This window comes from Salvelinus alpinus, chromosome 8, assembly GCF_045679555.1.
Source record: "Salvelinus alpinus chromosome 8, SLU_Salpinus.1, whole genome shotgun sequence".
Taxonomy (NCBI): domain Eukaryota; kingdom Metazoa; phylum Chordata; class Actinopteri; order Salmoniformes; family Salmonidae; genus Salvelinus; species Salvelinus alpinus.
In genome coordinates, this window is record NC_092093.1 from 25,062,290 (window position 1) to 25,350,647 (window position 288,358).

General features: G+C 43.7%; 8 protein-coding genes, 2 long non-coding RNA genes and 1 other non-coding gene across 24 annotated transcripts in view; 6 read left to right on the forward strand and 5 right to left on the reverse strand.

The window, feature by feature from the left end:
* utrn (utrophin) overlaps positions 1-14,273 on the reverse strand; it is a 364,756-nt gene extending 350,483 nt beyond the window's left edge. The window contains exons 1-2 of the mRNA XM_071413075.1: positions 13,835-14,273; positions 12,025-12,199 (exon numbers count right to left, since the gene is read on the reverse strand). Of these exons, the coding sequence (XP_071269176.1) occupies positions 12,025-12,106 (82 nt within the window). The 5' untranslated portion in view covers positions 12,107-12,199; positions 13,835-14,273. The remainder of the gene's footprint in view (positions 1-12,024; positions 12,200-13,834) is intronic.
* A 2,488-nt stretch (positions 14,274-16,761) lies between these two features.
* On the reverse strand, positions 16,762-16,844 carry trnal-uaa (transfer RNA leucine (anticodon UAA)). Its single transcript has one exon. It is a non-coding gene; the product is annotated as a tRNA-Leu (tRNA).
* A 32,031-nt stretch (positions 16,845-48,875) lies between these two features.
* Positions 48,876-55,247, forward strand: LOC139582767 (syntaxin-11-like). Of its 2 annotated transcripts, none has more exons than XM_071413084.1 (2): positions 48,876-49,081; positions 53,755-55,247. In XM_071413084.1, the coding sequence occupies exons 1-2, from the start codon at positions 49,072-49,074 to the stop codon at positions 54,669-54,671; spliced, it is 927 nt and encodes a 308-aa protein (XP_071269185.1). In that variant the 5' UTR covers positions 48,876-49,071; the 3' UTR covers positions 54,672-55,247. The 2 variants fall into 2 exon arrangements, with proteins under 2 accessions (XP_071269185.1, XP_071269184.1); XM_071413083.1 differs by lacking the exon at positions 48,876-49,081 and adding an exon at positions 49,176-49,332.
* A 15,425-nt stretch (positions 55,248-70,672) lies between these two features.
* LOC139582768 (putative nuclease HARBI1) lies at positions 70,673-75,005 on the reverse strand. Of its 7 annotated transcripts, XM_071413092.1 has the most exons (10): positions 74,029-74,673; positions 73,657-73,727; positions 73,393-73,569; positions 73,241-73,275; positions 73,072-73,158; positions 72,943-72,984; positions 72,701-72,874; positions 71,933-72,621; positions 71,540-71,651; positions 70,673-71,445 (listed from the first exon to the last, which is right to left on the reverse strand). In XM_071413092.1, the coding sequence occupies exons 1-8, from the start codon at positions 74,184-74,186 to the stop codon at positions 72,562-72,564; spliced, it is 804 nt and encodes a 267-aa protein (XP_071269193.1). In that variant the 5' UTR covers positions 74,187-74,673; the 3' UTR covers positions 70,673-71,445; positions 71,540-71,651; positions 71,933-72,561. The 7 variants fall into 7 exon arrangements, with proteins under 7 accessions (XP_071269193.1, XP_071269191.1, XP_071269189.1 ...); XM_071413090.1 differs by adding an exon at positions 71,748-71,863 and having other exon boundaries at positions 73,241-73,302; positions 73,393-75,001; XM_071413088.1 differs by adding an exon at positions 71,748-71,863 and having other exon boundaries at positions 72,701-73,158; positions 73,241-73,302; positions 74,029-74,762.
* Positions 75,006-85,256: 10,251 nt separating this feature from the next.
* mthfd1l (methylenetetrahydrofolate dehydrogenase (NADP+ dependent) 1 like) lies at positions 85,257-163,628 on the forward strand. Of its 2 annotated transcripts, none has more exons than XM_071413093.1 (27): positions 85,257-85,623; positions 86,563-86,647; positions 86,805-86,855; positions 86,988-87,041; positions 87,814-87,938; positions 88,592-88,692; positions 89,130-89,266; positions 89,618-89,729; positions 91,871-92,027; positions 92,307-92,480; positions 95,716-95,852; positions 96,123-96,169; positions 97,707-97,814; positions 98,658-98,732; positions 100,176-100,278; positions 107,590-107,666; positions 111,025-111,165; positions 117,806-117,874; positions 125,202-125,313; positions 139,391-139,530; positions 140,403-140,444; positions 142,906-143,009; positions 144,184-144,361; positions 151,141-151,248; positions 151,382-151,534; positions 162,053-162,166; positions 163,009-163,628. In XM_071413093.1, exons 1-26 carry the CDS (start codon positions 85,388-85,390, stop codon positions 162,140-162,142), a joined length of 2,916 nt encoding a protein of 971 aa, XP_071269194.1. In that variant the 5' UTR covers positions 85,257-85,387; the 3' UTR covers positions 162,143-162,166; positions 163,009-163,628. The 2 variants fall into 2 exon arrangements, with proteins under 2 accessions (XP_071269194.1, XP_071269195.1); XM_071413094.1 differs by having other exon boundaries at positions 91,874-92,027.
* On the reverse strand, positions 131,599-133,339 carry LOC139582769 (uncharacterized). Its single transcript, XR_011676425.1, has 2 exons — positions 133,004-133,339; positions 131,599-132,617 (listed from the first exon to the last, which is right to left on the reverse strand). It is a non-coding gene; the product is annotated as an uncharacterized lncRNA (long non-coding RNA).
* An 11,390-nt stretch (positions 163,629-175,018) lies between the features above and the next one.
* akap12b (A kinase (PRKA) anchor protein 12b) lies at positions 175,019-233,622 on the forward strand. 2 transcript variants are annotated; one of them, XM_071413098.1, is made up of 4 exons: positions 175,019-175,367; positions 202,940-203,045; positions 227,738-232,312; positions 233,569-233,622. In XM_071413098.1, exons 1-3 carry the CDS (start codon positions 175,251-175,253, stop codon positions 232,306-232,308), a joined length of 4,794 nt encoding a protein of 1,597 aa, XP_071269199.1. In that variant the 5' UTR covers positions 175,019-175,250; the 3' UTR covers positions 232,309-232,312; positions 233,569-233,622. The 2 variants fall into 2 exon arrangements, with proteins under 2 accessions (XP_071269199.1, XP_071269200.1); XM_071413099.1 differs by lacking the exons at positions 175,019-175,367; positions 202,940-203,045 and adding an exon at positions 222,460-222,713.
* Positions 233,623-238,260: 4,638 nt separating this feature from the next.
* Positions 238,261-246,827, reverse strand: zbtb2b (zinc finger and BTB domain containing 2b). Its single transcript, XM_071413095.1, has 3 exons — positions 246,357-246,827; positions 242,246-242,426; positions 238,261-241,966 (listed from the first exon to the last, which is right to left on the reverse strand). Exons 2-3 carry the CDS (start codon positions 242,416-242,418, stop codon positions 240,550-240,552), a joined length of 1,590 nt encoding a protein of 529 aa, XP_071269196.1. The 5' UTR covers positions 242,419-242,426; positions 246,357-246,827; the 3' UTR covers positions 238,261-240,549.
* On the forward strand, positions 246,739-247,427 carry LOC139582772 (uncharacterized). Its single transcript, XR_011676426.1, has 2 exons — positions 246,739-246,866; positions 247,327-247,427. It is a non-coding gene; the product is annotated as an uncharacterized lncRNA (long non-coding RNA).
* A 5,718-nt stretch (positions 247,428-253,145) lies between these two features.
* armt1 (acidic residue methyltransferase 1) lies at positions 253,146-261,554 on the forward strand. The gene is made up of 5 exons (XM_071413097.1): positions 253,146-253,262; positions 254,214-254,319; positions 254,600-254,841; positions 255,185-255,350; positions 258,912-261,554. Exons 1-5 carry the CDS (start codon positions 253,201-253,203, stop codon positions 259,692-259,694), a joined length of 1,359 nt encoding a protein of 452 aa, XP_071269198.1. The 5' UTR covers positions 253,146-253,200; the 3' UTR covers positions 259,695-261,554.
* Positions 261,555-262,695: 1,141 nt separating this feature from the next.
* Positions 262,696-288,222, forward strand: esr1 (estrogen receptor 1). 5 transcript variants are annotated; one of them, XM_071413103.1, is made up of 10 exons: positions 262,696-262,831; positions 263,679-264,056; positions 265,962-266,182; positions 274,992-275,108; positions 277,739-277,935; positions 278,486-278,639; positions 284,163-284,301; positions 285,129-285,262; positions 285,892-286,075; positions 286,959-288,220. In XM_071413103.1, the coding sequence occupies exons 2-10, from the start codon at positions 263,758-263,760 to the stop codon at positions 287,233-287,235; spliced, it is 1,722 nt and encodes a 573-aa protein (XP_071269204.1). In that variant the 5' UTR covers positions 262,696-262,831; positions 263,679-263,757; the 3' UTR covers positions 287,236-288,220. The 5 variants fall into 5 exon arrangements, with proteins under 5 accessions (XP_071269204.1, XP_071269205.1, XP_071269206.1 ...); XM_071413104.1 differs by having other exon boundaries at positions 262,698-262,831; positions 263,638-264,056; XM_071413105.1 differs by having other exon boundaries at positions 262,706-262,831; positions 263,634-264,056.
* Positions 288,223-288,358: the final 136 nt, after the last annotated feature.

A 288,358-nucleotide genomic window follows, 5' to 3' on the forward strand; every position in this document is an offset into this window, starting at 1 on the left:
TTGGATGTTCTTATAGACACTATAGTATTGCCAGCCTAATCTCGGGAGTTGATAGGCTTGAAGTCATAAACAGCGCTGTGCTTCAAGCATTGCGAAGAGCTGCTGGCAAATGCAGGAAAGTGCTGTTTGAATGAATGCTTACGAGCCTGCTGCTGCCTACCACCGCTCAGTCTGACTGCTCTATCAAATAATAGACTTAATTATAATATAATAACACACATGAGCTATCGGTCATTAATATGGTCAAATCCGGAAACTATCATTTCGAAAACAAAACGTTTATTCTTTCAGTGAAATTACGGAACTGTTCCGTATTTTATCGAACGGGTGATAACCCCAAGTCTAAATATTGCTGTTACATTGCACAACCTTCAATGTTATGTCATAATTATGTAAAATTCTGGCAAATGAATTACGGTCTTTGTTAGGAAGAAATGGTCTTCACACAGTTTGCAACGAGCCAGGCGGCCAAAACTGCTGCATATACCCTGACTCTGCTTGCACAGAACGCAAGAGAAGTGATACAATTTCCCTAGTTAATATTGCTTGCTAATATGAATTTCTCTTAACTAAATATGCAGGTTTAAAAAAAATAGACTTGTGTATTGATTTTAAGAAAGGCATTGATGTTTATGGTTAGGTACATTGGTGCAACGATTGTGCTTTTTTCGCGAATGCGCTTTTGTTAAATGATGATGACTGTAACGCCCGTCGTTAGGTAGAAGAGAGGAGGACCAAGGCTCAGCGTGGTAAATGTTCATGATGCTGAATTTTAATGACGATCCAACAAAACAGAACACTGACAAAATACAAAAACAACAAAACGACGTGAACAGACCTGAACTTGAGAACATATAAAACATGAACGCACGAACAGGAACAAACGAACGAAACAGTACCGTGTGGCGAACAAACACAGACACGGCAACAATCACCCACAAACAAACAGTGTAAACAGTCAACCTTAATATGGTTCCCAATCAGAGACAATGACAAACACCTGCCCCTGATTGAGAACCATATTAGGCCAAACAATGAACCCAACATAGAAACACATAACATAGAATGCCCACCCAGCTCACGTCCTGACCAACTAAACAATACTGAACAAAGGAAATAAGATCAGGAACGTGACAATGACCTGTTTGGCGAAGTTGAAGTATGCTGTGATTTGATTATAAATTAAGAGGCACCGCATTGATTATATGCAACGCAGGACAAGCTAGTTAACCTAGTAATATCATCAACCATGTGTAGTTAACTAGTGATTATGTTAAAATTGATTGTTTTTTATAAGATAAGTTTAATGCTAGCTAGCAACTTACCTTGGCTCCTTGCTGCACTCACGTAACAGGTGGTCAGCCTGCCACGCAGTCTCCTCGTGGATTGTCCAAAAATGCCGATTACCGATTGTTATGAAAACTTGAAAATCGGCCCTAATTAATCGGCCATGCGATAAATCGGTCGACCTCTAATTTATAGGCATTTATTTCTGTCGGTGCACGCAATTGACTGAGTGAGACATGAAGGGGAAAGGACATTTAGGGTACAGAACTGTGTGATGCTTGGCTCGGTTAATTTTTGTTGTGTCCCGCAAATGCACATGTACAAATGGAACACTAGAGTCAAAGCACATTAACGTTGTCTTCAAGACAACCTTTCAACCAAATAGTTTTATAGTATTTGAACAAAATGTGATCTCTGATTAAAGACGGATTTTTGACGTCCGTTCAGTACCTACAGTGGGGAGAACAAGTATTTGATACACTGCCGATTTTGCAGGTTTTACTACTTACAAAGCATGTAGAGGTCTGTAATTGTTATCATAGGTACACTTCAACTGTGAGAGACGGAATCTAAAACAAAAATCCAGAAAATCACATTGTATGATTTTTAAGTAATTAATTTGCATTTTATTGCATGACATAAGTATTTGATACATCAGAAAAGCAGAACTTCATATTTGGTACAGAAACCTTGGTTTGCAATTACAGAGATCATACGTTTCCTGTAGTTCTTGACCAGGTTTGCACACACTGCAGCAGGGTTTTTTGGCCCACTCCTCCATACAGACCTTCTCCAGATCCTTTAGGTTTCGGGGCTGTCGCTGGGCAATATGGACTTTCAGCTCCCTCCAAAGATTTTCTATTGGGTTCAGGTCTGGAGACTGGCTAGGCCACTCCAGGACCTTGAGATGCTTCTTACGGAGCCACTCCTTAGTTGCCCTGGCTGTATGTTTCGGGTCGTTGTCATGCTGGAAGACCCAGCCACGACCCATCTTCAATCCTCTTACTGAGGGAAGGAGGTTGTTGGCCAAGATCTTGCGATACATGGCCCCATCCATCCTCCCCTCAATACGGTGCAGTCGTCCTGTCCCCTTTGCAGAAAAGCATCCCCAGAGAATGATGTTTCTACCTCCATGCTTCACGGTTGGGATGGTGTTCTTGGGGTTGTACTCATCCTTCTTCTTCCTCCAAACAGGGCGAGTGGAGTTTAGACCAAAAAGCTCTATTTTTGTCTCATCAGACCACATGACCTTCTCCCATTCCTCCTCTGGATCATCCAGATGGTCATTGGCAAACTTCAGACGGGCCTGGACATGCGCTGGCTTAAGCAGGGGGACCTTGCATGCGCTGCAGGATTTTAATCCATGACGGCGTAGTGTGTTACTAATGGTTTTCTTTGAGACTGTGGTCCCAGCTCTCTTCAGGTCATTGACCAGGTCCTGCCGTGTAGTTCTGGGCTGATCCCTCACCTTCCTCATGATCATTGATGCCCCACGAGGTGAGATCTTGCATGGAGCCCCAGACCGAGGGTGATTGACTGTCATCTTCAACTTCTTCCATTTTCTAATAATTGTGCCAACAGTTGTTGCCTTCTCACCAAGCTGCTTGCCTATTGTCCTGTAGCCCATCCCAGCCTTGTGCAGGTCTACAATTTTATCCCTGATGTCCTTACACAGCTCTCTGGTCTTGGCCATTGTGGAGAGGTTGGAGTCTGTTTGATTGAGTGTGTGGACAGGTGTCTTTTATACAGGTAACGAGTTCAAACAGGTGCAGTTAATACAGGTAATGAGTGGAGAACAAGAGGGCTTCTTAAAGAAAAACTAACAGGTCTGTGAGAGCCGGAATTCTTACTGGTTGGTAGGTGATCAAATACTTATGTCATGCAATAAAATGCAAATTAATTACTTAAAAATCATACAATGTGATTTTCTGGATTTTTGTTTTAGATTCGTCTCTCACAGTTGAAGTGTACCTATGATACAAATTACAGACCTCTACATGCTTTGTAAGTAGGAAAACCTGCAAAATCAGCAGTGTATCAAATACTTGTTCTCCCCACTGTATACCCATCCCTATTAACCAGCTTTTCCATCACACTGGTCTCAAATGACACACAGGGAACGTGGTCAGGGATTCACAGGACATGTAAGTGACTGAGACGTATAGGCGATGAGGGGGGTGTAAAACTAAAGTCTACTCTGTTAAACAACAGCTCTATTCCCTTGGGTCATTTGACCTTTGACCTTTCCCAGCAGACAGGCTGTGTCGTCAGCAGGAGGAGGGACAGACCAGGAGGTAGTCAGGTAGAGAATAGTGCTACATCCTGATAATTACACATCTAATCATTGAATAAAAAAACATGGCTTTCTTCTGTGCATTCTCCATTGAGTGCTGATGGCTGGTGCTACAAGTCTCTGTCTCTGTCTCCCCCCCCCCCCCCTCCCCTCTCTCTCTCTCCTGGTCCGGTGGGTTTACATAACACTTGAGGCTGGAAGACATGAGACCGGTCTGGCTCCCTTCGTTGAATGGGGGGGGGGGGGGGGAAGAGATGAGAGTAAGAGAGAGAGGAGAAAGAGAGAGCGCAAGAGTAATGTCTGAACGTGTGCATGGGGTGTGTGTGTCTGTTATCGCTCTCGTCCTGAGCCCATCAGTGGGATTCTGATGGCTTTCCCAGTGGAGTGGCTGGTTGTTTAGCCAGAGTGGATTGGCATGGCCGCCTCTCTGACACGCAGTTATCTTCCATCCTCTGGAGACACGCAAACACACACACACACACACACAAAAACTGTCCCTCACTGGGACAATTACACATTACTAATTAGGAGAAAAAGACACAGAGAGAGAGAGAGACGAAGGGTGTCTGAGTGTGACTGTGTGTGTGTGTGTGTGTGTGTGTGTGTGTGTGTGTGTGTGTGTGTGTGTGTGTGTGTTATTATCTCTCTCAAAATGCAAGCAGGGAAGCCCTCTATGTAATGATGTGTACCTACTTATGTCCTTTAAGACTACCATAATGTTGGTCTGTGTGAGGGCCAGGGGCACCCAGCAGCTGAGAGTGCAGACTATAATTATAGTATGTCTGCATGGCTTCTCATGACAAATGGCTTTCACTCAACCAATATCAAATCCCAAAGCCCAACCCTGACAGCTATTTTGGTTGTTCCAACCTGTTTTTTCTAACTATGCTGTTGTCCACTGACACAAATATTAACTGAACACAAGTTCCTGACAACTGGACTTCTTTGTGGGGGGGTGACAGAACCCAGAGAGAACCCCAGTGTTTGGTGGGAAATCCTACATTGTACACACACACACACCATTACCTTTACCAGTCTTTAATAAGAGGGATTAAGTGAAGGGGTGCACTTGACAGTCCACACACTCCCCCCATACATCCTTCAGTAGAAACATCTCTCCACCTGTCTCCCAGATCGTTACTCAGACAAGGTTTTTATACCTTATACCTCCGTTATTTCCTGGGTGCGAAAATGTTTATAGTTTGCCTAATTTCACTTTATGTGACAAAACAACCAAGTATAGTGTAATCATTGTACCATCTAAACCGCTGTAAAATATATTTAAAATAGACCAGAAATATTGTATTTTCAGCTGTTACAAGTTGGTGTACAAAACTGAAAGTAAAAGACACCAAAACAAAACTTTACGGGAAGAATAGAAATAGCTAACATAGAACAGATCTCCCGCTTCTTAGACTTGCTTTCAACGAGAATGACAGATCTATAACACAGAGTTCTATGTGAATTTGGTCAGGTCACCCAAAAAGTTACATACTGCAGTTTTAAGAATTACACTCTCAGGCCATCTTATTCTTACAACATCTCTATAAAATCTGACAAACATCCTAGCCATATTTAGGCAAACAACAGTGATTAAACACAAGAGCACACACACAATGAAGGCCTATGTGTGTGATCCAGGCCTGTTTGACTGCAGTGAGATCAATGTTTAGAATCCATAGTTTAAAACGACTGCCCAGCTGAAGTCTTCAGCATGCAGTGATGTGAAGTGTTTCTGTTGATAAGAGAAATAGTATGTGTGTGTGTGTGGCCCTGGACACTGATGTCCTCTCTCTTAACACCAGCTCAGTGAAGTGTGAGTCTACTCCCTGTTAATGATTATTTATCCTAACCAACACACTGCTGTTGGAGGGAAAATCACCTCAGACGTTTTTTACGTGCTGGGCCTTACTGCTACACACACACACACACGCATATATACATACACACACACAGTGCATTCAGAAAGTATCCAGACCCCTTGACTTTTTCCACATTTTGTTACGTTACAGCCTTATTCTAAAATTGATTAAATAGTTTTTTCCCTCATCAATCTACAGACAATACCCAATAATGACAAATCAAAAACAGGTTTTTAGAAATGTTTGCAATTTTTTTTTTTACAACTGAAATACACATTTACATAAGTATTCAGACCCTTTACTCTGTACTTTGTTGAAGCACCTTTGGCAGCGATTACAGCCTCCTGTCTTCTTGGGTATGACGCTATAAGCTTGGGGAGTTTCTCCCATTCTTCTCTGCAGAGCCTCACAAGCTCTGTCAGGTTGGATGGGGAGTGTCGCTACACAGCTATTTTCAGATCTCTCCAGAGATATTTGATCGGGTTCAAATCCGAGCTCTGGCTTGGCCACTCAAAGACATTCAGAGACTTGTCCCAAAGCCACTCCTGCATTGTCTTGGCTGTGTGCTTAGGGTCATTGTCTTGTTGAAGGTAAACCTTCGCCCCAGTCTGAAGTCCTTCATGTTTCTGTGACAATCGGTGAATTAGTTATTGATTTATACCGCTTTAAATGGCATTTGATAGATTTTATGTATTTCTATCAAATCAAAACTGGAATTTGTATTCAAAACAAAGGTTGTAAAAGTATGCTCGACATTTGTAGAATAAACCATATCTATTTTTATGTTTCTGTGACAAACAATGAATTAGTTATTGATTTTTAATTTTTTTTATGGATTTTGGCGAATGTCTGTTGAATGTCGGTTGAATGTTCGAATGTGTGAATATAAAACCAACTTTACCTTGGTTCTGAGAGTCCTTTAGGTGCCTTTTGGCAAACTCCAAGTGGGCTGTCATGTACCTTTTCCTGAGGAATGGCTTCCGTCTGGCCACTCTACCATAAAGGCCTGATTTGTGTTGTGCTGCAGAGATGGTTGCCCTTCTGGAAGGTTCTCCCATCTCCACAGAGGAACTCTGTCAGAGTGACCATCGCGTTCTTGGTCACCTCCCTGACCAAGGCACTTCTCCCCCGATTGCTCAGTTTGGCCAGGCGGCCAGCTCTAGGAAGAGTCTTGGCGGTTCCAAACTTCTTACATTTAAGAATGATGGAGGCCACTGTGTTTTTGGGACCTTCAATGCTGCAGAATTTTCTTGGTATCCTTCCCTAAGATCTGCTACTCGACACAATCCTGTTTCGGACCTCTATGGCCAATTCCTTCGACCTCATGGTGTGGTTTTTGATCTGACATGCTCTGTCAACTGTGGGACCTTATACACTGCTCAAAAAAATAAAGGGAACACTAAAATAACACATCCTAGATCTGAATGAATGAAATATTCTTATTAAATACTTTTTTCTTTACATAGTTGAATGTGCTGACAACAAAATCACACAAAAATGATCAATGGAAATCAAATTTATCAACCCATGGAGGTCTGGATTTGGAGTCACACTCAAAATTAAAGTGGAAAACCACACTACAGGTTGATCCAACTTTGATGTAATGTCCTTAAAACAAGTCAAAATGAGGCTCAGTAGTGTGTGTGGCCTCCACGTGCCTGTATGACCTCCCTACAACGCCTGGGCATGCTCCTGATGAGGTGGCGGATGGTCTCCTGAGGGATCTCCTCCCAGACCTGGACTAAAGCATCCGCCAACTCCTGGACAGTCTGTGGTGCAACGTGGCGTTGGTGGATGGAGCGAGACATGATGTCCCAGATGTGCTCAATTGGATTCAGGTCTGGGGAACGGGCGGGCCAGTCCATAGCATCAATGCCTTCCTCTTGCAGGAACTGCTGACACACTCCAGCCACATGAGGTCTAGCATTGTCTTGCATTAGGAGGAACCCAGGGCCAACCGCACCAGCATATGGTCTCACAAGGGGTCTGAGGATCTCATCTCGGTACCTAATGGCAGTCAGGCTACCTCTGGCGAGCACATGGAGGGCTGTGCGGCCCCCCAAAGAAATGCCACCCCACACCATGACTGACCCACCGCCAAACCGGTCATGCTGGAGGATGTTGCAGGCAGCAGAACGTTCTCACGTCTGTCACATGTGCTCAGTGTGAACCTGCTTTCATCTGTGAAGAGCACAGGGCGCCAGTGGCGAATTTGCCAATCTTGGTGTTCTCTGGCAAATGCCAAACGTCCTGCACGGGCCCTCATATGAGATGAGCTGCAGTACCTGAGCCACTTGTGTGGGTTGTAGACTCCGTCTCATGCTACCACTAGAGTGAAAGCACCGCCACCATTGAAAAGTGACCAAAACATCAGCCATGAAGCATAGGAACTGAGAAGTGGTCTGTGGTCACCACCTGCAGAACCACTCCTTTATTGGGGGTGTCTTGCTAATTGCCTATAATTTCCACCTGTTGTCTATTCCATTTGCACAACAGCATGTGAAATTTATTGTCAATCAGTGTTGCTTCCTAAGTGGACAGTTTGAATTCACAGAAGTGTGATTGACTTGGAGTTACATTGTGTTGTTTAAGTGTTCCCTTTATTTTTTTGAGCAGTGTATATAGACAGGCGTGTGCCTTTCCAGATCATGTCCAATCAATTGAATTTACCACAGCTGGACTCCAATCAAGTTGTAGAAACAACTCAAAGATGATCAATGGAAACAGGATTCACCTGAGCTCAATTTTGAGTCTCATAACAAAGGGTCTGAATACTTTCGTAAATAAGGTATTTGTGTGTCTATGTAACTACACAGTAATTATATCTATTAGCAAAAAATTCTAAAATCCTGTTTTCACTTTGTCATTATGGGGTATTGTGTGTAGATTGATGAGATATACAGTACCAGTCAAAAGTCTGGACACACCTACTCATTCAAGGGCTTTTCTTTATTGTAGAATAGCGAAGACATAAAAACAATGAAGTTACACATATGGAATCCTGTAGTAACCAAAAAAGTGTTAAACAAATCTAAATATATTTTAGATTCTTCTATAAATAGCCACCCTGTTACGCCCTGGCTATAGAGGCTTTTTATTCTCTATTTTGGGAAGGCCAGGGTGTGACTAGGGTGGGCAGTCTATGTTCTTTTTGTTGTTGTGTTTCTATGTGTTTGGCCTGGTGTGGTTCCCAATCAGAGGCAGCTGTCTATCGTTGTCTCTGATTGGGAGCCATACTTAGGTAGCCTGTTCCAACCAGTGCTTGTGGGTAGTTGTTTTTTGTTTCGTATTCTGTACCAGACAGAACAGTTTCGGTTATTCGTTTTGTCATTTTCGTGTTTAGTGTTCGGTTATTCAATTAAATATGAACACGCACTACGCTGCACCTTGGTCCTCATCTTCTTCTCTTGAATGCCGTGACGCACCCTTTGCCTTGATGACAGCTTTGCACACTCTTGGCATTCTCTCAACCAGCTTCACCTGGAATGCTTTTCCAACAGTCTTGAAGGAGTTCCCTAATATGCTGAGCACTTGTTGGCTGCTTTTCCTTCACTCTGCGGTCCGCTTCATCCCAAACCATCTCAATTGGGTTGAGGTCGGGTGATTGTGGAGGCCAGGTCATCTGATGCAGCACTCCATCACTCAAATAGCCCTTACACAGCCTGGAGGTGTGTTGGGTCATTGTCCTGTTGAAAAGCAAATTACAGTCCCACTAAGCACAAACCAGATGGGATGGCGTATCGCTGCAGAATCCTGTGGTAGCCATGCTGGTGAAGTGTGCCTTGAAATCTAAATAAATCACTGACAGTGTCACCAGAAAAGAACCATCACACCTCCTCCTCCATGCTTCACGGTGGGAACCACACATGCGGAGATCATCCATTCACCTCACAAAGACACGGCAGTTGGAAACAAAAATCTCAAAATTGTTAGTAGTGGTTTCTTTGCAGCAATTCGTCCATGAAGGCCTGATTCACGCAGTCTCCTCTGAACAGTTGATGTTGAGATGTGTTTGTTACTTGAACCCCATGAAGCATTTATTTGGGCTGCAATCTGAGGTGCAGTTAACTCTAATGAACTTATCCTCTGCAGCAGAGCTAACTCTGGGTCTTCCTTTCCTGTGGCAGTCCTCATGAGAGCCAGTTTCATCACAGCGCTTGATGGTTTTTGCAACTCCACTTCAAGAAACATTCAAAGTTCTTGAAATGTTCAGAATTGACTGACCTTCATGTCTTAAAGTAATGATGGACTGTTGTTTCTTTTTGCTTATTTGAACCTTTCTTGCCATAATATGGACTTGGTATTTTAATAAATAGGGCTATCTTCTGTATACCAACCCTACCTTGTCACAACACAACTGATTGGCTCAAACGCATTAAGAAGGAAAGAAATTCCACAAATTAACTTTAAAAAAAGGCACACATGTTAATTGAAATGCATTCCAGGTGACCACCTCATGAAGCTGGTTGAGAGAATGCCAAGAGTGTGCAAAGCTGTCATCAAGGCAAAGGGTGGTGTCACGCCCTGACCGGAGTCTCCAGCGACGGTCTCCAGTCCGGAGCCTCCAGCGACGGTCTCCAGTCCGCGGTCCGCAACGAGGGTGGCCAGTCCGGGGACCGCTACGAGGGTGCCCAGTCCGGGGCCCGCTACGAGGGTGCCCAGTCCGGGGCCCGCTACGAGGGTGCCCAGTCCGGGGCCCGCTACGAGGGTGCCCAGTCCGGGGTCGGCGACGGGGGTCCCCGCACCAGAGGCGCCACCAAAGTGGGGTGAGCCAGAGGTGGAGCGGGGTCTACGTCCCGCACCAGAGCCGCCACCGCGGATAGATGCCCACCCAGACCCTCCCCTATAGGTTCAGATCTTGCGGCCAGAGTCCGCACCTTTACGGGGGGGGGGGGGGGGGGGGGGGGTACTGTCACGCCCTGACCTTAGAGCTTTTTATGTCTCTATTTGGGGTTTGGTCAGGGTGTGATTTGGGTGGGCATTCTATGTTATATTTTCTATGTTTTTGTATTTCTTTGATTTGGCCGGGTATGGTTCTCAATCAGGGACAGCTGTCTATCGCTGTCTCTGATTGGGAACCATACTTAGGTAGCCCTTTTCCCTCCATTCTGTGTGGGAGGTTGTCTTTGTTTGTGGCACTATAGCCCTTAAGCTTCACGGTCGTTCTTGTATTGTTTATTGTTTTTGTCGGCGTCATTCAAAATAAAAAGGAATATGTACGCTGACCACGCTGCGCTTTGGTCCTCTTCTTTCGACGGCCGTGACAGGTGGTTACTTTGAAGAATCTCAAATATATTTTGATTTGTTTCACACTTTTTGGGTTACTACATGATTCCATATGTGTTATTTCATAGTTTTGATGTCTTCACTATTACTCTACAATGTAGAAAAAAGTTAAAAAAAATAAGAAAAACCCTGGAATCTGTAGGTGTGTCCAAACGTTTGACTGGTACTGTATTAAGAATTGACATTGAAGTTTTAATGGAAAACCATTAAGCAAAATTGTCCATTTGTCACATCCCTAGTATCGGCTATATTTCTCAGAGAGCGCCTCAGCTATGTGCTAAATTCTCCATCTGAGCGGTAAAAGAAAACACTACTTTTAGGGTTGCTAGGCAACCTAAATCCTTATAAGAAAAGCATTGTGGTCTGGAGACAAGCGTTGTAAATTACAAAGTCCAACGGAATGGTTGAATTCCTGGCCTGGAATCTGCTGGCGTTCCAAAAAGCTGGGCTTAGTGCCCGCTCTGAGGGCTGGAACTTAAAACCACTGGGAGACAGGACAAGGGAAAAGGATAACCACTGTAGCTGCCCTATGGGCTAATACAGTCATATCCTCCCAACTGTGGCAAAGTGACTGCATACACTCACTGACACTGAGACACATGGACTGTCAACCTCCCCAGTGATGACAGTTTCAAAGTGTTTTCAACAGTCAACACGACACAGCACAGCATTGCATAGAACAATGACCCTGGGCCTAATCACTGTTACAATCAAGACACTCAAACACTATGGGAGAACTGCCACGTAAAAGGCTCTCAATGTCACACACAGACACACACAAGACTGAGACACAAGACTATTGTGAGAATGATGAGTTCAAAAGGAGAGGGAATGAAAGGTGTGGCTTGTAACCCATCCCTGCATTCCTCCTTTTCCCTTTGCTTTCTCTTTCTCCTCTGTCTTTGTAGCTCGCCTTCCTCCCCATCTCCCTTCCTCCCTCACTCGAGTCCTTACCTCAAACCATATCTTGCTCTCTCTTATTCCCATAGGCTCTTTCTGTCACTCCAACAATGGGAACTAAAGTTATCCACCTTAAACAGGATTTCTGGCCTTGTTAGCATATCCTTTGGACTGATGCCTTTGTACACGTACAAGCAACACACACACACACACACACACACACAGTCATATCTTATCTGACCTCATGCGGAATGCATGACACACACACACACACACACACACACACACACACACTACTAAACAAGTATCATCAGTTGACTCAGCCATTGCCAACAAGGACAATGCGCCAAAAGATAAATGCTTTTGACTAATTCAGAGGTCAATGATTGGACGTACCAGATCTCCATTTGATGATGTCATTGAACTCATCATTGGCTGCTTCCTCGATAGCGTCGCCAGGTGACGCCATGGTAGCCATTTTGTCCACCAGGTCCTTGTCTGTTTACCTCCGTTAGAATGTTAATCTGTTAACTTTTTAAAAGGAGTCCCACTTCTTCAGATCCAACGTCACCTAAATATGAAAAACAAATGTACTGAAAGTTTTTAACTACTTATTATTACCTTGGATGCTATTGAGGCCTAGCTTGGTTGGTTGATTGAATCTGGTCTTGTCTAATAACATCACATGAAAAAACATTGGTCTGTTCTACTCATCCATATGTGTCGGAGAACTATGACCACAACAGAACTCTCCTGTTTTATAAGACAGCTAGAAAAATTGTGTGATGGTTAAATGCAGCTGCCCTGCAGAAGTAAGAAGATGAGACTCCTCATTAAAATGGAAGACTTTCTCACCATACCCCACTGACACACACACCTTACACACACAGGTGTAGGGCCATGCCAAAGAGGCTGAGGGGAAAGGTTGTTCCGCGACACAGGATAAACTGACAGCTGTGTGTGTGTTGTGAGAGTGCACAAAGCGAGGTTGTTGACCTGGCCTACAAGCAGAGCGTGATCTCACATCTCTCTACACTAAACACAGGACAACTCCATCCATTATTATCCAAAGAGCTGTTTTCACAAATCATGTACTTGAAATAATTTGACCTCTATGTGGTGAGTTGTGCTGTGATTTGTCATGTACACATTTAATGGGACTGTTATGTGATCTTACTGAGCAAATCAGAGAAGGATGACGTTTGGCAGAGTATTAATTGGAGGTTATAATAGAAATTGAGGTCAAAGTTAACTAAATCTGTTACCACAGTTCATCCAGAATAGTTGAACGGTAATGTCATTGGCATACATCAACACTTTACATTGTATACCTTATGAAGAGTTTAAGTAGTTCAGTTAATAAATACGATTTTTTTTTCTTAACTGACTTGCCTAGTTAAATAAAGGTTTAAAAAAATTATACAAAAATAAACCCTTCATAAGACCACAAAGTTCATTTGAATAACACTAATATGTCTCTACCATGAGAGGAAAGAAGACTCAATAGGGACACGTTTTATCTGTAACTAGCCTAAGTATTAATGCTTGGGGAGTGATGTAAGCATCCAAATATAGTATCTGTAAAGATGAAAAACAGAAAAACCAATTGGCCAGTGTCTTCTCAATTTCAGTTCCTCCTCCAAAAATTAAAGTTGCTTTGACAACCGAAGGCAAAAAACATCAGCAACGGACCCAGTCGACTAGTTTAGCCAAGTTAAAGGGCCTTCAAACGTTTCAGTAAATTGCATTAAATAGCAAGCATATGTAGAAATGATTGCACTAAAGTATACAGTTGTAGCTATACCCAGTTATAAATATCTTATTAACACGAATCGTTTGCTTTGAATGGCACCAATGTCTGCAATTTTCCGGCCCAATACTCATGTCATTTTAATCCGATCAGATTAGCACGAACATTACAAATATGTGGCTAGCAGACTCTTTTGAACTATGGGATATGGCACTGTTACTTGCAAAAACAGCAAATATGATTCAACAAGTGGTTCAAGAAATGATAAAGAAACAATGCATTGCTAGTTGGATCACAAGGTCCTTACACAATCTCAGACAATAGATGATTTATTGATTTGGCAAGTAGGCTACATTGTGTTTTCTTGAGTGTATTGGCGTAAATAATGATAGCCTATTTCGGCTACTATGTAGCCATATTTTCATCTCGAGTGTTTGCAAAACAATTCACACTCACCTTCGCTCCTGTCAATCAGGGGGCGCGATCATGGAAAATCCGCGTATTTTGGCACAAAAAAATATAATTAAAAGTTCGCTGTATTTGTGAAAAATTACAAGCTAACAAAAATACCCTATCTTAAATGTTAAAATATATCAACACGGGGACCTTTAAGCCATTTTAAGAGGCGGGGGCACTCCAAACTATGCAAAAAAAAAAGCACAGTCCAGCACATCAACACACTTCACAATAGCGATTTTCCAAAGCATCTAAGAAACTGCTGTTTGTGGGTCCGTTGTCTTCCTGATGGTTATCGGGTGTGTTCAGTTTTTTTGTTGATGAAAAAATGTTAGCTCATTTTACGGGAGAAACCCGCTCTGCTAACGAGGGAGTCCGTCCCAAACTTTGTTCCTGTTGCTACCTTTCCCTGCCTGCCCGCAAACTTCTGACGCGCAGATGGAAACATGGCGCGGTCGGCGTCACGTGACCGCGCGCACACGCGCTTGAGTTGGTTCCCGGTTTTGACTGGAATGGACAGGCCAACAGTTTTTGTCAGAGTTTAATTTTCGTAGCAGGTTAAGATAATTTCCGGAGCGGGTTAGGATAATTAACGTGGCAGGTTAGGTGAAGGACAGTGGTTAGCTCAACTGCAAAAAAAATTAAAGCTGTACTCTTTCCAGCCATGACGGTGGTTCCCCCGACGAAGGATATGAAAACTTTTGAATCGCGTGTGGAAACCAACTCAATCAAAAAGGTTAAGATGTAACCGTACCCAAAATACAATTTATGTGTTTTTCTGTTGTGTCACTTTATCTCAAATAAATGGATCTTGTGGTTATTGGTTAATTATTATTGATTTAGTTTGATTAGGCCACTCATTTCACATGGACTAGGGCTAATAGAACTTGGGCTGCTATTGTTGTTTGCCTTCCAATGTCTCAAATAATAGTATAAACCAATGCTTTGTGCATTTGTCTGCAGTCAAGGCGATACATTCCATGCCACTGAAGATGCTTGATATCTCAGAGCGGTTACATGTTACAAAAAAGCAAAAGCCCCAATGACATTCAACTGTTGACATTGACAATGCAACATACCCTATACAGTAGGCCTATATCCTATATGTTATAACTATATTGTAACTATGAGATATGCAATCTGAAATTATTGATGATGTGCGTTTATGAAACATGGTTGCATGTCAACAGTTTGAAGATCATCAAGGTAGGTGGAAAAATATTTGATAGCAGTGTAGTTTACAGGTGTGGATAGCTCTTCTGGGATCAACTAGAAACAATGACAGTGGTGCATGTTTCACATTCATCCCTTTGAATTAGGTTTTCCTTTCCTTTATCTTGAGTTAATCAGACACACACACATAGATAATTAATAATGAGTAAGCCTATCTAGGATTGGCCTAAATATATAATTGATATTAAAGGCCAACATCCCAAAGGCAACCATTGCTGGTCAAGATTGAGTAGGCCTAATGGAAATCTAAACAACATCCTCTGCCTGGGCCTCGGTGGCTTTAGTGATGTTGCCTTGTCCCCTCTCCCTCCCTCGTTTCAGTTGTCACTGCCTCTTTGTGTGCGCTTCCTCACGCAGACCATAGAAGAGGATTGATTGCACAAATGAGCGCTCAGCAGGGCCCTTGCACAGGTGTCAGGTAACCGCACAGGTAAAATGAGCCGACCTGGGAGGAAGACTGCAAAATGAAGATGGAATGTAAGACCTATCCTGACCTATAAACCAGTTGGAGAGAGTAGTTGATTTGAATGGAAAATAACAATAGGCCAAATGCAGCCTCATGATGGGCCACATAAAGCCAGATGACAGGTCACCGTTACATGCTAAGTCAACATTTAATATTACACTTTGAATACACCGGCAGCAGTATCTGTCTCAGATATTGCAATAAGTTTCACCACTCTTACATGTACAAATCCGTTATCATGTAACTCTACCTGTTATATTACTGTGTAGTTACATAGATATATGTAAACCTAGGATAAAGTGTTGCTTTCTGAGATATATAATACTGCTCTAATTATTATTCTGTGATGGAGATGATCCAGGCTCTATCACAACCGGCCGTGATTGGGAGTCCCATAGGGTGGCGCACAATTGGCCCAGAATCGTCCGGGTTTGGCTGGTGTAGGCTGTCATTGTAAATAAGAATTTAGTCTTAACTGACTTGCCTAGTGAAATAAAGGTTAAATCCCCCCAAAAAATGTGGTGCCGCTGGCCTGACAATTATGAAATTGAAAGGGCATGTAGTGCAGGCCTACACATAAAGGAGTTCTAGCGCCCCCTTGTGTCCAGCAGGATACATCTAGTCTTGTCATTTATTCATTGATTAAATATTAGGGCCTAGGCTTACTGTAAAAATATTCTAAATAGAGATGTGGCGTGAAGCTCATGAGTAAAATACAAGTAAAAGTCAAGTACATGTTGATTATTTCAAAAATCAGCACATTATATACTTTTTTTGTAAAGCAAACATCATAACCCACCGTTTTTATTACAACAACATTAGGTTATTACATCGTAGAGAATCAAGGCAATATATTTTATTGACCAGTAGGGGGTAGCCTTGGCTACACTTTATCATTTGACATAAACAAGACATTTATAGTCAGTTAATATATTCAACTGCTTCTTATGTGACATGAAGGTGTTACAATAACAGCAGCCCAACTATCAGATATAATGTTTTAATGTAACACACTGAAAGTGTTGCCGGATTACGTTGTTACAATGTAACACACTGAAAGTGTAGCCAGATTACGCTCTAACGTTTTAATGTTGTTTATTGCGACAGACTGACTGCAGCATGTGACAGACTAAACACACTACAGTACAAACCGTTTACCACAACCAATTCAATTGAATAACAACGCCGCATATTTTCGATGGAAGTGCTTTCCTTGAGCAAAACTTTCTACCAGGAGTGGGGTTCGAACCCACGCGGACATATGTCCATTGGATCTTAAGTCCAACGCCTTAACCACTCGGCCATCCTGGTATACACACCTTACTGCAACGACGTATTGATAAATAAAGTTGCTGGAAAGTTACCCATTGACGTTAATACGCAGACTTTTCATATGTTTGTACAGTTTGCCGAGCCATCCATTTCAACACGGCAGCTGCATGAAACAGACGATGAGCTACCAAGGAACCCTCGATAACTGATATGCTATCGTTTGCTAGTTAAGCTATTAGCTGGCTACTATTCAACTTAAGCAAACGCAGGATTCACATTTCAAGACAAGTCTAAATATAATTATTTGTGCAGCTTAATTTCACTCTTAGGTCATAGCTAGCTGGCAAACTAGCTAGCATACACATGCAGTCTACCTACTGTAGCTAGCCATATTATTGTAATTGTAGCTAGCAAGCTAACGAAGAGAGGAAGATGCGAAGCGAGATGTTTAACTCTCGCCAAAATCTGTCCACAATAAGGCCAGATATATGGGCAGAATTTGAAGATCTATAGGTGCGTTCGTAAATTCACTCTGGCTATCTACTCCGCTTTCAGGAGCACTCGCCTGAGCGCAGAATAACTATGACTGACGAATTTACGAACGCTCAACACCCGTTGAATATGGCCAGTGTCAATAAACGTCGGCAAAAAAAGCGTAATTAAATTGTTGCCAGCAGCACAGTTACAGTCACCAACGCTCTGGAAAACAGCCTAACCAGCTCTGCTGGGGCGAGTAAAATGGTCAGAGTGAGGTGTTCTCTCATTTGTGTCTGGAAGTAGCTAGCAAGCTAGCCAACATTAGCTAGTTACCTCGGGTGCTTGACTACCGTTGTGAGGTCAGAAAGCTCGGATCAACCCTACTCCTCGGCCAGAGCGTCCAGTGTGCGCTCTGAATTTACGAACGGACAATCTGACAATACTCTGAATTTACGAACGCCCAGAATTTGTTCTCTGGCACTCCAGATTGAATTTACGAACACACCCCTAAGCCACAGATAGAACAATGGGAGATATTTCACCGGATGTATACATGTGAAGCATCCGCTTGGCTTTACCACTCACTACCAAATATGGTAGTGAAAGGCAGCCAGTGGGAGAAGATGGAAGGAGATGGATTTTTCCCGACATTCAGCAGATTTTCTCATCGATGAAACTTTTGATATCAATACAGTTTTCTGTTACTAAAACTATAATATGTTATGAACAGAGTGGACAAAATGTTGTATACTTACTATTTGCCAAAGTTTTTAAAAATCGCATTGTTTAGAAGGCGTGCAAAGGCAAATTGAGTCATTGCACACGCGCACTTCACATAGTAGGCGTTCTCCAACGGAAATATACAGATGCGTGCTAGAACGGGCCAATAGGATCTCGCTACCTCGTGCTTGGCTCTGCCCACCTCCTTGCTTGTTGTGCCCACTATGACTAATTTGTTCCCATTGGAAACGACAGGCTGTGGTCTATCTTGGTTTAGTATAAAACATATCTGCCTAAACCAAAATTGTGTATAACTAACCCAAGCTTGTAGCCTGCCTTCCGCTTTGGGATGACTCCCATTTTTAGGGAGGAGACATGAGCATCTCCTCATTATATACGTATCTCTGGCTAACGTTAGCGATCTTGTGCATACCGCGCTTAAGGCTAGATTAGATATATATATTCATATTGTTTTTGCAAACGTTCTAAACAAGCAGGCCATACAAGTGAAATAATGTTCAGCAACTTATCTACTACTATGGTCCTCACCCGGGCAGTTCCGAAAGTGTCAAAAGTGCCAAATGTGTCTGACACATGGCTATCTGAAACACAAAAGTTCTAGCTAGCAAAATCTGTCTCACAGGCAACGCAGCTCCGAGGTAGGGTACAAGTGAAGACTGTCATCTAGGATGCAACAGTGCATCCTTATCGAATTCCTAGGCGCATATTGAAGTCGTATGGGCATTTTTACACGTGTTCATTGCACCTGTTCAGTGTGCATTTACAGGTGATTAGAATGTTTGAATATTGTACTTTCAGACTCGTGAAATTCTGCCATTGCACACGTTCTGAGCGCCTGTGTAGTAACGGGTACATTTCATACGTCTGAAAGTACCACATTGTAGCCTGTCCCACCTCAATTTCAGTGAGTTTGACTTTGTTTGACTTCCGGCCTGTTGCGACGAATCGCTTACTCAGGGAGGGAGGAGATGTTTCTAAATATGGATCAAATTGTTAAAATTTGGCATTGTTGACAATTGGAGGAAGAAATTAAAACATTTTTTTCCATATAGCATTACAACTACAAAGCTGACGCTGGCTAGCTAGCTTATTTTCATTGAAATAGCATGGCTAATTAGCTAACTAGCAATAGTCTTCTGTCTAGCCTGTAACTAATGGTTGTTACGTTGTGGGACAGAGCAATAGTTCTTTGTACTTGTCATTTGGCTGAGACTAACATTAATTTAGAAAATAATTATTTACTTTGTGTATATTTGTTGTGTAATTGGTTGGCTTTGCTAATTAGCAAGCTGAGATTTATTTGCTCAAGTTGGCTAACTTAGCTATTAGCTAATGTTTTAGGAGAACATGCTAGCTCCCTGCAGAATCTAGACAATAGAGAAGGGGGAATAAGATCTGGCTGTTGCAGTGCCCAGACAAGGTGAGAGAAAACTGCTACAGATATAAAAAGGTAAGATCTCTATCTTGAGTAGCTATATTTCAAGGTTGAACCATGCAATAGGTATTTTATTGGCTTGCTAAATGAGTTGTTTTTCCTGAAAATGTCTATCTGATAAAGTTGTTAGTTCTAGGAAATGTAAAGTACTCAAGCATCTGCAGTACAGTTTTGTACTGTTACTTTTTACATGCTGAAACAGTCTCATTAGTTTTGAGCTAGGCTATGATCGGGGAAATGTCTACTGTAAATGTTTATTTCCCTTAATGAGAACTTGGACAATGTCAGGGAATAAGTAGGATAAACGTACATCCTATCAATGACGAAATAAACTGTGCAGAAGTAGCCTTAAAAGATAACATTAGATATGTGCATGTTATGTACTGGACAGACGGCTAGCCAGAGCAGTGACGTCTCAGTTTGCACCACATTTTCACATGGATGTATATACAAAATGCAACATGTAAAGTGTTGGTCTCATGAGCTGAAATCAAAGATCCCAGACATTTTCCATAGGCACAAGAAGCTTATTTATCTCAAATGTTGTGCTCCCTGGTCTTGCCTCCGTAACAGTTTATAAATGATTTTTTAGAAAACATTTTAATTCAGCCTTTGTGGTTTGGTAAGTATAGTGACTATTATTGCTTTAATTTTTCAAACAAATGGGGTTTTGGAAAAGTAGGTACTTTTCGCAAAACAATCCCATCTGGTGGATGGAAAGAGTCACAATTTATATATATATATATACACACTTGATACTTCAGACAAGGAAAAATGATGTATAGCTAATTAAAATGAAAAAATATCTTTCTGAATTATGAAGCCTTTAATGTGCTTTTTTTTAAATCACAAAATGTGACGTTAGCTACTAAATAAGTTGTTTTCGGCAATTATCCAAAAACAACTACAAAAACGCCATTCCTTGCCCAATAGGCTGAACAGGTGTAATGAACGCATGTAAAATACCCATAACAAGCGTTCTAATCACCTGTAAATGCACACTGAACAGGTGTACAGTGATCCCTCGCCACTTCGCGGTTCACTTATCGCGGATTCGCTATTTCGCGGATTTTCATAATGCATTTTTTTTTTTTTTTTGGTGCATTGTGCTCTGCATTCTGATTCGCTAAAAACTCACTCCCGCTTCTTGTATCAAAACATGCTACGAATTGTGCTATCATTTTGTCGTCTCGTGCAGTTATGTGTACGTACATAAAACAGCTTGGCAAATTTACATTAAGTTGGCCAAATTATCTTGTAATTTCGAACATCTCCTAAACCCATAATGTCGACGAAACGGCCTACACGTGAGTCACTGTATTTGTATACATGTAATAGTTGCTAATTGTAAAAAAAAAAAAAAGTTTTCTATTTCGCGGATTTCACTTATCGCGGGTCATTTTCGGAACGTAACCCCCGCGATAAACGAGGGATTACTGTAATGAACGAGTGTAAAAATGCCCATAACAGGTGTTCAAGTCGCCTGTAAACACACACTGGACAGGTGAAAAAAATCCCGAGTACAAAAAATGACATTTGACGCTTGAAAATAGCAAGTGAAAAATGATAATTACAAGTGTTAAGGCGTGTTCCGGGTACGACTATTTGAAACTTTTGGCCTTCCATATAGAAGAACTGTCCACATTACTTTTCCTCAGCCAACAAGTTGAGTAAAAAACAGCAAAAGCACTAGCCTATGTCAATCTACTATCCCCATAGTACAAAAGTTGACCAATTATATTGGTCAGCTTGTCCTTATGTGCGAGAAATAAATACTCCAAACATACTCTGAGGCACTGAGGTAAAAACTGTTTCAGGCTGGATATTGGCAGACTCCAAATAAGTGTCATGTTGGAAAAATTGCGCACAGCATTGCGCAGGTCTTATTTTCACGATTTGGACAATAACTTTGCAAAGCTAATAAACATGTGGAAATGTGAGCCCTACACATTGCATGCCCTTTAGTTTGTCCATTTTCATCTCACACAGTTTTACATGGGTTTTCAATTTGTTCAATGTTTCTAATTTCAATAGCTCCCAATGTCCACTGACTACCCTTCTATATTGCACACCCTTTAGTTTGTCCACACCTACTCTCCCTACCCGGTCAACTCCCCTCTCCCTTGGCCTTAAGAGTATAGCTTACTCCCTGGAATTACTGAAATGTCTATAGTCCAGCTGTCAGGAACCACGTGCACCTAGTAACCCGAAACAGGCTCTGTGCATCTGATAACCCGAAACAGGCTCTGTGCTCCTGGCGACTCTATGCTCCCGCTTTTTTCTGCTCACAGACTAAGTGTCCACTCCAACCTCCATGGCCTGAGTGCTGCCCCCAGCCGCTGAGTCCGGCCGCCCCTGCTCGGACTCTGAGTGCCCCCCGCCTTGGGGGAAGCCTCCTCGTGCACCTGGTGACCTTTTGACTTCCACAGCGAGTCCCAACCTGACTCACAGTCCCAACAGAGGACGGGCCCGGGCGGATGGGCAACCACCACCTAGCCCCCTACCTATCCAGAGCCCAATGTCAATGTCTTATGCCTTGTACCTGCCTGCCTGGACTCTCTCACACTCTGTGTCTGGCCTCTGGCCCCTGGCACTTCTACATGCACCTGGTAACCTGTAAGTAAAGAAGGAGGATGGTGGAGGAAGACGCCTTGACTTTCAATAGATCGCAGCGAGTGAGCTGCTCTGCTAAGTACGAAACCCTGACCCAGAATCAGGTCGTCTACGAGTGATTTAGCACCAGGTTCCCCACAAACATGCGGTGCGCATCAGGAGAGGGGCGGCAACTCATCCGGCCGCACCCCAACCCCGTCACGAACGTCTCTACTCACCTGCCAAAAGAGGCAGGTTATCCCGGCCAACCGAAGATCCACCGCGCTACGGTATCCTTACGTTTAGGGGGGATTCTGACTTAGAGGCGTTCAGTCATAATCCCACAGATGGTAGCTTCGCACCATTGGCTCCTCAGCCAATCAAGTACACCAAATGTCTGAACCTGCGGTTCCTCTCGTACTGAGCAAGATTACTATTGCAATAACACATCATCAGAAAGGGTAAAACTAACCTTTCTCACGACGGTCTAAACACAGCTCACGTTCCTTATTAGTGGGTGAACAATCCAACACGTGGTGAATTCTGCTTCGCAATGATAGTGTGAGGATCTGTGTTTATTGCGCTATAATTGAATATTAGCAACTGTTAGCCTGGGCGCCTGGGTGTCTGTGTGTGTGTGCTGGAAGTAACATTTTGCCCCAGATAGTGTGCTGAGAAGCTGTGGTTAACCTTGAGCGAGAACAGTATGCTTTCTATGCAGGTGCAAATAGCTCAAACAATGTTACAGAACTGTCTGACCTCAGTCTCTAGGGTGTGGGAGCGTAATCTACACAGCAACAGCGCCGGACACCAAGGAGCGCCAAGAGGCTGGGACCAGCCTGAGCGCCGGCGATAGGCTGAGCAAGTTTAAACCACGCTCAGCCTCTGCTGTGATAGGCCAACAGACGGGTTGGAACTACGTCTATCACAGTATAAGAACAGCTGTTTACTTACATCCTGCCAGTTCCCTGTTCTACCCTGCGAGGTGTTACAGTGAACCCGTATATATGAAAATTGCATTTACCATTTATCGCTTGAGTTTAATACAAATACTTAAAGTATATTCGGTGACTCTGAATCACATTTTATCCTGATACCAGATTTGAATTGACGCAAATCCCTTATATGGTGACCCCCGAGAGTGATCTGGTGAAGGACTTCGCTGGACATTGGAGTGCCAGCCAATTGACCATTGCTGTCGTCAGACGGGTGTGTTTCACAACTCCAGACCGGTCAACTAAAAAGGTAAGCAGAAACCTATTGTGAAAAACTAAAGTTCTGCACATTCGCATTATCCAAATTTAGTTTTGTGAGACACCTGTTTGATGTAAGTAACCAAATTTTATTAGTTTATATTGGTAAATGATCATAAGGAATACATAGTGGTGAATGCAATTTTGACTGGCCAGGTATTCTATGATATAACGAACAAATGTGATGTACTGGGTGAGATGCCAAGTGTGTATGAATAAGAGTGAGATGCCCAATGGGCTATATGTCCAAAGTATGAGTGAGGGTGGGGATTAATGCAACAGTGAATGAAGTGTATTAAGGTGAGATGCCAAGTTTGTATGAAGTAAGCTGAGACCTTACTGGCGTGAATTAAGATTTGTGAGACTCAAATCGTATGCATGAAATACACTTGATATTCAGTCGGGGACTAATATCGGTTTGAATGAGGTCAGGGACCTTCAGATGAGATGTCTGCGTTGTATTAACTGAAACTGCCAAGTGATTGCAGTACATTAGGTATTTCAGTTGGAGCTGGTACCGGTGAGAATGTTTTGAAAAAGTTGCGGACTTGCAGATGAGACGTCTGCACAGAGTTATATCATTGAATATTGAGGGGGTGTGCATGAGATTTGAGAAAAAGGACACGGTGAAATAGCTATACTAAATGTTTTTGTGATTGAGCAACATAGAATTAATATAGGAGTATTATATTAGAGGGAACATTGAAATGGTATGTTAGAAAGTCCGGTATAACCTACTAAAACCTGTATGTTCTACATTTTATGGAGAAAAAAATAATAATAATTAAGTGCATTTTTAACAAACGGGAGTTAGGGGACATATCAGATACAGGGGGCGGGATAATTTGTACGCTCCGCTGAGTGTAACCGCCGAATGAGGCAGCCTTAATATTATAACCAGCATTTTAAGGATATAACCATTTTGATAAAATAGCAGAGCAGACAGAATAGTTGGGAGGAATTAAAAAAAATATACAGTGGGGAGAACAAGTATTTGATACACTGCCGATTTTGCAGGTTTTCCTACTTACAAAGCATGTAGAGGTCTGTAATTTTTATCATAGGTACACTTCAACTGTGAGAGGCGGAATCTAAAACAAAAATCCAGAAAATCACATTGTATGATTTTTAAGTAATTAATTTGCATTTTATTGCATGACATAAGTATTTGATCACCTACCAACCAGTAAGAATTCCGGCTCTCACAGACCTGTTAGTTTTACTTTAAGAAGCCCTCCTGTTCTCCACTCATTACCTGTATTAACTGCACCTGTTTGAACTCGTTACCTGTATAAAAGACACCTGTCCACACACTCAATCAAACAGACTCCAACCTCTCCACAATGGCCAAGACCAGAAAGCTGTGTAAGGACATCAGGGATAAAATTGTAGACCTGCACAAGGCTGGGATGGGCTACAGGACAATAGGCAAGCAGCTTGGTGAGAAGGCAACAACTGTTGGCGCAATTATTAGAAAATGGAAGAAGTTCAAGATGACGGTCAATCACCCTCGGTCTGGGGCTCCATGCAAGATCTCACCTCGTGGGGCATCAATGATCATGAGGAAGGTGAGGGATCAGCCCAGAACTACACGGCAGGACCTGGTCAATGACCTGAAGAGAGCTGGGACCACAGTCTCAAAGAAAACCATTAGTAACACATTACGCCGTCATGGATTAAAATACTGCAGCGCACGCAAGGTCCCCCTGCTCAAGCCAGCGCATGTCCAGGCCCGTCTGAAGTTTGCCAATGACCATCTGGATGATCCAGAGGAGGAATGGGTGAAGGTCATGTGGTCTGATGAGACAAAAATAGAGCTTTTTGGTCTAAACTCCACTCGCCGTGTTTGGAGGAAGAAGAAGCATGAGTACAGCCCCAAGAACACCATCCCAATCGTGAAGCATGGAGGTGGAAACATCATTCTTTGGGGATGCTTTTCTGCAAAGGGGACAGGACGACTGCACCGTATTGAGGGGAGGATGGATGGGGCCATGTATCGCGAGATCTTGGCCAACAACCTCCTTCCCTCAGTAAGAGCATTGAAGATGGGTCGTGGCTGGGTCTTCCAGCATGACAACGACCCGCAACACACAGCCAGGGCAACTAAGGAGTGGCTCCGTAAGAAGCATCTCAAGGTCCCGGAGTGGCCTAGCCAGTCTCCAGACCTGAACCCAATAGAAAATCTTTGGAGGGAGCTGAAAGTCCGTATTGCCCAGCGACAGCCCCGAAACCTGAAGGATCTGGAGAAGGTCTGTATGGAGGAGTGGGCCAAAATCCCTGCTGCAGTGTGTGCAAACCTGGTCAAGAACTACAGGAAACGTATGATCTCTGTAATTGCAAACAAAGGTTTCTGTACTAAATATTAAGTTCTGCTTTTCTGATGTATCAAATACTTATGTCATGCAATAAAATGCTAATTAATTACTTAAAAATCATACAATGTGATTTTCTGGATTTTTGTTTTAGATTCCGTCTCTCACAGTTGAAGTGTACCTATGATAAAAATGACAGACCTCTACATGCTTTGTAAGTAGGAAAACCTGCAAAATCGGCAGTGTATCAAATACTTGTTCTCCCCACTGTATATATATAATAATATTTCACAAATAGCAAAACACTACCATGGAACACCTGAATGTGGAAAAAGTGTTGAAAACATTGAAGTCAACATTAGAAACTAATGGAGGAAGAGAGGCGATTTTTTTTTTTATAGAGAATGGACTGAGGAGGGCAGCATTGCCTCACATAGCGGGCTCCCAGTCGATGGGGAGCCCGGAAGAATACTGGAGACTCTGAAACGTAAAACATATAAATCCAGTTCCGAGTGGAAACAAGAGGGAGAGATACGGTTAGTAAGTGTTTGTTTAGGATATAAACTGAACGTTTTAATAGCTTGTTTAGGTTAAATTGAAAGACTAATCCATTCTAAATGATAGCGAGGCGATTTCGATGTGATTTACATTTACATTTAAGTCATTTAGCAGACGCTCTTATCCAGAGCGACTTACAAATTGGTGCATTCACCTTATGATATCCAGTGGAACAACCACTTTACAATAGTGCATCTAACTCTTTTAAGGGGGGGGGGGGGGGTTAGAAGGATTCCTTTATCCTATCCTAGGTATTCCTTAAAGAGGTGGGGTTTCAGGTGTCTCCGGAAGGTGGTGATTGACTCCGCTGACCTGGCGTCGTGAGGGAGTTTGTTCCACCATTGGGGTGCCAGAGCAGCGAACAGTTTTGACTGGGCTGAGCGGGAACTGTACTTCCTCAGAGGTAGGGAGGCGAGCAGGCCAGAGGTGGATGAACGCAGTGCCCTTGTTTGGGTGTAGGGCCTGATCAGAGCCTGAAGGTACGGAGGTGCCGTTCCCCTCACAGCTCCCTAGGCAAGCACCATGGTCTTGTAGCGGATGCGAGCTTCAACTGGAAGCCAGTGGAGAGAGCGGAGGAGCGGGGTGACATGAGAGAACTTGGGAAGGTTGAACCCCAGACGGGCTGCAGCGTTCTGGATGAGTTGTAGGGGTTTAATGGCACAGGCAGGGAGCCCAGCCAACAGCGAGTTGCAGTAATCCAGACGGGAGATGACAAGTGCCTGGATTAGGACCTGCGCCGCTTCCTGTGTGAGGCAGGGTCGTACTCTGCGAATGTTGTAGAGCATGAACCTACAGGAACGGGTCACCGCCTTGATGTTGGTTGAGAACGACAGGGTGTTGTCCAGGATCACGCCAAGGTTCTTAGCACTCTGGGAGGAGGACACAATGGAGTTGTCAACCGTGATGGCGAGATCATGGAACGGGCAGTCCTTCCCCGGGAGGAAGAGCAGCTCCGTCTTGCCGAGGTTCAGCTTGAGGTGGTGATCCGACATCCACACTGATATGTCTGCCAGACATGCAGAGATGCGATTCGCCACCTGGTTATCAGAGGGGGGAAAGGAGAAGATTAATTGTGTGTCGTCTGCATAGCAATGATAGGAGAGACCATGTGAGGATATGACAGAGCCAAGTGACTTGGTGTATAGCGAGAATAGGGGAGGGCCTAGAACAGAGCCCTGGGGGACACCAGTGGTGAGAGCACGTGGTGCGGAGACAGATTCTCGCCACGCCACCTGGTAGGAGCGACCTGTCAGGTAGGACGCAATCCAAGCGTGGGCCGCGCCGGAGATGCCCAGCTCGGAGAGGGTGGAGAGGAGGATCTGATGGTTCACAGTATCAAAGGCATCCGATAGGTCTAGAAGGATGAGAGCAGAGGAGAGAGAGTTAGCTTTAGCAGTGCGGAGCGCCTCCGTGACACAGAGAAGAGCAGTCTCAGTTGAATGACTAGTCTTGAAACCTGACTGGTTTGGATCAAGAAGGTCATTCTGAGAGAGATAGCAGGAGAGCTGGCCAAGGACGGCACGTTCAAGAGTTTTGGAGAGAAAAGAAAGAAGGGATACTGGTCTGTAGTTGTTGACATCGGAGGGATCGAGTGTAGGTTTTTTTGCAACTCTCGCTCTCTTGAAGACGGAAGGGACGTAGCCAGCGGTCAAGGATGAGTTGATGAGCGAGGTGAGGTAAGGGAGAAGGTCTCCGGAAATGGTCTGGAGAAGAGAGGAGGGGATAGGGTCAAGCGGGCAGGTTGTTGGGCGGCCGGCCGTCACAAGACGCGAGATTTCATCTGGAGAGAGAGGGGAGAAAGAGGTCAAAGCACAGGGTAGGGCAGTGTGAGCAGAACCAGCGGTGTCGTTTGACTTAGCAAACGAGGATCGGATGTCGTCGACCTTCTTTTCAAAATGGTTGACGAAGTCATCCGCAGAGAGGGAGGAGGGGGGAGGAGGGGGAGGAGGATTCAGGAGGGAGGAGAGCTTCCTAGGGTTAGAGGCAGATGCTTGGAATTTAGAGTGGTAGAAAGTGGCTTTAGCAGCAGAGACAGAAGAGGAGAATGTAGAGAGGAGGGAGTGAAAGGATGCCAGGTCCGCAGGGAGGCGAGTTTTCCTCCATTTCCGCTCGGCTGCCCGGAGCCCTGTTCTGTGAGCTCGCAATGAGACGTCGAGCCACGGAGCAGGAGGGGAGGACCGAGCCGGCCTGGAGGATAGGGGACATAGAGAGTCAAAGGATGCAGAAAGGGAGGAGAGGAGGGTTGAGGAGGCAGAATCAGGAGATAGGTTGGAGAAGGTTTGAGCAGAGGGAAGAGATGATAGGATGGAAGAGGAGAGAGTAGCGGGGGAGAGAGAGCGAAGGTTGGGACGGCGCGATACCATCCGAGTAGGGGCAGTGTGGGAAGTGTTGGATGAGAGCGAGAGGGAAAAGGATACAAGGTAGTGGTCGGAGACTTGGAGGGGAGTTGCAATGAGATTAGTGGAAGAACAGCATCTAGTAAAGATGAGGTCAAGCGTATTGCCTGCCTTGTGAGTAGGAGGGGAAGGTGAGAGGGTGAGGTCAAAAGAGGAGAGGAGTGGAAAGAAGGAGGCAGAGAGGAATGAGTCAAAGGTAGACGTGGGGAGGTTAAAGTCACCCAGAACTGTGAGAGGTGAGCCATCCTCAGGAAAGGAACTTATCAGGGCGTCAAGCTCATTGATGAACTCTCCAAGGGAACCTGGAGGGCGATAAATGATAAGGATGTTAAGCTTGAAAGGGCTGGTAACTGTGACAGCATGGAATTCAAAGGAGGTGATAGACAGATGGGTCAGGGGAGAAAGAGAGAATGTCCACTTGGGAGAGATGAGGATCCCAGTGCCACCACCCCGCTGACCAGAAGCTCTCGGGGTGTGCGAGAACACGTGGGCAGACGAGGAGAGAGCAGTAGGAGTAGCAGTGTTATCAGTGGTAATCCATGTTTCCGTCAGTGCCAAGAAGTCGAGGGACTGGAGGGAAGCATAGGCTGAGATGAACTCTGCCTTGTTGGCCGCAGATCGGCAGTTCCAGAGGCTGCCGGAGACCTGGAACTCCACGTGGGTCGTGCGCGCTGGGACCACCAAATTAGAGTAGCAGCGGCCACGCGGTGTGAAGCGTTTGTATGGTCTGTGCAGAGAGGAGAGAACAGGGATAGACAGACACATAGTTGACAGGCTACAGAAGAGACTACGCTAATGCAAAGGAGATTGGAATGACAAGTGGACTACACGTCTCGAATGTTCAGAAAGTTAAGCTTACGTTGCAAAAAAAAATTCTTATTGACTAAAATGATATAGTACTGCTGGCTGGTGAAATAGGCTAGCTAGCAGTGGCTGCGTTGTTGACTTTGTTTGAAAGTGTAGCTGGCTAGGTAACCTCTAACTGGCTAGGTAACCTCGACAATTACTCTAGACTACACAATTATCTTGGATACAAAGACAGCAAAGACAACTATGTAGCTAGCTAACACTACGCTAATCAAGTCGTTCCGTTGTAATGTAATAGTTTCTACAGTGCTACTATTCGGTAGGAGTTGGCTAGCTAGCAGTGTTAGCTAGCAGTGTTGATTAGGTAGGAGAACGGCAGCGCGGCGGACGAAAATAGCTGGCTAGCTAACCGATAATTACTCTAAACTACACAATTATCTTAGATACAAAGACAGCAAAGACAACTATGTAGCTAGCTAACACTACACTAATCAAGTCGTTCCGTTGTAATGTAATAGTTTATAGTTTATACAGTGCTGCTATTCGGTGGCTAGCTGGCTAGCTGGCTAGCTAGCAGTGTTGACTACGTTACGTTAGGACGACAAAAAATAGCTGGCTAGCGAACCTCAATAATTACTCTAAACTACACAATTATCTTTGATACAAAGACGGCTATGTAGCTAGCTAAGATCAAACAAATCAAACCATTGTACTGTAATGAAATGTAATACTACCTGAGGAGCGAAAGCGGAATGCGACTACTCGCTCCAACCCGGAAGTGCGAGTGATACGTTGTGTTTCCTAAATGATCTGCTGGAATAATGTATAGAGACTGGAGTCATATTTAAATTACTAAATCATAGAAGACAGTTAATAACGGAGAGATACAATAAAGTTGTGCCCATCGGAATGTTATCATTCTTATGGATTGACTGACATGCGATATAAATTTAGCGAGGTACATGGTGTTTTAAAAGCTTGCGATAGACTTAAAGGTTTGGTTGTTACTAACTAACGTTGTGATATCATTGAGTTCTAACGTAAAACTGTTTCATAAAGTAGAATACACCATGTGTAACGGCTGTCTTCGGGTGAAAGAGAGGAGGCCCAAACTGCAGCGTGATGATAATCCATATTTTAATAGGCTACTTAAACAACGAACAAAAACAACAAACTGACAGAAAGAACCTAAGACGCTACAGTCCCGAACTAGTGAACACAGACCAGATGAACACACGAACAGGAACAATCACCCACAAAACACACTACAAAACAGGCTACCTAAATATGGTTCCCAATCAGAGACGATGACTAACACCTGCCTCTGATTGAGAACCATATCAGGCCAAACAAGAAACCCCACATAGAAACAGACAACATAGATAATACCCACCCAGCTCACGTCCTGACCAACTAATAAAGACTAAACAAAGGAAATAAGGTCAGAAACGTGACACCATGAATGGGTTTTAGATATAACCATTAAGGAAATGTAAAACTAATATCGTCAGGGTAGTCTAAAAAGATGCTAAAACTAGCAACAAAAATTGCTAGGTGGCCATCACGGATTGTTGGCGCTCACTGGGCTATATTTGGCTATAAGAGAGGAAGGTCAGAATAGTTGAATCGTAAAAGTTTATGATAGCTCTTTATTGATTTTTAGTTCGAATGTCTAGGTAACACCAGTGAAATTTAACAGAAAGTTAAGGTATATTAACATGCTGGTGGAGCTGATTTAATGTTAAAGGGTGTAAGAAATTGTATTAGATACTGGTAACTTGTTTTAACCACTTCTCAGCACAAGCTATATTGGCACAACATGCACCCATCCCCACTATACCCCCACTACTATCCCCGAATGATACAGCAACAACAACTACCCATCTTCACCCAGCAGGGACCACCTATACACCCACCCCAGGAGCAGCCATTCCAACTGCCGTATGCCTACCCGCTTCAGCCATACCCTTCGTCGGAACCACCACTACAACCCTACTACCCACTACCACAATCAAACTATTCACCCACATGGGGACAGCCCCAGAGGTACTCTGGATCTTATGGAAGCTGTCATAATTGTAAACAAGCTGGGCACATGGTGCGACAGTGTCCGCACCCAATAACCCCGGCCCAAAGCCAGTTTCTGGCCAATAGGGGACGAGGATACGCCCCTAGACCAAGAGGGGGAGTCAGACCAATGATGTATCAACCACGTGCGGCCCTTCAACCCGCATACAACCACCCGAATCCAGACCCAAATCAGCAGCCACCTCCTCCCTTCCAGGGCATGTCTGACGAATATGCCCCATGGCCCTGAAGCTGGCCACCACTAACCTACACTCATCACTGACCTGGACTATTGAAGCATCAAAGGCTTTTGCACTCTTGAAAACAGATCTCTAAGTGGCAGCAGCCTTAACAGCACCTGTAAAAAAATAAATAATAATAATAATAATCCAAAAATCAAAAATAACCTTTTGGTAATGGTAGACAGGTTTTCCAAATGGGTCGAGGCAATACCAACAGCACGTGAGGAAGCCAGGTCAGTCATTAAGTGGCTGCAGACTGAACTCATACCAAGGTATGGAGTTCCAAGGCAAATCCGATCCGACAAACGGGTCCCATTTCAGTAACCAACACCTGAGACAGGTGGAGGAAAGATTGGGTATTGTGCACAAGTTTGGGTTAGTGTACAGGCCACAATCTCAAAAGCCTCGTGAAACGCGCCAATCAAATGTATGTGCAGGTTTGAAGTTGATTTGGGTTGAAGCCCTGCCCCTGGCATTGATGGCCATGAGAGCCTCGCCAGGTGCAGGCACCCATCTCTCTCCTCATGGGATAATGACTGGTAGAGTCATGCTTGGTCCACCAAGGGAGGGAGGTCATATGCCCGCCCTTGATGTACAACAAATTGTAATGTCTGATAATTGACGGAACTTTCTGCAGCTCTCTCCAAACAGATTCACAAGGTCCAAGAAGGGGAGCTGACGAGAGATCCGGCACCACGGAAGGTAAAAATTGGTGACTGGGTGGGGTTAAAGTCCACAAGAGAAAGTGGCTAGAACCCAGGTGGACTGGACCGTACGAAGTGAGGGAGGTTACTTCACACTCAGTCCAGGTCAAAGGTAAATCAGGCGCACCTTGGCACCACCTCACACATTGCACTCCAGCCCCAATCCCTTCTAGAACACTGACAGAAGTCAGAGCTGATTTAAACAGCTTAAATTCGATTCCAAATGAAGACATTCCTGACTCAGGGGATGCGGCATCAAACTCCGCCTCCCCTGAAAAAGGAACCTCGCCCAGTTAGAGGGACATTTCTCCCTCCCTGGGCAAGGCTAGGGATATTTGGCCCCTTATTTGTGATATTCCTACTGATATTTGGGGTGTCCCTGGGTACTTTCACATGGTTAATAGAATAATTATAACCGGATCCCCATGGATGTATGTCACGGACACTCTAGTCTAACTAGGTAATAACAGATTAAAAAATCAAAAAAATCAAAAATTATAAAACAACAGTTAAAATAAGAAACTAATATGGCTCAAATTGAGAAGGTTGAATAAGAGTGGGTGGAGAGCTGTGCAGAGAATGGACAGAAGATGGCAGTATTGCAGCACTCAACGGTCTCCCAGCCGACGGGGAGCCTGGTTGAGTGCTGGTGACATAATTTTGTTTTTGTAGTAAACATTTAGGTTAAGGGTTTCCGTGTTCCCAGAGATAAGATATCTTAAAGGAGTACACTTATATATATATATTAGGAGGATTATTTTCAGAGTTTTATTTAGACAAGGGATTTTTTAAGATAAAGGGTTCTTTTAGTATGTCTAGATATAGTATGAAAAACGAATGTAAGGAGGTGATGTAACCTCTTGACCTGTCTGCATTGCATTTTCATGTGGTTTGATCACCCACGGGGGAATGTAGTGAGGATAATGAAATCGTGGTCATTTGGAATACTAATTTTGAGGTAAATTGATTATAATAGAGTTTATAACTCTTGACCATAATTGCAATTAACCACAGAGGAGTCAGGTTTCTGTTTTTAAACATTGGCTATGACGGTTTTGAATGGGCTGTTATTCCTTTTGCTAATCTTACCTAAGTCATTATTAAGAGTAGGTAAGGTTGATACCTGGCCAGAGCCAGGTATCAAACGGGAGAGGGGTACATTGTGGTCTAGGATAGGATTGGGGCCTATTGGATAATAAACAAAAAAAAAAAAAAAAATTACAAGTTACTGGCTAACAAATGGGTATAGAAGTTAAATATATAATCAGATAGAACAAATGAGAAACTGTTTGTTAGCCAAGCCTGTATGTCCAGGATTCTATGCGTTGCAGGTGAATTAAAGGAGAAGGTGAATCACTCAACCTGGGGGCATATCGCACTTGGAGGGTGAGACACACTGACACTGCCGAATGATCACAGAGTTAAGGAGAAGAACCGTTGCTAATAGAGCTCGGGGATCAACTCCTTAACGAAGAATCCCTGACCCCGACCTCTCAACACTGTGTACGTTCATAGAAGTGAAAGTGTTGTTTGACCTCTGGCTGATGATGTGTTCTCTGGGAGAGGGTGGGGTTTTACAGGACTGCTTGTAGTCCTGAGCTGTCTGATTAGGATACGATGGGGATGTTACCATCACAGTGCTGCCAGAACCACCACCAGTTCCAACGGACCAGGGTTCAGCCGGCCTCCTCCACCACTTCAAGACCAAGTCCCACGCCATCACCTAAGCTCTCCAATCTGGTACAGATAATAAATATAAAAGACATCTCAGATAGTGAACAATTGGGGACTGAAACTGGTTATGAGGAAAGGGAGAATATGTGGTTGGCCTACAAAACACTTAATAGAAAGGACTGTGTCGTATGTGGACATGCCAGACCTATTCTGGCTGCTCACCCATTTGCCCTAAGTAATGGGGAAGGTTGGATGTGTATATTGGAAAGTTTAAGCCAAATTCAACCTTGTGTAAAACTCTGAGTTTTGTGTTCCCAGAAGTCCCTCCCCAGAAGGTACCGTGGGGAGTTAAGGCATATGGAGGATATTACAGCTGTATCACTGGTACAGGTAGGGGTATAGACTATGGGAGGCTCCCTACTACTACCTGCATCACTAATGCCACTATTAACTAGAGGTGTTGCTGATGTATGGTGGATGTGTGGACTTGCCAGGCGGTTGACCCCATTTTGAAAGGAAATTGTCGTTGCACATGTGTTTTGGCCAGTCTGATACCACCATTGACTATCATTGAGGTTACAGCTAACCAACTCCACATGACACAGAGGCTCGGGACCAACCCATGGGGACGGCAGAAACGTGATGCTCCTTGGTCCGAGGGTACAGATAACATCCACACCAACCTGTTGGGGGTCCCAATAGGGGTCCCCCACGAATTCCAGGCATTAAACAGGAATGATGGCCTGTGGCATTTGTTGCCCATTATTGGCCCAGCTATTGTGGATTCTAAACTGCAAACTGCCTGGATCAATTATATCTACTATAATCAACAATGATTTGCTAACTACACCCACACAGCACTTACGGGGATGGCTGAACAATTGGATGCCACCTCTCGAACCGCTAGACAAAATAGGCTAGCACTAGACATGGTTCTGGCCAACCAGGGAGGTGTTTGTAAAATGTTTGGAGAACAATGTTGCACGTTGATCCCTAACAATACCAGTCCGGATGGGAGCATTTCAAAAGCTCTGAGCGGGTTGGAAAAGTTATCTGTGGAGATGAAGGGTTTTGCAGGTGTGGAGGAGGGGGGACTGTTCTCCTGGCTGGGTGGCTGGTTTGGTGAGTACACTGCATTGATGGTTACTGGATTTCTGACCCTAATAGTTGTATTTCTTATATTAATGTGCTGTGCTGCATGTATTATCCCCTGTTTGAGGAAATCTTTTACAGATGTTGCACACGCTGCAGTTATGATGCCACTGCTTGCTCACGGGGGGGATGCTGAGACTGCCTTGACAGAGGATGATCCATGGTTTGCTATAAAATAATTCAAATTAAAATGGCTTATTTTTAGTTCAATTCATTGCTTTTTGTTTCACAATATATCCTTGTAATCTTTTACCCTGTATGTTGTCCTACCTTATGTCAAGGTTTAAATTTCCTGGGTGGGAGGTAGCCAACCTAGTACCTGTTAGGTGTAGCAGGGTAGACTAGATGGTTTTTATTCTTTATACAATAAAGGTGTGTTTCTTTTAATCTTTGTATTCTGAGTGTGACACCCTAAAAGGGTGTCAAAAGGAGGAGTCGAAATGCAACTTAGCGTATATCATTTGTTGATTTTTTCTTTGTTGATAAAAAATAAAAATTATTAATTAATAATAAACTTTTCACTATTTTCATGAAATACTATTAACATATTTCTATACTGTGACCGCTGAAGTAAAGGATAATGAGTGACACCCTAGGGGTGTCAAAAGGGGTACTCCTAAAAATCCCTATGTTATCTAATATGTTACTAGGGTAATGAGAATGTGTTCTGAATGGTCATTAAAGGTTTAAAGTTCCTGGGTTTATCAACAACCTGGTATATATGTATCGATCATTGAACTTGATGGTTTCTGTTTTAATTTACACCCCTTAGGGGTGTAAAAAGGGGGAATTGTGAGGATCTGTGTTTATTGCGCTGTAATTGAATATTAGCAACTGTTGGCCTGGGCGCCTGGGTGTCTGTGTGCTTGTGCTGGAAGTAACATTTTGCCCCAGATAGTGTGCTGAGAAGCTGTGGTTAACCTTGAGCGAGAACAGTATGCTTTCTATGCAGGTGCAAATAGCTCAAACAATGTTACAGAACTGTCTGACCTCAGTCTCTAAGGTGTGGGAGCGTAATCTACACAGCAACAGCGCCGGACACAAAGGAGCGCCAAGAGGCTGGGACCAGCCTGAGCGCCGGCGATAGGCTGAGCAAGTTTAAACCACGCTCAGCCTCTACTGTGATAGACGTAGTTCCAACCCGTCTGTTGGCCTATCACAGTATAAGAACAGCTGTTTACTTAAATCCTGCCAGTTCCCTGTTCTACCCTGCGAGGTGTTACAGTGAACCCGTATATAAGAAAATTGCATTTACCATTTATCGCTTGAGCTTAATAAAAATACTTAAAGTATATTCGGTGACTCTGAATCACATTTTATCCTGATACCAGATTTGAATTGACGCAAATCCCTTATACAGTGGGGAGAACAAGTATTTGATACACTGCCGATTTTGCAGGTTTTCCTACTTACAAAGCATGTAGAGGTCTGTAATTTTTATCATAGGTACACTTCAACTGTGAGAGACGGAATCTAAAACAAAAATCCAGAAAATCACATTGTATGATTTTTAAATAATTAATTTGCATTTTATTGCATGACATAAGTATTTGATCACCTACCAACCAGTAAGAATTCCGGCTCTCACAGACCTGTTAGTTTTTCTTTAAGAAGCCCTCCTGTTCTCCACTCATTACCTGTATTAACTGCACCCGTTTGAACTCGTTACCTGTATAAAAGACACCTGTCCACACACTCAATCAAACAGACTCCAACCTCTCCACAATGGCCAAGACCAGAGAGCTGTGTAAGGACATCAGGGATAAAATTGTAGACCTGCACAAGGCTGGGATGGGCTACAGGACAATAGGCAAGCAGCTTGGTGAGAAGGAAACAACTGTTGGCGCAATTATTAGAAAATGGAAGAAGTTCAAGATGACGGGCAATCACCCTCGGTCTGGGGCTCCATGCAAGATTTCACCTCGTGGGGCATCAATGATCATGAGGAAGGTGAGGGATCAGCCCAGAACTACACGGCAGGACCTGGTCAATGACCTGAAGAGAGCTGGGACCACAGTCTCAAAGAAAACCATTAGTAACACACTACGCCGTCATGGATTAAAATCCTGCAGCGCACGCAAGGTCCCCCTGCTTAAGCCAGTGCATGTCCAGGCCTGTCTGAAGTTTGCCAATGACCATCTGGATGATCCAGAGGAGGAATGGGAGAAGGTCATGTGGTCTGATGAGACAAAAATAGAGCTTTTTGGTCTAACTCCACTCGCCGTGTTTGGAGGAAGAAGAAGTATGAGTACAACCCCAAGAACACCATCCCAACCGTGAAGCATGGAGGTGGAAACATCATTCTTTGGGGATGCTTTTCTGCAAAGGGGACAGGACGACTGCACCGTATTGAGGGGAGGATGGATGGGGCCATGTATCGCGAGATCTTGGCCAACAACCTCCTTCCCTCAGTAAGAGCATTGAAGATGGGTCGTGGCTGGGTCTTCCAGCATGACAACGACACAAAGCACACAGCCATGGCAACTAAGGAGTGGCTCCGTAAGAAGCATCTCAAGGTCCTGGAGTGGCCTAGCCAGTCTCCAGACCTGAACCCAATAGAAAATCTTTGGAGGGAGCTGAAACTCCGTATTGCCCAGCGACAGCCCCGAAACCTGAAGGATCTGGAGAAGATCTGTAGGGAGGAGTGGGCCAAAATCCCTGCTGCAGTGTGTGCAAACCTAGTCAAGAACTACAGGAAACGTATGATCTCTGTAATTGCAAACAAAGGTTTCTGTACCAAATATTAAGTTCTGCTTTTCTGATGTATCAAATACTTATGTCATGCAATAAAATGCAAATTAATTACTTAAAAATCATACAATGTGATTTTCTGGATTTTTGTTTTAGATTCCGTCTCTCATAGTTGAAGTGTACCTATGATAAAAATTACAGACCTCTACATGCTTTGTAAGTAGGAAAACCTGCAAAATCGGCAGTGTATCAAATACTTGTTCTCCCCACTGTAATAGGAAGAGCCGACATCGAAGGATCAAAAAGCGACGTCGCTATGAATGCTTGGTCGCCACAAGCCAGTTATCCCTGTGGTAACTTTTCTAACACCTCCTGCTTAAAAGCCAAAAATTCAGATGGATCGTATTCATACTGAAAATCAAGATCAAGCGAGCTTTTAACCTTCTGCTCCACAGGAAGTTTCTGTACTCCCTAAGCTCGCCTTAGGACACCTGCGTTACCGTTTGACAGGTGTACCGATATCATCAAATTGGCATCCATTCGAGTCACGCCCGGTGGTATCCTCAGAGGCTTTTCTGTCTTACAAACTGGACATCAGTTTGCCGCTACTAACCTTCAGCGGACTTGAGAACCAAATACCCATCGCAGTATCTAGCAGCACCATCAACCGGGTGTCGGAAGAAGCAACATAAAATAATCCTCCCCCTTCAATCATTTGCTTGCCCAGTCAACCATCTGGGACAGAGCCATAGGAACCACCTTTACCAGCGCTTCATCGATATTCCTCACTTTGACATGAGGGGGTCACAGTCACCCCACGGGTGATTTGAGTGTGACCGCGACAAGTGGGTACTATCTTTTGAATTTCATCAAGTTGACATTCAGTGATCCGTGCCCAGTGGGAACCTAGGATTATTCCGTCCATTTTCTGGTTCCGCAGCAAATCAATGGGCGTGGATGGTACTACCCACATCAGATGTAGGCCTTCCTCCCCAGACAAGCTGGAGATACCTCTCCCCACTTCATAGGGCATGAGCCAGATCCATGCAATGCGGGGCCAATGGGGGACCAATGGGTTTAGTCTCTGCCTCGTCTAGTGAGCGTAGAGAAGACCTCCCAACCTACAGTGTGGGGCCGGCGAGCGCTGCCGCCAACTGCCGGAACCAACCCCCCACGCACCACCCCGATGAATCACCGCACGCAGCCCCTTGCGAGACCACGCACGAGAGACCGCGAGATGGGCCGCACAACAAACTTCCAATGGCTCGAGCCCCGCTTCGCACCCCATCCCGACCGACCCAGCCCTTAGAGCCAATCCTTATCCCGAAGTTACAGATATTTTTTTGCCAACTTCCCTTACCTACATTGTTATAACATGCCAGAGGCTGTTCACCTTGGAGACCTGCTGCGGATATAGGTACAGCCTGGCGTGAGATTACACCCTCAATTTTCAAGGGCCAGACAGAGCTCACCGGACGCCGCCGAAACCACAACACTTTCCAGGGCTTGGGCCCCCCTCTCGGGGTGAACCCATTCCAGGGTGCCCTGCCCTTCACAAAGAAAAGAGAACTCTCCCCGGGGCTCCCACCAGCTTCTCTGGGATTGGTCGCGTTACCGCACTGGATGCCTCGCGGCGCCCGTCTCTGCCAGTCCGTGGACATTCTGAAAGTAGTTTGAGGTCAGTAGGAGCTATTGAAATTATTATTACCAAGGAGCTATTGAAATTGTAAAATTAGAAAAATTTATATAAAATTGTGTGAGATGAAAATGGACCAACTAAAGGGTGTGCAATATACAAGGGTAGTCTGTGGACATTCTGAACCTTTGAGGTCAGTAGGTCACATGACCAAGGAGCTATTGAAATTAAAAGGTTTACGAAATTCATGTGAAATCGTTTGAGATGAAAATTGACAAACTAAAGGGGGTGGAATATAGAAAGGTAGTCTGTGGACATTCTGAAACTTTAAGGTCAGTAGGTCACATGACCAAATAGCTATTGAAGGCCCAAGTGAATAGGTGTGTGAGTGACACTGTCCTTCAGGGGGGCAGAGCAGGCAAATTAATGTAAACTTGTGTGTGTGATGAAAATTGACAAACTAAAGGGTGTGCAATGTGTAGGCCCACTGAGTGTACATTCTGAACCTTGTTTGAGGTCAGTAGATCACATGACCAAGGAGCTATTGAAATTCTGAAGTTTACAAAATGAATGTAAAATCGTGTCATGAAAATGGACAAACTTAAGGGTGTGCAATATACAAGGGTAGTCAGTGGACATTGGGAGCTATTGAAATTAGAAACATTGAACAAATTGAAAACCCATGTAAAATTGTGTGAGTTGAAAATGGACAAACTAAAGGGCATGCAATGTGTAGGGCCACTAAGTGTACATTCTGAACCTTGTTTGGAGTCAGTAGATCACATGACCAAGAGGCTATTGAAATTCAAAAATTAAAATAAATCATTTAAAATAGTGCAAGATGTAAATCGACAAAAAAAAGTGTGTGCAATGTGTGTCTATGCCATCGGGTTACCTAGAACCAGTTTAGAAAGTTTTAGGAGTAATGGTTAAAGAGCTATTGGAATTTGAAATGTTTTATTTGTCACTATATTGACGGTCCCTAACTGCTGTTGGTGGATGTAAGGAAAACTACAGGCGAATATCCGTCTAATATCCAACCTGAATCTGTCTTTACCTCGGTCTCTGAGGCCGTGTCTAGACTTGACAATTCATGCAGTTTTAGTATTCTGATTAAAGACTTCTGGTCATGGAATTCCGAACGCGTCATGCGTTTACATTTCCCGCGCTATATTCAAACGTCAGTATGCATTCTACAAATGGTGGAATAGGCTAAATATGATAACACAACAACAACTGATGGCAGTAGCTAACTACTGTAGCTAACTTCTGTAGCTAGCTAGCAAGCAATGCTAAAGGGATTGCAAACAGGTTAGCATAACTCTAGCTAGTCAAACTGTAAGAAATTGTATTAGATACTGGTAACTTGTTTTAACAACTTCTCAACACTAGCTATACTTGACACAACATGCACCCATCCCCCACTATACCCCCACACTTTGTACCCTTATAATAACCACAGACCCACACACACTCCCCTCCCCCATGAATAGGCCCCTGTTAAAACAAACGCACATGGATTCTGCTCGAGGATGAGATTCTAAGACAAAGAACTGTGTTAAGAGCCAATGGAACGTCGACATCAGGCCCGGACAGGACTACCCACGACCCAGATCGACCAATCGGAAGGCCAGACTACAAGATCAACCTACTTTACTTGTTGCCTATATAACCAGCACAAACTGTTTAGAGGCCTCTTTTCCGACGATTCCATACGAGTCAGACAGAAGGGGCCGTGCTGCACGATTGCTAAGATATTTTTACCTGTAAATAAACTGCCTTATTATACAAATATCCACCTCGTCCTATGTCTCAACTTGATCTCCTGTCTCCAGTAAACGTTTTATCAACAAAACAAAAAAGCGTTTTTCTAAATATTAGCTAGCTGGCTAGCATTAATGAGGCCAGCAAACATCTTATAATAGGTGTCTCTCGGTCTCAAAACACAAGTTTCTGGAGACTTGTGGGAGGAGTGCTGGTGAAGTCACCCACTGTACGCGCTTTCGGTAGCCTGATTGTGTCTAGACCAACGGTTCATCACATCGATAGTCCCTTTGCGCAAAATAGTACGAGCAGCACCATCTGGATATGAATGCAACAAAAGTTCAACATTCACCTTCTGCTACCATTTCTAAAGTCAAGCCATCTACGCATACAGTTTGGCATACAGTTTGAAGCATTTGCACCACACTTCGGTTGCACTGCAATTGCCTCTTCAGATTGCAAGGTGTGTGATGTTGCAGTGTACAACAGGCACTGGCCTTTCTCTCTTACACAAACAGGTTCTTAGGCTGTCCCCATAGGATAACCCTTTTTGGTTCCAGGTAGAACCTTTTTGGTTCCAGGTAGAACCCTTTTTGGTTCTATGTGAAGTGGAACCCTCTGGAGAAAGAGTTCTTCTTGGAACCAAAAAGGGATCTTCAAAGGGTTCTCCTTTGGGCACAGTTGGAGAACCTTTTTAGGTTCTAGATAGCATCTTCTTTTCTAAGAGTATCTGAATGAACAGTGCCTCAAGTCTGTTGACAGAATCATTACATTTGTCAAACATGACTGGTGTTTAGCCTATATATATGTAATTAAAAGTCTCACTAATGTTTGTCTACATTTTCAGGCACCTCCCTCATGTTAGCTTGGTCTGGACATGACAGGCTGTAGCCAATACGCATAGGCTATAACCTACTCTTTGACATGCAGGCTAATTATTTATGTACACTTACTTTTTAAATAACAGAACAGGTATGGTGCTCTTATTTACAATGACGGCCTACTCTGGCCAAACTCTAACCCGGACGATGCTGGGCCAATTGTGCTCTGCCCTATGGGACTCCCAATCCCAGCCGGTTGTGATACAGCCTGGAATCGAACAAGGGTCTGTAGTGACACCTCTAGAAGTGAGATGCAGCGCCTTAGACCGCTGCTTACTTACAAGCCCTTAATCAACAATGCAGTTTTAAGAAACGTAATTGCTGTGATGGAGAAAATGCTGTAACAATGAAGGACAAAACTATAACACCCTCAGAAAAATATCAGAATCAGACAACAGAATAGCTACTTAACAGAATAGCTACTGCTTTTCAAATCAATTTAATTGGCTATTTTGGTTAATGTGTTATGCTGATGAATGAGGACCCAAAAGCGACGTAATAGTAACAGAGTCTTTATTCCAGTATAAAACAAATAATGATTCTCCTGGATATAAATCAATGGTAATCCAAAACAGGAAACTGAAATCCTCTCGTCAATAGAGAGGAACGACTGGAGACGCGACCACAGACTGCAGGTCGCTTCAGGAAGGCACAGGCCGTAGCTGACATAGACACCTGCTCACACGCAGCATCTGAAGAAGGCAAAAGAACACGACAGGGCGAAACAAGGACACAGGAACAGCAAACATCAAACAAGAATCCGACAAGGACAGGAGCGGAAAACAGAGGGAGAAATAGGGACTCTAATCAGAGGGCAAAATAGGGGACAGGTGTGAAAGAGTAAATGAGGTCGTAGGGAGAATGAGAAACAGCTGGGAGCAGGAACGGAACGATAGAGAGAGAGAAAGAGAAAGAACCTAATAAGACCAGCAGAGGGAAGCACAGGGACAAGACATGATCAAAGACAAAACATGACAGTACCCCCCCACTCACCGAGCGCCTCCTGGCGCACTCGAGGAGGAACCCTGGCGGCAACGAAGGAAATCATCAATCAACGAACGGTCCAGCACGTCCCGAGATGGAACCCAACTCCTCTCCTCAGGACCGTAACCCTCCCAATCCACTAAGTACTGGTGACCACGTCCCCGAGAACGCATGTCCATGATCTTCCGTACCTTGTAAATAGGAGCGCCCTCGACAAGGACGGGGGGGGGGGAGGGAAGACGAACGGGGGCGCGAAGAAAAGGCTTGACACAGGAGACATGGAAGACAGGGTGGACGCGACGAAGATGTTGCGGAAGAAGCAGTCGCACAGCGACAGGATTGACGACCTGAGAGACACGGAACGGACCAATGAACCGCGGAGTCAACTTGCGAGAAGCTGTCGTAAGGGGAAGGTTACGAGTGGAAAGCCACACTCTCTGACCGCGACAATACCTAGGACTCTTAATCCTACGTTTATTGGCGGCTCTCACAGTCTGCGCCCTGTAACGGCAAAGTGCAGACCTGACCCTCCTCCAGGTGCGCTCACAACGTTGGACAAAAGCCTGAGCGGAGGGAACGCTGGACTCGGCGAGCTGGGACGAAAACAGAGGAGGCTGGTAGCCAAGACTACTCTGAAACGGGGACAGCCCGGTAGCAGACGAAGGAAGCGAGTTGTGAGCGTACTCAGCCCAGGGGAGCTGTTCTGCCCAAGACGCAGGGTTTCGAAACGAAAGGCTGCGTAAAATGCGACCAATCGACTGATTGGCCCTTTCTGCTTGACCGTTAGACTGGGGATGAAACCCGGAAGAGAGACTGACGGAAGCACCAATCAAACGACAGAACTCCCTCCAAAACTGTGACGTGAATTGCGGACCTCTGTCTGAAACGGCGTCTAACGGGAGGCCATGAATTCTGAACACATTCTCAATGATGATTTGTGCCGTCTCCTTAGCGGAAGGAAGCTTAGCGAGGGGAATGAAATGTGCCGCCTTAGAGAACCTATCGATAACCGTAAGAATCACAGTCTTCCCCGCAGACGAAGGCAGACCGGTAATAAAGTCTAAGGCGATGTGAGACCATGGTCGAGAAGGAATGGGAAGCGGTCTGAGACGACCGGCAGGAGGAGAGTTACCTGACTTAGTCTGCGCGCAGTCCGAACAAGCAGCCACGAAACGACGCGTGTCCCGCTCCTGAGTAGGCCACCAAAACCGCTGGCGAATAGAAGCAAGCGTACCCCGAACGCCGGGGTGGCCAGCTAACTTGGCAGAGTGAGCCCACTGAAGAACAGCCAGACGAGTAGAGACAGGAACGAACAGAAGGTTACTAGGACAAGCGCGCGGCGACGCAGTGTGAGTGAGTGCTTGCTTTACCTGTCTCTCAATTCCCCAGACAGTCAACCCGACAACACGCCCTTCAGGGAGAATCCCCTCGGGGTCGGTAGAAGCCACAGAAGAACTAAAGAGACGGGATAAGGCATCAGGCTTGGTGTTCTTATTTCCCGGACGATAGGAAATCACGAACTCGAAACGAGCGAAAAACAACGCCCAACGAGCTTGACGTGCATTAAGTCGTTTGGCCGAACGGATGTACTCAAGGTTCTTATGGTCAGTCCAAACGACAAAAGGGACGGTCGCCCCCTCCAACCACTGTCGCCATTCGCCTATGGCTAAGCGGATGGCGAGCAGTTCGCGGTTACCCACATCATAGTTGCGTTCCGATGGCGACAGGCGATGAGAAAAGTAAGCGCAAGGATGGACCTTATCGTCAGACTGGAAGCGCTGAGACAGAATGGCTCCCACGCCCACCTCTGAAGCGTCAACCTCGACAATGAATTGTTTAGTGACGTCAGGAGTAACAAGGATAGGGGCGGATGTAAAACGCTTCTTGAGGAGATCAAAAGCTCCCTGGGCGGAACCGGACCACTTAAAGCAAGTCTTGACAGAAGTCAGAGCTGTGAGAGGGGCAGCCACTTGACCGAAATTACGAATGAAACGCCGATAGAAATTAGCGAAACCGAGAAAGCGCTGCAACTCGACACGTGACTTAGGGACGGGCCAATCGCTGACAGCCTGGACCTTAGCGGGATCCATCTGAATGCCTTCAGCGGAAATAACAGAACCGAGAAAAGTGACAGAGGAGACATGAAAGGCGCACTTCTCAGCCTTCACGTAGAGACAATTCTCTAAAAGGCGCTGGAGTACACGTCGAACGTGCTGAACATGAATCTCGAGTGACGGTGAAAAAATCAGGATATCGTCAAGGTAAACGAAAACAAAAATGTTCAGCATGTCTCTCAGTACATCATTAACTAATGCCTGAAAGACAGCTGGAGCATTAGCGAGACCGAACGGCAGAACCCGGTATTCAAAATGCCCTAACGGAGTGTTAAACGCCGTTTTCCACTCGTCCCCCTCTCTGATGCGTACGAGATGGTAAGCGTTACGAAGGTCCAACTTAGTAAAGCACCTGGCTCCCTGCAAAATCTCGAAGGCTGACGACATAAGGGGAAGCGGATAACGATTCTTAACCGTTATGTCATTCAGCCCTCGATAATCCACGCAGGGGCGCAGAGTACCGTCCTTCTTCTTAACAAAGAAAAATCCCGCTCCGGCGGGAGAGGAAGAAGGCACCACGGTACCGGCGTCGAGAGAAACAGACAGATAATCCTCGAGAGCCTTACGTTCGGGAGCCGACAGAGAGTATAGTCTACCCCGAGGGGGAGTGGTCCCCGGAAGGAGATCAATACAACAATCATACGACCGGTGAGGAGGAAGGGAGCTGGCTCTGGACCGACTGAAGACCGTGCGCAGATCATGATATTCCTCCGGCACTCCTGTCAAATCACCAGGTTCCTCCTGAGTAGAGGGGACAGAAGACACAGGAGGGATAGCAGACATTAAACACTTCACATGACAAGAAACGTTCCAAGATAGGATAGAATTACTTGACCAATTAATAGAAGGATTATGACATACTAGCCAGGGATGACCCAAAACAACAGGTGTAAAAGGTGAACGAAAAATCAAAAAGGAAATGGTCTCACTGTGGTTACCAGATACTGTGAGGGTTAAAGGTAGTGTCTCACATCTGATACTGGGGAGAAGACTACCATCTAAGGCGAACATGGGCGTGGGCTTCCCTAACTGTCTGAGAGGAATGTCATGTTTCCGAGCCCATGCTTCGTCCATAAAACAACCCTCAGCCCCTGAGTCTATCAAGGCACTGCAGGAAGCAGCCGAACCGGTCCAGCGTAGATGGACCGACAAGGTAGTACAGGATCTTGATGGAGAGACCTGAGTAGTAGCGCTCACCAGTAGCCCTCCGCTTACTGATGAGCTCTGGCTTTTACTGGACATGACATGACAAAATGTCCAGCAGAACCGCAATAGAGGCAAAGGCGGTTGGTGATTCTCCGTTCCCTCTCCTTAGTCGAGATGCGAATACCTCCCAGCTGCATGGGCTCAGTCTCTGAGCCGGTGGGAGGAGATGGTTGAGATGCGGAGAGGGGAAACACCGTTAACGCGAGCTCTCTTCCACGAGCTCGGTGACGAAGATCTACCCGTCGTTCTATGCGGATGGCGAGAGCAATCAAAGAGTCCACGCTGGAAGGAACCTCCCGGGAGAGAATCTCATCCTTAACCTCAGCGTGGAGTCCCTCCAGAAAACGAGCGAGCAACGCCGGCTCGTTCCAGTCACTGGATGCAGCAAGAGTGCGAAACTCTATCGAGTAATCCGTTATGGATCGATCACCTTGACATAGGGAAGCCAGGACCCTGGAAGCCTCCTTCCCAAAAACTGAACGATCAAAAACCCGTATCATCTCCTCTTTAAAGTTCTGATAAACGTTAGAACACTCAGCCCTTGCCTCCCAGATAGCTGTGCCCCACTCCCGAGCCCGACCAGTAAGGAGTGATATGACGTAAGCGATCCGAGCTCTCTCTCTTGAGTATGTGTTGGGCTGGAGAGAGAACACAATATCACACTGGGTGAGAAAGGAGCGACACTCAGTGGGCTGCCCAGAGTAACATGGTGGGTTATTAACCCTAGGTTCCGGAGACTCGGAAGACCAGGAAGTAGCTGGTGGCACGAGACGAAGACTCTGAAACTGTCCTGAGAGATCGGAGACCTGAGCGGACAGGGTCTCAACGGCATGGCGAGCAGCAGACAATTCCTGCTCGTGTCTGCCGAGCATTGCTCCCTGGATCTCGACGGCAGTGTTGCGAGAATCCGTAGTCGCTGGGTCCATTCTTGGTCGGATTCTTCTGTTATGCTGATGAATGAGGACCCAAAAGCGACGTAATAGTAACAGAGTCTTTATTCCAGTATAAAACAAATAATGATTCTCCTGGATATAAATCAATGGTAATCCAAAACAGGAAACTGAAATCCTCTCGTCAATAGAGAGGAACGACTGGAGACGCGACCACAGACTGCAGGTCGCTTCAGGAAGGCACAGGCCGTAGCTGACATAGACACCTGCTCACACGCAGCATCTGAAGAAGGCAAAAGAACACGACAGGGCGAAACAAGGACACAGGAACAGCAAACATCAAACAAGAATCCGACAAGGACAGGAGCGGAAAACAGAGGGAGAAATAGGGACTCTAATCAGAGGGCAAAATAGGGGACAGGTGTGAAAGAGTAAATGAGGTCGTAGGGAGAATGAGAAACAGCTGGGAGCAGGAACGGAACGATAGAGAGAGAGAAAGAGAAAGAACCTAATAAGACCAGCAGAGGGAAGCACAGGGACAAGACATGATCAAAGACAAAACATGACATAATGGCCTTGGAGCCCTGGCAGATGGCCTTAGTGCCCTGGCGGTTTGGGCACCTCTTGAATGCCAAATGACCTTGCCCCTATAAATCACGAAATTCAAGCAGTGGCCCAGGGACCCCAATCATACTTTTTTTTTTTTTTCACATGTCCTGACTTATCATCAGGTGAATGATAATGACAAGGAGAAATAATCAACATTTTAAAATGAATAGATTTGGTAGGTTGTTTTTCATTATTTTGACCTCCCCACATTATAATTGGAAGAGGAAGTGTAAACTCTAATATAGCCTATTATCTAAAAGGTCATTCCAAAGTCCAAACACATTCAAGCAACAAAAAAAACAAAAAAATAGCAGCTGTTTTGCTGGTTAAACAAAGGTTAGCCATATGTTGGCAAAAATGTATGTCCAAGTCAAGAAAGCTTACCAGCCGCACTGGTATTCTATTTATTCACGGGTGCTTTTTCAAAGCCTATGTCAGATACTGCAGTCAGTGATTTTTAAATTTATATTTATTTAACCTTTATTTAACTAGGCAAGTCAGTTAAGAACAAATTCCTATTTACAATGACGACCTAGGAACAGATTTTTACCATGTCAGCTCCGGGATCCGTTCTTGCAACCTTTCGGTGATTGGCCCAACGCTCTAACCACTAGGCTACCTGCCGCAAAGTATAATTGGCTCCAATGAGTGTAATTCGCGCAATATTAGCTGTTGAGAAATAAAGTTGACATCATTATAAAGAAGACATTCTCCTCTTTTCTACTGTAGCGATATTCAGAAAAATATTGGGGGGAGGGAAATCAACTTATTTTGTGGACCCCCTACAATACAGGTCGAACACTCCTGCTAAAGCCTGAAAAACCGGTTTTCGGATGTTGTGGCAAGAACATCATATTTTTCGTCAGGTTGTGACGCAATGCTCTGGACAGCTGTGCCGTTTCCGACAACCACTTCTACTTTCACTCGTCCACAAAGCGTACATAGTCTGCCTCACTGATGCCAATCTAACCCAAACTAACCACTCCTCCCAGTTCCGATATCTTGTATTATTCAAAGTGAGCTGGAAACCTGCTAGACCACCAGGGATTCTGGGATCTGGATTCAGGGATCTGGATTGGGCATGGCTGCAGGTAAATAGACTTCACTGTCCCCTTTCACCTGATATTTCAAACTAACTCATCTTCATTCCAGAGTCACATGGTGGCTTAGTGCTAAAGTTAGCCATGCTACGCCTAGGTGGGAACATTGTTCTACGCCGCTGTCAGTCAACACAAATCATCCTGAAGTCGCACTGAAGTCGGATAGGATGTTGCGGCACTACGGGGGGCCTGAGTTGGAATGATAACGTGTTATAGTGGTAGCCTACATCATAACAGAACAGGTATGGTCCTCTGCCCTTCAAAGCTTGTGTTTGTCAGGTGAAAAATTATCAACTGTTTAGATGACATTCAGACGTCATTGCTGTGATGGATAAAATGCTGTAACAATGAAGGATAAAACTATAACACCCTCAGAAAAATATCAGAATCAGACAATATATTACAATCTTATTTGTTGGAATCAAGAGGGAATTCCTTTTGGGATTTCTAATAGCAAATAAACATTCAACAGCTTTATTTTATCAATATCTTGATGACAATAATATCTCTCAATCCTCGAGACCTGAGGAGACGCTACTGCCTCTTTTGTCAATCTGATGAATTATAAAGGTAAAACACATTTTTTAGATTAGCCCATAAATCGGATAATAACCAACTCTGTAAAGAACTTGTTTGGTGAGAAACGCCACCCACAACTATTCTCTCTGGTTAAGACGTGTGAATGCTGCTGGGTATGTCAGACCAGAAGGAGTTTCAGTATCAAGGACTCTTTTCTAAAACAGGTATAACAACTTCACGGTCTCTGCATGTTTATTTTTCTATTAAAAAGTTGCTTAATTGATCAGAGCTTAGGATAAGTCTTTATTTTAATATTCATTTATTTAATCTCCCCTGGCCATAAGGGATGACAGATGTAGCTATACCAATGGTTTAGACCGTTTGGAATTTTATGGAGAGCTTCTCCCGCTCCGACCAATGAATGAATGCGATCATGCGCAGCTGGCAAAAATGATTGCTGTCCTTTATGAAATGACAATGTTCATGTAAAAATGACCAAATACATTGACCGTTTAAAGCAAAACTAACAAATCTATTTCTTATGGTGAACCTGAACAATCGAAATAAAATCTGAATAATTGCAAACCCCAATCAGAAGTTGGATGTGAGTTGCGTCCACTCCAGGAGGCTACACAACTCCGGTAAAACGCCCTCTACAGCGCATTTGGTGACAATAACACAGCACATTACATTGGTTGTCGCTCAACTAATAAAGTCTATGTTTTGACATTGTGAAAGCCATTTTACAAGCATCTGAATGCAGATGTAGGAATAGCCTATTAGAACATTAGAACAGCCTACCTCACGTTGGCACGAGAAACTGTGTATGCGCACAGTTGTTATCTGACAGTCAAATGCAGTTACATGCATAAAAGTTTATACTGAAGGAGAGGAGCTTCAATTCAGTCATAACAGATAAGAGGTATTTTTTGAAATAAACAATTTGAGGAAAAACACCTATTAGTAATGTTTGAATCTGTTTTCTGACCGATTTATGCTTCATGCTTAATTTGGATTGGTTTAGGATTCATCACTCCAGAGAACAGGTTTCCACTGCTCCAGAGTCCAATGGCTGCAAGCTTTACACCACTCCAGCCGACGCGTGGCATTGTGCATGGTGATCTTAGGCTTGTGTGTGGCTGCTTGGCCATGGAAACCCGACGAAGCTCCCGGTAGTGAGTGTTGCAACTGAGGACACAATTTTTTGGCGCTACGCACTTCAGCACTCGGCGGTCCTGTTCTGTGAGCTTGTGTGGCCTACCACTTCGCAACTGAGCCGTTGTTGCTCCTAGACGTTTTCACTTCACAATAACAGCACTTACAGTTGACTGGGGCAGCTCTAGCAGGGAAGACATTTGACTAACTGACTTGGAAAGGTGGCATCCTATGACAATGGCACATTGAAAGTCACTGATCTCTTCAGTAAGGTCATTCTGCTGCCAATGTTTGTCTATGGAGATTGCATGTCTGTGTGCTCAATTTTAAACACCTGTCAGAAACGGGTGTGACTGAAATAACCGAATCCACTCATTGCAGGGGGTGTCAATGTAGTGTATGTATTTAGGCTGCTGTCTGTCTGTTTTGAAAACATTAAGAACACTTTCCTAATAATGAGTTGCACCCCCCCTTTTGCTCTCAAAACAGCCTCAATTCATCAGCGCATGGACTCTAATGGGTGTGCAAAGCGTTCCACAGGGATGCTGCCCATGTTGACTCCAATGCTTCCCACAGTTGTGTCAAGTGTGATCACGCTCTCAGTAGCCGACGTGAGTAAGACCTTTAAACAGATCAACATTCACAAGGCTGCGGGGCCAGATGGATTACCAGGACGTGTGCTCCGGGCATGTGCTGACCAACTGGCAGGTGTCTTCACTGACATTTTCAACATATCCCTGATTGAGTCTGTAATACCAACATGCTTCAAGCAGACCACCATAGTCCCTGTGCCCAAGAACACAAAGGCAACCTGCCTAAATGACTACAGACCCGTAGCACTCCTTTCAAAGCCATGAAGTGCTTTGAAAGGCTGGTAATGGCTCACATCAACACCATTATCCCAGAAACCCTAGACCCACTCCAATTTGCATACCGCCCAAACAGATCCACAGATGATGCAATCTCTATTGCACTCCACACTGCCCTTTCCCACCTGGACAAAAGGAACACCTATGTGAGAATGCTATTCATTGACTACAGCTCAGCGTTCAACACCATAGTACCCTCAAAGCTCATCACTAAGCTAAGGAACCTAGAACTTAACACCTCCCTCTGCAACTGGATCCTGGACCTCCTGACGTGCCGCCCCCAGGTGGTAAGGGTAGGTAGCAACACATCTGCCACGCTGATCCTCAACACTGGAGCTCCCCAGGGGTGCGTGCTCAGTCCCCTCCTGTACTCCCTGTTCACCCACGACTGCATGGCCAGGCACGACTCCAACACCATCATTAAGTTTGCTGACGACACAACAGTGGTAGGCCTGATCACCGACAACGACGAGACAGCCTATAGGGAGGAGGTCAGAGACCTGGCCGGGTGGTGCCAGAATAACAACCTATACCTCAACGTAACCAAGACTAAGGAGATGATTGTGGACTACAGGAAAAGGAGCACCGAACACGTCCCCATTCTCATCGGGGCTGTAGTGGAGCAGGTTGAGAGCTTCAAATTCCTGGGTATCCACATCAACAACAAACTAGAATGGTCCAAACACACCAAGACAGTTGTGAAGAGGTCACGACAAAGCCTATTCCCCCTCTGGAAACTAAAAAGATTTGGCATGGGTCCTGAGATCCTCAAAAGGTTCTACAGCTGCAACATCGAGAGCATCCTGACCGGTTGCATCACTGCCTGATACGGCAATTGCTCGGCATCCGACCGCAAGGCACTTCAGAGGGGGAACATCACTGGGGCAAAGCTGCCTGCCATCCAGGACCTCTACACCAGGCGGTGTCAGAGGAAGGCCCTGAAAATTGTCAAAGACCCCAGCTACCCCAGTCATAGACTGTTCTCTCTACTACCGCATGGCAAGCGGTACCGGAGTGCCAAGTCTAGGACAAAAAGGCTTCTCAACAGTTTTTACCCCCAAGCCATAAGACTCCTGAACAGGTAACCAAATGGTTACCCGGACTATTTGCATTGTGTGCCTCCCAACCCCTCTTTTACGCTGCTGCTACTCTCTGTTTATCTTATATGGACAGTCACTTTAACTATACATTCATGTACATACTATCTCAATTGTGCCGACCAACCAGTGCTCCCGCACATTAGCTAACAGGGCTATCTGCATTGTGTCCCGCCACCCACCACCCGCCAACCCCTCTTTTACGCTACTGCTACTCTCTGTTCATCATATATGCATAGTCACTTTAACCATACCCACATGTACATACTACCTCAATAAGCCTGACTAACCGGTGTCTGTATATAGCCTTGCTACTCTTATTTTCAAATGTCTTTTTACTGTTGTTTTATTTCTTTACTTACCTACACACAAACACACACATACCTTTTTTTTGCACTATTGGTTAGAGCCTGTAAGTAAGCATTTCACTGTAAGGTCTACACCTGTTGTATTCGGCGCACGTGACAAATAAACTTTGATTTGATTTGATTTGATTTGAAGTTGACTGGCTGTCCATTGTGTGGTGGACCATTCTTGATACACACAGGAAACTGTTGAGTGTGAAAAACCCAGCAGCGTTGCAGTTCTTGACAGAAACCAGTGCGCCTGGCACCTACTACCATACCCTGTTCAAAGGCTTTTAAGTCTTTTGACTTTCCCATTCACTCTCTGAATGGCACACATACACAATCCATGTCTCAATTGTCTTAAGGCTTAAAAATCTTTAACCTGTCTCCTCCACTTCATCTACACTGATTGAAGTGGATTTAATAAGTGACATCAATAAGTGATCATATCTTTCACCTGGATTCACCTGGTCAGTCTATGTCATGGAAAGGGCAGGTGTTCTTAATGTTTTGTACACTCAGTGTAAATGTGATGATGTTGATAGGTTTATCTCTAACAGCTTTGCTATCACCCAGTCATGGTGAACAGCCAGGACCACCAGCAATAGTTATTTTGTGTGTGAGTGATCATGTCTACACCTCTATCACCTCCTCCCCCTCTCCTTCTCTCGCCCCAGACCCAGCCATGAGGGACCGTCTGAGCCACATGCAGGAGCTGTCCCAGTCCAACGGCCATGTGGAGCAGATGGACTATGCCGAGTCCGGGGAGTCCGTCTCCGGGGACTCCATCAATGTGGACCTGGAGGAGGAGCTCCCTCACCAGGCTGTGGTGTGGGACAACACCCCTGAACTGGAGGAGGTCTTCTCCCAGTCCCAGCAGGTCCACCGTGAGGTTCAGCTTATCCGCCTCGAGGTCAAACGCCTCCGTGAGCAGAACTCACGCGTGCTCCAGGGCACCACTAGGATGTCAGTCGTTAAGAGAGACTCCAACGCCATCGCAGCTGACATCAAGGCCCGTGCTGAGGGTGTGCTGACGTGCCTCAAGGACATGGACGCCGCAGTGCGGGAGCTGGAGGCAGCGCATGGCTCCAACGCCGCCGTGACTCGCATCGCCAGGACCCAGTACGCCTGCCTGAGCAACAGCTTCCGTGATGCCATGTTCGACTACAATGAGGCAGAGATGAGCCACAGGGAGAGTTGCAAAGCCCACATTCAGAGGCAGATGGAGATCGTGGGGCGGGAGGTGACTGGTGAGGAGGTGGAGGAGATGATCGAGACGGGCCAGTGGAATGTCTTCAATGAGAACATCCTGTCAGAGGGCAAGACAGCGCGGTCGGCGCTCAACCAGATCGAGAGCCGCCACCGAGAGCTGCTGGACCTGGAGAGCAGGATCCAGAGCATCCATGAGATCTTCCTGGATGTGGCTCTGCTGGTGGAGGAGCAGGGCCCCATGATGAACACCATCCAGACCAATGTCCAGACCACAGATGTGGCCATCCAGGAGGCACTGGTCAAAATCAGCAAGGCCAAGCGCCACAACAAGAACAACCCCTTCAAGAAGATGTTCTGCTGCTGCTTCCCCTGTGTCAAATGAGGCAGAGACTGAGGAAGAAGATTGGGCAGTGTTGTAGTACTCAGTCCGGTCTCAAGATGGTCTTGTCTCGGTGTCCGGTCTTGACTTGGTCGCGGACAGTGAGGAGTCATAATTTCTTCCTGAGACCAGCCGAGACCAGCGGAGTAAAAAACTCATAATTATCCACTTCCATTCAGCTAATGCATAGCTTTTTTGTAGCCTTAGTTATCATCTGTTAGAAAAAAGTCAAATTTAGCTGAACCCTCCTATCATCCACCCTTGGATACCAATGGCAATATATACTTTGGAAGAGTCTGTGAAATAATTATATTATTTGCCTTTTTTAAATATGCTTTTCAGGCACTGAAGTACATCTAAACAAACATATATCAGTGCCTTTCTAGAAGAAGAAAAAACACGGTTATTTTCTGCTATAGAAATGTTTGTTTTCTACCCTCCTATAGTTAATTCCCTCTACCATTAACAGTATATTAACTGTGAGACAATAATGATTAAATAAAAGTGTACTTTATTGTTGTTCTCTGTCTGAACATTAAATCCACAACTTTAAACGAGAATAAAATGAAGAATACTTTTTGTCAAGAGTATTTTGTACACAAGCACAATGTCACATTTACTTTGACTACCAGTCACAATATAGTTGACACAGAGTATGGTCTCTCTCTGTCTCTCAAATGCAATATACTTTAACACAATGAGTCCCACCGTAGCGCTGGTGTGTTTTGGACTTCTAACCCCTTTTAAACATATTTATTTCCTCTATGACCTCACAAGCTACACAACGGTTGTTAGAAGCTAAGGGGTTCTTCTATATAGAAGATCATAGGAAATCCCAGGACATAGTATCTATAATACTGTAATAAGCTCACAAACTCCAAACTCCACACAGTTGTCACTGACTAGTTGGATATACATTTCCCTCTGAGCAAACCATTTCTGCACTTACAGCATTCATATAAATTCATTTTGATCAGGTTTTTTCTTTGGCAGACTTAATTTTTTTGATTGACATTTGTCAATAAAACTTGTGAATGCAACTGTTTATGTGAAATTGTTTTGTGTTATACTTGCAGCCCTGGTTGTCCTGAAAATGGTAAAACACTTAATTGTGAGGCTAAATATAAGGATAATGAAAGTCAAATAAATGAAAAGCCCATTTTTGCTGGGGTCTCGGGACAGATACTATAGGGTTAATGGCATGAATGGCAGATCAATGTTGCTAAGTGATACACAAAAACAACAGCAACAACAATAAGAATAGTAGCTACTAGCTTTAATACTAAACCCACATAATGTGCTGCAAACTCTATCACATCAGACCTTTCCCCAAAAGTATACAAAGCAACTATGCAGAGGTTGTTGATTCTGCTCTTCACAAGTCCTCATTGTCAGCCCTAGCTATGTAAACACAGTTCCCAAAAACAGCACTAGAACTGTATTGGAAAACCCCTGTACGTTTCTCTGTCTCTCTCTGTCTATCTCTCTGTCACTCTCTCGATCTCTCTTTAAAATCTTATATGCCCAAATAATGCATGACCATTACGCGTTGCCACAAAGATCTGAATTGACCAGCTAAACAGACGCCTTATCTTTACAGTTCAATACAATCACCATGATGTCCCCTATGTCCAAGACGCTATTTGAGATAGACGAGAAGGATGCATGAATTACTCAAAAAACGAGCACTAAACCCACCTAAGACGAGGGTGTCAATAGCACAGAACCGAGATGCAACTGCTTTGAATATCACAGTCTGTCTGTGCAATTGGACGTTTGCCTTTAGAACAAGTCATATCTAATAGGAATAATGACGGAATGCTATATTTAATAAAAATGTATTACATAGACTGCTGCGCCACTACAGACCCGGGTTCAATCCCGGGCTGTATCACAACCGGCTGTGATCGGGAGTCCCATAGGGCCCCAGCATCGTCCAAGTTTGGCCGGTGTAGGCCGTCATTGTAAATAAGAATTTGTTCTTAACTGACTTGCCTATTTAAATAAATAAAAAATACAAAATAATGACTGAGTATCATTCTCCATATTTTCAAGCATAATATATATATATATATATATATGCATGTGTATGTGTAGCAGTAAGGTCTAGTAGGTAAAACAGGCTGAGGTGATTTTCCCTCCAACAGCAGTGTGTTGGTTAGGATAAATAATCATTAACAGGGAATAGACTCACACTTCACTGAGCTGGTGTTAAGAGAGAGGACATCAGTGTCCAGGGCCACACACATACTATTTCTCTTATCAACAGAAACACTTCACATCACTGCATGCTGAAGACTTCAGCTGGGCAGTCGTTTTAAACTATGGATTCTAAACATTGATCTCACTGCAGTCAAACAGGCCTGGATCACACACATAGGCCTTTATTGTGGGTGTGCCCTTGCGTTTAATCACTGATGTTTGCCTAAATATGGCTAGGATGTTTGTCAGATTTTATAGAGATTTTGTGAGAATAAGATGGCCTGAGAGTGTAATACTTCAAACTTGTCTCATCGCGCGCTAGCGACTCCTCAACTTTCAGCTTCATTAAATAGTACCCGCAAAACACCAGTCTCAACGTCAACCGTGAAGAGGCGACTCCGGGATGCTGGCCTTCTAGGCAGAGTTGCAAAGAAAAAGCCATATCTCAGACTGGCCAATAAAAAGAAAAGATTAAGATGGGCAAAAAAACACAGACACTGAACAGAGGAACTCTGCCTAGAAGTCCAGCATCCCGGAGTCGCCTCTTCACGGATGACGTGGGCTACCTGCCGGAATGGATATAACCACAGGCAAAGTCCTTGAGGAAAACCTGGTTCAGTCGGCTTTCCACAAGACAATGGGAGAAGAATTCACCCTTCAGCAGGACAATAATCTAAAACATAAGGCCAAATCTACACTGGAGTTGCTAACCAAGAAGACAGTGAATATTCCTGAGTGGCCTAGTTACAGTTTTGACTTAAATCTGTTTGAAACTCTATGGCAAGACCTGAAAATGGTTGTCCAGCAATGATCAACAACCAATTTGACCGAATTTAATTAATGTAATTTCATTTAAGAATTTTGAAAAGAATAATGGGCAAATGTTGCACAATCCAGATGTGAAGAGCTCTTAGAGATATACCCAGAAAGATTCACAGCTGTAATCTCTGCCAAAGGTGCTTCTACAAAGTATTGACTCAGGGGTGTGAATACTTATATAAATTATATATTTCTGTATTTTCAATCAATTTACTAAAATTTTGAACAACATGTTTTCACTTTATTTTTATGGGTTATTGTGTGTAGGTAGATGAGTGAAAAAGACAAAGTAAATGTAATACATTTTGAATTCAGGGTGTAACACAACAAAATGTGGACTAAGTCAAGGAGTGTGGATACTTTCTGTATGTGATCGTATACAAATGTCAAGGTACTGTATGTGATCGTATACAGTAACCCCCCCCCCCCTCCCCCCCGACCATCCGCTCAAGAAATAAACTGCTGAATTTAGATGGTGATCCCTGGTATAGAGTATATGCACACACACACACCATCATCATCATTCTCATCTCTGCTGCACTTTTTAAACAGAGGGAGGCACTGCAAGGCTCCATGTCAGTTTCATGCATTAGTTTCAAGACAAGTTGAGGGGTAGACGTATCATAGTAAATGTCGATCCGGGACACTCCAATTAGTATGATATGAATACAAGTTTGGCATGTATTCATTTCTGGATGTCCATCATCCATTTTGTATGATATATTAGGAATTACAATTCGCATATGTTACAAATTTGCAAAACATATGATATGTTATGAATTCCAATTTGTTGTGGCTAACATTAGCTTGGTGGCTAGGTGGCTAATGCTAACTTGAGCTATGTGGCTAACATGAGCTAAGCTAGGGGTTAAGGTTAGGGGCTAGGTTAAAGGGTTAAGGTTAGAGGAAAGGTTTGCTAACATACTAAATCAAATCAAATCTAAGTTTATTTGTCATGTGCGCCGAATACAACAGGTGTAGACCTTACAGTGAAATGCTTACTTACAGGCTCTAACCAATAGTGCGAAAAAAAAGGTATGTGTGTGTGTGTGTGTAGGTAAGTAAACAAATAAAACAACAGTAAAAAGACATTTGAAAATAAGAGTAGCAAGGCTATATACAGACACCGGTTAGTCAGGCTGATTGAGGTAGTATGTACATGTAGATATGGTTAAAGTGACTATGCATATATGATGAACAGAGAGTAGCAGTAGCGTAAAAGAGGGGGTGGTGGGTGGCAGGACACAATGCAGATAGCCCGGTTAGCCAATGTGCAGGAGCACTGGTTGGTCGGCCCAATTGAGGTAGTATGTACATGAATGTATAGTTAAAGTGACTATGCATATATAATAAACAGAGAGTAGCAGCAGCGTAAAAAGAGGGGTTGGGGGGGCACACAATGCAAATAGTCCGGGTAGCCATTTGATTACCTGTTCAGGAGTCTTATGGCATGGGGGTAAAAACTGTTGAGAGCCTTTTTGTCCTAGACTTGGCACTCCGGTACAATGTCTAGGACAAAAAGGCTTCTCAACAGTTTGAGAGTAGTTGCAAAGTTGCTAATTAGCTAAAATGCAAAAGTTTTTTGACCCCAACCAACCACCCTATTTTTGTTTTGGCCTTAGGTAACCTTCTATCTTATGTAACCATAACAAGCGTAACATATATGACACTAATTTGAGTGTCCTGGATATACGTTTTACTATGTTACGTCTTGTCTATGAGACCAGGCTGCAACCAACCAGGTCTCAGAGCATTTCGTATTATTCTGTACGTAAATCTGTGTAACTCCATTTACATTTGTTATGTTTCGTATGGTATGTATTAATTTGTGGATGTCTATCACCCGTTCTATATTATATTTTACGAATTACAATTACGAACTTTCAAAACATACAATATGTTACGAATTTGAAAAACGTATGTTACGAATTCTAGCCAGGTGACTAATGTTAGCTAGCTGGCTAACGTTAGCTAAGGAAAGGAAAGGTCAGTTGTACAACTGAATGTATTCAACTGAAATGCTCAGGGGAAGAATGACAGATTTTTACCTTGTCAGCTCGGGGATTCGATCGATGCTCCTACCCACCAGGCTACCTGCCGCCCCTAGGCTAGGGGTTAGCTAAAAGGGCTAAGATTAGAGTTAGGGGAAGGGTTAGCTAAAAGGGTTAAGGTTAGGGTTAGGGGAAGGGTTAGCTAACATGCTAAATCCAGTAGTTGCAAAGTAGCTAAAAAGTAGTAAGTAGTTGAAAAGTTGCTAAATTGCTGAAGTTGTCCGTGATGTGATTTGAACTCGCAACCTTTGGGTTGCTAGGTGTTCGTTTTTGCCATGTCTTATGTAACCATATATTTTTTAATTTTTTTTAATTTCACCTTTATTTAACCAGGTAGGCAAATTGAGAACACGTTCTCATTTACAATTGCGACCTGGCCAAGATAAAGCAAAGCAGTTCGACACATACAACAACACATAGTTACACATGGAGTAAAACAAACATACAGTCAATAATACAGTGAAAAATAAGTCTATATACAATGTGAGCAAGTGAGGTGAGATAAGGGAGGTGAAGGCAAACAAAATATATATATAAATAAATAAAAATATAAAAAAAGGCCATGGAGGCGAAGTAAATACAATATAGCAAGTAAAAAAAAAAAATAGAATATTTTTATTTTAATTTTTTTTTAACACTGGAATGGTTGGTTTGCAGTGGAAGAAAGTGTAAAGTAGAGATAGAAATAATGGGGTGCAAAGGAGCAAAATAAATAAATAAATACAGTAGGTAAAGAGGTAGTTGTTTGGGCTAAATTATAGATGGGCTATGTACAGGTGCAGTAATCTATGAGCTGCTCTGACAGCTGGTGCTTAAAGCTAGTGAGGGAGATAAGTGTTTCCAGTTTCAGAGATTTTTGTAGTTCGTTCCAGTCATTGGCAGCAGAGAACTGGAAGGAGAGGCGGCCAAAGGAAGAATTGGTTTTGGGGGTGACCAGAGAGATATACCTGCTGGAGCGCGTGCTACAGGTAGGTGCTGCTATGGTGACCAGCGAGCTGAGATAAGGGGGGACTTTACCTAGCAGGGTCTTGTAGATGACCTGGAGCCAGTGGGTTTGGCGACGAGTATGAAGCGAGGGCCAGCCAACGAGAGTGTACAGGTCGCAGTGGTGGGTAGTATATGGGGCTTTGGTGACAAAACGGATGGCACTGTGATAGACTGCATCCAATTTATTGAGTAGGGTTTTGGAGGCTATTTTGTAAATGACATCACCGAAGTCGAGGATTGGTAGGATGGTCAGTTTTACAAGGGTATGTTTGGCAGCATGAGTGAAGGATGCTTTGTTGCGGAATAGGAAGCCAATTCTAGATTTAACTTTGGATTGGAGATGTTTGATGTGAGTCTGGAAGGAGAGTTTACAGTCTAACCAGACACCTAGGTATTTGTAGTTGTCCACATATTCTAAGTCAGAGCCGTCCAGAGTAGTGATGTTGGACAGGCGGGCAGGTGCAGGCAGCGATTGGTTGAAGAGCATGCATTTAGTTTTACTTGTATTTAAGAGCAATTGGAGGCCACGGAAGGAGAGTTGTATGGCATTGAAGCTCGCCTGGAGGGTTGTTAACACAGTGTCAAAAGAAGGGCCAGAGGTATACAGAATAGTGTCGGCTGCGTAGAGGTGGATCAGAGAATCACCAGCAGCAAGAGCAACATCATTGATGTATACAGAGAAGAGAGTCGGTCCAAGAATTGAACCCTGTGGCACCCCCATAGAGACTGCCAGAGGCCCGGACAACAGACCCTCCGATTTGACACACTGAACTCGATCAGAGAAGTAGTTGGTGAACCAGGCGAGGCAATCATTAGAGAAACCAAGGCTGTCGAGTCTGCCGATGAGGATGTGGTGATTGACAGAGTCAAAAGCCTTGGCCAGGTCAATGAATACGGCTGCACAGTATTGTTTCCTATCGATGGCGGTTAAGATATCGTTTATGACCTTGAGCGTGGCTGAGGTGCACCCATGACCAGCTCTGAAACCAGATTGCATAGCGGAGAAGGTATGGTGGGATTCGAAATGGTCGGTAATCTGTTTGTTGACTTGGCTTTCGAAGACCTTAGAAAGGCAGGGTAGGATAGATATAGGTCTGTAGCTGTTAGGGTCAAGAGTGTCCCCCCCTTTGAAGAGGGGGATAACCGCAGCTGCTTTCCAATCTTTGGGAATCTCAGACGACACGAAAGAGAGGTTGAAAAGGCTAGTAATAGGGGTGGCAACAATTTCAGCAGATAGTTTTAGAAAGAAAGGGTCCAGATTATCTAGCCCGGCTGATTTGTAAGGGTCCAGATTTTGCAGCTCTTTCAGAACATCAGCTGACTGTATTTGGGAGAAAGAGAAATGGGGAAGGCTTGGGCGAGTAGCAGAGGGGAGGGCAGTGCTGTTGACCGGGGTAGGGGTAGCCAGGTGGAAAGCATGGCCAGCCGTAGAAAAATGCTTATTGAAATTCTCAATTATAGTGGATTTGTCGGTGGTGACAGTGTTTCCTATCTTCAGTGCAGTTGGAAGCTGGGAGGAGGTGTTCTTATTCTCCATGGACTTTACAGTGTCCCAGAACTTTTTTGAATTTGTGTTGCAGGAAGCAAATTTCTGCTTGAAAAAGCTAGCCTTGGCTTTTCTAACTGCCTGTGTATATTGGTTTCTAGCTTCCCTGAAAAGTTGCATATCACGCCATAGGATGTTTTTCTGTTGGTTAAGGGCAGTCAGGTCAGGAGAGAACCAAGGGCTATATCTGTTCCTGGTTCTAAATTTCTTGAATGGGGCAAGCTTATTCAAGATGGTGAGGAAGGCATTTAAAAAAAATATCCAGGCATCCTCTACTGACGGGATGAGATCAATATCCTTCCAGGATACCTCGGCCAGGTCGATTAGAAAGGCCTGCTCGCTGAAGTGTTTCAGGGAGCGTTTGACAGTGATGAGTGGAGGTCGTTTGACCGCTGACCCATTATGGATGCAGGCAATGAGGCATTGATCGCTGAGATCTTGGTTGAAAACAGCAGAGGTGTATTTGGAGGGCAAGTTTGTTAGGATGATATCTATGAGGGTACCCGTGTTTACGGAATTGGGGTGGTACCTGGTAGGTTCATTGATAATTTGTGTGAGATTGAGGGCATCAAGCTTAGATTGTAGGATGGCTGGGGTGTTAAGCATGTTCCAATTTAGGTCGCCTAGCAGCACGAGCTCTGAAGATAGATGGGGGGCAATCAGTTCACATATGATGTCCAGAGCACAGCTGGGGGCAGAGGGTGGTCTACAGCAGGCGGCAACGGTGAGAGACTTGTTTTTAGAGAGGTGGATTTTTAAAAGTAGAAGTTCAAATTGTTTGGGAACAGACCTGGATAGTAAAACAGAACTCTGCAGGCAATCTTTGCAGTAGATTGCAACACCGCCCCCTTTGGCCGTTCTATCTTGTCTGAAAATCTTGTAGTTGGGGATGAAAATGTCAGAATTTTTGGTGGTCTTCCTAAGCCAGGATTCAGACACGGCTAAAACATCCGGGTTGGCAGAGTGTGCTAAAGCAGTGAACAAAACAAACTTAGGGAGGAGGCTTCTAATTTTAACATGCATGAAACCAAGGCTATTACGGTTACAGAAGTCATCAAAAGAGAGCGCCTGGGGAATAGGAGTGGAGCTAGGTACTGCAGGGCCTGGATTCACCTCTACATCACCAGAGGAACAGAGGAGGAGTAGGATAAGGGTACGGCTAAAAGCTATGAGAATTGGTCGTCTAGAACGTCTAGAACAGAGAGTAAAAGGACGTTTCTGGGGGCGATAAAATAGCTTCAAGGAATAATGTACAGACAAAGGTATGGTAGGATGTGAATACAGTGGAGGTAGACCTAGGTATTGAGTGATGATGAGAGAGATAATGCCTCTAGAAACATCATTGAAACCAGGTGATGTCATCGCATATGTGGGTGGTGGAACTGAAAGGTTGGATATGGTATAGTGAGCAGGGCTAGAGGCTCTACAGTGAAATAAGCCAATAAACACTAACCAGAACAGCAATGGACAAGGCATATTTACATTAAGGAGAGGCATGCTTAATCGAGTGATCAATAAGGGTCCAGTGAGTAGAGGTTGGTTGGGGTCACGGCGATCCAGACAGCTGGCCGGGTAGATGGCTATCGGTAGCAAGATAGCATAGGATGGAGGTCTATTTTTAGACACCTCGTGCGTTTCCGTCGGTAGATTAGTGGGGTTCCGTGTGGTAGAGGGGATCAATCCAATTGGCAAAATAGATATAGTGACCCAAGAAAAAATGTCCGATATACTTATTCAGATAGCAGCCGATAAGACAGCTAACGATTAGCGGGCCCCAGATGAGCGTTCAGGTAACGTCGCGACGAAGGTGCTAGTTGGATAACTCCCTCGGGCAGATAACGTCGGCAGTCAGTCGTGAAGGCCCGGTGGGGCTCCGTATCTGCAGCAAAAAAAAAAAAACGGGTCCGGATAGGTGACTGTAGCCCAGGAATGGCTGATGGAACTCCTCAGCTGGCTAGCTCCGGAATAATTTAAGTTTGCTCCGGGATCGACGTAAGCCAATAGTCACACGGTTTGCAGCTAGCTAGCTGCGAAATCAAGGTGCAAATGTCCAGAGCCTGCGGCTGAAATCCGGGGACACTGAGAAAAAAAAAGGCCCGGTATGCTCCGGTCCGAGTCGCGTTGCACAAAAGTGCCGGTAGGTTATCGAGCTAAAGGAATAGCTGATGACCACAAAAAGTGGGCAGCTGAAACACCAACGCTAGCCAGCAAACCGGATAACTTCTGGGCAGCTTCAGATTAGCTTCTGGCTAGCTTCCGGCTAGCTTCTGGTTAGCTTTCTGGCTAGCTTCTGATTAGCCCCTGGCTAGCTGCCACTGGATTTTCAGATTTGAGGTAAATACTACTTTTTTTTTGTAATTGGTGAGGCGGGTTGCAGGAAAGCTTTTGTAGTTGAGTTCTTGGATAATAAAATATATAAAAGATATGCGAAGAAAGGTGTAAATATATATATATACAGGACACGACAATACGAGGACAAAATGACGTCTGAACTGCTAAGCCATCTTGGATGTGTCAAACGTATCATATCAAACGTATCATATCAAACTAATTTGAGTGTCCTGGATTTACATTTACTATGTTACGTCTAGTCTATGAGACCAGGCTGTGTGAGAAGGACCAGATCACTTGACAGGCATTGGCTAATAAGAATTGAGATATCTGAGTGAGCCATGTGAGTGAGAGGTGCTTCGGATCGTGGTGATTGGCCGTAATTAAAATATTCAGCCCAAGGGCACAACAGCCACTTTGGCCGCAAGGCATGGATTCTTTTACGGGGCATTACGGCCACACAAGGGGGCCGTTGATGCCGCTGGGAAATTCGAGGCCGGGTCTCTGGGCAAGGAAAGGCTGAAGACCCCTGTTCTAGCTAATAGGCTATGTTAGAGTTTACACTTCCTCTTTCAATTATAATGTGGAGAGATCAAATAAATGAAAAACTATCTACCAAATCCATTCATTTTAAAATGTTGATTACTTCTCCTTGCCATTATCATTCACCTGATGATAAGACTAGACGTGAACTTTTTATTTTTTGCGAACATATGATGGGTGTCCCAGGATCACCGGTCTGCCCGGGCAAGGAAATGTTGAATACCCCGGCTCTTTCATGTTAAGTGTGTTCAGGTGTGTTGGCTGCGCCCTCTAATTGCCCACAGCTGACCTTAATGAGTGCTTGTTTCCTATGAAATGGTGTCTGGTGACTGTTTGAATAAACTAAACAGAGAAGAGGAAGCTAAAGGTTTAACTCTCACCGAAATCTGTCCAAAATAAGCCCAATGCGTTTCTCTGGCCTTATTTTGGACCTAAGCTTGTCGCCTGCCTTCCCGCCATTGGGACAACAACTCCCATTGCTAGGCCGGAGACGTGAGCATAATGTCATTATATACAGATCTCTGACTAAAATGAACAGCTTGGTATTGTTAGGATTTATGTTTATGCACTGTAGGCTGTTAGCATATTGGTTGAAGAGGAATATTGTTTTGTTACACACACACACAAACAATACAGAGGGGGGTGTGTGTGTAGGTGTAAGGACTGACCAACACAGCCCATAAAAGCTGTGGACAGTCTGGAGAGGGGAGGGGTGCATCTCTCTAGACCAACCAGGAGTTTAGAATACTGGACAATACCATATTAGGAACTGTTTCAGTGTAGAATCGACAGACACAAGACGGATCTAATCTACCCAGCAACCAGATGTGGACAAAAGGAACGCAAAGCAAAGGCGGGGCAAAGTCTAAACCGTGCCCAGCCTCTACTGTGATAGGCCAACAGACGCGTTGAAACTACGTCATCACGGTATAAGAACAGCTGTTTACGTACTTCCTGCCAGTTCCCTGTTAACCCTGCGCGGTGATACAGCGAACCCGTATACACGAAAATTGCATTTGCCATTCATTGTTTGCGGTAATTAAACATAATTAATTAAAGAAAGTTAGCAGATGTTGATAATGGGATATGGAGAAGGGTGAGCCGGTCAAGGATCGATTCAGACAAGGTGGTAAATTGTATGACAAGCGACAGTTTAATTTAAGAGTAAAGATATCTGGTACAAGCGTATACGGACTCGTTCATTCAGCTCATAAGGAACCAGCAGAAAAAGCCCAGATAACAGAGTGCATAGACATTTTATACAGCACAGAAAGTAGGTTGAGTCTGGAAGTTCTGGTCCTCTGGTTGGTCCTGATGAGTTGGGCGAGGTCCCCTTCAGGCTAGTATCACTGTCCCATTGGCTCTGAGTAGAGTTCTTTGTCTTCAGAAATGTTCAGCTAAAACAGGAGATTAGGTGTGTGCGTAGATGTTCCTGTCATATCTGTGTGTCTCTGTAAAATGTTCAGCCTAAAGAGGAGATTTTGTGTGTGCGTAGATGTTCCTGTTTTATCAGTGTTTATGAAAGGTTTGTGCCAGCCCTCTGTCCTTGGGTGTGTGTGTGTCTCAGTATCTCGTGAAATGCAGAACCAAGCACCCTTTTCTTATCAGTGTTTATGAAAGGTCTGTGCCAGCCATCTGTCTCTGGGTGTGTGTGGGTCTCAGTATCTGCTTATGAGTTTGTGAGAAACCCTGTTTTGAAAGAAGTTAGTTATAACAACGTAATAGCAATATGCTTGTGTTATTTTAAATGGTATTTATTACACAGACCTGGCTTTTTATTTATCCTGACACCGGATGAGTTACACGCAGCGTTCACAGTATGCTTAAAAACATGGCATGCTGCTCCATCCTGGTGGAGTACAGAAGATCATGCATTTGAATCTCACTGATGTCATGTCACAATAAAAAGGAAATGTGTTCTCATGATTACTGTCTAAGAAAATAAATGTCTATCTGTGCTTGGAGTTTAAAAAAGTTAACCCAAAATAACCTAGCAGTGTTATTAAAAGTGTTATTGAAGGTTTTAAGGAATTTATTCAAAAATCTCCAAATAACCTAGCATTTCCGTTCTCAGAGTGTTAATAAAACTTCCCAGGGAAACTTTCAAGGAACCAGAGTAAAATGTTCTCAGAACCTCCCTGCAACCTAAAAATAAACATTCCCAGAACAGGCTAAATGTTCACTTCTGTTCTCAGAAAATAAAAAATATGTCTTTGTTCAAAACATGTAGACCTAATGGTTTCATAATGAGCTGCATATCAGATTTAAGTGTGTATGTTATTTTGGTGTTCATTGTGCATGAATCATCTTTAAAGTGGCAATCTGCAGTTGCAACATACATTTTGGGACTTTTTAGGTTCTACAGTACTTTTATATACTTTTTAACCAGTAGTTCCGAAAGTAGCGCTCACAAACTAAAAGTGTTCCCAGAAAATTGCGTACTACGTCACATATATACAGATATATGCACCAGATCATTGTGCTCTCACTCTCTCGCACTGCTGTGTGTGCCTCTTGCTAGCTGTCACTCAAATGGGCGAGGGGCTGAAGCGCATTGGCTAGAACTCGAATTACTTGGAGGCTAGCCCACGTGGAGGAAAATGGCATAGCACATTGGCCAATAAAACAGTCGCTTTCAAACTAGGGATTGGTGTCTAATTGAGGTAAAACAGTAATTCTACTCATAAATTATGCATGTATGAACTATACATTGACACATCCAGCCCAAAGTGGGAGGTTTAAAAAAGACTTTGAAATCGCCAAAATTCCAGAGCATGTCTTTAAGTAATGATATTGTTGCATCCTCGCTATATGAGCCACGTTACAATTCCCACCAACTGGGTAACATTGAGAGTGGTTACATTTCTCCAGCACCATCCCTAAGTTATTGATCAAAAAAGTGTCTGGGTTATCGCTTTGTTATTGTTTGAACTGCAGATTGCCCTTTAATGTAGGCCTAGTTTGGGTACTTTTGTAGACTTCACCACAGCAAAGGTTCAACTTTGCATCTCTCTCTCTCTCAAGTGAAAAGAGAATAGCAATAGAGAATGGAAATGCTAGTAAGCCCTGCCCATCTCACCTTTCCCTCTCTTCCTTATCTCCCTCTACACTCTCATGTAATTGCAGGGCTACAGCACACAGCATCATCTGCTGGCTGACTAAATGATTGACAATCAGTGAATCACTTACTTCTCTAGGAGAAATACCACAGAGTTTTTTCCTGAATAAAGTGAGAGAGAAAAAATTGACTTGGAAAGCAGACAATTGATATTAGGTAGAAAAAATATAGAAAAATATACAGACTGGCAGGTAACCTAAAATAGACTACATACATAGGCTTAAGCCTATAGGCTACTGATATAAACAAAATGAAATTCAAGGAAATCCTTGAGCTATTGATTGTTCTTGTCCTGGTCTAACCTCACGTATCTTTTTGTAGGTTGGTTAACTCAGTTAAACCTAATTAGGTGACCAGTGTGGACGGTCCTAATGTAAAACGTGAGGGAATGGGAATGTTTTTCCCTCAGAGGAACACTGGGATACAGACAGGACCACCGGATTCACATGTGACCACAGTGCAGTCCAGTGATTTAGATTACAAACAAAGATTATGGACAAGATACATGTCTCTCCGACCTCACAATGATAGTCGTTGTCCACAAAGCGGCACGGCGGGCTGTTTAGCTCCCGCGTATCTTTTTTTTGTAATTCTTTTTGAATATTCCCCGATGAGGGTTGTTGACATCAAACGCCTGTATTCAATGGAGAGAGATGGTAAGCTACTAGCCTTGTCATTCCATGAATATGCATAGCCATCCAATATAAAGTGTTTTTTCTAAAAGTTGTCTGGATGTCATGTGTACTACATATATCAGTACACTCATAGCAATTTAAGGATTACAAAACTTCTATTTGATCAAATAAACCTCACATAGCGAATAAGCCATTCATTTTTTTGGTTGACCAAATTCAACACTCTCATTAACAAAAACTCCTTGCTTGGCTAAATAACAAAACAATTCCACCTGGCCGGAGGGAGACAGATTTTTGACCGAGTTGGGCCTCTCTCTTCCTCTTCCTCTCTGTTAGAACTCTCTCACATCCTATGGGTCACTTTCTATCTTCAGCATTTACTGATAGATATCATAAATTGAAACATCTTTCCTTTCTACTCTACCTGCTACTGATGTCATTCTTCTGGGAGCTGCTCAATGCAAAAACCATTGGAGAGCTACGAGCTCTTGCCAACAGATTATATTCTGCTGAAACTAGGCTGTGTGCGGCATGCATGTGAATATATTTCACATACTTTGTGTTTGTGTAGGCTACTTTGTGCTTGATTTCTCTATTGTACAAAATAATTGATACTGCATATACAGTTGAAGTCGGATGTTTACATACACCTTAGCCAAATACATTTAAACTCAGTTTTTCACAATTCCTGACATTTAATCTTAGTACAAATTCCCTGTTTTAGGTCAGTTAGGATCACCACTTTATTTGAAGAATGCGAAATGTCAGAATAATAGTAGAGAGAACAATTTATTTGAGCTTTTATTTCTTTCATCACATTCCCAGTGTGTCAGAAGTTTACAAACACTCAATTAGTATTTGGTAGCATTGCCTTTAAATGGTTTAACTTGGGTCAAACGTTTTGGGTGGCCTCCCACAATAATTTGGGTGAATTTTGGCCCATTCCTCCTGACAGAGCTGGTGTAACTGATTCAGGTTTGTAGGCCTCCTTGCTCGCACATCCTTTTTCAGTTGTGCCCACAAATGTTCTGTAGGATTGAGGTCAGGGGCCTGTTGCACAAAACTAGGATAAGGGATTAAGCCAGGATATCTTGGTGATCCTGGCTCAATTGATCCGTAATCCGGTTGCACTAAAGATGGATAGGGGGCAGGAGGATATGTTATGGTATAAATTACCATGGAGATTTATTCTGTGGAGCTAGCCTGCTCCAGACCAGGCTAAATTCCAGGATCTATTTAATCTCATCCCTAATGTCAGTCAGCAGTCACCACAAATGGAAACCAATAGTTATTTCACTGCTCACTATACATTGTTATCACATATAACTAGACCCACTGTTATTATTTAAACGTTTGTGATCATTAATTTCAATGATTTTGGATAAAAAATGATTTTTAGATGATGTTGCTATCATTAGATAATTTACAGTTTCCCATAGACTATAAGGCTATATATAAAATGATAGAATATTAGGGCCACAGAGGGGAAAAAAACACAAGTCATAATATTGTAACCAGTTGTTTTAAAGGAGGACAGTTGTTAAAATGACAGATGTGGGGCATTTCGTGAAATTGTACTTCAGTATGGTTTCATAAACAAAGACATGCTGATGTGCCAGAATATTAAGTATCACATTGTCATAAGTATCAAAACTGTAAAAACAATATGTAGCTTTTCTGCAGAAAGAACCAGCCTCATAAATTTATGACTTTATCCTTTTTCTTCAGTGTGGCCCTAGTACTCTGTCATATAAACAAATACACATTCCATATGAATATAAAAACACAATGTGTAACATTATGTTCCTTTATTGAATAAGGACAAAACAAAGCAGGTAAACCATCAGCTCCTTTCGAAACTGAAGTCACAGTGACTCTACAAGATGGAAAGCACAGAATCCAAGCATATTATACAAAATGATACATACACATTCAAAGGTCTGTATATAACACACCCTGCATGTCTGCACACTAAAATAAATGCAGGACAAATCCATACACATCAACTGAACAGACAAATGAATGGATGCAGTAGCCTCCCTGCAGCCTTGTATTACACACAGTATACCGCACAAACATCATAAGAGGCCAAATTCGTCAAAAAACGAACCCAAAAAAACCCAAATTCCTCTGCCACCGCAGGACATATTTAACCAAAATTGAAAGCACACATACTAACTAAAATAATTCAACACATATTGGTCCCTCAGCAGCCGACCACTGTCGTCATCAGGGAAGATTGCCGGATTGTCCCAGTCCATGGCTGGTGGCACTCTGGGGGCCCTCTCCTTCCTCAGGCAGGCCACATTGTGGAGGACAGCACAAGCCACAGTAATATCACATGCCCTAACAGGGCTGACCCTTAATTTGTGAAGGCAGTGAAAGCGTGCCTTCAGGAGGCCAAAGGTCATTTCAACTCTGGCCCTGGTCCTGGCATGGGCATGGTTGTAGGCCTGCTGTGCTTCCTGGGGGTCTGTGAAAGGTGTCAGGAGAAAAGGCTGGCAGCCATACCCCCTGTCTCCCAGCAACACACCAGAGAATTCACCTGTCAACACAAAATCTCATCATTACTACCTCATAAACACAGTGATATTCTTGACACAGCCATGATGGTTATAAATAGGGGTTGTGTGGCTTACCTTGTGATAGGCACTGATAGATTTCAGAGGCCCGAAAGATTCTGGAGTCATGGACTGAGCCAGGCCATTTTGCCACAACATTGCTGATCACACAGTCAGCATTGCAGACCATCTGAAATCATAAGATGAGGAATATTACACCAATCAATGCACATCACTGGCAATGCAGAGTGTTCGTCAATGGACAATATCAAAAAGTTATGTTCACCTGAACATTAATGCTGTGAAAGGATTTCCTATTCACAAAATCGGCCTCATGGGCACCTGAGGGGGCTTTTATCCTTATGTGTGTGCAGTCCACTGCACCAATGACATTGGGGAAACCTGTCACACAAAGTAATGAGTATCCTACTATGTGTTAACAGTTGTCCTGTAATTTGTAGATCCTCTTACCTGCAATCCTATAGAACTCCTCTTTGATGTCACAGAGTCTTCTGTGGCCAGGGAAGGAGATGAAGACATCTGCTAATGCTTTGATAGCCAGACACACACTCCTTATTGTGCGGCAAATTGTGGCCTTGTTCAGCTGTTCTGCATCCCCCACTGAGTACAGGAAGGCTCCACTAGCAAAAAAGCGCAAGGCCACACAAACCATTTGCTCCACACTCAGTGCATGGCTCCGTGCAGTGCGGTGCTTAATCCTGGGACCCAGTAGTCTGCATAGATACCTGATGCCATCTGCAGAAAACCTGTATCTTTCATATAGATGGTCATCAGGGAAGGCCAGTGGGTCCAACCGGTCCCTGAAGACCCTTTCTCGCCTGAAGGCTCTCCTCAGCACAAGTGCTTCTTCATCCACCACATCTCGCACGAATGGGCATGCCATTGTCAGAGCAGAAAGGAACACACAATTTTGGGCCTTCATATAGGCTAGTGGCCACACCTGGTGCTGGGGGGGTGGGCAAAAGAGGGCGATGCCTTATAACGATGACTTGGTTGTACTGATTGCTGGGAAAATAAAAAAAACCTTAGAAAGATGCCACCGTCCTGTGTGCTCACAATAAGAGCTCATATGTCATGGCTCACTTGACTTTACGAGAATATACCAAATTTTTATTTTGAGCTGTGTCATCTTCTTGGAGCTGGGGGAGGAAAGAAAAATAATGATTAATACATTTGTGTTACAGTTAGCATACAGTGTACATTGAAGGCATATCTCACCTCCCTCTCAAGTTTTTTTATTTCAAGGTCCAGTTTCCTAATTGTCCTCTTTTTTATTTCGGACTCCAGTGCAAGATTTTCCATCTTTTTCTTCTTGTACTGAATGTCTATGTCTGCCAGTTCTATTTGGCGCCGGAGGTGGTTGCCATACAACTTTCTGATAGCTTGTGAGCTCTGTGAACACAATACAATTAGCGCAGCTGGAATTTGGCAGGATGTGGTGTCCTTTTATTAATACGCACTATGTTGCCAGGCTGGTTTTCCCACTGTATAGCATCTGGGTCCTGTAAAAGAAATTAGATTTTTTGATTTTGATGAGGACTCCTCACCATTGTAGAGTAAATAGTACTTTCACAGTCTTAACATGATACCTCATGCCTTCTGGAATCCAGAGAGATGGTCTCCTCCTCATCATCGTCTCCATCATGTGCTGTTGCTGCTGCACTGGGGCCTTCACCCTATCACATTTAATCGGATTCATATTGAAGCTAGTAGACAAGACATGCCAGGCCTACAGTATGCCTTTGATGGAGTACTCACTGGATCAGCATCGTCTGGTGCTTGTGCTGGTGGCTCTTACAGGAACACAGTGCTGCCAGACACTGCAAGGCAATAGGTAAACCAAAGTCAGACAGTCCAAATTGATTCAATATGAATGTGGTTGTATCCCATGTAGAGATGGAAGGACATACCTTGAATGAAGCGGGTGGCATCTTGGGAGGAACCTATGCTCGTCTCTTTCCCCCCAGGGATCCCCTCTAAGACGGGCCTGCCTTTATTTAGCTCCAAGGCCATGTCCTCTGCTGGGGTAAGGTCAGCCTTTGGTGACCCACCACCCGTGCCTTGTCTGTGGGTATTCTTTTTCACTGCTAAAACAGTACAGACAATGTGTGAGCAGGCACCTTCTGGGTACAATATATGCTTGTGCTTTGTTAAATATTAGTCAGGGACCATACCATTCTGCAGAATGTTCTTGTATTTGATTTTGACCTGCTGCCATGTCCGTTTTGGCCCGTTCATGTTTAATCTACACACACACACACACACACACACACACACACACACATTTAATGGAGTCCCACTGCAAAAAATTACTTGGTATTTTTGTCTTGTTTTCAGTAAAAATATCAAAAAATGTATCATAGCTTTATACAGTGTGATGGAGTTACTTTACACAATTTCACTCATATCTGCAGTGCATTTCAATTAAAAATTTAACCGTTTCATATTTACAGTACAACTGCATTTTTGGAGATGTGAATTAAATATTTGAATTGTAATTGTGATGTTTCAGCGGAGCGGTGAGTGTGTAATTGTGCACTACTTACGCATTCAGGCGGTCTGCAATACTTTGCCACGCTTTTTCTCTTTGCTTTATCACTGTGGCGGTGTTGCCTTTCTTCTTAATTATATCTTTTACCTCCTCGTATGCCTCCATGAGGATTTGTGCTTCCGACGGGGAAAAGTACGCGGCTCTAGTTGCCATGGTAAATCAGTTAATCTGTGATCTGTGGCGGGGTCTATTTGAGTGAGCCGTGAGCGCGCACCTATCCAGGATTGGTTTCACCTGGCTTAATGAATCCGTGTCTGCTCATCCTGGCTTGGTCTTTGTGCAACCAATTAAGCCTGGACGCACATGTTTTGGCTTCATTGAGCTCAGCTGAGTCATTTATCCCGGATGTCTTAATTCTACTTTTGTGCAACAGGCCCCAGGACTTTGTGCTAGCCACTCCAATACCTTGACTTTGTTGTCCTTAAGCCATTTTGCCACCACAACTTTGGAGGTATGCTTGGGGTCATTGTCCATTTGGAAGACCCATTTGCAACCAAGCTTTAACTTGTTGCTTCAATATGTCCACATCAATTTCCTCCCTCATGATGCCATCTATTTTGTGAAGTGCACCAGTCCCTCCTGCAGCAAAGCACCCCTACAACATGATGCTGCCACCCAAGTGCTTCACGGATGGGATGGTGTTCTTCGGCTTGCAAGCCTCCTCCTTTTTCCTCCGAACATAACGATGGTCATTATGGCCAAACAGTTCTATTTTTGTTTCACCAGACCAAAGGACATTTCTCCAAAAAGTACGATCTTTGTCCCTATGTGCAGTTGCAAACCGTAGTCTAGCTTTTTTAATGGCGGTTTTGGAGCAGTGGCTTCTTCCTTGCTGAGCGGCATTTCAGGTTATGTTGATATAGGACTTGTTTTACTGTGGATATAGATACTTTTGTACCTGTTTCCTCCAGCATCTTCCCAAGGTCCTTTGCTCTTGTTCTGGGATTGATTTGCACTTTTCACACACCAAAGTACGTTCATCTCTAGGAGAAGATCGCGTCTCCTTCCTGAGCAGTATGACAGCTGCGTGGTCCTATGGTGTTTATATTTGCGTACTGTTGTTTGTACAGATGAACGTAGTACCTTCAGGCATTTGGAAATTGCTCCCAATGATGAACCAGACTTGTGGACATCTACAAAAAAATTCTGAGGTCTTGGCTGATTTCTTTTGATTTTCCCATGATGTCAAGCAAAGAGGCACTGAATTTGAAGGTAGGCCTTGAAATACATCCACAGGTACACCTCCAATTGACTCAAATGACGTCAATTAGCCTATCAGAAGCTTCTAAAACCATGACATCATTTTCTGGAATTTTCCAAGCTGTTTAAAGGCACAGTCAACTTAGTGTATGTAAACTTCTGACCCACTGGAATTGTGATACATTGAATTATAAGTGAAATAATCTGTCCGTAAACAATTGTTGGAAAAATTACTTGTGTCATGCACAAAGTAGTTGTCCAAACCGACTTACCAAAACTATAGTTTGTTAACAAGAAATTTGTGGAGTGGTTGAAAAATGTGTTTTAATGACTCCAACCTAAGTGTATGTAAACTTCCAACTTCAACTGTACCTTCACTCCACTACCTAGCTAGCACATTTGGTTCCTTGGAAATTGCAGGAATATTTTTGGTTTCACATTGGTTGTTTCCTGACCGGTGAACTTAAAAAAATAATAATCTGAGAACAGAAGTGAAACTTTCACCTGTTCTGGGAACGTTTATTTTTAGCTTACAGGGAGGTACTGAGATTGTTTTACTCTGGTTCCTTGAACGTTTTCCTGGGAGGTTTTATTAACATAAATGATTGGTTATTTGGAGGTTTTTGAATAACTTCCTTAGAACTTTCACTAAATGTATCAATAATACTTTTAATAACACTGCTATCTTATTTTGGGTTAACTTTTTTGAACCCCAAGCACAGATAGGACACATGGAAATTAATTTACGTAAGCATTAATCATTCAAACAAATTCATATTTTATTGTAACACAGCATCAGTGAGATTCAAACCTATAATCTTCTGTTGTCTAATTAGTCTACTAATTAGTCCACTGTGCCACCAGTGTCACGCCCTGACCTTAGTATTCTTTGTTTTCTTTCTTTCTTTTGGTTAGGTCAGGGTGTGACGAGGGTGGTATGTGTGTTTTTGTCTTGTCTAGGGTTTTTTGTATGTCTAGGTGTGTGTGTCTAGTATAGACATATGTAGGTCTATGGTGGCCTGGATTGGTTCCCAATCAGAGGCAGCTGTTGATCGTTGTCTCTGATTGGGGATCCTATTTAGGTTGCCATTTTCCAGTTTGGTTTGTGGGTTATTGTCTTTGTGAAGTTGCATGTATGCACTCTTTGTTTATAGCTGTTTTGTTTGTTTTGTTTGTTTTGTTTGTTTTGTTTGTTTTGTTTGTTTTGTTTGTTTGTTTGGTGTTCTTCGTGTTTATTCGTCGTTCATTAAAAGTATGTATTCACATCACGCTGTGCTTTGGTCTCCTCACTACAACGTTCGTGACAACCAGGATGGAGCTAGCATGCCAGGTTTTTTTACTCATACAAAGCTGTTCATTTGAGTCTATTCAAACAGATTCAAACAAACAGAACTCATTAAAATCAGGTGTCGCCAATTAGTGGGATCGGCCAACACACCTGAACACACTTAACAAGATAAAGGATAGTGAGAGTTTTGTTGATGCTGAGAACCGAATGTATGTTTTTAAATAACATTCTTAGAACCTTCCCCATATATTACTTAAGTTTTCTTGTGGTTTTTATGGAAAGTTTTCTTAACCTAATGAACAATTGGAGAACATGCCTTTAAATAGAACCATGAGGAAACCTGAAGGAAACGGTATGCTGAAGTACTGAATTTCCAACAGAAGAATGTTATTAACATTCTCTGAACTATTTGAGAATATTCCCAATGTCAACCCAGTTGGAGAATGTTCCTAGAACATTACCAAAATTGAAATTAAATGTAACCACGTTTGAACTTTTAGGAAATGTTCTGTTAAAGTAATAAAAGGCAAGAAAATTGTTTTTTTGTCAAGTTCCTTAAATGTGCCAAGCAACAATCTTGCATCAATCCCATAAAGTAAGGTAAGTAACTTTATTGTGTCAAACAGATTACATGTTTTCTTTGCCATTTCCGAAACGTAGAAATGATTAAGACATGGATTTAATGTCGTAATGTTAGCAAGGTACCCAAAAGTAGTTCTAATTCATGTTTTCATTTTATTAGCTAAACAAAACTTGTTTAAACAGCGAAATTGTCACGTAAATCAGCCTTGTTTGCATAGCTATGATGAAAATAATGTCATTTAGGCTGTAATGATCTCCAAAATTCTAATCATTAGGTCATCACACCATTGATATCGCAACGGACACTAATAGTTTAGCGACACAATTTGGCCGGGGGACATTATTTGGCATGACAGGCCCACCACAGCACAGCTCTACCAGACCAGGCCCACCTCAGCACAGCACAACCAGACCCGGCCCATCACAGCACAGCTCTACAAGTCCAGGCCCACTTCAACTCATCCCAGCACTACACAGCACCGACTACTACTCTAGGGTCTGGCACTGTTGAGGGTAGTGCACCACATGATGCAGTCCACGCCATGTATCATTCACATCATATGCTGAGAGTTTGGAGCTTTGCCAGCCACACTGTCCTCTGCACCACCCTTCTCAGTTCCCTCACAACCTCCCTCCCAGGCTAGTTACGGTTACCCTCCCTACTCCCATTGTCACGACCGTGTGTAGAGACGGACCAAGATGCAGCGGAGGTTGAGTTCCACATCTTTATTTCGAAGTGAAACTTTAGCAAAACAAAACAATAAAGAAACAACGAAACGTGACTAAGTGGTGCACATGCACAAAACACAAAATAATATCCCACAAACACAGGTGGGAAAAACAGCTACTTAAATATGATCCCCAGTTAGACACAACGATTACCAGCTGCCTCTAATTGGGAATCATACAAATCACCAACATAGAAGTAATAACCTAGAAACAATGGCTCTCTATGGTCAGGGCGTGACAGTACCCCCCCCCCCCCCCCCACCACACACAAAGGTGCGGACTCCGGCCGCAAAACCTGAAGCCAAATAGGGAGGGTAGGGGGGTGATTGGTGTCGGTGGCGGCTCTGGTGCGGGACGAAGTACCCGCTCAACCTGCGGATCCGCCAGCATCGGGGGCCATTCAAAGGGTAAATGGGAAAGACAAAAGATTGAAGTGCCTTTGAACAGGGTATGGTAATAAGTGCCAGGTGCACCTGTTTGTGTCAGGAGCTTCTTACATTTGATGTTTTGGTGCGTCCAGGGCTGTTCAGAAAGCTGACTTAGGACCTTATTATTGATGAATATATATATTTTTTTATAACCGTGTTTTTCTTTCTGCTTGCATTTTGTATTTATATTTTGACGTGTGTGTTTTCTGTAATTTCTGTAATTCAGGGCTCATCTGTAAAAGAGACCTTGGTCTCAGTATGACTCAGTATAAAGAAATACAACAACAAAAATTCACATATACTACATATGCACACACATGCATACCGACACAACACACACACAGCATATGTTTCTGCTACTCTGTTCTTTATACTAGTCTTATTATTATCTATCCTGGTGCCTATACTCAGCTAGCACATACCTTTCTGAGAATAATATGCTTCTTAGAGCTTGGTGAGAGTGTGGTTGTCATATGATTATTTTGCATACAACCTTCCCACAACTTTCTGGGAATGGTGCAGGATAGTTGATTAGCTTTGGAACATTCTCACCACATTTAATGTAACACTTGTCGTCTGGAGGAGAAGAAGAGGACCAAGGTGCAGCGTGGTAAGTGTTCATATTCTTTAATTAAATATGCAACACTAAACAAAAACAACAAACACGACAAACGAACAGTCCAGAAAGGTGAAAACAAACACTAAACCGGAAACAACCACCCACAAACACAGGTGGGAACAGGCTACCTAAATATGATTCTCAATCAGAGACAATGAATGACAGCTGCCTCTGATTGAGAACCATATCAGGCCAAACACACAGAAATACAACACAAGGACAACATAGAACACCAGACATAGAATGCCCACCCAAACTCACGCCCTGATCAACCAAAATAGAGACATAAAAAGGATCTCTAAGGTCAGGACGTGACAGTACCCCCCCCCCAAAGGTGCAGACTCCGGCCGCAAAACCTGAACCTATAGGGGAGGGTCTGGGTGGGCATTTCACCGCGGTGGCGGCTCTGGTGCGGGACGTGGACCCCGCCCCACCTTAGTCTTGGCCCACTTAGGTGGCGCCCCTGGAGCGGGGACCCTTACCGCCGACCCCAGACTGGGGACCCTTGCAGCGGGCCCCGAATAGACGGGCGGCTCCGGCAGCTCCTGACTGACGGGCGGCTCCGGCAGCTCCTGACTGACGGGCGGCTCCGGCAGCTCCTGACTGACGGGCGGCTCCGGCAGCTCCTGACTGACGGGAGACTCCGGCTGCTCCGGACAGGAGGGAGACTCCGGCTGCTCCGGACAGGAGGGAGACTCCGGCTGCTCCGGACAAGAGGGAGACTCCGGCTGCTCCGGACAAGAGGGCGATGCTGGAGGCTCCGGACTAGAGGGCGTCGCTGGAGGCTCCGGACTAACGTCCTTCGTTGGAGGCCTCATGCCATGGATCCTCACCGGAGGCTTCGTGCTCTGGATCCTCACTGGAGGCTTCGTGCCATTGATCATCACTGGAGGCTTCTTGCCATTGATTATCACTGGAGGCTTTGTGCCATGGATCACCACTGGAGGCTTCTTGCCATGGCTCATCACTGGAGTGGAGAGACATACAGGAGGCCTGGCTCTGGGAGAAGGCACAGGACTCACCAGGCTGGGGAGACATGCTCAGGAGGGTTAGTGTTTAGCACAGGCACAGAACTCACCAGGCTGGGGAGACATGCAGGAGGCCTTGTCCTTGGCCGAGGCACCGGATGCACTGGACCGTGGAGGCGCAGTGGCGGTCTCGAGCGCAGAGCTAGCACCACTCGTCCTGGCTGGATCCCCCCTGTAGCCCGGCAAGTGCGGGGAGTTGGAATAGGCCGCACTGGGCTGTGCTGTCGAACTGGAGACACCGTGCGTAGGGCTGGTGCCATACACCCCGGGCCGAGGAGACGCACAGGAGACCAGATGCGCTGAGCCAGCATCATCCTTCCTGGCTCGATGCCCACTCTAGCCCGGCCGATTCGAGGAGCTGCGATGTAACGCACCGGGCTATGCGTGCGCACTGGGGACACCGTGCGCTTCACCGCATAACACGGTGCCTGCCCAGTCACTCTCTCGCCACGGTAAGCACGAGGAGTTGGCTCAGGTCTCCTACCTGAGTCCGCCAATCTCCCCGTGTGCCCTCCCCCATAAAATTCTGGGGCTGCCTCTCGTGCACTTTTCCTCGCGCCAATTCCTCATAGCGTCGCCGCTCCGCTTTAGCTGCCTCCAGCTCCTCTTTCGGACGGCGATACTCTCCCGGCTGTGCCCATGGTCCTTTGCCGTCCAAGATTTCCTCCCATGTCCAGGAGTCCATTCTATCACGCTGCTTGGTCCTTTGGTGGTGGGTGGTTCTGTAACGCTTGTCGTCTGGAGGAGAAGAAGAGGACCAAGGTGCAGCGTGGTAAGTGTTCATATTCTTTAATTAAATACGCAACACTAAACAAAAACAACAAACACGACAAACGAACAGTCCAGAAAGGTGAAAACAAACACTAAACCGGAAACAATCACCCACAAACACAGGTGGGAACAGGCTACATAAATATGATTCTCAATCAGAGACAATGAATGACAGCTGCCTCTGATTGAGAACCATATCAGGCCAAACACACAGAAATACAACACAAGGACAACATAGAACACCAGACATAGAATGCCCACCCAAACTCACGCCCTGACCAACCAAAACAGAGACATAAAAAGGATCTCTAAGGTCAGGACGTGACATTTAAGGAACATTAGTTTAACAGAACATTTCCTAACAGTTCAAACATGGTCACATTTCATTTTAATTTGGTAATGTTCTTGGAATATTCTCCAACTGGGTTTACATTGGGAATGTTCTCAAATAGTTCAGAAATTGTTAAGAAACAACGTTCTTCTCTGGGAATGTCGTGGAAATTCTTACACAGGGACACTCAAAGTCAATCTTAAATGAATCATTGTTTATTATCAGCGCACTGGAGAGGTTCCAACAAACACAGAAATTGGTTTATAGAAAAGCACAAACAGAGAACACAGAAATAGAAAAGCACCAACATAATCATTTTCAGCACATGAATTTAAGCTTACCTACAAGCTTACTCATGGTTCTATTTAAAGTAATGTTCTCAAATTGTTCCAAGAACATTAACCCAATGAGTCATGGTACGATTTGGACTTCTAACCCCTTTTAAACATTGTGTGTTTGAGCTACATACTTCTAGGTTGCACCAATGGATTAGTCTATTTCTTCTTAGTCTGTGTAATTAACTACAACCTATTAAAAGCTATCTATGAAAAGCTTCTATTTTTAGTTTATTTAAAAAAACTTTTACCCCTTTTTCTCCCCAATTTCGTGGTATCCAATTGGTAGTTACAGTCTTGTCTCATCGCTGCAACTCCCGTACGGACTCATGTCCCCCGAAACACAACCCATCCAAGCCGCACTGCTTCTTGACACAATGCCCACTTAACCCGGAAGCCAGCCGCACCAATGTGTCGGAGGAAACACTGTCCACCTGGCGACCGTGTTAGCGTGCACTGTGCCTGGCCCGCCATAGGAGTCACTAGTGAGCAATGGGACAAGGACATCCCTGCCGGCCAAACCCTCCCTAACCCGGACGACGCTGGGCAAATTGTGCGCTGCCCCATGGGTCTCCCGGTCGCGGCCGGCTGTGACAGAGCCTGGACTCGAACCCAGAATCTCTAGTGGCACAGCCTTAGACCTCTGCGCCACTCGGGAGGCCTATCTATGAAAAGCTGAGACTTGCACATCCTCATCTGCACATATTCAGTGTAAATTGCTGAATTGTATTTACTTTGCCACTATTGGCCTATTTATTGCTATACCTCCTTACTTCATTTGCACACACTGTATACAGATTTTTCTATTGTGTTATTGACTGTATGTTTGTTTATCCGATGTGTAACTCTGTGTTGTTGTTTTTGGCACACTGATTTGCTTTATCTTGGCCAGGTCGCAGTTGTAAATGAGAACTTGTTCTCAACTGGCCTACCTGGTTAAATAAAGGTGAAATAAAATGTAAAAAATAATAAATTCAATGAAAAAAAAATTAAGTAATAAAAAAATTCCTGCAAATAACCTATAATTTTCATTCTCAGAGCGTTAATAAAGCCTCCCAGGAAAGCTTTCAAGGAACCAGAGTAAAATGTTCTCAGAACCTCCCTGCAACCTAAAAAATAATTTTCCAGAACAGGTGAGATTTTCACTTCTGTTCTAGGAACATTTAAAAAACGTTCAGTTTTACCGGTCAGGAAACGTATGGCTTCATTTCCACAACCAATGTGAAACCAAAAACATACATTCCCACAACTTCCAAGGATTCAAATGTGCGAGCTGGGTTGTTACTTTACCCTGGACATATGTACATATACTCAGTAGCGTGCCGTGGGCCTGGCGCCTGGGCCTTCAGTGAGGTCCTACACAGTCCCACCCGAATTAATCCACCTGTTATTACCATCATTTAGATGCCATGGCTCTAGACACTATACATTTAGACAGAAACGCAGTATAACCAGGCGTTGCGTCACCTTGAAATTGACATTTTTTTCAGAGAATTGCAGGGGAAGAGTACAATACAGTACAGTTCAACTAATAGGCAAGAACATAGTCGAGTGCAACAGAGTTATATTAATATTCTTCTTCTATCCATTTCTGGTCCACAAACTTTGAGCTTTAAGTCCCCCAAAAAATAAATACAGTGTGTTCACTAAACAGCGCATTGTCGCACCCAAAGCAGTTTCACCGTGATGATAAAGACACATAACTATTCACTGAAAATAAAAGAAAACAAATAATTTGCAACATAGGCTAGTTGCCATTTTATTTTGTTAATATATAGGCTATTTAATATTAACGAAATAAAATGCGAAACATACATACACATTTAATAAAAAATAACATGCATTGTATGCCTACTCACCAAAGACTGATTATTAGACAGTTGCGTGCGCTTAGGGGATCGTGAGAAAAATGCTGCAAGGCCATTGAGGTTGGCAAAGAAGACCTTGCATTCTTTAAGCTTTGAGGCTCCTTGAGTCAGTACTAAATTTAGTCGATGTGCATAGCAGTGAATGAATAAGGCCATCGGTGCCCTCTCCTTAACTTTAGCCTGCACCCCATTGAGTCCAGATGCCATGACTGCTGCGCCATCAAAACACTGTGCCACAACTTTATCCAGACTACATTAATTTTCCTCCAAGAAACGGAAAATAAGAGCGGCAATGTCATCAGCTCGCTTGCCGCTTGTCACATCTTCAAACCGGATAAATCGCTCCTTGACTCCCGTGTCCGTCACATAACGCAGGACGAGTGAGAGCTGTAGCTCCACTCTGGTGTCCCCAAACGTTTTCAAAAGCACCATTGCTTCTAAGTGCCCAGCCGTACTTTGGTGTCTCGTTGCTGCCTTGGTTAGACAACTCAAGTTTGCAAAGCCAGTGTGGCTCCAAACACCAAATCGATCACTTGCAAATAATAGGCATTCCCAGCAGTACAGTTTGCAGTGCTTCTCGGAGCCTGTGAGCCATTGACAGCGCTCATAGTTGAAACTTTGAAAGTGGCGAACGAACGAACCCCTTTCCCGCCTGTGACAGGCTTTGTGGCGTCGGGCGACCTCTCCTTACAATGTCTAACTTTTCTTGAAAAGTTCGTCTTGAGAATGGCGTTATAATTATATCCTCGACCAAATCGATATCTTCTCCTCCTTCCGCCATTGTGGGTTCAAAAAACAGTAGAACGCGAATTAATTCGTTTATCAAATTTAGTTTCCTAGATCTGCATAGACCTGCCCATAGGACCTGCCTCTCAATATTGGTAATCCAATCAAAAGACGTGGACGCCCTACGCCTGCTAGCTGGCTCCTGTGTAACACTGGAGCCAGCCAGCAGGCGTACAATAGCCAACTCTAAAGCTGATTGGTTGACACAAAATTTTAATTTCCATTCACTTTAAGCTACAAGCGCCCGCACTGTTGATTCTGAAGGCCTGAGGGCAGATTTTAGACCCCTGGCAACACATGATGGGATAAAAGATCTAACGTAAAGACCAGCCCTCCAAATCTCAACCTGGGGCTGGAAGCAGTGCAACCAAGAGGAAAGCTATGAAATGAAGAGTATAACTCTTACTCTGGGGAATAATTTAATACATATTTGTGGGAAAATATATTTAAAAAAAAATTATATTCTGATGATGTTTAGGCCAGCAGAGAAGGCCTTGCAGGCCCTGACGGCCCACCACTGCATATACTGTATATCTGGTACTTCCCTGAATATAGCTCCATTCTTGTGTATTTCATAAATTTTGTGTTAGGTCTACTATTTTTTGTGCATAGTTGGGAAGGGCTCATAAGCAAGCATTTCACAGTAAAGTATACACCAGTTGTATTCGGCGCATTTTACAGCTACATAATGTCCGGATAGACTACCTCATAACGGCAGACCATGGGATACTGATGCTTGTAGCATGCATGTCACATTTAAGGGTCCAAGCCATGGGTTTAGACTAAAAATAATTAGAATTTTAGCTTAATGTTTTTTTCCAATCGAGTTTATGTATCGTTTGGCACTGTATGGAACATAAACACAGTTGACTCTACCGCTGCTGATCTGTTCCATTGCTTTTAAGCCTCCTACTTCCTAAACCAATCTTACTACATCTCATCCCAAGGCCTTGTAGCGCAGCAAAGTCTAGCCTACAAAGGCAGCTGTCAATGACCACGTTAGGCTGCGTTTCATTAGATTTTTTTTATGGCGGTTTGATCGCGGGGGAGGCACTAGTAATGTCTTCGGTTTGGCTATTTGTTTCAAGTGTCTATAAATCTATAAATAAATCTCTTTGCCAAAATTCGTCATCTCTCCCATGTCTTATTCGACTAGTAGTTGTTCTGAAATGTTTACTGCTTGCCTACATTTTACTCCCTCTATGTTTAATATAACACACACATACAAACCCCCATAAAAAAAGGGAGGGGGGGGGTGGCACGTGGGCTGTTCCTCGCTTTACAAACACGCTGCTTGCATAGTGTCTCAACCACTACCGGTTTCTCTAATATCACGGGTTCCGAGTCTCACCAGTCGGTAGTTAACATCAACAACCCGCTATTTCAATCATGAGGCTTTCTACACTTCGCCATGCCTGCCGCAATTTACCGACCCCATCCGTACACCAACCTCGTACGGGAGTCAGGGTGTTCGGCTTGGCGAAGAGATCTCTACCGCTAGGTCATTCCAGCAACAGCCAGTTGCTTCTCCGGGCTGCTAGTTCCATAAGCGGCACTACCTCCGCGGAAAAAGCACCCAAGTTAGGAAAGCAAACGGATGGACCGGGTTACGAAAATACTATCAGGTAAACAAAGCTTTTCAATATATTTCAGTCAATGTCTTTTTTTACCATTCGTAACATGAACGAATGGCCAACTCACTTATTTCCTGAATGTAGCCAACTAGGTAGTTGAGCCAGCTAACGTTAGCATCTTATTCGATGAATACAGCGAACATCCACGCTACTTGTAATGTTGTATTTCATGTAAGATGTAGTCAGTTTCATTAAAGTTGATGCAGTAGTTCGTCTTCATAATTTGGCTTGTAGCCAGCTGAGCTTCCCGCGTGTGATCGGCATATTTTAAGGAGCTGCTAACCAACTACTACCACCCAGCTGATGCAATTTTCCACTGTTCCTACTCCCATGCCCCTGGCATGTATGTTTCACACACGTGTAATTGCAACATATTGTAACAGATACATGAAAACGTTTCCGGTAAAGGCTACAAACAAATGTTCCACAATTAATTGTTGACATGGTGGTCGCCATATGTAGTTCAGTGTACAATCCCCATTCCCCATGGCTGGCTTTGACTCAACCTCCAGTAGTAGGCTACTTGGCACAGCAACGTGGCACAGATCACAAAGTCCCCACACACTCTGTAAGCAAAAGTTTATGTAATTATTACTAATAACATGGTCACAAGTATCATTTCACAAAATATTTGCATATGTTGTTTTTCTTTTGTGGTTCAATCCCTTTTTATTTGAATGATCAAACTGTCACTGTAGCCACCAATACAATCTAGATTTACACTTCCAAACATGATATCTGACTACAATCCAATCATAATGATAAAGCTTGACCACCAGTCGCTTGAAAAGTATGTGATCGACATTGTCATGCCAAGGATTCTCTTTTGTTTTCGGCTGCTTCCTCCATAGCTTGCCCCTAGGACTACATGTGAATATGTGGTCTTCAGTGTGGATGAGTGGGTTTTTCTGACTCCGGTTTCTCTTGCAGGGAGAATGTTCAAAGAACCAAAGAGGAGATGGTGGCTTTGCAGAGGGGCCACCCTGCACTCAAACCTACGCTGGCTATCATACAGGTAAACAGGCATTAGCCTACCGTCTTGTAGGTCACTGTGGCCTTAAATTACTTCTGTGCTTGGCTGTTGTCAGTTGGATGGGCTCCCCTGTGATTGTTTTATTGAACCTTTTGGTGTGTGTCTATGTTGCTCAAGGCTTTGTATTCTTGTCTCAAAGGCAGATGAGGATGACCGTTTACTGGAGATCAACAAGAAGATGGCTGGAAAGGTACATTAAGTGATTCTGTTTCTCTTTAGCTTGAAAAAAGTAATTTTACATTTACGCTACCCTTTCAGTAGAAGTAAAGTTACCTGTTGGTGTTTTCCCACTGTTCATTTCCCTGAATCCCTCGTTTTATAGATTGGCCTGAACATTATTCAGATCTGCTTGCCCAGAGAATGCACTGAAGATGAGGTGAGTCAAACCAGCCAATACCTACTACACAAATTCCCACCACAACCCAACAACACTCACTGTGATTGGACATCACGTTATTGGCTGTTGCCTTCTTCCCACCCTTCCCTGCAAGTCAAATTCTGCCTGACATTCACTTTACTGTGTGTGTGTCTGTGTGCGTGCGCGTGTCAGGTGAATGCATCTGCATATCTTGTTCTTCCATTGCCTGTCTAATGAGTCAAACCACACACGGTCTCTCTCAATGATCAATAAGTATTGGACATAATGTCATGGATCTCCCCCGAATACTAGATAGTTGTTGTAGGAAATTGTTGAATCTCTTTCAACACAGTACATTTATGAGGTTCCTTCCTTCCCAGCTCTGGACCTGGGAATGACCTTTTCCACAGTAGGGTGGTGATCATGGTCCTGTGTGTATTAGGTGAATATGGATATCTTTGGAATGGGACTAGTAGATGTCTGGATTTCCGTGAGCGTGTCTGAGGTGTCTGCTGCTCTACTTTCACTATGTCCTCGGTGCATGTTTTCTTTTTATTTTCCTCTCTCCCTCCATGTTTCTTTACCTCCACTAACCCACTCTCTCTTTCCAGGGGCAGCTGAGGTCACTATCAGTTGCCTGAGTGGTAGACCTCTCACCTTCAGAGTGCACACTTTTAGACATCAAGGGCCACATTCTTGCTAGTTTACCTTTATGATTTAACTGAAGCCCCTCCCAATTCCACCCCATCCTTATCCCTCTCCCTGACACCCTCTTTCTTTATTTGTGTAGATTATAGAGGAGGTGTTGAAGCTGAATGAGGATCCCAGGGTGCATGGTGTGTACCTCCACCTCCCCCCTGCCTCCCTCACCAGCCGGGTCCTCAACACACTCAGACCAGAGAAGGACGTGGACGGGTAACACATTCATTACAAACACAGCTCAGCGTGCTTTCTATAACAACATGTTCGTACAATGTTTTAATTCGTGTAATTACAGTATTCCTACACAGGTATCAGAGCTTTACCATTAATTCATCTGTTGACGCCTGTCCCTTTCTGTCCTGGCTTTGTGTGCCTCTTGCCCGGTGGAGTTTAAATGCATTTTCTGCCATGCTGCCTTGAATTTGGTCCAAATCAGAATGTGCTGCAGGACATTAACAGCACGTCAGAGAAACAGTACTGTGGCTTATTGTAGAGCAAATTAAACATGACTCAATGACAGAGAAACATTCCCTATTATAGGATGACAAGAGTTGCCTTACAACGACAGACAGAATTTTTAAGGTTAAACCACTGTTGGGCCATAAAGCATTGTTAGGGTCATAGCCTTTGTTGGATTATACAGTTACTACTACCACCATCACCCATGCTGTGCCATGTATTGTAATTGTACATAAACACATTTGATCTATACTCTAGCCTTACCCAGTTATTGCTCATTCATAATGCACCACATGAGGACTGTTCTAAAACCACCTAGCCAGCCTACTGCCAATGCTACACTAGCAATGTCTTATGTCTACTACTTGTACCCTACTTTATGGGTGTGTGTCCTGACTATACTGTAGTGTGTCAGACCTGAACGTGGGGAGGCTGGTGCGAGGAGATATGAGCCAGGGCTTCACACCCCCCCTGGCCAACGCTGTCATGGAGCTGCTGGCCAGACATGGTGAGCAGAGAAAGTGTCACACTGCTACTTAAACTAGACTGAAGTAATTCAGAGCATACCAGAAATGGAGACCACTATGTGTAACTTAAGTCACGCAGCTAGAGTTCTTCATCACTGATAAGCCTAGCGAGTATGTACTATATGTAATGCATATGTCAAATCATTTTTGTGTTCAAATTGTAATGTATGGATTGGATTACTATCCAGTTGAAATAGCTTTGCTATTAGTTTAGGGAAGATGCTCCACATATGGATACAGTCCAATGAAAATGATGACACCAAACTAATACACCATAAGAAAAACACTGGACTACTGAATACTCTCACTTTTATGGAACCCCAGGAGGGACTATTCTAGGAATATGAGATGCATGTATATTGTACGGTTGAAAAAATATATACTGTATTTCTTATACCATATTTTCCTGTTTCCGTAGACACCCCTATGGAGGGAAGGACCGTGTTGGTGGTGGGGGGTGAAGGACCCCTTGGGGTGGCCCTGCAATGCCTGATGCAGAGAAGAGGTATGGTGGTCCTCAACAGCCGGAGGAGCTCTGAGGGTCTACAGAAACAGGTATGTACACACAGATGCATGCGCGCGCACACACACACATTCACCTTCACAAGGTACACTTACAAAATGTGTTTCAATAGACACTTTGTGTTTTGACCACTCGGTGGCAGTGTAGCTCTAATTGAGGCAATACCCTGAAACAACATGTGAGGTGTGTTTGATTTCTGTCATGCCATGATTAGACTGACAGAGCTTTGAAGACCTGCAGAGATTAAAGTCAAACCTATCTGCATCTATTACCCTGTACTTGAACTACTGAAGGATGTAATTTATAATTTAATTTGTCTCACTCTTTCCCCTCTGTCTTATGCTCTCCATCTCTTCTTTTCTCTCTTCTTTTCTCTTCCCCAGGTGATGCAGGCGAACGCTGTAGTCCTGTTGGCTGCGGGGCATATGGATGTCCCTCCCACATGGCTGAGATCTGGGACTGCAGTCATCCACTGTGGCTCCGCTCTTATGACCGGTAGGACTGACCTGTGTCAATCAGGGGGGAACATCGTCATCATAGGGACATTACAGAACTGCTTGGTCACAATATGCTTTTAATGAATTAATTCACTGCTGGATAGATTCTGTAATATACAGTGCATTCGGAAAGTATTCAGACCTCTTTACTTTTTCCACATTTGTTACGTTTCCGCCTAATTCAAAAAGAGATTTAAAAAAATGTATCTTATCAATCTACACACAATACCTCATAATGACAAAACAAAACAGGTTTTTAGAACCCCCCCCCCCAAATTTATATTTAAAAAAAACTGATATCACATTTATATATTTATTCAGACCTTTTACTCAGTATTTTACTCAGCACCTGGCCTTGCTGCTGTCCCAGGTTCAACTGTTCTGCCTGCGGTTATGGAACCCCTACCTGTCCCAGACCTGCTGTTTTCAACTCTTAATTATCGGCTATGAAAAGCCAACTGACATTTATTCCTGATTATTATTTGACCATGCTTGTCATTTATGAACATTTTGAACATCTTGGCCATGTTCTGTTATAATCTCTACCCGGCACAGCCAGAAGAGGACTGGCCACCCCTCATAGCCTGGTTCCTCTCTAGGTTTCTTCCTAGGTTTTGGCTTTTCTAGGGAGTTTTTTTCCTAGCCACCGTGCTTCTACACTTGCATTGCTTGCTGTTTGGGGTTTTAGGCTGGGTTTCTGTACAGCACTTCGAGATATTAGCTGATGTACGAAGGGCTATATAAAATAAACTTGATTGATTTTGTTGAAGCACCTTTGGCAGTGATTACAGCCTCGAGTCTTCTTGGGTATGACTCTAAATGCTTGGCACATCTGTATTTGGGGAGTTTCTCCCCTTCTCTGCAGATCCTCTAAAGCTCTCAGGTTGGATGGGGAATGTCGCTGCACAGCTATTTTCAGGTCTCTTCAGAAATGTTCGATCGGATTCAAGTTGGGGCTCTGGCTGGGTCACTCAAGGACATTCAGAGACTTGTCCTGAAGCCCCTCCTGCTTTGTCTTGGCTGTGTGCTTAGGGTTGTTGTCCTGTTGGAAGGTGAACCTTTGCCCCAGTCGGAGGTCCTGAGATCTCTGAAGCAGGTTTTCATCAAGGACCTCTCTGTACTTTGCTCCGTTCATCTTTGCCTCGATCCTGACTTCTCCCAGTCCCTGCCGCTAAAAAAGATCCCCACAGCATGATGCTGCCACCACCATGCTTCACCGTAGGGATGGTGCCAGGTTTCCTCCAGACGTGATGCTTGGCATTCAGACCAAAGTTAATTTGTGTTTTAATCAGACCAGAGAATCTTGTTTCTCATGGTCTGAGTCCTTTAGGTGCCTTTTGGCTTACTCCAATCGGGCTGTCGTGCCTTTTACTGAGGAGTGGCTTCTGTCTGGCCACTCTACCATGAAGGCCTGATTGGTGGAGTGCTGCAGATATGGTTGTCCTTCTGGAAGGTTCTCATCTCCACAGAGGAACTCTAGAGCTCCGGGTTCTTGGTCTCCTCCCTGACAAAGGCAGTGCGGCCAACTCTAGGAAGAGTCTTGGTGGTTCGAAACTTCTTCCATTTAAGAATGATGGAGGTCATTGTGTTCTTGGGGACCTTCAATGCTGCAGACATTTTTTGTTACCTTTCCCCAGATCTGTGCCTCGACACAATTTTCTCTTAGCTCTACGGTCAATTCCTTCAACCTCATGGCTTGGTTTTTGCTCTGACATGTACTGTCAACTGTGGGACCTTATAGACAGGTGTGTGCCTTTCCAAATCATGTCCAATCAATTGAACTAACCACAGGTGGACTCCAATCAAGTTGTAGAAATATCTCAAGGATGATCAATGTAAACAGGATGCACCTGAACTCAATTTTGAGTCTCATAGCAAATCTCTGAATACTTATGTAAATAAGGTTTTTTATTTGTATAACATTTTCAGACATTTCTAAAAACCTGTTTTCGCTGTGTTATTATGGGGTATTGTGTGTAGATTGAGGATTAAAAAAAAAAATATCAATTTTAGAATACGGCTGTAACGTAACAAAACGGGAAGGGGTCTGAATACTTTCCGAATGTACTGTAGATAGAAATTCAGCATGCAACTGTTTTAACCTTATTGAGTTGTTATAACATTGTATGTCTGTCTCAGAAGATCATGGAATGGAGATATCTGGAGTGGGACCCCTAACAGCAGCCCTCCGGATGCAGAACGTGGTGCAAAGCAGCAGTCGTTGGGCCCAGGCGCAACAGTACAGACCCTGGACACTCCGCAGCCTCAAGCTGCAGCCACTGTCACCTGTACCCAGGTAAGAACCAGGACATACCCTTGTCACTGGGCTACCTGGGTCAACCCAGGAACTAACCACATCCCTCTATACAAAACACAAAGCTCCCATTTGCACAACCTTTGAATGATGCTAAGAGAGGCAACATCTCTTCTTGCCTTGACAAACCTCAGCTCATCCACTCTCTGAGTCTCAAGTGTAGGAGATCTCACAAAAGGACTTCTCTCAGTATTCTAAGCGATGTTTAGATAATATTGTATTATAAGGTCTGAGGTAACTTGTCCACCCATTCCTCCACAGTGACATAGAGATCTCCCGTGCCCAGACCCCTAAGCCTGTGGACCAGCTGGCCCAAGAGATAGGCCTGCTGCAGGAAGAGACTGAGGCCTATGGCAGAACCAAAGCTAAGGTCCGCCTCTCACTCCTGGATCGCCTCAGAGAACAGCCTGATGGGAAATATGTGTTGGTGGCTGGGTGAGTCTTACCGTCCGTCTGGGCAAGGAATTTATTCTAGTTTGAATTTCACCACTTTGCACATTTGTGTTTCTACCACCCCCCACGATTCTCTATTCTCGCTACACTGCTCACAGAAATGTGCTCACTGTTAGTTTTACTACAAATGCCTGGGAACTAGGTTGTTTGGGTTTCCTCTTGTCAAATTCTACGAGAGAGAGTGAGCTGCCTGAAGGTTTTTTTCTTTTAGATGGCGAAACAGAGAGAAAGATATATTTTTTTCTTCTTGGAGATGGATAGGGGTCAGGAGACCGTGGAGCCTTGTCTCATACCTGTCAGGGCCCCTGGCGGTCAGGGCCGGCCCCTCTTTGAAGGGTGTGTGAACATTGCTGCTCTGACAGATCAGGCCCCACTGCCTCCTTTCATGTGTCTGGCTGAGGAATGCACTGCTGCCACTCGCCCCAACCCCTGGCAGACCGGCAGCAGCACACACACACAGGTTCAAATGAGCTAAACAATCTTTTTGTCTCCAACCCACTGCCACAAGCATACACACACACACACGCTCCCACACACTGTCACATAAACACATACAGTATATTCAGAAATATTCACACCCTAGACTTTTTCCCAAAAAAAAATGTTACAGCCTGATTTTTGTGTCACTGGCCTACGCACAATACCCCTTTAATGTCAAAATGGAAATACGTTTGGAGACATTTTTACAAATGAATAAAAAATGAAAAGCTGACATGTCTTGAGTCAATAAATGTTAAACTCATTTGATATGGCAAGCCTAAATAAGTTTAGGTGTGCAATAATGGTGTTTAACATGATTTTTGAATGACTTTTTATTTATTTTATTTTTTATTTCACCTTTATTTAACCAGGTGGGCCAGTTGAGAACAAGTTCTCATTTACAACTGCGACCTGGCCAAGATAAATGCAAAGCAGTGTGACACAAACAACAACACAGAGTTACACATGGAATAAACAAGCATACAGTCAATAACACAATAGAAAAAAAGAAAGTCTATATATACTGTGTGCAAATGGCATGAGGAGGTAGGGCAATAAATAGGTCATAGTAGCGGAATAATTACAATTTAGCAAATTAACACTGGAGTGATAGATGAGCAGATGATGATGTGGAAGTAGAAATACTGGTGTGCAAAAGAGCATAGAAGTAAATAAAAACAATATTGGGTGGGCTATTTACAGATGGGCTATGTACAGCTGCAGCGATCGGTTAGCTGCTCAGATAGCTGATGTTTAAAGTTAGTGAGGGAAATCGAAGTCTCCAGCTTCAGCGATTTTAAATCCATATTTTTTTTTGATTTATTATATATATATTTTGCAATTCGTTCTAGTCATTGGCAGCAGAGAACTGGAAGGAAAGGTGGCCAAAGCAGGTGTTGGCTTTGGGATGACCAGTGAGATATACCTGCTGGAGCGCGTGCTACGGCTGGGTGTTATCGTGACCAGTGAGCTGAGACAAGGCAGAGCTTTACCTACCTCATGACTACCTCATCTCTGTACCACACACATACAATTATCTATAAGGTGAGCAGTGAATTTCAAATACGGATTCAACCAAATTCCAGGGAGGCAATTTTTTTTCAAGCAGACATTCAATATCCCTTTGAGCATGGTGAAGTTATTAATTACAATTTGGATGGTGTATCAATACACCCAGTCACTAGTAAGATACAGGCGTCGTTCCTAACTCAGTTGCTGGAGAGGAAGGAAACTGCTCAGGGATTTCACCATGAGGCCAATGGTGACTTACATAGTTTAATTGCTGTGATAGAACATTGTAGTTACTCCACAATACTAACCTAAATGACAGTGAAAAGGAAGCCTGTACAGAATAAAAATATGCCAAAACGTGCATCCCGTTTGCAATAAGGCAGTAAAGTAAAACTGCAAAAAATGACCTTTATGACCTGAATACAAAGTGTTATTTTTGGGGGGGTAAATACAACACATCACTGAGTACCACTCATGTTTTCAAGCAGGGTGGTGGCTGCATTATGTTATGGATATACTTGTCATTGGCAAGAACTAAATACATCTATTTTTTTTTTGATAAAAAGAAACAGAATAGAGCTAAATGCAGGCAAAATCCTAGAGGATAACCTGGTTCCGTCTGCACCAGACACTGGGAGAAAAATTCACCTTTCCGCAGGACAATAACCTTAAACACAAGGCCAAATATACATTGGAGTTGCTTACCAAGATGACATTTGAATTTTCCTGAGTGGCCTAGTTTGAGTTTTGACTTAAATCGGTTTAAATCTATTGCAAGACATTATCAACAACCAATTTTACAGAACTTGAATTAAACAAACAATAATGTCCAAATATTCTACAATCCAGGTGTGCAAAACTCTTAGACTTAACCAGAAAGACTCACAGCTGTAATCGCTGCCAAAGTTGATTCTAACATGTATTGACTCGGGTGTGAATACTTATGTAAGGTATTTCGTTTTCAATGAATTTGCAAACATTTCTGAAAACACATTTTCACTTTGTCAAAATGGGGTTGTGTGTGTGTGTGAGGGGGGGAAAAAGTCAATTTAATCCATTTTGAATTCAGGCTGTAACAAAACAAATGTGGAATAAGTCAAGGGGTATGAATACTTTCTGAAGGCACTGTACACACTGATTCACTATCCGGCTCTTACTTCCCTCGGTCTCGTGTGGGCACACACACACTCCCTCTCCTTAAGGATCCGTCTTTGTCCCCTGCGGGCCCTCTGGAGGCGAGGGGCCTCACTCAATTGTTGTCAGAAGAAGAGAGCATGTTCACCGGATAGGGAGAGAGAAAGTGCCTCTACCTTTTCTTCCCTCTTTTCCCACCTCTTACCACAAACTGAGCAACATTGGGTTAAAAGACGGATTGCATTTTAAGTCACTTTTTAATAGGTCTCACAGGGTTCTCACTTTTTTATATTTGATTTATTCATCTCTATAATGTCCAGCGAGATACCAATTGGTCACATGAATTAGTCCAATTGGACTAATGAATCTGGTTGCCTTGGATACAGGCTAAATGTGGTTAGGGCTGTGAGATCAGATGCTGCTGATCAGACTATAGCACGAGCGGACCAGTAACCTACACATTAGATGATGTGAGACCAATGCACTCCCCCTGCTTTGAGTCCCTCATTCTAGAACTATACTCAGCACAAATACATCTCTATTAGTGTGTGTACTTTTCTCTTAATGTTATCTCTTTTCCCTCCAACACCAGTATCACTCCGACCCCCCTGGGGGAGGGTAAGAGCACGGTCGTCATTGGCCTGGTCCAGGCTCTCTCTGCCCACCTCAAGCTCAACTCCTTCGCCTGCCTCAGACAGCCCTCTCAGGGGCCCACCTTTGGGGTCAAAGGTCAGAGAGGGCAGATCTCTACTCATATATCTATGTTAGAGAAAGCATATCTATGCTAATAAATTCATCTGTTCACATATCCATCTGCTTCTTATGAGGAGAATGGTAAGGGAATGTTGTCTGTGTGATGCTAATTGTTAACATCTTTGTTCAGATTGTAAGGGAATGGAGGTGGAGTAGTTTACTTAGTCCACAGCTCAGCAGTACTCCTGTCTCCCTTGTGCCTGTTGTCTCGCTCTCACTGTGTGTTTTGTCTGTGTGTTCTCCTAGGGGGCGCCGCGGGAGGGGGATATGCCCAGGTCATCCCTATGGAGGAGGTAAGAGACACACACAGGCAGCTCTCAGCTGGACCCACGGCTTCAAAGGGGCTACACAAGCTCACCAATGTTTAAACTATACACACACACCCCAACGCGTGCATAACATTCTCTGTGACTAAAGTGTGCGTGAAGAGACAAGGTGGAGGGTGAGAGCTGGAGGGAGGGATATGGGGAGGGAGGCGTCAGACTTCAAAGTCAGAGAGACAGACACTTCAGAGAAGGCTCTTCAGCCTCCTAGCCTCCCTGCCTTCAACACAAACACCAGCACCGTTGAACTCCCCCCTCTTCTCTCTCTTTCGCTCCTCAATAGTTCAGTGGCTGTTAAATGGATCTTTAAACTACATGATGGAGTCTTTTGGACTGTAAGGGCACTGACTGTGTTGTGATCTTTGTGTGTCGTAGTGTAGTCACAGAGGTGGGGGTCCAGTCAAGTATAGGGCAACATGAGTTCATAGTCACAGTATGAGACATAGCATATAGCCTGATTGAAATTGCATATAACCCTCCCTCTTGGTTTTCTATGGAACTCTACTCTGGTCAATGAAATTCAGTAAATTGAGTTTTCACTTCTGTAGTTATTTCACTTTTGAATCTGATGACTTGCTCTCTTTTTGCTCACTCTTCTCTCTCTCTCTTTGTCTCTCGGTCCCTTCTTTATTTCTCTGTCCCACCTTCTTTATCTCTTTGTCTCTCTGTCCCCCCTTCTTTATCTCTTTGTCTCTGTCCCACCATCGTTATCTCTCTTTGTCTCTGTCCCACCATCGTTATCTCTCTTTGTCTCTCTGTCCCACCTTCTTTATCTCTCTCTCTCCTTGTTTCTCTGTCCCGCCTTCTTTATCTCTTTATCTCTCTGTCCCACCTTCTTTATCTCTTTGTCTCTCTGTCCCACCTTCTTTATCTCTTTGTCCCACCTTCTTTATCTCTCTCTCTCTTTGTCTCTCTGTCCCATCTTCTTTATTTCTCTGTCCCACCTTCTTTATCTCTTTGTCTCTCTGTCCCCCCTTCTTTATCTCTTTGTCTCTGTCCCACCATCGTTATCTCTTTGTCTCTGTCCCACCATCGTTATCTCTCTTTGTCTCTCTGGCCCACCTTCTTTATCTCTCTCTCTCTTTGTTTCTCTGTCCCACCTTCTTTATCTCTTTGTTTCTCTGTCCCACCTTCTTTATCTCTTTGTCTCTCTGTCCCACCTTCTTTATCTCTTTGTCCCACCTTCTTTATCTCTCTCTCTCTTTGTCTCTCTGTCCCATCTTCTTTATCTCTCTGTCCCACCTTTATCTCTTTGTCTCTGTCCCACCATCGTTGTCTCTCTGTCCCACCTTCTTTATCTCACTCTTTGTCTCTGTCCCACCACCGTTATCTCTCTCTCTTTGTTTCTCTGTCCCACCTTCTTTATCTCTTTGTTTCTTTGTCCCACCTTCTTTATCTCTCTTTGTCTCTCTGTCCCACCTTATTTATCTCTCTCTCTCTTTGTCTCTCTGTCCCATCTTCTTTATCTCTCTCACTCTTTGTCTCTCTGTCCCACCTTCTCTCTCAGTTCAACCTCCATTTGACAGGTGATATCCATGCAATCACTGCAGCCAATAACCTGGTGGCCGCTGCCATTGATGCCCGGATGCTGCACGAGGCCACCCAGAAAGACAAGGTGACAGTGATGTCAAAATTCAGAGTGATTCTGACATCACAATGGAGAGTTATGCCATCAGAATGCAGAGTTGTCCTAAAAATGATATTGACATCACAATGTAAATAGTTTCAGTGTATTCCGAGTCAGTATTAGATAGCCGCAACGTTCAAACTAAATTTTCTTGTCTGCTTGTTTAAGACAATTATAAAACTACATTTAAGAAAAGTACATGTCTGAAGATTGCTTTTCAACATCGCCTGTTCCCGAGTGTTTTCACTACTTAGAAAAACATAATATTGTAGGGGCTCATGCCCCTTTTCTTGATGGTGCTAGCAGCCATGTGCGTGCTAGCTAGCTACCGACCGGAACATTATGCTAGCCATGACCAACAACACAAACAAACGTACTTTACAGATGCAAGTAGTGAGGAGTTACAAACGGACGATACTAAACAAGTTAAATGTCTTTCCTATGATATAACGGTTTTCAACGCACAACTACCTGTAGCCTACCTGGACACCGGGTCCCCACAATCTCCCATGCCGAGTAGCCTGAAACCACAAGGCTCTTCTCGCAGGCTCTATTACTCTGTCGGCATGGGTTTTCCCCAAAAGCATGTTTGTTTTCCCCAATTTGTGGGCGTGGTCGAGGGGAATTCCTTATTTGGTGAACATCGTATAGGAGGGATATGTCAGTGTATTCCGAGTTCTTCCATGCAAATCCCTTCAAAGCGTTAGATGCCTAAATGTGACACTAGTGAGATCACAATGTTGTCACAGGACCCATTTAACTTCCATATTGTGTATGAATTATGACATCACCACTTGATATATTCTCTTTTACTGTTACGTCTCTCTCCAGGCTCTATACAGCAGACTGGTCCCCTCAGTGAACGGAGTCAGGCGCTTCTCTCCCATACAGATTGCCAGGCTACGTGTAAGTCCACCCAATTCACTGCCTAAAGTCCTGTGTGTACTGGCTATTGTTCAGTTACCTCGCCCAGTTATATCCCTAAGACCTCCACTAGGTGGCCTCAGTGAGCTGATATACTGGTCGTCCAACGTCCCTTCATAGTACCTCTCACTCTGCAGCACTATCCCCTCAACATCACCACTCACTCATCTGTTTGGATTACAGTTAGAGTAATATAGGACTCTATGGTTTACCATAGGACTTTTATAGGAGTGTTGATAGCTGTCCGGCTTACTGTTAAAACATAACAAACAGATAGGAGATGGAGGCGTGAGGTCCTCCGAACCAGCACACAGCCTCAGAGACACAAACACACAACTTGAGGAAGACTTGAGTGGAGAAGTTCAGGAGGATGTGAAATATTCATCAGTTTGAAGGACTGGAGGAGTCTCTTAAGAATTGTCTAATGAAGGGAATCTAGGACTAGACATAAATGAAAGATCAGTCTCTTCTGCCAGAAATTTCATCATTTGGTATTTTGTTGATGGATAACACTCTCAGGCACTGCTCCAGAGTCTCCCATAAGTGTTCTATTGAGTTGAGATCTGGTGACTGAGACACACAAAGACACACATACCCTTTAACCGCCATGCTTCTTTGAGACCCCTCTGTCAAAGTCACTGAGATCTCTTCTAGCCATGGTAGCCAAAATAATGGGCTACTGGGAATGTTTCTACATGACCCTAAGCATGATGGGATGTTAATTGCTTAATTAACTCAGGAACCACACCTGTGTGGAAGCACCTGCTTTCAATATACTTTGTATCCCTCATTTACTCAAGTGTCTCCTTTATTTTGGCAGTTACCTTTAGTTGGGAAAGGTGATATGATAGACATCACAGGGAAATTCTAGGATAAGAGATAGATGTCAGATCGGAAAATGAAGCCTTTTGGACCGCATTGAACAGTCTTTTTTTACCAGGTAAGTTGACTGAGATCATATTCTCAGCAACGACTTGGGGAATAGTTACAGGGGAGAGGAGGGGTGAATGAGCCAATTGGAAGCCGGGGATGATTAGGTGGCCATGATGGTATGAGGGGCCAGATTGGGAATTATGGCCAGGACACCGGGGTTAACACCCATACTCTTATGATAAGTGCCATTGGATCTTTAGTGACAACAGAGAGTCAGGACACCCGTTTAAAACATGGTGCCCTACACAGGGCAATGTCCCCAATCACTAACATGGGATATACTTTTTCTTGGACCAGAGGAAAGAGTGCCTCCTACTGGCCCTCAAACTCCACTTCCAGTAGCATCTGGCCCCCCATCCAGGGACAAACCGTTCTTAGCTTCAGAGGCCTGCCAACAGTGGGATGCAGGTGTTATGTTGCTGGCTTTACCTCTGCATGATTCATAAGCTGTTGTTGACATTATCATCTCTCTCTCTTTCTCTCCTGCTCTAGCGTTTGGGCATCAGTGAGATTGACCCCAGTGCTCTCACGCCCCAGGAGGTCAGCTCCTTTGTCCGTCTCGATCTCGACCCCGCCAAGGTCACCTGGCAAAGAGGTAGGACCCTGTCCAATCAGTTATTCCCTCTTCCCATATTACAGGCCCCCCACATGATTGGTTAATGTGTTGATTTGAGGGGTGGAGCGGGTTTCCGTTAGCCGGTAATTGTAATTGTAGCCGGCCAATTGTGCTGCTGGGAGAGGGAAAGCAAGAAAGGAGCCTTGGCCTAAAATTAAAGTTGGAGAGTATGCCTATAGTGAAAAGCCTACCAGGCAGGACTCCAGACTGTGACCATTTAGTCGCCTTTTGCAACCCTTTACTTAAAAAAATATATATATTTTAACCTTTATTTAACTAGGCAAGTCAGTTAACCTTTACTTAACACCCATCCCGGATCCGGGAGCATCCTCATCAGTAAAAGCTGACTAGCATAGCCTAGCATAGCGCCACAAGTAAATAATAGCATATAAATATCATGAAATCACAAGTCCAATACAGCAAATAAAAGATAAACATCTTGTGAATCCAGATTTTAAAAATGTTTTACAGCGGAAACACAATATGTATTTATATTAGCTAACCACAATAGCCAAAGACTCAACCACATATTTTCACCATGTTTCTACCGCATAGGTAGCTATCACAAAACCGACCAAATATAGATATAATTAGTCACTAACCAAGAAACAACTTCATCAGATGACAGTCTTATAACATGTTATACAATAAATGTATGTTTTGTTCGAAAATGTGCATATTTGAGGTATAAATCATAGTTTTACATTGCAGCTACCATCAAAAATATCACCAAAGCAGCCAGAATAATTACAGAGAGCAACGTGAAATACCTAAATACTCATCATAAAACATTTATGAAAAATACATGGTGTACAGCAAATGAAAGATAAACATCTTGTGAATCCAGCCAATATTTCCGATTTTTTAAAAAGTGTTTTACAGCGAAAACACAGTATAGCATTATATTAGCTTACCACAATAGCCAAACACACAACCGCATTTATTCACCGCATAGATAGCATTCGCAAAACCCAGCAAAAGATATAAAATGAATCACTAACCTTGACCAACTTCATCAGATGACAGTCTTATAACATCAGGTTATACAATACACTTATGTTTTGTTCGAAAATGTGCATATTTAGAGCTGCAAACCGTGGTTATACATTGTGAATATGTAGCAACAATTCCCCAGAATGTCCGGAGATATTTTGGACACTCACCTAATCTGACCAAAGAACTCATCATAAACTTTACATAAAAATACTTGTTGTATGGCAAATGAAAGATACACTGGTTCTTAATGCAACCGCCGTGTTAGATTTTTTAAAATAACTTTACCATAACAAACAGCTTGCGTTATTGCGAGACAGCGCCCGCCAAAACGGCAGAGAATAGGAATCAGCATTTTCCACAGAAATACGAAATAACATCATAAATTGTTCTTACTTTTGTTGAGCTTCCATCAGAATCTTGTACAAGGAGTCCTAGGTCGAGGATAAATCGTTGTTTGGTTTTAGAATGTCCTTTTCTCCTGTCAAATTCGTGCCACAATGCTAGCCAATGTTGATGACGTTCCCAGTTTCTCTCGACGCAAAGAACGGAAAACTCCAAAAGTCCCAATAAACGTTGAATAAACTGATGAAACTCGGTTGAAAAAACCTACTTTATGATGTTTTTCTAATATGTATCAAATAAAAACAGAGCCGGAGATATCCGCCGTGTATACCGAACGCTTTTCAGAAGCCAATGTCGACGTACTTCGCGCGCCAGAGAAGACAAAGACATTTCCAGACCTGTCACTCCAAAAGCTCTTGTTCGGCCTCAGATCAAGCTAGACACCCCATTCCACCGTCCACTGCCTGTTGACATCTAGTGGAAGGCGTATGAAGTGCATGCATATCGATAAATATTAGGCAATTGAATAGGCAGGCCCTGGAACAGAGCATCGTTTTCAGATTTTTCACTTCCTATATGGAAGTTTTCTGCAAAATGAGTTCTGTTTTACTCACAGATATAATTCAAACAGTTTTAGAAACTTGAGAGTGTATTCTATCCAATAGTAATAATAATATGCATATTGTACGATCTAGAATAGAGTACGAGGCAGTTTAATTTGGGCACGATTTTTTCCAAAGTGAAAACAGCGCCCCCCTATTGACAAGAAGTTTTAAGAACAAATTCGGATTTTCAATGGCGGCCTAGGAACAGTGGGTTACTGACTTGCCTTGTTAAATAAAGGTAAAAAATATATATGTACAGATCAAAACAAGGAATAGTGTTTTTGTAATTAGTTATAGGCTGTTTTTAAGGACATGTTAATTTGGCCAATATCCCTTGTTTTGATGGCGCTAGCTGTTTGGGTGGATGGGTTACGCCCCTAATGCATATGGATGACCAGTAAATGTCTCAAATGTCCGACAAATTTAAATCATCCCGGTCACTTGTCTGGCGCCAGATTTTCCAAACGAAACCCTGGGGTGGAGGGTCTTGGGATTCATAGGTAGTGAGTGATTTCTAGGTTCACTCTCAATGGGTATTCTCCCTCTGTCTGTCCCACCCCTAACTCATGCCTCCAAGTCCCCCAAAGCGGTGCAGTAGTCAGAGCCCCAGATAACTGGGTGTGGTGAGTGAGGGGCACAGTTTTTCACCCCTCTTGGAATAATGTTGTTTTTAGGTTGTCAGGAGCCTGAACAGTGTTATGCCTGATGGGGTATTTACTCTGCAGGCTCAAAAGGGCACATTGAAGAGTGTGCTTCCAGAAGATTAAAAACAGTGTTACTACATATGCGTGTGTCTGTGCACACATCTGTATTTCTGCCAGCTAATGGCTTGTGCACGTCTGTTTTTATTTAATTAAAGCACAGGACGATGTTGGACTCCTGTGATTTCCTCTGGTCTTGGTGGATAACTAACCACAGAATAACCAATCCTAAACCTCCATTATTAGGCGTTTAGATAAACTGTTGAGTGAGACCTTAAGAACTCACCTTAACCTTCTCTATTGGCACTTAGTCTCTTCCACGTTCAAATGTTCCATTATTTAATTAAAATGTAATCAGTCATGCATGTTTCCAAGTTCATAACTTCAAATAAGTCACCCCCCACACATGTGGTGACCGCACCTGGTTTATATGGTGCCTCTAGAGACACAACCTCTCACATCGTCACTCAATGCCTAGGCTTACCTCCACTGCACTCACATCCTACCATACCCTTGTCTGTACATTATGCCTTGAATCTATTCTTCCGCACCCAGAAACCTGCTTCTTTTACTCTGTTCTGAACGCACTAGACGACCAGTTATTTTAGCCTTTAGCCGTACTCTTATCCTACTCCTCCTTTGTTCCTCTGGTGATGTAGAGGTTAACCCAGGCCCTGCAGCCCCGAGAATCACTCCCATTCCCCAAGCGCTCTCATTTTGTTGACTTCTGTAACCGCAAAAGCATTGGTTTCATGCATGTTAACATTAGAAGCCTCCGCCAACCCAGATGTCCTAGCCGTGTCTGAATCCTGGCTTAGGAAGGCCAGCAAAAATCATGAAATTTCTATAACATTAACATTTCTGTAACTATAACATTTTCCGACAAGATAGAACTGCCAAAGGGTGCGGAGTTAGCCTGCAGAGTTCTGTCATACTATCCAGGTCTGTGCCCAAACAATTCGAGCTTCTACTTTTCCAGAAACAAGTCTCTCATCGTTGCCGCTTGTTGTAGACCCCCCTCGGTCCCCAGTTGTGCCCTGGACACCATATGTGAATTGATTGCCCCCCATCTATCTTCAGAGTTTGTACTGTTAGGTGACCTAAACTGGGACATGCTTAACACCCCGGCCTTCCTACAATCTAAGCTAGATGCCCTCAATCTCACACAAATCATCAAGGATCCTACCAGGTACAACCCTAAATCTGTAACCATGGGCACCCTCTTAGATATCATCCTGACCCACCTGTCCTCTAAATACACCTCTGCTGTCTTCCACCAGGATCTCAGCGATCACTGCCTCATTGCCTGCGTGCGTACTATGTCCGCGGTCAAACGACCACCCCTCATCACTGTCAAACGCTCCCTAAAACACTTCAGCGAGCAGGCCTTTCTAATCGACCTGGCCCGGGTGTCCTGGAAGGATATTGACCTCATCCCGTGAGTAGAGGATGCCTGGTTGCTCTTCAAAAGTGCTTTCCTGTCCATCTTAAATAAGCATGCCCCGTTCAAAAAATTTGGAACTAAGAACAGATATAGCCCTTGGTTCACCCCAGACTTGACTGCCCTTGACCAGCACAAGAACATCCTGTGGCGTTCTGTATTAGCATCGAATAGCCCCCGTGATATGCAACTTTTCAGGGAAGTCAGAACCAATATACTCATTCAGTTAGGAAAGCTAAGGCTAGCTTTTTCAAACAGAAATTTGCTTCCTGTAGCACTAATTCCAAAAAGTTTTGGGACAATGTAAAGTCCATGGAGAATAAGAGCACCTCCTCCTAGCTACACACTGCACTGAGGATAGGAAACACTGTACACTGTCACCACCGATAAATTTACGATAATCGATCATTTCAATAAGCATTTTTCCACGGCTGGCCATGCTTTCCACCTGGCTACCCCTACCCTGGCCAACGTCTCAGCACCCCCTGCAGCAACTTGCCCAACCCCCCCGCTTCTCCTTCACCCAAATCCAGACAGCTGATGTTCTACAAATCAGCTGGGCTAGACAATCTGTACCCTCTTTCTAAAATTATCCGCCAAAATTGTTGCAACCCCTATTACTAGGCTATTCAACCTCTCTTTTGTATCGTCTGAGATCCCCAAAGATTTGAAAGCTGCCGTGGTCATCCCCCTCTTCAAAGGGGGAGACACTCTAAACCCAAACTGTTATAGACTTATATCCATCCTGCCTTTCTAAAATCTTCGAAAGCCAAGTTAATAAACAGATCACTGACCATTTCGAATCCCACCGTACCTTTTCCACTATGCAATCTGGTTTCCGAGATGGTCATGGGTGCACCTCAGCCACGCTCAAGGTCCTAAACGTTATCATAACCGCCATTGATAAGAGACGGCTGCACAGTACTGTCTTCATCAACCTGGCAAAGGCTTTCGACTCTGTTAATCACCACACTCTTATCGGCAGACTCAATAGCCTTGGCTTCTCAAATGACTGCCTCACCTGGTTCACCAACTACTTCTCAGATCGAGTTCAGTGTGTCAAATCGGAGGGCCTGTTGTCCGGACCTCTGGCAGTCTCTATGGGGGTGCCACAGGGCTCAATTCTCAGGCTGATTCTTTTCTCTGTATATATCAATGATGTCGCTCTTGCTGCGGGTGATTCTCTGATCCACCTCTACGCAGACGACATCATTCTGTATACATCTGGCCCTCTTTGGACACTGTGCTAACAAACCTCCAAACGAGCTTCAACGCCATACAACACTCCTTCCGTGGCCTCCAACTGCTTTTAAATGCTAATAAAACTAAGTGCATGCTCTTCAACCGATTGCTGCCCTCACCCTCCCGCCAGATTAGTATCACTACTCTGGATGGTTCTGATCTAGAATATGTGGACAACTACAAATACCTAGGTGTCTGGTTAGACTGTAAACTCTCCTTCCAGACTCACATTAAGCATCTCCAATACAAAATTAAATCTAGAATCGGCTTCCTATTTCGCAACAAAGCCTCCTTCACTCATGCAGTCAAACATACCCTCGTAAAACTGACTATCCTACCGATCCTTGACTTCGGCAATGTCATTTACAAAATAGCCCCAACACTCTTCTCAGACTACATCCAATTTGCTATCACAGTGCCATCCGTTTTATCACCAAAGCCCCATATACTACCCACCACTGCGACCTGTATGCTCTCGTTGGCTGGCTCTCACTACATATCCGTCGCCAAACCGACTGGCTCCAGGTCATCTATAAGTCTTTGCTAGGTAAAGCCCCGCCTTATCTCAGCTCACTGGTCACCATAGCATCACCCACCCGTAGCACGCGTACTCCAGCAGGTATATCTCACTGGTCATCCCCAAAGCCAACACTTACTTTGGCTGCCTTTCCTTCCAGTTCTCTGCTGCCAATGACTGGAACGAATTGCAAAAATCTCTGAAGCTACAGTCTTATATCTCCCTCTCTAATTTTTAGCATCAGTTGTCAGAGCAGCTTACTGTGTACAGGTACAGTAAATCTGTAAATAGCACACCCGACTACCTCGTCAACATATTATTACTTACCCTCTTGCTCTTTTGCACCCCAGTATCTCTACTTGCACATCATCATCTGCACAGTTATCACTCCAGTATTAATACTAAATTGTAATTATTTTCGCCTCTATGGCCTATTTATTGCCTACCTCCCTACTCTTCTACATTTGCACACACTGTGCATAGATTTTTCTATTTTTCTTTTGTGTTATTGACTGTACGTTTGTTTATGTGTAACTCTGTGTTGTTTTTGTCGCTTTGCTTTATCTTGGCCAGGTCGCAGTTGTAAATTACAACTTGTTCTCAACTGGCCTACCTGGTTAAATAAAAAAGTTTAGTGAATTGAATAGGCCTACCTTTATCAATTTATACTTTTTCAATTACATTTTTATTTAGCCTTTACATTTTTATTTAGCCTGCCTACCCCAGCCAAACCCTTACCCGGACGACGCTGGGACAATTGTGCGCCGCCCTATGGGACTCCCAATCACGGCCGGTTGTGATACAGCCTGGAATCAAACCAGGGTCTGTAGTGACACCTCTAGCACTGAGATGCAGTGCCTTAGACCGCTGCGCCACTTGGGAGCATGTGTCTTAATTATGTCTGTGAGAATGTATTTATTTCCAGTCTGAGAAATGTGTGGTTTTTCTTGGCTGTCGCTGGTCATCCAGAGGTCTCTTTAGGTCGTGTATGTCAGTTACAGGCCCATCATACATGTGTTTTAATACTGTTTACTGTCCAAATGGGTTTTACAGACCAGGCCAGGGTTGGGTTGTAAAGGACGTGACTCAATACTGTGTACTAGCGGATCACACAGGTTTTAAAGGCTCTCCCTGGTCCATGTTTATGAATGACCGTTAAACTGGCCTCTATCAGATGTTTTCCACATGTCACTGAAACATTATGACGTTTTGAAGGGGCTCACTAATTTAGATAAAATAAAAACATTTTTATGCGATTAGGGTTGCGAAAATCCCAGGTTTTCCAGGAATCCCGGTTGGAAGATTCATGGATTTCGTGCTTTTCCCATCCTGATTCCTGGAGTTTTTTTGGGAATGTTCCTGGATTTTTGCAATCTTAAGTGTGATGTAATGAATGAATTAGTATTCTGTATTTATGTTTTTTTTTTTCTCTTCTCCGTCTTGTAGTGGTTGATACCAACGATCGTTTCTTGAGGAAGATAACTGTAGGACAGGCCAGCACTGAGAAAGGACATGTGCGAGAGGTATGTTATATCTATGTACAGTATATCTTTAAAATGTTATGTACATTATAACCACGTGATTATGTGTATGACCTGAGTGATAACTCTGATTAACTGATTAATAATGTATTTATTTTAAATAGTGCTTTTCATTACAAGTAGAATCTCAAAGTCGCTTAAAGTAAATACATAAATAAAAAATGTAGGAATCTTAATGGCCATTGTCTTGGCTAATGTACTACCAACCACTCATTTACACACCTTCATTTACTGATTACTTCCAGTTTGGCTGAATGGTCGGTGCTCAAGCATTTACACTGTAATTGGGGGTAAATTACATTTTTGGTTACTCCACATATTATCAACATATAGTATGTGCACACACATCGTTGAGACATGGCGTCAAAGACTGGCGTGTACACACTATATATATATATATATATATATATATATATACACAGACACACACACACACACAGACAGAGACAGACCTTCGCCCCCCCTCGCCTTCCACAATTAAGTGTTTTGGTGTGTCAGTAACTGTCAGTATTAATGAAGGCTAAATGAAATCCTGCTAATAAACACACTTCCCTCAATGGGAAGCAAGCACCTTAAGTGAAAGCAAATGTTGAAAGCAGAAAATACTGTCCTCTCCTGGATCGTTAGCAAGCATATGTTTATGTCCCTCCACCGTTCCCTCCCTCTTTCATCCTCTCATCACTCATCCAGTGGTACACTTTATAGCCCCCCAGGGCCATAGCATCGGGAGGGGTAGTAGAAAATGTCCTAATGCCTTTACTCTGACGATGCGTTTGTGTCGGTGTGGTTAATGTAATTTATCTTTTACAATTTATCTCTTTCTCGCGCAGGCGCACACACACGCAATACCAAGGTTATTATAGTTTTGTGTTTTTATTAGTTTTAAGATTTCTATTTGAAATTCAGTTTCAGTTAGTTTCAGTTAGTGTTCAGATCTGATTTACTATTTCGTTTTTATATTTATTTTCAGTTTTAGTGTAAGGGACAGAAAGTAGCCTATGCGTTGGAGGCTCGGAGCATTTATGTGTTGTATAATTTGTGTTTTTGGGGATAACATCTTGCCACAGTGGTATGCAACGTCGGGGTCGTGACCCCTAGTGGGGAATTGCAGCAGAGTCGCCAAAATTGTGTAGTTGGGGTGTGGTCGGCAGAAATTCTGGCTAAATAAATGGGATCCCCGCTGAAAGGTTGAATACCACAGGCTGAGGTAGACTCAGCGAGATGTCGTAGATGCACGAAGTAAACAGTACTAGAAGTTTTGGTCCCGTAGCTACCGCTTTGTAGCAGCGTTAAGCTCATCTGTGCACGTTCACAGATACTCTGTGTGACTGTGAGAGCAAAAACTTGCATCTCACTCATCTCAATCTGCGGTGCTGCTCGTCTCAACGTCGTCTCACTGAGTCTTTAGATCATGAAGTCAATCTCAATGTGCCCCCCCATATTCAGAGGCTTGAAAAAATGCTTGAAAACCACATTAGATTTTTTTACCAAAAAATAAATACAATTTAAAAAAATAAATAAAAAGGAATATGATTCATGATGGTTTTTATTTTATTTAGATAATATTTTCAGTTTTTCAAACGGGTTAATCATTTTATTTCAGTTTGCCAAAAAAAAGTTTTGTTTACTACAATAACCTTGACACACACACACACACACACACAAAGATAAACAACAGCCCTTCCTTCCATTGTTTCCCCATCACTCTGACGCAATAAGGCTTTTGGAAAACTAGGCCAGATCCATGAAACATTGCTCACTCTGCATGTGTGTTTACAAAAATGTATATTGCCTAATGCCCTGTAGAAAAGCAGTCTGGCTTGGATTCTTATCCACTGGGATGGAATCAGACTCATGTGTTAGTAGTTAACATGTCAGTCTACCTGCCAGTTGTATAGTGGTGTACATGAGGGGTGTGTGTGTGTTATCCCTCCACTCCCTCCCTCAGCTCCCCCGCTGTTCTCTCTCAAGTGTTCTCTGTTGTGTGTGTGTGTGTACTCTATCTGCGTCATTCCCCTCTGATTCAGTTTGACTTATTTCACCTCAAGATTTTTGTGTTGCTTGAGTCTTTCCATATCATTTCAGCAAGCCATGACACCCACCATCTCAGATTGTGCTGGCATTTTCTGTAGTTCGAAAGATTGGCATTCCTGAAACATTATTTTGTTGAAATTGGAATTTTATCTCTGAGAAATTAAGCTAATTGATTGCACTCAAATTGGCCTTTTTAATTTATAGGATTCAGATAATATTCAATACATATAGTACCCAACATCCAATTTGGTTAATGGTCACTAGTCACAATAAATATAAAGCTGTTTCCTGATCATTTTATTGAAAAAAATCAAAGACTGCCATGCAATTAATTATCTTATTAGGGTTGTCACAATATTTTAGTCCCTAGCCCATTTCTCAAAGCTTTGGACGTGTAGGAAAAGTCTTCATATGAGAATTGCGTAGGGATAGCGCTCTCAGAAAGTGGACAGTTGTTGGACTATTCAAGGAGAGTTGGGTTGAATAATCATTAGGTTGCTAAGAAAGGAATTGCTTTCATGGAGGACTGGCTTGAAGTGTGAGGATGACCACACAATTTATTTTCGGAATGAGCCAAATCTATTGGTTTTCTATCCAAAGTTGCAAAGGAAATGTTGTTATCTATTTAATAAACACAAGAGACCAGCAGAATGGATAAGAGTGTGGCGATGTAGCCAGAACAAAAAACCTGGTACTTTCACACTAGTTTATGGAAAATAATGCAAGCGGCTTCAATTACTAATTTCTCTGAACAGGGGAAAACATTTCACCAGATTAATAGGGGATACATTACATAGTATGGAGAAGCAATACTCCAAGCCACAGCTTAATACTACTAGTCAAACATAGAGAACTGATGCTGTATACTGGTTGTTGGGATGGGATTGGCATGGGGGGGATCCGTGGATGGCTTTTTATTTCATCATTTATTCCTCATGTCTTACTCATTGGTAGGAAGAAGTTTGGTCCGAATTGGATGTTGGGTACTATATTTATTGAATATTATCAGAATCTTATAAATTAAAATGACCTATTTGGGTCCAATCAATTAGCTTAATTTCTCAGAAAAATAATCTGAAAGGGTGGGTGTCAGTCCTTTCTTGTGCTTTTTGAGGTGGAATGACCCTCGTCTCTCTCTTGTGCAGTCCCAGTTTGACATAGCAGTGGCCATTGATGCTGTGTTTGTGTTTAGTGTGTGTGTGTACATATTTCTCTCCTGTGTAGACCCAGTTTGACATAGTAGTGGCCATTGAGATTTTGATATCGTCTGTAAATACACACACTATGTTTCTCTCCTCCTGTGTAGACCCAGTTTGACATAGCGGTGGCCAGTGAGATCATGGCTATCCTGGCCCTAGCTGATGGACTGGGGGACATGAAGACCAGACTGGAACGTATGGTGGTGGGCAGCAGCCGCAGTGGACAGCCCGTCACAGCAGAGGACCTGGTAATATAATCATATAATAAATACCATTATCCAAAATCACGCGTGCATACATTTTACATAAGGTTGGTCCCAGGAATCAAACCCACAATCCTGCTGTTGCAAGCATGTCTGTCTGTGTCGTTGGTGTGGGTTTGTGTGTGTGTGATAAGCGCTAAATGTTTTCAGTTAGTGCTAATCAGTTGCAGTATTGTTCCACTTAAAGACATCAGTCAGAAATTACTTTAATGGCCATAGCATACTTTAACATCAGCATATAAATCATTACGAAGGTCATATGTCAAGACCTCTTCACTAAGCTCTCTTTGTCTCTCTTGTCCTTCCTGATTATCTTGTCAAGTGGAGATTTAGCTCTGTTTGTGTTTGTCTCTGGTTATGTGTTACTTAAACTCAGTCAACACATTAACATTATCACATATGTCATGAGACAAATGTTTCATTTTGGTGTTATATTAAGTTTGGTAGCAACATGGAAAATCATTGTGGAAATCTGTTGCAGCTCCAATCGACTACAAAATCCACAATGCAGCTTTCTATGGGGTTGCAAGCAACTAGCTAGGTAGATACTCATAAGAGTATATATAAATAAGAGTATCTACCTAGCTAGTTGCTATATATACACTGCTCAAAAAAATAAAGGGAACACTTAAACAACACAATGTAACTCCAAGTCAATCACACTTCTGTGAAATCAAACTGTCCACTTAGGAAGCAACACTGATTGACAATACATTTCACATGCTGTTGTGCAGCACCCCCAATAAAGGAGTGGTTCTGCAGGTGGTGACCACAGACCACTTCTCAGTTCCTATGCTTCCTGGCTGATGTTTTGGTCACTTTTGAATGCTGGCGGTGCTTTCACTCTAGTGGTAGCATGAGACGGAGTCTACAACCCACACAAGTGGCTCAGGCAGTGCAGTTCATCCAGGATGGCACATCAATGCGAGCTGTGGCAAGAAGGTTTGCTGTGTCTGTCAGCGTAGTGTCCAGAGCATGGAGGCGCTACCAGGAGACAGGCCAGTACATCAGGAGACGTGGAGGAGGCCGTAGGAGGGCAACAACCCAGCAGCAGGACCGCTACCTCCGCCTTTGTGCAAGGAGGAGCAGGAGGAGCACTGCCAGAGCCCTGCAAAATGACCTCCAGCAGGCCACAAAGGTGCATGTGTCTGCTCAAACGGTCAGAAACAGACTCCATGAGGGTGGTATGAGGGCCCGACGTCCACAGGTGGGGGTTGTGCTTACAGCCCAACACCGTGCAGGACGTTTGGCATTTGCCAGAGAACACCAAGATTGGCAAATTCACCACTGGCGCCCTGTGCTCTTCACAGATGAAAGCAGGTTCACACTGAGCACATGTGACAGACGTGACAGAGTCTGGAGACGCCGTGGAGAACGTTCTGCTGCCTGCAACATCCTCCAGCATGACCGGTTTGGCGGTGGGTCAGTCATGGTGTGGGGTGGCATTTCTTTGGGGAGCCGCACAGCCCTCCATGTGCTCGCCAGAGGTAGCCTGTCTGCCATTAGGTACCGAGATGAGATCCTCAGACCCCTTGTGAGACCATATGCTGGTGCGGTTGGCCCTGGGTTCCTCCTAATGCAAGACAATGCTAGACCTCATGTGGCTGGAGTGTGTCAGCAGTTCCTGCAAGAGGAAGGCATTGATGCTATGGACTGGCCCGCCCGTTCCCCAGACCTGAATCCAATTGAGCACATCTGGGACATAATGTCTCGCTCCATCCACCAACGCCACGTTGCACCACAGACTGTCCAGGAGTTGGCGGATGCTTTAGTCCAGGTCTGGGAGGAGATCCCTCAGGAGACTATCCGCCACCTCATCAGGAGCATGCCCAGGTGTTGTAGGGAGGTCATACAGGCACGTGGAGGCCACACACACTACTGAGCCTCATTTTGACTTGTTTTAAGGACATTACATCAAAGTTGGATCAGCCTGTAGTGTGGTTTTCCACTTTAATTTTGAGTGTGACTCCAAATCCAGACCTCCATGGGTTGATAAATTTGATTTCCATTGATCATTTTTGTGTGATTTTGTTGTCAGCACATTCAACTATGTAAAGAAAAAAGTATTTAATAAGAATATTTCATTCATTCAGATCTAGGATGTGTTATTTTAGTGTTCCCTTTATTTTTTTGAGCAGTGTATATAGTGCATGTGGACAACCGTTCAAATTAGTGGATTCGGCTATTTCAGCTTCACCCGTTGTTGACAGGTGTATAAAATCTAACACACAGCTATGCAATCTCCATAGTCAAACATTGGCAGTAGAATGGCATTACTGAAGAGCTCAGTGACTTTCAACGTGGCACCATCATAGGATGTCACCTTTCCAACAAGTCTGTTCGTCTACTTCTGTACTGGTAAACTGTAAGCGCTGTTATTGGAAGTGGAAACGTCTAGTTGCAGCAACGGCTCAGTCGTGAAGTGGTAGGCAACACAAGCTCACAGAATGGGACCGCCGAGTGCTGTAACGTGTAAAAATCATCTGTCCTTTGTTGCAACACTCACTACTGAGTTCCAAACTGCCTCTGAAAGCAACGTCAGCACAAGAACTGTTCGTCGGGAGCTTAATGAAATGGGTTTCCATGGCTGAGCAGCCGCACACAAGCCTAAGATCACCATGCGCAATGCCAAGCCTTGGCTGGTGTGGTGTAAAGCTCGCCGCCATTGTACTCTGGAGCAGTGGAACACATTCTCTGGAGTGATGAATCACTGAGATGTTCAACGAGCAGGTGTCCACATACATTTGGTCATGTAGTGTAGCTAGCAAATGTAGCTACACACTAATACCAAAGACAATATCAGCATGTAACATAGCTAGTTACCTGTAAAATCGCCTAAAGATACTGCACTATAAATTTAGGAGTCTACAATCTCACAATGTTCAACGTGTAGATCGATGTCCCTCGGAGTGGAGTCTAACATTCACAACAGCAGGTATACTTTTGAGGAGATGGGGAAACGATACCCATGCTACATCAATGGGCTGCGCGGTGCATTCTGGGCGATTGTTGGTCAAAGAGCGCTCTCTTTCAAGGAGTGAATGGGCGCTAGCTCAAAAACCCAACATTAGCACGAATTTCATCAACAAGTAGTACAACATTACAAATCTTTTCCGAGATGTGAGATGATTAACTTGCTATCTGTAGTATCGTATAGCTTTGGAATCGTGACATTACATACTTTTGAGGAAAATAGGAACGTTTCTCTTTGAGAAGGGATTGCTTGATGATTAGTTTAGCAACCGCATGACGCAGCTTGACAACGTGAACGCGATTGGTCGACAGCCTGCTGGATGGGGCATTATGTGTTCACTCATTCATTTGATTTCTATCTTCTTTCTATAATATCTCTGGCAACGGTAACTCTAATGAACTTATCCTCTGCAGCAGAGGTAATTTTCTTCCTTTCCTGTGGTGGTCCTCATGAGAGCCAGTTTCATCACAGCGCTTGATGGTTTTTGCGACTTGAAGAAACTTTCAAAGTTCTTAGAATTTTCCGAATTGACTGACCTTCATGTCTTTAAAGTAATGATGGACTGTTGTTTCTCTCTGCTTATTTGAACCTTTCTTGCCATAATATGGACTTGGTCTTTTACCAAATAGGGCTGTCTTCTGTATACCAACCCTACCTTGTCACAACACAACTGATTGGCTCAAATGCATTAAGAAGGAAAGAAATTCCACAAATTAACTTTTAACAAGGCACACCTGTTAATGGAAATGTGTTCCAGGTGACTACCTCATGAAGCTGGTTGAGAGAATGCCAAGATTGTGCAAAGCTGTTATTTCATAGTTTTGATGTCTTCACTATTATTCTACAATGTAGAAAATAGTAAAAATAATGAAAAGCCCTGGAATGAGTAGGTGTATCCAAACTTTCGACTGGTACTGTATATAATATTTAGTATATGTAAAGACTACATCAAGTTAAGAATAGTCTGATGGGTGACAATTTTATAATAAATGCGATTATGCATGTAATGCTTTATCTTCACTTTTGAGAACAGTGCAAATGCAATCAAATCAAACACTTATCATCAAAACAGCTTATCATACTTTTAAAGCTCACCTCACTGTGATTAATGTGAAGAAAGTTCATCAGCAGATTGAAACAGTGTAAACCAAATGAACAGCGCTTTCAAAGGTGATGATGAATTAAAAACACCCATATGTATATTAGAGTTTATGCATATGAGCCCAGGCCCAAAAAGAACCTGAATTAAAATTAGGATTGTGCCATTATACAATACATAGTCTACTGCATATTATGCATGGCAGAAAAACATACAACAAAACTGATTTAAGATTTCTTTGATACATAATTGAGTGTGGACTGTATTATTATGCACACTAGATGGACTGGTTACCTTACGCTATGCTCCAAATTGTATATCCATGAGTCTAGACAGAACGTATAGCCCTAGACCATGCTGTTGATTCATTGATCGTGCAGGGCGGCTTACAGTTAGCCTACAATTAGTGAATTTGATTTTGAATAGCCTAGTAATAGGGATAAAAAAAAAATAATTATATATATATTTTCTTGTTTGGGTGACATTACCTTTAGCTGTACAGAATTACCTTTAGCTATACATAATCTCACCACCATGCATTTCCATCTCCTCCTCCTCTATTCCTTTCTCGAGTGCGCAGACTGGCTGTCAACAGTTTAGTTAAATGTGTTTCATTGCAAAAACACAGATTTTCACTTTTCCCAAATGAAGAACTGGGTAGCTGCAGGAACAAGGTTGGAGAGCCCATGGCATACAGAGTTTGGGTGGAATATCACCTGTCCAGCAGCGAGAGCATACTCCTCAAACAGGTTGATGCGTGCAGTGAAATAAGTGGTGTTGTATTTATTTCTCAGCTGGTCATATTATGCTCCGCTATAAAACTGAAGTAGCCTACAAAACAGGCGGGCGGGAAAGCCAGCGTCCTCCATTCCCTATTGGAGTGCATACAGATGACATGTCTTTTTCCCCTCCCCCTGTTCCTAACCATTTAATAATGGACCATTCTAAATGTAAATTGATTTGACAGCTGTGCAGCCTGAGGCAAGGCTTCTTTCTCAAATCAATAGCAGATAGTCGCTCCATGCAGCCCATTTATCTTTTGATTTCTAAGACATTCTAAGGTTTGTTTCATTCACAACTAAAGTTGCCAAATAACTCAATCTGGCATATAGGACCTGCTTCAAGTGATCCCTTTTACGTTCAACATAGCCACTTCATATGCACACTTGCTCCATAATACATATGTTTTCCCCAGCTAAGTTAAATTATATTCTTCTCAATATAAAATCATATAAAATAATGGTACTTATAACCATATATTGTCACTTAAATGAACAAGCCTATGGCATGGAGCATAGCCAGACATACAGTATGCCAACTCATATTCTGTTCTTCTGAAATACATTTTCTTCATATCATGTTTCTTTAGACCTGTCTAAAATATATTGTGATGGTGTATATTTAAATAGATTTGATTATGTGTGTGTATGTATGTATGTATATATATATATATATGTATTTATTTTAATGTAGATGTTCTTAAGGTGCACATCAGCAGCTTGTATGTGTGGAAGCCTGGAAATGCTAAACGGTCAATTACCGTGAGACCAGCAGTCTTTTTTTTTGCATGACCAATAACCGGCTGACAAAATTTCACAACCGCCACAGCCCTAAGTAGGAATATCACAAAAATATGATCAATGGCTCGTTCGAGAGAAGGGATCCCCCCGAGTTATGACATCGGCCAGTATTGAAATCTGACATGTATGATAGACGTTTTTGTGATCTAGAAGTTGTATTCCTATTAACTTCCAGTGTGGTGACAGAGACTTTATCACAGTGTTACGTCATACTGGCCGGATTTCTGCCTGCTTGAACGCCACTAACTCGGATACAAATGAAGACAGGAAATGACTCAGGGAATCGATAGAACATCACTCAGAGATGCACAAAAACAATATAACATTCAAAATGGATGAACCTTTGCTTTTAGAGGTCAAGTTTATGGTGTTATTATAGGTTAAAAGTAGCTTCCCCACCAGGTTTTGTAGGGATTTAACCCCTAGTGACCCTCAACTATCATGTCCCTGCCATTATGGAGACTAAGCAGGGTGGTTGCTGGGCCTCTCAGGAGACAGAGGAGCTTGAGCGCGCAACATGGATCTCATTTGACCCAAAATAGCCTCCAGCTGCTCCTAAAACCCATAACTATAGCCTCCACTGTGGAGCCATGTTGGCCCAGGTGGCTCTGACCCCCCCCCCCCCCCCCCCCCCCCAAACTGGATGTGGTGGTGTTGTAGAGCCAGAGTTATAGGCCTGGCTCACTGAGGAGGATCCCATATTCTGTTACGGATAATCAGGAATGCCGCAGTGACTGGAAAACACACAACCAGGCCAGACTGGATTTTGGAAATGATGATAAGTAGGGATGGGCCGTGTGTGTATCATAGATGTGTGTATGGAAATATGGGTTTTGGAGTAAATTCCATTTGAATTGCTTTAACAGGCGTTTTATTGTGTGGTTTGCATGCTTACTGGTTATTTTATTGGTAAGATACTGGAAAATCGCTTCAAGAATTTCAGCACTAACAACTTCTCTTTCTCTCTTTCAGGGTGTGAGTGGAGCACTTGCGGTGCTCATGAAGGATGCCATCAAGCCTACCCTTATGCAGACCCTAGAAGTGAGTCTCTAACCACACATCCTCATTGCTATCCAAGCATGAGATGAAGACAGTTATAGAGAGAGGACAACTATGATGTCAAAGATAGGGTGATGACTGCACTGTTGTTCAGGAATATCCAGAAAATTGCACGTAGGCTATCGGAGCAATTTTTTCTAAACTTTTGCCATTTTATTAACACCTGTCCAATCCTCTTAGATTTATACATTCTAAGTTCCTAGAATGTTTTCAAGTTCCTAGAGACTGGGAAATTGGTGTAGCTGTGAGCTAAGAGCAGGTGTTTAGTATTGAACTGAAGAGCAATCAGTTGAGGTTGGGTGTGATGGTCCATACATTTACCCTGCCTCTCCATACATCTGCATCTCATTGTGCTCTGAGACATGACCGTGTACATTCAGACACTCAGAACCACACACACACGTGTGACCTCTGACTGGCCCATGCTAGTGGAAACGCCCATACCCGATTCTCTCTGAGGCGATGGAGGAATAGAGATGGAGGGAGACGGAGATTAGGGCTGATGGACTGAATGGTTAAACTGATAAAGAGCTGGAACACATCTGGATCTGGCCCCCTCTGACTGCTGGGGCTGGCTGTGTCTGTAGGGTACCTGCCCTCAGGGAGAGGCTCTGGAACCGTCTGCAGAGCAATATCATTATTCCTTCCATTGTTGAACACTCTAATTGAATGATTCTAATTGATTACATTACAAGGAGAACTGTATAATTAATTCTAATTTAATGATTGTAAATAATAATTAATGTTTTAATGACCATACAATGGAAACTCGAATACTGGATAAAATCAGTCCAAATCACTCAAAGGGTTATTCTGAATTATAAATCTGGTTGTTTGGATACTGGATGGTGATTGGTTGATATGCGGGAGTTGTGGGACTCCTTCAAAGTACCATGACGTGTTCATGTCGTAATTCCACTGTCCCGCAGCCCAGGCAGGAAATTCATAAATTCTCGGGGGGGAAAAATCATCAACACATTATTTTTCAGTGCTACTATTTGGTTTACAAAAGTTGGGGGTTGTATAAACCTACATGTCTGCCTTATGACCTGTGCAATAATGTGTCATTTTACAAATGCGATCTGTCCAGTACCAATAGCCTAGCTAGCCCAAGAATGAATGTGCGCAGTGCGACTATGTAGGCCTATTGGATATTTATTAAATCATTATTTATTGAAGTTCTTGTCTCATCATCATCATCATTGAATCTCTGCTAGCTCGCTTGCTAGCTAGCTAAATGCCTATGATTTTTTTTAGCATAGCAACGTCAAATGAATAAAATGATTAATTGACGACTGGGACAATACACGAGAAAATAACTAATGACCAGACCGCATGGGCAGCAACTTCAGCATGCAAAAACAAATGTACCTTTTAAAAATATTATTTACTTAAAAAATGTCATTAGTATTTTTATAAATATGTTGGCAATTAAAGCAACAATGCCCTCAAACCCAGGAATTATCGTGTGTCACACAATAATTCCCGGATCCTCAGAAATTATTGCTTAAATGTTAGTTCAAGGAAGATTTAACAGCCCCTTGTAATGTCATCAATTAGAATGTTCAATAATTGACGGTATATGTATGCAAACGTTGAAGGGGTTAGAAACTAGGAGATGTTAGTTGTTGGTTAGCTACTTTTTTGTTTTGGGTGGTGGTTTCTGGAGTGGTTGTATGTTTTTAGGGTGTGGGGTTGAGTAGGGATTAGGTTTTTGTTTTGGGGCGCAGGGGGGGAAAGTGGTGTTGCAGAGAGTGGTTTGATGTTTTGGGAGGAAACGTTGGTGTCCTGTTTTGTGGAACTTTTCCTGTCTGTGTTTCCTGTGTTTCTGAAGGGGGATGCATATCGGGATGGACCAGGCCTAAAGGGTCCGTGGGAATTTTCAGTTTAGTTAGGCCCTCTGTGCCCTTGTGTGCGTGCATATGTATGTTTTCACAGATGGAGCAGGGTCTGTAAAGAGATAGGAGGAAAGTAATAGTTGCCTTACTGTGTCTGTAGTCGAGAGGGCCATGATTACCATACGTGTGTTCTAAAACGGCTAACTTACTGTAAGTGGGACTGACTGAAACACACACCCATACTGCCTCTAATCTAATGTATACATACAGTACAAACACCATGCACACAAACATGCCTGTTCAACGTCAACCAAAGGTGGTCTGCTCTGATCCAGTGCAGGTCCTGCTGTGCTGTAGTTAGTGTTTTATGGAGGATGCTATGAGGTCATCTGGGCTGGTGTTATGGCCCTGGTGGGTTTGGTACTGCTGCAATGGGGTGGGTTCCTACTCTCTGGGGCTTTGTAAATTATGCTCTCCGCCTCGCAAATAAAACACACACACAGTCCTTTGGACAGCAATTTATCGAATTCACGATTCATTCAGAACTATCCGTAATCATGATAAGTGTTTAGAAACATAAACTCAGCAAAAAAAGAAACGTCTTTCAAAGATAATTCGTAAAAATCCAAATAACTTCACAGATCTTCATTGTAAAGGGTTTGAACACTGTTTCCCATGCTTGTTCAATGAACCATAAACAATTAATGAACATGCACCTGTGGAACGGTCGTTAAGACACTAACAGCTTACAGACGGTAAGCAATTAAGGTCACAGTTATGAAAAGTTAGGATACTAAAGAGCCCTTTCTACTGACTCTGAAAAACACCAAAAGAAAGATGCCCAGGGTCCCTGCTCATCTGTGTGAACGTGCCTTAGGCATGCTGCAAGGAGGCATGAAGACTGCAGGTGTGGCCAGGGCAATAAATTGCAACGTCCGTACTGTGAGATGCCTAAGACAGCGCTACAGGGAGACAGAACGGACAGCTGATCGTCCTTGCAGTGGCAGAGCACGTGTAACAACACCTGCACAGGATCGGTACATCCGAACATCACAGGTACAGGATGGCAATAACAACTGCCCGAGTTACACCAGGAACGCACAATACCTCCATCAGTGCTCAGACTGTCTGCAATAGGCTGAGAAAGGCTGGACTGAGGGCTTGTAGGCCTTTTTGTAAGGCAGGTCCTCACCAGACATCACCGGCAACAACGTCGCCTATGGGCACAAACCCACCATCGCTAGACCAGACAGGACTGGCAAAAAGTGCTCTTCACTGACGAGTTGCGGTTTTGTCTCACCAGGGGTGATGGTCGGATTCGCGTGTATCGTTGAAGGAATGAGCGTTACACCGAGGCCTGTACTCTGGAGTGGGATCGATTTGGAGGTGAATGGTCCGTCATGGTCTGGGGCGGTGTGTCACAGCATCATCGGACTGAGTTTATTGTCATTGCAGGCAATCTCAACGCTGTGCGTTACAGGGAAGACATCCTCCTCCCTCATGTGGTACCCTTCCTGCAGGCTCATCCTGACATGACTCCAGCATGACAATGCCACCAGCCATACTGCTCGTTCTGTGCGTGATTTCCTGCAAGACAGGAATGTCAGTGTTCTGCCAAGGGATCTCAATCCCTTTGAGCACGTCTGGGACCTAGTGTGAGGGCTAGGGCCGTTCCCCCCCCCCAGAAATGTCCAGGAACTTGCAGGTGCCTTGGTGGAAGAGTGGGATAACATCTCACAGCAAGAACTGGCAAATTTGGTGCAGTCCACGAAGAGGAGATGCACTGCCGTACTTAATGCAGCTGGTGGCCACACCAGATACTGGCTGTTACTTTTGATTTTGACCCCCCCCCCCCCCCTTTGATCAGGGACACATTATTCCAATTCTGTCAGTCACATGTCTCTGGAACTTGTTCAGTTCATGTCTCAGTTGTTGAATCTTGTTGTGTTCATACACATATCTACACATGTTAAGTTTGCTGAAAATAAACGCAGTTGACAGTGAGAGGACATTTCTTTTTTTGCTGAGTTTATTATTTTCTTATTTACAATTAAAGTACTCCAAAATGACACACTTATTTCTGTTGGGCACACAATAATCTGAAACACAAGCAAAACAAACAGCAAATGCATCCAACAAGTTTGTAGAGTCATTGTATAATATAAAATCCGAAGGGCTGGAGTTCTGAGCCAAAACAGAAAATGTGTCACTGTTCCAAGAATTTTTTTACTTTTTCCACATTTTGTTGTTACAAAGTGGGATTAAAATGGATTTAACTGTTAAAAAAAAGTTATTCTACAATCTATTCAAAATACTCAAATGTCAAAGTGGAAGAAAAATTCTAACATTTGGGGGAGAGAGAAAAACGAGAGAGAGAAAACTATCTCGATTAGTTAAGTATTGTCACGCCCTGACCATAGAGAGGGGTCGGGGTGTGATTTAGGGTGGGTTATCTAGGGGAATTGTATTTCTATGTTGGCCTGATATGGTTCCCAATCAGAGGCAGCTGTTTATCGTTGTCTCTGATTGGGGATCATATTTAGGTAGCCATTTCCCTATTTGTATTTGTGGGATCTTGACTATGTTTTTGTGTAGTTGCGTTCTGCACTGCATGTAGCTTCACGTTTCGTTTATTCGCTTTATTGTTTTTGTGCTTTAAGTTTTCTCTTCCAAATAAAAGGATGGAAACACCACGCTGCATCTTGGTCCACTCCTTATGACGATCGTGACAGAAGATCCCACCATAAACAGACCAAGCAGCGTGGCCAGGAGGAGAAGACATCCGGGACTTGGGAGGAGATAATGGCAGGAGACGAAATCCTTCCATGGAAGCAGACGCAGGAGGCAGCAAAGGAGACTCAACGGTGACTCCGAAGTTCACGACCACGACGGAAGCCCGAGAGGCAGCCCCGGAATTTTGGGGGGGGGGGGCACACGGGTTGGTCGCCGAGGGGCGAGTTTGAGAGCAAAGAGGAATATTGGAATAGACTGAGCGAGGAGTATTGTGAGATAGTTGAGGGGAGTGATGAGGTAGAGTGGATGTTTTGGTGTCTGGAGCAAGACAGTCGCCGCGAGGAGCGTGGGACGTCTCCAGTGCGCATCCACAGCCCGGTGCGTTCTGTGCCAGCTCCTCGTACTTGCCGTGCGAAAGTGAGCATCCAGCCAGGACGGGTTGTGCCGGCTCAGCGCTACTGGTCTCCAGTACGCCTCCTCGGTCCAGGATATCCTGCGCCGGCTCTATGCACTGTGTCGCCAGTGCGCCTTCACAGCCCTGTGCGTCCTGTGCCTCCTCCCCGCACTCGCCCTGAGGTGCGTGTCATCAGCCCGATACCACCTGTACTGGTCCCACGCATCAGGCCTCCAGTGCGCCTCCACAGTTCGGAGCTTCCGGCGACAGGTCCCGGTCCGGAGCTTCCGGCGACAGGTCCCGGTCCGGAGCTTCCGGCGACGTGAATGTGAATACTTTCTGAAGGCACTGTAGATACAGACACGTTCTAGGAGTGATGTCTTCAGCTTGGCACTGCTAATTATGGCCTGTTAGGGACAGTTCAGAGTTGTTTACACAGATGTGACCGCAATTGATGAAAGCGTAATGCTCCATCCACAACACACACGTACCGCCCCCCTCCCCATCATGTACATTCCGATGAAGTCAGACCTTGTATTCCTCTGCTATGGTTTTCTCTCAAAGCTGTCGCCTCTCCTCCACTTGTTCCTCACAGAGTTCAAAACAGTGACAGTGGAGTAATAGGTAGTGTATGTAGGATTGGTACAGGCATCTGGGTTTACAGTCTACATGAGTGGATCATGATTAAATGGACCAATCAGTCTTAGTTTTGACACCTGATTGACCCCAGTCTAACCTTTTGGCCTTTTGTGTGTGATGCTGATGGTGTATTGGAGAGAGAGGTGTGAAAAGGGGAAAGGATGAAACGATCTCCTCCTTCCTGTTTTTATCTCCATCCCTTCCCCCTGGGTGTGTTTAATCCTCTCTTCCTCTTTTATTTTCCACCGACTGGAGAACTGACACAATTGCCTTTTTTATTTGATTTATTTCCCATTTCATTTGTGAGAGCTGGTGGTTTTATTTCCTGAATGTTTTTCCTGGGGGGAATGACAAAACATCCAATCAGAGTTCAGGGGTTGTCATCACACACAGAGATTCACTTTTTATGTGACGTATGCTAGCTTTCCTATAGGGTCAGAGAAAGAGCACACAATGGAAAGGGTGGTAACAGCAACAGGATACCTATTCAAATGGGCATTTTTCATCTGCTGATTTATCTCTCTAGTTGCTCTTTTTCTCAATACAATCTCACACACACACACACACACACACACACACACACACACACACACACACACACACACACACACACACATTCATTCATTCATTCATTCATTCTCTCCCACTGTGCTCTTTTCTGTTTTCTCTCCGATTTTAAGTAGATGCTTTATAAAGCATTTGTAAGAGGCTCATTAAACAAGTGATTTAGAGCTCTGTGGGACTGGGGGTATTTGTCTCTGCCCTGTCACATGACAAAACAATAGCTAAAGTGTTTTCACTCACCTTCCAGTTTCCCCCTCTCCCATCTTTCTCCCTCCAAGCTTATCCCCTCTCCCATCTTTCTCCCTCCAAGCTTATCCCCTCTCCCATCTTTCTCCCTCCAAGCTTATCCCCTCTCCCATCTTTCTCCCTCCAAGCTTATCCCCTCTCCCATCTTTCTCCCTCCAAGCTTATCCCCTCTCCCATCTTTCTCCCTCCAAGCTTATCCCCTCTCCCAGCTTTCTTCCCCCAAGCTTATCCCCTCTCCCAGCTTTCTCCCTCCAAGCTTATCCCCTCTCCCAGCTTTCTCCCTCCAAGCTTATCCCCTCTCCCAGCTTTCTCCCTCCAAGCTTATCCCCTCTCCCAGCTTTCTCCCTCCAAGCTTATCCCCTCTCCCAGCTTTCTCCCTCCAAGCTTATCCCCTCTCCCAGCTTTCTCCCTCCAAGCTTATCCCCTCTCCCAGCTTTCTCCCTCCAAGCTTATCCCCTCTCCCAGCTTTCTCCCCCCAAGCTTATCCCCTCTCCCAGCTTTCTTCCCCCAAGCTTATCCCCTCTCCCAGCTTTCTCCCTCCAAGCTTATCCCCTCTCCCAGTATTTCGACTGAGGTGTTAGCAATTTTCTTCCTCAAACGTTGTAGTTGACCTTGTATATTGTTATAGAAATAGTCCAATGGCTGAATGGGGTTGTTCTGTGTATTAACACTGGCACTTTGCACTACTAGTGCCTCCCAGCTCTTAACCTGCAGCTGCTGTGTAGACAAATAATGTTTAGACAAATATGCAGTCCTGAAACTCAATGATGTAGTTGTAGAATGCAAATTAATGTAGAGGTACAGCTTACATGTTTGTTTGTGCTGGGTTTGCTAGTAAGTCACTTTGGGTAATTAAAAAAATAAAATAAAATGGTGTGCCCTTCCGTTGTTCTAGGGTTCTCCAGTGTTTGTCCACGCGGGGCCATTTGCCAACATCGCCCATGGCAACTCCTCGGTGCTGGCAGACAAGCTTGCATTGAAGCTGGTCGGAGAGGACGGATTTGTAGGTAAGTGTCCTCAGTGCACACTCTTAGAATAAAGGAGCCTCGAGGAACCTTTTGTGGCTCAAAATGATTGCCACTGTGGGGGAACCCTTTCAGTTCATTTGTAAAGGTTCAAACGGATACCTTTTTGTGAGGGCAGGGGTTAAATGTTGAAACTTTTTTAATAATATAAATGTAAGTGACATGATTTATGTATTATATTAGTGTTTCAATATTATATTGTAACAAAATGGTGACTATTGTAACAATGGAATGCTACAGTTGAAGTCGGAAGTTTACATACACCTTAGCCAAATACATTTAAACTCAGTTTTTCGCAATTCCTGACATTTAATCCAAGTAAAAATTCCCTGTCTTAGGTCAGTAAGATTCACCACTTTATTTTAAGAATGTGAAATGTCAGAATAATAGTAGAGAGAATGATTTTATTTCAGCTTTTATTTCTTTCATCACATTCCCAGTGGGTCAGAAGTTTACATACACTCAATTAGTATTTGGTAGCGATGTCTTTAAAAATTGTAACTTGGGTCAAACGTTTCGGCTAGGCTTTCACAAGCTTCCCACAATAAGTTGGGTGAATTTTGGCCCGTTCCTCCTGACAGAGCTGATGTAACTGAGTCAGGTTTGTAGGCCTCCTTGCTCGCACACGCTTTTTCAGTTCTGCCCACATTTTCTATAGGATGAGGTCAGGGCTTTGTGATGGTCACTCCAATACCTTGACTTTGTTGTCCTTAAGCCATTGTGTCACAACTTTGGAAGTATGCTTGGGGTCATTGTCCATTTGGAAGACCCATTTGCGACCAAGCTTTAACTTCCTGACTGGTGTCTTGAGATGTTGCTTCAATATATCCACATAATTTTCTTACCTCATGATGCCATCTATTTTGTGAAGTGCACCAGTCCCTCCTGCAGCAAAGCACCCCCACAACATGAAGCTGCCACCCCCGTGCTTCACGGTTGGGATGGTGTTCTTCAGCTTGGAAGCGTCCCCCTTTGTCCTCCAAACATAACGATGGTCATTATGGCCAAACAGTTTTATTTTTGTTTCATCAGACCAGAGGACATTTCTCCAAAAAGTACCCATGTGTAGTTGCAAACCGTAGTCTGGCTTTTTTATGACGGTTTTGGAGCAGTGGCTTCCTTGCTGAGCGGCCTTCCAGGTTATGTTGATATAGGACTCGTTTTACTGTGGATATAGATACTTTTGTACCTGTTTCCTCGAGCATCTTCAGCATCTTCACAAGGTCCTTTGCACTTTTCACACCACAGTACATTCATCTCTAGGAGACAGAACGTGTCTTCTTCCTCAGCGGTATGACGGCTGTGTGGTCCCATGGTGTTTATACTTGCGTACTATTGTTTGTACAGATGAACGTGGTAGCTTCGGGCTTTTGGAAATTGCTCCCAAGGATGAACTAGACTTGTGGAGGTCTACAAAAAAAAAAATCTGAGGACTTGGCTGATTTCTTTTGATTTTCCCATGATGTCAAGCAAAGAGGCACTGAGTTTAAAGGTAGCCCTTGAGATACATCCACAGGTACACCACCAATTGACTCAAATGATGTCAATTAGCCTATCAGAAGCTTCTAAAGCCATGACATACATTTCTGGAATTTTCCAAGCTGTTTAAAGGCACAGTCAACTTAGTGTATGTAAACTTTTGACCCACTGGAATTGTCATACAGAGGTGGAATGAAAAACGGACCTTTTTGTACACACATTGTGCTGTAAAGGATTAACAGGTACTCTAAATTATGAATTCTTAATAAATGATAAAATGTACATTTTTTAAGAACATTTTATTTGTGGCTTACAGGATATCTACCAAAAAGGAACTACAATGAGTGAACAAAACATTATGAACACCTGCTCTTTCCATGACATAGATTGACCAGGTGAAAGCTATGATCCCTTATTGATGTCACTTTTTAAATACACTTTAATCAGTGTAGATGAAGGGGAGGAGACAGGATAAAGAAGGATTTTCAAGCCTTGCTACAATTGAGACATGGATCATGTGTGTGTGTGTGCGCTTGCGTCATTCAGAGGGTGAATGGGCAGGACAAAAGATTGAAGTGCCTTTGAACGGGGAATGGTAGTTGGCGCCAGGCGCACCGGTTTGTGTCAAGAACTGCAAACGTTGCTGGCTTTTTCACGCTCAATAGTGTCCGTGTGTATTAAGAATGGTCCACCACCCAAAGGACATCCAGCCAATTTGACACACCTGTGGGAAGCATTGAAGTCAACATGGGCCAGCATCCCTGTGGAATGCTTTAAACACCTTGTGAAGGCCATGCCCAACGAATTGAGGCTGTTCTGAGGGCAAAAGGGGGTGCAACGCAACATCAGGAAGGTGTTCCTAATGTTTTGTACACTCAGTGTATATCTTCTAAATAAGACAGTAAATACAAAACTTTTTTAGTTTACCTTCTTAGGTATGACTTAAAAATGTGTCTATCAATGGAAGTGGATAAGAAGTATGTAAAAGTATTTGTCCTAAACCAAGACAAGGGGTGGCTGGCTGAATTAATTAAACTTTGTCTCAAGTAAATCGGAAACTGCACTGTTCACAAATAAGCATTGAAATGCAATAACATGTCGTTTGTCATGCCACCACCTTGTCAGCGTTAGCATTTGTCTTGAGTAGATTTACACACAGTGTTTACAACAGTCAAAGGTCATATAAACAAACACTTTATGGCAACCTATGACAAGCACAAGTTAGCTGTTCATTACAACAATGTTTTCTTAGAGTAACCATACAGTACCTTCAGAAAGTATACACACCCCTTGACTTTTTCCCTACACACAATACCCCATAATGTCAGTGGAATTATGTTTTAGAAATTTTTACAGATTAGATGAAAAGCTGAAAAGTCTAGGGTCAATAAGGTTTCAACCCCTTTACTATGGCAAGTGTACTTAAGTATAGGAGTTTATTGGCGTGCTTAACAAGTCACAAGTTGCATGGGTAAAAATAAAAAATCAGACATTGAATATCCCTTTGAGCATGGAGAAGTTATTAATTACACTTTGGATGGTGTATCAATATACCCAGTCACTACAAAGATACAAGCGTCCTTCCTAACATTGCCGGAGAAGAAGGAAACCGCTCAGGGATTTTACCATGATGCCAATGGTGACTTTAAAACGGTTACAGAGTGTAATGCCTGTGATAGGAGAAAACTGAGGATGGATCAACAACATTGCAGTTAATCCACAATACTAACCTATTTGACAGAGTGAAAATATGGAAGCCTGTACAGAATACAAATATTCCAAAACATTTATCCTGTTTGCAATAAGGAACTAAAGTAATAGTGCAAAGATTGTCGCAAAGCAATTCACTTTTTGTCCTGAATACAAAGAGTGTTATGTTTGGGGCAAATCCAATAAAACACATTACTGAGTACCACTATAAACATTTTCAAGCATAGTGGTGGCTGCATCATGTTATGGGTATGCTTGTTCGCGTTAAGGACTGAGGAGTTTTTCAGGATCAAAAATATTACTGAATGTAGCTAAGCACAAGCAAAATCCTAGAGGAAAACCTGGTTCACCAGACACTGGGAGATGACCTTTCAGCAGGACAATAACCTAAAACACAAGGCCAAATCTACACAGGAGTTACTAACCAAGAAGACAGTGAATGTTCCTGAGTGGCCTAGTTACAGTTTTAACTTAAATCTGCTTGATAATCTATGGCAAGACCTGAAAATGGTTGTCTAGCAATGATCAACAACCAATTTGACAGAGCTTGAAGAATTTTTTTTCAAGAATAGTGGCCAAATGTTGCACAATCCAGGTGTGGAAAGCTCTTAGAGACATACCCAGAAAGACTCACTGCTGTAATCGCTGCCAAAGGTGATTCTAACATCTGTTGACTCGGGGGTTGAATACTTATCTAATCAAGATACTTGTTAGAATTTTTCTTCCACTTTGACGTTACAATTTTTTGTGTAGATCGTTGACCAAAAAAATAATTAATTCCATTTTAATCCCACTCTGCAACATAACAAAATGTGAAAAGTGTAAGAGGTGTGAATACTTTCTGAAAGTACTGTATGTACATTACTCTGCTATTCAATACAAAATTGTATTAGCTATACATTCCAACTGCAAATGGCATGCACTGATGACTGAAAACGTTTTTGCAGATATGCTTGCCTCACTGGTTTTAGTCACATGTTCTAATTTAGCTAGCTAGCTAAAGTTAGCTACTTATCTCATGAATGCAATCACATGGCCTGAGTGATACAGTGCCTTGCTAAAGTATTCATCCCCCTTGGCGTTTTTCCTATTTTGTTGAATTTTCCAAATAAATTTGGATTTCATGTAATGGACATGCACAAAATAGTCCAAATATGTAAAGTGAAATGAAAAAAATTACTTGTTTAAATAAAATGGTGCGCGCATATGTATTCACCCCCTTTGCTATGAAGGCCCTAAATAAGATCTGGTGCAACCAATTACCTTCAGAAGTCACATAATTAGTTAGATTGCACACAGGTGGACTTTATTTAAGTGTCACATGATCTTAGTGTTTATATACACCTGTTCTGAAAGGCCCCAGAGTCTGCAACACCACTAAGCAAGGGACACCACCAAGCAAGCGGCACCATGAAGACCAAGGAGCTCCCCAAACAGGTCAGGGAAAAAGTTGTGGAGAAGTACAGATCAGGGTTGGGTTATAAATAAATATCCGAAACTTTGAACATCCCACGGAAAACTGTTAAATCCATTATTAAAAAATTGAAAGAATATGGCACCACAACAAACCTGCCAAGATAGGGCCGCCCACCAAAACTCACGGACCAGGCAAGGAGGGCTTTAATCAGAGAGGCAACAAAGAGACCAAAGATAACCCTGAAGGAGCTGCAAAGCTCCACAGCTGAGATTGGAGTATCTGTCCATAGGACCACTTTAAGCCGTACACTCCACAGAGCTGGGCTTTACGGAAGAGTGGCCAGAAAAAAAAGCCATTGCTTAAAGACAAAAATAAGCGAACACGTTTGGTGTTCGCCAAAAGGCATGTGGGAGACTCCCAAAACATATGGAAGAAGGTACTCTTGTCACATGAGATTAAAATTGAGCTTTTTGGCCATCAAGGAAAAAGCTATGTCTGGGGCAAGCCCAACACCTCTCATCACCCCGAGAACACCATCCATATTTTTCATCGGCAGGGACTGGGAAACTGGTCAGGGTTGAAGGAATGATGGATGGCGCTAAATACAGGGAAATTCTTGAGGGAAACCTGTTTCAGTCTTCCAGAGATTTGAGACTGGGATGGAGGTTCACCTTCCAGCAAGACAATGACCCTAAGCATACTGCTAAAGCAACACTCGAGTGGTTTAAGGCTGAAACATTTAAATGTCTAGGAATGGCCTAGTCAAAGCCCAGACATCAATCCAATTGAGAATCTGTGGTATGACTTAGATTGCTGTACACCAGCGGAACCCATCCAACTTGAAGGAGCTGGAGCAGTTTTGCCTTGAAGAATGGGCAAAACCCCAGTGGCTAGATGCGCCAAGCTTATAGAGACATACCCCAAGAGACTTGCAGCTGCAATTGCTGCAAAAGGTGGCTCTACAAAATATTGACTTTGGGGGGGGTTGAATGGTTACGCACGCTCAAGTTTTCTGTTTTTTTGTCTTACTTCTTGTTTGTATCTTCAAAGTGGTTGGCATGTTGTGTAAATCAAATGATACAAACCCCCCCCAAAAATCCATTTTAATTCCAGGTTGTAAGGCAACAAAATAGGTAAAATGCCAAGGGGGTGATTACTTTCGCAAGCCACTGTACATATGTAACCAACTGACTTGGTTTTTGCAGATTGTTTATTTTGGAAAATTAACTAAATAAGCCCACTCGCTAACATAATAGGCCAAGACAGTAACGGTGTCATTTTTGTATCAAGGATGAGTGTTCACTTTGGCGCCATTCCAGTGTTAGTACATAAGTAACAGAGATTGAGCTAACTACCCTGCTGGCTAGCAAACCAGCTAACGTTAACTAAGTGAGAATGTGATGACAGTGCTGCTTGCTTGGTGAATTGTACTTTTGATTATATACTTATTCAAATACGCTGGCTGTGGCAAGCTACTCACTGTCAAACCACCATACCTACCATCTCTCACGTTGTGACCTAAGGCTGAATGATGTTCAATGATCAGCTCGTAGAGCGCCCTCTTCAGGCATAAAAAAGACTGATAATGAGCAGATGTATTTGTTTCTTCGATGTCTATAATATCTGTGCTTTATCTTTGGAATAAGATGGATACAAATATTTGATTAAAAAAATGTTTATTGGTCAACCGATTTATCAGTCAGGCTCTATTATTGACTCTGCAACTGAACACATGACAATTACTCTCATGAGTGGCCAAATATATATTTTTTAAAGCCATGCCTCAAATAAGCCACAAATCTTCTGAACAGCTGCCACCGCTAGAAGATATAGCTACAATATATACACTTTTCTTCAGGAAGCCTTTGCTACATTGAAGGATGAAAGATTCTTCCCAGTACCCCTCAACTAACAAAAGGTGCAAATATGAACCCATTGACTACCAATGGTTCCCTGAGGAACTCCAGGGTTCCTCAAAGTCTCCAGGGTCCCCCATAATTCTAAGAGTGTGATGTGCAAGTAACACACACAGACACAGTAACTAAAAAAATTACGGCCAGCTCTTTTTCAACTGTACATTCTGGGCGGAAGCGCGCACGCACGCTTTGGCGAGGAATTCAAACCCCGGGTTTCCTGGGAAGAGTGGACTCAAACCATAAGTTACAACTCCAGGGTTGAACTTTAGCTTAGTTCTTGGCTTCCAGTACCTTTGGTCCACTTACTCCTGAGTCCTGGTCCTGGCTCAAGCCTCTGGCCCTGGTACTTCAGGGTTGCTGCTTGGAGGAGTCCTGCCTTGGACATGGCTCTAACCTCTGGTCCTGGCTCTAACCTCTGGTCCTGGCTCTAACCTCTGGTCCTGGCACTAACCTCTGGTCCTGGCTCTAGCCTCTGGTCCTGGCTCTAACCTCTGGTCCTGATACTTCAGGGTTGCTGCTTGGAGGAGTCCTGCCTTGGACATGGCTCTAGCCTCTGGTCCTGGCTCTAGCCTCTGGTCCTGGCTCGAACCTCTGGTCCTGGCTCGAACCTCTGGCCCTGGTACCTCAGGATTGGTGCTTGGAGGAGTCCTGCCCTGGGCCTTCCTCAAGCCTCTGGCCTTGGTCCTGCCTCTGGCCCTGGTACCTTAGGGTTGCTGCTTGGAGGAGTCCACGCTCCAGACTAGGGTTCCGAAGCTTTCTAGGAACTGTGGAAAAGTTCCGTTAGAGGAGGAAGCAGATTTGTAATCGTAAGAGCCTGTGGAATGCTTTGGAGTAAATCAGCCTAATCCATCAATGTCAAAGCATACCTGACTCTTTCCATATTTCTCTATCCATCCTCCCCTCCCTGTCTTACTCTCCTTCTCTCATCTCCTCTCGCTCTCTTTTTTTTATCCTTTCTCAGTCTCTGTGAAAGAATAATGGGAATGTGTGTGTTTTTGCCTGTGGACACAGAGTGGTAGTGAACTGTCTTTAAGGTGATGCCCAGTGTGTTTAGTTCTAGCTAAACCCACAGTACTACTACTTACTACCAAGTTACAGTGTTTGTGTGTGGCCACCTTTATGCCCAGATAGTTACTGTCCCTCTACTGACCTGAAGGAATGCGCTGGCAATACGCTCCCAGTGTAGAGTTTCACAACACAGTCAGGAGGAGAGAAGTGTGGAAGGGGCCATCTCATCCCTTCCTCTTTTTCCTTCCTCGCTCTCTCTTTACCTCTATCTCTCCTGTGTTCGTAGTCCCTCTCCTGCTCCCTATGTTCGTAGTCCCTCTCCTGCTCCCTGTGTTCGTAGTCCCTCTCCTGCTCCCTGTGTTCGTAGTCCCTCTCCTGCTCCCTGTGTTCGTAGTCCCTCTCCTGCTCCCTGTGTTCGTAGTCCCTCTCCTGCTCCCTTCACTCTCCCTCTCTGCTGTCTGTTTGTTACCAGACTCTCAGGTATGTTAGGAACTTACCCTCCCCTCTGAAGCTCCTCAGACAGCTGTGATGCCCCCTCCCCCTTTCTCTCCTCCCCTCTTCCTCTACTCTGCTTCCCCTCCCCTACCTGCCTCCCCTCCCTCTTGCCAAGAACAAAACACCAGAATCATGTGGTTATTACTTATTACAGTAAGTTGAAGGTGACAGTGTAGTACTATCCTTCTCACATGGTTTAGTTGTGGTAGTTTTCAAGTCAGTTTCAGCCTTCAGTCTTGCACTGACTGTAGTGTAGATAAGAGAGAGTGCACCCTGAGTGGAGGCTAGTCCCAGACAGACTCCCATTTTGAAATGCATTCCACATGTCAGATTCCTGCTATTCCTGCATCCTTAGTGGTCTGGTCTGGTGTGGAGGAGAGGGCACTCAAATAACCTCTAACAACAGGGACACTGGGTTTTCCCCTTTGTACAAAACACACAGATGAAGGAATGTGGATCCATTTGAATAACTAGACGCAATCTAACTTGTTGAGCTGAACACAAATTTGACAACTTTTGCGCAGACCTCCCAATGACATTAATGCATAGGCTAATTCAGGTGAATAACACACATTTAGTTTCTAAAGTCAGGATTGGAACCTGAGAGAATAATGTAAAGAATGGAATAAAACTTGTTAGGAATAGGTATTATCAGTGATCGTATCTAAAAAAATCTGCATCGTCGTTCATATTGGGGGAAAAATGGGAGTGTTTTTGGGGGGGGTGGAGAAACTAGCGCTGACCTGGCTTACTTTTCGTGTGTGTGGTGTGGTGTGTGTGTTGAGGCTGGGCTGCTGCTCCAGATCTGTGACTGGTAGTAACCCTGAGCAGGCCTCACTACTCCCCTGCTCTGTCCTCTGTAGCCCCACAGCTTTTCACAACAATCCTCACTGGCAACAATCCTCACTAGTTTGAGGTCACCACACAGACCAGGAAACTCACAGGGGCTTCCTTTAGACATCCTCTGGGTTACCGTGTTGTTTCTGTCTTTCTCTCGTACTCGGCGGTGACTGTGTGTGTGGTTGTGTCAATGGACAATCGCAATTTGTGAAAGGATCATCATTAATCCACTACCAAGGTTTCAAAATGAGACCAAAATAAGCTTTTTCTCTGGTGATCAATTCAGCTTACCTCTAGTCATTGCCAGGACTTGACAGTAATACCATGTTGTCACAGCCAGGATAAACACAAAAACAAATTCCTACCCCTCTAGAAATGCAAGAAAACAGTCTGCTCTCTGTAGTTCACTTTGGTTAAGATTTGGACATGCGTTGTTGATTTTAACAAATGGAAATGCCACCAGTTGAAATGCAGAATGTGTTTTTTAGGCCCCAAAAACCACAGCATCTCTGACGGATGGCTTAATGACATTGAGGTTAAGCAGAGCAGACTCTCCCCCTCTCGCTCTCTATCCCTCTTTCCCTCTCTGTCCGGCTCTCTCTATCTCTCTCTGTTGATTAGCCCGTATAACAGTGTAGCCATGATGTAATACACACCTTTCATTTTCTCATGGAAACTCACCCCCTTTCCAGAAAATAGTCACCACAACCGAGGGATTGTGTTTTATCGTTTGTCAGTCTGTAACATTTTGGGTCCGAGGACGCCTCTTCCTAACCACACTCTCAATACACTAATCTCTTCTGTGGTCAAATAGCTTAAATACACTGTTTCAATCCTCTGTTTCTGTTCATTTTCCCATATGCATTTCCAGATGAGTAGAGTTTTATGGATAAACACATTTTCATCACTTGTTAAACTCAGTTTATATTGTGGACTGTGAAATTCTGGGCCTGAGTTTTTGGAGTGCTCTGAATAGCTAGAAGGAACAGTATGGTGGCGTGTGTCCGTGGTCAGTTAGACATCATGCCAGACGTTAAATGGAGAATCTACACGCTTGACTTCTAAAACACACACAATTGCAGGTGATTCCCTTAATTATTGTAGGTCCGTTTCCTCCCTATTTATTAAATCCCTTTAATCGACATGCCTTTATTTGGGATAATCCAGGACTTGACTGGCCTGGGGTTTTCTAGAGTTCAACACACACACATGCATGCACTCACATGACAAACACACACACACACACACACACACACACACACACACACACACACACACACACACACACACACACACACACACACACACACACCTCTGTCAGGAATGCCACCTTTCACCAGTGGAAACAGTAACTTCCCCCTGACCGCCCAGGGAAGTGGCACAGGAAGCCCACTGAGAGGGGGTGTAGTCTGGGAGGAGCTGGCTATGTCATGGCCTGGAGGAGCCCTGGTGGGGGGGCACAGCCTACTGGGGCAGGGCCAGTGGACCAGGGGTCCCTACTGGAAACATCCAGGAGTGGGATTCCTGTGTAAACAACAGGAAGTGGTCACAAGGCTGGTTGTCTGTTGTCATTAGCCCTGTGCTAGCTCTTTGCTGACATTTTCAGTGTGATGAAATGTAAACCTGTACCCCTAACAGTGTTAGTGGTGTTAGCTGTCATCTAATCAAATCAAATGTTATTGGTCACATACACATATTTACAGATGTTATTGTGGGTGTAGCAAAATGCTTGTGTTCCTAGCTCCAACAGTACAGTAATATCTAACAATTCACAACAATACACACAAATCTAAAAGTAAAATAATTGAATTAAGAAATATATACATTTTAGGACGAGCAATGTCGGAGTCGCTTTGACTAAAATAAAGTACAGTATATACATATGAAATGAGTAAAGCAATATGTAAACATAAACAGCCTCTAAGGTGCAGGGTTGAGTAACCGTGTGGTAACCGGCTACTAACAGTGACTAAGTTCAGGGCAGGGTACTGGGTGGAGGCCGGCTAATGATGGCTATTTAACAGTCTGATGGCCTTGAGATGGAAGCTGTTTTTCAGTCTCTCGGTCCCAGCTTTGATGCACCTGTACTGCCCTCGCCTTCTGGATGATAGGGGGTGAACAGGCCGTGGCTCGGGTGGTTGATGTCCTTGATGATATTTTTTGGCCTTCCTGTGACATTGGGTGCTGTAGGTGTCCTGGAGGGCAGACCGTGTGCCCCCGATGACGCGTTGGGCAGACCGCACCACCCTCTGGAGAGCCCTGCGATTGCAGGGGTTGCAGTTGCCGTACCAGGCGGTGATGCAGCCCGACAGGATGCTCTCAATTGTGCATCTGTTAAAGTTTGTAAGGGTCTTAGGGGCCAAGCTGAATTTCTTCAGCCTCCTGAGGTTGATGAGGTGCTGTTGCGCCTTCCTCACCACACTGTCTGTGTGGGTGGACCATTTCAGATTTTCAGCGACGTGTACGCTGAGAAACTTCAAGCTTTTCACCTTCTCCACTGCGGTCCCGTCGATGTGGATAAGGGTGTGCTCCCTCTGCTGTTTCCTGAAGTCCACGATCAGCTTTGTTGAGAGGTTATTTTCCTGGCACCACTTCATCAGGACCCTCACCTTCTCCCTGTAGGCTGTCTCATCATTGTTGGTAATCAGGCCTACTGTTGTGACATCTGTAAACTTGATTGATTTGGAGGCGTGCGTGGCCACGCAGTCACAAGTGACCAGGGAGTACAGAAGGGGGCTGAGCACGCACCCTTGTGGGGCCCCTATGTTGAGGATCAGGGAAGTGGAGGTGGTGTTTCCTATGGTGTTGAAGGCTGAGCTATGGTCAATGAACAGCATTCTTACACAGGTATTCCTCTTGTCCAGATGAGAGAGGGCAATGTGCAGTGCGATGGAAATTGCATCGTCTGTGGATCTATTGGGGCGGTAAGCAAATTGAAATGGTCTAGGGTATCCGTTAAGGTAGTAGTGATATGATCCTTAACTAGCCTCTCAAAGCACTTCATGATGACAGCAGTGAGTGCTACGGGGCGATAGTCATTTAGTTCAGTTACCTTTGCTTTCATGGGTACAGGAACAATGGTGGACATCTTGAAGCAAGTGGGGACAGCACACTGGGATAGGGAGAGCTTGAATATGTTCATAAACACTCCAGCCAGCTGGTCTGCGCATGCTCTGAGGATGCGGCTAGGGATGCAGTCTGGGCTGGCAGCCTTGCGAGGGTTAACACGCTAAAATGTCTTACTCACATCGGCGACGGAGAACAAGAGCCCACAGTCCTTGGGAGCGAGCCATGTCGGTGGCACTGTATTGTTGTCAAAGCGGGCGAAGAAGGTGTTTAGCTTGTCAGGGAGCAAGACGTCGGTGTCCGCGATGTGGCTGGTTTTCCCTTTGTAATCCGTGATTGTCTGTAGACCCTGCCACATACGTCTCGTGTCTGACCCGTTGAATTGTGACTCCACTTTGTCTCTGTGCTGACATTTTGCCTGTTTGATTGCCTTACAGAGGGAATAACTACACTGTTTGTATTCTACCCAGTCACCTTGCCATGGTTAAATACGGTGGTTTGCGCTTTGAGTTTTGTGCAAATGCTGCCATCTATCCACGGTTTCTGGTTTGGGTAGGTTTTAATAGTCACCGTGGGAACAACATCCCCTATACACTTCCTGATGAACTCAGTCACCGTGTCCGTATATGTTATTCTCAGTGGCTACCTGTAACATATCAAAGTCCGCATGATCAAAACAATCTTGAAGCATGGATTCCGATTGGTCAGACCAGCGTTGAATAGGCCTTGTAGGCATCCCGGAAGAGGGAGTAGCAGTGGTCGAGTGTTTTTCCAGCGAAAGTACTACAGTCAATGTGTTGATAGAACTTCGGTAGCATTTTCCTTAAATTTGCTTTGTTAAAATCCCCAGTTACAATAAATGCGGCCTCAGGATGTGTGGTTTCCAGCTTGCATAAAGTCCAGTGTAGTTCTTTGAGGGCCGTCATAGTATTGGCGTGAGGGGGAATATACACGGCTGTGACTATAACCGAAGATAATTCTCTTGGGAGGTAAAACGGTCGGCTCTTGATTGTGAGGTATTTTAGGTCTGGTGAACAGAAGGACTTGAGTTTCTGTACGTTATCACAATCACACCATGCGTAGTTAATCATCACACATACACCACCACCTTTCTTCTTCCTGAGTTCTTTATTCCTGTCTGTGCGATGTACTGAGAACCCAGCTGGCTGTATGGACGGGGACAGTATATCCGAAGAGAGCCATGATTTCTCGAAACAGAGTATGTTACAGTCCCTGATGTCTCTCTGGAAGGAGATCCTTGCCCTGAGTTCGTCTACTTTATTGTCCAGAGACTAAACATTAGCGAGTTATATACTCGGAAGCGGTGGATGGTGTGCATGTCTCCTGAGTCAGACTAGAAATGCACTCCGAAACTTGGAGCAGCCTCTGGGTTAAGTTCAATTGCCCTGGGGGTACAAACAAAGGATCCATTTAATTGCCCTGGGGGGTATGAACAAGGATCCAATTCAGGAAAGTGGTAATGCTGGTGAGTTACCGCCACTCTGATATCCAAAAGTTATTTCCAGGAGTATGTAGTAACACAAAAAACGTTCTGGGCTAATAATGTAAGAAATAACACACACAAAAACAAAATACTGAAAAGTTGCTTAGGAGCTTGAAGCAGAGCTGCCATGTCTGTCGGTGCCATCTTGAGCCGCCTTCAGCATAGCTGTGCCATCTGGTGATGAATATCTGTGGTTGCCGCTGTCTCCCTGTGACTCATACAATGGTGGTCCCCCAGGAAGCTGTATCTTAACAGAACTGTCATTGCAGGTAGACTATTTGCTTGTGTTGGAGTGTGTTCAAGAGGCCCAGGGCTGTAGTATCAGAGGCCCTGAACCCTTTACAGACCTCTAACTGAACCAGCCATTCACTCCAGATTTACTCCCACAGGAGTGGGAGGGATAGAGAGATGGGTAGAGGGAGAGGTAGAAAGTGATCATAACATGCTCTTTGAAGATGTATCCGACTAAACTGAGGACTTGGTCACGTGTAATGTCCATGTACTGTAGAACTAAGTTACAGAAAGTGAAAACAAACACAGGGCTGATCTGCCTATGCGTTGGACTTATCTCACTTCCTGTCTAACTCTGGTGTTGACTCCTACCCACTTCTCTCCTCTCTACAGTGACTGAGGCTGGTTTCGGGGCAGACATCGGGATGGAGAAGTTCTTCAACATCAAGTGCAGGGCCTCGGGGCTGAGGCCAAACGTTGTTGTCCTGGTCGCCACGGTCAGAGCATTGAAAATGCATGGAGGCGGTCCCAATGTGAGTCATCCATCCATTCTATCAGTGGTGTAAAGTACTTAAATAAAAAATAATTTAAAGTACTACTTAAGTAGTTTTTTGGGGTGTCAGTACTTTACCATATATATTTTTGATATATATATACTTTTACTTCACTACATTCCTAAAGAAAATAATTATACTCCATACATTTTCCCTGACACCCAAAAGTACTCGTTACATTTTAATGCTTAGCAGGACAGGAAAATGGTCTAATTTACACACTTATTAAGAGTACATCCCTACAGACTCTGATCCGGTGGGCTCACTAAACACCAACGCTTCAGAGTTGTCGTCTGGTTTGCTAAATATAAGGAATTTGAAATGATTTATACAGTATTTTACTGGGTGACTTTTACTTGAGTCATTTTCTATTATGGTGACTTTTACTTTTACTCAAGTATGACAATTGAGTACTTTTTCCACCACTGCGTTCTATAATGCTAATATAGCAAGAGTCTGTACTAAACTTTATTGTTCTCTACTGTATAGGGCTAACGTTATAGGATCTCTGCAATTCTAAGATGGAGCGGTTACCATGTACCCACATCAGTAAATGGCCCACTGTTGTAAATGTCTAAGGATGAGAAATTCTGTGATTACAGTGCTCTGGCTTATGTTTTCATGCCGTATCCATAAACTCAGTTATCTGTGTGCTGCATACCTCTCTGGAATAAATGTTTGTTTATAGCTTGTATTAGATAACGCTAGTCCAAGAGTTGCTTATCTGCACTAGCACCTGGACCGTTCATTTCAGTTTCCTGGTATTTACTGTACCCGAGTTGACCATAATACAGTATTTGATAGTGATATATTTTTTGTTTGAATATGTGCTAAAATGACTGTTCCTGCAGGTCTCAGCTGGTTCACCTCTACCAAGAGAGTACATAGATGAGGTAAGAGTTTGGAGAGAGAGCACTTTACTTGGTTTGAAACAGGGTAGTACAACTATTTTTGTTGTCAGTGGCAATGCGAGCTTATTAAGAGTTGACTCCCTTGTTCCCCAAGTACATTTTTTATTTTTTTAAAGACCAGTGAAAAAGTATTAACCAAAGTCAGCAGACAGACACTTTGTGGCATGAAAGAGCTGGGAGTTGAGCATAGGCTACTGTACCTGACATGAAACATGATGTCCTCCTGACCAACATTTGATTTGCATGTCTCCCGTTGGTTCCCTGACTTGATGATGATGCAGGGATAGAAATTGATTAGGGAAATTAAATAAACATGTCAGTGGCTTTATTGAGAGGTGGAGGGGTAGGGGGGTTGTGGTTCGATCTAATCACTGGGTTATGATCATTAACATAACCTGATTTTGTCTAAGGTCAGGATAGCCTTAGTACTATTAGATCCAGTTAGGAAGTCATTTGCTCATGTAAGACCTATTACTATGTTGTGCAACACAAAATTTCCTTTCACATTTGCCACCACAATCAACAAATCAAGCCTTTGTTTGTTTGTTTGTTTGTTTGTTTGTGGGTTTGATAAAATGGAAGGCCATACATATCCCTGTCCATAGGTGGCAACGTTGCGCCCTGTTAACATCACAGGCGTGGACTTGAGGAAGGGTGTGTACAAGGGGTTTTTAAATCCAGGCCTTGATGTCCAGTATATTTTAACTAGGCAGGTCAGTTAACAACAAATTCTTATTTTCAATGACGGCCTAGGAACAGTGGATTAACTGCCTTGTTCAGGGGCAGAACGACAGATTTTTACCTTGTCAGCTCGGGGATTCGATCTTGCAACCTTTCAGTTACAAGTCCAACACTCTAACTGCCAGTTCGCATACAGTACTTCCCCTCTAATAAGGAACTGATTTAGATCTGGGATGCAAGTGACAAGTGAGTGGAATATCATTTAATCAATCAATCAGCCAGCAGAACAGTGGGACTTAGCACCTGGATATGAATGTCTCTGGTAATACGGAAACACACCTATAACCAGGCAAATTTAATACAGTCAGATGAGGTTTATGGTTTTAGGGGATGATGCAATGTCATACTATACACATGGGTAGGAGGGAAGAGGAGAACGAAGGAAGGACTAAAAAGAGTATCTGACATTTCCAAGTTCTGCCCTAGCCTCCAGTCATCCCCTTTGGTCCTCATTCCTCTTTCCATTCCTCACATACAGACATGCATCTCTCTTGAACATGATTTGAGGTAATTATTTGATTAGCAGGGCAAATAGACCCTTGGCTTGGGTCTCCGGTCAGGGAGGGGGCTTAATAGAGATGGAGGTGGGGGGTCTGTATGTTCAAACCCCATGCCTGGTTTAAATCACTCCTCTCTCAAAGGCTCCTCAGCTGAGCAAATAATGAAGGGGTGTTAGCTAAGTTAATTGTGAGGGCTCTAACGAGAAGCAGAAGGGCTTGAGAGAGAAGAGCCAGGCACAGAGCCAGGCACAGAGCCAGGCACAGAGCCAGGCACAGAGCCAGGCACAGAGCCAGGCACAGAGCCAGGCACAGAGCCAGGCACAGAGCCAGGCACAGAGCCAGGCACAGAGCCAGGCACAGAGCCAGGCACAGAGCCAGGCACAGAGCCAGGCACAGCAGAGTAACGTTAGGGCCTGGAGACGACTAAGGACTGGGTTCTGGATAGGCCAGTCAGTGGATCCTGGAATATGACAACTTTGGTGCTAAACAGACAGGGTTTAATTATCTCTGGCAGTATTGCCTGTCACGCGCACACGTGCACGCACACCCACTCTGACAAAACACTTTCTTCCTTCCCCAGAAAGTATCAATGTTGCTGTAAAACAGGATTTGAGCTCCTTAGTGAGTATTGCCTCATCTCACCCCCCCCCCGAAGTCTAAACTGTTGAAGGCGAGTCAGTGTTGCTCTAGCTGACTGAACTACCAGAGGGGACTGTAGCAGAGTGGGGTAGAGGGATGCACTACAGCCAATAGGTTCAACCTTCCAATTCTCCTGACTCTGTAAAAGACATGGCTCTTACAATGCAATTATAACATCCTCTATCTACGCCCACTCCTCTCTCCCACTCTTGCTTTTTATCTCTTCTCTTGCTCTTTCTCTCTTTCGCTCATTCTCAGTCTTTCGCTCATTCTGTCTTTCTCACATGCACACACACACACTGTGTCATATGAGCGAGAACTCCTGAGTCATTGACCAAGCTTCTCATAAATGGTGATATCCTGTTTCGGTAGTTAGCATTTAATATTCCACTTGTGGAAATGAAAGAGATGAATACCTGCCACTCTCTCTGCCTCACATCTAACACCACTGCACTTGTGACCTGGATGAGTTTGACTTTGAGTTTGACTATGTTTCCATTAGATTGGAATGAATCTCTCGCACTCCCTCCCTATCTCACGCTCTCTGTCCCTCTGTATTGTAGAACCTGAGTCTGGTGGCGAAGGGCTGCAGCAGTAACCTGAGGAAACAGATCCAGATAGCCCACCTGTTTGGAGTCCCTGTGGTCGTGGCTCTCAACGTCTTCAAGTAAGACTTCCAGTCTGTATCAGTCTGAGCAGCTGATCAGCTTAGTCCTCAGCTGGCCTGGGCCTCTCTTCTCTCTCCGTCATACCCCATATTGTGGACAGGCATGTGAATGCAGATATGAACACATGCACAGACGTATGCAGACACAACATGTTTAGCTTTAGAATCCTTATCAGTTTGTTACAAAAATATGCAAACACATATGAGGGTCAGACGTTTTTCGTCAGCTCTGCAGAGTGGTCACTAGCCGGCACGGCCATAAAGTCATAACGTCTGATTTTAAATATTAACCACACTGTTTTCATGTTTTTTTTAAATATAAACAATTTAGATTTTGCAGCTGGCCCATCTAAGGGGAAATCCCTCAGTTCTTCGTCCAGGACAAGACTCATGACAATAAATGTCAACCTGCCAGTGACACACGTTTGTTTTACTATCCTTGTGGGGACCAAAAAATTGCTTCCCATTCAAAATCCTATTGTCCCTAACCCTAACATTAAAGAGATGCTTAGGGATTATGTCTCTGTGCCCAGTATGAAGGAAAGTAATTTTGCGAGCTAATGCTAACTAGCATTATCTGCTAGCATGCTATCCCTTTAACCCCTAAATATCCCTTTAACCCCTAATTCTAACCCTAACCCCTAACCCTAAAATATATGTATTTATTTGTGGGGAATTGTGAAATGTCCCCCCCCCCAAATGTTCCTTGTTTTACTATCCTTGTGAGGACTTCTGGTCCCCACAAGGATAGTAAAACCAAAAACACATATATATACACTCACACACAGCAAGTGGCCCATGTCATGACTGGTGTTGTTGAGGTCTGTGGTTAGATGACTTGGTGTGTTTTACATAGTGTTAGTCTGTCAGTTTGACTGAGGTGTTTACACAGGAACTGTGGTGTGTCGGAAGCTATTAGAATGTGTCTTTGGCCTTCAGGCCTCATTTAGACTAAATGGGCTGTCACATGGCCACACCCCACACACACACACAATGCAAAAACATAAAGAAAAAGGTCTTGTTAACACAAACTTAAACACTTCGAGGTTGCCATCTCATTTCAACACCTTGTTATGTGTCCCAACAACTGTCAGTCACACCATTCATTGCTCCAATCCCTACAGTTGTTTCCCTGGTTTCCTCTATGGTTACCGTCTCCTTGGCTACTCCACAGGACCGACACCCAGGCTGAGATCGACCTGGTGTGCCAGATGGCCAAGGAGTCTGGGGCGTCGGATGCCGTGCCGTGTCATCACTGGGCGCGGGGTGGCCGTGGCTCGGTGGAGCTGGCCCAGGCAGTGAAGCAGGCCGGCAGTCAGCCCAGCCACTTCCAGTTCCTCTACAGCCAAGAGGTGAGAGACAGACACCCCATTGCACTACGACATCTAGCCTCTAGTTTACACTTCTAAGCGCTAATCTGGAAGTACTGGAAGGTAAGTAAGCTAAATAGACAAACTTGTCAAGTTTCTGCAGACCATTCTGGCTTGTGATATAAACGGGTGCAGGAATGTGGTTGCCATGTCCAATCATTATAAAATGTCCCGACATAGTTAAGTGTTGTAGATAAATAAATTGACACTGCTTTTGTTGAGCCTGCAAGGTCGGGTCACATTTATTTCACCAATAATATTAGCTTTACAGTACATGGGGAGCTGTGCAGGGTTGGGCTCAATTTTGTTTGAAATTCGAATTCAATTCTTGAATTAACTCATGAAGTGAAGAATTTACGTTGAATTCAATTTTAATTTCAACAATCTTCAAGATATGGAATTGGACTGTTTGGATTGGAATTCATGCACATGGAGTTCAAATCATGCAGCACAAAAATGTATTTGTATATTTCCAGTATAGCTACGCTGTCTGAACTCAGTGACATGATCAGCCTGAACCTCTGAGGATTTAGAATTTGTGGAATTGTTGGGCATAATATTGAATTGGGAATAGAATTATTGGAACATTGGACTTGAGAGGAATTGAATTATCTCAGAATTCAGAGATGGACTGACCTGGAATTTGAATTGAACTAAATGGAATTTACAGAGTTGGAATTGAATTAGTGGAATAAACCCCATCTCTAGTTCTATGTGAAGCTATGGCAATGAGACACACTGCTAGCTTGTATGTAAGCACTGGGTGGTGGTTAGTATTAGCGTGGTGTAACACTGGCCTGTGATATTAATTGTTTGGAGCTTGTTATAGGGCCCTGACACACTGTCATTCCTCTGAGCCCTGTGAGAATGCTGTGGTCAGGGCCAGGGGCATAGGGGCGTGTGTTACTGTACTGTGCTACTGTATCCCATCCAGTTCCTCCCTGTCACCCTATGAACAACCCCTATACATAACGCCTGTTTTATGTGGCGGAGTAGGTCCAAGTGGCCTTTCCCCCGACCCAGGGCAATATCCCTGCTATGCCTCATAGAGGAGGTGTGAAAACGAGACTTGCCAAGAACGGGTCTGCTTTGGCCAAACCATACCAGGTGGTTACTCACATGATGAAAGAGGCGGACTGGCCATCTGCCATTTCAGGCAAATGCCAGATGGGCTGGTACATTTATAGCCCAGTGGGTCTGTCTGACTTGGGTTTTAGCGCAAAATTATCATTCTGGCTGCTAATGGGAGCCTCAAGGGAAAAAATGGGCCGGTGTTTTAGAAATGCCAGGGTTGGCTTCTGGTCCCAGTGTGCCCCTGCGTGATGAGTAACCTTGCTTGAGACCTGAAGACTTGAGCTCCCCTAGTCAGTCACCTAATCATGACTGAGGGTTCTCAGTCTTGCATTCAGGTTTTAATTTCAGACTGTGCACACAGTTCCTATAGTAACTTTATTATTATACAGTGTGGAATGTGTTGACCCAAAGTCTCTAAGCCAACAGTTCCCAAACTAGGGGTGAAATGGGGTCACAGGACAATTTCCAAAATCCTGAAAAATAAGAAATATATACACTGAGTGTACAAAACATTTAACACATTCTTAATATTGAGTTGCACCCTATTTTGCTCTCAGAACAGCCTCAATTCGTAGGGGCATGGACTCTACAATGTGTCAAGTGTTCTACAGGTATGCTGGCCCATGTTGACTCCAATACTCCAATCCATCTCATCCCACAGATGCTCAATTGGATTGAGATCTGGTGACTGGGCAGACCACTGCAGTCAGCTGAATTCACGGTCATGTTCGCAGAATCATTCCTGGACAATCCTAGCTTTGTGCATGGGGCATTATCCTGCTGAAAAAATTAATTTGCATATGGATATACTGCTGCCATGAAGGGATGCACCTGATTGGCAATGATATTCAGATATCCTGTGGCATTCAAATGTTGCTCGACTTTTATCAAGGGGCCCAATGTGTGCCATGAAAACACACCCCACACCATCACACCACCTCCAGACTGCAATGTTGACGCACGGCATGATGGATGCATGTACTCGTGGTTTTCTCCATACCCTAGTACTCCCATCAGTGTAAAACAAACGGAACCGGGATTCATCAGACCAGGCAATGTTTTTCCAATTTCCCAGTGTTTTTCTTCCTTAGCCCACTGCAACCACAGTTTCTTGTTTTTTGCTGAAAAGTGGAATTCTGCAAGGTCTTTGGCTGCCATACCCCATTCGTGCTAAGGTACGACGACTTGTGCATTCTTTTATGGGTCTTTGGGCACCAGTGTTGTATTGGACTGTCAGTTCTTGACACACTCAAACCAGTGCGCCGGGCACCTACTACCATACCCCATTCAAAGGCACTTAAATATTTTTTATTGCCCAGTCACCCTCTGAATGGCACAGATACACAATCCATGTCTCAATTCTCTCAAGGCTTAGAAATCCTTCTTTAACATGTCTCCTCCCCTTCATCTGCGCTGATTTGAAGTGGATTTAACAGGGGATATCAATAAGGGATCATAGCTTTAACCTGGATTCACCTAGTCAGTTTGTCATGGAAAGAGCAGGTGTTCCTAATGTTTTGTACACTCAGTGTATATTATAATATCGTCTTTGTATCTCAAAATCATTGTAATGTGGTTAACCATAAAAATGAAAATGATTCAAATCTAAAAGATAGAATTCAACCAGGGAGCGCCCTTAGATCATGGAAAGGGATGCAGTTGAATCAGTCCCACAGTTAATGGCAAGGCCTGCCACGCTATGAAACCACACACTATTGCAGAGACTTTGATATTACCAACCGCAACTGATATGGTGAAAACAATGTGTGGGGAGGCAGAGGCACAGAAACTCACATCAATACCGTTGTCAGATAACACTGTTAAACCAAGAATTTATGCTATTGCTAGCAATCAAGAGGAAAGATACTCTTGACTGAACGACTCAAACTCCCCAGCTTATGCTCTCCAAATGGCTGTTAGCTGTGAGGGCCGAGATGCTTTTGACCAGATGGGACTCCATCTATGGCGGGACTCTAGTTATGAATGTGTCTCCCTCTGCCATATGGACACATTTATATGATACACTGAGAGCAACTGGAGGCAAAAGAGCTGAGCACAGAACTGAGATATACCACAGCAGATAACTACATCAAACCACATCCACTGCACCTGTTCACAAAACTATGTGGAGATATGGGATCAGAGCATGAAAATGTTCTATTTCACACCGAGGCTTGGTGGTTATCGTGGTTATCGAGGGAGAGTGTTAGAAAGATTTTTCACATTAAGAGAGGAACTGTCATTCACAATGGGTTAAAAAAACAACAGACTTGGTTGACTTTCTGTGTAATGAAAATAACAGAAAACAGCATCAGTAAGTGTCCCACATGAGTGATGACTGCTCACCTCCAATGCTTGGAAGGGCACTGTGACTTACTTCCCAATCCGTTGGACTGTGGTCCTGGCTCAGTTGACATGCTAGTAAGAGAAATCGAACAGCTGATCGAGCTGTCATGTGCCCGAATGCGGCAGACAACGCATTCACGGGTCACTGAGGAGTTTTGGTTCCTGACTCGAAGGGAACCAACTTTCCAACCTAAAGATCACTGACGTCATAACTTGACCACCTGTTTTTCAGAGTTCCCAGTTGTCTTGAAAGCCCCAGAAAAGTCAATGGTAGACTACCCTTCGCCAGCTCATATGTGTGAAGCTGGATTCAGTGCTCTTGTCTGCATTAAAACCAAATATAGATCAGGGTTGGATCTGACAGCAGATTTGAGGTGCGCACAGTTGACGACGCCCCCCCGACTTTGAGAAGCTCTGATGCGACATTCATCAACCACACCCATCTCATTATTGGTGGTGAGATAAGATACATTGTCAGACTAATTTGCAATTGACTGTCATAGCGCCACATTTAAAGTACACAGCATGACCAAAAGTATGTTGACACTTGCTCGTCAATCATCTCATTCCAAAATCTTGGGCATTAATATGGAGTTGGTCCCCCTTTGCTGCTATAACAGCCTCCACCGTTCTGGGAAGGCTTTCCACTAGATGTTGTAACATTGCTGCGGGGACTTGCTTCCATTCAGCCACAAAAGCATTAGCCAGGTAGGGTACTGATGTTGGTCAATTAGGTCTGGCTTGCAGTCTGCATTCCAATTCTTCCCAAAGGTGTTCAATGGGGTTGCGGTCAGGGCTCTGTCCAGGCCAGTCAAGTTCTTTCACATCGATTTGAACAAATCATTTCTGTATGGACCTTATTTTGTGCAAGGAGGCATTATCATGCTGAAACAGAAAAGGGCCTTCCTTAAACTGTTGCCACAAAGTTGGAAGCACAGAATCGTCTAGAATTTCATTGTAGGCTGTAGCGTTCAGATTTCCCTTAATTGGAACTAAGGGGCCTAGCCCGAACCATGAAGAACAGCCCCAGACCATTATTCCTCCTCCACCAAACTTCACAGTTGGCACTATGCATTGGGGCAGGTAGCGTTCTCCTGGCATCCGCCAAATCCAGATTCGTCAGTCGGACTCTGCGACGATGAGGGGGCTCTCTCTCCACCGCCGGGGAGCCTGTTTTGTTTGCCTGTTCTAAAATAGGCGTTTCGCGGTGGAGAGAAGATAAAGACAATTATGTCACCCTGCATACCACTACTGGCTTGCTTCTGAAGCTAAGCAGGGTTGGTCCTGGTCAGGCCCTGGATGGGAGACCAGATGCTGCTGGAAGTGGTGTTGGAGGGCCAGTAGGAGGCACTCTTTCCTCTGGTCTAAAAAATATCCCAATGCCCCAGGGCAGTGATTGGGGACACTGCCCTGTGTAGGGTGCCGTCTTTCGGATGGGACGTTAAACGGGTGTCCTGACTCTCTGAGGTCATTAAAGATCCCATGGCACTTATCGTAAGAGTAGGGGTGTTAACCCCGGTGTCCTGGCTAAATTCCCAATCTGGCCCTCAAACCATCATGGTCACCTAATAATCCCCAGTTTACAATTGGCTCATTCATCCCCCTCCTCTCCCCTGTAACTATTCCCCAGGTCGTTGCTGCAAATGAGAACGTGTTCTCAGTCAACTTACCTGGTAAAATAACGGTAAAATAAAAAAATAAATGTGCCTATCTGTTTTGGAGGGCAAGGGTTGACTGTTAGTTTTTTATTTTGAAATTAGATCACCTGACTGAGAGTCTATCTTTCACTGCACTATTTCTGTCCCTCCTTAAATTGCATGTGGTACATTTTGACTTGACCACAAACTCTCTTGTTGTTTCTGAATTTATCACGTTAGACAGTTTGGTTAGAGACAGTTTGCCCTGTTCTGTGAAGGGAGTAGTACACAGCTTGTACGAGATCTTGAGTTTCTTGGCAATTTCTCGCATGGAATAGCCTTCATTTCTCAGAACAAGAATAGACTGACGAGTTTCAGAAGAAAGTCCTTTGTTTTTAGCCATTTTGAGCCTGTAATCGAACCCACAAATGCCAATGCTCCAGAACTCAACTAGTCTAAAGAAGGCCAGTTTTATTGCTTCTATAATCAGGTCAACAGTTTTCAGCTCTGCTAACAATTGCAAAAGGGTTTTCTAATGATCAATTAGCTAATCAAAGTTTATTATTTTAAAAAGGCTAACACAACTTGCCATTGGAACACAGGAGTGATGGTTGCTGATAATGGGCCTATGTAGATATTCCATTAAAAATCAGCCGTTTCCAGCTACATTAGTCATTTACAACATTAACAATGTCTACACTATTTCTGATCAATTTGATGTTAATTTAATGGACCAAAAATGTGCTTTTCTTTCAAAAACAAGGACATTTCTAATTGACCCCAAAACTTTGAACGGTAGTGTGTGTATATCTAGATGTTCTCACTCCTTATGTTAGACTCTAATGCCAAAAACGTCTCACAATTCCAAAATAACCCTCAAGAAGGGATGTCTAGGAGTGAGCAAGGTCAATGTGTGTTTATGCTGAATTTGGTGTGTATGTTTTCTTCATATGTGTATCTGTGAAACACCCCCATGCCTTAATGTCCCATGTTTGAGTTCCTGTCTTTGGGAGCCCATCCAGAATCGGAGGAAAAAACATCAGCTGGTTTGAGTTAGTGAGTTTGGAATGTGACTTTGTTTAACTGATCCTGTTATAGAGACCATGCAGGGTTGTGTGTGCCTGTGTTTGCGCGTGTGTGTTTGCACGTGCGTGCGTGCGTGTGTGTGTTTGCGCCTGTGATTGTGGGCTCACTTGCGGGTGTGTGTGTAGGTCCATGGAGCCATTTCTTGTCTCTCTGATTAGCGCTAGCATCATGTAGTGGAGTTCTGTTTCCTTAGATGACTGGCCAGTAGAAGGGTTTACAACCTTAGGCTAATTAAGGCGTTCTCAGGAAGAACAATACATACTGTATTCCCTAGGTAGTTTTTAGTTGTTACTCTCCTAGCATTTGTCTACTGATTTTAAATGTGACAGAGAAAGACCTTCTAAAGGTAGACTCAGCGATATGACGTAGATGCAGAAAGTAAACAGCATAGTGGGTCAATTTCCGCAACAACTAAGAGCGTTGAAGAGTGAGGCTCAACTTCTTCTCTGCTGGTTTGGTGCCCTGGCTACCACGCTGTAACAGTGTGAAGCGAACCTGTGCACATGCGTAGACACTGTGTGAGAGCAAAGTCCTTAAGGTTTTAGTTCCTTTTGAGACCAAACGTCTGTTTCCCATAGGTCCTTGCTGAATACTGTCCTATGTCCTCTGTCCTCCCAGACCCCCATAGTGGAGAAGATTAGGATGATAGCCCAGAAGGTGTACGGGGCTGATGACATCGAGCTGTCTCCAGAGGCCCAGGCCAAGATAGACTATTACAACCAGCAGGTGAGGTCACCATACCATACTACACATGATCTATTGAAGCTTTTACATAGTTACTTTCTCATGCATCAACATGCACACACACACACTGAATTAATTCAGTTGTCTAATTATGTTCCTGTGCTCCTGCCCGCAGGGTTACGGGAAGCTTCCAATCTGCATGGCCAAGACCCACCTGTCCCTGTCACACTTGCCTGAGAAGAAGGGCACGCCCACCGGCTTCACCCTGCCAATCAGAGACATCCGCGCCAGCATCGGGGCAGGATTCATCTACCCATTGGTGGGAACGGTGAGTGGTCTGGATTCTGGAAGCACAGAGACTGAGGCTCTATTAGTCTCCATAGGGATCTAAGGCAGGGTTAAGCCATTTTTACATGAACACGGTCTCAGTGACCCACTTTTGGTTCTCAATGTGTCTCGTGTGAGAGAGTGGTAGAGACGGGAGAGAGTCACAGTGTGTATGAAGTGAATATGTCTGTAAATATTATTTTGAGTGGCAGGGTGTGTGTGTGTGTGGTTTTCTTTAGTGTCCCTTGTGTGTTTTTGACCCTGCCCAGCTGTGCCTCCTGAGGTGTAGTCCCTCTAACCAGACTTCTGGCGCCAGAAATGCCAGGAATTTTTCTTAACGATGTGTGTGTGTGACTTACTCTTACATTGCTGCTCTGAGGAATTCAAGAACATTCGAGTAAAATAAAAAATATATCTAATTCCCTCGTACGGTTCTCAGTTCAAACATTAGTCAATTAGGGGCCTCCCGAGTGGCGCAGCAGTCTAAAGCACTACTGAGGCGTCACTACAGACCTGGGTTCGATCCCAGGCTGTGTCACTACCAGGAGACCAATGAGGCAGCGCACTATTAGCCCAGCGTCATCCGATTTAGGGGAGGGTTTGGCCGGCCGGGATGTCCTTGTCCCATCGCGCTCTAGCGACTCCTTGTGGCGGGCCGGCAGCATGCACACTGACTTCGGTCTCCAGTTGTGCGGTGTTTCCGCCGACACATTGGTGCGGCTGGCTCCCGGGTTAAGCGATCAGTGTGTCAAGAAGCAGTGCGACTTGGCAGGGTCTTGTTTCGGAGGACGCATGGCTCTCGACCTTCACACCTCCCGAGTCCATACGGGAGTTACAGCGATGTAACTACCAATTGGATATCACGAAATTGGGGAGAAAAAGGGGTCAAAAGAAAAAAATATATACATTAGTCAGTTAAATCTTTCATCCGAAGCTCTGCTTTAAACCTCATTCCTTTCGACCCTGAACTTTCTGTCATGAACTTCTCTAGGATATGTTGGACGCTACCGTCCCACTTGGCCAAAAGCCAGTAAAAATGCAGAGCGCCAAATTCAAATATATTACTATAAAAATCTAACTTTCATGAAATCACACATGAAAGACACCAAATTAAAGCTACACTTGTGAATCCAGCCAACATGTCTGATTTCAGAAAGGATTTACGGCGAAAGTACACCAAACGATTATGTTAGGTCAGTAGATAGCCACAGAAAACACAGCCATTTTTCCAGCCAAAGAGAGGAGTAACAAAAAGCAGAAATAGAGATAGAATTAATCACTAACCTTTGATGATCTTCATCAGATGACACTCATAGGACTTCATGTTACACAATACATGTATGTTTTGTAAGCCAGAGAAAATGCAGAGCGCCAAATTCAAATTAATTACTATGAAAATTACTATAAAAATCAAACTTTCATTAAATCACACATGAAAGTTACCAAATTAAAGCTATACTGGTTGTGAATCCAGCCAAAATGTCAGAATTCAAATAGGCTTTTCGGCAAAAGCAAACAATGCTATTATCTGAGGATAGCACAATAGTAAACAAAGAGAGAAAAGCATATTTCAACCCTGCAGGCGCGACACAAAACGCAGAAATAAAAATATAATTCATGCCTTACCTTTGACGAGCTTCTGTTGTTGGCACTCTAATATGTCCCATAAACATCACAAATGGTCCTTTTTGTTCGATTAATTCCGTCAATATATTTCCAAAATGTCCATTTATTTGGCGCGTTTGATCCAGAAAAACACTGCTTCCAAATTGCTCAAACGTGACTACAAAATATCTCAAAGGTTACCTGTAAACTTTGCCGAAAAATGTCAAACTACTTTTGTAATACAACTTTAGGTATTTTTGAATGTTAATAATCGATAAAATTGAAGACTGGATGATCTGTGTTCAATACAGGATTAAAACCAACTATAGCCAGCGTTCTGCTCACGCGCTTCTATCCAACAGGACACTTAATGTGACTCTCATTCAAGATGGCCGTACTTCTTCATTACACAAAGGAATAACCTCAACCAATTTCTCAAGACTTGACATCCAGTGGAAGCGGTAGGAACTGCAAGCAGGTCGATTAGATATTTGGTTTCCCAATGAAATCTCATTGAAAAGAGAGTGACCTCAACAACAACAAAAAATCTGAATGGTTTGTCCTCGGGGTTTCGCCTGCTAAATAAGTTCTGTTATACTCACAGACATGATTCAAACTGTTTTAGAAACTTCAGAGTGTTTTCTATCCAAATTTACTAACAATATGCATATCTTATCTTCTGGGGATGAGTAGCTGGCAGTTGAATTTGGGTATGCTTTTCATCCAAACGTGAAAATGCTGCCCCCTATCATAGAGAAGTTAAGGAAGTTGCTCGACTTCCTTAGCTGCCCACTGAAAGTCTTATCGCATACGCAGACACACCGGGTTTCCGTGTGTGTGTGTCTATCTATTACCCTCTACTCTCCTTTGGATGTTCCTCTTCTGAACTGGACTTAACCCCAGACCTTCCTGATAACCCCTGAGCTGGGTTGGGCATGATGGGCTTGGCTGGATGGAGCCGGTTGGTGGGCAGTTGTTGGTTGTACAGGAAGTTGGTCCCCCACTGTTTCCCCGGCATGCTGGGTAGGGGCGGCCGCCAGTCGGTAGGACGTCTATCCAGCCACCCGCCTCCACCGCTTTGATCTGCTAGGGCCTGTGTAGCCATCACGACCCTTGAACTATGACTCCTGACCCCGGAGGGAATTTACTAGCAGCTCCTTGAACTTTTTCGCCTGGCCCATAGTCTCCTCCTGGCGTCTGATTAGATCCATGTCTAAAGGGCTAGCAGATTAGTTTCTGTAATGTACTCTCTTTTATTTTGGTGAACTTGACCTTTTATTCATTTTATTAAATTGATGTCTGAATTCATTGAAGTTCTTTGATCCCAATAAGTAGCTTTAGACTACTGTGTAAGGCAAGTGAGCACTACGGCAGCCATCTATGCATTTGGGTGTGTATCCTGTAGGTTTTCTTAACACGTGCCAGAGTGTTGATCTGACACGTGAGTGTGTTTTTGACGTTTGTTTGTACAATATGCTTGTGTATTAGCTAGTTACTTGAGAGAATGTTTTGTCTGGGAGACGGGTTGCTTTTGCTGCACCTGCCTTTGTGAGCACGAGACCCAATGTGAGGAGTGAAGCAGGGATGGCACACAGTTTAATTAGTACTGTTGTGGTTGTCATGTCAGTTTTCTGTCACCCTGACCTCAGGATCATCTCGCTCTCTCTCACAGGTGGAGAGATTTGGCCAACTGAAGGCCCCGGGGGAATAAAGAGGGGGAGGGGAAGCACGGGAGGGGGAGGGGCAGGTGAAGGCCTTAGTTGGGTGAGGAACCAGGAAGGGGCTGATGTCATTTCCCAGATATGTGAGGGAGAGGTCACAGGGAAAACAATAGGTCTCTGTAGAATCCATATCCCATTAGAGCAGGGGTATTTAACCAGGGATTTTTAATACATACAGTACCAGTCAAAAGATTGGACACACCTACTCATTCAAGGGTTTTTCTTAATTTGTTACCGTTTTCTACATTGTAGAATAATAGTGAAGACATCAGAACTATGAAATAAGCAAAAAAGTGCTAAACAAATCAAAATATATTTGATTCTTCAAACTAGCCACCCTTTGCCTTGATGACAGCTTTGCACACTCTTGGCATTCTCGCAAACAGGTTCATAAGGTAGTCACCTGGAATGCATTTCATTTAACAGGTGTGCCTTGTTAAAAGTACATTTGTGGAATGTCTTTCCTTAATGTGTTTGAGCCAATCAGTTGTGTTGTGACAAGGTAGGGGTGGTATACAGAAGACAGCCCTATTTGGTAAAAGACCACGTCCATGTTATGTATGGCAAGAACAGCTCAAATAAGCAAAGAGAAATTACAGTCCATCATTACTTTAAGACATGAAGGTCTCCTCTTTATAAAGCACAGAATAGCTGGAATTTATAGATCCTGTTCACTTGTCCAGCTGTGCCTCTGTCACCTAGAGGTTATATTTAAAGAGTTGAAAGTAGCTACACGCAACACACAACTTTTGACCAGGAATTCCAAGCTCTGTTTTGATTTGTGTAGTCCTGACAATTCCAATATTGTAGAGATGTCAAAGGAGTGCAATCCATGAAATATATAGGTTTCTAATCTTCAGGTTCTGTCTGTGACCTCCCAATGCACTCGCGATGACATCCCAATCAAATGTGAAACTGTTGAAAATGTTAAGTACACCATAAACTAATACGCACACCAGCCTAAAGCCTCACATCTTATAATTTAAGCTTCTTGTTACAATTCCCCCCATGAGAAAGGCAGTGCGTCTGTGGGTTGTCAACTCCTGTAGCACTTCCCTGGCTGAAGTCAGAATAGGATAGAATGGACTTTTTTGGTCTCCCGAGTGGCACAGCGGTCTAAGGCACTGCATCTCAGTGCTTGAGGCGTCACTACAGACACCCTGGTTCGATTCCAGGCTGTACCACAACCCAGCCATGATTAGGAGTCCCATAGGGCGGCTGCAATTGGCCCAGTGTCGTCCGGGTTTGGCCGGTGTAGGCCGTCATTGTAAATAAAAATGTGTTCTTAACTGACTTACCTAGTTAAATAAATGTTGCAGTTAAGTTGTGCTATCCGCCCCGTAGCTCCTTAGAGACCACTACTTGCAGCAGGAATGTGGTGCGACGGGTCATATTTACTACTGTGAACTTCTCACTTAAGGAAGCACACACTCACACAGGTCAGAGTTCAAAGCTGCCCCCACTCATCTCTTTATTTATTTGCTCCAAAGAAAACAAATGATAGATAAAAACGAATTAAAACAAAAAAAGTGTTGCAGGTTGGAAGCTCAAGGGCTGATATGAAAACCACAAAATAACTATATACAATACATAAGTACAAAAATAAAAAAGGTTTGTTAAAACATAACAAAACCTGCTAATTATTAATTAATTAATTTGATCAGTAATCACACAAAAATTTTTTTTTGTTTTGTTTAAATGTGAGTGTGTGAGAGTTAGGCTATGTGGAGGAGATTACTGAGTAGTTTGGTTCATTAGGCGGACTCCCAGTGTTCACTTGAAGTTAGGCCCGTCAGTCAGAAGAGCACTAACACATGGTAAGCCTATCTATTTACAAAGCGTCTCTGAGACAGACAGACAGACAGACAGACAGCGAACGAGTGACACTGTCTCCACCATGATGAATTATCACCAGTCTCTGCGAGGAAAAGTAGATATGACTGGCTAAGGCCAGCCAGAGTCATGGACTTGGTTAATTTAGAGCTGAGAGAGAAGCCGTGTCGATATTTGTCACTGGTAGGAAGAGTAAAATCAATTGTGGGTTTTTGTGGTTTTTCGTAGTATTCCGAGTTAAGAGCCCCCAACTCCTCTCCAGTGCAGTAGAGGGGTGTTACGCAGTGATAGAATAAGTGCTACATTGTCGGCCCCAGGGTTTTCCCGGACAATGGCGCATTGTTTGGGAATAATGGAGGGAATTTCTTGGCAGAGCCAGGATTCCATCTTTAGCCACAGAGCGTCCGTGTTTTGCGTGTTCCGACAAGTTCCCCGGCTGCCTCAGGAGTATGGGACCAAAGGAGAACAGCACACCTATTGTCACTACCTGAACCATATCTTCTCCATCAACCTCTTCTACCTTCCCTCCTCTCTGACAGTTCATTATTTTAGTCCTGCTTTAACTCTGCTGACAGGACTGTTTATGACATCTTCTGTCATTTGTAATGGCAGTGTTATGTAGCCACTATGATGCAGGTTCACATTAAGTGTTAATTAAGGATCTGACCCTTTTTTTCTCCTAAAATGACATTCGAAAAAATCTAACTGCTTGTAGCTTAGGACCTGAAGCAAGGATATGCATATTCTTGATACCATTTGAAAGGAAACACTTTGAAGTTTGTGGAAATGTGAAATTAATGTAGGAGAATATATATATTTTTTTATTTTACCCTTATTTTACCATGTAAGTTGACTGAACACATTCTCATTTACAGCAACAACCTGGGAAATAGTTACAGGGGAGAGGAGGGGGGAAGAATGAGCCAATTGTAAACTGGGGATGATATAACACATTAGATCTGATCAAATATAATACAAACAGAGGTTCAGACTGTAGAACCCAGTTCCTACATTTGAATATAAAAATTGATTTTATCAAACAAAACTATGCTACATTTTATCTCTGGGACTCTAAGGATGACAAATCAGAGCAAGATTACTGAATGTAAGTACATTATTTACCTTCAGAGGTGAATGTATCAAACCAGTTGCCATGATAAAAGTTTTTTGTTGTTGTGCACTCCTCAAACAATAGCATGGTATTTTCTCACTGTAATAGCTACAGTAAATTGGGGAGTGCAGTTAGATTAACAAGCTTTCTAATTATATAAGACATATCTATGACTTGGAAAGTTTGCTGTTACTTACAACGTCATTCTAGTCACATTAGCGCATGTTAGCAACAACCATCCCGGTATAGGGACACCGATCCTACGCGATCCTTAAGAGGTTTTTAATGCCTAGTAGTCACTAGGGACTACTACATTACAGTGGTAGTTACAGGTGCATTACAAATGTAGATGCAAAATAAAAGAGGACAAGTGTCTCCCAAGTCCAAAATTGGAACAAATTGGTTGTTTTGGATAAATAAACCATTCTCAATATTGGAGAGATGATCATTCTTTCCAGGGTGTTTTCAGAGCAAGTCCTATTGACCATGGGCATACTCGTGACTGTCCTTTCACATGTCCTCCTCTTCATGTCCATGATTTCATTATGCCTAATTCCCCCGCCTCACGCCAGAATAACATTTAAGCAGTCAGTTGATTTTAATTTACTCTACCTCAGGATATCCTCCTAGGCTCAATATTCTCCCTGTTAAGCCCCCCCCCCAGTCAAATTGAGCTGTTTAAAGTTCTTAGTCCTCTGTGACACTAGCTGCTCCAATCCAAAACTGCTGCAGTGCCCGTTTGCCCTAATGACTCACCTTCTGAGGTCTGATTGGACTAGATGCCCAGTCCCTTAGTTTCTGTAATTCTGTGTCAACAAGTGTAGAGAGAAGACAGGTTTTTGTTTGGAATGGAGCCGCACATGTTATTGCAGAAGGAGTGTATTCTCTTCCATCAGTGAGAGGAACGCCCTGTTCTACTGGCCGGTTAGTTGTCTTCTCCTCTCCTGCCCCATACTCCCAGTCATACCCTCATTTTGACTCTTTCCTTGAGGGCCAAAGCTGTAAGTCCCAGGGTAGGTCTCTGATTGTGTGTTCTTCCACTATGAAGACAACAACCTAGATACTGTAATGTTAAGGGATAATCAAGGGGCTATGCGTTGTATGGAAAATAATGCACAACGTGGAAGGTGTGGCATTAACCTTCCACTGCGTTGCATTATCTTCCAGAAAACGCATATAGCTCCCGAGTTGATTATCCCGCTTATACCAATGCTATATTTGTGGCTGAGAAATGTGTTCATTTGACGTCAGAAATGTGTTCAACATCCACTGAAGTAGCTAGCAAGTTTACTAGATAGCTACAGTAATTGCCTTGGTAACCAAACAGACTTGCTAGCTTAGCTAACCAAACCATCAGTCCTCCTACAGTAGCTTGCGAATTCAACTATGCCAATACTGTTTTCAATTCGACTTTTGCTTTAAAAAGCAGCTCAGATATAGAACATGTAAAAATTTACTTCATTGCCGTTGAATTATACTGTGCATTATTTAAGAAAAACGCACGAGGGGGTGTGGTATATGGCCAATATACCACAGCTAAGGGATATTCTTTATGCAGGACACAACGCGGAGTGCCTGGATACAGCCCTTAGCCGTAGTATATTGGCCATATACCACAACCCCCCGAGGTGCCTCATTGCTATTATAAACTGGTTACCAACGTAATTAGAGCAGTAAAAATGGTCTGATATACCACGGCTGTCAGCCAATCAGCATTCAGGGCTTGAACCACCCAGTTTATAATGAATTATATTTTGTAGCAAGCTGAATTGTCTAATGTCATTGGCAGATATATATATATATTTTTTAACCTAAAAAAGGCTTAGTACAAGTAATTTGTCTTATTTCAAGATATTTTTTCAAGAAAATTTACCTTATTAACGATTAAATTACTTGTATTAAGCCTTTTTTAGGTTAAAAATAAGAAGGGAAAATGATCTGCCTTTGACGTTAGAATATTTTTGGGGATACGGGGAAAAAAACTAGGAATTATCACTCAATATAAGATATTTAGGCTTCAGTTCTACAGTTTCCTAGGGCAAGGGTGTTTCGCTGCCAGAGGATTTTGACCTGGTTTGGTGGAAATGCATAGCACCATGTGTCAGCTTAGTAACTGTAGCCATTTTGTGCCGGGACCATGATCTCCCACCTTTCCCCCCTCTATTTTTCAGGCTGGTCTAGTTTGGTTGGTTTACTTGGAATTTAAATAATGTGATGTACATTTTTTCGACGCTCACATGTGGACAAAGAACAGAACCATTGACCGCTGGAAGGACACCACAGTCCTTATGATGGGTTGTCAACCCATTTGGCAATCACTCTGAGTCACATAGATGGGAGTGTAGATGTAATAGGGAAGCACCTTCCTTCATCTTGATTTGATCTCCAGCAGACTGAATTAAATGAGTTTGGATTATAGTAATTCAACATCAGATCAGTTATTTCATTATAGAAAATATTTTCCAAACCTTTTGTCCCACTCTTCATGAGTTACCATTGAGCAGCTGTGTTGTGGTGTTGTCATGAATATGCAGAAGCGTTATGCAGTTAACACATAATCTTGTCATTTACAGCAGCTAGAGTTTTTATGGTTGGCCTGGGAGAGGTTTTATTTTAAAAATTCTGTGTGCTAAATACCAATGACCATATAGGCCTGTAACTTTTCTTCTTGATTTGATTTATTAGGATCTCATTAGGGAAAGGGGGATACCTAGTCAGTTGTACAACTAACTGAATGCATTCAGCTGAAATGTGTCTTCCGCATTTAACCCAACCCCTCTGAATCAGAGAGGTGCGGAGGGCTGCCTTAATCAACATCCATGTCTTCGTTAACCGACGCCAATGGTGACAGCTAGTCTTACTGGGGTCAGCTCTTGGAGCTGAAAGATGATTGGCTGAATGAAAAATACTTCCTGTGTTGTCACGTTCTAGCCTAACTCTAGGCTCACCTGTAGGGCCAACTTAGTCAGTAATAGTTACGTAGGAATGTAATTTGGGGCTAAGTTGTACATTTAGTGTTGTTTAAGGCTCTTGTTAATTTGATTTGACCTGTTTTAAGTGAATTTGTTTAATGGCTCAGAAGTCTAGTTTGTTTCACCACGTAACTTCAGTGTGAAACTGCAGATGAAAGATTTTATGAGTTTTGTCCATCGCTACAGATGAATGTATGGGTCTTCGGGTCTTCTATGAAGAGAAAGCAGCGATCGCTACTGGAATAGGTTCATCAGATCGTCCTGAGATAGAACTACCTGTACTTTGACTGTAGTGGATCACAGAGTAAAATAGTGGTCCTGTTATTTGTTAGAGAATCTACAAGAGACATCTCTATTCTGGGAAAACGGCTGTTCGCATAGTTCATCTGGACTGTAAAGATCAAGTCTGGACTAATCATTCTAGTTTATCCTCCTTTCCAACAACCTCTCCTTGTCTTCCTCTCCATTCTGCTCATCAATAACTGTCATCCCAACACACATGACCTGATCCATAGCATCTCAACAGAGTTCTAATGACACATGCATGACTCCCAAATAGGGTTGCAAAATTCCGGGAACTTTCAATAAATTCCCTGGTTTTCCAGAAATCCTGGTTGGAGGATTCCGGATTTCCTACTGTTTCCCTCCGGATTACGGGAATCATCCAACTGGGATTTCGGGAATATTGGGGAATGTATTGAAAGTTCCCAGAATTTTGCAAGCTTACTCCCAATCAATAGTGCTTTGGTCGATTGAATTGGTCAAGTCAGCTGGCTGTCCCTATTGGCCACTTTGCAAATCGGCTATGGTCGTCCAATCAACTCCTTTTTTCTCTCACTGAGCCCCGCCCCGTCTGACCTTAGTCTCCCATTAAATTTGATTTAGTTTAGTTTTTTTTCTTAATCTCCTGTCAAAATGACATTAAAATGTTATTGGCTCTCATGCGTCACTGCTGGTTAAGTTATTAGAAATCCAGCTCTCTGAGCTAGAAGAATACACTACAGTAAAGACCAGAGGCTGCTCTGCTCAGGGCTGTCTTATAGACTCCTTTTAGTGTTTGTAAATCGCTGTTAAACTTTTGAATATTTCCTGTTATTTTCAATAATTTAATGTATGTAAACTCATGAATCGAAGACTCAATTGGGAACTAAATTTAAATTGAATCAACTCAAAAGGAAAGCAAGTAATTTGACCTGTTTTCACAATGCACTGCACAGATGGCTAACTTGCTCTTTCTCTTCCTCCTCACTCTCTCTCCCCCTCCCTCTCCCCCTCAGATGAGTACTATGCCAGGCCTGCCCACGCGACCCTGTTTCTATGACATCGACCTCGACCCAGTTACAGAGGAGATCACTGGGCTCTTCTGAGCATGCTTCAGAACAATCACACAGGTAAAATAGTATTCCATTCAAACCATTATGACCCTGTTTTTATTTCCATATTATATATAGCTGAAAATGCTGCTCATATTCATTTTTGACATCTAAATCGATCACACATTTTGGACAAGTCACAGATATAGATTTTACTGTATAGCACGCCATTCATCTTATTCCGATTAATTTAAGTAACGTTATTGTTGGCATTTAGATTTTACCCAATGGTGCCTAAAACACTTTTACTGAAATGAGAGGCTCAGAGGTGTAGCTGTTGCCAAGGTTAAGGGCTGTGGCTGTCGCAAACAATGTCTTTACAGTTCCAGTAAGCCAGAAGGAGAAATTATTATCTTAGCTACATATGAATCAGTCTGTGTATCTGTGTTGTTTCCACTGCCACAGTAAGCAGCAGTCTTGTTATATCCCGTCAGACAACACTGCTCCATTTTTCCTGTAAATTCAGTCAGTAGTGAAGCAGTTTGTAAATGCTTATGTAGTCTATCTGCCACATACCGTGTAGGGTAGGAACGTGATGTCTATGAAACTGAATTCATGTGTTGTTGTAGAGCACTCATACAAGAAAGGTGCCGTGTAGGGTAGAAACCTGATGTTTATATAACTGAATTCATGTGTAGCACTCATACACTCATTGTCCTTCCTCTGAGTTGCTCACTTGGCCTAGACGGTGTGTGTGTTAAATATTGCCTCAGCGTCAATACACAGTACTCCTCTGGATATTTTCACTCCGTGTTATTCCCTATTCACTCAGCACCAAGGCTATGGCCAAAGATTTAGAGATGCCCTCAGTCAGTCACTGAGTCACTCTCTTCTCCAACGTTCTGATTTTCTCTCCTCAGGCTCTGTGAAAGTCCCTCCTGCCCTGTAGGGAGCATGGCGAGGACTGGAGGAAGAGCCCTACACCCTCCATGGAAGATGCTTAACCCTTCTAATGGCACTTCCTACCTACAGGGTTCCACAACGCCACTGCAAAGGCTGGGGTCACTCTTTTGCACATCAACGATATTAAACCAAATAAGGCCTAAGGCCTAACCATGCTGTGTTTCTGTTAACTGTAACCCCTTAAAAATTAGGTAAAAGATTTTGTTACTTTTTAAATTTGTTTACTGAGATGAACTACTATAATATCTCATGTCATGGTGTGGGTTTTATTGTTTTCATTTTTCTTAATGTGGCTTAATATGCTTTTATTTAGTGTAATGCAGTACAAGTGTTCATGCATTTATGCACTAAATTCATGTTGTACGCACAAGTTGTTTTAAATGTGGTTATCTAGCCTCGTCTAACATTTCTTAATCCACTGCATCCTGCTAAAGGTCACAGGGTGGCTGTTGGAGTTTGGTTACTAGCTGTGTGCTGATGCTTTACTTCTGTTTAATTAGATGGATTATGGAAAACCATGGTTTTCTACCGTATAACAACTGTGCCTTTTAAAATAAACAATTTTATTTACTCTACAGTTCTGTTGTCTTATTTTAGTTTTTGTCTTGTTGTTCACACCCAGCAGGTGAGCAGAGACTATTCCATCTGTTGTTTGGACACAGACTTCTTCCTGTTATCACAGAGCTCTCTAAGGAGAGCCTCCAAAACAAGCACAATGGCTATTTTTGCTTTGGGTTAAAAATGTACATATGCAGAACAGTTGAATACACTCACTCAATCATGCGCACAGTCAAGTATACTCACTAATGCATGCACATGAACCTAGACATGTGCAAACAATCAAGCACAACAATGCCAGAATGCGTAACAACAAATTTACTCACACATATTTAGAGTTTAGCCCTTGATGGTCCTGAAATCCAGGCCTCAGAGCCGGCCCCCTCACAGGACCCGAGAATGTCAGCTCCGTCTGTCAGGATCTGATGTTTGTTGCTACGTGGTTCCTGTGTACATGTGTGCTTGTGTCGTAGCTGGCATTCCACACCTGCTAGGTCTGTTATTGCCTCTGTTCTCTGGGGTGTCTCTAAGTACAGTGTGTGTGTTCCACTGTCAGAGGGAAAGGAATGCACTCATTCATACTGAGGGGGCTGTAATTGTGTGTGTGCATAAGTACATGTAGTGCTGGACTTAACCTCTTTGTTTTGGGGTGATGACAGATTCAAGAGCTTTAAATCATACTCCATCTCTGTCATAGGATTAAATTGCACTGGCTAGTCTGAGTCTTGTCAAATTGGGTTTGTTTATGCATAGTGTTAATCCTGAATCAGTCCAATTTGACTGCGATAACTTGTAATTTATGTGATCAAATAAAACAACTTCTCCCGAGTTACATACAGGTAGATACTGCGCTATGACTGAGTATTCAGTGTTTAATTTCAGTTTAATTTCAGTACCAAGGACAGGTCCTACATATTTCTTAATGTATCCTTAAGGATCAGTACTGTTTACAGGTGTGTGTGTGGATCAAGAAGCTCAACTATTTGACATGCTGTATGTAGCCTATTTGACCCATGTTTGGTTTACATAGGTTTGTCCTGGTTTTCCACTGCACTTACAGCCTAATGACAGGATCACCTGGGCGAATTAGGGTGTGTTTTGCCCCATGAAGTTGTATACGTGGCTACCCTGCTGTACCCATCCCATATGACAGGCTACGTTCCTTAGCTAGCTCTAACTGGCTCAGTCAGAAACAGGCTAGAGTCACCACCACTCTCACACCCACCAGTGTAAAAAAAGTTCACTAAAAAGTCATTAGAAGCTCACTACATTCTTCCCCACAACACATTATAGCTACCCCCTCTACCTCCCCTGACCAAGCCCACTCACCCCCATCTTCCCTGTCTTAACCAAAATACCCCCCTTCTGTTCTCCCAGCCCACTTTCCACCTCTCGTCCCCCTGTCTAAGTTCACTGACCCCCTCTCTCCTCCCATGCTTCTGTCCACTCAGTCCCTCGCTCTCCCTTGTCCTAACCATATCACCCCTTTCTCCCCCTGTCCAATCCCATTCACCTCTATCATCCCCTGTTGATACCCACTCACCCTCTCTACCTTCCCCTGTCCTGGCCCCTTCACCCCCCTCCTGTGACAGGGTAGCAGGGTGCTGAGTGCTAGTCAGCAGGGTGAGGCTGAACACACATGCCTATTGTTCATTGCCAAGTAAGTTATTTTGTATTACGATAGACGAGCTGTCTTTGGAGAGGAGCCCAGTATTGATGCCTGTTGTCTTGGCTGTATGCACGTAAGTGTGTGCGTACATGTTTGTGTGTGTGCGCGCTTGTGTGAGATGCCCTTCTTAGAGCAACAGCCAGCGGTTGGTTGGTTGGTGTCTCATTAGCCTTGACATCTCCGGTAAAGGCTTTCACTTTAATGACATTCACCGTCCTCCCCCACCGTCACCCATCCTCCTCATCCCCACCCTCAAGCCTCCCCCATATTTTCGATGACATCAAAAGTTCCTCCTGTGGGCATGGTGAAGGTCGTCCAATGACAGAGCCACCCTGTGGCCCAGGACCAAGACCCTCACCATCAGTCCAGTGTAAATACTGTATTATCTCCAAGGATGTGTTCTCTGGAGAGCAACCACACAGTTTCTGTTAGCCAGATGTTGACTTATTTTCTCACTGAAAGGATTCTGAATGTTGTCTTGTTTAATTTATGTATTTTTTTCTTTCTTCGACAGTCAGTTTTGGCTCATCTCTGTGTGGTACAGTTGTGTGTGTCTGTGTGTGTGAAGATCAGCTCATGTATGGTTAATAAGTCAAGCATCAGGTCAGAAAATTGACATGACCAAAAGTATGTGGACATCGGCTCATCGAACATCTCATTCCAAAATCATGGGCATCATGGTCCCCCCCTTTGCTGCTATAACAGCCTCCACTCTTTTGGGAAGGCTTTCCACTAGATGTTGGAACATTGCTGCGGGGACTTGATTCCATTCAGCCACAAAAGCATTATTGAGGTCGGGGCACTGATGTTGGGCGATTAGGTCTGGCTCGCATTCCAATTCATCCCAAAGGTTTTTGATGGGGTTGCGGTCAGGGCTCTGTGCAGGCCATTCAAGTTCACACTGATCTCGATAATCTATTTCTGTATGGACCTCATTTTGTGCACGGGGGCATTATCATGCTGAAACAGGAAAGGGCCTTCCCCAAACTTGCCACAAAGTTGGAAGCACAGAATCGTCTAGAATGTCATTGTATGCTGTAGTGTTAAGATTTCCTTTTACTGGAACTAAGGGGCCTAGCCTTAACCATGAAAAACAGCCCCAGACCATTATTCCTCCTCCACCAAACTTTACAGTTGGCACAATGCATTGGGGCAGGTAGTGTTCTCCTGGCATCTGCCAAATCCAGATTTGTCCGTCAGACTGGCAAATGGTGAATTCATCACTCCAGAGATTGCGTTTTCACTGCTCCAGAGTCCAATGGTGGCAAGCTTTACATCTCTCCAGCCAAAGCTTGGAATTGCGCATGGTGATCTTAGGTTTGTGTTCGGCTCCTCAGCCATTGAAACCCACTTCATGAAGCTCCCGATGAACAGTTATTGTGCTGACGTTGCTTCCAGAGGCAGTTTGGAACTCGGTAGTGTGTTGCAACCAATGATGGTGCCACGTTGAAAGTCACTGAGCTCTTCAGTAAGGCCATTCTACTGCCAATGTTTGTCTATGGAGATTGCATGGCTGTGTGTTCGATTTTGTACACCTGTCAGCAACGGGTGTGGCTGAAATAGCCAAATCCACTCACTCTTGTGTATATAGTGTACTTATCTCTGTTCAGTCACATACATTGGGCAGAGTATAGAGAGGGAGAGAAATAATCTTACAAAGTGTTATGGAATCCCAAGGTCGAGGTTAGTTCCCTCTCATTATGGGGCTAAAGTATAGGACAACAGGTTTATCATCCTCTACAGCCTGCCTTCACTCCTCACACAATCAACACTGCCGGTTACACACCATCTACAGGAGTACACACCAATATGGCACATCAGGGCCTGTATTCATAGTGTCTCAGAGTTGAACTGCTGATCTGGGATCAGGTTTCCCCTGTTCATATAATCTTATTCATTAGGATCAAAAAGGCGAAACATATCTTAGATCATAACTCCTTTTCTGATAGACTTTAAGAATAAAGACCCACGACTGTACTTTCCTCTATGTATCTCTCATATTTCCCTCTCTGTCTAGCTTCCCTTCCTTAATGATTCCCTTATTCTCTTCCCAAAGAAGAAAATACACAGTTAAAGATGTAAAATAATCTATCATTCAGAAATGTAACGCTCAGAGTACTATCAGTTTCAATATCTCTCACTCTCAGTCCATCTGTCTTTCCGTCTCCTCTGTTCCCCCTGTAATAACATAATGATATCTTGCATGGGCTGGGATAACATCAGGAGAACCTGTAGACTGTCTGTCCATGGCCGTTAGTGGTTAGCTAACACACACACACACACACACACGGCTGTTGATCGAGAGAAACGCAAGCCCTGTGTTTTACTGCTTCACAGCGTTACCACAGAACACAGCCATTTCTCAAAACCCCTAAGAGAAGATCATTAAGATTACTTTATTGGTCAATTACAAGTTCCAACTGAAATTTGATCTCTGCTTTTAACCCAACCCCTCCGGAAGAGTGTGCAGCAGTGCAGACGGAAGAGCTGAAATACAGAGAGTGAGCTCCAAAAGTATTAGGTCAGTGACACATTTTTTGTTGTTTTGGGTCTGTGCTTGAGCACCTTGGATTTGAAATGATACAATGACTATGAGGTACTATGACTGACAGCTTTAATTTGAGGGTATTTTCATCCATGTCACGCAAATATCATACTAAAAATGCTAACCTCCCCTGTTATTGTAATGGTGAGAGGTAAGCATGTCTTGGGGGTATGATATAAAATGCTAACCTCCCCTGTTATTGTAATGGTGAGAGGTAAGCATGTCTTGGGGGTATGAAATAAAATGCTAACCTCCCCTGTTATTGTAATGGTGAGAGGTAAGCATGTCTTGGGGGTATGATATAAAATGCTAACCTCCCCTGTTATTGTAATGGTGAGAGGTAAGCATGTCTTGGGGGTATGATATAAAATGCTAACCTCCCCTGTTATTGTAATGGTGAGAGGTAAGCATTTTGGGGGGGGGGGGGATTATGATATTTGTAACTTTCTCACTCATCATTATTCACAATTCATTCAGGATTATCTGTAATCATGGTAGCATCCACATTAATGTAGAAGTGTTTAGAAACATATTCGATTCTTATTTACAATAAAAGTGACTCCAAAATGACACCATACATTATTTACATTTCATTTCTATTGGGCATAAAATTATCTGAAACACAACCAAAACAAAAAGCAAATGGATCCAACAAATGTGTAGTCACAAGCTTGACGTTGTCATTGCTTGCTATGAATATGGGACCAAATACTTAACTTTTTGTCACTTTAATAGACTTACTTTTGGTCCCCTAAAATGGGGGGACTATGTACAAAAAGGGCTGTAATGTCTATACGGTTCATCTGATATGGATGAAAATACCCTCAAATTAAAGCTGACAGTCTTCACTTTAACCTCATAGTCATTTTATCATTTCAAATCCAAAGGGCTGGAGTACAGAGCCAAAACAAGAACAAAAATGTGCCACTGTCCCAATACTTTAGAGCTCACTGTATGACTGAGGATGATGATGATGATGATACATGTTTTTGGGATATGTGAATGTATTTATTTATTTTTTACCAGAGAGTCATTCTGAGACCAAGGTCTCTTTTACTGAAGAGCCTTGAATTACAGAAAATAACTAAACTATACACATAAAATACGAAACACGAAATGCAAGCAGAAACAGAGCAAATTCATTAAAAAAAAACACATTCATCATCAATAAGGTCCTCAATCAGGAGTCTGAATTGTCCTAGGCACAAAAACATCAAATTTAAGAGTTTTTAAGATTGTTCCACAAATACAGTACAAGTTGAGTTAGATGAAAGGACAACTAAACTGATAAGAGGAGTATAGAGGAGGTGGGTGAGTGGGGAATTTTTGTTTTCAACAATGAGTTCATGCCTGTTTGATTGTTGGAGTTTTGTCTTCTCTGACTGTGCTCTGTGTGTCTAATAGACAGACCCCATGCTTTTACCAAGGCCCAACTGGCAGAATAGAAGAGGACTGACTACAGTGTTGAAAGTATTAAAACAGATGGTACCGGATCTCACTGTTTTGCTGTATAGTAAAGCTCACATCCAAAAACAAAATGTTTACACCTTACTAAGATCAGGGACGTTTCTCAAAGTAGGAAAAGTACAGCAATATGTATTATTTGTTGTACATGACTAAGTGTGTGTGCATGCTTTTAAATGCGTTTTTACATATGTAGCTTAATTCGATTTTTTTCACATTATCTTGGCTGCCTCCACTACATCATCCTCTAGCCAGCTCAGTTCCTATACCCCTTATCACCAGGATGCCTTCGACACACAGTACCTCCAGGTCCAGCAGAACGTCTGTTCTGGACCTCCACATCCAGTACATCACAGCCTTGTGTAATGCAACTGCTACTACTCCTTCTACTGAGAAGTTCCTGTTTATCAAACACCCAGTACATTTAAGCACAACAGTCCTCACTGACCTGAACCAACTGTACTGTACAAGGCTTGGGTTTTGGTTTTGTGTTTGCATTCTCAGGGGAGGCTGCCACATGTAAATTTGCAAAGCAAAGCAGCTGGTAGGTGACCTCGTGAGCTAGAAGAGAGGGAGAAAGGCAGGGAAGAGAGAGGCACAGTAGAGAGAGGCAGAGAAGAGAGGCTGAGGCAGAGGAGAGGCAGACTAAAAGAGTTTAAGGAAGAGACGGACAGACGGGGAAGAGAGAGGCAGAGGAGAGGCAGACTAAAAGAGTTTAAGGAAGACAGACAGGGAAGAGAGAGGCTAGGAGAGGCAGACTAAAAGAGGCTGAGGAGAGGCAGGTAGACAGAGAAAGAGGGAGCAGAGAGATGGAGAGAGGCAGGGGAAGAGAGATAGACAGAGGAGAAAGAGAAAAAAGAAGAGGGGGAGAGAGAGATAGGTGAGAAAAGGAGAGAAAGAGGCATAGGGTGAGAGAGAGGCATGAGACAGAGAGACAGAGGCTGAAAGGCAGGAGAGCGAGACTTTAAGGGGCTACAGTAGGTCATGAAAACTATACCGAGCATATTATTTCATCTCATACATTATAAAAAACAAAAAACTCAGTTTTAAGTGAGAAGTAGGCATTGGTCTGAAGCCAAAAATGAAAAGAAATTCACATGAGCACCATGATGTCAAATCCACCCATGCTCTACCAAGGTTTTCCAGCACACAGCTATGACCTACTACAGGAGCTATGTTGCTATTGTACTTCAAACTATATGTAGGCAGGTTGCTTAGGATTCAAGCCTTCTCAAACGGCTTAATTCATGCTCTTAAAGGCTTTCCTGTCTGTCTGTGGTCTCCACGTCAAGATTCAGTCAGGGATCTGATGGCTAAATGACCAGGTCAGGCCTCAGCATTTCTATACCAGAGTGACCTATTGTAGCTTCTGTTCTGACTGACTGATTTTCCAGTCAAGCTCTAATGCTCATATAATGGGTAATTCAACAAGTTGGTTGACAGACATTTGATTTCTGTCAGACATTTGACTCTCATAAATGAGATGGGGTACATACAGTGCCTTCGGAAAGTATTCAGACCCCTTGACTTTTCCCCCAAAAATTACGTTACAGCCTTATTCTGAAATGGATTAAATAGTTTTTTCCCCTTATCAATCTACACACAATACCTCATAATGACAAAGCAAAAACAGTTTTTTAGATATTTTTGCTGAATTATTCAAATAAAAAAATGAATTATCACATTTACATAGGTTTTCAGACCCTTTACTCAGAACTTTGTTGAGGCACCTTTGGCAGCAATTACAGCCTCGAGTCTTCTTGGATATGACGCTACAAGCTTGGCATACCTGTATTTGGGGAGTTTCTCCCATTCTTCTCTGTAGATCCTCTCAAGCTCTGTCAGGTTGGATGGAGAGCATTGCTGCACAGCTATTTTCAGGTTTCTCCAGAGATGTTCGATTGGGTTCAAGTCCGGGCTCTGGCTGGGCCACTCAACGATATCTCCTGCGTTGTCTTGGCTGTATGCTTAGGGTCGTTGTCCTGTTAGAAGGTGAACCTTTTGCCCCAGTCTGAGGTCCTGAGCACTCATCAAGGATCTTTCTGTACTTTGCTCCCTCATCTTTGCCTTGATTCTGACTAATCTCCCAGTCCCTGCCGCTGAAAAACATCCCCACAGCATGATGCTGCCACACCCGTGCTTCACCATAGGGATGGTGGCAGGTTTTTCTCTCTAGATGTGACGCTTGGCATTCAGGAAGAAGAGTTCAATCTTGGTTTCATCAGACCAGAGAATCTTGTTTCTCATGGTCTGAGAGTCTTTAGGTGCCTTTTGGCAAACTCCAAGTGGGCTGTCATGTGCCTTTTACTGAGGAGTGGCTTGCGTCTGGCCACTCTACCATAAAGGCCTGATTGGTGGAGTGCTGCAGAGATGGTTGTCCTTCTGGAAGGTTTTCCCATCTCCACAGAGGAACTCTAGAGCTCTGTCAGAGTGACCATCGGGTTCTTGGTCACCTCTCTGACAAAGGCCCTTCTCCTCCAATTGCTCAGTTTGTCTGGGCTGCCAGCTCTAGGAAGAGTCTTTGTCACGCCCTGACCATAGAGAAACCTCAGGGTTCTCTATGGTGTAATAGGTCAGAGCGTGACTAGGGTTTTTTTCTAGTTATTATAGTTCTATGTTGGTGCGTGAGTATGGTTCCCAATTGGAGGCAGCTGAATATCATTGCCTCTAATTGGGGATCATACTTAGTGTGTCCCTTTTCCCACCTGCGTTTTGGGATATTGTTTTGTTTAGTGCCTATTTGTGCTACGTATTTGCACGTTCGTTAATCTTTGTTGTTTTGAAGGTTCACTATAATAAATATGTGGAACTCTACTCATGCTGCGCCTTGGTCCACTCATTCTTACGACGAACGTGACAGTCTTGGTGGTTCCAAACTTCTTCCATTTAACAATTATGGAGGCCACTGTGTTCTTGGAGACCAGAAATGTTTCGGTCACTTAGAAAAAGATATCAGCTATTTGGACCAAGATTTAAAAAGAAATTACGTTGGCACAAGTTGGAGGGAAAGTTGGAGCAGAAATAACGAAATTACAGTTAATGAAAATGTATGCTTAATCCAGCATAAACTTAAGTATATAATTTATTAGACAAGAGGCCAAATTCATAAATTCTACAGTACAAAGGCAGTCATGTCTTAAGTGTGAAACTAATAATGACTCAATGATCCATGCTTTCTGGGAATGCTATAAAGTCCAGAAGTTGTGGGCATAACTAGAAAGTTGGCTGTCAGAAGTATTACAATGTAAAAGTACTTTTAATCGGTCTGTCTGCATATTTCAAGACATGGCATATGGGGATGTAGTTACATACCCAATGGACTGGACAATTCTCTTCTCATCACTCATCTTGAAAAAAAATTATACTAAAAACTTAGAAATCAATCAATTCACCATCAGTAACACAGTGGAAATATCAAATTATTTATTTTTACAATATTGAAATAGCATGGGCTGCCAAGAAAATCAAATTGATATAATTGAAGGTCAAGTGTCAAACAATGCAGGCACTAGGGATGGGGGTGTGAGCATAACTGTCTGGGCAGATTAGATGTAGTTATTGTTTGTGTTGTGTCTGTAAATTGTTGTTTGTATGTACAGTGGGGCAAAAAAGTATTTAGTCAGCCACCAATTGTGCAAGTTCTCCCACTTAAAAAGATGAGAGAGGCCTGTAATTTTCATCATAGGTACACTTCAACTATGACAGACAAAATGAGAAAAAAAAATCCAGAAAATCACATTGTAGGATTTTTAATGAAATTATTTGCAAATTATGGTGGAAAATAAGTATTTGGTCACCTATAAACAAGCAAGATTTCTGGCTCTCACAGACCTGTAACTTCTTCTTTAAGAGGCTCCTCTGTCCTCCACTCGTTACCTGTATTAATGGCACCTGTTTGAACTTGTTATCAGTATAAAAGACACCTGTCCACAACCTCAAACAGCCACACTCCAAACTCCACTATGGCCAAGACCAAAGAGCTGTCAAAGGACACCAGAAACAAAATTGTAGACCTGCACCAGGCTGGGAAGACTGAATCTGCAGTAGGTAAGCAGCTTGGTTTGAAGAAATCAACTGTGGGAGCAATTATTAGGAAATGGAAGACATACAAGACCACTGATAATCTCCCTCGATCTGGGGCTCCACACAAGATCTCACCCCGTGGGGTCAAAATGATCACAAGAACGGTGAGCAAAAATCCCAGAACCACACGGGGGGACCTAGTGAATGACCTGCAGAGAGCTGGGACCAAAGTAACAAAGCCTACCATCAGAAAAACACTACGCCGCAAGGGACTCAAATCCTGCAGTGCCAGACGTGTCCCCCTGCTTAAGCCAGTACATGTCCAGGCCCGTCTGAAGTTTGCTAGAGAGCATTTGGATGATCCAGAAGAAGATTGGGAGAATGTCATATGGTCAGATGAAACCAAAATAGAACTTTTTGGTAAAAACTCAACTCGTCGTGTTTGGAGGACAAAGAATGCTGAGTTGCATCCAAAGAACACCATACCTACTGTGAAGCATGGGGGTGGAAACATCATGCTTTGGGGCTGTTTTTCTGCAAAGGGACCAGGACGACTGATCCGTGTAAAGGAAAGAATGAATGGGGCCATGTATCGTGAGATTTTGAGTGAAAACCTCCTTCCATCAGCAAGGGCATTGAAGATGAAACATGGCTGGGTCTTTCAGCATGACAATGATCCCAAACACACCGCCTGGGCAACAAAGGAGTGGCTTCGTAAGAAGCATTTCAAGGTCCTGGAGTGGCCTAGCCATTCTCCAGATCTCAACCCCATAGAAAATCTTTGGAGGGAGTTGAAAGTCTGTGTTGCCCAGCAACAGCCCCAAACATCACTGCTCTAGAGGAGATCTGCATGGAGGAATGGGACAAAATACCAGCAACAGTGTGTGAAAGCCTTGTGAAGACTTACAGAAAACGTTTGACCTCTGTCATTGCCAACAAAGGGTATATAACAAAGTATTGAGATAAACTTTTGTTATTGACCAAATACTTATTTTCTACCATAATTTGCAAATAAATGTATTAAAAATCCTACAATGTGATTTTCTGTATTTTTTTTTCTCATTTTGTCTGTCATAGTTGAAGTGTACCTATAATGAAAATTACAGGCCTCTCTCATCTTTTTAACTGGGAGAACTTGCACAATTGGTGGCTGACTAAAAACTTTTTTGCCCCACTGTATACGTTTGTATATGGAGTGTGGGAAAAAAACAATATCTTTTTTTGGGGGGGGGGGGGGGAAATGACACAAAAAAATAAGTGTGTGTGTGTGTGAGAGAAAGAGTTTATGCAAAACATATTAACAGTAACTGTGTGTTGTGCGTTGTGACTGTGTCAAATTAAGCCTGTTAATTATATATTTCCACATACAGATATGTTGTGAGAGAGCAAGAGAGAAACTTCTCACAGCTCGGACACTGGTCCTCCATTTCCCTGACGTCTGTCAGCATCAGACAGTGTTCCATACTAAGATGTATGTATCCCTGTGTAAACCAACACGTTGACGTCTAACATTATTGAATAACTCCTCTGACCTAGCCTATGTTCTGTTTATTCATTCATTTCAAAGTTGGACTAATTTAATTTTGTGGAGGATGAGGTCGGTGTATGGGCTATGCTGCATAATGCGACTGCTCTCCCCTCTCTCGTCAGGTTTCTGTCTCGTTCCCAATCCCATCTGATGCTGCAAGGCGTGCCGTGGCGCACTGGCCTGGTCCATGTGATAGCGAGGGGAGGAGGGGGCCCTAAAACAGTTCGCTGACACTCTTGTTTCATCACTTAATAGCTCGACTACACTGGAGCGGTCCTAAAACGCATTTTTGGCGCGTGGATACATACTTGCTGTCGCTTGCTACCTTTTGAAGTTTTGTCGCGTTTGCGGTGGTTTCGGGGCGAGCACGAGCCAAATCAACCAAAGAGGAGAAAGAAGTGCGGTTTTCGCCATGGGAGCACAGACCTCAGCGCAACCAGACGAAAAGAGCCAAGAGGATGCGTCAGCCGAGGAGCTGAGCGCGGAGGTGAACGCGATTTCGGAGGGGGATAGCGTTGTCGACGCCAAGGTAAAAGTATACATACCCTAGTACAGGCCACTTTGCAGCTGACAATGTCATTACCCGCAAGCTTGCCACAGAGAACATCGGGCGCATACCCTCTTGGGCAGTTCCAACGAGTTTGTTTTGATAGATTAACAAAGTGTAAATCATGGGCATCAATGTCGCATTTTTTTTTTTGAAATCATAAACGATTGCTGGTGGGATGCGCGGCAGTTTCGCTGAGTAATGCAATGTGCCTGTGCCCGCAGCAGTGAGCCTGTCTGTCTGTGGCTGGTAGCAGCAACACCCCCGAAAATTGTCTGCCGTGGTCACGATTTACTGCTCAATACCTGGTCTCACGACATCAACAGTCCCTGAGAGCCTTTCAATATAGCAGCATGGATTTTCTGCCTGTGATGTAGAATGATAACAATAATAATTTGTAATCATATTCATAATCATGATAATAACAAACATGCAATCATAATACAGGCTTCAATATTTTGTTAAATTATGTAATGCAGAATATTATGGCACCCCCCAAGTTGATTGACAGCTGTTTGTCTTGTCTTGGTCTCCAGGTTTATACATCTAGACAGTTTCCCACACTTTTTGAAAAATATTCTAAGATACCCTAGACAAAATGATGAAAAACATAAAAAAGATTTTGGCCACTAATAACCTTTTGTCTATTTGTGTCACGTTGTCACATGATAATGTCATGTGGTTGCTTACAATGAGCTTGACTTAGCTGCTCTTACATTGCTAATTAATTGAGCAATTTGCTGGTCCCATGTTGGTATGTAGGGTGCATAATTGCCACATCTATGTTATATTGTGAACAATTAACCACGGATCATGTTGACAACAACAAGGTTCTGCTGTGGTGGACAGTGCAGCGCTCCAGACTTAGCAGTGGGAAGGCATGTGTCTGTATTTGCACTATATGAAAATAAAATAACAAGAGCACCGCAAATGTTCAAGTGGGCGCCTGGCTGGTTTTGACTTGAGATCCTTGAAACCATTACAAAAAAAACAGCCAGGCGCCCACTTGAACATTTGCAGTGCTCTTGTTATTTTCACACACAGACACACACACGCACGCACACATACACACACACACACACACACACACACACACACACACACACACACACACACACACACACACACACACACACACACACACACACACACATACACACACACACTTTAATTTAATAAGGCATAACAACTTGTGTTTTACTATGGCTGGTGTTCTCGAAGCCAGGCCGGGCACTGTGTGTGTGTCCAACGATCTGCTGCTGGGAGCTGCTGATAGGCATGAGGGATGTTTTTTTCTACTGTAAGATGAGATGAGTTATGGATGTATTGCTGCTGTGTTAATGCTTTTGTTGGCTATGTGTGAATAATACAACTTTGGGATGACTTCTGCTAATGGCTTGGCACATTTGGCCACCTGCTGTTTTTGAGGCACCAAACATATTGAATTTATTGACCTTTCTATGGGTAGAAGGTCAAAGGTCAGTTTTTAGTTTATCTTTATTCTGTTGTATTTGAAAGGTCAACAGCTATATCAAAGAAGATGGAAATATTACCCTTCACTGCTGAACAGCAAATCCATAGTAAATGTCACACTTTCAAACATAAATGTTCACCCAAATGTGTCGGAGAATTGGATACAGGAGCCAGCTTTAGTTTCAAGTTTTAATGTCACGAGCACAAGTACAGTGAAATGCCTTTCTTATGCAGTGATGATGAAGGTAATGATTTTCATGGTTTCCCCATCTAAAATGTTTCCCATCTAATTTCAATGTCTGATTGGTTTAATGCACACCTAACGAACTGGAGAGCACTCTAAACTTGATTAGATCAGGAAGAAATCAACTTCTCACTGAAGTAGCTATGACTTGAATAAACACCTATTCATTTTCAGACTGAAGTGAAGTTCATCAAAGGCTTGAATGTGTCATTCAGACCTTCAGACTGACAGTTATACAGCCCTTTAGTGACTAAACACTCATTGATTGCATGTTTTGTGGCAGACTATATCACCTGGCCTAGGGCCTTCTATCTCAGGACCATCATGGTCGGGATCCAGACAGCTTTTGAAGTTTGCTGTTGTCTTTAAGCTTGTTTTATGATGTGGGGTTTGGTTTACCTCATTTGTCATATAATCCAGGTTTACCTGTATCCCAGAGATTCCATCTGACAGAGTAGTGCCTCATGGTCTGCTATTACATACAGTTGAAGTCGGAAGTTTACATACACTTAGGTTGGAGTCATTAAAACTTGTTTTTCAACCACTCCACAAATGTCTTGTTAACAAACTATAGTTTTGGCAAATCTACTTTGTGCATGACACAATACATTTTTCCAACAATTGTTTACAGACAGATTATTTCACTTATAATTCACTGTATCACAATTCCAGTGGGTCAGAAGTTAACATACACTAAGTTGACTGTGCCTTTAAACAGCTTAGAAAATTCCAGAAAAGTATGTCATGGCTTTAGAAGCTTCTGATAGGCTAATTGACATCATTTGAGTCAATTGGAGGTGTACCTGTGGATGCATTTCAAGGCCTACCTTCAAACTCAGTGCGTCTTTGCTTGACATCATGGGAAAATCAAAAGGAAATCAGCCAAGACCTCAGAAGAAAAATTGTAGACCTCCACAAGTCTGGTTCATCCTTGGAAGCAATTTCCAAATGCCTGAAGGTGCCACGTTCATCTGTACAAACAATAGTACGCAAGTATAAACACCATGGGACTACGCAGCCGTCATACTGCTCAGGAAGGAGACGCGTTCTGTCTCCTAGAGATGAACGTACTTTTGTGCGAAAAGTGCAAATCAATCCCAGAACAACATCAAAGGACCTTGTGAAGATGCTGGAGGAAACAGGTACAAAAGTATCTATATCCACAGTAAAACGAGTCCTATATCGACATAACCTGAAAGGCCGCTCAGCAAGGAAGAAGCCACTGCTCCAAAACCGCCATAAAAAAGTCAGACTACGGTTTGCAACTGCACATGGGGACAAAGATCGTACTTTTTGGAGCAATGTCCTCTGGTGTGATGAAACAAACATAAAACTGTTTGGCCATAATGACCATTGTTATGTTTGGAGGAAAAAGGGGGAGGCTTGCAAACCGAAGAACACCATCACAACCGTGAAACACGGGGGTGGCAGCATCATGTTGTGGGGGTGCTTTGCTGCAGGAGGGACTGGTGCACTTCACAAAATAGATGGCATCTTGAGGTAGGAAAATGATGTGGATATATTGAAGCAACATCTCAAGACATCAGTCAGGAAGTTAAAGCTTGATCTCAAATGGGTCTTCGAAATGGACAATGACCCCAAGCATACTTCCGAAGTTGTGGCAAAATTGCTTAAAGACAATAAAGTCAAGGTATTGGAGTGGCCATCACAAAGCCCTGACCTCAATCCTAGAGAAAATGTGTGGGCTGAACTGAAAAAGCCTGTGCGAGCAAGGAGGCCTACAAACCTGACTCAGTTACACCAGCTCTGTCAGGAGAAATGGGCCAAAATTCACCCAAATTATTGTGGGAAGCTTGTGGAAGGCTACCCAAAACGTTTGACCCAAGTTAAACAATTTAAAGGCAATACTACCAAATACTAATTGAGTGTATGTAAACTTCTGACCCACTGGGAATGTGATGAAATAAATAAAAGCTGAAATAAATCTTTCTCTCTACTATAATTCTGACATTTCACATTCTTAAAATAAAGTGGTGATCCTAACTGACCTAAGACAGGCCATTTTACTAGGATTAAATGTCAGGAATTGTGAAAAACTGAGCTTAAATGTATTTAGCTAAGGTGTATGTAAACTTCCGACTTCAACTGTAGTTACAACATCTTTACCACATCCTTATATAGGATTATCGCCCAGTAGCAATGGCTCTGTCACAGGTAGTGATATCCAGTATGGATGTTTTTGGGAGATGAGGTGGTATGTAGATGGTTTAGAGAGATGAGGTGGTATGTAGATGGTTTAGAGAGATGAGGTGGTATGTAGATGGTTTAGAGAGATGTTGTGGTATGTAGATGGTTTAGAGAGATGAGGTGGTATGTAGGGGGTTTTGGGAGATGAGGTGGTATGTAGATGGTTTAGAGAGATGAGGTGGTATGTAGATGGTTTAGAGAGATGAGGTGGTATGTAGATGGTTTAGAGAGCTGAGGTGGTATGTAGATGGTTTAGAGAGCTCAGGTGGTATGTAGATGGTTTAGAGAGCTGAGGTGGTATGTAGATGGTTTAGAGAGATGAGGTGGTATGTAGGTGGTTTTGGGAGATGAGGTGGTATGTAGATGGTTTAGAGAGATGAGGTGGTATGTAGATGGTTTAGAGAGATGTTGTGGTATGTAGATGGTTTAGAGAGATGAGGTGGTATGTAGATGGTTTAGAGAGATGTTGTGGTATGTAGATGGTTTAGAGAGATGAGGTGGTATGTAGATGGTTTAGAGAGATGTTGTGGTATGTAGATGGTTTAGAGAGATGAGGTGGTATGTAGATGGTTTAGAGAGATGTTGTGGTATGTAGATGGTTTAGAGAGATGTTGTGGTATGTAGATGGTTTAGAGAGATGAGGTGGTATGTAGATGCTTTAGAGAGATGTTGTGGTATGTAGGTGGTTTTGGGAGATGAGGTGGTATGTAGATGGTTTAGAGAGATGAGGTGGTATGTAGATGGTTTAGAGAGATGAGGTGGTATGTAGATGGTTTAGAGAGATGTTGTGGTATGTAGATGCTTTAGAGAGATGTTGTGGTATGTAGGTGGTTTTGGGAGATGAGGTGGTATGTAGATGGTTTAGAGAGATGAGGTTGTATGTAGATAGTTTAGAGCGATGAGGTGGTATGTAGATGCTTTAGAGAGATGTTGTGGTATGTAGGTGGTTTTGGGAGATGAGGTGGTATGTAGATGGTTTAGAGAGATGAGGTGGTATGTAGATAGTTTAGAGCGATGAGGTGGTATGTAGATGCTTTAGAGAGATGTTGTGGTATGTAGGTGGTTTTGGGAGATGAGGTGGTATGTAGATGGTTTAGAGAGATGAGGTGGTATGTAGATGGTTTAGAGAGATGTTGTGGTATGTAGATGGTTTAGAGAGATGAGGTGGTATGTAGATGGTTTAGAGAGATGAGGTGGTATGTAGATGCTTTAGACAGATGTTGTGGTATGTAGGTGGTTTTGGGAGATGAGGTGGTATGTAGATGGTTTTGGGAGATGAGGTGGTATGTAGATGGTTTAGAGAGATGAGGTGGTATGTAGATGGTTTAGAGAGATGAGGTGGTATGTAGATGCTTTAGAGAGATGTTGTGGTATGTAGGTGGTTTTGGGAGATGAGGTGGTATGTAGATGGTTTAGAGAGATGAGGTGGTATGTAGATAGTTTAGAGAGATGACGTTGTTTAGAGGGGTAGATTGGCAGTAGGAGAGTGTTCCAGGGAATGCCTCTCTTCTCCCTCCACCACCTTCTCTCCTCCTATCTTCCGCCTCGCTCCCCCCTTCCCCACCATCGGTGCTCAGAAGTAGGTCAGGGGTGGTCCAGTGCTGAGTATGTGCTCCCCCAAACACTTCCCTACCACCAAAAACATGGCGTGTGTCAGTGTGTCGAGAGATAGTGTGTATCATGTGGGTGGAGTGTTTGGATGTGTGCGTGTTTGTGTTGTGTGAGTATGCGTGCATGCTTGCTTGTCTGTGTGTGTGTTTGTGTGTCTATGGGTGTATTTATGGGTGGAGGAACACACACCAATGGGACACTTGATCCCTCAGACACCCAAACTTTGACATTTAGTTTTTGTCCTCTTCTATGAAGTTGGCGGCGTACTGGATGGCCATCGTTTTGCAAGCTCCGACCCAACTTTGCTATTTAGTAAATTTTTTGTTGTTTATTTTTTTTCACGAAATGTATCCACTATTATTTCTTACAACCGACAATAACTTTTGAACATTAGATTGGCAGTTACTTACCCTAATTCCGGCATCAACTTCGACTCATCTGCTCTGGGCTCTCTCTGTAATTCCGACCCAATTTTCGGGGTACCCAAGAGGAAACGCCGGCATTGCAGAGGCAAGCAGGGGGATCCTGGTGAGATTAAGGCGAAGGGAAAACCGGCCCCCTCTTCCCTCCATTCTACAGGCCAATCTTGACAATAAGATGGATGACCACCGATTGTGGATTTGCTACCAACCTGACTCTTGAAACTGCGATATTCTTTGCTTTTCTGAAACATGGCTCTCGGACAAAATACCCCCATGGCTATCCAACTCGATGGATTCTCCATTCACCGGGCGGACAGCACAGTGGAGTCGGGGAAATCGAGGGGGGAGGAGTTTGCCTCTATATCAACACCAACTGGTGTGCCACCAGCATGGTGGAAGTGTCGACCCACTGTTCACCCGTCTTGGAATACCCGACCCATCTACCTTCCGAGGGAGTTTTCAGCTGTTATCGTGACTGTTGTATACATTCCACCTCAGGACAAGAAATATAACACGCTGGCACTTAAATAACTGTATAAGGCTATAAACAAGCAAGAAAACCTACACCCAGAGGGTTATTTTCTGGTGGCTGGCGATTTTAATTCTGTGTCACTGAGACACGTGATGCCCAATTTCCATCAACACGCCTCCAACGCCACTAGGAGTGATAAAGTCCGAGACCACTGTTATTCTACCCACAAGCAAGCATTCAAGGCCCTCACTCGTTCGTCATTCTGCAAATCAGATCATGATTCCGTACTCCTGCTTCCTGTTTGCAAGCAGAAACTCAAACAGGAAGTATACGTGACTCGCTCCATTGAGAAAGGGTCACCAGAATCAGAGGTTATGCTACATGACTGCTTTGCTATCGCTGATTGGAATATGTTTCAAGACTCCACCGATAACATTGACGAGCTAACCACCTCTGTCACCAGCTTCATATAGAAAATGCAACGGCGACGTTGTCCCCACGGTGAGGGTTTCCTATTCCCCAATCAAAAGCCCTGGATTAACACCAAGGTTGGCGCTAAACTAAAGGACAGGACTACCACACACAGAGCTATAGTAGACAAAACTGGGGCTACGGTCGAGAACAGGAATAAGTGTAAGAAGGCCCGCTATGACCTCCGCAGAGTCCTCAAACCAGCCAATGACAATCTAGGAATAAGGTGGAATCATAAAACACAGCCTACCACACCCGCTGCATGTGGCAAGGTCTACAGTCCATTACGGATTACAAAGGAAGACCCAACCGTGATCCGCCCAACGATGTCTCTCTACCAGATGAACTCAATGCATTTTATGAACGCTTTGACAACAACATCTCACTGGGGGTGAGGGACGTCACCAACCCAGATGGTGGGTGATCTCGCTCTCCAAGGCCGAAGTCAGAAAGGTCTTTAATCAGGTCAGCACCCGCCCTGTAGCACTCACTTGTGTAATTATGAAGTGCTTTGAAAGGCTGGTTATGCCACACATCAACTCCATCATCCCAGACACCCTAGACCCACTCCAATTTGCATACCGCCCCAACAGGTCCATAGATGATGCAATCTCAATTGCTCTTCACACTGCCCTCACCCACCTAGATAAGAGGAATACCTATGTGAGAATGCTGTTTATTGACTACAGCTCAGCGTTCAACACCATTATTCCCTCCAAGCTCAACACTAAGCTTAGGACTCTGGGTCTGAACATCTCCCTCTACAACTTCATCCTGGGCTTCCTGACGGGCCGACCCCAGGTGGGGAGGGTAGGCAACATCATCTCTGCCACGCTGATCCTCAACACAGGAGCCCCACAGGGGAGTGTGTTTCGTCCCCTCCTGTACTCCCTGTTCACCCACGACTGCGTGGCTGCGCACGACTTCAACACCATCATCAAGTTTGCTGATGACACTACGGTGGTAGGCTTGATCACCGGCGACGATGGGTCAGCCTACTGGGAGGAGGTCAGTGACCTGGCAGTGTAGTGCCAGAGCAACAACCTCTCCCTCAATGTCAGTAAGACCAAGGACCTGATCGTGGACTACAGGAAACAGAGAGGTGAGCACGCCCCCATCCACATTGACGGTGTCCAAATCACTAAAGACTTAAAATGGTTCAAACACGTGAAGAAGGCGCGACAGCACCTTTTCCCCCTCATGAGGTTGAAAAAGTTTGGCATGGGCCCTTAAATCCTCAAAAGTTCTACAGCTGTACCAATGAGAGCATCTTGACTGGCTGCATCACTACCTGGTATGGCAATAGCACCACCCTCGAACGCATGGCGCTACAGAGGGTGATGCGGCCCGGTACATCACAGAGGCCGAGCTCCCTGCCATCCAGGACATCTATATCAGGCGGGGTGGAAGGAAGGCCTGGAAAATTGTTAAAGGCTCCAACCGCCCAAGGCATAGACTATTCTCTCTGCTTCCGCACGGCGAGCGGTACCGGTGCATCAAGTTTGACACCAATTGGCTCTTGAACGGCCTCTATCCCCAAGCAATAAGACTAATAAATGGCTAACAAAATAGCTACACAGACTTTCTGAGTTAACCTTGTATTTTTATTGACCTGTCATTTGTATTTTTGCACTGTCTCTATGCACACTCACAGGGCCCTATACACTCACACAAACCCTCACTCCATCATCTTCTCACTCACACATAATATGCACATACGTTTATACTGACTCTACACACACACAGACACCCACTCACATACTCACATGTTTATCTTATATCCTGTTTCCTAGTCATCTTACCCTATACATATCTACCTCCATCACTCCAGTATCCCTGCACATTGTAAATATGGTTTTGGAACTGACCCTGCATATAGCATGCTTGCTTTCTTACTTATTGTGTTATATTTATATTTATGTTCATATTTCTTATTTCTTGTATTTTTTTATAGTATAGCATTGTTATGGATTATTGCATTGTTGGGTTTTGAGTTTGCAAGAAAGGCAGTTCACTGTAATTGTGCATGTGACATTAAAAACATGAAACTTGAAACTCTTTCTCTCTCTCTCTCTCTCTCCCTCTCTCTCCATCTCTCTCTCTCTCTCTCTCTCTCTATCTCGCCCTCTCTCTCTTTCTCTCCAGCTCACTCTCCCTCTATCATTTCCTCATCCACTTCCCTTTCTCTCGCTCTAGTTGGGTGGGAGTCTACATACATTGTTTTGCTACTGACACACACAAACCAGCTGTGTCAGTCAAGGAATGTATGTAGCATAAACATTCCTTACATAGCACCATCCATCCATAAAGACATACATGCATTCATATAAACACTGTTTCCACTTGCCTGTGTCAAGCTACACGTAGCTCCCAATAGAGGGTACTCACTGGCTCTCAGTGGAACACACTAGCTGCTGTTATGAACATGGATAATAATGTTATGTAATGTAATGAGCGGATGGCATAAAGGCCCATACGTTCCTTTATAATGAGCACTGGCTGATCTGGCTCCGTTATGACACTGATTATACTGTTTAGGACTGATGGACGAGGCAAGCATGGAGTGGAGGGGGTGAGGGGTGGGAGGGGAGTGGGGCATGAGGCCAAACAGAGGAGCCATTGAGGATGGGCTGAGGGGGACAGTGTTGAGGCCCTGTGTGTGCACCGGCCCAAAACAGCCAGGATGGAGAGACCCCAGTAAGGGGAGCGTTTTAGGTAGGCAGGGGGGATGGAGAGAGTGTGATGGAGATAGAGAGGAGAGTAGAGCGAGAGAGAGAGAGAGACAGACATAGAGGTGGAGTGAGAGAGGGACCTGCCAGGGTGACATAAAGACATGAATCAGGCGATTGTTCCTGGTCCCCTGATGACAGTAGGGGTAGAGAGTGAAATGGATTCAGGTAAAGAAAGAGTCTATAATGGGGGAACTACCATCTCATCTTCAGCTTTGGGTTAATGGGAGAGGTTTGACTGAGTAGGAGTCTGCAGCTAAATCCCAATACTCTCACAAGGCCTCCCTCTTTTTCTCGACTCATTCGCTTCATGACAACTGTGTGGAAGGACTGGATAGGTTTCAACCATATAGCATTAACCTAGCCAGTCCTGTCAGATCTTTGGTCACAAAGGAAAGGTGACGTGATGAGAGGTTGCTATTGAATGTTATAAGAGCCTCACTTGATTACATCATTCCGTTAAACCATGATAGAAGTAGCTTCTATGCACAAAACAGAATGCACGTGCAACACGAATACAGTTAATTTGCGATAGTCTGATACCTTCCTCACGTGTATATCCAAAGCGATCAGTTGTTCCCCTCCTCACATATTTTAGGTATCTGTAAAGATCTCTGTCTTAGCTATTTATCTTCAGTAAATCCTTCTATAACTCATGGTTAGCCCTACAAACTACACCATGCATAGATAATTGTAAGGTGATTATTATGCTTAGAGGTGTGGAGAACTATCGCCATGGACACTAGAATGGTGATTTGGGATTGGTCCCTTGGGTGACAACAGGAAGGAGAATTAGGCAAAGGGAGTGTCCCAATCGTTAAAGAAAGGATAATGCAGTTTGGGAAGGGAAATAGAATTTGAATTCCCTTTATCTCATCTGATATGCTTATTTTCTCCCTGATTGAGAGTATTGTTATCATCGAACATGTCGCGTTTGATGTAAGCTAGTAAAGCTATTTTGAGCAAAAATATAAACGCAGCATGTAAAGTGTTGTTTCATGAGATGAAATAAAGATCCCAGAAATGTACCATATGCACAAAAAGCTTATTTCTCAACAATGTTGTGCAAAAATTTGTTTACATCCATGTTAGTGAGCATTTCTCGTTTCCCAATATAATCCATCCACCTGACAGCTGTGTCATATCAAGAAGTTGATTAAACAGCATGATCATGACACAGGTGCACCTTGTGCTGGGGACAATAAAAGGCCACTCTAAAATGTGCAGTTTTGTCAGTGAATTAATGTTAATTTCTCGACAATAAGCCACCTCCAACGTCGTTTTAGAGAATTTGGCAGTACGTCCAACTGACCTCACAACCGCAGACCACGTGCAACTACGCCAGCCCAGGACCTCCACATCAGGCTTGCAGGATCGTCTGAGACTAGCCACCCGGATAGCTGAAACTGTGGGTTTGCGCAACCAACCAAATTTATGCACAAATTGTCAGAAACCATCTCAGGGAAGCTCATCTGCATGCTCGTCGTCCTCACCAGGGTCTTGACCTGACTGCAGTGTGGCATTGTAACCGACTTCAGTGGGCAAATGCTCACATTCGATGGCCACTGGCATGCTAGAGAAATGTGCTCTTCACGGATGAATCCTGATTTCAACTGTATGGTGTCGTGTGGGCGAGCGGTTTACTGATGTCAACATTGTGAACAGAGTGCCCCATGGTGGCGGTTTGGTTATGGTATGGGCAAACATAAGCTACGGACAATGAACGCAATTGCATTTTATTGTTGGCAGTGTGAATGCCATGACGAAATCCTGAGGCCCATTGTCGTGCCATTCACCCGCCGCCATCACCTCATATTTCAGCAAGATAATGCACAGCCCCATGTCGCAAGGGTAGGCCGTCACCGTAAATAATAATTTGTTCTTAACTGAATCTGTACACAATTCCTGGAAGCTAAAAATATCCCAGTTCTTCCATGGCCTCCATACACACCACACATGTCACGCTTTGAACATGTGTGGGATGATCTGGATGGACGTGTACGACAGCGTGTTCTAGTTCCCTCCAATATCCAGCAACTTCACACAGCCATTGAAGAGGAGTGGGACAACAGGCCACAATCAACAGCCTGATCAACTCTATGCGAAGGAGATGTGTCACGCTGCATGAGGCAAATGGTGGTCACACCAGATACTTACTGGTTTTCTGATCCACGCCCCAAATATTTTTGAAATATCTCTGACCAACAGATGATTAACTGTTTTTCCCAGTCATGTGAAACCCATAGATTAGGGCCTAATGAATTTATTTAAATTGGCTGATTTCCTTATATGAACTGTAACGCAGTAAAATCTTTGAAATTGTTGCAAGATGTGTTTATGTTTTTGTTCAGTGTACAATGTTCTCTTCCCAGAGTGTCTTCTCTGTGTTGTTTTAGTATTTTATGTGGACTCACTGTTCTGTACAAACTCTCCTCCCCCCTCTTTTAATGGAGGCGAAATGGGAAGAAGCTTGTGTGTAATTAGAGTTGGTCCTCCCTCCATCCCCCTATCTTGGCCATATCAGATCCACCGCCAGCTCCGCTCTGAAAAGAATGGACCTGTGTATTTGGGTTTTAAAAAATGATAGGAGGCTCTCATTCTTTTGTCCGTTTCTCACCTCTCGCAACCTCTGACAGGGATTACAATTCCGTTACATGATAAGGAGTTTCTGGGAAATGAACTAAGAACATTACAATCGGAAAGATCAATTCATATGATGATATAAATTAGATTATGATCATTTTAAAGTGTTCCTGAAATAGGCTTGCCCCCTCTTTGGAGACAGTCCCATCATTGAGACAGCATGAATGTGTTTCTGTGTTTTTCTGTCAGCTGTATTGAGTTATAGGGAAACATCACATGGAGGGCCGTCTGGTCTGTGGCTCTCTAATCTAATAGGTTGTCTTTTGTTCCGGGCCTGTTATATTTCACACACAGACCTGGACAGGCTTATCTGTGGATTCTCCAGTCCAGTTGGCTGGTTATTAATCTGGTTATTATTGATAGATTGATCAGTATCTTTGAAATTGTTGTATTGTTGTTGCCTTTTTACTGGGATTAAAAGTGCATTAGAAGGTGAGGCACAACACGACATAGTTACAATAAACTGCTTTGACTTGAAGTAGGCCCAAAAATTGTCTTGTAGATTCATGATAATGTAATGTACAGTAGTACGTTAGCATTTAAAGCTGGGATTTTGAAGTAGGCCTTGCAGACAAGTGCACCTCTGTATGGGCACTCCGGGCTGGTTTTCCCACCGGACGCTGGAACAATTTCTATTCAAATCTTCTGGAAAACAAACACATCGCTATCCTCTTTCATTCTTGGAAAAGGGGAAAAGGCAGAGCTAGGGATTCTGGTGGGTGTGGGGTTTTCTATCTTGGCAGCAGGGAACTGTTAACTAATGCAATGTTCCCACACTGATGGCTGTGGGTATTTACAGTAGCCTATACTGTGTCCCATACCGTTGGTCATGCTGTTGTTATTCAGTTAGACTACAGTATATCACTAGATATGTTATACCTTAACTTTAGCTTTGAAAGTTTAACATATTGTGTTGTAAAACACAGCCATTTACAGCCATATATTTCATGCATACACGGTAACCCAGTGAGCACACAGATTTTTTAAAACCTTTATTTAACCTTTATTTTGACAGGGAGTCATGTTGAGACAAAGGTCTCTTTTTCAAATGAACCCTGCAGAATATAAAATTACACACAGCAGCAGCATGCCCCCATGAAGAGGGGGGAGTCATGGCCAGGGAGACATGCTCATCATTCCTAGTTTCCCAGAGAGATTTGTGTGGGATATGATAAGGAAACCGTGTCCCTCTGCTCTGCTATGGTTCCAGTCCATTTAATAAGTAGGAAGAGAGGAGCTGAAATCGTCAAACCACTCAGACACTGTGGCACAATAGCAACTCTTCAACCTCAGGAGGCTGAAGAAATTAGTCCTGTCCCCGAGGGCCCTCACAGTGTCCTACAGTAGCACCATTGAGAGCATACTGTCGGCCTGGTACAGTAACTCCACCACCACTGACTGGAAGCGTACCACCCCAGTGTTCTACAGGAGCTCCATCAAGAGCATACCCCCCTGCTGCTCCCCCTATGGACATTCTACCCCCCCACATATATTTATCCTACCCCCACCCTCAATGGACATTTATTACTGTTACAGTTGTAAATATGTATTTATTATTATTATTATTTTGTTTCATTCACTTCTCTTTTTGACCAGCACTGTTGGAGCTTGGAGTTTAAGAATTTCACTGTACCATGCGATTACATCTGTGATAATGAGCATGTGATTAATAAACTCATCTAATCTAACCTAAAAACACACCCATTTTCCCTCTCTATGTCCTTATCTGTCTTTAAATATTAATCTACAATCCTTTCCCCCGCCCCTACCTCCCTCCCCTCCCCTCCCCTCTCTCTCTATCTCTCTCTCTCTCGTTCTCTCTCCCGTGATGTGATGCGTTATTGAGTGGCACAGGTCTGGTCAGCGGGTTTGGGCTTTTCACGACACCCTGTGGAGTGCTAGGGCCTGTCTGGACTAATCAATCATTCTGATTGGATGCTCAACCACAGCAGGTCTGCTACTTCTGGACAATCGATTTAATGTCTGTATTAAAGTCATGGCTGGACAAGAGGCTGTGTTTTCATTTTATCTCAGCCTTTATTGCTTAAAGTTTGGTTGTAGACCAAAGTTTGACCAAATGTATGTGTTTACTAAGAGATGAATATGGAATAATATATAATATATAAATAATATACAAATATAAACGCAACATGCAACAATTTAAAAGATTTTACTGAGTTACAGTTAATCTAAGGAAATCAGTCAATTTATATAAATTCCTCAGGCCCTAATCTATGGATTTCATATGACTGGGAATACAGATATGCATCTGTTGGTTGTGCAAACCCACAGTTTCATCAGCTGTCTGGGTGGCTGGTCTCAGACGATCCCGCTGGTGAAGAAGCCTGATGTAGAGGTTGGACGTACTGCCAAATTCTCTAAAACAATGTTGGGGTAACTTATGGAAGAGAAATGAACATTCATTTGGGTTGTGTGACAAAACTGCATATTTTAAAGTGGCCTTTTATTGTCCCCAGCACAATGTGCACCTGCGTAATGATCATGCTGTTTAACTTTTACTTGGTACTCATCCCGGATCCGGGAGCACCCTCATCAGTAAAAAAGCTGACTAGCATAGCCTAGCATAGCGCCACAAGTAAATACTAGCATCTAAATATCATGAAATCACAAGTCCAAGACACCAGATGAAAGATACACATCTTGTGAATCCAGCCATCATTTCTGATTTTTAAAATGTTTTACAGGGAAGACACAATATGTATTTCTATTAGCTAACCACGATAGCAAAAGACCCAACTTTTTTTTCTCCGCCATTTTTTTACTGCATAGGTAGCTATCACAAATTCGACCAAATAAAGATATAAATAGTCACTAACCAAGAAACAACTTCATCAGATGACAGTTTGATAACATATTTATTGTATAGCATATGTTTTGTTCGAAAAATGTGCATATTTCAGGTATAAATCATAGTTTTACATTGCAGCCACCATCACAAAATCTCACCAAAGCAGCTAGAATAACTACAGAGACCAACGTGAATTACCTAAATACTCATCATAAAACATTTATGAAAAATACACAGCGTACAGCAAATGAAAGACAAACATCTTGTGAATCCAGACAATATTTCAGATTTTTTAAGTGTTTTACAGCGAAAACACAATATAGCATTATATTAGCTTACTACAATAGCCAACCACACAGCAGCATTGATTCATGCACGTTAGCGATAGCGAATAAACCAGCAAAAGATATTACATTTTTCACTAACCTTCTCAAAACTTCATCAGATGACAGTCCTTGTCACGTTCCTGACCTGTTTTCTCTTGTTTTGTATGTGTTTAGTTGGTCAGGACGTGAGCTGGGTGGGAATTCTATGTTGTGTGTCTAGTTTGTCTGTTTCTATGTCAGCCTAGTGTGGGTTCTCAATCAGAGGCAGATGGTAGTCGTTGTCTCTGATTGAGACTCATATATAGGAGGCTTGTTTTGTGTTGGGAGTTTGTGGGTGTTTGTTTCCTGTCTCTGTGTTTGTGTTCTGCACCAGATAGGTCTGTATCGGTTTTCACGTTTGTTATTTTGTAAGTTGTTTGTAGTGTTCACTTGATCTTTTAATTAAACATGTTGAGCACTGGCTACGCTGCACTTTGGTCCTCTCCTTCACCCCTGGAAGAAAACCTTTACAGTCCTATAACATCATATTACACAATACATATATGGTTTGTTCGAAAATGTGCATATTTAGCGGCACAAATCGTGGTTATACAATGAGAATAGTAGCCAAACTGCAAACAAAATGTCGGGAGAAATCTTGGGAGAGGCACCTAATCTAATCAATAACTAATCATAAACTTGACTAAAAAATACAGGTTGGACAGCAAATGAAAGATACATTAGTTCTTAATGCAACCGCTGTGTTAGATTTTAAAAATTAACGTTACTACGACATACAGCGTGCGTTAAAGCGAGACCGCACCGAAATTAATGGCGGAATAATAGTTTAACATTTTTCAACAGAAATACGAATTAACATCATAAATAGTTCTTACTATTTGATGAGCTTCCATCAGAATCTTGTGCAAGTTGTCCTTTGTCCAGAATAATCGTTGCTCGGTTGTAGATTGTCGTCTTCAACTTTGGAATTAGCAGCAAACATTAGCCATGTGGCGAAGACGTGTCCAACTCACCATAACGCAGCACAAATAAAATACAGAAAATCGCAATTAACTGATATAAACTGATATAATTCGGTTTAAAATAACTACATTATGATGTTTTTAACACCTATATCGAATAAAATCAGAGCCGGATATATCTAACGCCTATAACGAGAGCTTTTCAGAATGCAATCCTGAGGTCTGTCTTGCGCCATGACGAACGTTGAAAAGACTGCACACCCGGTTCCAAGAGCTTTTGTACGGCCTCAGATCTACCTAGACACCCCATTCCAATTCTCACTGCTTACTGACATCTAAGGGAAGGCGTATGCAGTGCATGTCGACCCATAGATTACATGCAAATTAATAAACTGACCCTGGAACAGAGTGCCCGATTTCAGATTTCTCACTTCCTAACAGGAAGTTTGCTGCAAAATGAGTTCTGTTTTACTCACAGATATAATTCAAACGGTTTTAGAAACTAGAGAGTGTTTTCTATCCAATAGTAATAATAATATGCATATTGTACGAGCAAGAATTGAGTACGAGGCAGTTTAATTTGGGAACGATAAATGTCGAAGTTGAAACAGCACCCCCTATAGTGACAAGAGGTTTTAATCAACTGTCAGGTCGATGGATTATTTTGGCAAAGAAGAAATGCTCACTAACGGGGATGTAAACAAATGTGGGCCCAAAATTTAAGAGAAATAAGCTTTTTGTCCATCTGTAAAATTTCTGGGATCTTTTATTTCAGCTCATGAAACATGGGACCAAGACTTTACATGTTGCCTTTATATTTTTGTTCAGTGCATTAACAATCATTATTTGCATGTGTAACACTAATGCACAAATTCATCTGCAATCAGCTTCTCCTTATGCATATCCTCCTCAGATGCATATCTGTATTCTAAGTCAGATTCACTCCAGATTTTGTATTTAGACTCATTACATCAGTCGTGGTTTTTAGAAAGAATTGTTGCTGCATTCAAATATGGATGCACTGTACCTATAGATGCACGTTAGCACATATGCTAATGCAAAAAATACTTACAAAAAATGTATTCTCATGAACCATTGTTATCCAACTGATCTTTTGTCCTTTCTGTGAAACCCGTTCATTGCTGCTCTATTTGACAGTATGTTTCCTGTGTTTAGGTGTGATGTTGTGAAAATGGTTTTGCATGGATCAGGATCACAAGAGAGAGCACTGACTAATCTTGTTTGTTTGTTTGTTGTTTGCTTTACCTTGCTCTTTCTCCTGCACTTTGCACTGCTCTCTATGCATTCCATCAAATTAAAAGTATTTGACTTGTGAATTAGACAGTATTGCATTTTGCAGACATCATCCTTCCTTGTTCTTTCAGTATGGTGTTTGAAACTCTCCGGTGCAGTTTTGTTGATATGGAACAGGCCAATATTGGGGGAGTTGTTGTGATAGAGTGGTTGTTTGTCAGGAGGGGGTTATTTCTCTCTCTTTGTCTCTCTCTCCCCCTCCTCTCTCCCCCTCCTCCCTCCCCCTAACGCAGGCGCTCTGTGTTCTCCACTGCGGCGGTCTGTCCCATCATCTGAGGCCCAGAGACTCTCCTCTCCAAAAATAACCCCACACCCCCGTCACTGCACGCACCACCATGCACTCAACGCCCCCTCTCACCATTTCTCTCTCCCTCTTCTCTCTCTCTCCCTCGCCCTTTCTCACTTCTCTCACCCACTCTCTTCCTCTTCCCCTTCCTCTCTCTCTCTCTCTCTCTCTCTCTCTCTCTCTCTCTCTCTCTTTCTTTCGTGCTACCACTCTCTCTCTCTCTCTCTCTCTCTCTCTCTCTCTCTCTCTCTCTCTCTCTCTCTCTCTCTCTCTCTCTCTCTCTCTCTCTCTCTCTCTTTCTTTCGTGCTACCACTCTCTCTGTTCCATGCATTTTTTAGCACCATTGGTTCGGATGCAGCTCTAACTGTTCTGGTGTGACGTAAGGGTGTGTGTGGCGGGGGAGGGGGGGGGGTCTATGGGACAAACAATGATTCATAACTCGGGACCCTCCCATGATACTGTTGTGTGGTGTGTAGGGGCGTGGCGGATTTGTCCCTCTCCCTCCTTCTTCCCTCCCTCCACTGTAAAGTCTCTGGGATTTACTGTATTGGTCAAACAGCCTGTTCATCTATCAGCCCACCTGTCATTGGATCTGTCCCTAAGGGAGTGTCTGTGTAAATCCTGCCGCCTTGGAAGTGTACAGAGGGATGGGGAGACTCCCACCCTAGAGAACAACATACCAACAAGCAGTTGGTATGGCAACTGCTTGGCCTCCGACCGCAAGGCACTACAGAGGGTAGTGCTTACGGCCCAGTACATCACTGGGGCCAAGCTCCCAGCCATCCAGGACCTCTATACCAGGCGGTGTCAGAGGAAGGCCCTAAAAATTGTCAAAGACTCCAGCCATCCTAGTCATAGACTGTTGTCTCTGCTACCGCACGGCAAGCAGTACCGGAGCGCCAAGTCTAGGTCCAAGAGGCTTCTAAACAGCTTCTACCCCCAAGCCATAAGTCTCCTGAACAGCTAATCCTGAACATCTATTTAAATGGCTACCCCAGACTATTTGCATTGCCCCCCCTCCATTCAGCGCATGAACACCTGTTCAGCGCATGTGACAAATAACATTTGATTTGATTTGATTGTGGTTATGCTTTTGCTGATCGAGGGAAACGGATACACGTACAGTTTCTCTTATAGAATAACTTGTCTGTCTAGGATCGTTTTCACATTGCCGATAGCAAAAATGTAATTTTGAGAGATTCTCGAGAGACAACACTGTTGTGTAATCTTGTGAAACGTTGACGTCTCGAGCACTACCTCCAGAGGGTGTGCACAACACTTGCCTGACAGTTGCCCCCATCTGAGCAGGGCATTGTAAACACAATTGTCTCGTTGAGATCAACACTCCTACAGTATAAATGGTAATATCATGAAGAGTTGCTTGCTACTAGCTTGTTGAATAGTTTGCAATGCTCAGCCTCCTGGCTGGTGGCTACTGTGACATTTACGGTACTTTTGAGCTGCGAAGCAAGAATGTCAACCGATCCCTCTCTCGGCTTGTGACATTCCCGTCGCTAATGTGAATTGAAAGTGTATGTCATATTATGGAAATTGGAATTTCGGGACGATAAATCTTTTCAGTGAGAATAAGTACAGTACACAGGTCTGGGGGTTGATACTGTCTTTGTTTGGATGGGAATACCTGACACTTGATTTACTGTACTCTAGTTAGTTATTACTGGTTGTTTACACTAGTGATTACCATGCAGGCTGATATTATGGCTTTAGGGAAACAATGTCATTCGCTTTAAAGCGCAGTTTACCAATAAGATTGCCAAGCCTGCTTGTAGCTTTGCTGTTTTGTTCCAGTTTCAGTTTTCTCTGTTGGATTATGCTGGATCATTATAAGTGGTGCCTCATTATGTCTAAAATAATCAGTCTTATGAGACAATAACAACCAATTGAAGGTGTGGTTTCTCCTTTAAAGTTCTAATGTAGTATCCACCAATCCTGGTCCTTGAGGGAGGGAGGGAGGGTCAGAGTGGACAGTTTTTTTGTTGTGTGACAATGGCTCAAGACAGAATAGTACCCCTGCTCTATGCGTCCATATTTTTACCTAGTAGTTAACGTAAGGCCCATCTGTGGACATTGAAGCTTGTTACTTGCATGAAACAGTGACTTCGTTGAGGGTAGAAACACTGATAAATGGTAAAAGAGTGTTTGGCGTAGATGGACTGAAATATGACCCCTGCTTTCTTACTGTTGACTTCCGTCATGTCTCCAGTAATGATGTTTGGAAACGGTTAGGACGAGAAGAAAGTAAAGTAGCAGCATATGAGAAGCAAGCGCCCGACCGGCCATCCGACAAACTAAACTACCATCAAATACATTTTGTTTGTGATTTTGTATCTTTTTACGGATTGAAATTGAATCAGGGAGGACTGGCGACTGGCTGGTGAACCTGCCGTGTATCTCTCTCTCTCTGCTTTTATTTGATCTAATGTTGCCTCTGGCCTGGCGTTTGTAGCACTGAAGGAACGGTGTGTGCCCCTGCCACTCTGGAACAATCGCAGATTGTTTTCCCAAAAAACTCCTCCTTATTGGACAGTGTGTTACACAGAACACTGTAAGACTCAATGATGAGGGCGTTCACTCTGCTTGTGTTCATATTCAGAGACGGTCTAAGGTTAACAAAAGGGTTATTCTACTTTTTGTCTAGATCTTCGAGATGTTTTTCAACATGACAATGCTATAGTCATTCATTGAGATGGGGAGATACAGTGTGGAGGTCTGGTTTGTGTTACTGCCTGGCTCAGATAATCACATCCATGTTTGTTGTATCTGTAGGCTTTACAAAGTCCCCCAAATCTCTTTTCTCACATATGTGTTTAAAGCCCAACCAATCCACGTCACAGGAGATGCTAATCAGAGAGGCTGAAGACCCAGGAATGGAGGAAAGAGGGGGAGGTTTATTATTATCTCAGGGCAGTTCTATGTCAGGTCAATGGGGTCGAGCGCTGGCCAGTGTGGACTGTCTGTGATCCTGTCCCGGTGGGTCCTGGTGGATCCTGGGGGGTCCTGGGGGGAGGGTTGTTGTTGTTTGTCCCTGTGTGTCTATCAACATGGGGGGGCTCCACTGTAGCAGCCGTTCAGTGGAGGTGCAGGAGTGGGGGGGGGGGGGTGAAAAACGGACAAATCGTGGGAGGTATAGACTGACAGGGTTCATAGTTCGGTGGGGGGGTTTGATTGACACAAAGACAGGCCGCTTGTTGCTTTGGTCTAAACATGAACCTGGTGGGACCTATTGGCCCTGTCCAGATACAGATAAAGACAGGTGTACACACAGAGAACATATACAGTACGTCCTCCCCTTCCTCCCTCAAACACACAAACAAACAACCAGGCCTAAGATACTTTCGTTTGTGTAGGGGGAAGTGTGGCAGGGGCTTGGTGTCTGTGGTTTTCTATGGCTCATGTTGGGTCGTGACTTTGCTAAGTATCACAGTACTGCAGTATTATGATTTGACATTAAACAATATAAATACAACTGTTTATGAGGCATCTGGTTTCCTTCGCCTCTCGTCATGTTTAACAAAGCTCTTAATACATCTTCAGGACACTAAAGCTAATTGTCAAGTTACTCAAATCACCTTCTAACTTCTACTTCTTGCTGTAAACTTCCATATCCCTGCTATCTTGTACCCCAAATCACCCCAAAGCTCAACATAGACAATACAATACCTCTATTGGGTTTATGTTACCCTCTCTGCAGGCTATTTGAGGCTGACCACCATTCACACATTTCAGGGTTTGTTTGAGGAGACATAAGTGATTTTCTGTAATGGTGAATTAAGTGATATTTGTGGGAGAATGAGTTAATTGTTCCATTTGTCTCAAAGCAAGAGTCTCTCTGTCTATCTGAATGAGCTCAGTCAACATAATCAAATTGGCTGCAAAAGAGTTGGATAATGATGGACTGAATGAGGACCTTGTCTTATATAAGATGTGAATGACTTTCTGAGAGCAAACTGGATAACTTAGTAAGTTGTCTTCTCACTCTCATCTCTTTACACTCTATCTTCTCAGTCAAAGACTTCTCCCTCCCTCCCTCCCTCCCTCCCTCCCTCCCTCCCTCCCTCCCTCCCTCCCTCCCTCCCTCCCTCCCTCCCTCCCTCCATCCATCCCTCCATCCACCTTCTCTACTCTTTCCATCATAGTTTTCCATCTTAACTCCCAATAGGTAATTTTGTCGACCTCTGCCCGAGTGTGTATGTTTTGTGTTTTCCATATATGGCTAATGTTGTCTGACTACAGCTGGAGTACAGAAACAGATATGATGATAAGACTGAGATGTCTTATTTAAGATACTGTTTGAAGAGGTAGAGAGACAACACAGGCTATGGGAAGCCCAGTTACGTGAAAGGACATAACTAGATCATGTAGACTGGAGAGACCTGCAGATAGCTCAGAGAAGTACACTTGGTTATACTGCATAAAAAATTGCATTAATACATTTAACATCAGATGAAAAGTCACCGAATAGTGACATTACAGAATCATGTTAGCTAGTTATGCTAGATGTAATTTACTGAGTTACAGCAGTTTATAGAGCTGTATTGGACTAAATAAGACGCAGAGTTTATATCATCTAGCTTCTGTTAGGTTTGCTGTTACTGAGCCATGCTAGTATAATCTAGGTTTTTTATTGATGCTCTCTGTGCCAGATTGTAACGCTGCCATAAGCAGAGGGCCAGTAGATCACACGCTACACACAGTGTTACCACAACAAACAGGTAAACAACAGCAGGAACACACACAAAACACACACACATATACACACATTCATGTGCACGTGCATACACAGATACACTCACACACACATACGCATGGCACGGCAAACACTCCCACACGGACACACAGGCGCACACAGACACACAAACACACACACTCAGAGCTGGAGAGAAGGAGAAAGTGAGAGAAAGAGAGCGTGAGAGAAGAGACTAGGCCAGGGGTCCCGCTAGTCTTTGATCCCAGGTATGTTATGAATGTAGGGGTCAGGTTTAAAAGATGTGTGCTGGAGGTTAGGAGACATTAATGGAGCAGGGAGGGGTGGTGGCAGATAGACATGCCCACTAAGAGATGACAAACGTGGGGGAACTAAACTCACAGCCCAGGACTCCAGCGTGTTCAGGTTTTTGCTTGCTTAACACAACGAAACATTCAGATCCTCTGGGGGACTCTGATTGAGATGGACTTGTCCCTTGCCACTTTCCTCACCTTCTGTCTACTTGTCTCCTCTCCTTCCCCTAATATCTCCTCTCCCCTCCTATCTCCTCTTTCCCTCTCCTCTCCCCTCCTATCTCCTCTTCCCCTCTCCTCTCCCCCCCATCTCCTCTTTCCCTCTCCTCTCCCCACATATCTACTCCTCTTTCCCTCTCCTCTCCCCTCCTATCTTCTCTTTCCCTCTCCTCGCCCCTCCTATCTTCTCTTTCCCTCTCCTCTCCCCACATATCTGCTCCATTTTCCCTCTCCTCTCCCCTCCTATCTCCTCTTCTCCTCTTCCTTTGTTCATTTCCCATTTTTCCTCCACACCCTGTTGCTCTCCTCTTCTTCTCTCCTCTCTCCACTCTGGGACTCTATCCTCACCACGAGGTCAGAGAGCACGGGGTTAACTGTCCTAAATGAACTAATAAAGACCCCATCACTGTCTGATTTAATCTGTGTGTGTGTGTGTGTGTGTGTGTGTGTGTGTGTGTGTGTGTGTGTGTGTGTGTGTGTGTGTGTGTGTGTGTGTGTGTGTGTGTGTGTGTGTGTGTGTGTGTGTGTGTGTGTGTGTGTGTGTGCCTACAGTTTTTATGTTTGTATAAATGGGTGTGTTTAATCATAAATTGACTGCAGCATAGTGACATTGAACTCTCACTTTGTCTTTTGAGCGGTTTGAGTTATATGAGTGAGGGCACAAGGTTAGCTCTATACTGTAGAAGCTCACCAGCTATCAGGTCATCTACTGTTCTATGGCCTGCTTCTCCAGCTGTAAGGCCTGTAGTACCGTCACTTTAAGACATGTCTGTAAATCTCTGATTAAACAACAGTATTGGTCAGATGGGGTGAATGGTGGTTTATGGTGCAGGCTGTTCTTGTAAATGTCCTCTGTGTAGTGCTCTGTTACTAATTCTCCCCTGGGGTTGGATGAAATATCTAGATGTTGAATCATCAGAGCCCCTCTTACGATAAAATGTCTTGTCTTAGCCTATGTTGGGTGGAGGGGTAGGAGATCTTGAAGGGAGGTGGGAGGTGTTGTCTGATCCGGTAAGGGAGTGTGTCACAATAACAACCTTTTGACGGAGGGAGCCTTGGAGTAGTCTCGTCAGGGTCTCTTTCTCTGTCTAACTGTATGTCTTCATCATACTGACTAAAGCTGCAGCGAGATGCCTCAGGTAGGGTTACATGTGGATTCACGTTAGAGTATAATTGGGTTTTCTGGGGTCAGGAGTTGCTTTGAAGACAGAGGGAGGCAGTGAAAAGGGAGAGAGAAGGGTGGTTCGAAATGTGTACAGTATTTATATGAATTAATATATTATGTCTGTAAAATGGGAGTTTTTTTATTTTTATAAAGATGATAAAAAATGTAATAAAAATGCTAGAGGTGTAATTAGACACCTCCCTCCCTCCCTCCCTCTCTCCCTCCCTCTATGGGGTGGAGGGGTGTCTGTAGGCTAGCGCTCTGTAGAGTAATTTAGGGGACAGCAGCATGTCTGTCCTGGAGCCTCTGCCTCTGCAACAACGGGACAGGAGATGAAGAGAGGAGGGGAGGAAAGGAAGGGGGTAAAAGGACGAGTAGAGAAGAAAATAAAGATGGGTGGACTCCACCTCTATCCTAAAGTGAGAATAAAGAAAGGAGTGGGGGAAGAGAGAGAGAGAGAGTAAGAGAGAGAGACAGAGAGAGAGAGACAGAGAGAGAGAAACAGAGAGAGAGAGAGACAGAGAGAGAGACAGAGAGAGAGAGACAGAGAGAGAGAGAGAGAGAGAGAGACAGAGAGAGAGAGAGAGAGAGAGAGAGAGAGAGAGAGAGAGAGACAGAGAAAGAGACAGAGAGAGAGAGACAGAGAGAGAGAGAGAGAGAGAGTGAGAGAGAGAGAGAGCGAGAGAGAGAGAGAGAGAGAGAGAGAGAGAGAGAGAGAGAGAGGGTGGCAGGTAGACTAGCAGTTAAAAGAGCGTTGGGCCAGCAACCAAAATGTCGCTGGTTCGAATCCTGAGCCGACTAGGTGAAAAATCTGACAATGTGCCATTGAGCAAGGCACTTAACCCTAAATCCCTGTAAGTTGCTCTGGATAAGAGTGTCTCCTAAATGATTCAAATGTAAAATGTAGAGGGGGAAAGGTGGATGTGGATTGGGGAGGACAGGAGATTTTAGGAGAGAGTATAGTCAAAATGGGAGCTTTTAGTAAGTACATGTGTCTTGTGCCTTTGTGTGTACAGAGTAAAGAGGTACACAAGCCTGTTGGTCAAGCAACCCCCCCCACAGACCTAATTTCACACCTTCCTGCTAGCTAACCTTGTGGCTAACGCTAACGACCATATGCTCAAAGGAACTCACACGCACACACACACACACACTAAACTCAGTCAGAAGGTTGCAGGGCTAGGACGCTGTACAGTACAGGATATTCTCATACCCTCTATAGTGAGGAGCAGATGTACAATTGGCTCTGGCACATTTGATCCCCATCAATACATACAATTGGAATACTTGTGGAAGGAATCCAAAAACAGTGTATGCATAATTGATGAGGAAATGTCTTCTGTGTGAAACCTCTTATCAGACAGATCTGGATGACTGAGACTGTCTGACAGTTTCTAGCCTGGAAGACCTGTGAGTTACAGAGAGAGAGAAAGTTGAGTAAGACAGGGCTCCAGAACCCTGACCTCTGACCTCTTATCTACTGTCAGAGGGAAGGCATCTCAGGACCCCATGCTGTGTGCGTGTGTGTTTCTGTTGTAGTAGGCACAGTCTTATTATACAACCCCTAAACCCTCTCAGGCATCCTAAACACTCTAGCCATCCTTCTAGGAACTGTATGTCTTCAGAATGACCCCTGGGAGAGCTTGTGAGGGAGAGAAACATCGAGCCTCTGACCATGTATCTCAGAACATTGAGAATGGAGCCATGGCGTTTCTAACACCCCTCAAAAGCGGTGGTATTTTTTATAGGGGTGAGGTAACATGAGGACATGAATAGGGAGTGTGGGGAGTGAACCTGGAGGGGTTGAGGTGAGAGCAAGGATTGGTAAGGTGAGTGGATTTGGAAAGAGAGAGAGGTGTGGGTCTGGTTGCCCCTGAGGAGTCTTGTGAAGAGGGCACGGAATTCTGGGAATGCCAATCATGAGGTAGGCCAGAGGGGGCGGGGTCACTAGAGGTCAAAGGGGCACCTGCTGGTCTCTACTTAAAGCTGATCATCGGGCCCCTGAGGACTTTAGAGGCCGTGAGTTAAACTACAGGAGCGACTCCATCTCCCATTCAGCAGAGATCTATTTCCTCATGTTCATAGTTTCCTATGAGTCTCCACATTAAACTGACCTGCCAGTTTGCTTGGCCCTATTTCACAGTCTCATTCCCTTCTCATTTCTCAATCTCTCTCTGGCTCTCTCACCTCCCTTCTCCCTATTTTCCTCTCTTTATCTCATTCTCCTTCTCGTCCTGTTGCTCTTCCTTTCTCTCTTTTTTCTCATCTTCTCTTTGTTGTGGCCAACTTACATCAGCTTGTAAGAAAGAGCTGTTTGTGATGGCCCTCTCTCTCTCTCTCACCCCCCCCTCTCTCTCTCTCACTATCCCTCTCTCTCTCCCTCTCTCTCTCTCCCCCTCTCTCTCTCCCTCTCTCTCTCCCTCTCTCCCTCTCCCCCTCTCTCTCTCTCTCTCTCTCTCTCCCTCTCCCTCTCTCTCTCTCCCTCTCTCACTCTCTTTCTCTTTTCTCAGCCTTTCTGTCTAGTTCTATAACAGATCGTCTTTCAGGGTTTTCCTGGAGAAGTCTCAGCCGTTGGGAATGGGACACTGACTCAGGGCTCCATTAGTTATATCAAGGTCTCCATAGGGAAAGACTGTATTAAAGTATCCACAGCCCCAGCCCCAACCCTAGCACCATCCCCAGCTGCAGCCCGCTGCCAAAGATCTGTTGGGACTCTGATGCCGTGATGAGGGCAGAAAGAGATAGTGTGTCTGTCTGCCCGTGTATCTTGTTAGCGTAGTAGCATGAAACAGATGTGGGAAGGCGTGTACTGTAGCTACTCTGTTATGAATTTGACATGATGTGCCATTAGTTGAATGGAGGAAAAACCTTTTTATGGTTTGGCTGCTGTCTTGACATGACAATGATTGGATTGAATAGTGTGGGAGACTGTGTTTTGTTACTGATTAGTATCTCTGCTATAGTGTATTATTGTTGGAGCTATCTAACAGTGTAATGTTTCCTCTCTCTCTCTCTCTCTCTCTCTCTCTCTCTCTCTCTCTCTCTCTCTCTCTCTCTCTCTCTCTCTCTCTCTCTCTGTCACTCTGTCACTCTCTGTCTCTCTATCTCTCTCTCTCTGTCTCTCTCTCTCTCTCTCTCATGCACTCTCTCTCTCTTTCATGCACTCTCTCTCCTCATCAGCTCCAGCAGACGAATGGACAGATCTCCATCTCCAGTTTGATTGGGAAGGTAGACGAGCAGACAGAGCTCCATGGCCACTCAGAGGACAACACGCTAACAGAGGAAGGTAAGAGAGACAGTTGTATATTCACTATCTATCTATGTGATTGTGTTTTTGTCTGTGAACTAGTGTTTATGTATGGAGTGTCTGTGTGCTTTCGATGTGCAGATGGGTGGGGGTGCGTGTTTGTGCTTGTGTGTGTGTGTGTGTGCGTGAGAGGGAGAGAGAGAATGTGTGGTATGGCCCCTGACTGACACAAAAACACCCTGCCACCCATGTTCAGCCTCTGGCCCTACAGCTATGTCCTCCTGAGAGCCTCTTGATCCTTCACTAATCTCTCTGTCAACACTGAAGGGACACCTACGCAGTCTCTTATTGTAACAGGTTGCTCACACACTCACATATCCAACATACGCAACACACATCTGGACTGCATGGAGGCTCCGAGGAGTTGTTCTAGGTAATCCAATGTAAGACTGTGTGCAGACATGCCTATCCACTTAAAGTAGCCTAACAGTAATTTGTCTGTGGGGTCTTAAAACTAAAGCCAGGTAGAATTCCTCGCTCTCAAAGCTGAGTTTCTGTGGTTGGCATCTGGAAGATAGGGAGGAGACATACAGGAGTGCGGAATGCATAATAAATAAATAAAATCTACATAATCAGTAACTGACCAAACATCATTGGGTTGGGGGCCATGTTTTTCCATCGATATCAGATTAATTTTCCCAGCGTTGTCATGGAAACAAGCCTAAACTCTCCGCCGTCCTGCTCTGGTTCGCCGTCTCCCTCTGTGTGTGTTTGTTTATTTACTTTAATGTTCCTACGTGGTCTCCCTCTATCTGGGAGGGCTGCAGGAGCACGTCTTCCCTACCTAAATATTTAGCAGGCCGTGACCTGGCTCGGCACAAAGGGACCCGCACCGTTTAATAACTCTGTTCAGCCAGGGGAAGGAGTAACTCTATACTACTTTAAACAGACAGATATGTCACATACCACACCGTCAAAAAGCCTGTTTAATAACCTATTTAATGAAGCGATTCTGTACGTTTACAGAGTAACCGAATACCCCTCAGAACAGAGAGATATGGTATGTACGTAGAGAATGATTTGATGAGATGAGCCCTATTCTATATGAATGTACTGAAATCTAATTTAATTCTGTAGATAGTCCTGTGGAAATGAGGAGGGTTGAGGTGAAAACATTCACAATGGAAAATATACATTTTCCGTAAGTTACTTTGATAGGTTTCTCATAAGTAATAAGTATATATTAAATGTGTCTTCAACCATGATGAAGATTGAAGGAATCCTCTTAAACATATAACAAGAGTGTCAAACATACGGCCTGTGGGCCGGATCTGGTTAGGAAAAAAATCTAGAATTGACTGCTAAGAATTGTACAAAAAAATCATACGTCACTCTGGACCTCGTTGAAGAACGAACGAATCCCCTGGGGCAAAATTTGTTTGACACCTCTGCTTTAAAACATTTGGCTGAAATGATACAGCCTGTGGCCCTTCAGGCCCACACACCTCCTGTATGTAGTGATATACCCCTTACATACCAAGACGTTTTGCTGCCAATTTGACCATGGCTCCAACTTTTTGCCGCCTTTTCTTATATCTGAAAGGTATTGCTCATACCAAAGCCTGTACTTTTATTTCCACTAACTGAGGTAGTCATGAATGCGGTAAAGTTCTGCCTAGGGCTTAGTATGAAACGTAGCCATACTGCTCTTAAGAAAACAGTGCATGCATAGTGGTGGGCTATGCAAAGTAATGTTGCCAAGTGATTTGCCTGGCAAAGTTTAGAACTGCCATGATGATGGTAACAGCCTGTAATGGGCGCTGCCTAGCAACCATCATGTAACGGCTTTCTTCCTGGGATGAAGGAGAGGAGGACCAAAACGTAGCGCGGCTAGTGTTCAACATAATTTAATAAAGATAACAACGTGAACACTACAAGTAACAAAACAATAAATGTGAAAACCGAAACAGTCCTAGCTGGTGCAGAGAAACACAAAGACAGGAAACAATCACCCACAAACAAACAGTGAAAACAGGCAACCTTAATATGGTTCCCAATCAGAGACAATGACAAACACCTGCCTCTGATTGAGAACCATATTAGGCCAAACAACAAACCCAACATAGAAACACAAAACATAGAATGCCCACCCAGCTCACGTCCTGACCAACTAAACAAAGACTAAACAAAGGAAATAAGGTCAGGAACGTGACACATCAAGAGCTTAACCACATCTGGATGGATCCGTAAATATTTCCTGCGGAAATGATTATCACTGAATGACGGAAATATTTCAATGAAGTAGGCTAATGTAATTAAAGGCATGTATCAAATGATTGCTTACTGACACTCCCAAAGTTATTTGAAGCGATAGCCTACCGGTTTGTTGTCAACTACATGATAATTATAGCACAGTTTTGATTGGGACAGCGCCATCGCGCTGCTTTGCATGTGGAAACTCGTCTTGATAAATCAATCAATGTCAGATCCTTGTTTTCACTGAATCTCCATTTGGATATTTGGTTACAGTTAGGCGGGTGAAATGTTGAGCACTGTTCATGATCAACTTTAGTCTCGTTGGCTCATTTATAAGCACTATGACAGGAGTGTCACTCAAGTTGTGTGGAAAAAATATTATTTCTATTTTATTCTGTAATATTTAATTGTATTCTTAAAATACTGTGTGTGTGTGTTGACTGTGATCAGGGCAGGGAAATGTGGGTCTTGTCTGTTTAATGAACAAAATAACAAACTATATTTCATTTGCATGGAGCAACCATGTAGCCTAGGCTGCACAGACCAGTAGCCTAACATAATTCAACTCAAAATATTATATTCTGTTCTTTTGAAAATACATTTGATTAGTCTTATAATGTTTCTTAGGACCTGCCTAAACAAATAAAACAAGTATTTCTTTGTGATGGTGTATATTCAATGAATTTACTGAAATAGATGCCCACCCACATCGACACACATGTACTCCCACTCTTTAACTTGCCAGCATGTGCACGGGAGGTAGAAAAGGCTTATGCCGGCAAGAATGTGGTCAAATTGAGCCTGCTTGAAAAGGGGTCATATAAACATTGCCCAGTGTTTTTTAACAGGCAACATACCGTAAATCCTATGTGAAAAGTGTAATAGATAGCTCTGCTTGTAACGATACATAGATATATGTGGGTTTATCTGCTGTACTGCACCAGGCGGGAGGGAGGACCTTTGAAGTCTGAATGTCTACTCCATGGTAGCAGGAGAAGATAGTCTGTAGTCTCTGTGGTAGTAGGAGAGGATAGTCTGTAGTCTCTGTGGTAGTAGGAGAGGATAGTCTGTAGTCTCTGTGGTAGCAGGAGATGATAGTATGTAGTCTCTGTGGTAGCAGGAGATGATAGTATGTAGTCTCTGTTGTAGCAGGAGAGGATAGTCTGTAGTCTCTGTGGTAGTAGGAGAGGATAGTCTGTAGTCTCTGTGGTAGCAGGAGATGATAGTATGTAGTCTCTGTGGTAGCAGGAGAGGATAGTCTGTCATCTCTGTGGTAGTAGGAGAGGATATTCTGTAGTATCTGTGGTAGTAGGAGAGGATAGTCTGTAGTCTCTGTGGTAGTAGGAGAGGATAGTCTGTAGTCTCTATGGTAGCAGGAGAGGATAATCTGTAGTCTCTGTTGTAGTAGGAGAGGATATTCTGTTGTCTCTGTGGTAGCAGGAGAGGATAGTATGTCGTCTCTGTGGTAGCAGGAGAGGATAGTGTGTAGTCTCTGTGGTAGCAGGAGAGGATAGTATGTAGTCTCTGTGGTAGCAGGAGAGGATAGTCTGTAGTCTCTGTGGTAGCAGGAGAGGATAGTCTGTCGTCTCTGTGGTAGTAGGAGAGGATAGTCTGTCGTCTCTGTGGTAGTAGGAGAGGATAGTCTGTAGTCTCTGTGGTAGCAGGAGAGGATAGTCTGTAGTCTCTGTGGTAGCAGGAGAGGATAGTCTGTAGTCTCTGTTGTAGTAGGAGAGGATAGTCTGTAGTCTCTATGGTAGCAGGAGAGGATAGTGTGTAGTCTCTGTGGTAGCAGGAGAGGATAGTCTGTAGTCTCTGTGGTAGTAGGAGAGGATAGTCTGTAGTCTCTGTGGTAGCAGGAGATGATAGTATGTAGTCTCTGTGGTAGCAGGAGAGGATAGTCTGTCATCTCTGTGGTAGTAGGAGAGGATATTCTGTAGTATCTGTGGTAGTAGGAGAGGATAGTCTGTAGTCTCTGTGGTAGTAGGAGAGGATAGTCTGTAGTCTCTATGGTAGCAGGAGAGGATAATCTGTAGTCTCTGTTGTAGTAGGAGAGGATATTCTGTTGTCTCTGTGGTAGCAGGAGAGGATAGTATGTTGTCTCTGTGGTAGCAGGAGAGGATAGTGTGTAGTCTCTGTGGTAGCAGGAGAGGATAGTCTGTAGTCTCTGTGGTAGCAGGAGAGGATAGTCTGTAGTCTCTGTGGTAGCAGGAGAGGATAGTCTGTCGTCTCTGTGGTAGCAGGAGAGGATAGTGTGTAGTCTCTGTGGTAGCAGGAGAGGATAGTATGTAGTCTCTGTGGTAGCAGGAGAGGATAGTTTGTAGTCTCTATGGTAGCAGGAGAGGATAGTCTGTAGTCTCTGTGGTAGCAGGAGAGGATAGTCTGTAGTCTCTATGGTAGCAGGAGAGGATAGTCTGTAGTCTCTATGGTAGCAGGAGAGGATAGTCTGTAGTCTCTGTGGTAGGACTAGCAGTATATCAATTCTTTGCTTGTTATTTAATCGATCCTTCTCTATTTTTCCTGTCTTACACAAAAGCTGCTACCTAGTCTAGAGAAAGGGAGGAAGGGAGAGAGGAAGGAAGGGAGGGAGGATGTAATGGAGGGAGGGAGGCCTTGCAGCACTGGTTTACCTTCACCGGGAGCTGATAAAATAGCAGAAGGTTTGAGGGAAACAGAAGCAGGCATTCCTGTGATAACACAACATCAGAGAGAACACCCCAGCTCCACACATCACATCATAGGAGACCGACTCTACTCTTTACAGACCCCACACACTCTGTCTGACCAAACTAGGCTATTTACAATGTAATCGGAGCAGCCTAATACAGACCAGCAGCATACATCTAAACTAGTATATAGACCAGCACAAACCATAATAACACATACCAGCTCATACCAGTTTATTGATCAGCACCAAGCAAAGAAAATATGAAGTGATGCTTTTGTTAGCATATCTCTTGTACCCACACACTGAAGTTGTAGAGTTACCTGCCCCAAAACTGATCATGACAGAGACAGTTGAAACCCAGCTCAACTCAAACAGTGGTCACTGTGACTGCTTGCAACCTCTCTCTAGTCCCTTACACTTTCATGTCTCAGAGGAAAGACAAAGGGAGAGGAACGGAAGAGGGGAGCGTGTATGGGGCCAGATTCATCCTTCCTGTAGTAAGGCTTGACCTCACCGCCATTTATGGGAGGTCTTCACTTGGACAGACCTAACATTGGCTATGGATGGAGGCCTTCAGACCAATGTACAGAAGGTGACTGTGACTTGACTAATAGTTTGATAAGTCACAGCAGAAGGACATTTGTAGAGTCCTGGTTTTGTGACACAACGTTTACCTCAGAGGATTACAGAGAAAGGAACTAAGTAAATATTACATGGAGCTATGGAGGACTAGGCCAAAATAGCTCTCTAGGAGAAAGAGAGAGACCAAGAGAGAGATCTAGAGAGAAAGAGAGACAGAGAGACAAGGGAAGAAGGAGAGAGAGGGACAAATCCGCCACACCCCTACACACCACACAACGGTATCATGGGAGGGTCCCGAGTTATGAATCATTGTTTGTCCCATAGACCCCCCCCCCCCCCCCCGCCACACACACCCTTACATCACACCAGAACAGTTAGAGCTGCATCCGAACCAATGGTGCTAAAAAATGCATGGAACAGTGAGAGAGTGGTAGCACGAAAGAAAGAAAGAGAGCGAGAGAGAGAGAGAGAGAGAGAGAGAGAGAGAGAGAGAGAGAGAGAGAGAGAGAGAGAGAGAGAGAGAGAGAGAGAGAGAGAGAGAGAGAAAGGAAGAGAGAGAAAGGAAGAGAGAGAAAGGGAGATAGGTAGAGAAAGAAAGAGTGAGAGAGAGATGGATAGATAGATAAAAGAAGGGGTGACAGAGAGAGTGAAAATGAGTGTGTGTGTGTGTGTGTGTGTGTGTGTGTGTGTGTGTGTGTGTGTGTGTGTGTGTGTGTGTGTGTGTGTGCGTGTGCGTGTGCGTGTGTGTGTAACTGTAGTTCCCCTCCAAGCTGGATTGACTCAGTCAGGCATGGCCTGGAACGGCTGCTCTGCTGTGCTGTGGGAAGGACGTTAGTAGCGTTGCCAGAACGTTCCATCACCCCTCTGGAAGGGACCTCTCCCCTCGGCCTTTGCTTTAGCAATGCTTCTCCTCTGCCAATACAACCCCTGCTCCCTCCAAACTCTCTGTACACTAGACTAGCTAACATAGCAGCAATCATGCAAGCCAGCCTCCAGCCTTTTCCTGTTGTTATTTTGCCAGTTTGTTTCACTTATTTTCCAATTGATGGAACTCATTTTTGTGAGAATTTTTTTTCTTCTCAGTTAAGTGGCTTTTGTTCCACCAACATCTGTTTGTACGCATGATTTTGGATGAATATTCAGTGTTGGTTTGTGTGCTATTGTATGCACAAACACTGTATCCACAGATGTCCGCTATGAAGAGGACTTACAACACTACAGAAAGCCAGTGAGTCCAAAGGAAACTATTAGGGAATACAGGGTCCAAACATTTCAGCTCTTAAATGCCCAGAGTTCATAGGGGCAGACTTTAACTGAATTACCCCTTTATCTACACAGTACATTTTACACAGTCATTTGTCACAGAACATTTGTATTAGTATTTATTAAGAATCCCAAAGGCAGCAGCTGCTCTTCCTGGTGTCCAGCAACATTAAGGCAGTTCTAGAATGCTTAGATATAGAGGCCCACGCCTGGATTCCGTGGGCGGCAAGGTAAGGACATGTAAATAGAGGAAGAATCTTTTGGAATGTTTTTTTTAATTTTATTTAACCTTTATTTAACCAGGTAGGCAAATTGAGAACACGTTCTCATTTACAATTGCGACCTGGCCAAGATAAAGCAAAGCAGTTCGACACATACAACAACACATAGTTACACATGGAGTAAAACAAACATATAGTCAATAATACAGTGAAAAAAAATAAGTCTATATACAATGTGAGCAAGTGAGGTGAGATAAGGGAGGTGAAGGCAAACAAATATATGTATAAATAAATAAAAATATAAAAAGGCCATGGAGGCGAAGTGAGTACAACACAGCAAGTAAAATAAAAACTAAAAAAACACTGGAATGGTTGGTTTGCAGTGGAAGAAAGTGCAAAGTAGAGACAGAAATAATGGGGTGCAAAGGAGCAAAATAAATTAATAAATAATACAGTAGGTAAAGAGGTAGTTGTTTGGGCTAAATTGTAGATGGGTTATGTACAGGTGCAGTAATCTATGAGCTGCTCTGACAGCTGGTGCTTAAAGCTAGTGAGGGAGATAGGTGTTTCCAGTTTCAGAGATTTTTGTAGTTCGTTCCAGTCATTGGCAGCTGAGAACTGGAAGGAGAGGCGTCCAAAGGAAGAATTGGTTTTGGGGGTGACTAGAGAGATATACCTGCTGGAGCGCGTGCTACAGGTAGGTGCTGCTATGGTGACCAGCGAGCTGAGATAAGGGGGGACTTTACCTAGCAGGGTCTTGTAGATGACCTGGAACCAGTGGGTTTGGCGACGAGTATGAAGCGAGGGCCAGCCAACGAGAGTGTACAGGTCGCAGTGGTGGGTAGTATATGGGGCTTTGGTGACAAAACGGATGGCACTGTGATAGACTGCATCCAATTTATTGAGTAGGGTTTTGGAGGCTATTTTGTAAATGACATCACCGAAGTCGAGGATTGGTAGGATGGTCAGTTTTACAAGGGTATGTTTGGCAGCATGAGTAAAGGATGCTTTGTTGCGGAATAGGAAGCCAATTCTAGATTTGACTTTGGATTGGAGATGTTTGATGTGGGTCTGGAAGGAGAGTTTACAGTCTAACCAGACACCTAGGTATTTGTAGTTGTCCACATATTCTAAGTCAGAGCCGTCCAAAGTAGTGATGTTGGACAGGCGGGCAGGAGCAGGCAGCGATCGGTTGAAGAGCATGCATTTGGTTTTACTTGTATTTAAGAGCAGTTGGAGGCCACGGAAGGAGAGTTGTATGGCATTGAAGCTCGCCTGGAGGGTTGTTAACACAGTGTCAAAAGAAGGGCCAGAAGTATACAGAATAGTGTCGTCTGCGTAGAGGTGGATCAGAGAATCACCAGCAGCAAGAGCGACATCATTGATGTAAACAGAGAAGAGAGTCGGTCCAAGAATTGAACCCTGTGGCACCCCCATAGAGACTGCCAGAGGCCCGGACAACAGACCCTCCGATTTGACACACTGAACTCGATCAGAGAAGTAGTTGGTGAACCAGGCGAGGCAATCATTAGAGAAACCAAGGCTGTCGAGTCTGCCAATGAGGATGTGGTGATTGACAGAGTCAAAAGCCTTGGCCAGGTCAATGAATACGGCTGCACAGTATTGTTTCCTGTGTGTGACGTTGTGCTTAAATCCTTTGGAGACCTCTAGACATTTTAAGATATAGTGAAGTCATCACTCGTGGCTATTGGCCCCCCAGTCATTCTCAGACCCCCCAGCCCTTCTTCGTCTCCCTAACCCCTCCTCTCTCATCTGTCCCATCATCAGGGCAGCTTATCCACCCACCATCCCTAGCCCTAAGCTGATTTAACATGGTGCTTCAGTGGATAGCAGCTGGCTTACAGGCTCCTGACCAGTTCGGCTATTTTTTGTGTTTTGTTACTCTGATCTTACAGTTTTTTTTAACTTCATGTCTCCGACATCATTTCCTATGACAGAAAACAGCTTCTGGACATCAGAACAACGTTCACTAACCTCGAATTTTGGATGAACATTTCTTCTCTGGACAATCTGCTTACTCCAGTTCAGGCCCTGATCTCCGGGACTCGAAAGAGGAAGAGAGGCAGGCGAGCGGCATTTTGACAAGATGTCAGCGAACAAATAGACCGCCATTGCCCTCTGTTCTGTTGACGATCGTGTAGTTACTGGAGAACAAACTGGAGGAGCTCCGTTCAAGACTATCCTGTCAACAGGACCTGAAAAACTATAATATCCTATGTTTCTCAGAGTCGTGGCTAAACGAGGACATGAATATACAGTTGAAGTGGGAAGTTTACATACACTTAGGTTGGAGTCATTAAAACTCATTAAAACTCATCAAACTATAGTTTTGGCAAGTCGGTTAGGACATCTACTTTGTGCATGACACAAGTAATTTTTCCAACACTTGTTTACAGACAGATGATTTCACTTATAATTCACTGTATCACAATTCCAGGGGGTCAGAAATGTACATACACTAAGTTCACTGTGTCTTTAAACAGCTTGGAAAATTCCAGATAATGATGCCATGGCTTTAGAAGCTTCTGATAGGCTAATTGACATCATTTGAGTCAATTGGTGGTGTACCTGTGGATGTATTTCAAGGTTTACCTTCAAACTTAGTGCCTCTTTGCTTGACATCATGGGAAAATCAAAAGAAATCAGCCAAGACCTCAGAAAAATAATTGTAGACCTCCACAATGGTTCATCCTTGGGAGCAATTTCCAAATGCCTGAAGGTACCACGTTCATCTGTACAAACAATAGTACGCAAATATAAACACCATGGGACCACGCAGCCGTCAAACTGCTCAGGAAGGAGACGCGTTCTGTCTCCTAGAGATGAACGTACTTTTGTGCGAAAAGTGCAAATCAATCCCAGAACAACAGCAAAGGACCGTGTGAAGATTCTGGAGGAAACAGGTACAAAAGTATCTATATCCACAGTAAAACGAGTCCTATATTGACATAACCTGAAAGGCCGCTCAGCAAGGAAGAAGCCACTGCTCCAAAACCGCCATTAAAAAAGCCAGACTACGGGATGAGCAAGTGTCCACATACTTTTGGTCATGTAGTGTATATATATTTATATATATATATAGATATATATATACACTGCTCAAAAAAATAAAGGGAACACTTAAACAACACAATGTAACTCCAAGTCAATCACACTTCTGTGAAATCAAACTGTCCACTTAGGAAGCAACACTGATTGACAATACATTTCACATGCTGTTGTGCAAATGGAATAGACAACAGGTAGGAATTATAGGCAATTAGCAAAACACCCCCAATAAAGGAGTGGTTCTGCAGGTGGTGACCACAGACCACTTCTCAGTTCCTATGCTTCCTGGCTGATGTTTTGGTCACTTTTGAATGCTGGCGGTGCTTTCACTCTAGTGGTAGCATGAGACGGAGTCTACAACCCACACAAGTGGCTCAGGTAGTGCAGCTCATCCAGGATGGCACATCAATGCGAGCTGTGGCAAGAAGGTTTGCTGTGTCTGTCAGCGTAGTGTCCAGAGCATGGAGGCGCTACCAGGAGACAGGCCAGTACATCAGGAGACGTGGAGGAGGCCGTAGGAGGGCAACAACCCAGCAGCAGGACCGCTACCTCCGCCTTTGTGCAAGGAGGAGCAGGAGGAGCACTGCCAGAGCCCTGCAAAATGACCTCCAGCAGGCCACAAATGTGCATGTGTCTGCTAAAACGGTCAGAAACAGACTCCATGAGGGTGGTATGAGGGCTCGACGTCCACAGGTGGGGGTTGTGCTTACAGCCCAACACCTTGCAGGATGTTTGGCATTTGACAGAGAACACCAAGATTGGCAAATTCGCCACTGGCGCCCTGTGCTCTTCACAGATGAAAGCAGGTTCACACTGAGCACATGTGACAGACGTGACAGTCTGGAGACGCCGTGGAGAACGTTCTGCTGCCTGCAACATCCTCCAGCATGACCGGTTTGGCGGTGGGTCAGTCATGGTGTGGGGTGGCATTTCTTTGGGGGGCCGCACAGCCCTCCATGTGCTCGCCAGAGTTAGCCTGACTGCCATTAGGTACCGAGATGAGATCCTCAGACCCCTTGTGAGACCATATGCTGGAGCGGTTGGCCCTGGGTTCCTCCTAATGCAAGACAATGCTAGACCTCATGTGGCTGGAGTGTGTCAGCAGTTCCTGCAAGAGGAAGGTATTGATGCTATGGACTGGCCCGCCCGTTCCTTAGACCTGAATCCAATTGAGCACATCTGGGACATCATGTCTCGCTCCATCCACCAACGCCATGTTGCACCACAGACTGTCCAGGAGTTGGCGGATGCTTTAGTCCAGGTCTGGGAGGAGATCCCCGCCAACCCATCAGGAGCATGCCCAGGCGTTGTAGGGAGGTCATACAGGCACGTGGAGGCCACACACACTACTGTGCCTCATTTTGACTTGTTTTAAGGACATTACATCAAAGTTGGATCAGCCTGTAGTGTGGTTTTCCACTTTAATTTTGAGTGTGACTCCAAATCCAGACCTCCATGGGTTGATAAATTTGATTTCCATTGATAATTTTTGTGTGATTTTGTTGTCAGCACATTCAACTATGTAAAGAAAAAAGTATTTAATAAGAATATTTAATTCATTCAGATCTAGGATGTGTTATTTTAGTGTTCCCTTTATTTTTTTGAGCAGTGTATATATACACACTGAACAAAAATATAAACACAACAGGCTTGCTGGTTTGTTGGATCCAGGAACGTACCCAGGTCTGAATCAAGGTACAACGCCAGAGTCCAGGCTTGTGTGATGTTGCCATTAACTTAATACAGTAAGTACCCACATACTATACTGAACAAAAATATAAAGGCAACATGTCAAGTGTTGGTCCCATGTTTCATGAGCTGAAATACAAGGTCCCAGAAATGTTCCATTTGCACAAAAAGATGATTTGTGAAAAATGTTTGCATCCCTGTTAGTGAGCATTTCTCCTTTGCCAAGATAATCCATCCACCTGACAGATGTGGCATATCAAGAATCTGATTTAACTGACAGGCAACCCCCAGGCTGTGAGGGTAGGCAAGAACACATCTGCCACGCTGCCCATCAACACGGGGGGGGCCCTCAGGGGTGTGTGATTAGACCCCAGCTGTACTCCCTGTTCACCCACTACTGCGTGGCCAAGCACAACTCCAACACCATCATTAAGTTTGCTGACAACACGACGGTGGTAGGACTGATCACTGACGAAGACGAGGCAGCCTAAAGGGAGGAGGTCAGAGACCTGGCAGTGCGATGCCAGGACAACAACCTCTCCCTTCAACGTCAGCAAGGCAAAGGAACTGATCGTGGACTACAGGAAACGGAGGGGCGAGCACACCCCCATCCACATCGACGGGACTGTACTGGAGCGGGTCGAGAGTTTCAAGTTCCTCGGTGTCCACATCACTAAGGAATTAACATGGTTAACACACACCCACACAATTGTGAAGAGGGCACGACAGCGCCTCTTCTCCCTCAGGAGGCTGAAAAGAGTCGTCATAGACCCTCAGATCCTCATAAAGTTCTACAGCTGCACTATTGAGAGCATCTTGACTGGCTGCATCAGCGCTGGGTACGGCAACTGCAAGGTACCCGACCACAAGGCGCTATAGAGGGTAGTAAGTACATCACTGGGGCTGAGCCCCCTACCATCCAGGATCTCAATACCAGGCGGTGGTATTTCAGAGGAAGGCACACTTTTGTTTTAAAGACCGCCCCCTCTCTCCCTCTAACCTCCCCCTCTCTCCCTCTAACATCCCCCTCTATCCCCCTCTCTCCCTCTAACCTCCCCCTCTCTCCCTCTAACATCCCCCTCTATCCCCCTCTCTCCCTCTAACATCCCCCTCTATCCCCCTCTCTCCCTCTATCCCCCTCTCTCCCTCTAACATCCCCCTCTATCCCCCTCTCTCCCTCTATCCCCCTCTCTCCCTCTAACCTCCCCCTCTACCCCTAACCTCCCCCTCTCCCCCTAACCTCGTCGTTTCTCCCTCTAACCTCCAGCTCTCTCCCCCTAAACTCCCCCTCTCTCCCTCTAACTTCCCCCTCTCTCCCTCTAAACTCCCTCTCTCTCCTCCTCCCTCTCCCTCTAAACTTCCCCTCTCTCCCTCTAACCTCCCCCTCTCTCCCTCTAACCTCCCCCTTTCTCCCTCTAACCTCCCCTCTCTCCCCTTTACCTCCCCCTCTCTCTTCCTAACCTTGCCGTCTCTCCCTCTAACCTCTCCCTCTCTCCCTCTAAAATCCCCCTCTCTCCCTCTAACCTCCCCCTTTTCTCTCTCTAAACTCCCCGTCTCTCCCTCTAACCTCCCCCCTCTCCCCCTAACCTCGTCGTTTCTCCCTCTAACCTCCAGCTCTCTCCCCCTAACCTCCCCCTCTCTCCCTCTAACTTCCCCCTCTCTCCCTCTAAACTCCCTCTCTCTCCTCCCCCCTCTCCCTCTAAACTTCCCCTCTCTCCCTCTAAACTCCCCCTCTCTCCCTATAACCTCCCCATATCTCCCCCTAACATCCCCCTCTCTCCCTCTAACCTCCCCCTCTCTCCCTCTAACCTCCCCCTTTCTCCCTCTAACCTCCCCTCTCTCCCCTTTACCTCCCCCTCTCTCCCCCTAACCTTGCCGTCTCTCCCTCTAACCTCTCCCTCTCTCCCTCTAAAATCCCCCTCTCTCCCTCTAACCTCCCCCTTTTCTCTCTCTAAACTCCCCCTCTACCCCTAACCTCCCCCTCTCTCCCTCTAACCTCGTCGTTTCTCCCTCTAACCTCCAGCTCTCTCCCCCTAACCTCCCCCTCTCTCCCTCTAACTTCCCCCTCTCTCCCTCTAAACTCCCTCTCTCTCCTCCCCCCTCTCCCTCTAAACTTCCCCTCTCTCCCTCTAAACTCCCCCTCTCTCCCTATAACCTCCCCCTTTTCTCTCTCTAAACTCCCCGTCTCTCCCTCTAACCTCCCCCCTCTCCCCCTAACCTCGTCGTTTCTCCCTCTAACCTCCAGCTCTCTCCCCCTAACCTCCCCCTCTCTCCCTCTAACTTCCCCCTCTCTCCCTCTAAACTCCCTCTCTCTCCTCCCCCCTCTCCCTCTAAACTTCCCCTCTCTCCCTCTAAACTCCCCCTCTCTCCCTATAACCTCCCCCTATCTCCCCCTAACATCCCCCTCTCTCCCTCTAACCTCCCCCTCTCTCCCTCTAACCTCCCCCTTTCTCCCTCTAACCTCCCCTCTCTCCCCTTTCCTCCCCCTCTCTCCCTATAACCTCCCCTTCTCTCCCTCTAACCTCCCCCTCTCTCCCTCTAACCTACGTCTCTCTCCCTCTAACCTCCTCTTTCCTTGCCCTTACCTCCCCCTCTCAATCTCTAACTCAGGCACAGAAAGCAGAGAGTAGAGAGAGAATGACCCAGGAATGTGTCTGACCCCCCCTACTGTAATAGTATTATGGACCCTGTTACCCGTCTGTACTGGCTGTAAACTGGCCTGTCCCTAGACCTAAAAAGGGGTCATGGTAAAGTGTCCAAAGAGAGAGATGTCAGAAAGGAGATGGAGAATGGTTCTCTTTGCTCCCAGAAATGGAGCACTTTCAGGGTGTCTGAAAGAGATTTGGGACTGGACAAAGGACCACCCCATCACACCCCATCAACCCCTGGCCTCTTCACATGGCTAACACTTTCTACCGGTCTGGGTCGGCTACATACTTAACAACTGTTCAATATGAACAGAAACACAACTTTAACACACACCGTATATTTCTTTACATCCAAACAGCCAACTGAGTCGCGAACAGAGTTGCTAACTTATTTAGTAAGACTAACTTGTTGACTGGAATTTTGCTTAGTGAAATACAATCCATGCCAAGTCAAGCATAACAGGTCCATTGATCTCTACCATTGGATTTAGCATTATTTTCTAAAGCTTTATTTAAAGACTGATTCGAAGAAACCTTTTATTATGGAGGACACAGGTTCTCTGGAGTTGTATGTACAATTTACTGCTAATTCTGTAACAGGGAGTTCAATTGGAGATGATTCATTACAATGAAAGTATGTTCACCGAGCCCAGATGTCCTTTCAATACAGAGAAACTTCAATAGAGGGCCTCCCGAGTGTCCGCAACCGGGAGACCCATGAGGTGGCGCACAACTGGCCCAGCTTTGTCAGAGGTTAGGGGAGAGTTTGGCGAGCCGGGATGTCCTTGTCCCATCGCGCTCTAGCGACTCCTTGTGGCGGGCTGGGTGCATGCACGCTGACTATGGTCGCCAGATTTACAGTGTTTCCTCTGACACATTGGTGCGGCTGGCTTCCGGGTTAAGCGAGCAGTGTGTCAAGAAGCAGTGCGGCTTGGCAGGGTCGTGTTTCGGGAGACGCATGGCTCTTGACCTTCGCCTCTCCCGAGTCCGTACGGGAGTTGCAGCGATGGGACAAGACTGTAACTACCTATTAGATATCACGAAAAAAGGGTTAAAAGTACACACATTTTTAAAAAGAAACTTCAATAGAGGCATAGTCAGGCATAAGTAGTTATGAATACTCCTGAGACTGTCAACTAGGAATTAAACTGAATGTCAGATTGCTTAGAGTTGTGCATGTCTGATGATGTAATATTGCTGGAGAAAACCCAACCCTGCTTGACTATTTGATTTTATGGTAACAACTCCCTCCATCCATCTCTGCACGGAAGTTGAGCGTAGATTGTTCCAATAATCCAAACTATTGTTTACTGCTCAGCAAGGCGAGAAGATGGTTCTGATATGCCCCAAAATCAAGACGTCATTACCGTGACAGAGTATAGCTCATGGGACAGCTGTGTCACACCCTTTTTCCCATAACACACACACATACAGTACACACGCAGTCACTCTCGATTGTTACCAGAAGTGAGATGGCGTCAGGGTTATGGGACAGAATGTGTAGAGCGGAGATTTGTAACTCGAGGAAACAGGCAGTGGAAAAGGAAGAGGTGATGTCAAGGATTGACTGGGTTTCCTGTTCGGCATTGTTATCCGTCCCCCTGGCTCACACACAGAGGGGAGGATAGGGGGAGAGAAACAGAAAGATGGAGAGGAAAAGAGGGAAGAAGAGATGGATTAAAGAACACTTGAGTGAGAAGGATAGATCTAGATACAGGAAAGACATTGTGTGTTAAAAGTAGATAAAGAAAGGAAAAGTAGATAAAGAGAAGAGGAAAGGAGGTGATGTAGACTACAGAGAGAATCAGTTTCTCAGATCCGGGGCAGATACGTTCACACAGCCCTCATTTCCTTTTCCTCCAATTATTTCAACATCATCCTCCCGGTCCGGCTCCAGGAATTAGTAGAGTAGAAAGAAGGGGTGTGGCGACCCTGCCGTGATGTAACACTGTATTGCTCTAAGCCTCTCTCCACCCAACCCCATCCCCCCACCCTCTTGTGTCCCTACGTCAACATTTCAGCATTAACTTAAAGATGTCCTCCAGTGATAAAAAAAAAAATACTGTTGAAAAGCGACATTCCAAGTATAATTACAGTAAAGTACACACACTAAAGGGTAAAAAAATATGTTTTACACAAAATAGTGTTTTTTAGACACAACTGCGGAGTAGGGCAGTCAAGGAGTTGGTCTGATGGTCAAATGTGATGTCATCAGTCTCCCCCTTGCTTGAGGAACAATAGAGTAGCAATAGAGAACAAAAGAGGAACCCCCCCACCCCTACTTGTGCCATGTCTTGTCTGACCTGTACCAACTATTGAGATGTACCTTTGTTAAGTAAATCAGGTGTTACATGATGTGAAAAGGAGACTGGAGGAGAACTTTAAGGCCTGTTTTTTTATGCTGGAGATTTTTGTTATTTTATTTATTTATTTAACCTTTATTTAACTAGGCAAGTCGGTTAATAACAAATTCTTATTTATAATGACGGCCTACCAAAAGGCCTCCTGTGGGGACAGGGGCCGGGAATAAATAAATAAATAAATAAATAAATAAATAAAATAAAAAATGTCATTAAAATATAGGACAAAACACACATCCCGACAAGAGAGAGACCACATGGGGTGTCGCTGATATCAGCCTTGGTGGAGCCAAAATATCTATGTTCTAGTGATCTACAGCTCAGCAATTACATGCCTTTGCTTCAACAGTAGCTATATAACTACTATTTCATGTGATTTGTTATAGCAATGCTATGAAAATTTCATAGGCTTACTGTAATGATATGGTCATTATATTGATGCTTTTGCCCAGTAAACACAACACATATCGTCGTTCTGAGGAGGATTAAACCCACAGGCTTCGTGTTTTCATCTTCCTGCTCCAAACAACCCAGTCGTCTAGACAACATAATCAAATGGCTACGCTATGGAATGTCATTGAATGGACTCTTTATTCTACACTATATTACACTAAACTCTTTCCAATTCATCTATGCGTGAGTGGTTGAGTATGTATGGAAGTCGAGGAATGTGATGGTGATGATGACTCACACAAAGAGCGGAAGTACCAGTCCGTACCGGGGGAGAGGAAGAGGTACAGGACGAGCCGCCCCATCCGAGGTATTCTTCTCATCATCACACATAGTAACATTCCTCTCTCCCTGACTCACTGTCCACTCAGCATATTAACACCACTATAATACCGTAGTAATATAGTAGAGTAGGGTGTTGAGAGAAATACACACTTTCTACTTAGTCACTGTAATAACTGAGGGCCACAGTGGTGTGTCATCACAGCCACATTCGTGGTGAATGAATGTTGGCACCACCGATTTAACCGTGGGTATAGCTGTGTGTAAACTCTAGTTACTCAATGGTAACCTCATTCATTGAGAGACTCCTCTTTAACTCCATTTTCATGACTGCATGTTTTATGTGGTACATTAGTCTTTGCAAGTATGTTTATGATTAGGTAAAAAAACTAAACAATGACTTTTACATAACATGTATTCAGGACACTTTTGCTCTTGTACTTCAGTTAAAGTACTATAAGAAAATTGTTACAGTAGTAAGCTGTGGTTAACCTTCAGGCTATTTTCACTGAGAAAGGCTATCCCTGTACCTCTCCAAAATAGAGAAAGATCTGTGATAGGGTCAGTGTCCCACTCCACCCTGCAGCGGAGGATAAATCACACAGCAATACTTGATTTAATGTTGATTGTTAGATTTTATATTTAATATTGATTGTTTTATTGTTAGTTTCTGGCTAATTATTGCTTATGAAGGGTGTATGTGTGTGTGTGTGTGTGTGTGTGTGTGTGTGTGTGTGTGTGTGTGTGTGTGTGTGTGTGTGTGTGTGTGTGTGTGTGTGTGTGTGTGTGTGTGTGTGTGTGTGTGTGTGTGTGTGTGTGTGTGTGTGTGTGTGTGTGTGTGTGCGCGTGTGCGTGTGCGTGTGTGTGTTCGATCCAGACACTACTATAGACGATTATAGACGTTAACTCCCATTTGGGAACATTCCACATGGAATTCACACATTCCTCCAGGTCAATGCAGAGGTTTGAGGAATCTGATGTGCCGGTATTTACCTGAAGAATTAGCAGCATTCCTCAAAGTGTCCACACAAACCCACAGACAAAAGCTGAATTAGATGGTTTACTCTGCGTTGCCTATTTGCCTTTAATGAGATGGGCCATTAACATTCATAGGGACAGGCAGCAACTTGTGGTCAACCTCCCCAATGATTTAGTTCCTCTAAACAAACTGGCTGAAACAACCTCAAATGGACCCGCATTCATGGTCATTGTTTGGAAGTGTATGGATCAGTAATGACGTATATATTTGTGGTGTTGGTGTCTTTAAGTTGTTGTTAAGGCTCATTGACTCCATACGACTTACTTCCATTGCTAATATAGTAACCTGCTTTCGCAAGGAACTCCAAAGAGTTTGAGGCCTCTGAACTGCCTCAGCGGCATGACTCTGTCAACATTCCTTCATGACTGGTGACATAGATATGGAGCAGTGAGATGTCGACTCTCCAGAGGAAGGGAGGGAGTGAAAAGAGAGGGGCCTCAGACGCATTTCCATTTGCTTTTCTAAAGTCTGGGGGAACTGTGTATTAAGGGTGCAAGGGGAGAGACTGAATGGGGAAGAAAGGGGTGAGGGGTGTTGTAGAAAGACCCCCTCCCAAAGAGATCTGTCTTTAATAAGGCATTACCCAGAGCTACACCCCCCTATACCCCTCTCCCCTTACACTCCTTACCTAAGCAGGCCTTCCAGGCTGCATGGGGTCTTAACTAACACAATGAGGTGGGGAGGAGGGGAGTGTAACGGGGGAGAGAGGAGAGTTTGGGTGGGGGGGGGGGGTACGCTTCCCTGAAAGATCACATGACAAGCACTGTCATTCTGGATGTCCGCTGAAGGGAGGCAGGGGAGGAAAGAGGAGGAAAAGGCCAAATCATTCAGAACAGCTGAAGAAAAGAGAGCAAAGGGGAGGAAGGGGAGATGGGGGTGGTCCTTACATGACATGTGTGTCGGTCAGGAGCATCTGTTGAAATGTGTGTGTAGCTCCAGCTTTTACCTTCAGACTAACAGACGCTCTAGAGAAGAGAGACTGCTCCTGCCCTCAGACTTAGGAGGGAACAGTGTTAGAAACTAAAACCCCACAGACTTTACTGTGTGTGAGAGAAAGAAGGAGAGATAAACTTCAACGTTTTTTTTTACAACCGCAGTTCTTGAAGAGTATTTTTTGTAACTATTTTTGTAAAAATAATTATAAAAGAAGTTTTACAAATGCTTGGAACGATAACTCTCACAGGTAAGATTAAACTTATTTCCTGTTCAGTTATGATCTTACTGTATCAAATGTCATTGAGAAGTTGAGCATAATGTTGTTTACTTTAATTTGATGTAATGTGAACTTTCATCCCAATTGACAGATATGATGATGACTGAGTAACTTTAATTAACTTTTTAGTTTTTATTAGGGAGACTCCATGCTCTTTAAGTAGTGGTATAATGTTTTACAATCCCTTTCAGATAGTTATTTAGTAATGTAATTAGCATAACATAAAGGGGTTAAACCCTAGTTTCTCCTTAGGCGACCAAGTGTAGCCAGGGGCATTGCTGTCTTGAGGGTGTGGTTGGTATTGTGGGTTGAGGCTGTCCTCGCCTGGTCTCTTTAACTAACTACATGGTCGCAGACTTTGATTTGAACTCTTATGTTTGGGCTAAAAAAAGCACCATTGTTGAGTTTGTATAATTGTTTTTCCCAACTTTGTGTGCTTTGGAAGTATGCAAATACTTTGTGAACTTGGCTCACTCAGATACTTGGGTATATCCATTTATCTGTCATGATGTAACCGTTAGATTGGTCTTGGTATCTGTTTCAGATTGGTGACTGGGCTGTGGGTAATTCTTAGAGAGCGTCTTCCCCTCTCGCTGATGTAACTCTACTACAGTTGTAGCCAAGACCATTCATGGTATACGATACTCTAGCTCTGCCAGCCCTGCTTCCCTGAACCTCCTAATGTATACATTCCATAGATCATTAAAACTGCCTAGTAGCGTCCACCATGAAACAGGAATTTCGCACTTTGATAACTGCCAGATATAAATATTTGATTTTATTTATGTACAAATGCTTCAAAGCCAGTTTTAAGCCAAGGTCTCATCTGGTTCTTAGAGCCCCAGCCCTACACACCCTCGTTCTTGGTAAGTATTTCAATTAGTTTAAAATTGATCTCTTCTCCCAGTGGGGTGATACTGCTTGGCCACTGAGAATGGGGACATATGGAATTGATTATGGAGAGAGAGAGAGAGAGAGAGAGGGAGAGAGAGAGAGAGAGAGGGAGAGAGGGAGAGAGAGAGATTCTATAACCTTTGCAACTCAAAGTGATAGTTTAAAGGGGCTTGGTTGCTATTCTCTGCTTTATGTGTGAGAGCAGAGGTTGGTTTTCTCTGCATCAGAATAGGGAATGCCAGAAATAACCAGTGCTTATATAGTGTATATAGTGCCTGCTCTCTATTTCTAAGTGTAACTAATGGACTATATAGGATTAGTTGGGTTGTATGCTTAGGGTGTGAGCTCATATATAGTCATAAACTGTTGTCTTTAGATGGATCAGATAATAGAAGAGGCCAAATGGTTGGATAACGGTTGTTTGCTCCCCAGTGCTGATTGTGACCTCTAGCGGCTGGAGAGAAGCCCTCCGAGACAGTGGGGCCACACCTATAATAGTGGGGGAGAGAGGAGAAGAGATGGAGGAGGGGAGGGGTAGGCTGGGCCAGACTTCATGGGGGTTCTCTCTGTTTAACTGACTCTTTTTGTTCACTTTGTTTCCCACAGCAGACTACAGTAATTAGAGCAGGGATTTGCATATGTTTGTTTGGCAAAGTTTGCAAATACTGTCTGGATAGAATAGCAGGACGCCACCCAACTGACACCACCTCCCCCAAAAGCCGCCACTCCAACATGAGTGGAGATGGAAACACCCCCAAGCATCCCAACAATCCCCATTTACACACAAAGAGCCAGATATCTACTACAGCCACAACAGAGACTATCAAATTTCACATCTCTTTGGAGACGCTGGGGAATAATGCTAGATTTACAAGTGACGGTGGCCTCAGTCGACATGGAATTTAATCTGTGCATAGTCTTAGTCTTAACACACACACATACAGCTAGCTAAAATAATAAGTAATTTAAACTATGATAGTGTGTCAGAGATCTGTAACACCCTCTGACTGGGCCCTCAGGCATCATTCTACCCTCACCCCCTCTTCTCTCTCCTCCTCTACCCTCACCCCCTTGTCTCTCTCCTCACCCGTCTACACTCACCCCCGCCGACTCCTAGCCCCGGGCCCTCACTTTCCTCTAGTACCAGTCAGAACTGACCCTCACTCATTCCACCTTTTCATGTACCCTCCCCCTTATCCTCACCCTCTGTACTCTAAAAACCCCTGACTCCTCTTTCCCCTCTTCCCTAACCAGCCGTAGGAGCGACCCTGTTAATGGTGCTATGCCTGTAAAAAGTTGGCCATAAAACAAAGATCAAACATACCTGAAGACGCCCGGTACTCTGTTAAATCATCATGGTTCCTGTGTTTTATTATCGCCATAGATACACATGGCTTAGTACAGCCCTACTAAGGAGTGACTCTGTTCACAGTATAATTGTGTCTTGGACAGAAACATTTTTGTTTATTCATATGGCTGACCGATTTACTTATACACATTGGTTTAGGACTGAGATATAGCTGTAAACTGTATTTCCAAATTCTGTCATCACTTGGGCCTTACATCAGGGGGTGGGTTTGTTTGCATGTTGTTTATGGTCTTGACATTCCCTAACAATGGAATGACATGACAATGTAACAACTGCCCTAACAATAACAGCTATGTGAGAGAGAGGGCTCTCCAACCCCCCTCCCATTCCCATCTACAACCCCATTATTTAACCCCGCCCCCCTCAACCCCCACCCCCTTAGGCTTCCGCATGCTTCGGTTCGGCTGGCGCCTATCCGGAATCGGTTAGGCGAACCGAACGAGTGTGCTCGCATTCTCTTTCGCTTGAAAAAAAACCAAAAAAACGACAATAGCTCTGTTTGTCCATCGTGAGACGCCGTAGCCAGAATTATTTTAAGAAAGTCATTATTTTTTATGTTTTTTTCCAGGGAAATTTTAGTCGCTCAATTGTACTAAGATGTTTGGTGCATTATTTATCAAGTAAAAAAATATGTATTATCGTTGAATGACAACAGCAACTTCATTGAAGAATCTCTACTGTTGACAAATGACAGACGAAGGGGCGTAGACTTGCCTCGATAATTTTGTGTGTCCACGAACAGCCTAAGAAAACCTTGCCAAAGACCAAAAATAAAAAAATTACGCAAACAATGCAGTCTTCATTTAGCTGTGTGTGATGGAATTCAGGTTAGAGGGATTTCTTTGTTGGGTGGGGGGTATCTGGAGACGGATTTCGTGGGGGATAGGCCCATAGTAACATATACCACATACAGCTGAAACCAAGTATTGGGTACAAAAATAGTATTTTTCAATGGGAAGTGGATGGCTGCTGTAGACCAGTTTATATTTACAGCATTCTAAAATAATTTCACCCTAACTCCGGGTAACTTGCATAGCTCACATTCCTCACGTCAAATCCATATGTCCAAAATAGTTGTTGGAAGCCTCACTCTCACAAAAGCCCCAAATGAGTAGAATGTATATTACACAGATTTAGACTCAGTTGATGTGAAATTTGGGGAATGTTTTTTATACTAGTGGTTATGTTGGTCAAAATAGTTTTTTTAGCCAATGAATGAAGGCAACTTTTTTTTCTTAGAGCAGTGATATTCCAGGAATGCCAGTCCAACATGTGAAGCTCCACCGCTGTAATGTAACAACAGGAAGTGAACAGATTACAGAGATAAATTTGGATGGCCAAACGCCAGAGTAGCATCATCTTCACTGCTAGTGCACTATTGAAACATTATGCTCCAACGGCTTGTGTCTTAGTTTAAAGTTTCCTTTGATATATTACCTTTTTTTCTCACATTGTTTCATTCTCTTAGAGAAATTTATGAGCAAAATTATTAATTAGTTGGCTCTAAAAACATAGGATTATCAGATTTGTCATTGGAAAAATTATTAATATTGAACTATAATCTCATACTGTTGTTCTATCTGTGTGTTGTGTGGAAATGTGTGTATGTGTGTGGAAATGTGTGCGTGTGCATGGTGCACATACTTGTGTGCGTGTTGTTATCTGTCAGTCAGAGGAGAGAGGGGGGGTCACTATGAGGATATGAGCATGTTTGCCTGGTTAAACGACTGTGTGTGTCTCCCAGCCTTGGTGTGTATCTAGGTAAATTGAGATCTATGTATAAAAAAATGCTGTGAATTTGTTTTGTGAGTCCTAGGGCAGGCTGAGGACCCCCAGAGAAAAGACTCCCAGCAACAGATGTGACATTTCCCCTGCTGTAGGGGGATGTTAGAGGAAAGGGGGCCTCAGAAGTCTAAATGGCCTGTGAACTAAGCCCAACCCCAGCTCACTACCTCCACCCACTCCTGTCAAAACACAGATAGATATGGCAGAATTTCAGGCAGTGTGTGTGCGTTCTGTTTATCTCACCTGTCACTTCAACAGTTGCGTCTTCTTTCTGTCAAATAGAGAAACTAGTTCTTACAGTAGATGCATGAGAGTGGATACAGTTATAGCTATAGTTTTGGAAAAAGCAACACAGCTGAGGGGGCTTGCAATATAGATGTAGGATCTTTAAAAAAGTAATTACTAGTTAGCTTATTAGTTAGCTAATCCTGCAGCAACAGGAAATGTGAATTATGTGGATTATAATTAATGGCCATTTTTATAGGGGTTGATACATTTTTTGTGACGGCAAATAAAGTCTTAAATGTCAAAGTGGAAATTCTCATCAACAAAAGAGTGATCAAATTATGATCCTACATCTACACCCTTGCCTGTAAGCTTTCTTTATTTTGGGACTGGATCTTTGTCCAAGCGTTGGCAATGGAATTCATTTCATTGTTGTTGATTGGTGTCAACGATCAAACTTTATTTCTGGTCCTTGCATACTGCTTGATTAAATCCACTCGGGGTCAGCTATTGCTTTTTTGATGTGGTTTAGGTCATCTTCAGATGTTGAAGATGCCATTTGAGTTTTTAAAAATGGTTTTCTCCCATTTTCCATTTGCCCTGAAAGTCTTGTCTCTGGTCTGGCTCCCCCTATGTGCCTGTGAGAGAGAAATAGTGTCTATCGGTTGTTGTTTGTGGGAATGGGTATATTACCTTACTTTTTATCTCTCTGTCATTTCAGTTGATGGCGTGTCCGTGTCTCAGAAGGAGGAGGTTCCTGAAACAATGGACTCCCTCCAGGCTGAGGTGCCCCCTCAGGTGAACGGAGAGAAGGATGAGAATGAGTCACCTGACACAAACAACATCACCTCTGCAGAGGAGAAGGAGGTCGAGGAGAAACCAGGCGAAGCCAATGAGGTGGGCTTCAAAAAGATCTTTAAGTTCGTTGGCTTCAAGTTCACTGTGAAGAAGGACAAGAATGAGAAGACGGAGCCGGTGCAGCTGCTGACGGTGAAGGACAAGGACGTGGAGGAAGGAGAGACCAGCGGGTCTGAGGAAACTAAAGAGGAAGCCACCACTACAGAGGAGGAGGTCAAATCTGAGAAGGAGAAGGCAACTGAGCCAGATACCTCCACCATTGAGGCTGACGCCACTCCAGTGGATGCCCCATCTGAGACCGTGGATGGAGAGGCTGCAGAGGCAGTCAGAGAAGAGGCTGCAGAGGGAGCTGAGGTGGAAGCTACAGAGAAAGAGCCTGAGGACCTAGCTGCAACTAACCCACCTGGCCAGGAGACCACTCAGTCCCCCTTCAGAAGGTTCTTTACACAGGGAATCTTCTTCAACCTGCGCAAGAAGGCAAGCATCAAGAAGCCCAAAGAGGAGGAACCAAAAGAGAAAGCTGCCGAGGAGGAGATAAAGGAGGGAGAGGAAACAGCAGAGGATGTGGTGGAGGAGGATGGAGAGAAAGCAAAGGAAGAGGTGGAGGGAGAGGTGAAGGAGGTGGAACCAGTGACAACACCAGAGGAGGCTAAGCCTGATTATTCCACAGAAACTGAGACAGTGGAAGCACCTGTCAAAGAGATCAAAGAGGAGGTCCAAGCCGAGGTTGCAGTAGAAATGTCAGAAGCCGGTATTTCTGACAATGCCAAACCAGCGGAAGAGAAAGTTGAAGAGGCTGTGGAAGCAGACAACGCCCCAGTTGAGGTCACCACCGAGGCTGAGCTGCTCTCATCCCAGGAGAAGGTCAAGGCCCAGGGAAGCCCACTGAAAAAGCTCTTCACTGGGGCCGGCCTGAAGAAGCTCTCTACCAAGAAACAGAAGAAAGACAAGAAAGACGCAGAGGCCAAGCTGACCGAGTCTGGGGAACAGGCGGCTGAACTCCAGACCTCCACAGATTCAGCAGAGGTCCAGAAACCCGACAGTGGGGCCTCATCTCCAGAGGAGTCTGGTGAGCATGCCATCGGGGTGGAAACCGCCCAAGCTGAGGCCAGCCAAGAGGCTGATGGAGAGGTAACCAGCTCAGATGAAGGGAAGAAGAAAGAAGGTATCATGCCCTGGTCCTCCTTCAAGAAGCTGGTGACGCCCAAGAAACGCATCAAGAGGCCCTCTGAGAGTGAGGACGAGGCAACTGGTGAGAAAGCCAAGTCGGGCACCCTGTCCTCCACTGAGAGTGCCGTGTTTGTGGAGAAAGAGAAGGAGCCGGAACCCACTGAGGAGGACCCAAAAACTGAAACCACTGAAAAGCTGGAGGGCAGCACCGAGGAGTCCAAAAGGATGAAGATGGACACCTCAGTCTCATGGGAGGCCCTTATGTGTATGGGAGGCAATAAGAAAAGGACCAGGAAGACCTCTGACTCTGAAGATGAGGAGACCAAAATCGAAGAGGAGGCGCCACAAGCTGGAGAAGAGCCGGCTAAGACCGCAGAGTCTCCTCTCGGAAGTTCCAGAGAGGCTGATCAGGAAAACACGGTGTCGTCCCCCGAACCATCGACTAGCCCCGCCGCGGGAGAGTCCCCCTGGGATACTCTCAAGCGCCTTGTCACCCATAGGAAGAAACCCAAAGCCGAGGAGAAGACAGATGAGTCCGGTGCCGAACCGGTTGTCTCAGACAGTGAAATCTCAAAAGAAGATTCCTCATTCTCTCTGAGGAAACTCATCCCTGGACGTAGAAAGAAGAAGCAGCTTTCCTCCGATCTGGGGTCTGGCGAGGAAGACTCTGACACACCAGCCGTGGTCCCCCTCTCAGAGTACGACAACGAGCATGCCAAGACTAAGGAAGAGGCTGAATTTGAAATGACAGTGGAGACAGTGGATGCTAAGGAGGCAGCACCAATCACTCAGGCTCAATCCTCCACCGAAGAGAGATCCCCCTCTTGGATCTCAGCCACGGCTGATGTGGAAAACCTCCAGGAGATTCCACACGATCAGCTGAGCGACATCCCAGAAGAGGGTGCCGCCACCCCAAAGTCTGCTGACACCACCGTCGCCGAGGACATTGTAGAGCAGACTTCAGAGGCTGTCACATGCCTGGAGCAGGAGCCTGAGCTGTCTGTTGCCGAGGTGACTGTAAAGATGATCCCAGACATGTCTGGAGAAACCAGCCCTGTGCCCTATGAGCCTGAGCCAGAGTCTCTGGAGGTCCTGCAGGAGGCTGTGGAGCTGGTCAATGAGCTCCCAAGCCTGACTTCCGTAGAAATCACAGAGGTTCAACTGGAGAATGCTGCGTCCATCTCAGAGCCCACACCGCCGATCGAGTTCACCAAGAGCGAATCAAAGGTTGTCTTAATGGTGCATAAAGAAACTGAGGCCACCGCCATCTGCACTGGCCTGGGCACCAAGGAGATTGCCAAGGTGGCGGTGGAGAAGCCTGTGATTCCCACTGTGGAGTGTCTAGCTGAGATCAGCGATGCTCTGTCTGCTGAGCTGCCAGTGGAGGATAAGGCTGATCCAACTGAGGCGACTGATTTTATTGAAGAGCCAATGTTTGAGGCTCAAGTGGAGCAGGTCGAAAGCACATTCCTGGAGACCTCCGTAGAGAAGACTATTGAAGATATCCCAGAGCCTGAGATAGCCACTGAGGGTAAAGAGCCTGAAGTTGAAAAGCTAGCCGTGATCAATGATATCCAGACGGAGGCTGAAATCATCGAGGCCCCTGTAGTGACTGAGAACACCCCCAGAGTGGAGCTGGTGGACCCCATCACACCAACTGTCGAAGAATCCATTGCCGCTGACATTGTGGAGATCTCTGAGGAACCTGTCGTTGAGGTCAAAAGTGAGGAGATGGAGGTGGAAGAGACAGCTGCCATCAAAGACATCGCTCCTGTAGAGGAGGTGAATGAGCCCATCGCAAGAGAAATGGCTACCTCGCTAACTGACTTCGATCCGGCCACAGTTACTGAGGTGTGCGAGGCAGCCATTGCTGTTGTAGCCCCTGCTGAAGAGTTCGTCATTGTCAAGGAGACTGTGTGCCTAATCAGCCCACCGTCTGTGAAAACCCAGCAAGTGGAGGTCCCGGAGGCCGTGGTGGTGGAAACAGTCTCAGTGGCAGTTGCAGAGCCTGCTGGTGATTACCAAATCCAAGTGAAAGTGACTGAGGTTGGTGTCACAGAGGCCGAGCAGACGAAGGAGGCAGAGGCCATGGAGGAGAGGGGCTTGGTCATTGCTCAGGTGGTCATCCTGAACGCTGTGGAGAAAGTGTCTGAAGCAGAGGCTGAACCCGAAGCGCCTGCCTGCATCAATGCCACCGTCACTGCCACCGTCACACCTGAAGACGCACTACCAGTCCAGGCAGTAGCAATGATAGAGAAAGAGATCGAACAAATAGCAGAGGAGAAACCTGTCATTGCTGAAACTCCTGTAGTCCAAGTTAGAGCACCAGCACCAGAAACTCCAGCAGAGGAGCCTGCTGCTCCAGAGGCACAAGCCGAGGCTGAATACCCACCAAAGGAAGTTCACGAGGCCGTTCAGGTCATTGAGACAATTCCAGTCATAGTTGAAATCACAGAGAGTATCGTGGAAGAGGTTAACAAGGAGGCGGAGGATGTTGTCAAAGAGGGAGTTGAGGAGATAAAACAGGAAGTGGAATTAAAGCAAGCAGTGGAGGTCAACATAAGTGAGGAGAAAGTTGTAGAGGTTGAAGTTGTAGTAAAGCTGGAACAGACAGAGAGTGAGTCAGATGGAAAGGTAGAGGAGGAGATCAAAAAGGTAAAGAGCAACGTAGAGGCAGTAGAGGTTCAGGAAGTTCTACAAGCTGAAGTAATCAAGCTGGTTCAGGAAGTGATAGCAGAAGTTCCCGTTCCAGAGGCAGCTGATGAGAAGTCAGAAGCAGCGGTGGTGACAGAAGAGACCCCAGTACCAGAGGGGCCCACAGAGACCCCGAAAGCCCCAGCCCAGCCAAAGGAGACGACTGCTGAGGTTGTGGGCCCACATACAGTACACGTGGTCAATCAGGCGGCACAGATTGTTGAAGAGAAGGAAGCAAAGGAAATCCAGATGGAGGAGGTGGTGGAAATCGATCCCATTGTAAGTGCACCAGGGACAAAGGAAGCCCTGGCTAAAGAAGTCACACCAGCCCCTGAATCCACACCAGACACCCCAGCTGTGACTGCCAGCCAAGAGGCCCCTGCTAACATCGTGGAAGAGGAGGTTGCCGTCGCCATGGCTGTGACAGTTGCCAGACCAGCGGAGGCAGGGGCAGAGAAGGCGACGCCAGTGAAGCGTGTGGAGGTGATGGCGCAGGTGATCGAGGTGATCGAGGAGGCAGTGAGGGAGATTGAACCTGTCTCATCCACAGAGCTCACAGCTACATCGTGAGCAGGTAAGCAGTCTATCTTATACAATGACCTGTTTATGATTAAGTAATGAGTTGATGTTTATATGTCAAAGAGTCCCAAAAATATTTCCCCACAATTAAATGGATGTAGTTAATGTTAGTCATGCTACATATTTTAGAGACATCTGATCACACCGTCTCCCTTGTCTTCTAACACAAGAAAGTGAAAGAAAGCGGCTCCTAGTATTTGACCAAGGTACCAATTCTAGACATGTTATTAAGGTTATTATGTTCAACTAGCATGATGAAAAGGTTCATAGAAAAGAGTACACTATTTTCATTTTTTTATTTCCAGAATTCCTTTGTCAGCATATCAAACAATCTTCTCATGGTGGCTTTTTTAAAACATCAATGGGCGCTATTTTTATCAGGGGGGAGGGGGGCGACTTTCCGGCTGACCAGATGAAACAGCTTTTGTTCGAGGTACGAGTAACCTGGGGACATTTTATATCAAAGCAGGAATGCCGTGGTTGACCCCTAGTTTGTAGGACGGGGTCTATAAAGAGAAGCGGTGTGTGAGGGGCAGATGGACTGACAGACTGATTATGATTCCTCTCTCATCCTCCTCCTTTTCTCCCTTCATCCCAGATTCAATATGGAGTCAAGCAAACATGTCAGAATAACCTACATGTTTTTAAGATTAAGATCACTTTATTTGTCAATTCTACACATGGTCCAACTGAAATTTGACTTGAGCATAGGGCGTAGCCCTGTTATATGTTTAATAAGCAATAACGCAGCACTGCAGCAAAGAAGAGGAGTCAGTGAATTACAACAGGCTGAAAGCAGCATTGGCGCAGCAGTAGTCCCACTAAGCATACTGAGTCATAAAAACAAACCAAGAGAAATGGATTACGGAGCAGACAGAGTAGAGGGGAGGGAGGAAGAGAGGGGAAAGTGGAGCAGAGAAAGAAAGAGAGGTATAAATGAGAGAGGGAGAGGGAGAGAGACATGTAGGGGGTTCTGAGTCAGCAGTACTGCAGTCTACAACATCCCAAAAAACATTTTCCACTCAGGCGTATGAGGCACTAAGTTCTCCTGTTTCAAACTACTCTCAGATGCAAGTAAGTGTCTTATTAGAACAATCCATTAGAAGAAACAATCCATCACTGAATGAAGTTTTCTAAATAACTCAAGTCATTTCCTAATTGTTATCCACAGGTTGGAGACCAGTTTTTGATATGTGTTTCCAAGGATAATGGTAACCATTTACTAATAACATTTATTTATTTCTACCCTAGCTGTAGATGCAAGATGGTTGCCTGGGAGATGGACTGTCCTGACCAGGAAGTGAGTGATAGTGAGAAAGTTAGCGAGAGAGAGAGAGTGAGAGGATGCACTGTGGAGACACACTGAGACTGAGTTCCACCCCACCCTGCCCAGAGTGATTGAGTGACTGAGCTCCACCCCACCCTGCCCAGAGTGATTGAGTGACTGAACTCCACCCCACCCTGCCCAGAGTGATTGAGTGACTGAGCTCCACCCCACCCTGCCCAGAGTGATTGAGTGACTGAGCTCCACCCCACCCCCTCTCTCCTTCCCCCATGCCCCTGTCCCGCAGCACCAGCCTGTCACACAGAGGTGGCATCCCCACCCCACTGGCCCTCCATAGGTGAAGATCTCCCTACACACATACTAAGCCACAGTCCCGCACCTTTGAAGCTTCCCATCTGGCTTGTAATCAATGTGATGTACTTTTTCTGTTTTGACGACCTTCCATCACCCTTGCTGTGGCTCGGGAGTCTGCTGTCCCGTTTGTGTGTGTGTGTGTGTGTGTGTGTGTGTGTGTGTGTGTGTGTGTGTGTGTGTGTGTGTGTGTGTGTGTGTGTGTGTGTGTGTGTGTGTGTGTGTGTGTGTGTGTGTGTGTGTGTGTGCGTGCGTGCGTGCGTGCGTGCGTGCGTGCGTGCGTGCGTGCGTGCGTGCGTGCGTGCGTGCGTGCGTGCGTGCGTGCGTGCGTGCGTGCGTGCGTGCGTGCGTGCGTGCGTGCGTGCGTGCGTGCGTGCGTGCGTGCGTGCGTGCGTGCGTGCGTGCGTGCGTGCGTGCGTGCGTGCGTGCGTGCGTGGTCTCAGAGTTGGAGGATTATTATCTTGTATATTGTATTTATATCTTATGCGTATTCTCTCATTCCCCCATCCATCCATATTTTTTTTGTATGGAATATGTGACCCATTTTCTCAAACATATGTAAGACTTAGATTCAAAGATAATGTCTGTATTTTGCAGAAATTCTAACTCAACCATGGTACATATGTGATTTCAATGGCGGTGTCCGATATCATTGATTGCATTGCAGACGATGACTTAATGTGAAGACAGGGAGTGAGGTGAAAGCCAATAGGAGTGCAACAATCTTACAAAGATTTTACTTTAAGCTTTGACATGTTCTGTCACACTGTACTTCCCTTCACCTTTCAGCCTGACAATATATTTTCAGCTCCTACTGTAGATAAAACATACTTCACTGCCTGAACGACTGTGAAAAAAAGTATTGTTACTTTCTGAAATAAGTATGTCTTTGATTATCGTGTAAAAATACAATAAAACACTATTATCTCAACCTGGTTTGATATTGTGAGAGAGGTATTTGGTGACACTGAATTATTAATATGCAGTGTACTATGATGGACATACACTTGCATGGGGAGAGTATCATATATCTCACAATGTTAGATTGTCTTGTATTTTCAAGTGTATGACTTCTGTTAACGTTGTGGATAGCACTTCAAAATCTGTGTAATTGCTTGATCTCTTGAAATGGTGATCTATCCGTCCATCTCTGGTGTACAGTGTATGCTCGTAGGGAGGATTGTATGCTAGTTTGGTGTACACCAGTTATTTGGCGCCCTCTGCTGCCGATAGAGACTATCACATCTCTCAGTCGATATATTTTACCATTCCCACTGGTGAGTGCTGTTATTGTATGTTTATGTTTGAATGTTGGAAATGTTTACATTTCATTGCATTTTAAAATTAACATTGTTTGCTGTAAAATACATTCCACACACACACATGCATTTCATGTTGTAACTTACTTGTGTGACAGTACAGTAAGTCATAACCTCACTGATTTGGCAACAGTGAGGTTTTTAAATGGTACAAACTACTCAATCACAAATCACATGGTACCAGACAAAGAGAAAATCTTATTTTGATGTTTATATGTAGCCAAGCCAAATTGACTTAGGGTAGGTTATCCATGGTTGCTAACATGATAGAACATCAGCAGGAAGAAATGTGTCCAATTTGTCTCAAATGCCTCATTCTGGGTCAGCCTGATTTACTTATCTTCAAGTCAACTTTTATTTACCAATGAAATTCAAATGCTGATTTAGGGATTAGTTAGGGTGGCTAGATGAGCCAATTCTGTGGGCACATACTGTGAGAATGGAGTGCTTCCTATTTATCCCTGGATGTCAAAATGATGATTGACAATATAGCTCTAGGCTTTACACCTCACAAAGCTGACTGACCAATGAGACACGAGAGAAATCCTAGAAGCCTAGACCACTATATCTGGTCACTGTTTCACTTTACTTTGACTGTGGATTTGTCACACACATCCATAATGTTTGTTTTATGTAAAATAGTACAAATAAATAATAAACAGTCTGTGTTCACTGCTTATTCTATTGCATTTAGTTTGGAAACCCCTCCATCTTAGATCCGCCCAAGCTTTTTGTAACACAATCTAACTGTGAACCTGGTAACATCTGTACAAATTGTGTACCTATGCACTTCAAAAAATAATATTGTAATAACCTATAAGCATATAATGTATCTGTAGCATGGACTTAATTCTGTCTTTTACATTTTCCAAGCTGTTAATAGTAGATACAGAAACCTGTCTATATTTCATTCAAAAATAAAGCTAGCAATATAAAAATGTGTGCCTGAGTTTCTGTGTTTCTATCTGGTTCTGAACTACATTTAGTGTATTAATTATCACACATGAAACCGATACCATCATACTGTAAAAAGATTTGGAGAATGATGTCCAAGGTGAGGATGCCACGAAACATCTTGCAGAAGTAATATTGGCAAGACACCATTGCATATGGTCCTCAAGATGTTTAAATGTTTGAAAGATCACAAAATAAACTGGCTTACTTCTGGCTTACTTTTGACTCTGTAGTATGGATTAGTAATTATTACAGATTTTTCAAAACATGGACAAATATCAGTTAACGGGATCGGTGTCCCGTCAACGGGACGGTTTAGCTAACGTAGGCTAATGCGATTAGCACGAGGTTGAAAGTAACAAGAAAATTTCCCAGGACATAGACATATCTGATATTGGCAGAAAGTTTAAATTCTTGTTAATCTAACTGCACTGTCCAATTTACAGTAGCTATTACAGTGAAATAATACCATGCTATTGCTTGAGGAAAGTGCACAAAGATGATGGTACAAAAAAATATAAAAGAACAGTTGTTTTTTTCTTTGTATTATCTTTTACCAGATCTATTGTGTTACATTATCCTACATGGCTTTTACATTTCCACAAACTTCAAAGTGTTTCCTTTCAAATGGTACCAAGAATATGCAAATCCTTGCATCAGGGCCTGAGCTACAGGCATTTAGATTTGGGTTTGTCATTTTAGGCGAAAATTGAAAAAAAGGTGCGGATCCTTAAGAGGTTTTTAAGGTCCAACGCAGCCGTTTTTATCTCAATAAAAAATATTTTATAGCTAACAATTAAGTACCTTACTGTGATTGTTTTAAATTGTCAAAAGGAAACAAAAAACAATTCTTAAGAGCAATTTCTCAAGCAGAATTTATCTAGGACTGTCTGGGAGTGGTCTGAGTAGGGAGGTGAAATCTGAAAACTTGCTATTATTGGCAGAGGTTTGGAACTCTCTTTGTTATTGGTCTATTAACTAATTTACTGCCTGGTGACCAAAACTCCATCCCCCAAAAACTGGTTGTAATTTCAAGTGGTCTTTTCAAACACTAAACTGCATTGGGCCTTTACACTTCAGTCCCACTGCTCTATCTAGTATAACTTGCCTGGACCAAGTTGTCATGGAACAAGCCAGTTAAAATGGTGAACAGCTCTGTAAATCATGAATGTTTTAGCTCGGTTCTGTTGTGAGTTATTAACTAGAAAAGTCTGGAGTAAAACTCTGAATTTGAATTGAATGCAGAAATGACATTACAGACCCAAGTTTTCCCCACCCTACAGAGTAATACAACAACACCACTGTCCTATAAGGAGGGAGAGGAGCCAAAACCCTTTTATGAAGTGGAGACATCTTGTAACATCTTCTGGATCAACTAATTCCAATACATTGACATTAGCCCAACACCAATCCATTATTTAATCCAACAACCATGTGTTCATTTGATGGGGTTGATGAAAGACTGGGAAACCCTCAGTAGCGATGTCTAGAGTTTATTTAACCAAAGCCAAAAGATGAGTAAAACATCTGAAATCTGGAGCTGTGAGGGGAACGGCACCTCCGTACCTTCAGGCTCTGATCAGGCCCTACACCCAAACAAGGGCACTGCGTTCATCCACCTCTGGCCTGCTCGCCTCCCTACCTCTGAGGAAGTACAGTTCCCGCTCAGCCCAGTCAAAACTGTTCGCTGCTCTGGCACCCCAATGGTGGAACAAACTCCCTCACGACGCCAGGTCAGCGGAGTCAATCACCACCTTCCGGAGACACCTGAAACCCCACCTCTTTAAGGAATACCTAGGATAGGATAAAGTAATCCTTCTAACCCCCCCCCCCCCCTTAAAAGAGTTAGATGCACTATTGTAAAGTGGTTGTTCCACTGGATATCATAAGGTGAATGCACCAATTTGTAAGTCGCTCTGGATAAGAGCGTCTGCTAAATGACTTAAATGTAAATGTAAATGTAAATGTAAATCAAACATGCATGTATTCTTGGGATGAACACAGCTGAATAAGAAATAATTAATCATGCCATAATTCTGCAAAACATCTCTTTAATTGTTCATTCTTCACTGTGAAAATGTAAAATAGTTTTCTTTATTATTTACACAGAAGACTAACTCACGTTCCTGAGAACACAGAGATATCACAGTACATGTTCAACTGAGCTTTGGGAGGGCATCAGTGTGCTCGCTCCAGGATCATAGGTAGGGGACTTTCCCCTCGCCCAGCTTCCCCATTAACCCTGAAACTTGTTTCCAAAAATATCCCAACACAGAAAAGACAAACCGCTTGCATAAATACACATTTTATAATTGACACAGGGAAAGACGTTAAGCTGTTAGTTTACACCTACGACCAATGTGGTTGAACATTGTACAACTTGAGCTCAGCAGGGAGAATCCAGAGACTAACTGATGAGGAGAAACATGTGCTATATGTTGACCTCTGAGAAGTACACTTCAGTAGTATTCACTTCACAATGCCTGAATATACTATAACACAGCTTGAGTCACGAGATAAATAGCAGTCCTTCCCCGTGTAAGATCACTTTTATATTGTGTCTTTAAGCTAATGGAAATGTGACTGAACTGTCTAATTTGCTCAGTTAGCCTGAAGACTCCATTAGTGCTAAAGTAGTATGGAACCCTAGTCCCAGTTCCATTTGGCCCCACCCTGGATAGAGTCTAGATAGGATAGGCATAAACCATACAGCCATATTTACTATATGGATGGCCATTTTTCTTTCAGCTAGTCTATGAGATCCAAAAGGATAGAACGAAGCTAGAGGACTGGACTAGGGGTCAAAATGGAACTGAGCCCGACCCTCCCTGCCACCAAACTGTACTGTACAAACAGAGGAAAAGAGTAACTGCAAATGAAACCGCAGCAGATTAAGATAAATATCATACTAGAATTTTGTCAGTAACACCAAGGCCTTGAATGGAAAGAGATTGACAACAAATATACATACACCTTCACTATACTAAATCAATCGTTTTCTAGATTGGAAACCAATTAGTAATATACAAACTTTGCAATAAAAAATATGATTTGTAAATATAGCACTGTATATAAAATTAGAAAGGTATATCCAACACAAAATAAGGTCTTTAAGAACAAATTCAAGCAAATGATCATCAATTGGCAAGGTGTACAATATTGTACAGAATTGAAAACTCCCTTCAATACATGTAGGCATCAAAATATGATAACATAAATGTGTTTAAAATGCACAGATAGTAGCTATTTAAAATAAACAAATGTTTATAAAAATGGTCCGACTGTAAACATCACCTATAAAGCTACAGTGCTTGCTACTGCTTTGAGGCCTCTGTTGGAGTAACCAACACAATCCTAACAATGGGCCTAGATTGCCCTGTTTCGTCTATGGCAATTGTGCTTCTTTTCATACCCACACAGTTGGCACACGTTGCACAAAAAGTAACAAAATGGTTGCTCAAAACAATGTACAGAAGGGAAATTATACCACAGAATTATGATATTTCATGGTACATGTTCTGCTTACAAGGTTACTGAAAACTGCCAAAGGAAGACACAGCCTACTGGACTGGACCTAATAGGCCATGGAATGAGGTTGATTCTGGACTGGGCATATACTTATTTCATCAGTATTCTGCACCAGATAACACTTTGGAAAAGGAGATACTTTTTCATTTACAGCAGATGTGTTGAGACCACCATTCGGTCTGCACCTGCCTGCCTGTTGCTTCCCCTGGTATCTGCTGCACCATTTGATTGTAGAGAAACATCACTTCCTCCGGAACTCTCTCTCAACTTCCTGTTCCTGTCTGGAGCTAAAAGCTGAGTGAGAGGCTCGACCACAGCCAACGGCCACTTTAAATTAAGTAACAGAAACCAATGTGACAGACCTATGTAAATGAAGCACCAGAAAGAGACTGAGAATACGACAAAGCCCTAGTCATAATTACACCACGAACTCAACTGCAGCACATATTTTGAGAAACATATAGCGACATACTACTTAGCCAATTGGTCAGTGACATATGCATAGGAGAACAAATGGGCCAACAGATGCAACGTCATGTTGGAAAGAAGACTTAGTACAGTGTGTGGTTTTCACATGGACACTTAATAGACAGTTCCTACTGAAACAAGTCCAAGTCTCTGGCTTTGCTGTTAAATAAACCTGAGGAAGCATTTTTCAGTAGATATAAAACCCCTCCTATATACCTCTATAACTAAATCTTTAGCTTAACTACTGACCATCATTTACCAAATAAAATAATAAACATACTGTATATAAGAGAATAAAAATATAAGACTGGTTCTGGTGCTATGGCGCTACTCCACCAAGATCTGCTCAGTTTTAATGGCTGTAATGAGGGTGGCGGCGCCGGACGAATCAGAGCCCTCGTCTTTGGGAAACTCCTCCCCCTGCAGCAGCCGCACCCCTGACTGCCCCTGCAGGCCTGCTAGAGCCCCTTGGCTGAAGCACAGGTGCTTGATGACCTCGTTGGGGCTGGAGAAGGTGGTCTCACAGACATTACACTTGTAGGGCCTGGCCGAGCCCAGGAACAGCGCCTCCATCTGGCTGGTGTCGTCCCCTGCAGCACACAGCTCCATGCTCTGCCGGTCCACCATGGTGTAGGCGTCGGCGCCCTGGGTCAGGCACACGTGGCGAGCCGCCTGGTTGGCACGACAGAAGCTCTTGCCGCAGGCGCTGCACTTGTAGGGCTTTCCCGTGTGGATGTACATGTGCTCTCGCCAGTGGCTCTTCTGGATGAACTTGCGTCCGCAGGTGGCGCACTCGTACTTCCTGCGCTTCACCTCGCGGTCCAGGTCAGCACTCTCCAGGTTGTCAATATCCGCAATGTCCGATGGAGGTGGGGTGTCGGCCTGGGACTGACACCCGGTCGCCCACCCCGACAACTCTGCTCTGGGAGAGTCCATGCTGAAACCAGAGGGAGGTGCTTGCTCGCTGTCACTAAGCATCTCAACTGTCATGGCAGCGGACCGTTCTCCACCTCCCCTTAGCAGTACCTCCTCTACCTCTGGTGTGGTGGCTGCTCCTCCTCCTGGGAGGACAGGTGAGTGTGCACCGCTGGGCTTGGCCACCAGAGGGAGCCGGGCCAGGCTGTGCTGCAGGAGGTGCTCCCTCAACAGGCTCCTCTGGTTGAAGCGGTTGCCACACAGGTGGCAGGAGTAGTGCTTCCTGAAGGAGGCATTCCTCTTCATGATGCTCGGCTTCACATGGAGAATGGTGTTGGAGCTACCCGAGGAAGGCGCCTCTCCTGTCGGGGTGTTCCCTCCATGCTCCTCATACGAGGCCCGTTGGCCGCTGGTCGAAGCCTCCACCATTTCCTGAAACGAAGAGTCCAGCTTGGACACGTGGTTGGTGAATGCCGCTGTTACAGCAGACGTGGACGGATACTTCCTGTCAGGGAGGCTGTCCAGGTCAAAAGGCGAGGAGAGCTGGCGCCGGACGGGCAGCCTACCGGACAGGGCAACCTGCTTGTCGGAGATCTGGATGCCAAAGAGGGAAGTAGAGAGGGGCAGGCTGGGCTCTGGGTGGGAGAAGGCTGTCTGGCTGGCCAGGCTGGCCTCCTGAAGGAGGGGGTAGGCGTGGAGGAACTTGACCCCCTGCTCCAGCCGGGCTGGGTCGATGAGCTGAGGGGCCAGCTTCCCTGTGTACATCAGGTTGAGGAGGTAGCTGAAGATGTCTGGCTGGATGTCGGCCGCCTTCAGGCGGACACAGTCACTGAAAAGAGAATTCATGGTATAAATAATACTTTATTTATCGGCCACATCAAAACGTCTTGGAAATTGAAAAAATGGTCACCATACATAAACATGGTCCTTTCCTTATTGAGTTGCACATATTCTACTACAACCTTTAGGTGAACTTGTTTGAACAGTCCAAGCAGGGCTGTATTGGGTTTCAACTAAACTTTCTCAGTTGTAAATCATTAGTAAACGTAATGTTAGCCTAGCTTAACGTAGCCTACAGATAGAGCCGATGCCGTGTTGTTTACCATACCTGTCCTGGTGTATGAAGAGCATTCTGAAGTAGTTTGAGAAGGCGGCCAGCACGGCCTTGTGGGCTTTGAAGAAGACGTCGCCGATGGCGATGGTACAGTCACACAGGAAGCCAAACTCCCTCTGAGCGTTGAGCTGCTGCAGGAGGATAAGACCATGGTTGGCCAACTCCATTCTTCAACCTGCACATAGAAAGACACAAAGACGAAGGCAAGTCAGTCAGTTGGTTAGTTTCCTGTCTGGAAGAGGACCACAATGCCACCAAAGAGAGAAGTCTGAGAGGGCCACTGACAGCTCTGTATCACCACAACAAACTCCAATGTAGGCTAACAAAACAAACACTGTTGTTGAATCGAGGCAATTTAATGGCTTATTTTCTGATACATACCATGTAGCCTAGGCTAGCTTACGAGTTAATGTATGAGCATACTATTTTAAATGTAACATCTTTAAATACCAAATATAACATATTTTCATCAAATGTATTTCAAAGCAGGGAAGGGCTCTTGTCCTAAACATAGCCTAACAGCTCAATGTACAATAAGTACAAGGAGCTGTTTAACATCAGATGACCTGATCTCAGAGATTATGAGGTTCGCAGAGCTATTGACTGGATGGTTTTTCCACAAGGCTGGCTTTAACCACGTTAGCAAAAGCGTTCGATGGGAAAGGAGACAGAATGGGTGGTTTCCTTATTGACCTCTAGGCTGCAGCTTCCGGAGGACTATTCACACAACCCTACAAGCTGCCTCAGGGGACAGGATGCAGAGGAGGGGTTAACCTACCGTATATTTAGGCTAGAAGAACATCCATTTGGAAGAAAGAGTACACCCATTGAATGTATTTTTCCTTGCAGTTATGTCAGTTGAACAAAAACGACTGTATAAAACAAAATGGATGATGTGGAATAAGACACCTAAAAGTTCCTCCGATATCCATAGACCTCAGTCATCTCACCTCTGAACCCTCAGCATCTCCAGAGGGAGTGCAAATACCGCCATGGAATTCCAGCCAATCAGAAGTGTCAGATACCGACAGATCCATGGAATAAAGGTGTATGGTTAGGTAAGTAGCCTAATCTCTTCTGGCACAATCTGCTCTCAGTCCTTTGACGGGATTCCAACCCCCTCGCATGCCTACGCCCTTTGAACCCTTACTCATAGGGAGTGTGCTCTCTGCTCTGGCCACCAAGACAGCTGCAGTTGACCCCTAAAGGTCACCACGGGATTGGAGGCTTTTGGGCGTCACATGATCAGGTTTATGTATATCTACACATTCCTGAGGCAAGACTGACTGGTTCCACCCCTCTACCAATGGGAATGGAGCCTGCAGGATATAACACCCATTCTCTCACTATACCACACAGGAACACCACAACACTCAAGTCAAAACCCTGGGCATTAGGCACTAGGCTGACTCAGGAGCCTTCTCTTTACATGTACATAAGGAGGAGGGCTGCCCAGGGGCGACCCGTTGTTCAGGCCAGGTGGGGCAGAGCCCTATCTGCTTTGAGCCCCACATTTTTTTAACAAATAACTTTTTTTATTTTTTGGAGGGCTTTCCTGTTTTGCATGTTATTGTGGCATTAACACATATCAGTTTGCAAACAATGGGAAAAAAATTATATATATATCATTGAGTTAATAAAGCCGCATACAAACATGGTCTCTTTTTTGTTTTCTTGGGTATGCAGGTGTTTCAGCCTAGCTCAGTGCTTTCTGTGGTGGTGGGGCAAGCCAGCAGAAAATATGGAGTGTTGCGCAGTGATTGGCTCAGTGTTCTGTCACTCATGGGATCTTTACATCACTGCCAAGTGTAAGAGCAGACCTTGAAAATTCGAGCCCTTCGGCTGCTGCCATAGAAGTGCCCATCCATGAAGGTTCAAGGTCATTGGCCACAGATAAAAGGACGTCAAATCACGTTATATGTACAGTAGCTTCAATTGGACTGATCATGTCAACATCATACTTTCACCATCTTAGCTAGCAGTCATCATGAATCAAGTTGACAATCTACTGGCAAATCCTTTTAAATCCTTGTCATATGAAGAGAAATTATAGACTAAACGTATCGGTGCTCATCGGCCATAAACATTACACAACAAGTTGGAAATCACAAATTCAACGAGTGGTTTGGAAGGAATCAGTGACAGTGGCTGGTCCCAAATCTGGGTATTAAGGGGCTCTTTTCCAAGTTTAAAATTATAAACATTCAACATTGGCCATGCTGTCAATGAAGCATGAATTGTGCCACGCTCAAAACAACTTAACTGGGAGAACCGCCACGCCACCTTCCTGTTCAAGTGAGCCGAGCACAACAATGTGAGTCCAAAAATGTATTGTATGCTGCTTCATAAATGATGTAATATGCCAGAGAGATATGTATACTGTAGCTAAGAAAGTAATACTAAGTGTATGCTGTGTAGTTAGGGCTCCCAAGTGGTGCAGCGGTCTAAGGCACTGCATCTCAGTGCGAGAGGTGTCACTACAGACCCTGATTAGATTCCAGGATGTATCACAACCGGACGTGATTGGGAGTCCCATACGGCGGCACACAATTGGCCCAGCGTTGTCCGGGTTAGGCCGTCATTGTAAATAAGAATTTGTTCCCAACTGACTCGCCTAGTTAAATAAAACTCAAAAAGATGTTAGTAGCCCATGTACCTCAACCTAAAAAATTTGGTCTATTTACCACTCTTAATTTCACCTACTGTTCTGACTGTAGCCTATAACCTGTTTTACAGAAATGTAATCATTGAATATTGTAAGAGCTTTCATTGTCTGCTTAGATGCCCCCTTTATTTAACCTACGGTTCTAACTTGGTGTACAGGGAGAACACTGTAAGATTGGCCCATGTTCTGAATTCTGTCGCTGTACATTTCAAAAGTGCTAAACAAATAGTTATATTGACTAACGTTACATCCGTCCTAGCTCGCTCTTTGTCTCAATCGAAATTACGGATTGCCTCTTATCCGCTTGTCATCCCCTTATGCCATATCTTGTACATCTCATTTCGTCATTAGAAACGTCATTTGTTAAAGCAAGTCAGCCATATCAGCTATGTTTTTTTTAAAGGCAGTAAATGAGGCTGAATGAACTGTTTCACTGCCAGACAAGGCTCCGCTGATAGCCAGGTGTAGCAGCGGTAAAACGTTGGGACTGCTGTTGGGACAGCTTTATGTAGGCCCTAACAGTTTGTGGGCACCGTCTGTCACCGTTATAGTGCAATTAATGTATTGTTTAGTGTTGTGGCTTTGCTGGCATGCATTCCACTTTTTTATTTTGCCCCACCAAGATTTACATGCTAAAATCGCCACCTAATCTGGAGTTGTCTGAAGAACTGAAGAGAGCAACTCTCAATCTGGTCCAGACACAATAGTCTACTACTACTGCTAGAAGACACTGCAGGCTAATGTTGCAGCCTTGGTGGTGATTAAACAATATTGACAAATATGTTTATTAAATCCATTCTGGCAAATAAAATAGCCTGCCTTACATTATCAGAAAATACCATCATGATATTTTGTGTAGAGGCAGACATCCAGCAGTCAATTTTTGAGACCTGTGACACTCAATAATTATGAATGAGTCATTTAGTAATAGTAAACCTTTGAACAGTCACTCAAGAATTAGGAATCTAGCAGTAAAGTACCATGTGTTCATAGTAGTCCTATGTGTTTGTAAGAAAGCGCCGCCCCTATTGTAGACACGTGGAACGGCCCGATATCCCGCAGAGAAACCACTTCCGCAGTACGTTTTCGTCCTAAACAAAAAAATAACCCTTACAAAACCTATAGGTGAACGCCTATGCTGCTGGCATGTCTAGTTTAGCTATAGACCCACGCCTCGGCAAGAAACAAAATTATTTTAATCGGTTTCATTTAGGAGCTGAAACGATGTGTTCTAGCGCGCCACGAAGGCTCAGGCGCTAGCCTCTGCTTTGCCCCCCCGACTAGAGGAGCAGTGTAGCGAAAATAAACCGAGCCTCATGAAATGGACAAGGGGTGGTCGCCGAATACATTTCTTAAACTTCAAAGTGACCGATTTATTGAAACCGTATATAAATTACATCAGTCGGTATACAAAATGTAATGACGTGCGGGTAGACTTACCTTTCTACTCTGCTTGCCTTGAATCTGTGGAGTTAGTCGTGTTGTTGTTTGTTACCGGAGGACTTGTCCGTTGGGCTTGCAGCTGCTCTGTTCCTCTCAAGAAGCATTGGTTGCGATGGTCGTCGGTGTTTTCCGGTCGGGTTACGTTACAATCACATGACTATGTAGGGCACTTAAAAACAGCAGTTCGCTTAACGGACGGGGCGCCTGACAAATTCTCTTTGGGAAGGGAACCGTAACCGCCGTGTGTCACTGTGAATAGAGAATTGTATCCTCCTCGTTACAGCTAAACGAAAAGGACTATAGAGGGCGAGCACTGTATGATAATTTATTCAATCTCCGGTTGGGGCACGTTAAACAAACCGATGTAGGGGGAAATAGCCGTAGGTCGCCAACCCCACCCCCACACAAACAGATAACGTTTAACGTAGTCTACAATCGTGACTGCATTTGCATTTTCGGTTGGTAGCAAACAAGAGCTTCCTGTAAACAAACGAATTTACCGCCGCGGTGAGTCTCTGGCAACTGTCGCGAGGCAGACGTTCGTACCCAGATTGTTGGCTGCTTTTGGTTCAATTTGTAAATTAGAATTCTGGGGTTCTCAAAGTGCGCGAGGGCAATGGACTAGTTAACTTTTTTAAATTTAATTTCAGTATATTTTGTTAGGCCTAATCTAGTCCCCCATGAATTAGTTTAATTCGGCTATGTTGGTTACAAATGTTAAAATGTGTTTCAGATAATAGGATAAATTGCAATACACGTTTCATGGTGCAGAACATGTATGATTTGCAAGAAATTACTTTGGGGCATTTATGTATGATTATGGGTGTGTTTTTCCTCTATTTGTCAGTGGTAAATACTTCAGAAAATCCTCCTGGCTATTTCAAGCCTAAAAGGACCACTACAGTTGTCAACTGAGGTGTTTGCTGTGCTACAGTTGATTAACAGGGTCATTTTATATTTTCAAAAGGAGGAGTCAAATACAATTCAAGAGGATCTTGATCCAGGACATGAACCACCAACAGCCACTTGGAACCTGATAAAACATTAAAGAAACACCACTGTACAACACTCCTTATGGCTGCTTATTACATGGTTATATGCTGCTTATGACAGTGTAGGAGGCTTTGTTACAGGGTTCAATATAAGTGCTACTGCTACCCATATTCCTCATGGTCAGAATTCTGGCCATATCCACGGACTTCTGTGGCATTCTCAACAGGATGTGAGCTAGCATGACCAGGGAGAGAGAAAACACACACACATCGCCTGCCAGGAAACTCAGGAAGTGTGGGGGGGAACTACACACACACAAATACACACACACACACACAGATTAACTAGTAGGCATACAGACACACAAATACACACAGGCGTACACACCCATAGTCATAGAGGGCACAAACTTAGACACCCACACACCAACTTTGTCATTGGATACACAGGAGTCTCTGGGGCACAGTGACCTGTGAAACTCATTGGAATGGATAGATGTTGCCTAATGCAAACACAGAAGCAGAGCTTTCCTCAGGGCTGAGTTTCAGGTTTTAAAGCAGACATATGAAACACTGTAGAACTCCGATCTGATTAATAGACCGGACAGAGAGTTTAAGAGCAAATTGGTTGAAGGAGACTCCCTTAGACACAGAGATGGAGTAAAAAAGAAAAGGGCTAAAAAGGGAGAGGATATAAAAGAAGGAAACAAAAACAATAATATGAGCTTTTAGAACTGGTGCCGCCTGGCCCTGCTAGATGCTACTACTGTGTGAGATGTTAATATGACTGTCCCTCTCATTCCCATTAATATACAGGGGCTCTATAGCGAGATAAAAGAGGTTTAACCATAAACAAAACTCAAGCTTATGCTAGAAAAAGGGTGACGGAAACTAAAGCATGTTCAAAGTGTTTGGGGGTTGATTGAAAGAGGCAGACTAGATAAATGCTATGTTCAGAGCTCCATTCTGATTCACACTTGAAATCAATAATTTTTTATCAATATAATTTCACCCCAGACCATAGGAGAGCTGCCATCTGGGCAAAGTGCATGCACAGTGAACACATGCATGCGCCCACACATGTCCGGTGAACAGGCCGTTCAAATGAGACGCTGGAATTTCACATGACTGCCCACAACACTGATTTGCACTAAATAGATTTTTCCATACAGAGTAAATAACACTTACACTATATTGAATCTTCATTAAACATATCACTTCAATTTCTGTTTTAAAGCATATGAGAGATATGAGAGAATATATCAATAGGCTTCAAAATGTGTAGTCACTCGGACAAGCAAATCTGAAGAGCTCAAAGCTCACCAAACGCACACAACCTACTCATGTTACCATGATCACTACAACATCCACGTGAGAGAAAACTATGCGTTAGTGGAATCTATTCTTTATTAGAAATGCAATTTAGTGGAGGTATGGGTAAGCAGAACCACCTTTTCAAACACAGCATTGATGTTAACCCCTCTGGCCGTGGTCTATTTTGAAACCAGAGTGTCTCTGAGTCACTCCACGTGTCCCCCTCTCGCCCCTCACTCTCCGGTTTAGGAAAACAGATCTGGTAGGGGGGAGCGCTGCAACACCGGAGATTGACAGCTTGATACACCCACTCCACGGAACTGCATGTGGGAATCCACATCCTGCCAATGGGATGCCTGCTCCCATGTTCCCATGGTGATTGGTGACCTATTATACTGCCACTACCGAGTGGCGCAGCGGTCTAAGGCACTGAATCTCAGTGCTAGAGGCATCACTACAGACTGGTTTGATTCCAGGCTGTATCACAACCAGCCGGGATTGGGAGTCCCATAGGGCGGCGCACAATTGGCCCAGCGTCATCAGAGTTAGGGTTTGGCCGGGGTAGGCCGTCATTGTAAATAAGAATTTGTTCTTAACTGACTTGCTTAGTTAAATAAAAAATATGGGAAAATAGTACTTATCTCTCATCCCATTTTGACTGTCTGTTTTGTATCTGACCCATATTTTATGTTTTCTATCTGATTTGGATCAATACTTATCTGCAGGGAGATAAGTGGATGTGCAGGAGTAGATTCAATAAAATACTATGGTCTGGCTCTAGCCTTTTGGGGACCCTAAGCGAGATTTGGTATTGCAGTTTTACAGACAATTTCCTGCAATTCTACACATTTTGACATGTTAATGATATCTGAGTGAGATTGACTAACAAAATCAATGGGGGCCCCCTGGAAGTCAGGGCCCCTGGGCACATGCCCTGCGTGACAAGTTGGTATTCTGCCATGATTGCTACAAGTTTATTTGCTAAAATTGTCAGTTGACATGGCTAATTGAGTGGCTATTAGTGACTGACATAACTGCTAATGCACAACCACATTTCGAACTTGCACCTTGTGTATTCTACTATTCTAACTCTTAACAGTAAGTTAAGACCCCAACTGAGTTCCAAAAAATAACAAAATGTTGGGACCTTATGCTTGGAGTCAGCCCTGACTATGGTCACTGCACTGCATTGCATTCTCTACCAATGCAAAGTTAGCCTATGTGCTCTGTGAAGTGCAGTCTCTTGACTCTATGGGGTGCAGAACATATAACAACTTCATAGCCTATTCTTTTGCATAGATTCTGAGATGTTAGGTAGAGATCAGTGAGGATTGAAGGAGTAAAGTTGCTGATTCACACACAATTTTGCTGGTAAAATAAGTTTAGCACCAGCGGTCTTTGCAAAAGCCTACAGCTACATTCTAGAATGACAATTTCAAGATAGGATAAACTGTCCTACACATATTCATGCTAAAACCAAAAGGCAGCCTCTTCTATTTGCTCAGACACCTTAAAAGCAGGCTTCAGAGGGCGGTCCCTAGTCACAGGACTCTTATCCAAATTCCTCCCCCTTCCCCCTCACTCACTCACACACACATTCTGTCTCTCTCCTCCCAAACCCTCTGAGGGCCTTTGGGGATCTGCGGTTTCGCGATAGAGTGGCTTAATGTCTCCATGGCAACCATTGCCCTGAACTACAGAAGATGCCCCAAAGGATGCCGTCACATTTGAGTACCCCCCGGGGCGAAACGAAGTTCCGCACACAGCAGTGAGATAAGATGTCTCTATTGCAGAAAGCCCCCAGGTGGGCGTCAAACTCACTCACTGCTCTCTGATCTTAAAAACCGCACAGCACAGTGAGAACACCAAAGCAGTCCTGACCAGATCAAGGCAAGCAGTAACAAATTCTACTGCAACTGAGACCAGCCTCAACTTGACACTCTATAGCTCTACATTCATTATGTAGAAATAGTCACAATGTTTTGGCCTACAAGTGCATTCAGTAGACTACTGAAGTGGTTTAAAGGGGAACAGCTTGGGAGGAGTCTGAACCAGCAGCCCTGTGGATATAGGGCAAGCACACTAGAAGCACCAGTGCATTAAAAGGTCAAGACCTCTACGCAGACACAGCATGCTTACATTACATTCTGTAGTACACTACAGTTTTAGAATGGCAGCATAGCCAACAAAATGAAACCGATTAATTTTGCCAATACATTTTCTATATACTTTCACAGATAATGTATTTTTTATATTGTCTAAAGAATTGGTTCAGATGAGTAACATTCAGTCACCACTGGATGGTGGCATTGGGTAGTTTAATTTAAACTACAATAGTAGATGTGGAGAGGTAGAATAGGCCTGCTTTAAAAATGCATAAAACCTTCCCAATGTTGTCCTAAAAGCAGTGACATCAATTGATTGTATTGCATGGAGAGGAGAGGGAATTTCATCTGTTATTGTTGATATTCACCATATTTTCTTTACACATGTTAATTGCCTGCATATTAGTAGGATAACCCATGGGGTAAATGGGGAAAAGCACTGAAATATATATGAAGTTATATTCTACTGATCATGGACTTCAGGAAACAGAGGGAGCACGCCCCTATCCACATCGATGGGACCGCAGTGGAGAAGGTGAAAAGCTTCAAGTTCCTTGGCGTACACATCACGGACAATCTGAAATGGTCCACCCACACAGACAGTGTGGTGAAAAAGGCGGAACAGTGCCTCTTCAACCTTAGGAGGCTGAAGAAATTCTGCTAAAACCCTATTCCTTCGCCACAGGAATGGCTGAACGAACCAGAGGCAAATAATTTCTTGGTTTTAGAACTAAAAACTGGCGAGCTATATGAATAACCAACTCCCAAAACAAAACCCTTGTTTTGGGAGTTGCTATGAATAAAGTTTTTCAATTTGAATGTTGTCATAGAAAGAACCACAAGGGTTGAATGGATGTCGAGATGTAGAACTTGAGGCCTTGTTCAGGAAAGTGGATTGTGTGTGGAGTTTGTTGCTGACAAGAAAAGTTATTTTATGACATGGGCTTTTGTGTACCACTTGGTAAGGGAACCATGTTGAAGTCAAAGAGAGGACGTTGGATAAATCACAACAAAACTGAATCTGAGTTAGGATGAATTACATGCGGTGGCAGGTGTGGTGAAGATGGCCAAGGTCGAGCCTCATCCCAATGATGAAAAGATGATTCTGGCTCTGTGGGAATTCGATTTTTGGGAGAATGGATCCTTGCCTTTTGGTGGATCCATACATGGTAAAAGTAACTTGAAGTGGAGTCGTGAGGATTTATTGCATTTTTTCCATCCAGAGCCTAAGCACAAAAACTATGACTCTCCGGAGAAAGGTGCCATTGAATGGAGTGATAACTGTGGTGTTAAGTGTTGAGGAGGATCATCTGAAATTGAAGATTCCCAGTTTATGTGATGCCCTCCGTTTGGTGCAATGCAGACCCAGTAGAGGGCGTGATGAAACAGAGAAAACAATGTCTGTATGCAGTCTTCACCTGACAAATTCAAGTTAGGATGTGTCAGTTATCCTGTGAGAGCTTTTGTCCCAAACCCATTACAGTGTTTTAGGTGCCTAGGTTAAGGTCAGGTAGCAGCAGTGTGTCGGGAAAAAAAGTTGTGTGTGTTAACTGTAGGGGTACCCATGGTTCTGGAGAGCAGAAGTGTCCGGTTAGAGAAAGAATAGGTTGAGGTTGCAAGGACCAGAGTAGTACAGACGGTGTTGTATGCTGAGGCAGTGAAGAAAGTAGTAGAGGAAGATGGGTACAGGGCGAGGGATCCTGAGAGGATCCCTGTGAGTAGGCTGAGGCCAATGGAAAATTGATTGGAATAATATGTGTTTCAGTAAGGTTGGTTTCTTAGCCATTGTTATCAACTGTACCGCAGAAGTGTAAATCACAGAAAATATATTTTGTGAGTGCAGCTGCAGAGAAGTACTTCGGATTACGAGATTTTACCGCAGAAGAGTTACAGGGGGTGCTGAACGGTAGTGTTCTGTCCTCCCAGGCTGTTGACTGCAATATTTAACTTTTTGGGCAACTGATCAAATTAACATAGAAATGTGAGTTATAGATTTGTCATCGTTATTGAAAGCAAGCGTAAGACGCGGTAGATCTGTTCTATGTGCGCTATTTCTATGCCTCCTGTTTTTAAGTTTCGTTTTTGCTTTTTTTTACTTTCGGTTTTGTACATCAGCTTCAAACAGCTGAACATACAATATTTTTGGTTATGGAAAATATATTTTACAGTGGTTTAGATGGTACAATGATTCTCTACACAATTACTGCTTGTTTTGTCATATAAACTGAAATTAGGCAAACTATTAGGAAATAGCGGAGCAAATTTAGCATATTGCTCCTTTAATAGTTGGCAGGGTAATTTTTATTTTTTATTTGACCAAGTATAATGGATTGTACAGAAGGTGGCGGCATGCAACACTAACGTTTGTTTGCGGACCGCCATAATATTATAGAAGAAGAATGTTGTCATATTCTCTTCCTGGTTGAAAAGATGGCGGCTAATCAAGCTTTGCGCCAATTAGTCCCTCCATCCCTGTCTGCTAAAGTTGAAGGGTATGTTGACAGCTATGTTTAGTACTCTTATGATCCGTGTTTTAACTATATCTAAGCTATACAATCAAAGAGACAGTTCAACAGAATTGTGTTGGGTCAGGAAGGGGGCAGCGTGGTACGTAGGCTAGCAGCACTAGCTAACGTAAGCTAGCTAGTAAGCTACAGCACATTTTACAGCTAGCTAGCTAAATTAGCTACGGAATGTAGGCTAGTGTGATTAAGTTTCTCTCTCTGTATTGTCACCTGATACTTGCTTGGCTCCTGGTCAATCAAATCAGATTCACTTTTGTTAGCTACATCATCCAACGTTATAGACGATGCGTTTGTTTTAATGCTAATCAGACCAGATCAGTTCTGAATGAAGGGGCATCAATAAATGTTAACGTTATATCTCTGGTGCTATTCCAGTTTTTTAAAAAGCGTTTTAGCCATTTAAGCTTTGAAAACATGTTTTGGCTTGAAATAATGAGGACTGTAGGATCTAGAACAGGGGTGTTCAACACTTACTCTACGAGGTCCAGAGACTAAAGGCTTTCTGTTCTACCTGTCAATTAATTGCACCCACCTGGTGTCCCTGGTCTAAATCAGTCCAGGTTAAAGGGGAACGGAAGAAAATGCAGTGGAACTGGCTTCGAAATCCACAGTTGAGTTTGAAGGATATAGAATAATGAGGAAGTAAGGAACCATTGATGTCAGGAATGGTTTAGTCAGATGGACAGGTGTGTCTACCATAGATCACCTGGGGGGCTAGGTCTAGCCATGCCCCTTCTCCTTAGTTGCCTAAGGTGCTAAACTGTGAGGATTCATAACTTAGTTGTGGTCAGCAACATGTCAAGAAATTGCATGAGCTGAGTCAGACATCCCCTTAGTGGTTAGAGTGATCTGCACCCATCCTTAATTGTACATTCAAAACGTTGCTTCTAATTTGTCATGTGTTTCTTCCTCACACAGCTCATTTGCATATCTCACAGTGAGAGACAGGTTGCCGACCATCCTGACAAGAGTCATTGACACCATCCATCGCAACAAAAACAAGTTCTTTGAGGAGTTTGGAGAGGTAAGAATAACCACCATCACTTGTCCATCCTAAGCCACTGTGCTATAAACATACAAATATTGGAATTTTTTTATTTCCTGACACATCCTGATCTTTGATCAGCTTCTCCTCCCCCAAATCCTTACAATTAACACTTGGGTAAAAAACACAAAATTGACCTTGGATCAGGGTCTATGGTTCAACTTCATCCTACTCCTCTTCTATATCAAATTGTATTGGTCACATACACATATTAAGCAGATGTGATTGCGAGTGTAGCGAAATGCTTATGTTTCCATAGGAGGGAGTCCAGGCAGAGAAGAGGACCATTGGCTTTCTTTCTAAGCTGAGAAATGAGCTGCTGACAGACAAGCCTGTCCTGGTTCTGTGTGACGGCCTGGAGGACACAGACAGCTGGAACCAGTACCTCCAGAGACAGCAGAGGCTACTGGATGAGCGGGACCCCGTCAGCTGGTTCAAGTCCCCCTGGCTCTACATAGAGTGCTACATGTACCGCAGGATACAGGAGGCCATCTGGCTCAAGTGAGAACCAGTGCTGCTAAATGTTACCATTAGCTTAGACTTGAGAAGGGAATGCATAGATCAGGGTTTCCCAAACTCGGTCCTCGGGACCCCACGTTTAGATTTTTGCCCTAGCATTACACAGCTGATTCAAATAACGAATCATCATGTTTTGATAGTTTGAATCAGCTGTGTTAGGGCAAAAACCAAAATGAGTTTTGAAAAATAATCCCATTTCAACCAATGTTATAACTGATTTATCAATAAGCTACCTATACACTGTTTATATATGATACACTAAATGGATAACTAATTAGGGTATGTGTCTTTTAACCTATCCTTTCTCTCTTTGTGTCTGTGCCAGTCCCCCCATCAGCGACTTTGACGTGTTTAATGAAAGCAAGACGCAGAGTTTCTTTGAGTCCCAACAGGCTGTGATATCCCTGTGTACATATCTACAGGGATTCAACAGGAACATGGACGACCTCTCAGAGACACAGCTCATGGAGCAGTTCCACAAACTACTACAAGTGAATATTGCCAACAATCTTAAATCAAATTGTATTTGTCACATGCGCTGAATACAACAGGTGTAGACCTTAGTGAAATGCTTACTTACAAGCCCTTAACCAACAATGCAGTTTTAAGAAAAAAAGTGTTAAAGTATTTACTAAAATAAAAAGTAAAACATGTAATAAATATATTTTTTAAATGGGTTCACGCCTAGGCTCTGTCGCTCCCGGCCGCGACCGGGAGGTCCGTGGGGCGACGCACAATTGGCCTAGCGTCGTCCGGGTTAGGGAGGGTTTGGCCGGTAGGGATATCCTTGTCTCATCGCGCACCAGCGACTCCTGTGGCGGGCCTGGCGCAGTGCGCGCTAACCAAGGGAGCCAGGTGCACAGTGTTTCCTCCGACACATTGTTGCGGCTGGCTTCCGGGTTGGAGGCGCGCTGTGTTAAGAAGCAGTGCGGCTTGGTTGGGTTGTGTTTCGGAGGACGCATGGCTTTCGACCTTCGTCTCTCCCGAGCCCGTACGGGAGTTGTAGCGATGAGACAAGATAGTAATTACTAGCAATTGGATACCACGAAAATTGGGGAGAAAAGGGGGTCAAATAAAAAAGAAGACATTTTTTAATGAAAAAAATATATATAAGAAAAAGAACAAATAATTAAGGAGCAACAATAAAATAACAGTAGCAAGGCTATATACTGTGGGTACTGGTACAGAGTCAATGTGCGGGGGCACCGGTTAGTCGAGGTAATATGTACATGTAGGTAGAAGTAAAGTTACTATGCATGGTTAATAAACAAAGCAGCGTAAAAATGGGGGGTAGGTTAATGCAAATAGTCCGGATAGCTGTTTGATTAGCTGTTCAGGAGTCTTATGGCTTGGGGGTAGACGCTGTTAAGAAGCCTTTTGGACCTAGAATTGGCGCTCCGGTACCACTTGCCGTGCGGTAGCAGAGAGGACAGTCTATGACTAGGGTGGCTGGAGTCTTTGACAATTTCTTGGGCCTTCCTCTCACACCGCTTGGTATAGAGGTCCTGGATGGCAGGAAGCTTGGCAGTCCCCTCCAATCATCTCCTTTGTCTTGCTCACGTTAAGGGAGAGGTTGTTGTCCTGGCACCACACTGCCAGGTCTCTGACCTCCTCACTATAGGCTGTCTCATCGTTGTCTGTGATCAGGCCTACCACTGTTGTCGTCGGCAAACTTAATGATGGTGTTGGAGTTGTGCTTGGCCATTCAGTCATGGGTGAACAGGGAGTACAGGAGGGGACTGAGCATGCACCCCTGAGTTGAGGATCAGCGAGGCAGGTATGTTGTTACCTACCCTTACCACCTGGGGGCGGCCCATCAGGAAGTCCAGGATCCAGTTGCAGAGGGAGGTGTTTAGTCCCAGGGTCCTTAGCTTAGTGATGAGCTTTGAGGGTACTATGGTGTTGAACGCTGAGCTGTAGTCAATGAATAGCAAAAGGTGTTCCTTTTGTCCAGGTGAGAAAGGGCAGTGTGGAGTGCTATAGAGATTGCATCATCTGTGGATCTGTTGGAGCGGTATGCAAATTGGAGTAGGTCTAGTGTTTCTGGGATAATGTTGTTGATGTGAGCCCTTACCAGCATTTCAAAGCACTTCATGGCTACAGATGTGAGTGCTACGGGTCGGTAGTCATTTAGGCGTTGTTACCTTGGTGTTCTTGGGCACAGTTCTATGGTGGTCTACTTGATACATGTTGGTATTACAGACTCGGTCAGGGACAGTTTGAAAACGTCAGTGAAGACACTTGTCAGTTGGTCAGCGCATGCTCAGAGTACACGTTCTGGTAATCCGTCTGGCCTTGTGAATGTTGACCTATTTAAAGGTCTTACTCACATCGGCTATGGAGAGCATGATCATACAGTCGTTCGGGACAGCTGATGCTCTCATGCATGCTTTAGTGTTGCTTGACTCAAAGCGAGCATGGAAGTTATCTAGCTTGTCTGGTAGGCTTGTGTCACTGGGCAGCTCGTTGTTGTGCTTCCCTTTTGTAGTCCGTAATAGTTTGCAAGCCCTGCCACATCCGATGAGCGTCGGAGCCGGTGTAGTATGATTCAATCTTAGTCCTGTATTGACGCTTTGCCTGTTTGATGGTTCATCGGAGGGCATAGCGGGATTTCTTATATACGCCCGGGTTAGAGTCCCGCTCTTTGAAAGCGGCAGCTCTAGCCTTTAGCTCAGTGGGGCTGTTGCCTGTAATCCATGACTGCTGTTGGAGTATGTACGTACGGTCACTGTGGGGACGACGTCATCAATGCACTTATTGACGAAGCCAGTGACTGATGTGGTGTACTCCTTAATGCATTCGAAAGAATCCCGGAACATATTCCAGTCTGTGCTAGCAAAACAGTCCTGTAGCGTAGCATCTGTGTCATCTGACCACTTCCTTATTGAGCAAGTCACTGGTACTTCCTGCTTTAGTTTTTGCTTGTAAGCAGGAATCAGGAGGATAGCGTTATGGTCAGATTTGTCAAATGGATGGCGAGGGAGAGCTTTGTACGCATTTCTGTATGTGGAGTAAAGGTAGAGTTTTTTTGTATGTAGAGTTTCCCCCCCCCCTCGGGTTGCACATTTAACATGCTGGTAGAAATGAGGTAAAACGGATTTAAGTTTCCCTGTATTAAAGTCCCCGGCTACTAGGAGCGCCGCCTCTGGATGAGCATTTTCTTGTTTGCTTATGACATTACACAGCTCATTGAGAGCCGTCTTAGTGCCAGCATCGGTTTGTAGTGGGAAATAGACAGCTACGAAAAATATAGATGTAATTATCTTGGTAAATAGTGTGGTCTACAGCTTATGAGATACTTTACCTCAGGTGAGCAAAACCTCGAGACTTCCTTAATATTAGATTTCATGCACCAGCTGTTATTTACAAATAGACACAGACCGCCACCACTTGTCTTACCGGAGGCAGCTGTTCTATCTTGCCGATGCACAGAAAACCCAGCCAGCTGTATGTTATCCATGTCATTTTTCAATCATGACTCAGTGAAACATAAGATATTACATTTTTTAATGTTCTTTTGGTAGCATAGTCTTGATCGGATTTTGTTATCCATTGATTGCACGTTGGCTAATAGTACTGATGGTAGAGGGGGGATCCTTACAAGGCACCCCGACCTACGTCCCCGATATCTCCGTCTCTTCTTCATGTGAATGTGGGCCTTGTCGGGTGTCTGAAGTAAATCCTTCATGTCCGACTCGTTAAAGAAAAAATCTATGTCCAGTTCGAGGTGAGTAGTCACTGTCCTGATATCCAGAAGCTCTTTTCGGTCAGAGACGGTGGTAGAAACATTATGTATAAAATAAGTAAAAAGTATCGCGAAACACACACAATTGTACAATTGGTTAGGAGCCCGTAAAACGGCAGCCATCTCACAGGTGAAGCTGTGCAAACTTCAGGGGTTTATTATAAGAGGCCAGCTAAATGTTGATTGTTGAAAATGAAAGTGAAGTCGCATTACCAAAGATAATTTGATGTTCTGTCTGTTTTGGCATTTAATCCCAAATGTTACGATCACAGTTTCTGTGAGTTAATGTCTCTGTTCCTCCTCTTAGGTGTCTCTGTGGGGTAACAGGTGTGACCTGTCCATCTCTGCTGGCATGGAGAACTCTCAGAAGGCCAGTCCCATTGACTCCCTGTCTGACCTGAAGTCTTTTATCCTGGTGGACGACTCCAACATGGTGTGGTCTGCTCTGACCTCTGCCCAGAGACCAGGGGAGGACGGCAAAACCACCCCAGGGAGGGTGGACATCGTCCTGGACAACGCTGGCTTCGAGCTGGTCACAGACCTGGTCCTCGCTAACTTCCTGGTGTCCGCTGGTCTGGCCAGGGAGGTCCGCTTCCATGGCAAGTCCATCCCCTGGTTTGTCTCCGACGTCACCGCGCACGACTTCCAGTGGACCATCCGCCAGACCCTGGCGGCCAATCACAAGTGGATGTCTAAGAGCGGCGTCCAATGGCAGAGCTACGTACGGGACGGCGTGTGGTCCTATCACGACCACCCGTTCTGGACAATGCCTCATGAGTACTGTGACATGGCGGGCGATGCGCCTGACCTCTACGCGACACTGCAGGGAGCCGACCTGATTCTGTTTAAAGGAGACCTGAACTACAGGAAGCTGACTGGGGACAGGGAGTGGGATCACATGGTGCCGTTTGATAGGGCACTGAGGGGGTTCGGGCCAGCTCCCCTGTGCAGTCTGAGGACTCTGAAGGCTAACATCCAGGTGGGGCTCCAGCCGGGGCAGGGGGAGAACCTCAACACCCAGGAGCCCAGCTGGATGACCAGCGGGAAGTACGCTGTGGTCCAATTCTCCAGCCCTCACAGGGAACAGTAGACCTGTCTGGGACAGGAATTGACGTCAATATGTTCATAATAAGTGGTGTCATCATAATCAGAGGAAGCAAGGGCGTGAGCAGGGCCAGTGTACTTGTAACCATATGCCAGGTTAGAGGTGTAGTATGTTTTGTCTTAGAACTACCTAATGTATTTAAATGAGGAGAGTGGTTTAAAGGAGGATGATAGAGGATACTTTAAAAAGAGGAGGGTAGTTAAATACAGAGTGGCTGCAGATCCGACTTCTCTGGACCCGTTTTCTCGACAGCTAAAGGTTCGAAGCTTCTGTGAATGTGTGGTATCTCTACTTTACACACAGTCTCTGTTCTACTTGTTCAGCTGCCCAGAGAAGAGGCTACTCTTGCGAAAGGTGCTTGTTTAATAAAGTTAGATCAAACTTGAATCATTGTAAGATTACATAAAGATAATATTCTACAGAACCAAATAAAATAGCATAGTATAACATTACTCTATGACAAAAAACACCTAATTTCTTATATTTTAGGATGATTGTGCTAATGGTCACGTTTTTCTCTCATGCGGTCTAAACTCAGTGCACGCCACTCAGCAAAGGTATGCTACAGTTTAATACCATCTGCAAAAAATGTGCTCAAGGTACATAACTAATTCAAAACACTGTAGCCTACTTCAAACAACACTGTAGCCTACACTCAATAATATTTAAATACATATGCCCATGAAACTGATTGCGAGCAAATGGTTGGCGTGCAGATACTGCATGGATGTTTCACCGGTAAAACTTGAAGAATTATCATTCACGATTGACAGTGAGAAATGCGAAGGGAGGGTGACCAGAAGTTTGGGTGTGCGTAGAGGTAAAGAAACACATGCACAGAACGTGAGTCGGATCTTCAGCTCTGGGGAAAGGGATCCAGTGGGATGGGGCTGTGACATCCAGATCCCCAGCCTCTGCCATTTAAATAATGATCAACTGGCAAAACTACAAAACAATGACATTTACTTCTCCCATTTAACAAATGTGTTGACGGTTGTTTACCATCATCCAGTACTAGGGTTGGCCTCCACCTCGATTCCATTTCAAATCAGTCAATTTAGAAGCATTGAAATTCCAAGTCATGAATTGAAACATGCTTATCTGATCTTAAGTGACTTTTTCCCAACCGTATTATGTAATGTTTTTGTCTCCCCAACAGCGACTACACAAAATATAGATTTGAGACACATTTCATTCATAATCAGAGGCAATAAGATGCAAGGTGCAATTTTAACATTTACATGTTAAGTTGGCCTGTCATGAATAGTTTAGAATTGTTATTTTAAGTTGAGACCTTATGTAATACCAAAAGCCAGCGGCTACTTTTTTAGCCAATTTTTTTTGCATGAGCTTGGCAAGAAAAGAGTAACGTCCATTACAGAGTAACTTGTGGTTGCTGGTATTTTCTGGGTCTTAATCAACGTCATCAGTTTGTCTTGTCAATTTATTGCATGCGTTTTTGTTTGCATACATCGGGGTTTGCACAGTGACCACAGTCCCGGAGTTTACATTTTCATAGTTAAATAACTGAAGTTGAACTACAAGGTAATGTACACACTCTGGAAAACTATAGATAAATCATAGTCTTTGGGGCAGTGCAATCACACATACAAGGCGTGTGTTGTTAAAAGAATAGCACTAACACCTGTCTAATTATGTATTTCTGTTTCTGTTTGATATAGTGCAAAATGTTATTTACTAATGTCATTAGAATGTCTCTGTAACCAGTGCTGGTGCCGTTGTGATCCTAAATGACTGGATTGTTCTCTTTGCAGAAATCTGGAACAAAAATTGTTATATTATAACGGACTTGGTTTAAATAAAGAACTTCAATGACTGGTCTTATCTCATACTGTTGTGTAAATGAATGACAGTAAGAAAAGAGGAACCGAGGCTTGATGATTCCCTTTCACTCATTCTCCCCATATTCTTGCTCTCTTCAATTTATCCTGGGAACGTGTATTAAAAAAAATGGAGTGATAATCAGACTACTTGTTTAGCACTTGACATATGTCTGAATCTGGGTTGTTTACTGAGTGAAGAGACGTAGAGAGTGGAGCTTCTCTAGGCAGCAGGTCAAACTGGAGGCCATTTTCTCCCAGTTTGCAGAGATAGAGGTTAATGAACCATCAATTTAATTAGCCAGAAGTTTCCCCCATAAAATCCAGCCGTCAATTTGTCAAGAAAGTTTTGAAGAATCTGAATCCCCAGTATGATCTCACTGAATTGTTTGTGGAGATGAAGATGCTCATCTTCTTCGTACTGTAACATGGAGAGCTGATCGGTCATCTTTTATGTACTGAGAATTCTTGCACACGTTGAGGACTGGAAATACTAGTAGTCTTAAGTTAGTAATAACAGTGTTGTGCTAGGCACACCCTGCATTTCTACAAGTTACAACGTTATTCCTTTAGAGAAACAGAGTTATCTTCCAGTGTAGGTTGAAGGTCAAGAGTTGTCCTTGTATGCCCTTGAAACTTACCTAAAGTAATGGAGAAGACATTAAATGACTTTTTAAACATTGGTTTAATTTCATCATGATGCAGCATGTACGTAAAACCCCTTTGTTTGCTGCTTTGGCGGGATAATAGTTTATATTTGATCAGTGGCTATCGTTGATAAGGTATTCCTCTTGAAAGGCCCAATGATAGCAAGACAATTTACTTTAAATTAGTAGCATTTCCTTGGTCATAGTAGGGTGTGATTTAGTCAGTGTAGTTTGGTGATCTTACTGCAATACTGTATTCTGTTTTCCTGTATAGATGTAGGCTATGAAAAGATGGAACATATAAGAACATGCATTGCCTGATGTCTGAATCCTCTCATCTTTTCCCCACTTGGAGTTGCATAATGTTGGCATCAGAACGATGTTGACCTCACATTCTGTTTGCTGTGTCATGTTGACCTGCTCTAGAGATACACTATCAATATCGATCCGGCTGCGTTCATTTGTTTCTACCTTTTTTAAATCTCTTTTTTCACATTGTGATGCGAAGCCAGATCTCAGAAAGAGGGATGAGAGCGAGAGGACAGGGAGAAAGAGGAACAGTCCCTATAGCCACTCAACACAATGCTCATGATTAGATCCAAAGAGCTGAATATTGATCCATAACGTCATTAAGGTAAGTACTGTATATATGATGTCTTTGTATGTATTTCATATAATGGGTTCCTATTTTATTGCTTCCTTCTCGTGGAATTGTTTCGTATAATTTGCCAGATTTGCACATAAATCCACTGATAGACACATTCAATAATGATTTAACTTCTTAGAAGAGTGAGTCAGAAAGGAGTGATATTCTGGGCCACGGCAGTACATGTAACTAAATGACTGATAAGCATTCAGAGAGGAAGTCACACCAGGGTGTAACTCCTTGGAGCCTAGCGGCGTCCTCTAAAAGCTTTTCAGGGAAGAGAAAAAGAAGCTGGCGTTTTAGAAAAAATGTAAGGGGACAGGGGAGTTGTTGGAGTGGTTGCCTCTTTCTTTCGTTTGCTCACTCTCTTTCTCTCTTGCTCTCTATCTCTATATATCTGTCACTTGTTGTCCTTTCCTCCATCCCTCCCTCCCACAGCAGTGTAGATAGTTAAGGGAAAAGAGAAAAGCTCTGCCTCTCAAAAATAAGTGGGAGGGAGGAATGTTTTTGGGCTGTCTCCAGGCGGAACCTGGGAGGGAAGAGAGAGCAAGGAGGGAAGAGAAAAGAGAGAGAGAACCTAGTGAACGCCTCTTCCCGTCCTCTTCAGCCCAACAGCCAGTATTGAGTTGCTTAGCACAGGCTGTTAAGGAAGATACAGAGCAAGAGAGGGACGAGAGAAAAGAGAGAGAGAAGACAGAACAGAGCCCTTCTCCCCTCCCACCCCTTAGTTAGCCAGTCTAAACCAAGCTGCTTGTCACTGCTGTTGTTCTGTGAATGTGATGCTGGTCAGACAGTCCCATACGCAGATTTCCAAACCTCTCGGAGCTCCTCTCAGATCCCGAACGACCCTGGAGAGCCCCACCATCTCCCCCCCAAAACTCTCACCACAGCAGCCGACCACCCCCAACAGCAACATGTACCCTGAGGAGACACGCGGAGGTGGTGGGGCGGCCGCCTTTAACTACCTGGACGGAGGGTATGACTACACAGCCCCTGCCCAAGGCCCGGCCCCCCTCTATTACTCCACCACCCCCCAGGATGCCCACGGACCCCCTTCGGATGGCAGCATGCAGTCCCTGGGCAGCAGTCCCACTGGCCCACTGGTGTTTGTGTCCTCCAGCCCCCAGCTCAGCCCCTTCCTCCACCCCCCAAGCCACCATGGTTTCCCCAGCCAGTCATACTACCTGGAGACCTCTTCCACACCCTTATACAGGTGAGTGATCTAAGCTGTCGTTGAGTCTTAGTATATGGGAATCAGCTGTTCTGGCTGAACATGTGTTGTTGTAATGTAAGTAGATGAGAGAGAGAGTGAGATCAGTAATGTGATGTTTATTTGATCATTGTTATTTGGACAGTGTATGTTGCTGACTATGGAGTATCTTTCAACAGCTGCCATGTCCCTGTAAGTCTGGTACACCAGACCACTAATTATGTAATTGTGACAGAGCATTTCAGTAAAGACATGGCATGTCCTGACCCATATGATATTTTTGCTCGGAGAGAGAGAGTGATACCCTACATTGAGTGAATATATACTGTAGATATAGAGGTTTGGCCTTTTTTTTTATTGTTCCCTTCATTGTTTGACTGTTCTTATCCCACATTAACAGTAATATTTTTAGGGGATACCATTTTGTTATTTTGATCAGTGTACCTTCGTTTCTCTAGCATCTTTTTAGTAGATTGTCTGGCCAACAAATAATGATAGTCAGCCAAAATAGACTCTTTAAAACTAAACATATACTCAGGACTTAGTTTTATTACATATATTCAATAATGTTTAGTCCTCAAAGTTGGCTATTATGCTCATTATAAATACTGTATATGTGACATTACTGTACTAGGTTATCTTTATTAAAAATGAAAGATCATTAATTCATTATCAGAAGGGAAATATTTAGGCTGTTGTGAGCAGCGTTTATAAAGCCGTAGCAACGGAGCTTTAATCCCTCCGATTAACGACTTTGCTGGAGACCTTGAGAAAAGAACAATACGTAAGAACAACAAAAGTACACACGCACATTTCATTTCCAGAATGAGATGGAGACAGATCTAGTTGCTCAGGGATAGCAGATTAGTCTAAGATGCTGCTGTTAGCTATAATTGGCTCAATTTGTCCTTTGAGTGGTTGAAAGGCTCAGTGGTGTGAACCTCTATTACACTTTTCACTCTCTATTGAATCAGAAAAGATCATTGTCTGACAGTTGTGAGATTTTTATCAGAGAAATTGATGTTGGTTGTTCCATGTTTTCAAAGCACTTAGATTGAAACCAAGGCAGAGGTCATTAGAGAAGTATGCTTTTAAAGACAACCAGCACACTATTAAAATGAGAAAACCAATTCAATCGTATTTATTTTATGTTGCCCAAAAGGCACATTTGAATTAACGAGTTTGTAAAAAAGCTTTCAGTGCTGTCATCTTGAAAAAATTATGTCACAAAGTACAACTCCAGGTTGACTCATCCAGAGAGGAAGAAGCGAGAGTTTTCCACGAAAAATAAGTCCATAATTTCAGGATTTTTTTAATGGAAGTAAATAAAAAATGTTTTATTGCTAATTCGCTTTGTGAGGCTTATTTATGTAATATACGTTTTTTAATGGTTAGGTTGTCACGAATGAACTGATATAAGTGGCATTTCGGCAATTAAAAAAACAACGACTTTATATCGGAGTTGTGCCCTTTGTCATAGAGAAAGATAGAGAACTCATCATGGATATAACCCATTTTAACATTGTCATTGGCATCGAGGGCTTCCACCAATTTAATGTAGTCAACTTGGTGGGGATTCATATGAGTTTGGAGCAATCAGCCAATGAAGAAGAAAATTGACTACTTTAAAATGGAGATACCCTCAATGGCACTGCCCATGCTGTCATAGACGCTATAATGGGTACAGATACAAAGATGAGTCCTCTATCTATCTCCATGACCTGTTGTTCACACACGTATCTGCCCTCTAATTGGCTTGAATGGTCCCATCTGATTTCGCCTTCCATCTTTGAGGACATGTACTGTATTTCCATTGTTAGAGCGGTCAATTAACTATCTTGTCAATATATTTGACAATCTTTGACTCATTCCAGCAAAGACAATCATCTGACAAACCCTGTGTTGCAGGTCGAGTGTGGTAACCAATCAGCTATCAGCGTCAGAGGAGAAGCTCTGCATCGCCTCCGATAGGCAGCAGTCGTACAGTGCGGCAGGGTCAGGGGTCAGGGTGTTTGAGATGGCCAACGAGACGAGGTACTGTGCGGTCTGCAGCGACTTTGCCTCTGGGTACCACTACGGAGTTTGGTCCTGCGAGGGCTGCAAAGCCTTCTTCAAAAGGAGCATCCAAGGTAAGCCTCCTCTCATCCCTACTACTATATCCCACTCCACTTCCCAACATCTGTGTCAATGCAATGTGTGTGTGTGTGTGTGTGTGTGTGTGCGCGCATGCGTGTGTAAATGTATGTGTGTGTGTGTGCGTGCATCTCTGTGCGTGTGTGTGTGTGTGTGTTTGTGTCTGTGTGTGCGTCTCTGTGTGTGTGTGTGTGTGTGTGTGTGTGTGTGTGTGTGTGTGTGTGTGTGTGTGTGTGTGTGTGTGTGTGTGTGTGTGTGTGTGTGTGTGTGTGTGTGTGTGTGTGTGTGTGTGTGTGTGTGTGTGTGTGTGTGTGTGTGGCTCCTAACCAGCTTTGTAAGGTCAATTTACAGTATATCTGGCCGAGTCACTTATATGTGAATTAAATTTGTAGCCTGTTGGGAACCATATTGGGAGTATGTAGGAGGCCGTTGGTTGAAATTTTCCCGGAGAATCTGATGTTCTCATTGGTTCTGCCTCCTTTGACACTAGCAAATCACGAGCCAATCACCACAGATTTTTTTTTTCTTCTCCAAAGCATATCATTGGTGCCACATGGGGATGGAGTGGGGAAAGACAGCGCATGTCAGTATGGAGCACAGTTCACAATAGAGTACCACAGTATGAGTCATACTACACATAAAACCTAACTGTCAAACAAGGAAATGGTTCCAATTGTTTTTCCACCATTATTTTTTAGAAACATTTAAAATAAAGGCTGTGTTTTGTGCCATTTTGATAACTGTGTAAATCTCTCCAGGACAAGGTGAGTTTTACCAATATTTTCGCCTGGATTTTCGCCCCCCAAAATGAATTTCTAATTAATTAATGTGGCTATCATAAAGAACTATAAATGCCATGATGATCTGGACAAGCCTGCCGAATCGAGGCAAAGGTAACAAACTCTGGATTAACTATCTAATGTTTGCTAAATTTATTAATTGAATGGTGGAAAAACAATTGGAACCATTTCCCTGTTTGACCTCTAGGTTTTATGGGTGTTATGACACCTCCACTATGCATGTAACATCTCACCAGCTGGTCACTTTTTTTCTTGTGACAGGTACATTTGTTGCAGCATAGCTAATGCCACAGTAATTATAGGCCTAATATATCTGAATAATATTGGGTATGGAGGGTGATCATAGGTACACATACAAATTGGTGTCAAATGAAACCTGGGAGTCTACAGTATATACCTGTAACGGCCGTCGTATGAAGAAGGTATGGACCAAAGCGCAGTGTGGGAAGTGTTCATGATTATTTATTTTTAAAAACTGAACACTGAGACAAAATAACAAAATGTAACAACACAAAACAGTTCTGTCTGGTGAAGACACAAAAACAGAAAACAACTACCCACAAAGCATCGGTGGGGAAAAGCTACCTAAGTATGGTTCTCAATCAGAGACAACGATAGACAGCTGCCTCTGATTGAGAACCACACCCGGCCAAAACCAAAGAAATACAAAACATAGAAAATGAACATAGAATGCCCACCCAAATCACACCCTGACCAAACCAAAATAGAGACATAAAAAGATCTCTACGGTCAGGGCGTGACAATACCAGTCAAAAGTTTGGACACACCTACACCTTCCGTTTGTTTTTCTTTATTTTTACTATTTTCTATATGGTAGAATAATAGTGAAGACATCACAACTATGAAATAACACATGGAATCATATAGTAACCAAAAAAGTGTTAAACAAATCTAAATATATTTTATATTGGAGATTCTTCAAAGGGATTCTTCACCCTTTGCCTTGATGACAGCTTTGCACACTCTTGGCATTTTCTCAACCAGCTTCATGCGGTAATCAGCTGGAATGCATTTCAATTAACAGGTGTGCTTTGTTAAAAGTTCATTTGTGGAATTTCTTTCCTTCTTAATGCATTTGAGCCAATCAGTTGTGTTGTGACAAGGTAGGGGTGGTATACAGATGATAGCCCTATTTGGTAAAAGACCAAGTCCATATTTTGGCAAGAACAGCTCAAATAAGCAAAGAAAAACGACAATGAAGGTCAGTCAATCCGGAAAATTTCAAGAACTTTGAAAGTTTCTTAAATTGCAGTTGCAAAAACCATTAAGCGCTATGATGAAACTGGCTCTCATGAGGACCGACACATGGTAAGAAGACCGGGAGTTACCTCTGCTGCAGAGGATAAGTTCATTAGTGTTACCAGCCTCAGAAATTACAGCCCAAATAAATACTTCACAGAGTTCAAATAACAGACACATCTCAACATCAACTGTTCAGAGGAGAATGCATGAATCAGGCCTTCATGGTCGAATTGCTGCAAAGAAACCACTACTAAAGGTCCCAAATAATAATAAGAGACTTGCTTGGGCCAAGAAACACGAGCAATGGACATTAGACCGGTGGAAATCTGTCCTTTGGTCTGATGAGTCCAAATATGAGATTTTTGGTTCCAACCGCTGTGTCTTTGTGAGATGCAGAGTAGGTGAATGGATTATCTCCGCATGTGTAATTCTCACCTGCTGCCCCCCTACAAAAGTTCCCTCAAATTTTTTTCGGCACAGAGCAGATTTCAGGTCTGCTTAGTGCAAACTTGAACGTTGTGAAAATTCTTTGCAAATTCCTGTGAACACTGAGGCTGTACCCACTTTAAGTTACAGTTTTAACAGTGGCCAAGTAGGCTACTGTGGCTATTTGATTATAATGTAGGCCTACCAGAGTGTTGCCTACCATCAAAAACAATGTAAAAACACATCCCATAACATTTCAACATGGAAATAGCTGTTCTATCATATAGTATCAGCCAATGTGTGGTGTTCAATGTAGGCCTACATTCCATGAGACTTTTGAAAAAAAACATGCAGAGCTTGACATTAACCTGTTTATCCACTTGTCCTTCAGACAAGGAGATGCCTGAAAATATTGTTGTGTTGTTTGATGCAAGAAACCACTTTACAAAATAAAATGCATTATTATTCCCATACCATTAATACAGACAATCAGGCAAATTATACTATCCTCTGTCTATTGGTTACTTAGTTTATTCAAGCCTGTCTCAAAATACACACTGCCCCTTTAAGACAAAAACAAGCTCTTTACCTGGCTTGCTTTTCAAAGCAATCAATCCTTTATTGCTGACTACAAATGATTTATAACTGGGCTATTAACTAACTTACTAGCAAAGGATATTAACTAAATGTGCACACGTGGCTACATGAAGTTCTGTAACGCAGTCCACTTCAAAGTGAATGGCACAGATCTATACATGGCAATGTACTATTTGCATATAGGCCAACTGCAGCTCGGATTGGTTATGTCGCTCCAGTCTGTGTACAGTACAGGCTGAGTCTTGCGTGTCAATGCAGTAGCATCCTACTCCGATGTGTTCTGCCTACAACAAAATATCTTGCATAGTTCGTTTTGTTTTGGTATGTTGCATTGAAAGTGGCTAATATTGCGCTGATTCAATCACAATTGCCACAGTGGTCACTTTCTGAATCAAAATGCAAGCCGAGATCTACAGCTAAGTTATTTTTTTACATGACTTAAAAAACGTAAGCCTATGCAACATTGACCAATTAAAAACAGTACTGTAGCAATGAGGTTTGTGCAAGTAAGCTGTAGGCCCAATACATTATCACTCCATACTGGCTTTGCTTGAATTGCCCTGCCAATCTATTGTTGTTCAGGCCATTTTAAAAATATATATATTTCAATATTTGAGGTAGGCTATATGATCACACCGGTAATCGATACGTTGTTGCATTACTTGTGAGGCACAGCTTAGTGAGCATACATTTAAATAATTAGCTTTTTATTTTACTGGACTGATGGTGCCTGCTTTTGATGGTCAGTCTCAGCTATTCCTTTCCTCCACTGACCAAAAAGGCACACTGTCTTCCAGCTGATGGCGAAACTCGAGTCGCACCGCATTATTTATGCCTCATCCACAGATTCATGTTGTTACTCCTATGAACAGATTAAGTGAAATATTCCTCGATATAAAAAAACACTTAAGCCACTAAAAACAACGCAAGCCTATAGATACACTTTCCTCCTCATTCATTACTGCTGCAGTGCTTGTTGTAGCGCTGAGTGGAAATAGGAAGAATGCGCATTTTATGGTTTGAATACAAAGTGTTGAATACAAAGTGTTGACAGTGCTGAGTAAGAACATGAACTCATACAAACAGCAGCTCTTTGCCTTATTCGTTGACAGTCTCTCTAGTCATGGTTTTAAACGTTTTGAAATCTCACAGTATCAATTTTACTGTAGATTTATTTTATGCCTGTTACGTTACTGTAGACACGGTCATCTGAGCAATCTGATTGGCCAGCGGTAGACCTATAGTGCACTTGATATGCTCTCTGGCCCGCTGGAAAGGCTGAGTTTGTACCTTCAGACACATTAAATTGTTCAAATTGGCAACAGTTCGCCTACCTGGCATGCAGGGCAGCTGAATCAGGTGCACCAACCACCAACAGCCCAAGACAAATAAAATAAATAGGAACACAAGGCTTTATTGTTCGGTTTTTATAGAATTGTTTGGCGATAGACTAGGAATACCTTGGGGATCGACCAGTTGGTGACCACTGCTCTAGAAAGTTGAATGAAATTAAATCTCGTGTTCCTCTCTGTTAGCTGATATACATTTTTTCTGTGTGGCAGTCCTGGGGGAGCTGCGCGGCAGTCTCGGGGCTATTGCGCGCACCCCTACCAAGATGGGCTTGCCCGGTTTTGTGATAGGCTGAGCTGAGCTCATGCAAACTCACATTCAAACGCTGTCATCAGTTAGACAGCCAAGATCATAGACAGCCAAGATCATAGACAGCCAAGATCATAGACAGCAAGATCGCTGTATAGGGTGCCTTTAAACATAGAAAGAGCACATTCTATGTTGTAACCTCACTCAAACGTCCTATTTTTTGGGATGCTAAAACCATGATTTGATCAAACAGTAAAGTGCATTATCCTCATGATTCCTGTAATGAAAGTGTCTGCTCTGCTGCTGTGCATGTGTTCTCGCGGGGGCCTGCTACTGTGATGAGCAAAAATGTGTTCAATAACAATGTGTTCTGATCCTATAACACAGCTTTGGAAGCTTCATCCCCTTGTCCTTGTCGAAGAGAGGAGGGCCTCAGTTTTCTGTAGATTACATTTTTCTTTCTCCATATTCACCTCAATAGCAACTATTTTACAACCAAGATATTTAACATGGCTTTGAGATATGGAGCGGTGCACGTGCACAATTTGCACCGGTCATTGAGAGGGCATTTGCCTATTAGGTCTGCAAAGTTTTCTTTGGACATTGAATTTACTGTTGGATGAATACATGGCTACTAGCAGTGGCTAGTAGAGTTAAATGTAATGTGTTTTGAGTTTCCACTTTTTCAGGTATGGAACCCCAAATGATTAGCCTATGATATTAGTTAGTGCCAGTGGCGCAACTTTGGTTTTAGAAGTGGGGGAGGACATAATTTATTAATTATTTTATCCAGTTGGATAAATACTCCAAATAGCCTACCCAACCGCTCAGAGGTGTCTGCATGGTCCTAAAGCACACCGTTGGCTCGTTTTGTATCACATTCTATGATAAAACTGGGGGGGGGGTAAAAATGCAATTTCAGAATGTGGGGGGCACATGTCCCCCCGTCCCCAGTGAATATTGCGCCCCTGGTTACTGCACATGAAGATGTATGTAATTAATCTCTATTGAACCCCCCAAAAATCTGTCATATTTTAACAGTAAAATATAGCAACTACACTGAGTGTACAAAACATTATGAACACCTGCTCTTTCTGTAGCATGGACTGACCAGGTGAATCCAGGTGAAAGTTTATTGATGTCACCTATTGAATCCAATTACATTTTTAAGCCTTGAGACATGGATGGTGTATGTGTGCCATTCAGAGGGTGAATGGGCAAGACAAAATATTTAAGTGCCTCAAAGGACGTGCAGCCAATTTGGGAAGCATTGGAGTCAACATGGGCCATCATCCCTGTGGAACGCATTCAACACATGTAGAGTCCATGCCCCGATGAATTGAGGCTGTTCTGAGGGCAACTCAGGGGGTGCAACTCAATATTAGGAAGGTGTACCTCATTTTTTGTACTCTCAGTGTATAGTCTAATTGTCAACCCCAAATTATTGACAATCACTGGATTAGGTTGCACATCAAAATATCTTGAATATGCATTCCTGCTTGGATGTGTTAGATTAAATCATGTATTTCTTGAATACCTCAGTATACCTCAGAAGTATATGTATTATACTTCTTAATAAAGCACTATGAATTACTTTATAAGATGATTACTCATGATTTTGGCTCGACCAAATCAAGGGCTGGTGCCACCAAATGTCAAACTTAATGACACCAGTGACACCAGGGAAAATGTTAGTCTGGAACCCTGTGGAGTTGGCAGCACGCACTGTGATGTGGGCTGGTGTGGATAAAATGCCAAGGCCAAATTATTGTCCCAGTTCCAACCTGGGCTATAGCACTTATTTATTCAGACCCATAACCATTCAATGCTCCATTCAAGACCGTGTGCATCTTATTCTAGTCGTATATTATTCAAGCATGTCATTCAAATTATGCAGAGAAGGACAACAAAACATATTTTATGTAGCCCTTTCCTGCAGTCAAATGACCAAATCGCCCTCTAGTGGCCTCGTGGGTGGAATGTTATTCATATCTTTCATAGAGATTTTTGATGTACCGATTCCATGGTACTGGATGTATGAGTTGATATATAAAACAACGCAAGATACACGACTTTGTGCTTTTCAGCTAAAATTATTATATAGAATTCTTGCCACCAACAAAATGTTGAATATTTGGGGCATAAAATCATCCAAGCTCTGCAGATTTTGTTGTGAGGATACAGAATCAATAGACCATTTATTTTGGTATTGCCCTCAGGTAGCCTGTTTCTGGTCTCAGGTTCAGGAATGGCTGAAAATGCATAGCATTGATCTAAAATTGACCCTAGAAATAGTACTGTTAGGAGATCTGGAGAGGCCGGGTCAGTCAATTACTAATATACTAATACTCTTAGTAAAAGTATTTATCTTCAACTCGCAATCTGTGGATTCTATTCGATTGGATAGATTGAAATTGTACATTAAACATCACAGCATAGTTGAAAGATATGTGTTGCGTAGAAACCCGAAGTGGGTGGCCAGCAGAGATCAATGGGATGGGCTGAGGGAAGCTGAGGGTTGGTATGTGGAATTGGAGACAAGTGGATAGATCATAATAAAGTGAATAAATCATAATAAAAAGTGCATTTGAATGACACTAAGTGGCAGTGTTTTTACAACTAATGCCGGTTTGCCTGAGGCTGATGCCGTGCAGGTGCTTGTGCACATGCATATACACACACTCTCATTCAAATAAACACATACAAGAACACACACATACATGTAATAGTGCCAGACATGCACACAAACATATACAGTTGGCATTGCTGTTATGATTTTAGTTGTCCTTGATGTCCTTTGTTTTAAATGTATTATTTAAAGGGGAAAAAAATGCATTGTTGTTTGCTGTTTTCTTCTGTCTTTTCCTTTTTTTCTCTTTAGTTCATTCTCTTGGTTGTTGATGCATTGGGGGGTTCTTGGGGGTGGGGAATGGAATTAATTTGATTTTTTATTTGATTTTTTCTTCCTGGGGGGGTACTGTGGGAGGGGTCTCAGATGGTTGAGGGACAGCTATTGGGGAACTGTGGGGTGATCTTGGAACGTTCGGGTTCACGTTTTTTGGCCTGGTGGTAGATCGGTCAACATGCCCTTGAGCAGGGCATTGACACTGGATGCTTCTGTGTGTCGCTCTGAATGGGAATCTGTTGGATGACTGGTATGATGTAGTTATTGAGCGGCTTTATTGCAAGTATATTGTAAGTTTCGAATATTCAATAAATAATAATAAACAATTATATATATATTTTTTTTCTTCATATTTTCATAATTAATAAATGTTATTTAAAAAGATCTACCAAAAATCTGGTGTTTCTATGTCAAACGGTTTTGTTATAGTTGAGTCTTCTGTGTTGTATATAAAGTGTAATATTGGGATGCAAACTCAAAATTGAATACATTTAAACACAATACGTTTTTTGGGTTTAGGCTCATAAAATGTCTAGGGCTCATCAGGCTAAGGTAGCATCAGGCTTAAATTTTTAGGCTGATCAAATCTCTAACCCGACATATTTAGTTCCAATCCATCAGAGCCACATCAAAGCTAGTTGAGTCATAGAGCGGGGGCATTCTGATGAGTCTGGGGGTGTCTGGACCAAATCTAGTTTACTTAAATAGGACCTTACCTAGATACAGAGAAAATAACTTTGAGGTGTAACACTGTCATTTGCCAGCACCACTTTAGTGCTATTGCTAAAGGTGGGCTTACACTGGGTGTAGAGAAAGAACACTAGTCAAAAGACAACAGAACGACTGAAAGGGAGTGTCTTGTATAGTAGGTCGTATGCCATAGACACCACAGTTTCATCAATACTGAAAGTGAACATGTTTTAAAACCATAACCTAATGTTCTTTCAGTCTAAAGATAAAGTTCAATAGGTTGTCCTGGGTAGCTGAGTTCATTTGACCTTGTAAGGAAGAGGAATCTGAAATGACATACAGAATATTTCGAGGGGATGGTGGACATCCCACAGCAAAATACACATAATCAGAACGCAGCTGGTCTCCATGGTAATCATACATTTTAATTCCCTCTATGCCAGAGATACATGGAAAATCAACATGTGCGGCAGTCCTAGTGATTGGAATGGGGGTCTCAGCCCAATTATTTTTTATTTTTTTCAGGTCACAATGACTACATGTGCCCTGCGACTAACCAGTGTACAATGGACAGGAATCGTAGGAAGAGCTGCCAGGCATGCCGCCTCAGAAAGTGTTATGAAGTGGGGATGGTGAAAGGAGGTGAGTAAGGGAACAGTGGTACTCACAATGGACACACACACACAGCTTACAGTTTGTCTTGGTTTGGCTTGCCTCAGTAGTCTGAAAAGGGTAGTATCAGTTAAGACGACAGATTAACACCGGTAACCGGGATACCGGGACTATCACTCTTCATATTTCCCGAAAAAATGTAATGACAAGACCAGGGAAATTACAAAATTTCCCCCCAATGTAGCACTAATGCAATTCTACAAAATACACAACATGCACAGCAGATTGGCAAAACATGTAATAGCACATTATCCAAACATGGAGGCCTTTAGCATAGTTTATTCATTTCTCACAAGCGTGGGGGACTCCTCTAGATAAATCAATCAATGTTCGATTTTTGGTTTCACTGAATCTCCGTTTGGATATCTGGTAAGAATTAGGCTGGGGAAATGTTAGCTAAGTTGAGGCTAATGATCATCTTTATTCTAATTCCCTCATACAGTGGGGAGAACAAGTATTTGATACACTGCCGATTTTGCAGGTTTTCCTACTTACAAAGCATGTAGAGGTCTGTAATTTTTTATCATAGGTACACTTCAACTGTGAGAGACGGAATCTAAAACAAAAATCCAGAAAATCACATTGTATGATTTTTAAGTAATTTATTTGCATTTTATTGCATGACATAAGTATTTGATACATCAGAAAAGCAGAACTTAATATTTGGTACAGAAACCTCTGTTTGCAATTACAGAGATCATACGTTTCCATGTAGTTCTTGACCAGGTTTGCACACACTGCAGCAGGGATTTTGGCCCACTCCTCCATACGGTCCTTCAGGTTTTGGGGCTGTCGCTGGGCAATACGGACTTTCAGCTCCCTCCAAAGATGTTATATTGGGTTCAGGTCTGGAGACTGGCTAGGCCACTCCAGGACCTTGAGATGCTTCTTACGGAGCCACTCCTTAGTTGCCCTGGCTGTGTGTTTCGGGTCGTTGTCATGCTGGAAGACCCAGCCACGACCCATCTTCAATGCTCTTACTGAGGGAAGGAGGTTGTTGGCCAAGATCTCGCGATACATGGCCCCATCCATCCTCCCCTCAATACGGTGCAGTCGTCCTGTCCCCTTTGCAGAAAAGCATCCCCAAAGAATGATGTTTCCACCTCCATGCTTCACGGTTGGGATGGTGTTCTTGGGGTTGTACTCATCCTTCTTCTTCCTCCAAACACGGCGAGTGGAGTTTAGACCAAAAAGCTCTATTTTTGTCTCATCAGACCACATGACCTTCTCCCATTCCTCCTCTGGATCATCCAGATGGTCATTGGCAAACTTCAGACGGGCCTGGACATTGCATGGCGTGAGCAGGGGGACCTTGTGTGCGCTGCAGGATTTTAATCCATGACGGCGTAGTGTGTTACTAATGGTTTTCTTTGAGACTGTGTTCCCAGCTCTCTTCAGGTCATTGACCAGGTCCTGCCGTGTAGTTCTGGGCTGATCCCTCACCTTCCTCATGATCATTGATGCCCCACGAGGTGAGATCTTGTATGGAGCCCCAGACCGAGGGTGATTGGCCGTCATCTTCAACTTCTTCCATTTTCTAATAATTGCGCCAACAGTTGTTGCCTTCTCACCAAGCTACTTGCCTATTGTCCTGTAGCCCATCCCAGCCTTGTGCAGGTCTACAATTTTATCCTTGATGTCCTTACACAGCTCTCTGGTCTTGGCCATTGTGGAGAGGTTGGAGTCTGTTTGATTGAGTGTGTGGACAGGTGTCTTTTATACAGGTAACGAGTTCAAACAGGTGCAGTTAATACAGGTAATGAGTGGAGAACAGGAGGGCTTCTTAAAGAAAAACTAACAGGTCTGTGAGAGCCGGAATTCTTACTGGTTGGTAGGTGATCAAATACTTATGTCATGCAATAAAATGCAAATTAATTACTTAAAAATCATACAATGTGATTTTCTGGATTTTTGTTTTAGATTCCGTCTCTCACAGTTGAAGTGTACCTATGATAAAAATTACAGACCTCTACATGCTTTGTAAGTAGGAAAACCTGCAAAATCGGCAGTGTAATACTTGTTCTCCCCACTGTATATTAGATGATCAGAACATTTTGCTAGTGGATTTTTCTCTTTACTCATATAGTAGCCTGTCCTATACCAAAAGGATTTGACTTGTCTGATAATCAATCAATGTGATTTTGTTTCACTGAATCTCTGTCTGTGTATTTGGTTAATTGATCTCTGGCTGGACAAGTGGAAGTGGTAGCGGCAGCTCATTTTTTTGTTTGCTCATCTTTCACTGATTAGAAACATTTAGCATTCAATAGTGTAATGAAGCTGGTTGAGAGAATGCTAAGAGTGTGCCACATTGTCGTCAAGGCAAAGGGTGTCTACTTTGAAGAATCTCGAATGTAAAATAAATGTTGATTTGTTTAACACTTTCTTGGCTACTCCATGATTCCATATGTGTTATTTCATAGTTTTGATGTCTTCACTATTATTCTACAATGTAGAAAATACTAAAAATAAAGAAAAACCTTGGAATGATTTGGTGTGTCCAAACTTTTGACAGGTACTGTATGTATATGTTTGTGTGTGTGTGTGTGTGTGTGTGTGTGTACGTGCGTGTTCTTTACTAACTCTTCTCTATACCCCAGGCTTGCGTAAGGACCGTGGTGGGCGGGTTCTCAGGAAGGATAAGCGGTATTGTGGCCCTGCTGGTGACAGAGAGAAACCCTACGGAGACCTGGAGCACAGGACAGCGCCCCTTCAGGACGGGGGTAGGAACAGCAGCAGCAGCCTTAATGGTGGTGGAGGATGGCGTGGGCCCAGAATCACCATGCCTCCTGAACAGGTCTGAACATGTCATAGATCTCTAAGCAACAGCAGTAAAGAAGTCAGTTAGTATAAATAAATATGTACGTGGAAACACAAAGTAACACACAAATTATTATTACACTTACTCACATACATACTCCAGGGGTACAATTGGAATTGAATGGGTGGTGCCCCCCCTCAAGGTGCTGATCTTTTCTAACTCTGTCATAACCTCCTGCTCTTCCCCCAAGGTGCTGATCTTTTCTAACTCTGTCATAACCTCCTGCTCTTCCTCCAAGGTGCTGATCTTTTCTAACTCTGTCATAACCTCCTGCTCTACCCCCAAGGTGCTGATCTTTTCTAACTCTGTCATAACCTCCTGCTCTTCCTCCAAGGTGCTGATCTTTTCTAACTCTGTCATAACCTCCTGCTCTTCCTCCAAGGTGCTGATCTTTTCTAACTCTGTCATAACCTCCTGCTCTTCCTCCAAGGTGCTGATCTTTTCTAACTCTGTCATAACCTCCTGCTCTTCCTCCAAGGTGCTGATCTTTTCTAACTCTGTCATAACCTCCTGCTCTACCCCCAAGGTGCTGTTCCTGCTGCAGGGGGCAGAGCCTCCGGCCCTGTGTTCTCGTCAGAAGGTGGCCCGCCCCTACACAGAGGTCACCATGATGACCCTGCTCACCAGCATGGCCGACAAAGAGCTGGTGCACATGATCGCTTGGGCTAAGAAAGTACCAGGCAAGAACCTAACACGGCACAGAAATGATAGATGATGTCATAATGTCACATACTGTCATTACAAACTGAAAAAATACACCAGCTAGATTTTTACTAGCCACATAAGTAAAATCACTCCAACAAGGCTTGAATAGGACTCATTTTCTCTCTCACACACACTGACGGTCACACACACACAAACAGACCCCTACGCACTCGCTATGTGTCCTAGACTATGGCCTTGTCTAATCACAGGGCTGCTTACGCAACCTCTCTCCTCCTGTGGTGTCAGGCCTTGGTAGTGGCAGTGACCGGGTGCTGTTGTCACACACACACACACACACACACACACACACACACACACACACACACACACACACACACACACACACACACACACACACACTTACTTACTTTCAAAATAGGGGTGCAGAAAATATGATCCATTGGGTAATTTGTCATTGTAAAAGTTCATATAAATAAAAATAGATATGTCAATTTTATATGTTTGAGTTTTACACCCCCTCCCCCCATCGCCTCAAGATAAATGGTGTTGACCACTTGATAGTTTGCTTTGTTCCCGCGTCATTGTGTTGGCTCAGTGCAGTTAAAAAGCACTAGTTGCACCACTGGTGTTTAAAATGAAGACACCTGCAAAATATAATTGTTTATCTATTTTGTTGTGCTGTTACATTTGTATCGTTGTTTCATGCCCAATGGTGTTGAGCCGCATGAACCACAAGAAAATTCATTGTATCATTTCACTTTGCCTGTTAGAACCCAGATGAGAATGGGCATGTCTGATTGTGCTAGCTGTAGCGCAGCCTCTGACTCGGAGTAACCTTTCATCAGCCTACCAAAGGTTGCACGTTAGCAGAAAACTGCATGTCCAGTAGCTCGCAGGCTGTCAATGAGTAGCTCGCAAGTAGAGGGTGAAAAATATAAATCTGTTAAATAATCCCCCCCAAGCTGTTTACCGGCATTTAACACCATTTGCATCTGTTTTCCCAACTTCAATCGGTTAAATCACATTGTTAAAATGTTTTCATTCATTTGCAAAAGTAACAGTCCTGTCCAAGCCCCATTTGTCTGGCCGCCTAGCCAAATGCTAGGCCACACGGACCTTAGTTTCTTCTCAGCAATGAGTCTGGATCTGATTACCTTTCCTACCCTCCACCAGATGCGAACACATTCGGAGCTGTCTGATTGGTCCAGAAACCAATGGGTTGGGCCAGAGCCAGAACACACGTGGGTAAAGTGGTAGTTTGGAAATTCGTCATTGGTTTTGATACTGTAATTGGTTAGAGATGACACAATCAATGATGACTTTGTTTTTTACAACGCTCCTTGTGCCCCGCATCACCACAAACTACTTCAATGATGGCAGTCTCAGACTAAAGTGTGTAGCAATTAGCGAACTACAGAGCAGCTGAAGAATTTAGTGTGTCGTCAGGCTAGAACCCCATGTCCGCTTCGCATTTACAATGTAGCCAAGCTGTGTCTGTATGTGCCAAATGAAAAAGCACAGGATATTTGTATCTTAATAAAACAGCTCTGGATTGGTAAGTAATATCGACCAAATAAGCCATTTATACCCTGTTTTTATCAAATATGTATGCTGCTGAGACAAGTCAATATTTTTTTTTTATGTCAACAGTGCAACAACGGGCGCCAAAAAAAGTCAATGTCTGAGGAATAGCTGAACGGTCAATTAATGTGATTGCTGAGATTACACTTTTATTGTTCCTCATACTTTTCATTATGATTCTGTTTCTTTACAATGTGTTGTCAAATATGTAACTTACTCTCTGTGGTTGTTGTTCCAAAGGACACTATTTACCAGAATTACATTTTTTATTTTTTTTTATTTTTTATAGTAGCCTAGTCCTGCAGACTACAAGTTTGTTGAAATGTAAAACACTTTTATTTTCTCTCATCTTAAAAATGCAAGATTCTCGAGGTAGGGTCCAGAAGACAGATTTTTGTTCAAAATGTGTGATTTTTAAGAACCAAAATGCAATTACATTGTGTATGCATTGCTGTTTCTGTTCATAAAATGTGGCCTACACAATAACAAAATATGCAGGCTGTATATGAGTAGCTTGCAATTTCTTTGGGGGGTATGAAGTAGCTTTTATGAAAGAAAAGGTTGGAGATCCCGGCTCCTGTTGTTACGTCCATCGTTAGAATGAGACCAAGGTGCAGCGTTGTAGGCGTACATTTTTCTTTTATTAAAAATGACACCAAAAAACAACAAAATATAACCCTAACCCTAACAGCAACTGTGCAAAAACAAGATCCCACAACTGAAGGTGGGGAAAAGGGCTGCCTAAGTATGATCCCCAATCAGAGACAACGATAGACAGCTGCCTCTGATTGGGAACCAAACCCGGCCAACAAAGAAATATACAAACTAGAATGCCCACCCAAATCATACCCTGACCTAACCAAATAGAGAAATAAAAAGGCTCTCAAAGGTCAGGGCGTGACACTAGTCCAAACTGTTCAAATGTGACCCATATTAATGGAGCTACATTTATTTTTTCTATTGCAGATTTGGGGCCATAATTTATGGATATAGCTGCCAAACAAATAGAAATTTGATAAAATTTCAGACCTGTAAATCAATCACTATTGGTGGGATTTTCAGAGAAGGGGGCGGGATGTTTGTGAGTCACAGGGTTGGTAGGGTTTCAGACCTGTCAATTCATTATTGGGGGTGGAATTTTCAGGGAAGGTAAGAGATTAGTAATCTAGTAATTAAAACACTTTTTCAATAGATTTTATTGTTCCTAAACCTAAGAAAAATTGTTGTGTTCTGTTCACAAATATGTTAAGAAAGTGTGTATAAAGAAAATGCAGCCCCCCCAAGCTTTTGCTCCCCCCACTATCAGACATAGTCAGGCGGCCGTGCACACACACACGCTGAGACGTTACAGGCATTATGTTGATGATGACAGTCATCACCTCAGAAAGGGTCTTTTAGGCGAACAAATACACAGCGCCTTAGACACACACACACTCAGCTGAATCTAGTAATAAAGGATGTGGCTATTGAGCAAGTTGAAGAGACTAAACTTCTTGGTGTCACCTTAGACTGGAAATTGTCATGGTCAACGCATATTGATTCAATTGTTGTAAAGATGGAAATAGGTATGTCTGTAATAAAGAGATTCTCTGCATTTTTAACACCACTCTCAAACAAGGTCTGCAAGCCCTAGTTTTATTGAATCTTGATTATTGCCCGGTCATATGGTCAGGTGTTGTAAAGAATGACCTAGGAAAGCTGCAGCTGGCCCAGAAGAGAGTGGCACGTCTTGGCCTTCAATGCACACAGAGGGCCAATGTCAACAGTATGCATGTCAGTCTTTCCTGGCTTAGAGTATAGAGGAGCGATTGACTGCATCACTCCCTTGTTTTTATGAGAGAAAATATTGTGCTGAAAGCTCCAATATGTTGGTATAGTCAACTGACATACAGCGCTAAAATACATGCATACTATACCCGACATGCGATCAGGGGTCTCTTCGCGGTCCCCAAGTTCATAGTGGGTTTTGGGCAGCAAACAGCACTGTATAGAGAAGTGGTGGCATGGAACAGTCTTCTATCGCAGCATGCTCAACAGAACAGCAATATGAGCCTTAAAAGACAAATCAAGCTGCACCTCACGGCAAAACTGCCTTAACGTCCTGTATTTTCTTGAAATAGTTGGTTTTGGATAAAATATATATGTAGTCTATGTTCTAGTCTCTTTAATTGTTTTTATTTTGTAGTGTATTATGCTTGTATATTTTTGGACCCCACAAAGAATAGCTGAGGGTTATGCACATTTTTACTTTTCAGTAGTTTAGTAGACACTCTTATCCAGAGCGACTTACAGTAGTGAGTGCATACATTTACATACTGGTCCCCCGTGGGAATTGAACCCACAACCCTGGCATTGCAAGCCCCATGCTCTACCAACTGAGCCACATGGGACCATGCACAGCTAATGGGGATCCAAATAAACTAAATACACACACACACAACACACACACACGCTCACCTTCCCCCAACGCTGTCTAAGTCAACACGGATGTTGTTATGCTGTTCTAGTGTGCGTCACTAAGAGCCTGAAAGCACACAGTTTTAATTGCAGGAGTATTTAGCCAGGTACAGAGAGGGACAATGGAAGTGATTGGGATGTAATTGGATATGAATTAGGACAGCTGAGTGGTGGTGATAAGGACCCGTGCCAGAACAGAGATTACAGTTTGGCCAATTCACAATGGTTGTGTGGCAAGGTTGGAAGAAGTTAAATGCTTAGCATTTATCTTAAAAAGTTCAGATCAGGATTTATTTAGATTTTATTTTATTCGTTTCTCTTTTAGGCCTGCAAGGAAAGCTACAAGTATCACATGATGAAATATATATTGATATGCTTCAACCACAGTGGTCCAGTCAATCACAGATTATACTCACAGAGTTTCTAAACCCAGAGGCGCAACATCGCAAGACTTCCGGGAACACTCACCAAACAGACCAAACAGACCAGGCTGAGGTTGGGGTTTGAGAAGTCAATGAGAGAAGTGAACAATTCTTCCTTAGTTGTTCATTTTCCTCAAAATCAAGCCAATATCTTACATATATGAATATGTTATTACTCCAAACTCGTGAGACTCGTTTTAATTTTTGTCAAAAACAGCTTTTTATCGAAGAAGTGCCTTGGATTTGACGCCATGCACATGCGTAGTTCAGCGTGAGATGACCGTTAGAACAGATAACGTGTTTCTGCGCATGACCTTAGCTAGCCAACGTCTCCATGACATCGCCTACAAGTGTGATTGGGGATTTATTTTGGAGAAGCAGTTTCTGCCTATCTTCATACCATACTGTCTTTGTTATACTGAAATGTCTAAATGTTATTCAAAGGAAACGATCACTTTCATTACTTTGCAATTGCTGTGTGCTTCTTTCAATTGCTTCTTTCCTTTGAATGACAATCTGACTATTTCTATTAGATTAGTCATGGCCATCTCAAAGGATTTTAGTCAACTAGTGGTTAATGTATGGTTGACAGTGGATTTATATTAGCCTGACGACTTACACAAAATTATTCCGCTGCTCTGTCGTTCACTTCATACAGTACTTAGTCTGACTGCCATCGTTGAAGTTGTTTGTGGTGGTGAGGGACCCGAGGGGCATTGTACAAAACAAAGTAATCAGCGATTGGGTCCTCTATAACCAATCAGAGTATCAAAGCCAATGACACATTTTCAAGCCGTCATTTACCCAAGTGTGTTCTGGCTCTGGCCCAACCCATCGGTTTCTGGACCAATCAGACATCTCCGAATGTGTTTGCATTTGGTGAAGGGTCGTGGAGGTACTCAGATCCAGACTCATTGCAGAGAAGAAATTAACATCCGTGGGCTTGGCGTAGCGTTTGGCCAGAGCAAGGAGTCTGAGTAGCCAGTCAAGGGTTTGAGTGGACTGGTGATAATGTATGGTTGATAGTGGGTTATATATGGTTTGACCCCAGTGTGACTGTGTCTCTGGTACTGGTAGGTTTCCAGGAGCTGTCTCTCCATGACCAGGTGCAGCTGCTGGAGAGTTCCTGGCTGGAGGTGCTGATGATCGGACTCATATGGAGATCCATCCACTGCCCTGGGAAACTCATCTTCGCCCAGGACCTCATACTGGACAGGTGTGTACACACACACACGCGCGCACACGCACACGCACGCACACACACACACATCAACATTGTAGATTGCCACTTCGTATCTTGTCAGTGTAGCTCTAAAGGTCACAATGAGTCTAATTATCATGTTCCCCTTGGAGAGAAAAACACACTGTCTCACCTGCACATGTCCCGGTCATTACACATTAAACTTGACTGAGAGGAGTGAAATTTAATCAAAGTGATGACTCTTGGGAGAGATGGAAAAAGCATGCGAGACACTGTTAAAGAGAGGGAGGGAGAGATGGAAAAAGCATGCGAGACACTGTTAGAGAGAGGGGGGAAGACAGAGAAAAGGAGGGAGAGATGGAAAGAGAGAGAGGGGAGACAGAGAGAGATTGAGTATTTTGGACGCACAGCCTGTTCCCTCCATTTTCCCCCACCATGTTCCAAGTAAACAAGTTACCTAGAAGCTGCCGCAGACCCAGGGGAAAGAGGGAGAGGAAGAAATGAAAGAAAGAGAGAGGAAGACGGACTGTTACTGTCTCTCTCTGATGTCTGTGATAATCCCATTTGATCAGCGTTTTATTATAGAGCATTACCTCTGACACCAGGCCCAGAGCTAGCCACTAGAGTGTCCACAGCCATTTGACATGATTAGTAAATGGTGCAGGACTGGTTTGAAGGCTGTTGGAGTTAGGGGGCAGCTATTAAGCTTACTCTAAATGGCTGCTCTTCAGAAATACGGTATGATTTTATGGCTCTTCCCCTGAACACCAACTATGTTCCAATGCTGCAGTCACTCAGGAGAGTTGCGCAGTACTTGTCTCATTCCGACCTTTGACCTCCAGGAGTGAAGGGGACTGTGTGGAGGGTATGGCTGAGATCTTCGACATGCTCCTGGCCACTGTGTCTCGCTTCCGCATGCTCAAACTGAAGCCTGAGGAGTTTGTGTGCCTCAAAGCCATCATCTTGCTCAACTCTGGTGAGTGGCTGTGTTTATGTGTTATTACTAATGGTGCTTTGTTTAGTATGTTTTCATGTTGTGATGTGGGTTCAACCCTGGATCCGGCGTGGGTAAGATTGAGAACATTACAAGTGTGTGACGCAAAGACGTGTTTTTCTCTTCATGAACATGGAGTAGTGACTAATGCATTCCACTCCCCATTAGTAAATGTTGAAGGGTGAACTGTTTTTAACAGTGGATCACAATATGCTACTCAAGCGCATTAGCTGTGAACAGAAGGATCCTAAGTCCTTCCTCGTCAATGTACCTCATAATTGTTACCATGCCAACAGTACCCTCTGTTCTATGTGTGTTGACAGAAAGAAACTCCTCTGTTTGTTTTGAGACAGACTAATCTGTAAGAGACATAAATACCCGAGCTAGGGTTGCTGTTGCAGGTTTCTGTGTATGGCTACCTGTTGTTCTTATGGATTGCTGAGTTAGCAGTTGCTGCATTGAGAACATTAGGCTCTTCCCCTTCCTCTGTCTCTTCCTCTTCTTCTTCCTCTGTCTCTGTCTCTTTCTTTCAGTCTCTTTAAAAAAAAATTCCTTACAAAATCTTTTTTAGATACAATAACCTCTCCTCTCTCTCTCTCCATCTCCTCTAGGTGCCTTCTCCTTCTGTTCCAACTCTGTGGAGTCCCTTCACAACAGCTCGGCAGTGGAAAGCATGCTGGACAACATCACTGATGCCCTCATCCACCACATCAGCCATTCAGGAGCCTCTGTGCAGCAGCAGCCCAGACGGCAGGCCCAGCTCCTGCTCCTGCTCTCACACATCAGACATATGAGGTGAGGAGGGCACACTATGTAGGGGAGGAGGGCACACTATGTAGGGGAGGAGGGCACTGTGCTTGTTTTCACACATCAGACATATGAGGTGAGGAGGGCACACTATGTAGGGGAGGAGGGCACACTATGTAGGGGAGGAGGGCACACTATGTAGGGAAGGAGGGCACACTATGTAGGGAAGGAGGGCACACTATGTAGGGGAGGAGGGCACTGTGCTTGTTTTCACACATCAGACACAAGATGAGGAGTTCACTGCACGCTAGACATGAGAGGGTACTCACTCCGGATGGAGGAAATTCACATTCTGAAAGTCAGGAGGCAGGTTAACAAGCCAAAGAGGAAATTCACATTCTGAAAGTCAGGAGGCAGGTTACACAAGCCAAAGAGGAAATTCACATTCTGAAAGTCAGGAGGCAGGTTACACAAGCCAAAGAGGAAATTCACATTCTGAAAGTCAAGAGGCAGGTTACACAAGCCAAAGAGGAAATTCACATTCTGAAAGTCAAGAGGCAGGTTACACAAGCCAAAGAGGAAATTCACATTCTGAAAGTCAGGAGGCAGGTTACACAAGCCAAAGAGGAAATTCACATTCTGAAAGTCAGGAGGCAGGTTACACAAGCCAAAGAGGAAATTCACATTCTGAAAGTCAAGAGGCAGGTTACACAAGCCAAAGAGGAAATTCACATTCTGAAAGTCAGAAGGCAGGTTACACAAGCCAAAGAGGAAATTCACATTCTGAAAGTCAGGAGGCAGGTTACACAAGCCAAAGAGGAAATTCATATTATCTGCCGCCAGTTAAATTTTATCATCACCTATTTGGTTATTCCCATCGATTATATTTCTATGGCTATCCCTTCTCACTCCTCTCCTATTCTCTATGTAGCAACAAAGGCATGGAGCACCTTTACAGCATAAAATGTAAGAACAAAGTGCCTCTGTACGACCTGCTCCTGGAGATGCTGGACGGTCACCGGCTCCAATCCCCAGGCAAAGTGGCCCAAGCTGGGGAACAGACCGAGGGCCCCTCTACCACCACTACCACCTCCACAGGCTCCAGCATAGGGCCGATGCGAGGCAGCCAGGATATCCACATCAGAAGCCCTGGTTCGGGGGTACTCCAGTATGGCTCCCCCAGCTCAGACCAGATGCCCATTCCGTGAGATACAGAAATAGGTATTTGTAGATACGGAAGATATAAAAGTCCTATTACATACAGTATGTATAGAGAGAGATATTTTGAAATGTATGGAGGTAAGAATGGATAAAAAATATACATTTATTAATGTGCATATTCGTTACTTTTTTGTTTATAATTGAAGTGATTAATTTGCATTTGATAGATAGTCAAAATTATTTAGCAGCAATTTATTTAATCATTTAGAAATGTTCGTATTTTGTACTGGTACACAATGGACTGAAATGTACTCAGTCACACCAGGGATGTATTCACTAGGAACCAAAAGGAAGCAAACAAATGAAACGGGGAGGGACTACCTACATTTGTCCAATAGAAACACATTTTTGTTGCCTTTCACAACGTTTGCAACTTTTGAGTCAGTTCTCTTTTCTGTGGCTTTAGCAACAGTTTCACCATTCTGCAGCTTTGCACCAAGTATTTAGCCATCGTGTGGCGCACTGTTATCAGCAGAGTCACGTGATAGAGCAGCTAGTCTATGTAGATCAATGCATTATACCCAGTGTGGACACAAGCTGTGCCTTGACCAAAGTGCACTTCTCCAGGTGAGGGAAATGGGGGCATTATATACCTTTTGTAGCTTAACATTGATGACTGCTTGTCATATTATTCTGAGACGGATGTATTCAGAACATTGAATATATACTTTTTTATGGTTATGGCTACAAATTCAAATATTCTGATATCAGGTGCCTTGTTTAAAAAATGTAATTGTTTAAATGTATCAATTTAAAAGCAGCCAACATTTCTGAAAGCTTGAATATTCTGAGCAGTTCTAGCAAAGTGTTTAAGATATTAAAAACAAATGACAAAATGTAATGTATTTCTGTTAATGTATTACTGCATTTTGTTCTGGAGTAAATACAGTGGGGAGAACAAGTATTTGATACACTGCCGATTTTGCAGGTTTTCCTACTTACAAAGCATGTAGAGGTCTGTAATTTTTATCATAGGTACACTTCAACTGTGAGAAACAGAATCTAAAACAAAAATCCAGAAAATCACATTGTATGATTTTTAAGTAATTAATATGCATTTTATTGCATGAAATAAGTATTTGATACATCAGAAAAGCAGAACTTAATATT

Bases quoted from the DNA above. Each gene is read 5' to 3' on its own strand.
- LOC139582768 (XM_071413091.1), bottom strand. From the start codon at position 72,404: ATGAAGGCCCAAAATTGTGTGTTCCTTTCTGCTCTGACAATGGCATGC. The intron at 71,864-71,932 runs GTAAGAGGATCT...TTTGTGTGACAG, and splicing joins GGAGTTCTATAGGATTGCAG to GTTTCCCCAATGTCATTGGT. The intron at 71,446-71,539 runs GTAAGCCACACA...TTGTGTTGACAG, and splicing joins CTATCAGTGCCTATCACAAG to GTGAATTCTCTGGTGTGTTG.
- akap12b (XM_071413098.1), top strand. From the start codon at position 175,251: ATGGGAGCACAGACCTCAGCGCAACCAGACGAAAAGAGCCAAGAGGAT. The intron at 175,368-202,939 runs GTAAAAGTATAC...TCTCCTCATCAG, and splicing joins ATAGCGTTGTCGACGCCAAG to CTCCAGCAGACGAATGGACA. The intron at 203,046-227,737 runs GTAAGAGAGACA...CTGTCATTTCAG, and splicing joins CAACACGCTAACAGAGGAAG to TTGATGGCGTGTCCGTGTCT.
- armt1 (XM_071413097.1), top strand. From the start codon at position 253,201: ATGGCGGCTAATCAAGCTTTGCGCCAATTAGTCCCTCCATCCCTGTCT. The intron at 253,263-254,213 runs GTATGTTGACAG...TTCCTCACACAG, and splicing joins CTGTCTGCTAAAGTTGAAGG to CTCATTTGCATATCTCACAG. The intron at 254,842-255,184 runs GTGAGAACCAGT...TGTCTGTGCCAG, and splicing joins CAGGAGGCCATCTGGCTCAA to TCCCCCCATCAGCGACTTTG.
- zbtb2b (XM_071413095.1), bottom strand. From the start codon at position 242,418: ATGGAGTTGGCCAACCATGGTCTTATCCTCCTGCAGCAGCTCAACGCT. The intron at 241,967-242,245 runs GTATGGTAAACA...TTCTCTTTTCAG, and splicing joins CTCTTCATACACCAGGACAG to TGACTGTGTCCGCCTGAAGG.
- mthfd1l (XM_071413093.1), top strand. From the start codon at position 85,388: ATGAGGCTTTCTACACTTCGCCATGCCTGCCGCAATTTACCGACCCCA. The intron at 89,730-91,870 runs GTAGGACTGACC...TGTCTGTCTCAG, and splicing joins TGGCTCCGCTCTTATGACCG to AAGATCATGGAATGGAGATA. The intron at 151,249-151,381 runs GTGAGGTCACCA...TCCTGCCCGCAG, and splicing joins TAGACTATTACAACCAGCAG to GGTTACGGGAAGCTTCCAAT.
- esr1 (XM_071413101.1), top strand. From the start codon at position 263,623: ATGCTGGTCAGACAGTCCCATACGCAGATTTCCAAACCTCTCGGAGCT. The intron at 275,109-277,738 runs GTGAGTAAGGGA...TCTATACCCCAG, and splicing joins AGTGGGGATGGTGAAAGGAG to GCTTGCGTAAGGACCGTGGT. The intron at 278,640-284,162 runs GCAAGAACCTAA...TGGTACTGGTAG, and splicing joins TTGGGCTAAGAAAGTACCAG to GTTTCCAGGAGCTGTCTCTC.
- LOC139582767 (XM_071413083.1), top strand. From the start codon at position 49,290: ATGATAACGTGTTATAGTGGTAGCCTACATCATAACAGAACAG. The intron at 49,333-53,754 runs GTATGGTCCTCT...CTCTCGCCCCAG, and splicing joins CCTACATCATAACAGAACAG to ACCCAGCCATGAGGGACCGT.